The 287,054-nt window shown below is 46.4% G+C and overlaps 1 protein-coding gene across 1 annotated transcript; it reads right to left on the reverse strand.

Moving 5' to 3' along the window:
* Positions 1 to 5,892: 5,892 nt before the first annotated feature.
* On the reverse strand, positions 5,893 to 243,339 carry LOC136626755 (alpha-2-macroglobulin-like protein 1). Its single transcript, XM_066601761.1, has 39 exons — positions 243,252 to 243,339; positions 238,451 to 238,526; positions 237,590 to 237,773; positions 237,225 to 237,390; positions 212,821 to 212,874; positions 208,876 to 208,931; positions 205,962 to 205,982; positions 205,071 to 205,224; positions 193,688 to 193,772; positions 193,381 to 193,516; positions 192,101 to 192,215; positions 181,420 to 181,532; positions 180,988 to 181,155; positions 175,943 to 176,161; positions 167,465 to 167,476; positions 153,069 to 153,114; positions 152,838 to 152,980; positions 144,924 to 145,073; positions 143,314 to 143,493; positions 108,079 to 108,145; positions 96,427 to 96,510; positions 63,752 to 63,881; positions 61,774 to 61,999; positions 61,420 to 61,546; positions 60,087 to 60,208; positions 59,499 to 59,550; positions 58,616 to 58,699; positions 40,328 to 40,504; positions 40,132 to 40,213; positions 36,755 to 36,911; positions 35,095 to 35,169; positions 27,156 to 27,318; positions 26,759 to 26,970; positions 14,783 to 14,998; positions 14,567 to 14,676; positions 14,235 to 14,325; positions 7,243 to 7,311; positions 6,404 to 6,506; positions 5,893 to 5,930 (listed from the first exon to the last, which is right to left on the reverse strand). Exons 1-39 carry the CDS (start codon positions 243,277 to 243,279, stop codon positions 5,893 to 5,895), a joined length of 4,491 nt encoding a protein of 1,496 aa, XP_066457858.1. The 5' UTR covers positions 243,280 to 243,339.
* Between the last annotated feature and the right edge of the window lie 43,715 nt (positions 243,340 to 287,054).

Raw genomic sequence — 287,054 nt, forward strand, 5'->3', positions numbered from 1 at the left:
TCCATGGTAAGTTGTATGTGAGGGATTGTTACCATACAGCGCGGCGCGTCGCTCCGGCGGCCTGGAGCCCTGTGTCGAGGTTATCCCAGCAGCTGTGGGCAGCGGCATGGGCGTGTCCGCCCGTAGGGTGCCGCCCGCCCTCCTCCGTTCTTCTTATACAGCAGTGGGCGGAGTTGCCTCCTCCCACTCTCCGCCCCTGGGCGGAACCTTGTGGTTAAAAGACTGGCAGTGAAGTGAGCTCATTGCCAGTTATTGGTTCTGCATGCACCTAGCCAGTCTGTCTGCGGTTCGCCTCAGCCAGTCCCTAGTTGTCGGTCAGCTCCCTCTGGTCCCCTATTACTCTGTCTGTTTGTGTTGGTTCTGCTAGCCTCTAATCTAGTCTGGCCCAGTCAGTACTAGTTGCTATCCAGCACCCTGCCAGTTTGCCTGTGAGTCCCATCTCCAGCCTTGTATGTTTTGTTGGTCTGATTCATCTGCCTCCTCTGTCGGCACTCTGTTCCCCCCATTAGGTAGTTTCCTGCTTGTCAGTCGCCAGGTCCCTAGCCAGGGCAGGGACCGCCGTCCAGTTGTCCGCCTGGGGTTAGCCAGGGCCGAGGCAAGTAGGCAGGGACAGTGGGGGTGCGGGAGATCAGGGCACCCCAACTGGCGCTCGGGGGGCAGAGTGCCGTAACATAATAACTGGCCCTTAAAATACTGTTTTTCTTTTCATGGCGGCGATCAGCGCCCTTGCAAACCAGCTGCAAGACCTGGTGCCGGTGATCCGGGATTTGTCAGCTCGCATGGTGGCCCAGGAGCAGTGGGCGTTGTCGCAGGAGCAGAATGCCGTTACCAGTCCCGAACCCAAGTGCCCTCTTCCCGAGGTGTTCTCTGGGGAGAGGAACAAGTTTTTCGTTTTTCAACAGGCGTGTCGCCTGTTTTTTCGGATGCGTCCCCGCTCTTCCGGCTCGGAGGTCCAGAGGGTCGGGCTCATAATGTCCCTGCTGCGGGGCTCTGCCCAGACTTGGGCCTTTTCCATTCCCGAGGGTTCCCCCTCCCTGCATTCGGTGGACTCCTTTTTTCAGGAACTCGGGGGCATCTTCGATGAACCGGACAGAGTGGGGTTGGCGGTTTCACGGTTGCTGGCGCTGCATCAGGGGTCGCTTTGTGTGGAGGATTATTGCTCCAGTTTCAGACGCTATGCGGGTGATACTGCATGGAACGATAGCGCCCTGAAAGACGTTTTTATGCAAGGTCTCTCGGACGCGGTCAAAGAACTGTTGATCTCCCATCCCGTTCCCGGGTCCTTAAAGGAGGCTATGGAGTTAGCAGTGAAGGCAGATAGGAGGCTCAGGGCTGGGAAGCAAGATAGACCGACCCATAGAGTCAGGGAGGTCATTTGTCCTGTCCCCTCCCCGCCCATACCAGCCTCTGTTCCCGAACCTATGGAACTGGACCTGCTGGACCCCGAGGAGCGACGCCGGATTCGGTTATTACATCATCTCTGTCTCTACTGCGGGAAAGCTGGACATCGGGTGATAACCTGCCCCCGGAGGCCTCAGCGTCCACAGTCTGAATCGGCAGAAAGACTTCCAGTCCTAGGCGATTGCAGGGAGGGTCGCCTAGGACCTCAGGTACGTCCTAGACTTCTGATACCCTGTCAGGTTAGATTCCGGAACTTCTCCCGCCTAGGGCAGGCGTTTATTGATTCCGGAGCAGCTGCTAACCTGATAAGCATGCGTCTCGTTGAGCCCCTGAGGGCTGAATTTGTGGCGCTAAAGACGCCAATTCGTTTTGCTAGCATTGATGCTACTCCTCTTGCTTCGGGCTTGGTACGATGGAGGACCCCAGTGTTACAACTCACGGTGGGGGGTCGCCATTCGGAAGGTCTATCGTTCCTGGTAATGGAGAAAATGTCGGTAGACATGATACTAGGGATGCCGTGGCTGGCGTTGCACAACCCCCAATTCGATTGGGCCACTGGGGAGCTAACCCAGTGGGGGCCATCCTGCCATAGCCATCACGCTTCCCTTCCTCCCTGCTCAGTCGATACCGCACTCAGTCCCCGAGGTCTCACTTACCTTCAAACCCCGTCCGCCCGCCCTGCTGCTGATGTCGCCACCGATGCCCTGCATAGGGGACGGAAGAAAGGGGTGGGGTCTCGTAGGCAGTTGCGTTGTGAGGCGAGTCTGTCGGTATTTGAGCCGTACAGGGTGGGACAGAAGGGGTACCGGTCCTCTGGAAATCGCAAAAGGAGGGGTCGCAGGGGGTTCCATAAGTCGTTGTCGAAACCTGTTGTCTCTTCGGTGATGCCCACCTCCGGTCCCCCGCCGCCCACCCTGGTTTGTGATGAAGTTGAACACGAGGCTCAGGAGATCCCGGATTCTCGCCGGGGTACAGGAACCTTACAATATTTGGGGCCCCGGAAGAGTTTTTTGGAGTATGATAGCTCAGATGACAGTGATTTTAAAATTGGAGTTGCCTCATATTTTGAAGACAGCGTCATTGGGAGCGAGGATGGGACAAGAGATAGTGGTGAACGTTCGGGCATTGACTCGGAAGACGACCTGAAACACGACGATATGTCAACGGTTGGTCCTGAAGAAGATGTAGAAAGGAGAGCCCCTGAAGGAAATGGGGCAGCCACAGGCTACCGAAGTCATGGACCTGAGAATCAGTCCATGGTGACCGCTCGGGAGGGTCACATTCTCGGGTTGGTACAGCGTTTTCACAGCCATTTTTTGGATAAGCCTGGTCGAGCTTCCGGGGGCCCGGAGGTCCCCCGTCAGAGGGGGGGTAATGTTACCATACAGCGCGGCGCGTCGCTCCGGCGGCCTGGAGCCCTGTGTCGAGGTTATCCCAGCAGCTGTGGGCAGCGGCATGGGCGTGTCCGCCCGTAGGGTGCCGCCCGCCCTCCTCCGTTCTTCTTATACAGCAGTGGGCGGAGTTGCCTCCTCCCACTCTCCGCCCCTGGGCGGAACCTTGTGGTTAAAAGACTGGCAGTGAAGTGAGCTCATTGCCAGTTATTGGTTCTGCATGCACCTAGCCAGTCTGTCTGCGGTTCGCCTCAGCCAGTCCCTAGTTGTCGGTCAGCTCCCTCTGGTCCCCTATTACTCTGTCTGTTTGTGTTGGTTCTGCTAGCCTCTAATCTAGTCTGGCCCAGTCAGTACTAGTTGCTATCCAGCACCCTGCCAGTTTGCCTGTGAGTCCCATCTCCAGCCTTGTATGTTTTGTTGGTCTGATTCATCTGCCTCCTCTGTCGGCACTCTGTTCCCCCCATTAGGTAGTTTCCTGCTTGTCAGTCGCCAGGTCCCTAGCCAGGGCAGGGACCGCCGTCCAGTTGTCCGCCTGGGGTTAGCCAGGGCCGAGGCAAGTAGGCAGGGACAGTGGGGGTGCGGGAGATCAGGGCACCCCAACTGGCGCTCGGGGGGCAGAGTGCCGTAACAGGGATAACTTGAAGTACAGAAAGGTGGAGGAGAGGGACTGTCCCCGGGAGGAGTGTGGCTCTGTAGTGGAGACTATGGAGCATTTCTTACTTCAGTGTCCCTTTAATACAGAGGTCTACAGAAGGCTAGGGGCTTCCATGGGTTGGCCTAGGCTGGCTGTCCTCTCCTATCCTGAGTGGGCCTATGGGGCATTTAGAGATCTGGGTGGACGAGACAGGTGCACATTATATCTAGTTAGTCTAGTGGTTAGGTACTACACGTGGCACGCTCGGTGTTTAGTTTCGACGCGTCAAAAAATCCTCCCTGTGGATGTGGTGTGTAGGGACATCCTCGGTGACCTGGTGAAGGTGCGTTCTTTGGAGTTCAACAGGTTGGGTGCACTCAGGGCCTCTCGCCTATGGAGGGGTCTTTCTTTTGGAGTGCCCTAGCCCAGGGTTTTTATGTTGTCTCGGACATTTCTGTTGTTTCCTTGGCTTAGTCCAAAAGACTTGTTTTGTTATGTTTTTCATTTTTCTAATAAAATAGAGTTACAGAGATCTCTCCCATTATCTATTATACCCAGGACTGTAATAAGGGGGCGCTCTAATAACTAAGTATAGATATATCAGGGGGCAGTACAGAGATCTCTCCCATCATCTATTATACCCAGGACAGTAACAAGGGGCGCTCTAATAACTATGAATAGATATATCAGGGGACAGTACAGAGATTTCTCCCATCATCTATTATACCAGGACTGTGACTGTAACAAGGTGGCACCCTCTACATCTAGAGGAAAGAAGGTTTCTACACCAACATAGAATGGGGGTTCTTTATTGTAAGAGCAGTGAGACTATGGAACTCTCTGACTGAGGATGTGGTGATGGCAGAATCCATAGAAGAGTTCAAGAGTGGCCTGGATGCCTTTCTGTATTAGATTACATTATTAAATGTTATAGTCATTAATTACTCCAGAAGAGTCGGTGATCCGGGTATTATTCTGATTGCCAGATTAGATTACAGTCAGGAAGAACATTTTTCCCCTTAAATGGGGAGAAACTGGCTTCTACCTAATTGTTTTTTGTTTTTTTTTTTGCCTTCCTCTGGATCAACATTGGAGGGATGAATAAGCTGAACTAGATGGACATGTCTTTTTTTGGGCTAATATGCTATTTTACAATGGCTGATCCTGGACCCAGATACCTGAACCAGTACCCCCTCCTACTATGTCTAAGCTATAACACCGGGGCGTATTATGTGACAGAAGGGCTTTTAGGTCCTGATGGCATGATGTATTATCCTGCTGCACTATCCCAGCATTGTGGGGGACATGTAGGCCATGAAGGGCTGCAAATGGTCATCAAGCAGTGAAATGTAGCGGGCACCAATAACTGACGAGTTTAGGTGACACAGTATACCCAACCTTACGAGCCCAAGCGAGGTGCTGTGTCCGGTGTTGTGATAATAACAGAGGCGCTCTGGTGGTCTTCTGCTCCCATATCCCATCAAAGCTAAAGAACGCTGTGCTGACCTGCAGGATGAGTGTGTGGGCTCTCCTGCACTGACTGTGGATGGCATTTCTGGCGGTGTCGCTTGTCTGTGGCTGTTGGTGAACACTATAATGTCCACTGGGAGTAGTAATGCCTTCCATGATATATTCCTAGTAAACACATGACACTGGGTATCGAGAAATGTTAACCCTTTCCAATCCAATGTCGGGCCTGCCCCGACATCATCATTTCCCTCCACAGCTCCGATGTTGGGACAGGCCCGATACTGCAGTGCAGGAGTGCATCTGCACCCGATCATCAGACACATCGGGTGCAGATACACTCCTGCACTGATCCTCATCAAGGACCCCCAAAGAGAAGGCAGAAATTGTTTTTTAACCCTTTCTGCCTTCTCCTTTATACATTACATAGCGCTCAATTAGAGCTATGTAATGCACAGATTCCGGCCGGCGATCATTTGACCACCAATGTTAGCTCACTCCCAGCGGTCACATGAACGCCGAGCCGGGAGGCAGAAGGGAGAATGCGGAAGACGCCAGACTGGTAAACAAGTCCCCCCCACTCTGTCAGTTCAGGAGGGTGCAGGGAAAATGTATTTATTTTATCAATTTATTTGGAGCTGGGGAGAATGGATGAGAAAAAATAAATGGATTGGAAAGGGTTAAATACCTCATAACTTCAGAAGATGGAAAAGCTCATCCATCTGGCACCTACAATCATAAGGAATTCCAATAATTCATGCTGCCATGCCATGACTAATACTGGTGAGGGCGTTTAGAAGGCATCTAATGAGGTAACACCACTTCATCATCAATTTACATACTGGTACCCCAGGACTTTTTCCATGCCTGTGTTATAGGCAGATAGAAGGATATGTGCCAAGAATGGAGGACAGTGAAGATGAAGAGCAGAAAGAGCAGATCTGGAGAATAGAGGACAATGCATTGTCACTGCAGTGTTATGGATCCCGCTCTCACCTCTTAACAGGTCACCAAATAGCTGATTGTCTTCTCCTCCTCTGCAATTAAATAAAAGAAAATATGAGTCAGGACAGCTGGACAAGCAAAGCAGCAGAAGGACCAGCCAGACAATAACATGTCTGATGGAAGGGACTGACATGACTATGGACTCCTCGTGGGCAGTGCCCAACAGTGCATCTCATGGTAATGTCAGGCTTCCTTTATACCATCATCATCATCACATTATATAAACCAGAGCTCTGACCACTGCTATTAATCATGCAGGAAACAAATAGTCCCCATTGGTGGCTGATGGTTACAGATAGAGTGGGCACAGCAATCTTAGCAAATAAGGGCACCGTGACCATCCACTTGGTTCCTCCCTTAAATGGGATTGGAGTGGACAAGCACCAGGTCCTTCATGGCTAACATAGTTTGTATATTGTGGGGTCAGCCAGCTCCAGAGTGATGCCCCATAGATGCTAGCTAGGGGTCTCTCTAGGGTATAAATGCCTCTGTGGGTCTATGTTACCTTTCATGTAGTAATCAAAGATACTAATCATGGCCGGTTTCAGACCGCTCACTGGAACCTTCCGTTCGGCATGAATCTCCAGGGTCTGTGTCTGATTGGTGACCTGAGAAAACAGGAGAGAGATGCTGAGGATTTGCATGACTATACATTATTGTATCAGAAGACTCGGACATTTGTGCCTCATGCCGTTCTGTTTATTGTCCGGGTTGCTACTTATATTTTATATGCTTCAGTGCTGATTGCTGTTTTTTCCTCTTTTTATTGCTTTCATTATGATGTTTTTTACTATGGACCCCAGGTCATCATGTCAGCTCAGTTCCTGTATATCACGCACAGAGAAGTGGAGACCCTGCTCCCCTACCTCTATCTCGCCCATATACGGCACACACGGAGAAGAGGAGATCCTGCTCTCCTATCTCTATCTCTCCCATACACTGCACACACAGAGGAGATCCTCACTTGTCTCTCCTATACACTACACACACAGAGAAGTGGAGATCATGTAGCATGAGACAACAGTAATCAATGACCCCTCCGCCTGCTTCTGGTAATCTGTCTTTGTCTCTAGCAGTGGGCAGCAGACTACACAAGGCAGCAGGCAGTAGACATCAAGTTCTAAGGAAGGGAGCCCCCAGCCGTCAGCACTTTAGAGAGATTCTTCAGCACAAATTGTCATTTCAGGTAAGTAAAGTGATTTGCAGTTTTGCTTGTTGTCACATTAGTTGTCATATCAGTAAAAGCTCATTAAGAAGTTAGTGACCAGTTAACGTGATATGGTGGAGCTTCGCCTTAAGAGTAAGCCCCGGGTCTGTTGCTGCAGCGTCATGGGAACGTCTCACCTTTTCTATGTAGATGGACACACTATCTTCACCCTTCTCCACTCTGTTCACCATCGGAAGTTTCATCAGCTGCAACAAATAACCAAATATTACATCTTACATCGGAGACTGAAGACCGAGAACTGCAGGTACTGAAGGCCACACGGTTGTCTATTAACCCCTTAGTGACCTGCCTATTTTGCCTTAAAGACCAAGCGGTTTTCATTGTCGCATTGCTGGAGCCGTAACTCGTTGACATAGTTGTATGGGGCTTGTTTTCTGTGGGACGAGTTGTATATTTTAATGGCTGCACTCTGGGGTACATATAATATGCTGGAGAACTTTTGTTAAATTTTTTTTTTTTTTAGGGGGTGCGGGGAGGGGTGGGATGGAAATCCCTACAGAAATACTGCCTCTCTGTATTGCTTCATTCTAAGACCGATTCTTATTTTGGAGAAGTGTGAGGGTGGCGAGTTTGTATGTTACTTTATTTTATGGTTAGGGCACAACGGGGCCTCATTCATCACTCAGTGGGCAAGGCCTGTAAATGACTCAGAGGGCACAGTGGGGCCTATAAAGGACTGAGGAGCCACATGGAGCCTATAAAGTACTGAGGAGGCCCAGTAAATGACTTAGGGGGCTTAGTGGAGCTTATAAATGAATCAGGGGACACAGTGGGGCCTTACTAACTGCTCTAATGGCACAAAGAAGCTTGTAAATAACAAAGGGAGCACAGTAGGGTCTATAAATTACTAAGGGAGTACAGTAGGGTCTATAAATTACTTAGGGAGTAGAGATGAGCGAACGTACTCGTCCGAGCTTGATACTCGTTTGAGTATTAGCGTGTTCGAGATGCTCATTACTCGTAACGAGTACCACGCGATGTTCCGGTTACTTTCAGTTTCCTCTCTGAGACGTTAGCGCGCTTTTCTGGCCAATTGAAAGCCAGGGAAGGCATTACAACTTCCCCCTGCGACGTTCAAGCCCTATACCACCCCCCTGCAGTGAGTGGCTGGCGAGATCAGGTGTCACCCGAGTATAAAAATCGGCCCCTCCCGCGGCTCGCCTCAGATGCGTTGTGACATAGCTGAGGGACAGTGCTGCTGGTGCCGGAGCTGCTATAGGGAGAGTGTTAGGAGTTATTCTAGGCTTCAAGAACCCCAACGGTCCTTCTTAGGGCCACATCTAAGCGTGTGCAGTAGTGTGGGGGCTGCTTTTTGCAGTGTTGCACATTTTTTTTTTTTGGTATATCGGCCGTGCAGAGCATTGCGCCCTGCAGTAATACTCCAGGGACAGAATTGTGTAGGCAGGGCCAGAAGACATATATTATTGATTGAATATACGCAGTGGTCCTTTTCAAAAAAATATTGGGCAAAAAATCTATTTGGCCTGCCTGTCACTGTGCTCAGTGTTCTGGGTCCGTGTGTGCTGGGGGTAGTAGTTCTACAAATAAATACGCAGCCAGCTAAGTGTTACAGCAGGCGTGCGCCAAATTATTTCCTGGCGTTCCGTAAACGAAGTCAGCCTCCAACCACAGGCCAATAAGCGGCACATTTAATTACAGCGTTCTGTTTCTGCACTACTGCTAATCCACCATGCTGAGGGGTAGGGGTAGGCCTATAGGACGTGGACGCGGGCGAGGACGCGGAGGCCCAAGTCAGGGTGTGGGCACAGGCCGAGCCAGTGCGGTGGCCAGGGGTAGAGGCAGGGCCAGACCGAATAATCCACCAACTGGTTCCCAAAGCGCCCCCTCGCGCCATGCCACCCTGCAGAGGTCAAGGTGCTCTACGGTGTGGCAGTTTTTCACAGAGACGCCTGACGACCGACAAACAGTGGTGTGCAACCTTTGTCGCGCCAAGATCAGCTGGGGAGGCACCACCACCAGCATGCGCAGGTATATGATGGCCAAGCACCCCACAAGGTGGGACGATGGCCGTTCACCGCCTCCGGTTTGCACCACTGCTTCTCCCCCTGTGCCCCAACCTGCGACTGAGATCCAACCCCCCTCTGAGGACACAGGCAGTACCGTCTCCTGGCCTGCACCCACACCCTCACCTCCGCTGTCCTCGGCCCCATCCAGCAATGTCTCTCAGTGTAGCGTTCAGACGTCGCTAGCGCCTCTGTTTGAGCGCAAGCGCAAGTACGACGCCACGCACCCGCACGCTCAAGCGTTAAACGTGCACATTGCAAAATTGATCAGCCAAGAGATGCTGCCGTATAGGCTTGTGGAAACGGAGGCTTTCAAAAGCATGATGGCGGCGGCGGCCCCACGCTACTCGGTTCCCAGTCGCCACTACTTTTCCCGATGTGCCGTCCCAGCCCTGCACGACCACATCTCCCGCAACATTGTACGCGCCCTCACCAACGCGGTTACTGCCAAGGTCCACTTAACAACAGACACGTGGACAAGCACAGGCGGGCAGGGCCACTATATCTCCCTGACGGCACATTGGGTGAATTTAGTGGAGGCTGGGACAGAGTCAGAGCCTGGGACCGCTCACGTCCTACCCACCCCCAGAATTGCGTGCCCCAGCTCGGTGGTGGTATCTGCGGCGGTGTATGCTTCCTCCACTAAAGCACCCTCCTCCTCCTCCTACGCAACCTCTGTCTCGCAATCAAGATGTGTCAGCAGCAGCAGCACGTCGCCAGCAGTCGGTGTCACGCGGCGTGGCAGCACAGCGGTGGGCAAGCGTCAGCAGGCTGTGCTGAAACTACTCAGCTTAGGAGAGAAGAGCCACACGGCCCACGAACTGCTGCAGGGTCTGACAGAGCAGACCGACCGCTGGCTTGCGCCGCTGAGCCTCCAATGGGGCATGGTCGTGTGTGACAACGGCCGTAACCTGATGGCGGCTCTGCAGCTCGGCAGCCTCACGCACGTGCCATGCCTGGCCCACGTCTTTAATTTGGTGGTTCAGCGCTTTCTGAAAAGCTACCCCCACTTGTCATACCTGCTCGGAAAGGTGCGCCAGCTCTGCGCACATTTCCGCAAATCCCACACGCACGCTGCGACCCTGCGCACCCTGCAACATCGGTTTAATCTGCCAGTGCACCGACTGCTGTGCGACGTGCCCACACAGTGGAACTCTATGCTCCACATGTTGGCCAGACTCTATGAGCAGCGTAGAGCTATAGTGGAATACCAACTCCAACATGGGCGGCGCAGTGGGAGTCAGCCTCCTCAATTATTTACAGAAGAGTGGGCCTGGTTGGCAGCCATCTGCCAGGTCCTTGGAAACTTTGAGGAGTCTACCCAGATGGTGAGCAGGGATGCTGCAATCATTAGCGTCACCATTCCTCTGCTATGCCTCTTGAGAAGTTCCCTGCAAAGCATAAAGGCAGACGCTTTGGAATCAGAAACGGAGGCGGGGGAAGACAGTATGTCGCTGGATAGTCAAAGCAACCTCATGTCTATATCTCAGCGCGTTGAGGAGGAGGGGGAGGAGCATGAGGAGGATGAGGAGGAGGGGGAAGAGACAGCTTGGCCCACTGCTGAGGGTACAGATGCAGCTTGCCTGTCATCCTTTCAGCGTGTATGGCCAGAAGAGGAGGAGGAGCCTGAAAGTGATCTTCCTAGTGAGGACAGCCATGTGTTGCGTACAGGTACCCTGGCACACATGGCTGACTTCATGTTAGGATGCCTTTCTCGTGACCCTCGCGTTACACGCATTCTGGCCACTACGGATTACTGGGTGTACACACTGCTTGATCCACTCTCATTCCCGAAGAGGAAAGGGGTTCGAGAATGATGCTATACCACAGGGCGCTGGTGGACAAACTGATGGTAAACTTCCCATCCGACAGCGCTAGTGGCCGAAGGCGCATTTCCACGGCCCAGGTAGCAGGGGAGGCGCAGAGATCAGGCAGCATGTACAGCGCAGGCAGGGGAACACTCTCTAAGGCCTTTGACAGCTTTCTGGCTCCCCAGCAAGACTGTGTCACCGGTCCCCAGTCAAGGCTGAGTTGGCGGGAGCACTGTAAAAGGATGGTGAGGGAGTACGTAGCCAATCGCACGACCGACCTCCGTGACGCCTCTGCCCCCTACAACTACTGGGTGTCGAAGCTGGACACGTGGCCTGAACTCGCGCTGTATGCCCTGGAGGTGCTTGCTTGTCCTGCGGCTAGCGTCTTGTCAGAGAGTGTGTTTAGTGTGGCTGGGGGAATCATCACGGATAAGCGTACCCACCTGTCAACCGACAGTGCCGACAGGCTTACACTCATCAAGATGAACAAAGCCTGGATTTCCCCAGACTTCTCTTCTCCACCAGCGGACAGCAGCGATACATAAACAATACGTAGGCTGCACCCGCGGATGGAAGCATCGTTCTCTATCACCATCCAAAACGGGGACCTTTTTGCTTCATCAATCTGTGTATAATATTCATCCTCCTCCTCCTCCTGCTCCTCCTCCTGAAACCTGACGTAATCACGCCGAACGGGCAATTTTTCTTAGGCCCACAAGGCTCAGTCATATAATTTTTCTAAACAATTTTTTATACGTTTCAATGCTCATTAAAGCGTTGAAACTTTCACCTCAACCAATTTTTATTTTAACTGGGCTGCCTACAGGCCTAGTTACAAATTAAGCCACATTAACCAAAGCGATTAATGGGTTTCACCTGCCCTCTCGGTTGGGCATGGGCAATTTTTCTCAGGTACAATAGTACTGTTGGTAACCCAATTTTTGGGGCCCTCGCCTACAGTGTAATCCAATTAATTTTTTGCCCACCTGCATTACAGCTGACGTAACATCAGCTGTGATGGGCAATGCAATGGGATATTTTTATGTACCGCCGGTGGCTTCCAGGGAGCCACCCATGCTGTGGGTCCACAGGGAGTTGTAACTACATGTGTCCACTTCTAAAGAACCCCAGTCTGACTGGGGCATGCAGTGTGGGCCGAAGCCCACCTGCATTAAACATGACATTATTACCTCAGCTGTGATGGGCAATGCAATGGGATATATTTATGTACCGCCGGTGGCTTCCTGGCACCCACCCATGCTGTGGGTCCACACGGAGTTGTAAATGCATCTGTGTCCACTTCTAAAGAACCCCAGTCTGACTGGGGCATGCAGTGTGGGCCGAATCCCACCTGCATTTAATCTGACGTTAGCTCTGCTGTCCAGGGCACTGCAATGGGATACATTTATGTACAGCGGGTGGGTTCCAGGGAGCCACCCATGCTGTGGGTGCACACGGAATTCCCATTGCGGAGTTGTACCTGCCTGTGACTATTTATAAAAAAACGCGGTCTGACTGGGGCATGCAGACACCTTGACAGAATGAATAGTGTGTGGCACATAGGTTCCCCATTGCTATGCCCACGTGTGCAGCTCCTGATGGAGGTGGCACAGGATTATATTTCTCATTGCTTCTGTACAGCATTGTGGGCTATCGCCACGCCCCTTTTAAAGAGGGTCGCTGCCTAGCCGTGCCAACCCTCTGCAGTGTGTGCCTGCGGTTCCTCTGGCAGATGCACTTATAAATAGACATGAGTGTGGTGTGGCATGAGGGCAGCTGAAGGCTGTGCAGGGACAATTTGGTGTGCGCTGTGGACACTGGGTCGTGCAGCGGGGGGGGGGGGGGGGGTTGGCCAGCATGTAACCCAGGAGAAGTGGCAGCGGAGTGTCATGCAGGCAGTGATTGTGCTTTGTTGGAGGTAGTGTGGTGCTTAGCTAAGGTATGCATTGCTAATGAGGGCTTTTCAGAAGTAAAAGTTGTTGGGGGGGGGGGGGGGCCACTCTTGCCGCTATTGTGGCTTAATAGTTGGACCTGTGAACTTGAGATGCAGCCCAACATGTAGCCCCTCGCCTGCCCTATCCGTTGCTGTGTCGTTCCCATCACTTTCTTGAATTGCCCTGATTTTCACAAATGAAAACCTTAGCGAGCATCGGCGATATACAAAAATGCTCGGGTCGCCCATTGACTTCAATGGGGTTCGTTAGTGGAAACGAACCCTCGAGCATCGCGAAAAGTTCGTCTCGAGTAACGAGCACCCGAGCATTTTGGTGCTCGCTCATCTCTATTAGGGAGCACAGTAGGGTCTATAAATTACTAAGGGAGCACAGTAGGGTCTATAAATTACTAAGGGGGCACAGTAGGGTCTATAAATAACTTAGGGAGCACAGTAGGGTCTATAAATTACTAAGGGAGCACAGTAGGGTCTATAAATTACTAAGGCAGCACAGTAGGGTCTATAAATTGCTAAGGGAGCACAGTAGGGTCTATAAATTACTTAGGGAGCACAGTGGGGTCTATAAATTACTAAGGGAGCACAGTAGGGTCTATAAATTACTTAGGGAGCACAGTAGGGTCTATAAATTACTTAGGGAGCACAGTAGGGTCTATAAATTACTAAGGGAGCACAGTAGGGTCTATAAATTACTAAGGGAGCACAGTAGGGTCTATAAATTACTAAGGCAGCACAGTAGGGTCTATAAATTACTAAGGGGGCACAGTAGGGTCTATAAATTACTAAGGGAGCACAGTAGGGTCTATAAATTACTAAGGCGGCACAGTAGGGTCTATAAATTACTAAGGGGGCACAGTAGGGTCTATAAATTACTAAGGGAGCACAGTAGGGTCTATAAATTACTAAGGCGGCACAGTAGGGTCTATAAATTACTAAGGGAGCACAGTAGGGTCTATAAATTACTAAGGGAGCACAGTAGGGTCTATAAATTACTAAGGGGGCACAGTAGGGTCTATAAATTACTAAGTGGGCACAGTAGGGTCTATAAATTACTAAGGGAGCACAGTAGGGTCTATAAATTACTAAGGGAGCACAGTAGGGTCTATAAATTACTAAGGGGAGCACAGTAGGGTCTATAAATTACTAAGGGAGCCACTGTGACTGTTGCCCAGAAGCACATTTAAACCTGGAGCTGGCAATGTCTTCACACACCGACCACACGTGGATCCCCGAGCACAGGAAAATCTGCAGTTTTGGCCAGAGGAAGGATTTACATCAGGATTATCTTTTTAGTGGTTGTAAAATACATCCGGTGAACTTACATCACTTGCCGACTTCTCCGCGAGCTCATAGCCGGACAAGAATTTGACTTCCAGAAGCGCCATGTTAGTACACGGACGTCCTCCTTTATAACTGCGGAGTCAGATGAGAACAGGAACAGACTTATATACAACAGTATCTGAAGGCCGCACTGACTAAAGGCATGAATGTAAGGAATGGATTGTGTCTGCAGCTCTCGGTGTGATTGGAGTATACGATAGGAAGTAACTGCAAAATTCTGCTTGCAGCTCTGGATGTGACTGTAAGAGCTGATATAACTGGGTGGGCTGTGACGGTTTATAACATGGTCTTCCTTATAGATGACGTCTCTTACCTGAACTCCACCACTATCACCATTTTGTCACCTTTCATGCACTGAGGTTTCGCTGACATGTCAAAGGCATCTTCCTTGGCGGCAGGTAGAGTGTTATGTACCTGAGTGACCTGTGCAAACGTAAGAACAGGAGAGACCCAACAGGTAAGAAGAAGAGACAAAATCCGACTCCCCCTCCCCAACTATATGAAGGGGTGGTCACTGCACCGTCCGTACCTGCGCAATTACGATTCCTCTCCCAGTCACGGTTATCGTGTACTCTCCGGGGATTTCAGGTAGCTGAATCTTCTGCTGGAGCAGGCGGTTGTCGTCATCCACATGGAAGCGGTGCTGGAAGCCTTTCTCGTTCGTCACTTCTATGGTCGTTTTTCCACCTTTCACCATGGTATGACTTGCAAACATGGACATTGCTTGAAGAGCGACCACTGTGTCCTGAGGACGAGAGACGGGCGAAACACTCAAACGTGGGGAAAGAGTGTGAAATACACGTACTGTACGTCACTAATGATACTTACAGATGTAGCAAGCGTTAAAGGGGTTTCCATAGAAAATACTACTAATGACCTCAGGATAGGTTATCAATAGTTGATCGGCCGGGGTCCATCGCTCGGGATCCTGACCGATCAGCTGAGCGGGTGCATGCTGTCAGCGAGGCAAAAACAAAGGGGTCGGGGGTGAAGCAGCGGCAGTCTCGGCGCTGACCTCTGTGTAGCGCCCGTTACTTACAACTGCAGGCACGGCTCGTGTTCATTTCAGTTTGAGCCATACAAGCGCCGGCCACTACACAGAGGTCGGCACGGAGACTTCCACTGCTTCAGCTCCCACCTCTGTGTTTTTGCGGTGCTGACAGCATGCGCCCGCTTAGCTGATCGGGCGTGATCCACAGCAACGGATCCCGGCCGATCAACTATTGATGACCTATCCATAGGATAGGTCATCACTCGTATTCTCGCTGGAAAACCCCTTTAATAAAACACTAAACACATTTAAGGGGTATTTCGAGACCTAAGTCAGATTCCAAAATATTCATAAATCATCCCACAGGGCTCCAGTAAATCCACTCATTACCTTTTCTCTGCTTCTCTGCTCTCCTTATTCTGCAGCATCCACAGTGCTCTGTTCTTTACATCAGTACTTCCTGTTCACAGCCCTCCTGTGCTTCTCTACTATATCCCCCATAATTCTCTGGGCTGCACCTCTGCCTGTTCACTCTGCATCCTCCTCCCACACCCAAAGCTCATGAATACTAAATCCCACCCACTAACCCAAAGATAATCATTTTGCGCCTCCTCCCAAAAAAACTACTGTTTTTGGACCAAATAAATGTAAACGCACAGTACCCATAAGCCAAGATTTGAACCCCAGTCTGACATGTTGAAGACACCATTATTAACCCCTCTGTGACTGCAACACACCTTTTTACTGACCTCACTAATGGGCTTTAAAGCTGCACATACATTTTTTTAAGGGAGTGGCTTGGCTGATTACTGACAGCCAGGTTGCTGCTCTCATTGGCAGTAGTGGAGAAACCCCAGATCCAGGCAGTTTAACTCTTTACATGTCACAATCAATACCAACTGCAGCATGAAAGCAGAACACAGGGGCTCCTTTTGTCACCCATTGGCACCCTGCAATGCGATCGCAATGGGTTCCCATGGCAGCCAGAACCTTGACAAGGGCTTGCATGTCTGCCATGTAGCTTAGCTTATTAGGCCCTGCCTCCTGTAGAGTCTAATAGACTGTTATAGTCTTAGTAGAATGCACTACATAAGTAATGCGGTGTACTATTCTAGTGATCGAACTATCGCATCTTCAGGTCGCCTTCAGAGACTAAAAAATGGTTTAAAAAATGTAATAAAGTTTAATTTAAAGAAACATAATAGGTAATACCGTGTTTGTAAAATGTAATTGTTCTTAGTAAGAAAAATCAAGTAATCTTGTAGCTATAAGACATTTTAATGGCAGCAAAAAATACATGATGTTATAGCGAGCTTTCAGACCTCACAGGGTCCTTCCTTAGGCAAAATGGAACAAATTTAATGACGTATTTCAGAAATACACATGATCACATGGGAGGGCAGGAACATGGTGAACTTAATCTGCACTCAATAAATACCAGAAACAGAGGGTAAGAGGGCATAGACATGTTGGGATGAACAGCATTTAGATAAGTAGCAGGGTGGGAAGACCATAAAAGTAAATGATCAGTGCAGTGACAAGGAATGTGAAAGGAATGTGAAATCTCTCCTTCAGACCTGCAAACAAAGGAAATGGAACAATACCTCTGCAGCGCCACCTATTGGATGGCAGCATTTCTTCAAACCAAAGTATGAGTTTTTACCAAGTTTGTAAAATAATGATGGGGAATAGCACCCCACCTGGGTGCTCTCCTTGGGGAGAGATGATGCCATCCTCTGACCCACCCACCCCCCAGGCATTCCCACACATACCCTGGGCGCCCTCCCCAAAGTCTCCACTGATGCAAGAACCCCTTTCCGAGGTATCAAAAATGTCCATAAATTTATACTCCAAAATTCTTTCTGACACTGCAGCTTGAATTTGCTCTTCAGTAACTCTCATCTGTTCCATGTTGTGTCCGTGACCACAAAAATGTTTTTACACAGGTAGTTGAGTCGTTTCCCCTTTAATTGTGTGGCAATGAGATCTCATCCTGGCTCTCAGTTTTTGTCCAGGATGAGAGCTCATCGCCACACAATGAAAGACCATAATAGACAGAGCAATATAAAGTTTTGGGGTATCTCAGATAACGTTAGTCCAACAGAATTAAAGGGCTTTCTGACCCAGCTAATGAAAAAGCCTTTGCCAGCTAACCCTACTCAGGAACTCATTATAGATAGGGCACATTGCCTAGGGAAACCAAAATTCCTCCATGATAATGTTCCTCACGCAAAGATTACTTTCTACCATATTAAGGAGGCTCTCATGTTCGCTTCCAGAAAAGGCTGTGGTGTTACTTGGCCTGTTAGCAAATATCCAACTATTTGCTGTTTTATCCTCAATTGCAATACAAGCCAGAAAAGCTTTCCCACACATTACAGCCATGTTTAGGCAGGGAAAATGTTGTATAAGTGGGGCTTTCTTACAAACTTTATATTACACAAAGATGGTATCTCTTACACTTTCTACAAACCAGATGATGGTGAAAAAATGCTGGGAGCTAAGCATTCTAGAAAACCAACAGAACAACCTACCAAAAACCACTGCCAGGTGGCCTCAGGATAGGAAACTGTCTTCTGCAACTCACTGAATCATTAACAAAAGTATTCCAGAATGGAGGGTGTGATGTAGAGACTGCTAGGCCATAAGACATTATGTGTATGTCAGGCCCTAGACGTGTCTCAGCATGCATTTTATGTCAGCCCAGTCAGGCCAGGCTGTATGGCATCCATGTTGTGTGCAGTTAGCTAGCATTTGTCAGTACCCTGGGGAAGCTGAATATATTCTTTGTTTTAATCTCCCTTCCTTCCCTCATATTTGTCCAGGTCTTTTAATGTACAAGAGGCCAGGAAAGACTTTGTTGCAATAGCAATAAAACTAGCTAGTGACAGGGAGATGCTAATTGACCACCTGCCCATGCGGATTGACACCTTAGGTGTTTCTCATAGATATTCTGACTGCACAATTCACATCAGAAGGAAGTCTTTTAATAAAGGATATTTTGTTGTGTGTAGGTCATAGCCCAATATGGAATATATTTTCAGAATTGGGCAGGCCAGCTAAACAAAATCCACACATGTTGCGGTACGAGCTCAGTATCACCCCAAATGGCATATCTGTGTACCTGGGCATAATTTACGTGTCACGCTTGATAGAATAGATAAAATCATGACTAGAAATATGCCGGACCTATATTCCCGATCGGAGGGCCTCCCGCCGAGATATGACTGAAATGGGGAACTATGATTTTCCAGAGCTGGTATGACTCCCACCCACCTCTCTCCAAATGACCCTCAGAGGGGGCAGGAAGAAGGTGTGTTTGGGGGAACCCTTTATAATTTGGGACTCCACAGGTCTAAATTGTCAGACCACGGAGATATGCTGCTGCATATGAACTGTCCTGTTTTTGCTTTCTGGAACTCTGCCGAACAGACGCTTTGGACCGTGTCTCCCAAAATCGGATAACTTTCTTTTAATTTCTTCCTGTTTATTTTAAAATACTGTCTTGTTGTGTATTAATACAGTGTTCCCTTATACTCACATGTAACATATTTTTCTGTATACCTTTGTGTGTATATATATATATATATATATATATATATATATATATATATATAATCATCTGCATTGCTAGTCTTTTTCTAGAATAAATCTACAATTTATTAGTTAAGCCTTGTCTATTTTAAAACCAATCATAACTCCAAGGATTGTATTCATAATTCATGAGTCTGGGTTCCAGCTACCCATAACAGCTGGTGGTGGCAGTGTGCACGTACGTGGCATTGTAGACTGTGGGAGCCGTTGGAAGGGATCAGGTGGTGATTTGAGCTTTTGCTTTGCATGTGTGCAGAAGCCCAGGAAGCTGGATAAAAATCAGCCTGTATTCTAACGAATCCAAACTCGCAATCTCGCTAGAGTAATTGATCGAGGCTCTGCTGTGACAGTTGGTAGTGGCAAGTGCACTTGGAACAGTCGATCCGTGAGTAATCAAGAACAGAGGCAGGATCGACAGGTATCACCCCTCCCTCTCCATAACAGAGGGTGACCCTTCATCAGGCACACTCTCTGCTCCTCCTAGTTGAGCAGGCTTTGATTCCTGCTAGTACAGATGTGTTTTCTGTTGCCTTTATTTAAGCTCTTGCTGTTACAGAGCATTATGTTTAGAGAAGGTTTCTCAGTTGGCCTTCTTTTATGCCAATCTTAGACAATTTTGTTTGTAATAGTTCTCTTTGTTTCCCTTTCTCCCTATTCCCCTTTAAAATTTGGCAGTGCTCTGAGGGTCCACTTTACTTGTGATTCATTTCCATGATTAATATGTCACTTAAAAATTGTTCTCTTAATCCTAAAGGGCTGAATTCACCATTTAAGAGATCCTTGGTATGGAGAGGTGTATTGCATGACAAGGTTGACATTTTAGGCATTCAGAAGATGCACTTTGTGTCCACATCGTGTCCTATTTTCTCACACAGGATATTCCCCAATATCGTGCTTACCAACATGCGATTTTTACAGCGATGCGTTTTTGATCTTAAAAATTGCATTGTTTCTGTGAAATTGCGATCTTCACAAGCATATTTTGTATATAAATAAAATGTTTGGTAGGATAAGGATGAAAAAAAAATTTTCATTTGAAATAGTCAAGAAAGGCGGGCAGGTTGTATAATAGTGAAATCTTATTCTATATTAGTCCTGGATGTTCCCTTGGGGGTACAAGGGAGGTCTCATATTGTGGTGGGGCAAAAGGAAGCCCTCATACTGTAGTTCGGGCCCCATGAACTCCTCATACTGTGGTGAGAACACTAGTGAGGCCTCATACTGTGGTGAGGGTATAACAGAGGCCTCATACTGTGGTGAGGGTACAACAGAGGCCTCATACTCTGGTGGGGGGGGGCACTTGGGAGGCCTCATACTGCGGTGGAGGTGTGGTTACTGTGATTTGGATAAGAAAGAGTTAACACAAATAAAATGGTGTGTGTTGTAAAAAGGAGGTCAAAAAGTATGCCTATTTTAGGACAGGAGATGAAACAGCAGTTGTAGGGTTAAAGAGTTACTGCGCTTGTGCAATACTGTAGTGAAATGTAACCAATCAGTTTGTTATTAGATAATTAATGAATATCTTTGTGTGGATTGTATAAGAGTATGTTTCCTTTTGTTAGGGGTTCAGTCTTTTGGAAAAGATTCCAATTGAATATATACATGTGCCGGTACAATAAAATGTCTATGCGTCCTGAGCACTACAGAGGCCTCATACTGTTCTGGGAGCACTACAGAGGCCTCATACTGTTCTGGGAGCACTACAGAGGCCTCATACTGTTCTGGGAGCACTACAGAGGCCTCATACTGTTCTGGCAACACTGCAGAGGCCTCATACTGTACTGGGAGCACTAGAGAGGCCACATACTGCTCTGGGAGCACGACAGAGGCCACATACTGCTCTGGGAGCACTACAGAGGCCACATACTGTTCTGGGAGCACTACAGAGGCCTCATACTGTTCTGGGAGCACTACAGAGGCCACATACTGTTCTGGGAGCAATATGAAGGCCTCATACTGTTCTGGGAGCACTACAGAGGATACATACTGTTCTGGGAGCACTACAGAGACAACATACTGTTCTGGGAGCACTACGGAAGACTCATACTGTTCTGGGAGCACTACAGAGGCCACATACTGTTCTGGCAGAACTACAGAGGCCACATACTGTTCTGGCAGAACTACAGAGGCCACATACTGTTCTGGGAGCAATATGAAGGCCTCATACTGTTCTGGGAGCACTACAGAGGCCTCATACTGTTCTGGGAGTACTACAAAGGCCTCATACTGTTCTGGGAGCACTACAGAGGCCACATACTGTTCTGGGAGCAATATGAAGGCCTCATACTGTTCTGGGAGCACTACAGAGGATACATACTGTTCTGGGAGCACTACAGAGGCCACATACTGTTCTGGGAGCAATATGAAGGCCGCATACTGTTCTGGGAGCACTACAGAGGATACATACTGTTCTGGGAGCACTACAGAGACAACATACTGTTCTGGGAGCACTACGGAAGACTCATACTGTTCTGGGAGCACTACAGAGGCCACATACTGTTCTGGCAGAACTACAGAGGCCACATACTGTTCTGGCAGAACTACAGAGGCCACATACTGTTCTGGCAGAACTACAGAGGCCACATACTGTTCTGGGAGCAATATGAAGGCCTCATACTGTTCTGGGAGCACTACAGAGGCCTCATACTGTTCTGGGAGTACTACAAAGGCCGCATACTGTTCTGGGAGCACTACAGAGACCTTATACTGTTCTGTGAACACTACAGAGGCCACATACTGTTCTGGGAGCACTACGGAAGCCTCATACTGTTCGGGGAGCACTACAGAGGCCACATACTGTTCTGAGAGCACTACAGAGGCCTCATACTGTTCGGGGAGCACTACAGAGGACACATACTGTTCGGGGAGCACTACAGAGGCCACATACTGTTCTGGGAGCAATACAGAGGCCAAATACTGTTCTGGGAGCACGACAGAGGCTACATACTGTTCTGGGAGCACGACAGAGGCCACATACTGTTCTGGGAGCAGTACAGAGGCCATATACTGTTCTGGGAGCACTACAGAGGACACATACTGTTTAGGGAGCACTACAGAGACCTTATACTGTTCTGGAAGCACTACAGAGGTCTCATACTGTTCTGTGAGCACGACAGAGGCCACATACTGTTCTGGGAGCAGTACAGAGGCCATATACTGTTCTGGGAGCACTACAGAGGACACATACTGTTTAGGGAGCACTACAGAGACCTTATACTGTTCTGGAAGCACTACAGAGGCCTCATACTGTTCTGTGAGCACTACAGAGGCCACATACTGTTCTGGGAGCACTACAGAGGCCACATACTGTTCTGGGAGCAATATGGAGGCCTCATACTGTTCTGGGAGAACTACAGGAGCCGCATGCTGTTCTGAGAACACTACAGAGGACACATACTGTTCTGGGAGCATTACGGAAGCCTCATATTGTTCTGGCAGCACTGCAGAGGCCACATACTGTTCTGGGAGCACTACAGAGGCCACATACTGTTCTGCGACCACTACAGAGGCCACATACTGTTGTGGGAGCAGTACAGAGGCCTCATACTGTTCTGGGAGCACTACAGAGGCCTCATACTTTTCCGGAAGCACTGCAGAGGCCTCATACTGTTCTGGGAGCACTGCAGAGGCCTCATACTGTTCTGGCAGCACTTCAGAGGCCTCAAACTGCTCTGGGAGCACTACAGAGACCTCATGCTGTTCTGGCAGCACTATGAAGGCCTCATACTATTCTCGCAGCACTACGGAGGCCTCATACTGTTCTGGGAGCACTACAGAGACCTCATGCTGTTCTGGAAGCACTACAGAGGTCACATACTGTTTTGGGAGCACTACAGAGGCCACATACTGTTCTGGGAGCACTACGGAGGCCTCAAACTGTTCTGGGAGCACTACAGAGGCCAGATACTGTTCTGGGAGCACTACAGAGGCCACATACTGTTCTGGGAGCAATATGGAGGCCTCATACTGTTCTGGGAGCAATATGGAGGCCTCATACTGTTCTGGGAGAACTACGGAGGCCTCATACTGTTCTCGGAGCACTATAGAGGCCACATACTGTTCTGGGAGACCTACGGAAAACTCATACTGTTTAGGGAGCACTCCGGAGGCCTCATAATTAGAGATGAGCGAACGTGCTCGGCCACGCCCCTTTTTCGCCCGAATACCGCGATTTTCAAGTACTTCACTACTCGGGCGAAAAAATTCGGAAGTACTCGAAAATCGCGGTATTCGGGCGAAAAAGGGGCGTGGCCGAGCACGTTCGCTCATCTCTACTCATAATGTTCTGGGAGCACTACTGAGGACACATACTGTTCTGGCAGCACTACGGAGGCCTCATACTGTTCTGGGAAAACTATGGAGGCCTCATACTGTTCTGCGAGCACTGCAGAGGCCTCATACTGTTCTGGGAGAACTACAGAGGCCTTATACTGTTCTGCGAGCACTGCAGAGGCCTCATACTGTTCTGGGAGCACTACAGAGGCCACATACTGTTCAGGGAGCACGAAGGAGGCCACATACTGTTCTGGGAGCACTACAGAGGCCTCATACTGCTCTGGGAGCACTACAGAGGCCTCATACTGTTCTGCGAGCACTGCAGAGGCCTCATACTGTTCTGGGAGCACTACAGAGGCCTCGTACTGTTCTGGGAGCACTACAGAGGCCACATACTGTTCAGGGAGCACGAAGGAGGCCACATACTGTTCTGGGAGCACTCTGGAGACCTCGTACTGTTCTGGGAGCACTACAGAGGACACATACTGTTCTGGCAGCACTATGGAAGCTTCATACTGTTCTGGGGAAACTATGGAGGCCTCATACTATTCTGGGAGAGCTACAGAGGCCACATACTGTTCTGGGAGCACTGCAGAGGCCACATACTGTTCTCGGAGCACTACGGAGGCCTCATACTGTGCTGGGAGAACTACGGAGGCCTCATACTGTTCTGGGAGCACTACAGAGGCCACATACTGTTCTCGGAGCACTATAGAGGCCACATACTGTTCTGGGAGACCTACGGAAAACTCATACTGTTTAGGGAGCACTCCGGAGGCCTCATAATTAGAGATGAGCGAACGTGCTCGGCCACGCCCCTTTTTCGCCTGAATACCGCGATTTTCGAGTACTTCACTACTCGGGTGAAAAGTACTCGGGGTCGCCGGGGGGCGGGGAGAGGCGTGGCGGCGTGGGGGGTAGCAGCGGGGAACAGGGGGGAGCCCTCTCTCTCCCTCTCCCCCCCACTCCCCGCTGCAACCCCCCGCGCCGCCACGGCGACCCCCGAGGCGACCCCCGAATTTTTTCGCCCGAGTACGGAAGTACTCGAAAATCGCGGTATTCGGGCGAAGAAGGGGCGTGGCCGAGCACGTTCGCTCATCTCTACTCATAATGTTCTAGGAGCACTACTGAGGACACATACTGTTCTGGCAGCACTACGGAGGCCTCATACTGTTCTGGGAAAACTACGGAGGCCTCATACTGTTCTGGGAAAACTATGGAGGCCTCATACTGTTCTGCGAGCACTGCAGAGGCCTCATACTGTTCTGGGAGAACTACAGAGGCCTTATACTGTTCTGCGAGCATTGCAGAGGCCTCATACTGTTCTGGGAGCACTACAGAGGCCTCGTACTGTTCTGGGAGCACTACAGAGGCCACATACTGTTCAGGGAGCACGACGGAGGCCACATACTGTTCTGGGAGCACTATGGAGACCTCGTACTGTTCTGGGAGCACTACAGAGGACACATACTGTTCTGGCAGCACTATGGAAGCCTCATACTGTTCTGGGGAAACTATGGAGGCCTCATACTATTCTGGGAGAACTACAGAGGCCACATACTGTTCTGGGAGCACTGCAGAGGCCACGTACTGTTCTCGGAGCACTACGGAGGCCTCATACTGTGCTGGGAGAACTACGGAGGCCTCATACTGTTCTGGGAGCACTACAGAGGCCACATACTGTTCTCGGAGCACTATAGAGGCCACATACTGTTCTGGGAGACCTACGGAAAACTCATACTGTTTAGGGAGCACTCCGGAGGCCTCATAATTAGAGATGAGCGAACGTGCTCGGCCACGCCCCTTTTTCGCCCGAATACCGCGATTTTCGAGTACTTCACTACTTGGGTGAAAAGTACTCGGGGTCGCCGGGGGGCGGGGAGAGGCGTGGCGGCGTGGGGGGTAGCAGCGGGGATCAGGGGGGAGCCCTCTCTCTCTCCCTCTCCCCCCCACTCCCCGCTACAACCCCCCGCGCCGCCACAGCGACCCCCGAATTTTTCCGCCCGAGTACGGAAGTACTCAAAAATCGCGGTATTCGGGCGAAAAAGGGGCGTGGCCGAGCACGTTCGCTCATCTCTACTCATAATGTTCTGGGAGCACTACTGAGGACACATAGTGTTCTGGCAGCACTACGGAGGCCTCATACTGTTCTGGGAAAACTATGGAGGCCTCATACTGTTCTGCGAGCACTGCAGAGGCCTCATACTGTTCTGGGAGAACTACAGAGGCCTCATACTGTTCTGCGAGCACTGCAGAGGCCTCATATTGTTCTGGGAGCACTACAGAGGCCTCGTACTGCTCTGGGAGCACTACAGAGGCCACATACTGTTCAGGGAGCACGACGGAGGCCACATACTCTACTGGGAGCACTATGGAGACCTCGTTCTGTTCTGGGAGCACTACAGAGGACACATACTGTTCTGGCAGCACTATGGAAGCCTCATACTGTTCTGGGGAAACTATGGAGGCCTCATACTATTCTGGGAGAAATACAGAGGCCACATACTGTTCTGGGACCACTACAGAGGCCTCATACTGTTCTGGGAGCACTACGGAGGCCACATACTGTTCTAGGAGCACTACGGAGGCCACATACTCTTCTGGGAGCACTATGGAGACCTCGTTCTGTTCTGGGAGCACTACAGAGGCCTCATACTTTTCTGGGAGCACTGCAGAGGACACATACTGTTCTGGCAGCACTTCAGAGGCCTCATACTATTCTGGGAACACTACTTAGGCCACATACTGTTCTGGGCGCACTACAGAGACCTCATGCTGTTCTGGCAGCACTATGAAGGCCTCATACTATTCTGGCAGCACTACGGAGGCCTCATACTGGTCTGAGAGAACTACAGAGGCCTCACTGTTCTGGGAGCACTACAGAGGCCACATACTGTTCTGGGAGCACTACAGAGGCCTCATACTGTTCTGGGAGCACTACAGAGGCCTCATACTGTTCTGGGAGCACTACAGAGGCCTCATACTGTTCTCGGAGCACTACAGAGGCCACATACTGTTCTGGGAGCACTGCAGAGGCCTCATACTGTTCTGGGATTACTTCGGAGGCCTCATACTCTGGTGGAGGAATTAGAATGGCCTCATATTGTAGCGGCATAGAGAAGCTCTCTCCGCTCCCTCTGCTGAATGGACAGCTCAGCCCGTGCCACCGGAACAAAGCTGGCAGCAGCGCCAATCCCATTGAAAGCAATGGGATAGCTTCCTGGACTTCTGCCACAGCTGTCACAGCTGTGGTAGAAGTCTGTGGTATTCTCCCTATGTTTTCAATATGGCTAGTGCTGCTGCCGCTGGCCCCATTGAAAACACTGGCAATATTGCAGCGTTTTTCTTGCGCTGCGAGGCAAGTATTTTCACTCGCTCTCCTAGCGCAAGAAAAAAAAATGGCAATGGGTGGGAGCCCTTAATGTCAGAAGAACCACATTTTGAATTAAAAGGTTTCAGGTTGGAGTATAAAAAAAAAAAAAATGCTTTCATGAGGTCAGAGAGGTAGACAACCGGTGGAGAAGGGGCTGCAATAGCCCCAACAGGAAGCATCAGGGTGCGAGTTGAAGCTTCGGTCTCTGCTTTCTTGCTTATTGTTCAGGTTTACTGAAGTAGTTTAATGAGATTTGATTCTCTGCCTTGTACCTGAGTGGAGCTAAAACCGCCTCTTGAGTTCTGTTGTCTAGATAACCAGCGGATGATCGCCGCCATATCTCCGAGCTGCTGATTTGTTGGGTTTTTAATAGAGGCCAAGCTCAGGAGGACATAGGACGTCATCTCCACCTCCACAGAGTTTGCCTTTGACCAATAGGATTCTGAATCGGATTTGGTGTCCTGCGTCCAGTACAGTAAACCATCTGCAAAGAAAAATGGAAATACTCCTGAGGATACATGGAGCAATACAGGTTAGACCGCAGGAATCTCATGTGTCCCTGCGGAGACTGACCCAGCAGCGGATCTATGCCAGGAAGGTGGTGCTGTGTCATTGCAGATCTAGAAGAGATGAATAAATGGGATCAGATGCAGATCATTTGCACTTTACCTGCTTTGCTAGCTTTTTCGTACAACTTCTCCATGACGGCAGCTCTGTTCTCCACATCATCAGCTAGTGTGTACACATACGCCTTTAGTGCCAGCTTGTAGGTGGTGGCGTTCTGTAGAGGCTCATTCTGAATACACTTCAGTCCCTTCTCCACAACAGGATCCTACAGCAGAACACAAACAGCATTATCGTTTGAGATGTGTAGAATTTTGCAGTGGTGTTTGGCAGATTACCCTCCAGCCGCGGGGCACCTTGTTTCATACAATAAGGACCCTGATATGGGATATTATGGGGTGATATTGTATATACCAGGACAATCCACATGTGAACCAAGTTCAATAAAACTTTTCAGCACTCATCTTCCTATTAAAAAATAAGCAGTAATTTATAAAAAAATATGTGAAAAAGGGAAATGCACCCCAAAAATATGGACGTGTTTTGAACTAAAAATCGTCCTTAAAGGGGTTGTCCCGCGATAGCAAGTGGGGTTATGCACTTCTGTATGGCCATATTAATGCACTTTGTAATATACATCGTGCATTAAATATGAGCCATACAGAAGTTATTCACTTGCCTGCTCCGTTGCTGGAGCATCCCCGTCGCCATGGTGCCGTCTAATTTCAGTGTCTAATCACCCGATTAGACGCGCTTGCGCAGATGGGTCTTTTCCCTTCGGCTCGGTCCGGCAGCAGCGGCGTTCTGGCTCCACCCCCTTGTACACGTCATCGTGTAGCTCCGCCCCGTCACATGTGCCGATTCCAGCCAATCAGGAGGCTGGAATCGGCACATGTGATGGGGGCGGAGCTACGTGATGACGCGTACAAGGGGGTGGAGCCAGAATGCTGCTGCTGCTGGACCGAGCCGAAGGGAAAAGACCCATCTGCGCAAGCGCGTCTAATCGGGCGATTAGACACTGAAATTAGACGGCACCATGGCGACGGGGACGCCAGCAACGGAGCAGGTAAGTTAATAACTTCTGTATGGCTCATATTTAATGCACGATGTATATTACAAAGTGCATTAATATGGCCATACAGAAGTGTATAACCCCACTTGCTTTCGCGGGACAACCCCTTTAATAATAGCATGTCATATTACACGGAATACTGACTTGCATACTCCTATTCATGTCAGTGGTTCCATCTCAATTTAGTCACCCTTTCCAAGTTAATACATCCACATCACATAATTGATCATTTGTCATACGGTGAGTACATTAGGGCCAAAAGTAAGAGCGTAGCTAAAAGCTTATTTCCACCTCACAACTTCCCTTGATGGATGTCGAAAACACTCGCAAAGAACTTTATGCTGTGTCACTGAGTATATAAAGTCAACCATCAATGCAGCCAGGGATGATACTAGCTGTCTAATGCAGTCACCATATAATAGTCAGATACCAGTTCTACGCAGTAATAGTGATTACAGGGCAGTTACCTCCAGTAATCAAAAGTGATGTCTCTTCTGATTGGTGTTGTTAACTTTCTCTTCTTGCAAAAATGATTAATCTCTGCACACTCCCCTCATCCTGGCACTACCTCCAATGCATCTTTTAGTACCCTCTTATAGGAATTTGAAGAATGTGTCAAATGGGGTACCACAAGGCTCTGTCCTGGGCCCAGTGTTGTTCAACATTTTTATAAATGATCTGGAGGAAATTCTTTGAATTGCATAGAAATATTCAGAACCCCTCTGTCCCAAGACCTCTGTGTCTTGATGATATGTTGTCTGTCTTAGATGTTTTCTGTAAAATAATCAATGAAAACAGCCATATACTGATACGGAAGGGGTTGGCTATTTGTATCTACTCTGTGTAGGAGTTTACAGCAAAGTGCCAGACCATTCTGATACATGTGGTGCACCATGAAAACTAGCAACCTATTAATGATGCCATATCAGTTCGGTGGGTTGTCCTGCACCTCAAAAAGTGAACCACATTGCTTTGTTTTTTTTTTGTTTTTATATTTCTCTTTTTGTGATACATTTATATTAGTGTAGGGACTCATAAAAAGTGAGCAGCCTTGACGTTGGCTTGTGAGCTCAGGTTTTTGGCTAAAATCCATCTAATACCTCGTATTTATTATGTATTATTCACATGCAGTGCGGCTTTTAAATGCCGGGGGAGCCCGGGGTGACAGTACCAATGTGATTCACTTTTTGAGGTGCAGGGCAACCCGCCAAACTGATATGGCGTCATTAATAGGTTGCTAGTCTGCATGGTGCACCACATGTATCAGAATGTCTGGCAATTTTTATCTATTCCGTGTAGGAGTTTACACCAGGCAGTCATTCCCCTTGTATGAGAGGCTGTCTCATCGGTGTCCTCCACAGGTGTAATAGGCTCCCTCATTTGGCATTTGGCTGCTTGCATGCTCAGGTGGTGCACATATTTGTCCTTCTGTATCAGTAAGCATATGGCCGTTTTCAATTATTGTTTGTTTGTTTGTTTTTATATTTTCCTTTCCGCAAAATAAGGTCAGTATAGCGTTGTTGGCTGTTAGCCATAGTAGTTCTAGATTTTGGGTAGAAGACAAGTGTCAGGTAGTATCCACACTGAGGGGGCAGGTTACTATGGGTGACAGTAGCACTGATAAGGATTAGGGATAGCAGGCAGCAGTAGAGACACTTTCAGAGAAAGAAGGAATGATTACGTAATGCAGTTAGTCCTAGAATTAGACAGTGAAGGAATGTAGACTACTGTAGCATTGAATGAAGTTGACAGGAAAATGGCTTGATGAGTACTGGCTCTGTGTGGAATGGTTGTTTTTACAAAGGTTACAGAATGTTTTTTTTTTTAATTTCAATGCTTCCTCACTTTCCTTCCCTTCCCCCTTAGCCTAACAGTTAGATAGATATACAGAGATGGGAGGATGGTGAGTGTGACTGACCTTGTAATGTAGGAGTCTGGGAGCTGTACTCGGCTTGCCTGAATTGAACAGAGACTTGTAATGAAGACAAACATGAATTAAGTGAATTACAGTACCTTAGTATAATCCTGTGCAAGGAGGAAGTTGAATAGAAAAGACATAAGAATCTTAAGGTATATTCTTGCTGTTATTTGTGTAAATGTAAGTTCTGTGATTTGCTTGCATTGTGTATAATTGTTAAATTATATTACTGTTATGTTTTCAGTGTGATAATGTCATGTAAAAGAAATAAGCTGTTAATAACTTCTATGTGAGACCTGAGTGCTCCTATTATGGGAAAATATTAAAGTGATACTAATGTTAGTTAATGTGACTGTTTTACAGTTAGTACTATGAACAGTTAAAGTTTTTTTTCCCTTCTCTTTCCCCTTCTCTGCCTGATAACAGGAGTTCCGGAGGGAGGGGAGTAGTAGTAGTGATTGAGTGCATTTGTATGTGGATGAAGGGATTAGTAGTACTTGCATGAATTTTTATGCTATATGGTAAACATTGTGTGCAGAGGATTATATGGTTATTAATATCTATATGAGAGAGAAAGACTACTGCATAGATGAAAGTTGTGACAAGTTTTCAAGCTGTGATGAATGTAAAATGTGTGATGGAGATATTGACTCAGGTTAAACATTTCTCTCACCTACGCATAAGACTTTAATGACCACTCAGGGTGGGATGTGAATTTCATCCACATTTTTGTTTCCCTTTTTTTCTATGTCTTTGCATATGTACGTGTCAGTCTACACAGCAGCTCTGACATTCTACCTAAGAACTCAGAAGTTCAGGACAAGCAATGATAAACACAGGGCTGAAGTGCTCGTCTTTGTAGATGAATGCCTGACCAGTAAAACTTTCTGCTTGACTGACCAGGCATTGCATACAAAAAAAAAACACTACATTTTTCACACCTTGTAAATTGTGGTCTAATTTTTCTTCTTCTCAGCCCTGAGAATACCGAACTATACTAAGTCTTTCAGGCTTTACTGTACAAAAATAAATGGACACACGAGCTGTCCTCATGCAGGCTCGGGCTAGTCAGCAATGCCATGTTTCATTTTACTCAGCGCACCTTGACCCTGTTGCTTGTGTTGCACCCTCTTGTGTTAAAAACAGTAGCAGCAGGTCAGCACATTCTGGACAAAAGTTCTGAGATAAGTTTACATTTTCCTATGACAGTATTAGGCCACATGATGTCCCAGCCAATACTGCCACAGGTTCAGCTCAAAATTTGGTCCATAACATGTCACTTTCACTTCCAATACACCATGCTCATGCCACACAACATGTGCGTTTAGCGTTGCAACACCCTCAATTCTGCTACCTTGCTGCATCTGGAAAAGGAGGGGAAAGGGGTTAATCATCTAATAGCTTTATTTTCAGCCTGATACACATGACTATGCACAGCTAATGGCCCAGGAGACAAGGGATTCAGTTATGTTGTTGATCATTAATTAGACAACCCTAATTTTGCACTCTTTGTGGATGGATCGAGATATGATCAAGAAGGCAGGCTCTATACAGATTATGTTGTGCTCTCCTTACATGATGAGGTCAAGGCCGAATCCCTTCCATCTCACATGTCAGCCCGAGAAGCTGAATTGCAAGCGCTGGAAAAAAAAACATGCAAACATGCTTAAGAAAACACAGCTAACATCTACACAGACTCGCGCTATGCCTTTGGCATTGTTCATGAGTATGGACCCATCTGGAGAGCGAGGTCATACTTGACAGCAACTGAAAACCCAATTAAGGACAGTAAAGGTATACGGGCACTGATGAAAGCCGTTCTGCGGTCTGAGAGAATGGCCTGGAAGCATAACAAAAGGCCACTTCAAGAATGGCACAAAAGTGTTCACTGGTATCCACCAGGATTTAGCATCACAGCAGTTAAATACACACAGGGCTGCCTGATTTGTGCACAGAACAATGTGCGTAGGTCTGTACAGACTCCCAAACCATGCAGCCCTTGTCCTGACTACCCATTCCAGCATTTTCAAATAGACTACATCCAACTGCCATGGGTGGGCAGGTACTAGTACATTCTGGTCTGCTTAGACCTGTTTTCAGGGTGACCAGTCTGTCCTATCCGCTCACAATGCGACTGCCAAGAACTGGTCTCTGAGGTGGTATGCAGGTATGGGGTACCAGAGACAATTGAGAGTGACCGAGGCACTCCCTTCAAGGGAGAAGTGATGCAGAAGGTAATGAAAGCGTTAGGGGTAGAACAGGCCTATCATGCTCTATACCATCCACAAAGCAGTGGTAGAGCAGAGTGCTTAAATGGTAACTTAGAAACCACAATCCAGAAGGCCATAGCAGAGCTCAATAGACCATGGACCGGGGGCCTCCTCCTGGTACTCTGCTTCATAAGGTACAAACCTAACAGAACAGGCCTCTGCCCATATGAGCTCTAGAACCCAGACTTGACAGAATATAAAAAGTGTTCCTGACTACCACTACAGATGTTCAGCTAGAAGGAAAAATCTGAATAGATACATGCGTCTCATTGCAAGAGTCTCCCCACCATGATGATATTATGCTTTCTCCTAGGTTGTTCAATCTCTGTTCACAACTACAGTTCCATAACTAAGGTTCTGAAGGGACTAACTAGCCTTGCTAAAGAACTAGCAGCAAGTTCTGGCATCTCCGACTCCTTTGATGACTGGTGGACTGATACTTTTGGCAGATGGAGCCACTGGATTTCATCTTTTGCTAGAACTTTAGTGACTATTTTTGCAGCTATTATTTGCTGCTGCATTATTCCGCGCCTTTGAGAATTTATCTCTAAGACTATCGACAAAGCTGTCCCTGTTACGTATTATGATGTTTTGGCTACTGAATTTGATATTGAATCTGTTTTATATCAATTCTCTATTTGTTTGTTTGGTCTGGATGGTGCAGGATGCTCGTCCTGGTGCTGCGGCGGCCCGGGCTGGCAGCTCTGTCCGGGGTTCCCCCACTCTAGTGGTCGTCGGCGGCGGCCGGTGGCACGTCCCGCATTGTGCCCGGGCGCACCTTTCCGCTGGTCGGCCGCACGGCGCTTGGGCTGGTGTGTGCCGCCGGGGGGAGGCGGCTTTATGATTCCCTCCGGTCGTCATGTGACTTCGCCCTGTCCCTCTGGGCGGCGATTCCTGCATATATACCTTGCTGGCCCAGACTCTGATTGCCAGTGTTTGGTTTTGACTTGTCTGCCTACACCTTCATTTTTGACCTGACTTTGGTGTGTTCGACTTCGGCTTTTCTTTTGACTCTGCCTCTGTTTTGCCCTCCTGTACTCGCACCTGTCTTTCGGTTTGACCCTGCTTTCTACGACTACTCTCTGGTCTGCGCTTTTGTTACTTCCCGTCAGCTACGCGGTGCTCACCTGCCGGTCTCACTGTCCCTCCTTTCTTGGGGTCCTTGTCACTAGTGCAGAGCAGGGATCGTTGCCCAGTTGTCACCCTGGGGCCTTGCTCAGGGGGGCAAGTACGTAGGGACATGGGAGAGGGCTGGCGTAGGGATCCCTGTCCATCTGCCATTGCCAGTCCTAACACTATTCCTACAGCACTTTTCCAAGATACTTTTTCTGTTGAGCGCTAGGTGTTTGGTTTAGTCAGGGGATCTGGTAAAGTTGTGTAGGAAAACTGGCTCCTGTCATTAGGACTTGAGCATTTACTTTTGCACCTAGCTGCTGTAAGAGATAAAAAAGAGGGACTGTTATAGTAATAATATATGTATTCTATTGTGTGTGCGTATGTATATATATATATATATATATATATATATATATATATCTTTTCATATGTTCATATGTTTCTCACATCAGCCTATGCAATTATAGATAGATATAGATAGATAGATAAATAAATAGAGATAGATAGATAAATCTTTCTTCTTAGTGAATAGGTAGCATCTAAATGGTTAATTTGATCCCCAATAAGCTGGGCAAATTTAAATAACGATATTTTTTTTACTGTTTATATCTCGGCTATTTAAACTTTCCCGGCTTATAGGGGATCACAGGGGGTCCTTTCTGAGTGGAAGGGACTATACATTTGGTCCATAGAAACTCCACTGACTGTGATCACCTATCCAGTCCTCTATGGGAGACCATCACTATATATAGTTTTTAGAGGCTCCCTAACCATCTGGTCAAACAATTCTTTGATTCTTTTGGCCTACACTGGATTTTTCTATTAGCAGCATATTGTGAATTACATCTTGGATCAAGCATTTGTCCTGATGCTTGTCAGTGTAATTACTTTTCTGTTATCAGCAGTTTGGTATCTTCAGACCAAACCTTTCTGTCTGGAGGTTAGCGGGGGTAGACACAGTTCTCCCCCCTATTATTATACAGTGACCAACTGGTTCCTGAAGAGTTGTAGGTCCAGCTGAAATGCATTGAACCAATTTCTTAATTATCTTCATCTTTTCACTCTGATTGAGTATACACGCACTCGCTGACATCAGGATATCATTCTGTAGGTTAAAGCAACATTAGTTTTGAATATTCTCATTTCTCTAGTACATTGGCCCAGAACGCATCAAAGTGGGTCAAGCCTTTGGGCTTTAAGATACTCTCATTCGACCCTAATATTGTATTCCCTCTCCAGGAGGTGATTGTACTCAGACTGGATAGAGGGAATGAAATAAGGGACGGATGATTTCTGTACTAGTGATACTTGACTTTCATCCAGGGGATTTTCCATCCAAGAATTGAACATTGAGACGTTCTGACAGACTACAGTGCCACAGCGTGAGCAATGCAGAAACCTGTAATCTTCCTGATTGGAGCTTCGGGGGAATATTGGACTGAAGATGACTGCTAGAAAATTTTGTTGAACTTGGTTCACATGTGGATTGTCCTGGCCATTGCAGAAGGTTTCTCCCTTGCACCATCGCTTCCCATGAGATGATTCAAATATTCAGTAAGTCTACAGCTGACCTAAAATTGCCTTATCTGTTATCCGTGAGAACGTATGTACCTACAGTGACTGAGGAGGGGAAGCCGGCAATTGTAAAGTCAGAGATCGCACACTTACGCTAGTATCTGAGCCGGACTCCATACAGGCAGCTGTAACATAGCAAGCTAGAGAAACCTCATCATCCACACCGCCCTGAGGAAACCAAAGAAATCATATCAGTGAAGTATGCAACACTACAAAACACTGTACACAAGTAAGAATCACCATGGGAGAGCTTCTTTACAGTAAGAGCGAGATATGTAATTGAATGCTCTACTCATAAGGGCAGGACGCATACCTGATGACGAATGATGACTATGAGATTAATACGAAGAATATAGTTATAGAGTTATATATATTTTTAAAAGCCATCCCCTACCCTCTTCCTGCAGACTGGGATCAGCCAGATATGTTTGTAACCTGTAAATTTGGGGTATTTCTCCTTCTTTCTGCTGCTTTCTGTACATTTTATCTCCATGTGAAGACATCTTTTCTCTGCTGCTCTTCTTCTCCTCTCACAGCAGGAGTCATAGATAAAGAGGGGAAGAATCTGCACCCCCTCCTCCTTGTCTACTATTTATAGTATTAAGGTGGTCATACACACAAGATAATGGTTGCCCAAAAAGCCATTTCAGGCGACTATTGCTTGAAAGAGCAATGCCAATAATTTGCAATGGACGATGGTTGACAATCATTGTTTGTCATAGACCTGATCCATCCTGTTGGCTGACCACAGCCAAAACTGCAAGTGTATAGTATGGTATGATCTGCCGAAACCTTGGAGCTCACTTGTTATACTGGTCAAATTTCTCTCTAATAACATAAAAGTAGTAATACTCATGTGTCCCCACTCCCCCAGCACTCCTTCTCCTCCGCTAGTCTTCATTTCCAGGCAAGGGCATGCATACCACAGAGGTATACCATGCAGCTGCTATGGGGTCTATGGAGAGAGGGGCTCAACTTTGTTTAGTTCCATGCCCTTTTCTACTGGGTGGCTGTAGCCATTGCATTACACCCCTCTCCAGATAAACTAAATGCCTTAGGGGTCATGGAAAGGGAGTCGAGGGAAAAAACAAATACAAGTCCCGGTTGTCCTGGGGGCCAAAATCAAGCACCTTATTAGGGGGCACATTTTTATTTTCGCTGTGGGGCCCCTTGCTCCCATGCACACCACTGCTTCCGGATGCATGTCCAGAGTCATGATTGAGTCCTGTCATCACTGCAGCAGAGCCAGTGATTGAGTGCAACAGACACGATTGTCAGGATGTGCACTCAGAAGTGAAGACCAGCGGCGATCCGGCCAGCCAAAGGCAAAAAAAAGCACCAGGAAAGCAGGGACAGGTGAGCATTATTTCTTTATGTTAATCCACCACTCTAGAGCAGTTTATTTCAGCTCCAGATAACCTTCTTCACTGTTGGTGCTTGGATCATTGTCTCAAATGGATGGTCAGCTTTAATCTAGATGCATTGTTTGGAATTGAAGCGGTTTGCAAACATTTACAGAGATGCTGCAGGAAAAGGCGAACTACAGTCTGATGGGAGGGGAGGAAGATGTCACAATGGTAAAACTGGTCCACTTCCCAGGAAGGTCTCTATCCACAAGCCAAAACTAGCACCAGTACCAGTAGGCATTGTTTTATCTCCCCCTGGAATGAACGGCCAGAGGAAGGTAAATGAACATAGGGTCTATCCTGTAGCTACATTATACTCTCTGCTATATTGAGCTGTTGTTCCTCACCTTCAACTCATTGTGTAGCAGACGACCTCTGGTGTTGAAGCAGCCATTGGGCTTCTGCTGGTCTTTCAGCCAGTCCATGCTTTGTTTTATAACCTTGTCATCAATATAGATAGTAGAAGTAATCTGGCGGTAGCACTTCACAACAAAAGCTGTGAGCCTGCAGAAGGGACAGGTACAGTAATAGTCAAACACAAGAACATTGAATAGATCCTAGTACAGGATTCAAGATCATCTCCCCCTCCGGGGTCCATTTCATACCACCACAACCCTCATCTTTGAACAGGAGATTCATAGACCTTCCTTGTAGATCAGAGAAGAAGGAAAGTCATGTCCAGTGTCCCAAACTACATGTAACGAGGGATGGGCAACCTATATCTATAGTTCCATAGAAGTGGAAGCGGTAACTTTAGTGGTACAGAAGCCCATAGACTGACCAAGAGAAATGTGGGGCATTGATGGGCAGATAGGAACAGAGCATGATATTTCAGGTCCTCTATATGTTCTTGTGGTCCAATGCCATCAATTACCCACACACTGGGCTCATCACTGATCCAGAGAATAGGTTTGTGCTAGTTCAGCCCATCCCCAGAGTAGTGGCTACCCATGAATGCATATGAGAGCTATGGAAATGTCCATGTGCCTCTGCTTATAGATTTCCATGACTTGTATTTTCATACTTCTTAATTGATGGCTGGACTGGCAGCATCCGGCAGGGAAATAATTTTTTTGGTAGAAGCACAAACACTGGAATATTTAGTGGAATGATTTATAGAATTTGGACAACATCGGGGTAGGGTGAGGACTGCACCCTACAGGGAATAAAAGGTCAGGTTACGTATATATGCATTATGTTAACAAAAGTAAAGGGGATATGCAAATTGGATGTGTGAGCATTAGGTATAACGTAGAGTATCACACAGGCATATCCCAGGACAGAAACCATCAGAATGCCCCCAAGTGTAGAGCTGACCATGGGGTATGGTGGTGGGATGCTACCTGAACACTTAATCAGTCTGGGACATCACAGTGCGTATGCATCTTCCAGATTCCACAGTTGGCAATGTTATTCGAAAATGGAGAACATCTGGTGTGTGCGGTGCAGTAACATTTGGGGAGACCTTGTAAAAGTGACAGAATGTTGACAATCAATCCTTATAAGGGCTACGATGGCATCACACACATTATCTGCCCTCACTCAGGAGGTCTCACAGGCCATTGGAACATCTATTACCACCAGAACCATTTGCAGGGAACTGCATGTGAAGGGATACTATGTACGAGTGGCTGCACACATGCCCAATATCACAGCAATGAAAGCAATGGTGCTTGGAGAATCATTCTTGGACTGCATATGACTGCAAGCAAGTGTTGTGGACAGCTGAATCACAGTACACCATCTTCTGATCAGATGGACACACTTGGGTGTGGCGGTTCCCCGGAGAACGGTTTCTACATGACTGCATTGTCTCAGCAGTGAAGTTTGGAGGAGGTCCTGTTATGGTGTGGAGATGTCTCTGCTGGGATGGACTAGGGCCATTGGTTATAATGAAGTCCACTCTCAACGCCAATGGTTACAGAGACATTCCTGACAATATGGCATCACCTACTCTGTGTCTCTACCAACATGATGGAGCACCCTGTCATACAGCACTCAGTGTTGAGGCTTGGTTTGAGGATCAGAATGTCTGCAATCTGCATGGAACAGCCCAAAGTCCAGATGTGAATCCTACTGAGCATCTTTGGGATGAACTAGAACCTTGCACGCCCAACACGCCCATCATCCCCCACCTCACTATCTGAAGCCTTCCTTCAGAAATGGAGAAAAATCCCTCCATATTGTAGGTAATGCAAGCTAAGGAGCTGAGTTTGCATAATCCGCAGAGGGAGCCAACTGTAACTGATAGCCGGGGTCCTGCTGCACTAGCAGAGATAGAAGAGAACTCTGATCCCCGCCGTTAACCTCTTGCATGCCATGATCAATGTTGTGGCATGTAAGCAGTTAACAGAGATAGCGCGCTCTCACTGTGATTTCATTGGCCATCTGATTGTGGAGGGCTAATGGGTTGTTATCACAACAGGATGCCTGACAATGACCTCCATGTCTGCCCTGACTTGTGATGGCAAAGATAAGAGATTATATATTGCAGTACTTATTTACTGCAGTCTACTATCTGAAAGATCATAGGATCACAGGTTCAAGTCCCCTACAGAGACATAAAAAAGGCAAATAAAAAATAGTTAAAAAAATAGAATAGAGTAGAATCGATTGTTTTAAAACCCACCTTAATAAGTGTTATACAATACATTATATGTACCCCAAAAAGGTACCAATAAAAACTCATCACACAACAAACAAGTCCACATACGGCTAGGTGGGTGGAAAAATAAAAAAGGTATGGCTTTTTGAAGAATGGAGATGGGGGGAAAAAAATAAATATAAAAATTGCAAAAAATAATTACATCCTTAAAGAAGTTGTCCGGTTGTAAACTACTTATGGCCTATCCTTAGGATAAATCATCAATAGTAGATTGGGGGTTACCCGTGCCCCCCGCCAGTCAGCTGTTCTCTGAGCCGATGCACTACTTTGCAGAACTGATTTCTGCAGGAAGCAGAGAGCTCTGCTTTTACTCTAGTGATCATGCTTGGTATTGCAGGTCAAGTTCCCTTTGAAAGGAATGAAAGTTTTGCTTGCAATACCAAGCTGGCCACTACAATATGAACAGAGCTGTCTGCTTCCTGCAAAAATTAGCTCAGTGCACAAGTACGCTAGCCTGGCAAACAGCTGATTGGCAGGAGACCCCCGCCAATCTACTTCTGATGGCTTATCCTAAAGGATAGGTCATCAGTAGTTTACAAGCTGATAAACTCTGAGCCACATCCTTAAAGTGGTTTTCCATGACAATACTATTGATGACCTATTCTCCGGATAGGTCATCAATAGTTGATTGGCCCAGACCGGTAGCTCGGGATCCCAGCCAATCAGCTGATTAGGTTCCACTGAGGTCTGAGCAGAAGCCACTGCTCCGACTCCCTGTGTAGCGGTCAACATTTGTAACTACAGTTGCCCCACTCATTAAAATCAATGGGAGCTGCAGCGGCAAATAGAAGCTCCGGTCACTAGAGGGGTTGGAGCAGTGACTACCGCTCTGACCTCAGTGTATATCAGCGCTGTCAGCCTGCCGCTCGGTGATCAACTATTGATGACCTTTCCTGAGGATAGGTCCTTCAATAGTATTTTTGTGGAAACCCCCTCTAAAGGGTTAATACAGCATATTGGTAATACAATTCTGTTCTTTACTCTCAGAAGACATTTAGGAGATTCTATTGAAATCCAATTTATGGAAAATGTAGCACTGAACAGACTCTCCCCACTCACCATGTGCTGCCATCCGGATCCTTCTCTCCGAAGGCACTGTATGACCCGTCTGTGCGCTTGTATGTCATCTGTCGGGCGCTTCCTATAAGATAAGGGAGAGCAGCCAAAATGTTTTACGTATGACCAAATTATGTTTTGCTTGGTATACCATGGCTTAGAAAGTCACAGACTCCATAGAACAATGCCACGCACTCACCACTCTGCAGAACATGTTTGGCCTTCGCTAGCACAACAGGGTTTATTAGATTCGATTTCTGTAAATACTGGAGGATGTAGACATTCGGGGCGAATCCAGCCATGTTCTGCTCACCGCAGCCATACGACATGGCCAGGAGATCACCGATGTTACTCATTGCCGGTCCCATGAGGTCGCCTGGTCAACAGAAAAGACGCAGATAAAGCAGATGGATATTTCTATATTTCCCCTCAGTCCAGGTTTCTATAGAGATTTTGAACATTTAACCCCTTCCTGCTGCTTGCTTTTGGATTTTCATTTTATAACTCCCCACTTTCCAAAACCCATAACTTTTTATTTTTCTGGAGACGCGGCTACATGAGAGCTTGTATCTTGTGGAACCATTTAACCCCTTGAGTGGCGGGTTTCTTACCCCCCTGTCAGACCCACCAGGGCAGGTTTTTTAAATGGTCTAATCATTTAATTTCAACTCATTTTCCAGTCGCGTTCCAAGAGCCATAACTTTTTCATTTTTCCATTGACACGGCCATGTGAGGGCCTGTTTTTTGCGGGACAAGTTGTACTTTTTGATGGCATCATTTTTGGGTATATATAATGTATTGCATAACTTTTGTGAAAAAAATGTGTAGGGAGATTAGGGGAAAAAAAGAAATCCTGCCATTTGTTTTTTCGATTTCATTTTTACGGCGTTCAGCGTGCGGAATAAATAATGTGATAACATTATTCTCTGCGTCACACGATTCCGGCGATACCAAATTTATACAGGTTTTTTATGTTTTGCTATTTTTGTACATTTAAAACATTTTTTTTCTTAAAGCTTTGCTTTTGAGTCGCTACATTCCAAGAGCCGTATTCATTTTTTTTACCATTGCCAGAGCTCTAGAAGGGCTTGTTTTTTTGTGGGATGAACTCCAGTCTTCATTTATCTAATTTTTTGGAACAAGTAAAATTTTGGTCACTTTTTATTCCATTTTTTCTAGGGGCAAGATTAACAAAATCTGTAATTCTAGCATGTTTTTTATTTTTATTTTTCACTGCATTCTCTGAGCAGTATAAATAATGTATTAAGGTAATTCTACAGGCCGGTATGATTATGCCAATGGCCAAATTGTAATAGTTTTTTTTCTTTTTCATGACTTTTTCACACTAAAAAAAAAAAAAGAGCTCGTATCAAATAAGAAAAAATTCCCCCGCGCTCGTGGGTTCCAGTGAAGATAAAGGACACACTGTCCGTAAGTAACTTTTAGCTATTTTATTGATTTTTTTGCTACGCGTTTCTGCGGGCTTACCCGCTCTCATCAGGCATACATTTAAGCAGCACCATGCACAATTTATACATTTCTAAGACTCACATGAGCATTCAGACGCCGACATTCGGAACCGCCCTCTGCTCCATGTGGAATGACACCTCACATCATTAATCAGTAACCCTTTCTATACCACTATATTTTTCATTCATAAAAAGCAGCAAGATATGCTATTTAAAAGTCAATTAGACTTACTTAAACTTATCATAATCTACTATATTTCACAATGTTATTTAAAAACATAAATTATCCATAAATAACTATTACAATTACAATTATAATTTAAAAATAAGAATATTACTATAAACAAATTACCGTATATACCGGCGTATAAGACGACTTTTGAACCCCGAAAAATCTGCTCTGCAGTCGGGGGTCGTCTTATACGCCGGTAATTCAAAAAAAAAAAAAAGTGTAAAAAAAAAAAATTCATTACTCACCTGCCCCGGCGTTCTGTCGCGCTCCGGCAGGATGTCGCTCGCTCCGGCAGGCTGTCGCTCGCTCCTCGTCCCCGGCGCAGCATAGCTTTCTGAATGCGGGGCTTGAAATCCCCGCTTCCAGAAAGCTAATACACACGCCGGCAGCCATGACATCATTGAATGGCTGTGATTGGCTAAAGCGCACGTGGCTTCAGCCAATCACACTATTCAATGACATCATTGAATAGTGTGATTGCTAACACGTGCGCCTTCAGCCAATCACAGCCATTCAATGCTGTCATGGCTGCCGGCGTGTGTATTAGCTTTCTGGAAGCGGCGATTTCAAGCCCCGCATTCAGAAAGCTATGCTGCGCCGGGGACGAGGAGCGAGCGACAGCCTGCCGGAGCGAGCGACATCCTGCCGGAGCGCGACAGAACACCGGGGCAGGTGAGTAATGAATTTTTTTTTTTTCTCCACTGAATACCGGCGTATAAGGTGACAGTTGGGGGGTCGTCTTATACGCCCCGTCGCCTTATACGCCGGTATATACGGTAGCAATATATTACATCCACCCAATTTATCAACTATAAATAATCTGTATACCTATCATTCATTTTTTTCAAAATTTTTTTTTCAATTTTTTTAAAGGGATTTAATCTTATGAGAGGAGATGTGAGATATAAAAAGGTATTTAAAAAGGGTTAATGTTAGGATAAATTATAACTTGATATACATAAAAATAGAATAAAAATAGGATAAATATAAAAAATAACATAATAAAAATGGTTGTTTTAAAATGGATTTTTAATGAATAAAAATTTTTTTTTTTTTTTTATATATTTATGGATTATTTGGGTATTATATATATATATATATATATATATATATATATATATAATGGTGTCTTTCATAATAGAGGAGATTTATCTAGAGAAAAATGAATGATAGGTATACAGATTATTTATAGTTGATAAATTGGGTGGATGTAATATATTGCTAATTTGTTTATAGTAATATTCTTATTTTTAAATTATAATTGTAATTGTAATAGTTATTTATGGATAATTTATGTTTTTAAATAACATTGTGAAATATAGTAGATTATGATAAGTTTAAGTAAGTCTAATTGACTTTTAAATAGCATATCTTGCTGCTTTTTATGAATGAAAAATATAGTGGTATAGAAAGGGTTACTGATTAATGATGTGAGGTGTCATTCCACATGGAGCAGAGGGCGGTTCCGAATGTCGGCGTCTGAATGCTCATGTGAGTCTTAGAAATGTATAAATTGTGCATGGTGCTGCTTAAATGTATGCCTGATGAGAGCGGGTAAGCCCGCAGAAACGCGTAGCAAAAAAATCAATAAAATAGCTAAAAGTTACTTACGGACAGTGTGTCCTTTATCTTCACTGGAACCCACGAGCGCGGGGGAATTTTTTCTTATTTGATACGAGCTCTGTACAAACAGCCCGTTACGGCTGCTAACCCCAGAGACGCTCTCCGGTAATCTGGATTCGGGACTCCAGGGACGTTACGAGCCAGCTCGGATACAAGGTGCCGGTCAATCTCCTGGACAGGAGTTTTGACCGTGCACCAGGTGAGTACCTAAAAGTATCTCACTTGTTTTAAATCGTTCTGTGTGAGCAGGCGCTGATCCTTGTTATTAAAAAAAAAAAAAGTAATACAAGTTTAAATCACCTCCTTTTGCCATATCTATAATAAAAAAATCTAAATCATAAAAGAAAAATACATATTTGGTATCGCCGCATCCGTAAATGTCCGATCTATCAAAGTAGTGCATTATTAACCCTGCAGGTTGAACTTAGTCCAAAAAAAAAAATAAAGAACCCCACAAATGCACTTTTTCAGTCACCCAGTCTCCCAGAAAAAAAATGCAATAAAAAGTGAAAAAAAAGCCGTATGTATTCCAAAATGGTACCAACGTAAACTACAGGACGTCCTGCAAAAAATGAGCCCTTGCTCAAGTACGTCGATGGAAAAATAAAAAAGTTATTGCGCGCAGAAGATGCAGCAGAAAATAATTTTAAAAAATTAAATGTCTGAAAAAAAATACAAGTGCTGCAGTAAAAAAAAAATATACACATTTGGTATCGCAGTAATCATACCGACCCGTAGAATAAAGTTATCAGGTGATTTTTGTTGCAGTTTGTGTGCTGTAGAAACAAAACGCACTGAAGGATGGTGGAATGTCTTTTTTTTTAAATTTTACTCCAATTAGATTTTTGTAAAAGTTTTTCAGTACATTATATGGTACTTTAAATAGCACCATTGAAAAATACAACTCGTCCCGCAAAAAACAAGCCCTCATACAGCAACGTCGATGGATAAATAAAGGAGTTATGATTTTTTAAACGTGGGAGGAAAAAAAGAAATGGGGAAAAAAGAAAAAAAGGGACCGTGTCATTAAGGGGTTAAATAATGTACTAACTTCCTTCTCTGGGTCATTACGATGCACTGATACCACATGTGTAATGTTATTTTTAATTTTTCACAAAGTAAAGGGAGACAAGTGTTTTTAATTTTATTTATTTTACTTTTTTATATATTTTTTAACTTTTTCTTTTTTTACTTTTTTTAAATTTTTTTATTTTTGTCCCTTTAGGGGACTTTCACAGAGACCCATCAGGACGCCCTGATCACATTCTGGGGGGGTCCTATGGTGACAGACCTTTACATGCTGCAGTCACATATACTGCAGCATGTAAAGGGTTAACACAGCAGTAGAGATGAGCGAGCACCTAAATGCTCGGGTGCTCGTTACTCGAGTCGAACTTTCCGCGATGCTCGAGGGTTCGTTTCGAGTAACGAACCTCATTGAAGTCAATGGGCGACTCGAGCATTTTTGTATATCGCCGATGCTCGCTAAGGTCTTCATTTGTGAAAATCTGGGAAATTCAAGAAAGTGATGGGAACGACACAGCAACGGATCGGGCAGGCGAGGGGCAACATGTTGGGCTGCATCTCAAGTTCCCAGGTCCCACTATTAAGCCACAATAGTGGCAAGAGTGCCCCCTCCCAACAGCCTTCCGCTGCCCTCATGCCACACCACCCTCATGTCTATTCATAAGTGCGTCTGCCATGAGGAGGAACCGGAGGCACACACTGCAGAGGGTTGGCACGGCCAGGCAGCGATCCTCTTTAAAAGGGGCGGGGCGATAGCCCACAATGCTGTACAGAAGCAATGAGGAATCCAATCCTGTGCCACCTCCATCAGGAGCTGCACACGTGGGCATAGCAATGGGGAACCCATGTGCCACATACTATTCATTCTGTCAAGGTGTCGCATAGCTCAATCCACACTGCAAGGGGAAAGCCGTCTGCGCTCTGCCCCCTACCCAAGTCAGTCAGTGTCTTTGTGCCAGACAGGTCAAACACCGCGATGGGAGCTAAGTTTGCACCAACAGCATAAGTGGGTCCTAGGAAACCCAAGACATGAACCAAAAATTGATCTGACCGGCCAAACATGGCAGACTTCCACCGCGCCCACGACATAGGCCTCGGCCCACAGCTTCAGCAATCCTAGGCAGGAAGCGGACTTTCACTGCACCCAGGACATAGGCCTCTGCACAAACCCTCAGCAATCGCGGGCCTACAGCAGACTCCAATGCTAGCGTAGCTGTGCACGTCTCATTAGCGCTGTATTGCTCCTGTAGTTTGTCCCAATGCAGTGCCCCGGATAGTAGAGCTAACGTCAGATTAAATACAGGTGGGCTTCGGCCCACACTGCATTCCCCAGTCAGACCGGGGTTTTTAATACATAGACACAGGCAGGTACAACTCACTAATGTGAAGTCCGTGTGGACCGACAGCATGGGTGGCTCCCTGGAACCCACCGGCGGTACATAAATAAATCCCATTGCAGTGCCCAGCACAGCTGAGGTAACGTCAGGTTTAATGCTGGTGGGCTTCGGCCCACACTGCATGCCCCAGTCAGACTGGGGTTCTTTATAAGTAGACACATGCAGTTACAACTCCGTGTGGACCGACAGCATAGGTGGGTCCCAGGAAGCCACCGGCGGTACATAAATAAATCCCATTGCAGTGCCCAGCACAGCTGAGGTAACATCCGATTAAATGCAGGTGGGCTTCGGCCCACACTGCATGCCCCAGTCTGACCGGTGTTTTTAATACATAGACACTGGCAGGTACAAATCCCTAATGTGAAGTCCCTGTGGACCGACAGCATGGGTGGCTCCCTGGAACCCATCGGCGGTACATAAATGTATCCCATTGCAGTGCCCTGCTCAGCAGAACTAATGTCACATACAATACAGGTGGGCTTCGGCCCACAGTACATGCCCCAGTCAGACTGGTAATATGTAGCTTAACAGTAACCGCGTTGGTGGGAATGTGGTGGCGACTGCGGACCAAGTAGCGCGGTTTTATTTCGTTGGTTTTCGGAATGTGGCCAGGATTAAGTGGGCCGTGGCGGGGGGGGGGGGGGCTCTCTTGTTGTATCGTTAAAGGTGAAATTCTTGGACTGCCACCAGACAGACCAATGCAAGGAGGGGGATGTTTTTGAGGCACTACGTGTCCTGTCCACGTGTCCGTGGTTATATGCACCTTAACAGTAACCGCGTTGGTGGGAAATGGCCTCGCCGCCATCATGTCTTTGGGAAGCCTCCGTTTCCACAGCCCAGTGACATAGCATTAGCAGCGGTATAGGCAGAGCCCAGAATTAGTAACATTTCAGCAGTAGCATTAGGGACAGGCCCCAGTAACATATCACTAGCAGCATTATAGGGGGAGCACAGTCTTAGATCCATTTCAGTAATAGTAGCACTCAAGACAGGCCCCAGTAACAATTCCGAAGCAGCAGTATAGGGGGAGCACAGTCTTAGTTTCATTTCAGTAATAGTAGCAGTCTAGACAGGCCCCAGTAACAATTCCGAAGCAGCAGTATAGGGGGAGCACAGTCTTAGTTCCATTTCAGTAGTAGTAGCAGTCAAGACAGGCCACAGTAACATTCCCATTCAGTAGTTGCAGTATAGACAAGGCCCCAGTTACATTTATGTAGCAAAAGTGTAGGCCAACCCCACACACCTTGCTGTAGCATGAGTGCAGGCGAAGCCCATAAAAATTACTAGGATTACACTGTAGGCGAGGGCCCCAAAAAATTGGTGTACCAACAGTACTAATGTACCTCAGAAAAATTTCCCATGCCCAACCGAGAGGGCAGGTGAAACCCATTAATCGCTTTGGTTAATGTGGCTTAATTGGTAACTAGGCCTGGAGGCAGCCCAGTTAAAATAAAAATTGGTTCAGGTGCAAGTTTCAACGCTTTAATGAGAATTGAAACATATAAACATTGTTTACAAAAGTAATATGACAGAGCCTTGTGGGCCTAAGAAAAATTGCCCGTTCGGCGTGATTACGTGAGGTTTCAAGAGGAGGAGCAGGAGGAGGATGAATATAATACACAGATTGATGAAGCTAAAAGGTCCCCGTTTTTTATGGTGCTAGAGAACGATGCTTCCATCCACGGGTGCAGCCTACATATTGTTTAGGTATCGCTGCTGTCCGCTGGTGGAGAAGAGAAGTCTGGGGAAATCCAGGCTTTGTTCATCTTTATGAGTATAAGCCTGTCGGCACTGTCAGTTGACAGGCGGGTACGCTTATCCGTGATGATTCCCCCAGCCGCACTAAACACCCTCTCTGACAAGACGCTAGCCGCAGGACAAGCAAGCACCTCCAGGGCATACAGCGTGAGTTCAGGCCATGTGTCCAGCTTCGACACCCAGTAGTTGTAGGGAGCAGAGGCGTCACGGAGGACGGTCGTGCATCCTTTTACAGTGCTCCAGCCGACTCAGCCTTGACTGGGGAGCGATGACACAGTCTTGCTGGGGAGCCACAAAGCTGGCAAAGGCCTTGGAGAGTGTTCCCCTGCCTGTGCTGTACATGCTGCCTGATCTCCGTGCCTCCCCTGCTACCTGGCCCTCGGAACTGCGCCTTCTGCCACTAGCGCTGTCGGATGGGAATTTTACCATTAGTTTGTCCGCCAGGGTCCTGTGGTATAGCATCACTCTCGAACCCCTTTCCTCTTCGGGTATGAGAGTGGAAAGGTTCTCCTTATACCGTGGGTCGAGCAGTGTTTACACCCAGTAATCTGTAGTGGCCAGAATGCGTGTAACGCGAGGGTCACGAGAAAGGCATCCTAACATGAAGTCCGCCATGTGTGCCAGGGTACCAGTACGCAACACATGGCTGTCCTCACTAGGAAGATCACTTTCAGGATCCTCCTCCTCCTCCTCAGGCCATACACGCTGAAAGGATGACAGGCAAGCAGCATGGGTACCCTCAGCAGTGGGCCAAGCTGTCTCTTCCCCCTCCTCCTCATGCTCCTCCCCCTCCTCCTCCTCCTCAACGCGCTGAGATATAGACATGAGGGTGCTCTGACTATCCAGCGACATACTGTCTTCCCCCGCCTCCGTTTCCAAGCGCAAAGCGTCTGCCTTTATGCTTTGCAGGGAACTTCTCAAGAGGCATAGCAGAGGAATGGTGACGCTAATGATTGCAGCATCGCCGTTCACCATCTGGGTAGACTCCTCAAAGTTTCCAAGGACCTGGCAGATGTCTGCCAACCAGGCCCACTCTTCTGTAAAGAATTGAGGAGGCTGACTCCCACTACGCCGCCCATGTTGGAGTTGGTATTTCACTATAGCTCTACGCTGCTCATAGAGCCTGGCCAACATGTGGAGCGTACAGTTCCACCGTGTGGGCACGTCGCACAGCAGTCAGTGCACTGGCAGATTAAACCGATGTTGCAGAGTGAGCAGGTTGCACAGGGTGGCAGCGTCCATCTTGGACTTGCAGAAATGTGCGCTGAGCCGGGCACCTTTCCGAGCAGGTCTGACAAGCGTGGGTAGCTTTTCAGAAAGCGCTGAACCACCAAATTAAAGATGTGGGCCAGGCATGGCACGTGCGTGAGGCTGCCGAGCTGCAGAGCTGCCACCAGGTTAAGGCCGTTGTCACACACGACCATGCCCAGTTGGAGGCTCAGCGGCGAAAGCCAGCAGTCGGTCTGCTCTGTCAGACCCTGCAGCAGTTCGTGGGCCGTGCGCCTCTTCTCTCCTAAGCTGAGTAGTTTCAGCACAGCCTGCTGACGCTTGCCCACCGCTGTGCTGCCACGCCGCGCGACACCGACTGCTGGCGACGTGCTGCTGCTTACACATCTTGATTGCAAGACAGAGGTTGCGTTGGAGGAGGAGGAGGGTGGTTTAGTGGAGGAAGCATACACCGCCGCAGATGCCACCACCGAGCTGGGGCCCGCAATTCTGGGGGTGGGTAGGACGTGAGCGCTCCCAGGCTCTGACTCTGTCCCAGCCTCCACTAAATTCACCCAATGTGCCGTCAGGGAGATATAGTGGCCCTGCCCGCCTGTGCTTGTCCACGTGTCCGTTGTTAAGTGGACCTTGGCAGTAACCGCGTTGGTGAGGGCGCGTACAATGTTGCGGGAGACGTGGTCGTGCAGGGCTGGGACGGCACATCGGGAAAAGTAGTGGCGACTGGGAACCGAGTAGCGCGGGGCCGCCGCCGCCATCATGTTTCCGAAAGCGTCCATTTCCACAAGCCTATACGGCAGCATCTCCAGGCTGATCAATTTGGCTATGTGCATGTTTAACGCTTGAGCGTGCTGGTGCGTGGCGGCGTACTTGCGCTTGCGCTCAAACAGTTGCGCTAGCGATGGCTGGACGCTGCGGTGAGAGACATTGCTGGATGGGGCCGAGGACAGCGGAGGTGAGGGTGTGGGTGCAGGCCGGGAGACGGCCGTGCCTGTGTCCTGAGAGGGGGGTTGGATCTCAGTGGCAGGTTGGGGCACAGGGGGAGAGGCAGTGGTGCAAACCGGAGGCGGTGAACGGCCTTCGTCCCACCTTGTGGGGTGCTTGGCCATCATATGCCTACGCATGCTGGTAGTGGTGAGGCTGCTGGTGGAGGCTCCCCGGCTGATCTTGGCGCGACAAACCTTGCACACCACAGTTCGTCGGTCGTCTGCACTCTCAGTGAAAAACTGCCACACCTTTGAGCACCTCTGCCTCTGCAGGGTGGCATGGCGCGAGGGGGCGCTTTGGGAAACAGTTGGTGGATTATTTGGTCTGGCCCTGCCTCTACCCCTGGCCACCGCACTGCCTCTTCCAACCTGCCCTGCTGCTGCACTTGCCTCTCCCTCTGAAGACCTGTCCTCAGTAGGCCTAGCAAACCAGGTGGGGTCAGTCACCTCATCGTCCAGCTGCTCTTCCTCCGAATCCTCTGTGCGCTCCTCCCTCGGACTTACTGCCCTTACTACTACCTCACTGATAGACAACTGTGTCTCATCGTCATCGTCCTCCTCACCCACTGAAAGCTCTTGAGACAGTTGCCCGAAGTCCCCAGCCTTATCCCCCGGACCCCGGGAACTTTCCAAAGGTTGGGCATCGGTCACGACAAACTCCTCCGGTGGGAGAGGAACCATTGTTGCTCAATCTGGGCAGGGGCCCGAGAACAGTTCCTGGGAGTCTGCCTGCTCCTCAGAATGTGTCATTTTCATGGAGTGAGGAGGCTGGGAGGAAGGAGGAGCAGCAGCCAGAGGATTCAGAGTTGCAGCAGTGTACGGCGTAGAAGACTGGGTGGTCGATAGATTGCTGGATGCACTTTCTGCCATCCACGACAGGACCTGCTCACACTGCTCATTTTCTAATAAAGGTCTACCGCGTGGACCCATTAATTGTGAGATGAATCTGGGGACCCAAGAAACTTGCCTCTCTCCTAATCCCGCAGCAGTTGGTTGCGATACACCTGGATCAGGAGCTCGGCCTGTGCCCGCACCCTGACTTGGGCCTCCGCGTCCTCGCCCGCGTCCACGTCCTCTAGGCCTACCCCTACGCCTCAGCATGGTGTATTACGAGTAGAGCAGAAACAGAACGCTGAAATTAAATGTGCCGCTTATTAGCCTGTGGTTGGAGGCTGACTTCACTTACGGAACGCACAGCAGAGCCAGGAAACAATTATGTGCAAGCCTGTAGTGAGACGTAGGTGCGTATGACTCAGCTACTGGAATTCACAGCGCAGAAGCAGTCAAGTGGCCAAAGGCCAGTGGTAGGCCTTAAAGGGGTTGTCCCGCGCCGAAACGCGTTTTTTTTTTATTCAATAGGCCCCCCGTTCGGCGCGAGACAAACCCGATGCATGTGTTAAAAAAAACAAAAACGTTTAGTACTTACCCGAATCCCCGCACTGCGGCGACTTCTTACTTACCTTACTAAGATGGCCGCTGGGATCTTCACCCACGATGCACCGCGGGTCTTCTCCCATGGTGCACCGTGGGCTCTGTGCGGTCCATTGCCGATTCCAGCCTCCTGATTGGCTGGAATCGGCACACGTGACGGGGCGGAGCTACGAGGACCAGCTCTCCGGCACGAGCAGCCCCATTCACCAGGGAGAAGACCGGACTGCGCAAGCGCGTCTAATCGGGCGATTAGGTGCTGAAATTAGACGGCACCATGGAGACGAGGACGCTAGCAACGAAACAGGTAAGTGAATAACTTCTGTATGGCTCATAATTAATGCACGATGTACATTACAAAGTGCATTAATATGGCCATACAGAAGTGTATAACCTCACTTGCTTTCGCGGGACAACCCCCTTTAAGTATTTTGCTTCTATTTTTTTAACTGGTGACCTGAAACACCAGACACACACTGTATGCAGCGTATATTATGTATACTGTTTCCCTCTGGCGGGATGACGGCGGTGATGTAACGGGCACAGCAGAGCCAGGAAACAATTATGCGCAAGGCTGTAGTGAGACGTAGGTGCGTATGACCCAGCTACTGGAATTCACAGCGCAGAAGCAGTAAAGTGGCCAAAGGCCAGTGGTAGGCCTTAAAAGGGGTTGTCCCGCGGCGAAAGTGAAAAATTTTTTTTTTCACTTACCCCCGCATTCTGCCCTGTTAAAAAGAAAGCATGGGTTAGTTTTTAAAAAGCACATTGCGCTTACCTGCATCAGCGTTCTGCAGCTTCTTCTTTTCTTCTTGTGAAGATGGCGCCGCTGGTCTTCTCCCACGGTGGACCGCAGGTCTTCTCCCATGGTGCACCATGGATTTTCTTCTCCTTCCTTGCGTTCCATTGCCGATTCCAGCCTCCTGATTGGCTGGAATCAGCACACGTGACGGGGCGGAGCTACTATGACGACGCGGTGACCAGCTCTCCGGCACAAGCGGCCCCATTCACCAGCCAGAAGACCGGACTGCACAAGCGCGTCTAATCGGGCGATTAGACGCTGAAATTAGACGGCACCATGGCGACGGGGACGCTAGCAACGGAGCAGGTAAGTGAATAACTTTTGTATGGCTCATAATTAATGCACGATGTATATTACAAAGTGCATTAATATGGCCATACAGAAGTGTATACCCCCACTTGCTTTCGCGGGACAACCCCTTTAAGTATTTTGCTTCTATTTTTTTAACTGGTGAGCTGAAACACCAGACAGATACTGTATGCAGCGTATATTATGTATACTGTTTCCCTCTGGCGGGATAACAGCGGTCATGTAACAGACACAGCAGAGCCAGGAAACAATTATGCGCAAGCCTGTAGTGAGACGTAGGTGCGTATGACTCAGCTACTGGAATTCACAGCGCAGAAGCAGTAAAGTGGCCAAAGGCCAGTGGTAGGCCTTAAGTATTTTGCTTCTATTTTCTTAAATGGTGAGCTGAAACACCAGACAGATACTGTATGCAGCGTATATTATGTATACTGTTTCCCTCTGGCGGGATGACGGCGGTGATGTAACGGGCACAGCAGAGCCAGGAAACAATTATGCGCAAGCCTGCTGTAACGCTTATCTGGGTATTAATTAGCGACTACTACCCCCAGCAGACACGCAGTACACTGAAGATGGTCACAGGCAGCCCAAATATATTATTTTTCCCCAATTGTTTTGAAAAAGCCCACTGCCTATATAGACAGTTTATCTCTTTCACCTTTCCCACTGTCCCTGCCTTACCAGTACTGCCCCTATACTCTGTAAAATGACTGCAGACTGAGGACGCTATGGTCTGCACGCCCGATATACAAAAAAAAAATAAATTGTGCAATACTGCTCCCAGCAGCCCAACAGTACTGAACACCGTCAGATGTGGCCCTAAGAAGGACCGTTGGGGTTCTTGAAGACGAATATAACACCTAACACCCTCCCTATAGCATCTACAGCAAGACAGCACTTTCCCTGATCTCTGTTAGCATGCATCTGTGGCGAGCCGCGGGCGGGGCAGATTTTAATACTCTGGTGTCACCTGATCTCCCCAACCACTCACTGCAGAGGGGTGGGATAGGGCTGGAATGTCACAGGAGGAAGTTGTAATGCTTTCCCTGTCTTTCTATTGGCCAGAAAAGCGCGCAAATTTCTCAGGGAAGAAAATGAAAGTAACTCGAACATCGCGTGGTGCTCATCTCGAGTAACGAGCATCTCGAGTACCCTAATACTCGAACGAGTATCAAGCTCGGACGAGTACGCTCGCTCATCTCTACACAGCAGAGATCAGAGGTTTTCTCTGATCTCTGCTGTAAGAGCTGGTACCTAGCTGTCCTCTGACAGCCAAGCACCAGCTCTCCCTACAACAGAGACCATCGGCTTGCTTCTGACAAGCCGATGGTCTCTACAGCAACCTGTAAACAAAGCAGGACATTAGAAGCAGGAGATTGCCGGCATAGGCATATCGGCAATATCTTCCTGCTTCTCAATGTCCTACTTTGTTCTCTGTGGGACAGTGCAAGCAGAGCACAATGTCACAGGTGTAATTGAGCCTTTATCTCTCTTTATCTGTCTAATCAGGGCCGACTCTTGGACACTTTATGGATCAGCCCTCTTCTTTCAGTTCAATCATTTGAATTTTTGTGTCGGCTCTAATAGTCTCAAGCCATTGCATTCTTTGGCAACCAGGTCTTTTAGCTTCTGTTTCTGTGAGTTATAACTCAGATGTTGGATTCATCTAGATCTCCTCTGCATAGAGGTTGAACAATGCAGGTGATAAGATGCAGCCTTGGTGTATGCCTTTCCAGATTCTGAACCATTCCATGTTACTGTTGGAGGTTCTGATCGTGGCCTCTTGATTCGCATGTAACGACTGTATGAGTTGCCCCAGATGTCCTGAGACTCCCATTTGTCTTAGGCGTGGCCACAGCTTGTCGTGTTGAATGCAATTGAATGGTTTTCTGTCATCGATAAAGCGTATGTACATCTCCTTCTGGTATTCCCAGGCCTTTTCCACGATCCATTGGAGCTTTGCTATTTAATTTGTTGCTTCTCTTCCTTTGTGAAAACCAGCTCTACTGAACCTCTAGATCATGTATACTCGTAGGGTGTTGCAGTTAGTGTCCCAGATGGTCCCATACATGTTCCATTGACGATAAATCTGGTGACCGGGCAGCCACGGTGACAATGTTGTGGGGGCTTCCTGTGACCCCCTTTGTGTGTGCGGCCGATCATTATCCTGCTAGAAGCCGCCATGAGAGGAACACATGTGGCTGCAGGATGTCCTGAACATATCGCTGAACTGTCATTGTCCCTCGTTCCACTATTAGGGGTGACCGACTGTCGTATGTGATGGCCCCCCAGACCACCACACCAGCAGGGGGCAGTGTGCTGCTCCACAGCAAAGGCAGGACTAAGGCATTCACTAATTCTCCAGACATAAACTTTGCCATCGTTAGCGCCCAAACTAAACCTGGATTTGTTTCTGAAGACAATTTGGTTCCACTCTTTAGCTGTCCATTTTTGTTGTTTATGACACTCCTACAAATGGAGGTGGCAGTGGGTGGATTTTGAAGACAATACACGGAATGGATGCCATGAGACCAAATGGCCTTCAGCCAAGCACTTGGAAATGGCTCCAACAAACACAGGGGTGTAATTATGGCGCCCCCTGTCTCTGGATGGCAGACAACAAAACAGTTGGAGCTGCTGATGCTTGTTGGACGATCAGATAATCCTCTGTACTGGTGGTCTTTGGAGTGCGTCCTGATCCTAGTCATCTTGTGTACATGTCCTTATGCATCCACTGGTCCCAACACTTCCTAATAGTCTGGGCAAACGGCCCAGATGGCAGGTAATTCACTAATACGACCATCCAGCTTCCCACATCCCATTAATGCACCCCCCTCTGGTAACGGGGTGAAATCTCTTCTCTGCGTCGTAGAGGCGTCTAGTGGTCAACAAGCTCTACAAGTGGAAGAAGAGGTCACTACACACAAGGGGCCTCCGAGAGCCTCTTATAGGCCAAGGGGGGAACCACTTTTAGGGCCTCAGGAGACTCGACCGTTCATCTAATCATCACAACTCTCATCATTTACAGATCTGCCTGAGATGGAACTGCATGCCGGGGTCTGCACCAAATCGACAACGTCTTCTGGGGGCGGGATGGTTTTGACAATGAGTACATTATCTTTATTCTGTCGGTCAGTTCGATTACAATGCTAACAAGTTTATATAGTTCTTTGTGCAGCACTGCCTAAGAAAATGAATAATCTCAAAAAAAAAAATTCTTTTGTCACCTTCTGATCCTTATAAAGGCCCCTGCACACGGGTGGAAATTCAGCGTCAGGATTTCCCACAGAATTTCCGCCCATGGCTGCCTGCATAGGATTGCATTAGATAACGCTATCCTAGGTATACGGCATTGATTTGTCTGCGTAAAAACATGCGCGGTAAACAAATCGCTGCATGTCCTGTGTGGGTCTCGCAGAGGCCCGCACTGAAATGTCAGTAGTGACGGGCCGGCTCCTTTCTTCACATGTGTTGGCTGGGCGACAGCTGGCACATGGCGCAGAGAGGAGATGCCGGGAGCGGTTAAGCCTCGCAGTGGGATCCGACCCGGCCGTCTGCAGGCGGGCTAACTTATTATTTTTCCATTGTAGAGCGGCTGATTTTTGTCTGAGGTCAGCTGCAGTTTTTTTCTGTACAATTCTCAGGTACATATGACCATTTTAACTATTTTTTTGTAAAATTTTTTCTTGGAGATGGGGTGATGAAAAGAGTGCATTTCTGGCATTGTATATTTTCTTGCACCTCGCGGGGCTAATAATGTGCCTGTTTTGATAACTTGGACTTTTATTCATGCAGCGATATTTATTTGTACATTTCCTAATCTATTTATTTTATCTGGAAAATGTTTATTTTTTTATTATTAATATTTTTTTCTAATATTTTTTTCATTATTTATTTTACTTGTTTTTACCTTGACTTTTAGTCCTCACAGGGGACTTGAACTTCGGATCGCTTGATCGCTTATGCAATATAATGCAATACTATGGTATTGCATTACACTATATTTTAACCCCTTAGTGACATTGCCTAATTTGGATCTAAAGATGCAACAAATTGTGGGGGATTTTCATCTTCCCTTTAGAAACCATAACTTTCTTTTCCTGTTGACAAGGCCTATTGGACACACCATCAGGGGATTTGGCCTCCAATACCCCCCTGTATGCTGACGACACCCAGCTATACACCTCTTCCCGTGACATCTCTGCACCTTTCCTCCAAAACATCACCGACTGTCTGTCCGCTGTCTCTAACACCATGTCCTCTCTCTACCTAAAATTAAACCTCTCTAAAACTGACCTACTGGTATTTCCACCCTCCACTAACCGACCTCATCCTGACATCTCCATTTCAGTGTGTGGCACCATAACTCCTAGACAGCATGCCCGCTGCCTTGGGGTCATATTCGACTCTGATCTCTCTTTTACCCCCTACATCCAATCTCTCGCCCGAACATGTCAGCTGCACCTCAAGAACATCGCAAGAATCCGCTCTTTTCTCACGGTGGACACGCTAAAAACGCTTACTGTTGCTCTCATCCACTCCCGGCTCGATTATTGCAACTCGTTGCTGATCGGCCTCCCCTGCACCAGACTCTACCCTCTCCAATCCATCCTGAATGCGGCAGCCAGGCTCATCTTCCTGTCTAGCCGCTACTCGGATGCCTCTGCCCTGTGCCAGTCACTGCACTGGCTGCCCATTAAATACAGAATTCAATTTAAACTCGCTACCTTCATCCACAAAGCCCTCCACAGCACAGTGCCCCCTATATTGTATCCCTCATCTCAATCCATCACCCAGCCTGGGCTCTCCGCTCTGCTAACGAAACCAGACTGAGCGCACCTTTAATACAAACCTCTCATTCCCGCCTCCAAGACTTCTCCAGAGCAGCACCGGTCCTCTGGAACGCACTACCAAAGGATACCCGAGCATTCCAGGACTCGCAGAACTTCAGGCGTGCTCTAAAAATGCACCTCTTCAGGGAGGCATACCGCATTCCCTAAATAAACCCCTCTGTACTCTGCCTGATAACATGCTCCCTGACCTACTGACTGCAATCCCTGCTAGCCATCATAAACCGCTCTTGCAGTCATACTGTTTCTGCCGTCACACGGCTAAATGTCTGACCATTGTCTGTGTATAGCATCGCTCACTCTCCACCCCGCCATACTGTGCACATCTCCAGACCCTTTACCTTCTGTATCACCCCACTACTTGTAGTATGTAAGCTCGTTGGAGCAGGACCCTCACCCCTGTTGTTTCCATCAGCTGATTACTATGTAACCGTGGTTCTGTAATTGTTGTACTTTTGTCTTTCTGTATCCCCCCTGTCTATATAAGCGCTGCGGAATATGTTGGCGCTATACAAATAAAGATTACTATTATAAGGACTTGTTTTTTGTGTGTCGAGCTGTAGTTTTTATTGGTACCATTTTCTCGGTACATTTAATGTATTGTATAACTTTTATTACATTTTTTGGAGTGAAGGGAGAAAACTCTCCTCAGTTCTGCCATTGTTTTTATTTTCTTTACAGCATTAAACATGCAGCATAAATTACATGATTTTTTTTTTGCAGGTTGATGCGATTATAACAATAATTTTGGTTCAGCTTTTTTTTAACAACATTTGCTGTGTACAGTAAAACATGTGTTCAGTTTGTTGTACATGTTGTCACTCGTGTCCTGACACCAATTGTGTTTTTTTTTTTTTTTTTAAACAAAAGAGGGGAAGAGCGCAAAAAAATACTTTTCTTAATACATTTTTATGTCCCTGTAGTGGACTTGAACTTGCGATGCTATGATCGCTCTGATAATACACTGTACTTCTGTACTGCAATGCATTATCAGTTATTACAGTGATCACAGGCCATAGCAAACGCGGACATCACTGACTAGTATCTGGTTGCCATGGGAACCCATATATATATATATATATATATATATATATATATATATATATATATATATATATATGTATATATATATGTATGTGTGTGTGTGTGAGAAAGGGAGAGAGAGAGAGTTACTTAGAGCATTCCCCTGTGGAGGACCTAAAATACCTGTACATTACATACAGTATATTGATTTCAATGAGAACTGTGTAATGCTACATTTCTCCTGTAGGGGAGCTGCAGAGAAAAGGAACACTCACTGTCAGGCTCCTCCACGGATTACAACTGATCACTGGGTCGTCCCAGCAGCAGAAAACCCCTTTGTCACTTTTACCATTGCTCTGTACTCACCACAAACACTGAAGAAGTTTTTATGTGACCCCGGAACAGATGAGGGGGGGTACTCAAGCTTCACCTTCTCTGTTATAGAATTACCTAAAACAAAAAAGTTTTGTTATGTTGCTACAAATGTATCAGAGTGCTGATGATCAACAGTGCGGGTCTCAGATATTCTGTGCTAGAAACTGAAGGCAGAAGTCTGAAGCACAAGCAGATCAGGGTCCAGGAAGAAGAGACTGCAGAGGAAGAAGAGACTTCAGAGGAAGAAGAAATTCAACAGAGTAGCTGCACAGGAAGAAGACACTGCTCAGGAAGGAACAACTGTATGCATCAACTGCACAGGGGAAAGAGACTGAATATAGATGAGCGAGTATACTCGCTAAAGGCAATTGCTCGAGCGAGCATTGCCTTTAGCGAGTATCTCCCCCGCTCGAGACTGCAGGTTTGGGTGCCGACAGCAAGCACGGAGCTGCGGGGGAGAGCGGGGCGGAACGGAGGGGAGATCTCTCTCTCCCTCTCCCCCCCCCCCCCCCGCTCCCTCCTGCTGACAGCCGCTACTCACCGCTCTCCCCCGCCGGCACCCGAACCTGCAGTCTCGTGCGGGGGAGATACTCGCTAAAGGCAATGCTCGCTCGAGCAATTGCCTTTAGCGAGTATACTCGCTCATCTCTAAGACTGAACAAAGCAACTGCACAGGGGAAAGAGACTACACAAGAAGAAGAGACTACACACCCTGACTGCACAGATGGAATAGACTGCACATAACAACTGTACTGGAAGAAGAGACTGCAACCTGTGACTGCAGAGATGGAAGAGACTGCACAGGAGAAAAAGGCTGCACACAGTGACTGTACAGGAGGAAGAGGCATCTAAGTAGATATCTTCTGAGGATTACCATCCATGATCAGCAGAGAGTTGTGAGTCTTCTCCACTACAGTCCCCTCAGGCTGAAAGAAAAAAAATATCAGTAAATCATCTTTAATGCTGCAGTTCTGTGGTGACTAACTTGGAGAAAGTGACAACAGGAAGTGCGGCCATAATGGTTGCCACTTTTGAATGGTATTTTAGAGTCTTCTGAAGCGCTCTCCTTCTGTCAACCTGCTCAATGTCCACCAAAGTGATAACCTACCAAGAAGGTAATTGATTAGTGACAACCAATATGGCCGCACTTCCTTTTGAAACTTTAAAAAAATGGTCACCACTACTGAATAGAAAAAATGCCCATAATGCACAACAACCGGAGAGTGGCTGCAACTGTAACTTCTCATTTACTCATATATGGAAGATGACGGCTTCTCGTTGCGCTTTGTGAATATCTAGTGTCTATAGACACAAAGGCCAGCGGAGGGGTGACATGATGAAGAGGCGCCTCCAGGTGGCACCTTCCGCTCATCTCTATGCCTGCACAGCATCTATGTGACTGCACAACTCCTTACTAGTCCAGCATGAGACTCGTCACGGCCATCCCCTCCCGGCTACTCACCACCACCAGCACCGACTGGATTACTACATCCCTGCGGCCCTTCTTGGGGATCACCGTCTCCTTGCCCCCGCACAGCTCCTGACTCTTCACAGCTTTAGCTATCACGGTAATATTCATTTTTCCTGGAATATGAGCAAAAGTCAGTGATATCATCATCAGGGGTGGGGCTGTGATCAGTGATGTCATCCTCAGGGGCAGAGTTTTGACTACCTGTCAGTCATGATATACAGGCTATATTAAAGGATATTAATGTAGTGTAAGGTGTGCAAATCTCATGTCTGATAATCACATATAATCATATCTGTGATGAGAGGGGTTCCTAGCATAGAGCGGGTCGCTGACAGGTTTTTAACTGGGGAGTTCTACAGCTGTCATGTTAGGTGGACTCCACAGAGTTGATCCTGGGGACACTGTATAGAGCAGAGGGTGGTCCCTCTCTGAGGGTCTAGCTGAGACCTGGGAAAAAGGAAGGTTACGGACTCCAGGACATACAAAGAGTAGTGGGCCCGGTCACAGGGTTGGCACCAAGTAGACAGAGGTCTGCTACGAGGGATCCATTGGACATGAATATACTTTTTTATGCTTTAAATGAGTGCAGTGACCGGACACATGGAGGCAGAACACAACAGAACCTCATTTTAAGCTACAAATTTGAAGTTTGAAGAGACCCCCTGTTGATAGGCTGTCTAATCCATCTGTGGTCACAGCCAGGATACCGGGCCATGATACAGTGCTATGTCAGAGGGTCTGGTACAGCAATCAAACTAGCACAAATTACAAACTACTATGGGGTTTACAAGGTAAAACTATTAACCCTTTCCAATCCAATTTGTATCCTGGTTTTCCTAGGGGGCTTACTCTTTTTCTGCTGGTATACAATGGCGCCATATGCTGGCTAAAGCCAGTACTGCATGAGGTGACACGTTGGATAGGCTCCGACAGCAGGGAGGCTGGCAATATACAGTAAGAGAACCCCGATGGATGTCTTCCAACATCAGAGCTGTACAGCCTTAAATCATACGTCAGACAGTGGATTGGAAAGGGTTAAATCCTCACCAAGAGGTAGGACTATGACAGCATCTTGGACATGATACACAAGTTGATTATCAGCAGTAATAGATGAATCGCAGTTACGGTAGTATACGATGTGCGAATCTCATGTTTGATCGCATGTAATTATATCAGTGATGTCATCACCAGGGGGCGGGGCTGTGACTACCTCTCAGACATGATACAGGGGCTGGTGGTCAGCAGTTACAGAGGTTGTCACTGTAGTATAAGATGTGTTGATCTCATGGACATCGTTGCATGTAGGATATACCCATATTCTTACCTATTATACTTGGAGTCACAACCCAAGAAACTGTCTTTTTCATCCCTCCGGGAACACAGAAGACTTTCTCGCTGCTTTTGCTGTTCTCAGTCTTGAAATGCTCAGAAGATGGAAGAGAGGCTGCGATCTGAGGGGTAAACAGTCATATATGTACATTAATATAGAGTGATATAGGGTGATATTAGGAGTTACAGACTGCAGGGAACAGACAGTATTGTCAGCCATCATTAATAGTGTGGACACTCCTGGATAGAACCGTCTTAATGGAGTCACACTCCGCATTCTGTCTCCTTGACCCTGGTTTCCTTCACTTTCATGAAGTCTCCAAATGTCTTACAACAGAAGAATACTTACCATCATCGGATCAGTCTGGTAGTTGAACACAGAGACTTTAAGATTGAAGCTCTCTCCTCGCTTCACGGAGTAAGGAAGGGTCGAATCTACAAAGAACGGCTGGAAGGCTTTGAGAGAAACTGGCTGAGAGAGACCGAAACCTCCAGGTCCAACACAAAAGGTCTGGGCGCTCCACTCCGTGATGGTGTGAGGGACGCTCACCGACATCTCAGCAGAACCATTGTCCCTGCAGATAATGAAGGGAGAACATGAAGAACCATTAAATGTCCAGGTCTGATGCGACATAACTAGATTACGTGCTCAATGGGCGTCTGACAGTCATAGCTAACCCTGCATTATCTCTGGAGCCCCGTTTCTGGGATAAAATTGGAACAGAAGAATGGTCTGGGTGGAATAGAGACTGTTACAGCCATCGGTCATGAGTGATGACATCCCCTACCTTCTCCTGTTGTTGGTCATGGCCAGTTCTATGTCTCTTGTGTTGACTACAGCAGATGCCGCACCGCATGTCAGTTTCCTGGTCCTCATAGAGTGCACATGTGTGACCAGCTCACCTCTTGAAGATCAGTGCACACCCAGGTTTTCCATCCCTGGCCCACCCAGACAAGTCTCTGGCTATTCTAGACACCCTTCCATGCTAGCAGGTGTCCGAGGAATTACTCTGACAGTGTGCAAAGGTGTTACGGTGTTCTGTCTGCTCTTCTGGTTTTGGTCTGCCCTACTCAGCTTTCCTGACTTCTTCTCTCCTGACCATGTTTATTTTGTCTGCTCCCTGCCCTGGCCTCAGCCTCTCTCACCCCTATGCAAGTATTCTACCTTAGCTCTGTTCCATGACCACGTCTCCAGCTGCACCCTCCGGTATCACGTTATGGAAAATCGTGTGCAAGAATTTCACCTGTTCTGACTTAGGTTATGTTTCCCGACTACGTTTCTGTTTACAACCACCGACACTGCATTATGGCAGTTCTGACTGCGCTGTGTCAGCAGCGACATAACTGAGACTATTACTGAGCTCTCCACAGTAGAGACCAAATCCTGATTGGTGTGGGTAAGGGGCAAAAACCAGGGAACCGCAGGTAAAGCCTCTAGACCTAAGCTAAATCGGTTTTGTCGCACAGCGAGCCAGCATCCACTGACTTCAGAGTGGAGTAATAATTAGTTCCATCCCACTAGTAATATCACACACACAGGTCTTAGTAGAAAGTGTCAAACATGTTATGTTCTTATACCATAACAGGAGCAGTCAGACTCCGTGGGGATCAGAGCTGCCGCATGATGCCAGATGTGATGTCAGCATTTAACTTCAGCCTGCCGGGGGTGTAGGTGTAGCTGAGCCTTCTGCATGAACTGCATAGGTTGTCCCCATCATGATTGGCTGATTTCAGTCTGCCTCTTTTACCTGATTGGCCGGTCTATTTTCCCCACCTCTAAATAATGACTCAGTATTTTACTGCTGCTTTTCCATTGTACTTCAAGATTGGAAACCATATAGGAAGGTGAGTGAAACCAGAGCTGATGATACAGGTAGCTCATCGTAGGCTGAGGCAAACCTCGATCTCCAGGAGTGAACCCTACATTGATCGGGATTCCATCTTTTCTGGCAATGGTCTGCAGCCAATGGTTCTGTAGGTGCACCCATGGAAAATAATACTTCTCTGCACTAATGGACCAGAGCTATGGTCTAGTCCCCCTCATACTTCCCGATGACCTCTATGTTCCTGACATTACAGAAACAGGTCTTACACCTAATTTATTTATGGACTTTGATCAAAATAACAAACCCCTTCATTTCTGAGGTCCTATGGTCAAAAACTGCATCCCATTCCTGTGAACCCTTAACAAAAGACCAGACCAAGGATCTACCTGTCCACTTGGTACAAACAACAAGGACCTTACATGATATTTCCAGGTAGGTTTGATGATAAGTTAGATAATTACATGGGAATAAGAGGGAAATGTTTGGGTCTGTAATACTCACGGCATTTTATGCAGTCCCCACAGCCAGGTCTCGGGGAATATAGTGCGAGGCTCCGAACTGCTTCCACCATCATCAGCCTCCGCAGCATCAGCTAAAGTCTTCAAACGGTATTTAGCTGCTGAAGAAGCATCTAGACGAATGGAGAACAATTGTCACTCATCAAGAGGAGATTCACCAAGGTGTAGTATGTGGGGGAGATATCAGGAGGGTCAGTATATAAGATGTAGTGTGGATGATATATAAGAAGTGTCAGTATATAGAATGAAGTGTGTGGAGGTTATATCAGGAAGGTCAGTATATAGGATGTAGTGTAGAGAATATATCAAGAGGGTCAGTATATAGGATGTAGTGTGTGAAGGATATATCAGGAGGGTCAGTATATAGGATGTAGTGTAGAGAATATATCAAGAGGGTCAGTATATAGGATGTAGTGTGGGGGATATATCAGGAGGGTCAGTATATAGGATGAAGTGTGGGGGATATATCAAGAGGGTCAGTATGTAATATGTAGTCTATGGAGGATATATCAGGAGGGTCAGTATATAGGATGTATTGTGTGGAGGATATATTAGGAGGGTCAGTATGTAGGATGTAGTGCAGGGGATATATCAGGAGGGTCAGTATATAGGATGAAGTGTGGGGGATATATCAGGAGGGTCAGTATGTAGTATGTAGTGTATGGAGGATATATCAGGATGGTAAGTATATAGAATGTAAAGTGTGAAGGATATATCTAGGGATTCAGGATATAGTATGTAGTTTGTGGAGGAAACTTTGAATATTTCTTATGTTCTTGCTCTATAGGAACTTCTCTAGTCTCACTAACAGTTGAGGGTGACAGATTTACCATATTCTCTTTGCACGACTTGATCCTAAATTAGTTTTTCTTTTGAATGTGAACATTATCACTTTCAGTATACATTATGTCATCGGGAGTTTCAGTTTTCTGCATCCACCACCAGCCATCATATGTAGGCTTAAATTCATGCAGGGGACTACATAGAGAACTGGAGAAGAAATGATGTGTTGGAGTTTTTGCTAAGTTGCTAAGGATAGTGAAGGAGAGATCCTCATTAAGTAGGGGGAACAGTCAGCTAGGTTCAAGCGGCCAAGGTCTCGGATGCTGAGGATCACAATTGAAAAAAACAAAAACACACAAGCCAATGGTCAAGATGCAGGACCAGAAATAAAGTGGTCAGCCATAGTAACTGATTGACTCCTACTGTATATCTAATTGACATCCCTTCTAAATGGGAGGTCACCCATCACTGCGCTTAGCTTTGGATTTGCAGAGACCATTGGAAGTCAAGTCAATTCTACAGTCTAGATGTGATCTTCATGAAAGAATGACTCCCAAAAGTCTATTGTTTCAATGTGAAAAAGCTCCCTACCTTAACAAGAAGACCGGATGAATAGGCTGCTGATCAAGGACATCAAGGTCTTTGGAATGTCAGGAGAAACAGTTAATATCTTGTCTCCAAAATTGCAAGTAAGTGTTCCATGGAAGGCAGTCTGTAGCCAACTATAAGGTCTGGTTGTATCTGCACAATGAGCTGCTGACTGGAACTCAACTAATGGATTCATCAATGCTGAGAAGGTACAACTGTACGAGAAAGACTGTAATATGGTTTGTGAAAGCACAAGCAAGCTCCCGCTTGTGAGAGAAACCATAGTGTCTGCAGAACACCATCTTGTTCCCCACTGCATATTCTAGCTTACTTGACACTCGTACTTAGATGTTTTGTTCAGAAAACTAGGACAATCATAAGATTACAAGACCTGAAGAAGAAGGCTGCGATGGACGTTTGCTCACACAAATGTGCAGCGAGGCTGCTGATTAAGAAATGTACTCTGCTCAGGAAAGAGTAAAACAGATGATAAGGAGTTATTTATTTGATCTTCTGTACATATACAGTATGTCAGTCTTAACTAAGCTCAGGAATTCTTATAGAAGACAAATTAAGGATCTCAGACAGAAACAAACAACACGTGACTAGAGAAGAGTTTTTCTCAGAGACTGGCAAGTGCTGGGTTTTAGTAATCAATAATAAAGAGGCATAACAAGTTATGTATATATATAGTCAGGTAACCGTTAGCCTGGCTTCAATGTATTTGCCTGAAAGGACTATACATACTTTGGCTTGTTAACAAATAAACAGAATCATTTGCAATTTCCACAAATGCTGTGGGATCTGTGATTCTCCGAGCAGTTTGTACTAACTCTGATTTAGAACAGAAGAATATACCTGTAGTGCTCTGCGCTTGACATACACATTGCATATTATCATCCCTGAGGCCTGTCATGAATTCCAAACAATGATATGGCTTGACAGAGCTCTGAGATGAAGGAACTGAGAAGAGGGAAGTTAAAAAATCTGTAAGACACTAGAAGTGACTAAGAGGATATAATAATAGTAAGAGAATATAATAAAGTGCCCATAAGAGTATAAAAGTGTCCCTAAAGGTATATACAGTAATAGTGCACATAAGAGAATATAATATTGTCTCTAAGAGAGTATAATAATGTCTAAGAGTAAAACAGTGCCCCCACTGTAAGAATACACAAATGTGTCAAAAAGTATAACAATGACCCTAAATTAATATAATAGTGTACCTAAGAGACTGTAATAGCATATTTAATAGATTATAAAAGTGTGCCAAAGAGAGTCTAATAGCTCCTCTGCCGTAAGAGAGCATAATAGTGCACCTTAGAGGATACCATTGTGCCCCCAAGAAAATATAACAGTGTACCTAGGAGGGTATAATAGTACTCCTAAGACAGTACAGAATAACAGTGCAGCTAAGTGAATATAATAGTGTCCCTCAAAGAATATAATAGTGTGCCTAAAAGAGTATAATAGTGCATCTACTTTAACAGAGTGTAGCAGTGCATCTAAGAGTGTATAATAGTGTGCTGAAGAGAGTATTATAGTGCATCCAGGAAAAGTATAATACGGTAGTACGCCTAAGAGAGTAAAACAGTGAACCTACTATAAGAGAATATAATAGTACACGAAATAAAGTATAATAATGCCCCTAACAGATTATAATAATGAACCTAATAAAGTATAATAATGCCCCTAACAGATTATAATAATGAACCTAATCAAGTATAATAATGCCTCTAAGAGAATATAATAGTGAACCTTACAATGTAACTCACCATCATACTGTAATTGACTATAACACTGTACCCTTTAAACAAAGTTAGAATTTCGCGATTGAACTGTTTACAGCTTGTAGATAGATTCTTATAGTATCACAATGATATTCTGCAGAATTCGGCTACTGAAGGCATCCTTGTGACTCTCCAGCTGCTAATTGACTATAACTCCCAGCTTGACAGTATAAGGTCTCATGTCCACGGGGGAAAATCAGGCCCGCCGCGGATTCTCCATGCAGAATCCGCAGCGGGTCCCTCCTTTCCCGGGGACATGAGGCTGAAAATAAGATTAAACTCACGTGTCCGGACACTGCGCATCTTCCCTCCGTCGAGGCCGGATCTTCTTTCTTCGGCCCGGCGGATGTGCTCGGCACGCCGGCAGCGCTGGGCACATCCGCCGGGCCGAAGAAAGAAGATCCTGCCGCGACGGAGGAAAGATCCGCAGCGTCCGGACAGGTGAGTTTTAATTCAGGTACGAGTGTTCCAGATGGCTTCCATAGGCTTCAATAGAAGCCTGCGGGAGGTGTCCCCACTGGAGACCCGCAGGAAAATGGAGCATGTCGCGTTTTTTTCCAGCACGCGGATCTGCGGCTGAAGGGAAAAATGACATCCGCAGGTATTTAACTACCTGCGGGTGTCCAATGCATCCCTATGGGGCGCGGATCCGCGTGCGGGAAAAACGCTGCGGATTTTAAATATAAATTATTATAAGGCCGAAGAGAGAGTTGTACTTTCCCAACAGCTGGAGAGACACAACGTGGAGATCACTGATCTACTGGACAATGATAAAGTGTGTAGGAAGAAACTGTTCTTGTAATGGAAGTATTGCATGATAACTTATCTTCAGGTACTACAGATTCATTGTCCAGAGGAAGAATCGAAGATGTCTACAAAAACATCAGAGTACGTGATGTTTACATCTGCAGACTCGGTATAATTACTATATATTGGCATAGAAGAAGTGAGGTCGTATACACTGCTTTTCTTTATAAGACTTTGTAGCCTTTGTTTTGAAAAGTCTAAAAAATTATTTGAATAAAAGAAAAGTGAGAGGACACAGCGGGTCTGAGAGGACACAGCGGGTCTGAGAGGACACAGCCGGTCTGAGAGGACACAGCCGGTCTGAGAGGACACAGCGCGTCTGAGAGGACACAGCGCGTCTGAGAGGACACAGCGCGTCTGAGAGGACACAGCGCGTCTGAGAGGACACAGCCGGTCTGAGAGGACACAGCCGGTCTGAGAGGACACAGCCGGTCTGAGAGGACACAGCCGGTCCTAGAGGACACAATGGGTCTGAGAGGACACAGCGGGTCTGAGAGGACACAGCCGGTCTGAGAGGACACAGCCGGTCTGAGAGGACACAGCCGGTCTGAGAGGACACAGCCGGTCCTAGAGGACACAATGGGTCTGAGAGGACACAGCCGGTCTGAGAGGACACAATGCGTCTGAGAGACACTTCACCCATCAGCAGGAGATAAGTAACGTCATATTCTAGAGGTGCGAGGTATAAAACACAGGCAGGGGGGAGAAAGCATCGCACCATCAATAAGTAACACACCATGAGCCATGAAACCTCCGCCCTAACACTGTGTTGGTCCCTCTCTGACCTGTTGAGGCCCGGACCCCACCAGACCTCTGAAGTGTCCTGTGGTATCAGCAGCAGATTCTGTAAGTTGCTAGATGTGGCTTCCATAGATTGGACTTGTTTTTCTCAATGGGATGAGATCGGGGAGAAGTCATCACCTTCATCTCTTTGTCCTGTTCCTGAGCAGTTCTTGTAGTGTGGCTGGGTACATCCCGTCGAGGACACTCTCATTAGCGCAACCCACTGCCATGAAGAAGGTACTTAACTGGACAATGTTAGGTAGATGGTATGTATCACATCCACATGATGCCAGGACCCAAATACCCAGCATAACATTGTCCATCACACCTGCTGGTTTGTCTTCTTCCCATGCTGGTGCCATCTCTTCCCCAGGCGACACACTTGGCCATTCACATGATGTAAGACATGATTTATCAGACAAGGTCACCTTTTTCCATTGCTCTATGGTCTAGTTCCCATTGTAGGCACTCTTGGTGGTGGACAGAAGTCACACGGGCACTCTGACTGGTCTGTAGCTCCACCACCCCATACACAGCAAGCAACAATGTCGTGTGTGATCTGACACCTTTCTATCATCACTGGCAGGAGCTTTATCTGTAATTTGTCCTACAGTCATTCTTCTGTGGGATTGGACCAAATAGGTGCCTTCACCCCACACACAGAGGCGTAAGTATAATGGGGGCACAGGATGCAGTTACACCTGGACCCTGGTGACCTAGGGGGCCTTACACTTGGGAGCCCTGTTACAGCTCTTGCATTAGGGCCCAACAGCTTCAAATTACACCTTTGCCCACACACACACACACACGAAGCTGCTGCTGGTTAAAAGTTGTCCTTCCTTGGACCACTTCTTTAAGTAATAACCACTACATATCGGGAACACCCCAGAAGACCGTCTGTTTTGCAGATGCTTTGACCAAATTGTCTATACATCCCACTTTGATCCTTGTCACAGTCACTCCGATCCTTACATTTGACCTTTTTTCCTGCTTCCAACACAATAACCTCAGGAACTGACTGATCACTCACTGCCTCATATACATTGTGACATTAGGAGGTAAGTCACTACTCAGAATTGCAATCTTTTTCACCCAAGATGGTTGACACTACTCTCAGGAACATACTTTTACACCCAGAACGTCTTTAAAGTCTAGCACCTGTCAGTTGTATTAATCCCAGCAATGGTTCACACAAAAGCAAACCCTGACCATCTAGCCACTAACTATACATTATCTTGATCTCTCATTAAAATAGGCCTATTGCCATAGCATCACATTAGCTCAGCATAAACTGAATCCGTGATGCAGTCTTGGGCATCAGTACATAGGCATCACTCTTTTGTTTCTCAGATAGGGTAGCAGAAACCAACAGTCAGCAAGATTACAAGCACCTGGGGTCCCGGATGCGGAGGACCACATTTGAAGAAGCACAAACTAATGGTCAAGATAAAGGACCAGAAATAAAGTGGTCAGCCATGGTAACTGATTGACTCTTACTGTTGATCTAATTGACATCCCTTCTAAATGGGAGGTCACCTATCACCACAATCAGCTTTGGATCTGCAGAGACTACTGGAAGCCAAGTCATTTCTACAGTCCAGATGTGGTCTTCATGATAGAATGACTCCCAAAAGTCCATTGTAACAATGTCAGAAAGTTCTCTACCTTATCATGAAGACTGGAGGAATGGGCAGACCAAGAACAATAATGTATTTAGACTGTCAGGAAAAACAGTGAAGATCTTGCCTTAAAAATTGCAAGTAAGTGTTCCAAGGAAGACAGTCTATAGCCAACAATGAGGTCAGGGGGAGGCCAGCTCAGTATGTAGGATGTAGGGTGTGGAGGATATATCAGGAGGGTCAGTGTATAGGAAAATGGGGGAAAATAAATTATTTTTAACCCATAAACTGATTATTTAAAATAGAATGCATCCTATAATTCATGATATTTTGTACACATTCGTATATATCAAAACACCAACATTATTTCGAATATAAACAGGCAATTTGATAAAACATTTTGATTTAAAAAAATGAAAAAATTAAATTAATATAAAATTTCAATAGGCTTTTTCTAATGTCTCATTTAATCCAGTGGGGTGTAGAGTATTCAATTTAAGAATAAAAAACATCTCTTTAGTCTTTAATCTCGAGTGTTCACCAGACGGAATTTGTTCTAATGGAGTGATGGATAACCCTGAGGGATCAGAATTGTGACATTGTGGAAAATGTTTCGAAACACTATGTTTCGTATAGCCTCTTTTTATGTTATACCTGTGCTGATTTAATCTACAATGCAAAGGGTTTGTAGTGCGTCCTATATAATGCAAAGAGCAAGGGCACTCTATTAAATAGATGACGTTATCCGAACTACAATTTAAATATTGTTTTATTTGGTATGGTGGCATATCGGATCCCAAGTGTAGAGTCTTAAGCTTGTTGCAAATGTCTTTACAACACTTGCAGCCAACCCTTTCACATTTAAAAGAACCTGATACGTGAGGGACCAACAGTCTACTCAAATTTTTATTGGGATTAGAAGTCCGTGGGCGAGAGGGGGCTAAAATGTTGCCAAAGGTTCCATTCTTTCTGTATGTGAATATTGGTTTTTGAGGAAGGTTTGATGTTAAATACACATCTCCTTTAAATAAATTCCAATGTTTATTCATGATTTGTTTTAATTCCTTATGTTTATTGTTGAATTTGGTAATAAAACGTAATTCCCCTTTAACGTCCGTATTGGTTTTCAAGTGCTCTTTGTTTGAATTAATCTCACGTTTTTCTATTTTAGCTTTGTTATAAGAATTACGTATTAACGTGTCAGGATAGCATTTTTCTCTGAACCTATTGTACAACTTATTAGCTTGCATATCGAAAGTGTCTATGGAAGAACAGTTGCGCCTAATCCTATGAAATTGCCCGTATGGGACATTGGTTTTCCATATTTTAGCATGATTGCTACGAAAATCAAGTAGGCTATTGGCGTCCATCTGTTTAAAGTGCGTCTGAGTTTGTATTTCACCATTAACAATATTAATATCAAGATCTAAATAAGTGATATTAGTTGAGCTATAAGAGCCCGTGAATTTAAGATTCCACTGGTTTAGATTTAGTTCGTGAATAAATGTTTTGACCTCCTCCAGGGTCCCCCTCCCATATAAAGATAACGCCATCAATAAAGCGCTTATAGTAGCGAATATGGGTATCAGTAATGGACTCTTCAAATGCCCCCATCTCCAAGTATCCTCTATCCTATAAAAAAGCTAATATTCTATCTAGAGGTTTGTCATTCAGTCCCTCTATAGATCATGATTTATTTGATTTGTATGTCGATCTAAACCGTTTTATACGTAAATTGACACTTAAACGCCATTTTTGTATCATGGAACACAAAATGGGTGGCTCCAATGATAATGAACCCCCCAAGCCCCTAGTAGAGAATTGCTCTGACCCAAATAACCAACACAGGTATATACAACCTGTAGTAACTAACCTCAAACTCCCAAGTACCTTTTATCCTATTGATTCTAAAGGCTCCCTTATTTCCACATTTTATGATAAAGTGTTGGAAGATTTTAAGATCTTAACAGCTACTAAGACCGATATCAAGAAGGGAAACCTAAATCAATCACAACGTAATATTATTAAAAAGTTGAGTGAAAACACCAGTATAGTTATTAAACAATACTTTTTGCGTTATATAGGACGCACTACAAACCCTTTGCGTTGTAGATTAAATCAGCACAGGTATAACATAAAAAGAGGCTATACGAAACATAGTGTTTCGAAACATTTTCCACAATGTCACAATTCTGATCCCTCAGGGTTATCCATCACTCTATTAGAACAAATTCTGTCTGGTGAACACTCGAGATTAAAGACTAGAGATGAGCAAACGTACTCGTCCGAGCTTGATACTCGTTCGAGTATTAGCGTGTTCGAGATGCTCGTTACTCGAGGCGAGCACCACGCGATATTCAAGTTACTTTCACTTTCATCTCTGAGACGTTTCTGGCCAATAGAAAGACAGGGAAGGCATTACAACTTCCCCCTGCGACGTTCAAGCCCTATACCACCCCCCTGCAGTGAGTGGCTGGCGAGATCAGGTGTCACCCGAGTATATAAATCGGCCCCTCTCGCGGCTCGCCACAGATGCATTCTGACATAGTTCAGGGAAAGTGCTGTCTTGCTGGAGTTGCTATAGGGAGAGCGTTAGGAGTTATTTTAGGCTTCAAAAACCCCAACGGTCCTTCTTAGGGCCACATCTGATGGTGTGCAGTACTGTTGAGGCTGCTTTTTGCAGTGTTGCACATTTTTTTTTTGTATATCGGCCATGCAGAGCATTGCGTCCTCACTCTGCAGTAATTTTACATAGTATAGGGCCAGTAGTGCTGAGGCAGGGACAGTGAAAAAGGTGAAAGACATATACTGTCTATATAGGCAGTGGGCTTTAATACGCAGCCAGCTAAGTGTTACAGCAGGCTTGCGCAAAATTCTTTCCTGGCTCTGCGTTGCCCGTCACATCACCGCTGTCATCCTGTCCAGAGGGAAACAGTCTGCAGTAATTTTACATAGTCCAGGGCCAGTAGTGGTGAGGCAGGGACAGTGAAAGAGATATACTGTCTATATAGGCAGTGGGCTTTTCCAAAAAAATTTGGGAAAAAACTTTCTATTTGGGCTGCCTGTGACTGTCCTCAGTGTACTACATCTGTGCTGGGGGTAGTAGTCTTAATTAATACGCAGCCAGCTAAGTGTTACAGCAGGCTTGCGCAAAATTCTTTCCTGGCTCTGCATTGCCCGTCACATCACTGCTGTCATCATGTCCAGAGGGAAACAGTCTGCAGTAATTTTACATAGTCCGGAGCCAGTAGTGGTGAGGCAGGGACAGTGGGAAAGGTGAAAGAGAAATACTGTCTATATAGGCAGTGGGCTTTTCCAAAAGAATTTGGGAAAAAACTTTCTATTTGGGCTGCCTGTGACTGTCCTCAGTGTACTGCGTCTGTGCTGGGGGTAGTAGTCCTAATTAATATGAAGCCAGCTAAGTGTTACAGCAGGCTTGCGCAAAATTCTTTCCTGCCTCTGCGTTGCCCGTCACATCACCGCTGTCATCCTCTCCAGAGGGAAACAGTCTGCAGTAATTTTACATAGTCCAGGGCCAGTAGTGGTGAGGCAGGGACAGTGAAAGAGATATACTGTCTATATAGGCAGTGGGCTTTTCCAAAAAAATATGGGAAAAAAATATTCTATTTGGGCTGCCTGTGACCGTCCTGAGTGTACTGCGTCTCTGCTGGGGGTAGTAGTCCTATTTAATACGCAGCCAGCTAAGTGTTACAGCAGGCTTGCGCAAAATTCTTTCCTGGCTCTGCGTTGCCCGTCACATCACCGCTGTCATCCTGTCCAGAGGGAAACAGTCTGCAGTAATTTTACATAGTATAGGGCCAGTAGTGCTGAGCTGAGGCAGGGAGAGTGAAAAAGGTGAAAGACGTATACTGTCTATATAGGCAGTGGGCTTTTCCAAGAAAATTTGGGAAAAAGCATTCAATTTGGGCTGCCTGTGACCGTCCTGAGTGTACTGCGTCTCTGCTGGGGGTAGTAGTCCTAATTAATACGCAGCCAGCTAAGTGTTACAGCAGGCTTGCGCAAAATTCTTTCCTGGCTCTGCGTTGCCCGTCACATCACCGCTGTCATCCTGTCCAGAGGGAAACAGTCTGCAGTAATTTTACATAGTCCAGGGCCAGTAGTGGTGAGGCAGGGACAGTGAAAGAGATATACTGTCTATATAGGCAGTGGGCTTTTCCAAAGACATTTGGGAAAAAACTTTCTATTTGGGCTGCCTGTGACCATCCTCAGTGTACTGCGTCTCTGCTGGGGGTAGTAGTCCTAATTAATACGAAGCCAGCTAAGTGTTACAGCAGGCTTGCGCAAAATTCCTTCCTAGCTCTGCATTGCCCGTGACATCACCGCTGTCATCCTGTCCAGAGGGAAACAGTCTGCAGTAATTTTACATAGTATAGGGCCAGTAGTGCTGAGCTGAGGCAGGGACAGTGAAAAAGGTGAAAGACGTATACTGTCTATATAGGCAGTGGGCTTTTCCAAATAAATTTGGGAAAAAACATTCTATTTGGGCTGCCTGTGACCGTCCTGAGTGTACTGCGTCTCTGCTGGGGGTAGTAGTCCTAATTAATACGCAGGCAGCTAAGTGTTACAGCAGGCTTGCGCAAAATTCTTTCCTGGCTTTGCGTTGCCCGTCACATCACCGCTGTCATCCTGTCCAGAGGGAAACAGTCTGCAGTAATTTTACATAGTCCAGGGCCAGTAGTGGTGAGGCAGGGACAGTGAAAGAGATATACTGTCTATATAGGCAGTGGGCTTTTCCAAAAAAATTTGGGAAACAACTTTCTATTTGGGCTGCCTGTGACCGTTCCCAGTGTACTGCATCTCTGCTGGGGGTAGTAGTCCTAATTAACACGCAGTCAGCTAAGTGTTACAGCAGGCTTGCGCAAAATTCTTTCCTGGCTCTGCTGTGCGTTCCGTAAGCGAAGTCAGCCTCTCACCACAGGCCAATAAGCGGCACATTTAATTACAACGTTCTGTTTCTGCACTACTGGTAATACACCATGCTGAGGGGTAGGGGTAGGCCTAGAGGACGTGGACGTGGACGCGGGCGAGGATGCGGAGGCCCAAGTCAGATTGTGTGGGCACAGGCCGAGCTCCTGATCCAGGTGTATCGCAGCCAACTGCTGCGGGATTAGGAGAGAGGCATGTTTCTGACGTCCCCACATTCATCTCATAATTAATGGGTCCACGCGGGAGACCTTTATTAGAAAATGAGCAGTGTGAGCAGGTCCTGTCGTGGATGGCAGAAAGTGCATCCAGCAATCTATCGACCACCCAGAGTTCTGCGCCGTCCACTGCTGCAACTCTGAATCCTCTGGCTGCTGCTCCTCCTTCCTCCCAGCCTCCTCACTCCATTACAATGACACATTCTGAGGAGCAGGCAGACTCCCAGGAACTGTTCTCGGGCCCCTGCCCACAATGGGCAGCAATGGTTCCGAATCCTCTCCCACTGGAGGAGTTTGTCGTGACCGATGCCCAACCTTTGGAAAGTTCCCGGGGTCCGGGGGATGAGGCTGGGGACTTCCGGCAACTGTCTCAAGAGCTTTCAGTGCGTGAGGAGGACGATGACGATAAGACACAGTTCTCTATCAGTGAGGTAGTACTAATTGGAGTAAGTCCGAGGGAGGAGCGCACAGAGGATTCGGAGGAAGAGCGGCTGGACGATGAGGTGACTGACCCCACCTGGTTTGCTAAGCCTACTGAGGACAGGTCTTCAGAGGGGGAGGCAAGTGCAGCAGCAGGGCAGGTTGGAAGAGGCAGTGCGGTGGCCAGGGGTAGAGGCAGGGCCAGACCGAATAATCCACCAACTGTTTCCCAAAGCGCCCCCTAGCGCCATGCCACCCTGCAGAGGCCGAGGTGCTCCAAGGTCTGGCAGTTTTTCACTGAGAGTGCAGACGACCGACGAACAGTGGTGTGCAACCTTTGTCGCGCCAAGATCAGCCGGGGAGCCACCACCACCAGCCTCACTACCACCAGCATGCGCAGACATATGATGGCCAAGCACCCCACAAGGTGGGACGAAGGCCGTTCACCGCCTCCGGTTTGCACCACTGCCTCTCCCCCTGTGCCCCAACCTGCCACTGAGATCCAACACCCCTCTCAGGACACAGGCACTACCGTCTCCCGGCCTACACCCACACCCTCACCTCCGCTGACTTCGGCCCCATCCACCAATGTCTGTCAGCGCACCGTCCAGCCGTCGCTAGCGCAAGTGTTTCAGCGCAAGCGCAAGTACGCCGCCACGCACCCGCACGCTCAAGCGTTAAACGTGCACATAGCCAACTTTATCAGCCTGGAGATGCTGCCGTATAGGGTTGTGGAAACGGAGGCTTTCAAAGGTGTGATGGCGGCGGCCCCGCGCTACTCAGTTCCCAGTCGCCACTACTTTTCCCGATGTGCCGTCCCAGCCCTGCACGACCACGTCTCCCGCAACATTCTACGCGCCCTCACCAACGCGGTTACTGCCAACGTCCACTTAACAACGGACACGTGGACAAGCACAGGCGGGCAGGGCCACTATATCTCCCTGACGGCACACTGGGTGAATTTAGTGGAGGCTGGGACCGAGTCAGAGCCTGGGACCGCTCACGTCCTACCCACCCCCAGAATTGCGGGCCCCAGCTCGGTGGTGGTATCTGCGGCAGTGTATGCTTCCTCCACTAAACCACCCTCCTCCTCCTACGCAACCTCTGTCTCGCAATCAAGATGTGTCAGCAGCACGTAGCCAGCAGTCGGTGTCGCGCGGCACGGCAGCACAGCGGTGGGAAAGCGTCAGCAGGCCGTGCTGAAACTACTCAGCTTAGGAGAGAAGAGGCACACGGCCCACATACTGCTGCAGGGTCTGACAGAGCAGACCGACCGCTGGCTTGCGCCGCTGAGCCTCCAACCGGGCATGGTCGTGTGTGACAACGGCCGTAACCTGGTGGCGGCTCGGCAGCCTCACGCACGTGCCATGCCTGGCCCATGTCTTTAATTTGGTGGTTCAGCGCTTTCTGAAAAGCTACCCACGCTTGTCAGACCTGCTCGGAAAGGTGCGCCGGCTCTGCGCACATTTCCGCAAGTCCCACACGGACGCTGCCACCCTGCGCACCCTGCAACATCGGTTTAATCTGCCAGTGCACCGACTGCTGTGCAATGTTGGCCAGGCTCTATGAGCAGCGTAGAGCTATAGTGGAATACCAACTCCAACATGGGCGGCACAGTGGGATTCAGCCTCCTCAATTCTTTACAGAAGAGTGGGCCTTGTTGGCAGACATCTGCCAGGTCCTTGGAAACTTTGAGGAGTCTACCCAGATGGTGAGCGGGGATGCTGCAATCATTAGCATCACCATTCCTCTGCTATGCCTCTTGAGAAGCTCCCTGCAAAGCATAAAGGCAGACGCTTTGCGCTCGGAAACGGAGGCGGGGGAAGACAGTATGTCGCTGGATAGTCAGAGCACCCTCCTGTCTATATCTCAGCGCATTGAGCAGGAGGAGGAGGAGCATGAGGAGGATGAGGAGGAGGGGGAAGAGACAGCTTGGCCCACTGCTGAGGGTACCCATGCTGCTTGCCTGTCATCCTTTCAGCGTGTATGGCCTGAGGAGGAGGACGAGGAGGAGGAGGATCCTGAAAGTGATCTTCCTAGTGAGGACAGCCATGTGTTGCATACAGGTACCCTGGCACACCTGGCTGACTTCATGTTAGGATACCTTTCTCGTGACCCTCGCGTTACATGCATTCTGGCCACTACGGATTACTGGGTGTACACACTGCTCGACCCACGGTATAAGGAGAACCTTTCCACTCTCATACCCGAAGGGAAAAGGGGTTCGAGAGTGATGCTATACCACAGGACCCTGGCGGACAAACTGATGGTAAAATTCCCATCCGACAGCGCTAGTGGCCGAATGCGCAGTTCCGAGGGCCAGGTAGCAGGGGAGGCGCGGAGATCAGGCAGCATGTACAGCACAGGCAGGGGAACACTCTCTAAGGACTTTGACAGCTTTCTGGCTCCCCAGCAAGACTGTGTCACCGCTCCCCTGTCAAGGCTGAGTCGGCGGGAGCACTGTAAAAGGATGGTGAGGGAGTACGTAGCCGATCGCACGACCGTCCTCCGTGACGCCTCTGCCCCCTACAACTACTGGGTGTCGAAGATGGACACGTGGCCTGAACTCGCGCTGTATGCCCTGGTGGTGCTTGCTTGTCCTGCGGCTAGCATCTTGTCAGAGAGGGTGTTTAGTGCGGCTGGGGGAATCATCACGGATAAGCGTACCCGCCTGTCAACCGACAGTGCCGACAGGCTTACACTCATCAAGATGAGCAAAGCCTGGATTTCCCCAGACTTCTCTTCTCCACCAGCGGACAGCAGCGATACCTAAACAATACGTAGGCTGCACCCGCGGATGGAAGCATCGTTCTCTATCACCATCAAAAACGGAGACCTTTTAGCTTCATCAATCTGTGTATTCTATTCATCCTCCTCCTCCTGCTCTTCCTCCTGAAACCTCACGTAATCACGCCGAACGGGCAATTTTTCTTAGGCCCACAAGGCTCAGTCATATAATTTTTGTAAACAATTTTTATCTTCTATCTCTTTTATCGTTCCTATCTCTTAAATCCGTTTTTAAATTAACACTTTTTTCCTGAAAATATTTTTAATATCTAATGCCCATTAGATCTTATCAATATGTAAAGTGCAAAATAATTCTCTCCATACTCCCCTTATATACATTTTTCTTATCATCCTACAGCGATTTTTCACTGCCTAGTACGTTGCCATGGAGTTGAGGGATGGATACTAACACGTCAGCCACCGGACTCCCCCCTCTGGAAATCATGTGAGGCGTCTGCCGGCACACGTCATCACGTTAGTGACGTCCTCTTCTGAGCGTGCACGCATCACTATGGCCACCGCCGAATTATCATGCAACGGAACATATGTCATTACGTCATCACATCAACGCGTAAGCACGCGATTTGACGCTACTCCGGGCATTAGAGGTGGAGAATATGGCAGGTCATCATGCCGCGCCGAGCCAGCGAGCATGATTACGATAATACATATGGTTTGTATGGACCTCGAGGTTATCTATGGAGGTCCATTTCATTCATTAACATCACCTACAGCTGGAACCAATTCCCGGAGTGTAATTCTACACCAAGGTGGGAGGGATCTTTATTTGACTAGCAGTCCTGGTGTACATATAAAAGGAGGTATGTTTTTAATTGTGTATTATGCTTGAAAAAGGCTCAACATAGAGCCGAAACGCGTCGCAATAAACAAGTTACATTTGGGAACGCATTGCGCATATCTATATGCCTGCTTGGATGAGAGGGGTGCCTTGGGTCTGGCACCCCCAAACAAGTAAGACCTAAAGTGTTTATTCTACCTGTTACCGACGGAGCGCTGACATCTTTTTTCTTTCTGAATTGTGTTTCTTCTCTCTGTCATTATATGTTTTGAGCTATTCTCATGCTGCTTTCCACTACTGGATATCTTGTAAGGACCGTTGCACTTCCTCTCCCACTGGGGACATTAAATGCCTATCTGGACTATATGACCGACCGGTTCCTGGTTTAGGACCGGAGGTGTCGGAGTGAGTCATTTAGCAAATGGAATTTTACCTCTCTTTACCATTGTCCTAACACTGCTGGAGCGCCGCTTCTGATTTATATTTCATGTCCTCATAAGACTACTCCCATCATCCTGTGAAAGGCTCTGCCAAGTTTACATCTCTGCACAATATATGAGTATATGCTGAGAAGAATATACCTCCCGTATATGTGTACATCCTGAGCAGAACATACAACACATATTCAGGGGCGGATTTGGAATTAAAAGGGGCCCTGGAAAAAAATTGCATGGTGGCCCCATGATCACCACAAGATCCATGTATCGACTGACAGCCACACTCTAACTGTAATGGCCATGATCATAGAGAACTGTGATCCCTGTCATTTAACTCCCTAGATGCATAATCAGTAGTGACCATGGCATCTAGGTGGTTAACCAGTGGGAGGGAGGGAACTCCCTCCGTCCCCATCAACCCTCTTGCACCTCCAAATGCAATCACAGGATGTTGATGCATAATCATAGCAGCCGGAGGCCTAGGAAAGGCTTCCAGACATGCCACAGCTGTATGACTATTACGGTGATCCTTCCGCACGGTCGCATAGATTGTATTCCCATTTTAGACTCACAGAAATTAAGCTTTTGCTATACTGAGTATACCTAAGATCACACTGTGACGTCCCTAATAGATAACAAGCTTTTTAATAATTTTATTAAAAATTACTGTTAAAAAAATTGTTTTATTCTGTGCAAGTAACACACAATATTACTGTAATCATTATTACCTATGTAATTTCCTCCATATGTCACTGTACATGACCCACTATACTAAGACCAACACCACCAAAAATAGCACTGCAGAAGGGCCAAATAATCCCACCACACCATCATCACATATTACCACCACATAGTAATATGTAACACAATACTGTTATTGAATATAGACTACTGCAAAGATCAATAATAACACTGTATCAGGATCAAATGATACTCCCAGATTGTGAAGACATAATACCACAATAATGTTGCTAAAAAATACTATACAAAGACCATTATTACGACCTAAAAAGTGACAATATAGAGGTAAGTATCAGATCTACACAGGTGTTCTGCAGACTTTAAAAGCAGTATCATTATATCCAGTGATCACAGGTGACATCCTCTTATTGGAGTTGTTCACTTTTCTTCTCCATCTGGCCTAGAGCACCATGACAACTTCTTCCAGCCAAACCTTGCCTCTGTAGAATTTGACATAGACATCTTTGACTCTTCAATTATCAGCAACCTAGCTTTGTTTTCCAAATGTTTACATAATATCCCTATTCATAGTTCCCTAGGTGGTAACGATGTCACCCGTGGTAGCCCACATAGTAATAATATCCCCTTTTTGTGCTCCCTGTAAGCCGTGCATAGTGCGTGCCACTTTTTGTGCCCCACACACAGAAAACGTGCTGCCACTCAGTAATGATGCTCCTAATAGTCCTGCACTAAATAATAATGCACCATGCAGATACCTACTCAGTATTAATGCCCCTCACAGGGCCCTACCAGGTATCAGTGCTCTCATAGGTCCCCAATAAGTATTATTGACCCTCATTTATATATTGTTTTGTGGTATCCTCGTTGTTACTTGCTCACTGGGATTCCCATCTCCTCCTAAGAAGGTTGGCACCACACACATAAAGCCTCAGGACAACAAAATTACTTCAACTCTGGCGTCTGCTAGCTTTTATTTCACACACAGCAAATGGTTTTCACATCAACACGCAGGAAGATAATATTTTTCAGAGTTCACAACCCACAGGGTCCCTGTTACTATCCCCAACCGGGTGTCTAGGGAATGTCCTCCCCTGTGAGACACATGATGGGCCCAGTCTGGTCAACTCTCGACCTCAGGCTTACAGTTCCTACAGTTGCTGTCTCTGCAGCTTCTCTCTCTTTCAACCAACTTTCACCCTGAATATGGCAAGAGCTGATACTTTTATCTTACTTCCTGCTACACCCACTGAACTTATCTATCATTTCTAGTACCTGAATGTCTGTCTACAGCCCCCTGCAGGCCATTCTGTGTACTATAGCACCATATAGTCCTCCCATCTTTGATAAAGGTCATAGGCCTTATCACAGGTTTTAACTCTCCCAGGTCGAAGCACCATGTTCAGAGGTCTTTCTCTGAGTGCGTTTGTCCCTTGTTTGACACTTCTAATAGCTGCAACTTCTAAATTTTTAATCTTTTGCTCAACTCATCTCTTATACTCTTGCTCAATTGTTTGCTCATTCCCGAACTGTCGTTGGCTCTTCAGTTGCTCCTCTTCAGGTCCTTGTTTTGGAGTCTGACTCTACTGATTCTATTTTGCTATTCTCTGCAACTTCTATATTGTTCTCTTCACACACATCTTCTTTTCAGTCTCTGCTTCTTTAGTGGCTTTCTCAGCTTCAGCAGCCTCACCTTTTGCTTTCTCTTTGGTCTCTTGTACTTCAGAGGATTGCTCACCCTCCATCTGTTGCTCAGCCCTCGCCTTCTCATTGTCTCTACTGAACCATTCTACATATCTAGCAGACATTGTTTTCTTCTCAACAAGCAACTAATAAAACTTCTTCTGTTTCTTCTCCCAGTTGCACACAATCTGACATCAGTGGCCAAGCTCCACAGTCATAGCTTCTCTTTCCTGCTGAAGACTTGTTTTAATCAACTCTAACTTATCATAGGCAGCTGCTTTTTTTCATACCATTGATTTGTAGCTTCTAATTTTCTTTTCTTCTGCTCTTCAACAGAATCCAAGGATGCAGCATTCTCTATTTTCTTTTCCATATCTGACACCTGAGCCTGAGGTTTGGAAATCTGTTTTGACAGGTTTTTCTTCGCTTCTGCATCTCCCTCTAACTGCTTACAGAACACATCTTTTATTCTCCTCAGGTGTGCACTAAGGTTAAGCTTCTGTAGTCACCGGGGCAGTAATTCTTCAAATATTTTTCAAAGACCCTCACCGATGAAGAACCTGTTAAAATTTACTAACTTTATTAATTACATTTAAAATCTGGACAGAACAAAACATATATAATAAATCCTGAGGGCCCTTGGGAATGTATATTTTTGATGGAAGAAAGATAAATTATTCCTTGGCTCCCCAGTCACAAGAATTGTCTCTTTTGTGACCCTGCTATTAAATGGGCACCGGGCATCTAAACCACTTATAGAACGTTTGTGGCATATGAGGGATGAGAGCCTACAGCCATTAATTCAGCAGGGTCATAGAGACGAGTAAGGCAAAGCCTTTTATCAAATAATCTTTTCCTTTCTTTTAAATAACCGGTATAGTTTTCTATGGTTAGTTGTGAATTTTTCTCCTTTTTCTCAAACTCCAGTTCACCAGAGAACCTGAAAGCGCCAAAAGAAAGGAAACACTTCCAGTTCACCAGGGACCTAAAGGACTTTACGAATAACAAGGCTTATGAGGCTCGGTCTCGAGACGAGTCGGAGCCGAGCTCCTCTGAATGCGACTTATCGGAAAGTGAGACATCTAGAAGAATGCCGCAATATACCAGGGCCATCTATTTAAAAAAAGGGCCTATCATTCGTGCCAACAAATAAATTTAATTCATTTGATTGGGTGAAGGATGTGGCCCTATTTCTTCACAAATTAAGGTGGAAAAAATTCCATGCTATAAAAAAATCAAAAAAGATGCGAGGAACTGGGCATTGATCAGCAGGATCTGGAAGCACTTGACCTTCTGGAAGATCCATCTCAGGAGAACGAAAGGGCCCTAGGTCAGGGACCATTCACGCAATTAAGGCCCAAAAGCACTAGAATGCCCCCGTCGGGTGAATGTCCCTACATCGACATTTTTAAATCTTTGGTAACAGAGGAACTTGAAAAACTTGCTAGCAAAAGAAATTATCAGACTCAGAACCTCACAAGTGAGGAGAAAAAAGTGTTAATCTCACTTGAAAAGGATCCCAATATCATCCTGAAACCTTCTGACAAGGGAGGAAATTTAGTAATAACGGGACGTGAGGAATATGGAGAGATGTGTTTAAGACTACTAAGGGACACCACAAACTATGGAACCCTACCCTCTGATCCCACTGACAGGTTCCTTTCAGACTTAAAAAACCTGACATAAAGGGCATTGAATGAAAAAATTCTAGGAAAGAATGAATACGAGTATATATGCCCAACTGTACCCCAAATTTCTATGCACTTCCAAAGATTCACAAAGGCCTAACCCCCCTCAAGGGCAGACCAATCGTGTTGGGGATAGACTCCCTCACTCAAGGGGCGAGTGAGTATATCGACATAATACTTAGGACATTTGTAAAAAGTTTGCCATCCTACATAAGGGACACCACTGACCTCCTCAAACGATTGGAGGGTATCACCATCTCAGAGAACACCCTGTTGGCCAGCTTGGATGTGGAGGCTTTATACACCAACATTTCGCACAAGGATGGGATCAAAGCAAGTCGCTTCTTTCTAAACCAGAGGGAAACCTACATGAAACCCCATAATGACTTCATCCTGGACTTACTCAAGTTCATTTTGGAACACAACTTTTTCTATTTGAGGGGCGTTTTTTCCACCAGCGCAGGGGAACCGTGATGGGGAGCCCGTGTGCCCTGACCTATGCGTGTCTCTTCCTGGGCTGGTGGGAGGAGAAATTTGTGTTTCAGGAACACAATGAAAGATGAACTAACCTGATTGATATCTGGGTGAGATTCATAGATAATGTGTTCATACTGTGGTCAGGCACTATTGCTGAATTCAATGAATTTGTAGAATCCCTGAACAAAAACAGCCTAGGGGTGTACTTAACATCTGAAATCCAACACTGTAAAATCACTTTCTTGGATCTAAACATATCAAAGTCTCCAACAGGTACCTTGGAGACAACGATTTATTGAAAACCCACAGCAACCAACAGCCTCCTACATTGGGAGAGTTATCACCCAGGGCCCTTGAAAAAAGGAATCCCAAAAGGACAGTATGTTAGAGCAAGAAGAAACTGCTCTGAAAATTGTGAATTTGAAAGACAGGTGGAGGACATATCAAGGAGGTTTAGGGGGAGAGGATATCCTAATGACATCCTCAACGAAGCCCTAGAACAGACAAAAAACATGGACAGGGGTAATCTGTTGAATGTCAAATGCAAACCAGAGCCGAGGAATACTGTTAGACTAATAGGGACATATGATGATCAATCAGGCAACGTAAACAGAATCCTACAGAAATAGTGGTATATTCTGTTGAAGGATAAAGATCTAGGGGAATGCTTGGGAAACAGACCCTCTGTCACCTACCGAAGAGGCAGGAACTTGAGGGATTGTTTATTCCACAGCCACTTTACCACGGAAATACCAAGAGATACGTGGCTAACCTCAAGAAAAATAAGGGGTACCTACCCCTGCTCGGATGGTAAAGCCTGCGAATTTATAAAGAGAGGACCGACTTTCGCGTGCTTAAATACCAGAAGAACATATGAAATCCGAGATTTCATCAATTGTAAGACATCACATGTAGTCTATTTGGCAACTTGTCCGTGCCCCCTGGAATATGTGGGAAAAACTATTCAGCAATTCAGAAGTAGGATACTGGCTCATGTGGGAGATACGGAGGGGTGAGCACACTAGCCTTGCTACCCACATGAGAGATCACCACAGCAATGATCTTAGTGTCCTTAAATTTCAGGGCATCGAAGCAATCAGATACAATGGGAGGAGGGGAAACATCGGTAGAAAGCTATTACAAAAGGAATGTATGTGGATCCACAGACTTAGAATCTGTTCACCTACGGGTTTGAATGAGCAGATATCTTACATGTCATTCATTTGATTAGCCCCACTTCTACCCTCAATAGTGGTCATTGGAAAACATGTGGGCTATGACTTAATTAGCATACAACAGGCCTAAAACAACAACACGCGTGTAGGAAGGAATTGGAAATCTCCTTCTAAAGAAACCTCTCCCCCCAAAAAATTGCCTAGAAACGTTATGCTAATGCCCTCCCACAATAAAATTGGAATTTAATAGTAGAGATGCCATGTCCCCTCCCTTTGACCAAACATGGAGAAACACACATTTTTTCTGCTTCTAACATTACTAACCAGAAATTATCCCTCAATGGCACCAAAAAAAAACAAAAAACTCATAATATAACCACAGCCAAATCATGTTGGGACTATTTACTTATGTATATGTATAAAGTACAATATCCCCTGCCTCTAAGCCTCTGATTGTAGTACAGTATAGGGCTTCTGCTGTGTGCAGGGAGCTGTCCAGTGCTGAACTCAGCACTTAAACACCACAGCTTGGGATCACGATAGCAGGAGCTGTCCAGTGCTGAACCTCTCTGCCTGGGCAGAGGAGCAGTGCATATCGCGAGAAGGGAGGGAGTATGACAAAATTCCTACTTGGATTTGGGATTGACTGAGGGGAATGAGGGAAGGTGGAGCTTCACATGTATAAGTGCTGTCTATGTGAGACACGCGGCACTCACTATCGGGATGCCGCCAGCAATCACGGCTGCTCCTTTCTTCTCTTTGTACTCATCCTGATGAAGCAGTCTTACATTTATAGGGCTGCAGAAACGCGTCGATGGCGCAGAGTACTGAGTTCATTTTCCTTTTCAGACAGTCAGTATAGTGCAGTATTAATCGGCTGCCCGATACCATCTGTCGGGCAGCTGCACCGATGCCGATCTAGTCACGTCTGTATCACAGTGATTGTTGCTGTGAGAGGGAACAGGGACTTTTCATGCAATATTTAGCCATATCTCAAAGTGGAGGGGATATCTGAGCTTAAAAGAGATATTACCGGCACATAAAATACTCCAGAATAAACGGGAGTTAACCCTTTATGCGCTGCACTGCATAAAACCTGAGCTAAAATCAAGTCTAAATTATATCTCAGACTCTGGAAACCACTCTTTTCATCAATACTGCTGCTTTCCATGTTTGCCTGAATTTTATAAGGGAGTGTTTAACCCTTTGTACACTGAGTATTATAAAGGGTTATTTACACTTTTTCTCTGATATATAATTACATGTCCCCCTCTTTATACCACTCTATAGGGATACTTATCATCCTGTAACCTCTCCTTAGATACCCATAAAGGATCAGGGGAACTAGATATTTGGAAACTGTGCTTTTTTCCTGATGGGTCACTCTGTAATAAAGTAATCAAAAATACAATACACCTGGTCTCCTTCTACGGCTAAGGGACAGGGGACCTTGACTAGATCAATAAAGGCGCAGTTCTATGATAAACATAAGGCACTGCAAGACACTATCATCTGACTCTCTAGGAAAAGATTATTTGATAAAAGGCTTTGCCTTACTGGTCTCTATGACCCTGCTGAATTAATGGCTGCAGGCTCTCATCCCTCATATGCCACAAACGTTCTATAAGTGGTTTAGATGCCCGGTACCCATTTAATAGCAGGGTCACAAAAGAGACAATTCTTGTGACTGGGGAGCCAAGAAATAATTTATCTTTCTTCCGTCACAAAGATACATTCCCGAGGGCCCTCAGGATTTATTATATATGTTTTGTTCTCTCCAGATTTTAAATGCAATTAATAAAGTTAGTAAATTTTAACAGTTTCTTCATCGGTGAAGATCAAGCTTCTGGCTAACCTCTGCTTGCAACAATTTCTTAGAATCTTTAATCTGATCTTCCAATTCCACCTGCAGTTTGTTCGCACTCTGCTTTCACCAGTGTAGATTGGGGAATACTTCTACAAATTCTAGATCTTTCATAGACAGAACCAAAAATCCCGCAATCCTTCTCACATGAGACTTTTGTGCCAATTAAAAACTTTTTTGAGCAACACCCATCAGTTTTTATTAGTCATCAGTGCACACTGTGAAGCTTTCACTGCACCATCCTGCAAGGAAAATGTTGCAGCCGTGCTGAGGCCTGCACCTTGCCTGCAGGCCAGACCAGGTTTTGGGTGTGCCCTTGCTTCTCCAGGAGCTGAGGGGTGTGGTAGCTGCAGGAGGAAGGTCAGTCAGCACCTGGTGCTGAGTAGCCTGGCTCCTATTTAAACAGGGCCAGCACTATCTCCTGTGCTGGTCAATCACTTCAGTTGCACTTTGGACAGCGGTGGAGCGACACAGCTCGGCGGAAGCTCTCCATGCAAGCTAAGCTCTTTTCTGTTTTGTTTGGTTCTGTTTCGCTTCTATTTTGTGCTAGGGCTCCCTGATAGGGACTTGTTAGTGGCCCAGGCACGTGTGCGGGCTCGCACTTGTCATTGCGATAGGTCCATCGAGTAGGCAGGGCCCCCTCCCGGGTTAGGGGACTATAGGGAGAGTATTCCCCATAGTGTTATGTTTCCTTTGCACAGTTGTGCCTTTGATTTATGTTATTGAGGTTGCACATCCTGAGGACGCAACAGAAAACATATGCAACATTGCAATTCCATTTTTGTCAGTGCTCTCTCCCCCAACATGTCTCTCCTAGATGCCAGTGTACACTGTGCAGTTTCCACCACGTCAACCTGAAAAACATTTGCACTATCAGTCCTTTTAAGTCCACACTGCACCCTTTCTGGAGTTCCGGGAGAATATAATTTACATGTTAACTAAAATCTCTTCAGGACGCCATTGGCGAGACATCACATTTCTGCGCCTAATAACTCAGCCATTTTTCTTTATTCGCCGTGAACGCATTGTACCTATGCTGAATTTGAGCATTCTTAAAAATGAAGACTTTTTCAGACCAGTCATGCCTCCAAAGAGGAACGCTGCATTTGGACGAAAGACTCCTGTGGCAAAGTGCATGGCTGCTGCACGAGCTGCGGAAACCTGTCAGCAGACCCAAGCCTGTCTCTGGGCTGACCAGATGTGTTACAGCCAACAGCGAGCGGCTGAAACTCCCAGCAGACTGTGGCACGACTGCAATCTCAGCATGACAGACAAGCAGCACAGACTCCACAGCGAACCTCAGACCGTCTCCAGGCTGACCAGGTGCGATATGCTAATCAGCAAGCTACTACCTGGGCTGATATGCGTAAGGCTTCATTCGCACGGGTGTAAATGTATTTCGGTCTGTGAGTATACAGCGTAATCCTGGACTGAAAATTGCCTATTATCCACTAATTTTTGGCCACTATGTTTTTTTTATTATGTGGGTAAATGCTGGATATTTACACTTGCAGGCTGGAGTCATTGTTTTTAAATGTGCTACTCCATTCACTTCAATGGCTTATTCCAGTGCATAATACACACCAAAGTAGGACCTGCTGCGTATTTCTTCACGTGGCAGAAAACGGTGTAAAAAATACGCTATTGTGAATTCACCCATTGATATCAAAGGATTCTAAACATTGTATTACACGTGTAAAACTTATGCACATAATATGAAGCATATTCACGACATGTGAATGAGCTCCAACGCTGCTTTCCATTACATTTCAAGCTCAACTTTATTGGATACTCGGTGATATACCATGTGTTGTATATAATATATTAGGTGATATACCGTGCGTTGTGTATAATATATTAGGTGATATACCATGCATTATGTATAATATAGTAGGTGATATACCGTGCGTTGTGTATAATATACTAGGTGATATACCGTGCATTATGTATAATATAGTAGGTGATATACCATGTTTTATGTAAAATATACTAGGTGATATACCGTGCATTATGCATAATATACTAGGTGATATACCGTGCATTTTGCATAATATATTAGGTGACATACTGTGAGTTGTGTATAATATACTAGGTGATATACCGTGCGCTGTGTATAATATACTAGGTGATATACCATGCATTATGTATAATATACTAGGTGATATACCGTGCATTTTGTATAATATATTAGGTGACATACTGTGAGTTGTGTATAATATACTAGGTGATATACCGTGCGCTGTGTATAATATACTAGGTGATATACCGTGCGCTGTGTATAATATACTAGGTGATATACCATGCATTATGTATAATATACTAGGTGATATACCGTGCGTTATGTATAATATACTAGGTGATATACCCATGAGTTATGTATAATATACTAGGTGATATACAGTGCGTTGTGTATAATATACTAGGTGATATACCTTGCGTTGTGTATAATATACTAGGTGATATACCGTGCGTTATGTATAATATACTAGGTGATATACCGTGCGTTAAGTATAATATACTAGGTGATATACAGTGCGTTGTGTATAATATACTAGGTGATATACTGTGCGTTATGTATAATATACTAGGTGATTTACCGTGCGTTGTGTATAATATATTAGGTGATATACCGTGCGTTGTGTATAATATATTAGGTGATATACCGTGCGTTGTGTATAATATATTAGGTGATATACCGTGCGTTGTGTATAATATACTAGGTGATATACCGTGCGTTATGTATAATATACTAGGTGACATACCGTGCGTTATGTATAATATACTAGGTGATATACCGTGCATTGTGTATAATATATTAGGTGATATACCGTGCGTTGTGAATAATATACTAGCTGATATACTGTGCGTTGTGTATAATATATTAGGCGATATACTGTGCGTAGTGTATAATATATTAGGTGATATACCGTGCGTTGTGTATAATATACTAGGTGATATACCGTGCATTGTGAATAATATACTAGCTGATATACTGTGCGTTGTGTATAATATATTAGGCGATATACTGTGCGTAGTGTATAATATATTAGGTGATATACCGTGCGTTATGTATAATATACTAGGTGATATACCGTGCATTGTGAATAATATACTAGCTGATATACTGTGCGTTGTGTATAATATATTAGGCGATATACTGTGCGTTGTGTATAATATATTAGGTGATATACCGTGCGTTGTGTATAATATATTAGGTGATATAACGTGCATTATGTATAATATAGTAGGTGATATACCATGCATTATGTATAATATACTATGTGATATACCGTGCGTTGTGTATAATATACTAGGTGACATACCGTGCGTTATGAATAATATACTAGGTGATATACCGTGCATTGTGTATAATATATTAGGTGATATACCGTGCGTTGTGAATAATATACTAGCTGATATACTGTGCGTTGTGTATAATATATTAGGCGATATACTGTGCGTTGTGTATAATATATTAGGCGATATACCGTGCGTTGTGTATAATATATTAGGTGATATAACGTGCATTATGTATAATATAGTAGGTGATATACCATGCGTTATGTATAATATACTAGGTGATATACCGTGCGTTGTGTATAATATACTAGGTGATATACCGTGCGTTGTGTACAATATACTAGGTGATATACCGTGCATTGTGTATAATATATTAGGTGATATACCGTGCGTTGTGAATAATATACTAGCTGATATACTGTGCGTTGTGTATAATATATTAGGCGATATACTGTGCGTTGTGTATAATATATTAGGCGATATACCGTGCGTTGTGTATAATATATTAGGTGATATAACGTGCATTATGTATAATATAGTAGGTGATATACCATGCGTTATGTATAATATACTAGGTGATATACCGTGCGTTGTGTATAATATACTAGGTGACATACCGTGCGTTATGAATAATATACTAGGTGATATACCGTGCATTGTGTATAATATATTAGGTGATATACCGTGCGTTGTGAATAATATACTAGCTGATATACTGTGCGTTGTGTATAATATATTAGGCGATATACTGTGCGTTGTGTATAATATATTAGGCGATATACCGTGCGTTGTGTATAATATATTAGGTGATATAACGTGCATTATGTATAATATACTAGGTGATATACTGTACGTTATGTATAATATACTAGGTGATATACCGTGCGTTATGTATAATATACTAGGTGATATACCGAGTGTTATGTATAATATATTAGGTGATATACCGTGCGTTGTGTATAATATACTAGGTGATATACCGAGTGTTATGTATAATATATTAGGTGATATACCGTACATTATGTATAATATACTAGGTGATATACCGTGCGTTATGTATAATATACTAGGTGATATACCGAGTGTTATGTATAATATATTGGGTGATATACCGTGCGTTGTGTATTATATACTAGGTGATATACTGTGCGTTGTGTATAATATATTAGGTGATATACCGTGCGTTGTGTATAATATACTAGGTGATATACCGTGCGTTATGTATAATATACTAGGTGACATACCGTGCGTTATGTATAATATACTAGGTGATATACCGTGCGTTATGTATAATATACTAGGTGACATACCGTGCGTTATGTATAATATACTAGGTGATATACCGTGCATTGTGAATAATATACTAGCTGATATACTGTGCGTTGTGTATAATATATTAGGCGATATACTGTGCGTTGTGTATAATATATTAGGTGATATACCGTGCGTTGTGTATAATATATTAGGTGATATAACGTGCATTATGTATAATATAGTAGGTGATATACCATGCGTTATGTATAATATACTATGTGATATACCGTGCGTTGTGTATAATATACTAGGTGATATACCGTGCGTTGTGTACAATATACTAGGTGATATACCGTGCGTTGTTTATAATATACTAGGTGATATACCGTGCGTTATGTATAATATACTACGTGATATACCGTGAGTTGTGTATAATATACTAGGTGATATACCGTGCGTTGTGTATAATATACTAGGTAATATACCGTGCGTTGTGTATAATATATTAGGTGATATACCGTGTGTTGTGTATAATATATTAGGTGATATACCGTGCGTTGTGTATAATATACTAGGTAATATACCGTGCGTTGTGTATAATATATTAGGTGATATACCGTGTGTTGTGTATAATATATTAGGTGATATACCGTGCGTTGTGTATTATATACTAGGTGATATACCGTGCGTTGTGTATAATATACTAGTTGATAGGCCGTGTGTTATGTATAATATACTAGGTGATATACCGTGCGTTGTGTATAATATACTGGGTGATATACCGCGTGTTGTGTATAATATACTGGGTAATATACAGTGCATTCTGTATAATATACTAGGTGATATACCATGCATTGTGTATAATATACTAGCTGATATACTGTGTGTTGTGTATAATATACTAGGTGATATACTGTGCGTTGTGTATAATATATTAGGTGATATAACGTGCATTATGTATAATATAGTAGGTGATATACTATGCGTTATGTATAATATACTAGGTGATATACCGTGCGTTGTGTATAATATACTAGGTGATATACCGTGCGTTGTTTATAATAAACTAGGTGATATACCGTGCGTTGTTTATAATATACTAGGTGGTATACCGTGCGTTATGTGTGATATACCGGACGTTATGTATATTATACTAGGTGATATACCGTGCGTTATGTAGAATATATTAGGTGATATACCGTGTGTTGTGTATAATATACTAGGTGATATAACGTGCGTTGTGTATAATATACTAGGCGATATACAGTGCGTTATGTATAATATACTAGGTGATATACCGTACGTTATGTATAATATACTAGCTGATATACCGTGCGTTGTGTATAATATACTAGGTGATATACCGTGTGTTGTGTATAATATACTAGGTGATATACCGTGCGTTATGTATAATATACTAGGTGATATACTATGCGTTATGTATAATATACTAGGTGATATACCGTACGTTATGTATAATATACTAGCTGATATACCGTGCGTTGTGTATAATATACTAGGTGATATACCGTGCGTTGTGTATAATATACTAGGTGATATACCGTGCGTTGTGTATAATATACTAGGTGATATACCGTGTGTTGTGTATAATATACTAAGTGATATACCGTGCGTTGTGTATAATATACTAGGTGATATACCGAGTGTTATGTATAATATACTTGGTGATATACCGTGCGTTGTGTATAATATACTAGGTGATATACCGTGCGTTATGTATAATATATTAGGTGATATACCGTGTGTTGTGTATAATATACTAGGTGATATACCGTGCGTTGTGTATAATATACTAGGTGATATACCGTGTGTTGTGTATAATATACTAAGTGATATACCGTGCGTTGTGTATAATATACTAGGTGATATACCGTGCGTTGTGTATAATATACTAGGTGATATACCGAGTGTTATGTATAATATACTTGGTGATATACCGTGCGTTGTGTATAATATACTAGGTGATATACCGTGCGTTGTGTATAATATACTAGGTGATATACCGAGTTTTATGTATAATATACTTGGTGATATACCGTGCGTTGTGTATAATATACTAGGTGATATACCGTGCGTTATGTATAATATATTAGGTGATATACCGTGTGTTGTGTATAATATACTGGGTGATATACCGTGCGTTGTGTATAATATACTAGGTGATATACCGTGCGCTGTGTATAATATACTGGGTGATATACCGTGCGTTGTGTATTATATACTAGGTGATATACCGTGCGTTGTGTATTATATACTAGGTGATATGTCCATGTGTTGCCCGGCGCTATAAGCCGAGGGATTGCATATAGAAAATCGGGCTTTCTAAAGTCATTTCCTTCTTCTACATAATAACGGATGTTACTGCGCCATTCTGCAGGATTACAATCATTACTTTGTAGAAAATGTAATTATGAGGCGCCGCACAACTTGCACATCAACCTTACATGCCATCATCTTCAGTCATAGTTATTTTAGCTGAAATGTTCATTAATGTCATTAATTACTACATAAGTGCCACCAGCGGACAGTGTTGTATAAGAGTTTATGAATATCCGTCCTGGAATACACAAAGTGGGCGACAAAACTGAGCCCCGCACTACACTCTATGAAAGCTGTCCAAAGCAACCAATCACAGCGCAGCTTTCATTTTACCTCAGCAGATTAGGAAATGAAAGCTGAGCTGTGATTGGTTGATATTGGCAATACAAATTACCGGTGAGGCCGCTGAGTTTTTGATTTTTAATCACACCGGTATTTGTCGCCCGATGCTGAAGAACGCTCATGCAAAAATTCACGCCATTTTGGATTGTGTGAACGGGCTGAAGTGTCACGTAGCTTGAAGTCGCCCGCTCACACGATCTTTGCAGGACTATAGCAGCGCAGTTTTCTCACTGTTTAGTAGCATGAAACCAGCGCTCATCTGAACGAGGCCTAAGGGCTGACTCACACGGAGTACTTTGTCTGCATATTAAGTGTTTATTTTGTATGTGCAGTAATATACAGTAAATATACATGCATCATGTATCTACTGCGGACTTTTTGCGCCGCAGCCTATAGTGGGCAGAATACAAGCCAAAATAGGACATACTGCGCTTTCACGCACATAATATGCGCACGTAAAAACAGGTCTGGATGCCTCAATGTGAGTCAATGCGCCTTTTGTGCTGCGTATTATGTGTGTAAAAAATAAACGCATCAAATAAAATATGGCGGCGTGACGAGCCACAATAGTTATAATTCGCAATGCATTCTACATGTGAACGGTGCGACGATCTTGGTGTCTGTCCGTCTCCTCAGCCGTCACGCCGTCTCCTACATGTTCTGGATACGTGGAATTCGTATTTAGTCAGTCATTCTGAGTCAAGAATATGGGATCCTCACTCCCTGTGACCCCACATCTACCCATAACCCCAATGTGGGGCGAGCGAACGCAGGCGAGACACAACCGCACCAGCAGCTGCCTGCAGGAAGGGGAGGAGGAGGCTGGTCGGACACGGATGGAAGAGAAGAAAAAGATCTGAGAAAGGAGGCGCTCAGCGGATGAACCCCAAAATGTGGCAGGAGAGGATGGGGGGGGGGGGTCACTGAGAGAAAACCGGGAATACACAATATAGACCAGTGGAGGATAAAGATGGAAGAAGTGGCGAGCCGGACGGAGGGCAGGAACCAGTACTGACCGGCCCTCCCCTCCTGTCATACCGCATCTCTCATTACCCATCTAAAAGAGCCATTAGATGTGAACATACAACTGTAACCACTGGATTAGGAGGGATCACCAGCCATTCTACACATCTCCATCAGACAGCTGGTAACAGCAGAGCTTCACAGGAGATCCTGCACAATAGCTCGGCAGCGCCAACTACAGGAAGGCAGCAGTCCTGCAAGCCAAAATTAGGCCCTTTATACAAGCCTAATAACAATGATTGGGAATTGACAAAAAACAGAATCCATACACAGACAGCTGTTTCAGGTTTTTCTCCCCTCATCAGTATCCAGCAGGTCTCTGGTTTGGCTAGTGAGAGGCCTGGGATGGGGGTTGGGAAGATTATAATTTCTCCCTAAGGAGAGCATCTAGAAGGTGAGTCAGGAGATGTATAAGGAAGATATATCAGGAGGGTCAGTATATAGGATGTAGTGTGTGGAGGATATAACAGGAGGGTCAGTATATAGGATGTAGTGTGGAGGATATATCAGGGGGGGGCAGTATATAGGATGTAGTGTGGAGGATATATAAGGAGGGTCAGTATATAGGATGTAGTATGTGGAGGATATATCAGGAGGGTCGGTATATAGGATGTAGTGTGTTGAGGATATATCAGGAGGGTCAGTATATAGGATGCAGTGTGTGGAGGATATATCAGGAGGGTCAGTATATAGGATGTAGTGTTATCAGAGGGGTCAGTATATAGGATGTAGTGTGTGGTGCATATATCAAGAGGGTCAGTATATAGGATGTAGTGTGTGGTGCATATATCAGGAGGGTCAGTATGTCGGATCTAGTATGGAGGAGGTATATTCAAACCTCTGTTGGGTAACCTCCGCCTGGGGTTTCGGTCATGTATAAGAGGACCCAAGCCCATATCTTCCTCTTCCTCTGAACTGTAATCTAGACATAAAGAGACACTGCGGTTACAATGCGGATTATTCTCCGGGGATCGGACCCGTTTGCCTCCATATTTGTTGTCGTCTCCGGATCTCTGCTGTCGATGTTTGTCTTGTATTTCATTGTTGGCCTCACATTACTCTCTACGGCTTTTCTTCCTATAGCAGATTATCACACCTACCGGACGGTTAGCTCATAGAATCTATTGGTGATTTGAGGGTCTGTGAGGTTCTGCACCCCTGATGACGCTGCCACAGCTCCTCTACTTGTCCCTCTTTCTCGCTGCCGACGTCTTGTAATCCTTTTTTCAGAATTTTTTGAACATTTTGCCCATTGCACATTTTTCTTTCCTCCAGTGTTAGTAGTTATAATATTATGTCAGGATTATTATAACCATTGCCCACACTGCGCCGGTCATGATTACATTACACTTGCTGCTCTAGGCCTCATGCACACGGGCGGGTTGGACCCCGCATGCGGGACTCCCACAGCAGACTGAGACTCGGCGCCCGGCCGGTGACCGCAGTGTACCTGTCCGGCGGCTTCTGCGAGCGCTGCGGATGTCCCGGCCTGCAGTCCGCTACACATGCGCAGTAGCCTCCGACGCGTATCCCGTGATACTTCCTCAGTGCTGACTGCAGAAGTGCTGCGAGATGGAAAGCTTCCATTGACTTCAATGGAAGCTGCACAAAATCGCCGCATGCTGTGATTTCTTCTCCACGAGCGGAAAATCGCAATCAATTTCCGCTCTTGGAGATGAAATGCCGTTTTGCCATGAAATACTATGGGACTGTATTTGCTGCGGCCGCCGGCTGCGGAATCCGCAATACAAATTCTCCCGTGTGCAGGCGGCCTTACTGTATCAATTGTTTTTTCCTTTTTTTAATCCCTCCTCACTGAGTGCTGATGAACCCGTATTCAGCGCTCCCGGTCAGCGCGATATCAGGAGGTCGCTTTATAAATTATTTAACCCTTCAATAGTAATGCATCCTGACGGCGATTACATCACTCAGCATCGTAGGTCTTGGTAGGGTTATTACGAGGGCACTTTGTGATACTGATGTGTCGCCCTCTGGTGGGCAGACCCCGAAAAGGCTTGTTTTAGCAGGCTAAGGCACTTGGCGCCAAAAATGTGATCTAACGCCAGCTCTGTCAGTCACGATTGTCAACCAATGATTTTTTGGACATAACTGGCGTTCTGCTACACAGACCTTTATAAGAAGGAACGGGGAAGTAAGTCCATAAGAAAAACAGTGGATCTACGTTCTGTACCGTATTACAGCGGACTTCCAGATAGGGACCGTTTGCACCACAGCACACATCCCCTGTACATGACACCACTGTGTGCACAAACCCCAACTACAAACAACAAGTGAGAATGCCTTGATCCATAACACCCCCTTCTCCCCATATCACACTCCAGTAAATTGAGATATGGAGTGTGGAAGATATACCGTATCACGACGGTCAGTATATAGCATGTAGTGCATGAAGGATATATCAGGAGACATCATTTACTACATAGTGGAAGATATACCGTATCACGACGGTCAGTATATAGCATGTAGTGCATGAAGGATATATCAGGAGACATCATTTACTACATAGAGGAGGACATAATATACCTGCCGTAATGTCATCAAACTATTAACTAGAACAGAGGCAAACTGGTGGTGACCACAACAGCCCATCAGAGAGCTGGCTTCATTCTTTGGTCTATGCTGAAATATGAGATTTTCATTCTGGTTGGTTGTCCTGGTTTTCATACATTAATATACAGAAATTATATTAACCCCATAGTGACTGCCCAGTGCATATCATCATTAATTTCAGCGGGGACACGGTATTATACTTTTCAGGGACACCGATTATTTCTGAGGCACGGTAGTATTTTTCAGGGGACACAGTGTCTTATGGTTTACCTCCTAGGTAAGTCAATGATGAGTAGTGCTATTTTCAGGTGAAGCGGTGTCGGGACATAAACCTGCGACCGCCGGCACTCCAGGCAGCAGCCCTGCCTACTGAGCTATTCAGCATGCTGGACAGCTCCCTCTGATTCCTAGTCCCCTGTTCCTGGTTCCATATTTCCCTTGTCTAGTCCACCCATTCTTGTTCCTTCCCCAATTTTTCCTCTATATAAACCTGCCCCGTTCCCTCCTTCCTTGCGTGTTATATTGACCGGTAATCAAGTGATTCTCCCACATACCGGCTCCTCTACAACTGACCATCCATCTTGTGTACCTGACCTCGGCTATACCTGTTGACTACGTTATTGCTTCAACCCTTTGTACTGCACCGCCATCCCGTGCACCAAACCCCGGCTACTCCTGGACCACGCTACCTTCCTGTAAGTGGCTATAGCACAAGACTTCAATCCCATGCTAGACTCATGACAAACAGTGTGTGACAATAATATTATCAGAGGAGTCACAAATATCTGGATCTCAGATTCTGCAGTTATGAAGGTCTGGGCCAGATGGAGGCGAAAAGAAACATGTCCAGAGGATATCACCTGTGAGCTACTCAGTGTTATGGTGTATCCTGTCTATGAATGCATCACATTCATGTTGTATGTGGAGGATATAACAGGAGGGTCAGTATATAGGATGTAGTGCGTGGAGGAAATATCAGAGGGGGCAGTATATAGGATGTAGTGGGTGGAGGATATATCAGAGGGGTCAGTATATAGTGAGTAGTGTGGAGGATATATCAGTAGGGTCAGTATATAGTATGTAGTTTGGAGGATATATCAGGAGGGTCAGTATATAGGATGTACTGTATGGAGGATATATCAGTAGGGTTAGTATATAGGATGTAGTGTGTGGAGGATATATCAGGAGGGTCAGTATATAGGATGTAGTGTGTGGAGGATATAGAAGGAGGGTCAGAATATAGGATGTAGTGCGTTGAGGATATATCAGAGGGGGTAGTATATAGGATGTAGTGTGTGGAGGATATATCAGGAGGGTCAGTATATAGGATGTACTGTATGGAGGATATATCAGTAGGGTTAGAATATAGGATGTAGTGTGTGGAGGATATATCAGGAGGGTCAGTATATAGGATGTAGTGTGTAGAGGATATATCAGGAGGGTCAGTATATAGGATGTAGTGTGTGGAGGATATAACAGAAGGGGCAGTATATAGGATGTAGTGTGTGGAGGATATATCAGGAGGGTCAGTATATAGGATGTAGTGTGTGGAGGATATATCAGAGGGGGCAGTATATAGGATGTAGTGCATGGAGGATATATCTCAGAGGGGTCAGAATATAGGATGTAGTGTGTGGAGGATTCATCAAAGGGGCCAGTATACAGGATATAGTGTGTGGAGAATATATCAGGAGGGTCAGTATATAGGATGTAGTGCGTGGAGGATATATCAGAGGGGTCAGTATATAGTTAGTAGTGTGGAGGATATATTAGGAGGGTCAGTATAAAGTATGCAGTGTGGAGGATATATAAGGAGGGTCAGTATATAGGATGTACTGTATGGAGCATATATCACAAGGGTTAGTATATAGGATGTAGTGTGTGGAGGATATATCAGGAGGGTCAGTATATAGTGTGTAGTGTGTGGAGGATATATCAGTAGGGTTAGTATATATGATGTAGTGCGTGGAGGATATATCAGAGGGGTCAGTATATAGTAAGTATTGTGGAGGATATATCAGGAGGGTCAGTATATAGTATGTAGTGTGGAGGACATATCAGGAGGGTCAGTATAGAGGACGTAGTTTGTGGAGGATATATCAGGAGGGTTAGTATATAGGATGTAGTGTGTGGAGGATTTCAGGAGGGTCAGTATATAGGATGTAGTGTGTGGGAATATATCAGAGGGGTCAGTATATAGGATGTACTGTGTGGAGTGTATATCAGTAGGGTTAGTATATAGGATGAAGTGTGTGGAGGATATATCAGAGGGGGCAGTATGTAGGATGTAGTGCGTGGAGGATAAATTAGAGGGGTCAGTATATAGGATGTAGTGTGTGGAGGATATATCAGTAGGGTCAGTATATAGTATGTAGTTTGGAGGATATATCAGGAGGGTCAGTATATAGGATGTACTGTATGGAGGATATATCAGTAGGGTTAGTATATAGGATGTAGTCTGTGGAGGATATATCAGGGGGGTCAGTATATAGGATGTAGTGTGTGGAGTATATATCAGGAGGGTCAGTATATAGGATGTAGTGTGTGGAGGATATATCTGGAGGGTCAGTATATAGGATGTAGTGTGTGGAGGATATATCAGAGGGGGCAATATATAGGATGTAGTGTGTAAAGGATATCAGGAGGGTCAGTATATAGGATGTAGTGTGTGGAGGATATATCAGAGAGGGCAATATATAGGATGTAGTGTGTGAAGGATATCAGGAGGGTCAGTATATAGGATGAAGTGTGTGGAGGATATATCAGAGGGGTCAGTATATAGTAAGTAGTGTGGAGGATATATCAGTAGGGTCAGTATGTAGTTTGGAGGATATATCAGGAGGGTCAGTATATAGGATGTACTGTATTTAGGATATATCAGTAGGGTTAGTATATAGGATGTAGTGTGTGGAGGATATATAAGGAGGGTCAGTATATAGGATGTAGTGCATTGAGGATATATCAGAGGGGGCAGTATATAGGATGTAGTGTGTGGAGGATATATCAGGAGGGTCAGTATATAGGATGTACTGTATGGAGGATATATCAGTACAAGTTAGTACATAGGATGTAGTGTGTGGAGGATATATCAGGAGGGTCAGTATATAGGAGGTAGTGTGTGGAGGATATAACAGAAGGGGCAGTATATAGGATGTAGTGTGTAGAGGATTTATCAGGAGGGTCAGTATATAGGATGTAGTGTGTAGAGGATATATAAGGAGGGTCAGTATATAGGATGTAGTGTGTGGAGGATATATCAGGAGGGTCAGTATATAGGATGTACTGTATGGAGGATATATCAGTAGGGTTAGTATATAGGATGTAGTGTGTGGAGGATATATCAGGAGGGTCAGTATATAGGATGTAGTGTGTGGAGGATATATCAGAGGGGGCAGTATATAGGATGTAGTGTGTGGACTATATATCAGGAGGGTCAGTATATAGGATGTAGTGTGTGGAGGATATATCAGGAGGGTCAGTATATAGGATGTAGTGTGTGGAGGATATATCAGGAGGGTCAGTATATAGGATGTAGTGTGTTAAGGATATATCAGGAGGGTCAGTATATAGTGTGTAGTGTGTGGAGGATATATCAGTAGGGTTAGTATATAGGATGTAGTGCGTGGAGGATATATCAGAGGGGTCAGTATATAGTAAGTAGTGTGGAGGATATATCAGGAGGGTCAGTATATAGTATGTAGTGTGGAGGACATATCAGGAGGGTCAGTATATAGGACGTAGTGTGTGGAGGATATATCAGGAGGGTGAGTATATAGGATGTAGTGTGTGGAGGATTTCAGGAGGTCAGTATATAGGATGTAGTGTGTAGAGGATATATCAGGAGGGTCAGTATATAGGATGTAGTGTGTGGAGGATATATCAGGAGGGTCAGTATACATGATGTAGTGTGTGGGGGATATATCAGAGGCGACAGTATATAGGATGTAGTGTGTGGAGGATATATCAGGAGGGTCAGTGTATAGGATATAGTGTGTGGAGGATATATCAGGGGGGTCAGTATATAGGATGTAGTGTGTGGAGGATATATCAGGAGGGTCAGTGTATAGGATGTAGTGTGTGGAGGATATATCAGGTGGGTCAGTATATAGGATGTAGTGTGTGGAGGATATATCAGGAGGGTCAGTATACATGATGTAGTGTGTGCAGGATATATCAGGCAGTCAGTATATAGGATGTAGTGTGTGGAGGATACATAGCAGGAGGATCAGTATATAGGATGTAGTGTGGAGGATATATCAGGAGGATCAGTATATAGGATGTAGTGTCTAGAGGATATATCAGGAGGGTCAGTATATAGGATGTAGTGTGTGGAGGATATATATCAGGAGGGTCAGTACATAGGATGTAGTGTGTGGGAGATATATCAGGAGGGTTAGTATATAGGATGTAGTGTGTGGAGGATATATCAGGAGGGTCAGTATATAGGGTGTAGTGTGTGGAGGATATATCAGGAGGGTCAGTATATAGGATGTAGTGTGTGGAGGATATATCAGGAGGGTCAGTATATAGGATGTAGTGTGTGGGAGATATATCAGGAGGGTCAGTATATAGGATGTAGTGTGTGGAGGATATATCAGGAGGGTCAGTATATAGGATGTAGTGTGTGGGAGATATATCAGGAGGGTCAGTATATAGGATGTAGTGTGTGGAGGATATATCAGGAGGGTCAGTATATAGGATGTAGTGTGTGGAGGATATATCAGGAGTGTCAGAATATATGATGCAGTGTGGAGGATATATCAGGAGGGTCAGTATATAGGATGTAGTGTGGAGGATATATCAGGAGGGTCAGTATATATCAGGAGGGTCAGTATATACAATGTAGTGTGTGGAGGATATATCAGGGGGGTCAGTATATAGGATGTAGTGTGTGGAGGATATATTAGGGGGGTCAGTATAGGATGTAGTGTGTGGAGAATATGTATGGGAGCTTAGTATATAGGATGTAGTGTGTGGAGGATGCATCAGAAGGGTCAGTATACAGGTTGTAGTGCGAAGGATATATCAGGAAGGTCAGTATACAGGATGTAGTGTGTGGATGATATATCAGGGGTGTCAGTATATAGAATGTAGTGTGTGGAGGATATATCAGGGGTGTCAGTATATAGAATGTAGTGTGTGGAGGATATATCAGTGGGGTCAGTATGTAGGATGTAGTGTGTGGAGGATATATGAGGAGGGTCAGTATATAGGATGTAGTGTGTGGAGGATATATCATGAGGGTCAGTATATAATATGTAGTGTGTGGAGGATATATCAGGAGGGTCAGTATATAGGATGTAGTGCGGATGATATATCAGGAGGGTCAGTATATAGGATGTAATGTGTGGGGGATATATCAGGAGGATCAGTATATAGGATGTAGTGTGGAGGATATATCAGGAGGGTCAGTATATAGGATGTAGTGTGTGGAGGATATATCAGGGGGGTCAGTATAAAGGATGTAGTGTGTGGAGGATATATCAGGGGGGTCAGTATAGGATGTAGTGTGTGGAGAATATGTATGGGGGCTTAGTATATAGGATGTAGTGTGTGGAGGATGCATCAGAAGGGTCAGTATATAGGATGTAGTGTGTGGATGATATATCAGGGGGGTCAGTATATAGAATATAGTGTGTGGAGGATATATGAGGAGGGTCAGTATATAGCATGTAGGGTGTGGAGGATATATCAGGGGGTCAGTATATAGGATGTAGTGTGTGGAGGATTCATCAGAGGGGCCAGTATACAGGATGTAGTGTGTGGATGATATATCAGGGGGGTCAGTATATAGAATGTAGTGTGTGGAGGATATATCAGGGGGTCAGTATATAGGATGTAGTGTGTGGAGGATATATCAGGAGGGTCAGTATATAGGATGTAGTGTGAGAAGGATATATCAGGAGGGTCAGTATATTGGATGCAGTGTGGAGGATATATCAGGGGGTCAGTATATAGGATGTAGTGTGTGGAGGATATATCAGGAGGGTCAGTATATAGGATGTAGTGTGAGAAGGATATATCAGGAGGGTCAGTATATTGGATGCAGTGTGGAGGATATATCAGGGGGTCAGTATATAGGATGTAGTGTGTGGAGGATATATCATGAGGGTCAGTATATAATATGTAGTGTGTGGAGGATATATCAGGAGGGTCAGTATATAGAATGTAGTGTGTGGAGGATATATCAGGAGGTCAGTATATAGGATGTAATGTGTGGGGGATATATCAGGAGGGTAAGTATATAGGATGTAGTATGTGGGGGATATATCAGGAGGGTAAGTATATAGGATGTAGTATGTGGGGGATATATCAGGATGATCAGTATATAGGATGTAGTGTGGAGGATATATCAGGAGGGTCAGTATATAGGATGTAATGTGTGGGGGACATATCAGGAGGGTCAGTATATAGGATGTAGTGTGTGGTGGATATATCAGGAGGGTCAGCATGTAGGATGTAGTGTGTGGAGGATATATCAGGCGGGTCAGTATATAGGATGTAGGGTGTGGAGGATATATCAGGAGGGTCAGTATATTGGATGTAGTGTGGGGGATATATTAGGGGGTCAGTATATAGGATGTAGTGAGGAGGATATATCAGGAGGGTCGGTATATAGGATGAAGTGTGTGGAGGATATGTCAGGGTAGTTAGTATATAGGATGTAACGTAGAGGATATATCAGGAAGGTCAGTATATAGGATGTAGTGTAGAGGATATATCAGGAGGTCAGTATATAGGATGTAGTGTATGGAGGATATATCAGGAGGGTCAGTATATAGGATGTAGTGTGTGGAGGATATATCAGGAGGGTCAGTATATAGCATGTAGTGTGTGGAGGATATATCAGGAGGGTCAGTATATAGGATGTAGTGTGGAGGATATATCAGGAGGGTCAGTATATAGGATGTAGTGTGTGGAGGATATATCAGGATGGTCAGTTTATAGGATGTAGTGTGTGGAGGATATACCAGGAGGGTCAGTATATAGGATGTAGTGTGTGGAGGATATACCAGGGGGGTCAGTATACAGGATGTAGTGTGTGGAGAATATATATGGGGGGTTAGTATATAGGATGTAGTGTGGAGGATATATCAGGAGGGTCAGTATATAGGATGTAGTGTGGGGGATATATCAGGAGGGTCAGTATATAGGATGTAGTGTGTGGAGGATATATAAGGGGGGTCAGTATATAGGATGTAGTGTGTGGAGGGTATATCAGGAGGGTCAGTATATAGGATGTAGTGTGTGGAGAATATATATGGGGGTTAGTATATAGGATGTAGTGTGGAGGATATATCAGGAGGGTCAGTATATAGGATGTAGTGTGTGGAGAATATATATGGGGGGTTAGTATATAGGATGTAGTGTGGAGGATATATCAGGAGGGTCAGTATATAGGATGTAGTGTGGGGGATATATCAGGAGGGTCAGTATATAGGATGTAGTGTGTGGGGGATATATTAGGACGGTCAGTATATAGGAAGTAGTATGTAGGGAGGGTCAGTATATAGGATGTGTATTTATATATGTATATGAACCTCCTAATGCTCGGCTGGCCGCCATCGGCATTGTACCATCGGACATGTACCCTAGACATAAGGAAACACTGTTATGATACAGATTATTCTGCAGGTTTACCTCCATATTTGTCATCGTCTCTGGATATGTTTTTGCCTCTCGTGTCGCAGGTCTCGCCTGTTTGTCTACTGCTTTACTTCTTTTCTTCCTACAGCAGATAATCTCACATAATGGACGTTTTTCATATAGAATCTATGGGTGATTTGGGGGTCTGTGAGGTTCTGCACCCCTGATGGCGCTGCCACAATTCCTCTACTAGTTTTTGTTTCTTGCTGCCAAGATCTTGTGATTTTTTTTTCTAAGAACATTTTGGGCATTTTATAGCTTTTATAGAATTATTATATTACGTTGGGATTTTTTAAAGTGTTGCCTCCACTGTGGGGCGATGATATGACGTTACATTTGCTGCGTTCTGTTTATGGGATTGATTAGGAGGTCATTGTATGTTTTTTTTTTTACATCTTCTCTACAGTGATCTGGGCCTGAATATCGCCCGTTATCAGACATCGTCGTCACGTTTTATACATAGAGCTGTCATACACCCATCAGTTCTTATCACACTCCAGAGAGATGAGATATGAGGTGCTGTAAAGCTACCGTATGCCCTAAACACCCCATATCTCAGCATCCTGGGGTGTGATTAGGAGAGAAAGGTATTGCAGCTCTGCAACACACCCTATCACACTCAAGGAAGCTGAAATATGTGTTGGGGCATACAGTAGCTCTACAACATCTCTTATCTTAGCTTTCTGATGTGTGATAAAGGGAGATGTAGAGCTATCATACACTCATCCAATGAGATGAGATATTAGGTGTTGTAGAGCTACTGTATCCCCCAACACTCATATATCAGCTTCTGTGAGTGTGATATGGTCTGTTGCAGAGCTGCAATACCTTTCTCTCTTAATCACACTACAAGAAGCTGAGATATGGGGTGTTAGAGGGATACAGTAGCTCTACAACACCCCTTATCTCAGCTTCCTGGAGTGCGATAAGCGTTGATGGAAGGCTACGAACCCCCACCTCCCCTTATTGCACTCCAGGAAGCTGAGAAACGGGGTGTACCTGTGCCTGAAGCTTGGATGAACCATTGTAGTCACCATTAATTGCCTTTTTTGAATAATATGAAAACAAATCTGGATGACTCTAGTTCATGTTTCGGTGACATAGAGCGCCCTCATTTTTGCCCCTTTTATCTCCCTATTCACCATATTACAGCGGTCTATTCTCAATATACATGGACTGTATATGTGCCAATGCTTCCTTCCATGCAAATGAAAAGATGGAACAATGTCTCTACAGTGCCACCTATTGGAAAGCAGCATATCTGCAAGTTAATGCCAGATCTTTTAAGAAGACTTCTAACAATGATTGGGAATTATGAGGCTCTGACCAGCCAGGAGCCTACTGCAGACCAATGAGGGGCAAAAACCTCAAAACAGTCTGTACACGGTTGTCTCCTCCTTCTGGAGAAGACTCTGGCTTTGCTTTATATTCCCAGTCATAGTTATATAGGTTCTTAAAAGGACTGATATTAACTTGCAGGAATGCTGCCTTCCAATAGGTGGCGCTGTAGAGGCATTGTTCTATCTTTCCATTTACATAAATTTCCCAGAAGAGTCTGGATGGCCTTATCAGTCTCCTCAATAGCTGTTCTCCCTTGGGAGAGACAATATTCTTCCTGCCCCAATACTTCCTTCCACTATAGATGCAACTTTGGGTATTTCTGCAGATTAGATCCCCTTTTGCCCGTTTACCCTTCGCTCTATCACCCATCATTTGCAGCCAGTGGATAGCAGGCTCTATAGATTAGATACAATGTGATGGACAACACGGACACAACAGCTATCTTCCTTATCTTCCCTTATTTGTGTTATAACACCCCAATATCCTCTCCAAAGTGCTGAGATCAGATCAGCCTCCCAATAATGAATATATCTTCCGGATGGGATAAATCTTGGGTCATCTAAACCGCCAAAATAAGTGTTTTATTCCTGCAAACCATAGCCAATACCGCAGATACAAGTCTTCTGTCAGGTCAAACTCCTGACCCATAGTAACAAAACACTTTACAAGGATCTGTAATCCAGTTACTCAGCTCTCACCGCCCCTCTACTCTCCCAGGCCTCACACCCAGTAATCTTATTTCATCTCATGCAGCCCACCCAGGGACGCCCCTACCATGTGGCGATCTCAGAGATTCTGTAACATGACGATCAACTCACTTACCTAGTGAAGACAGGAGAAGAACCCCACCGCCTCTGTTCAGTGCATCGCCATCAGGATCAGTCAGCGGAGAGATCAATAATATAATCCGACACATACAAAGATTACTTACCGAGGTCAAATTTACAAGTGATCGGAGCGACAATGTCCCAGCTGGTCAAAATGTGAATACCATTCTCCTGGTGAGAGAAGAAGCAGATCACTGTCACTGATATATAAAGGCAAAAACCCAGAGAAAGTTCATATTATATATACAAACATAAACATATACAGGACAGGAGAAGTGCTACTGTGCAGCAATTATATACACTCTTGTCAAGAAAACCATCCCGCCCCTAGGAGGAGTTGTCGTGCTGTAAAACTCGTCCTGCAGTTATATGTCAGGAAGATATACAAATGATGAGAGTTGTGGTGATTAGATGAATGGTCTTGTCACCTAAGACGCTAAGGCCTATAAAAGGCTCTCGGAGGCTCCTTGTGTGTAGCGACCTCTTCTTCCGCTTGAAGACCTTGTTGACCACTAGACGCCTCTACGACACAGAGAAGAGATTTCACCCCGTTACCAGAGTCTGAGAGGGGCGCATAATTGGGATGTGAGAAGCTGGATGGTATCCATGAATTGTCCCTAACTGGCCGTTCTTACTAGACTGTTAGGAGGTGTTGGGACCACTAGATGTGTGAGGGCACACAAGGTGACCAGGCTCAGGATGCCCCCTGCAGACCACCAGTAGAGAGGAGCGTCTGACCAGACTGTTAGGAGGTGTTGGGACCAGTGGATGTGCGAGGTGACCGGGCTCAGGACACCCCCTACAGACCACCAGTAGAGAGGAGCATCTGACCAGACTGTTAGGAGGTGTTGAGAGCAGTGGATGTGTGAGGGCACACAAGGTGACCAGGCTCAGTGTGCCCCCGACAGACCACCAGTAGAGAGGAGCATCTGAACAGACTGTTAGGAGGTGTTAGGACCAGTGGATGTGTGAGGGCACACAAGGTGACCAGGCTCAGTGTGCCCCCGACAGACCACCAGTAGAGAGGAGCATCTGACCAGACTGTTGGGAGGTGTTGGGACCAGTGGATGTGTGAGGGTACACAAGGTGACTGGGCACAGGACGCCCCCTACAGACCACCAGTAGAGAGGAGCATTTAATCGTCCAACGAGCACCAACAACTCAAACTATTTTGTTTTCTGCAACCTCTCATGCTCCAGGTGGTGCTTCTGCTGTTTGAGCCATTCAGCATGCTTGATAGCTCCTCTACTTCCTAACGTGTGTAGGAGATCACTGTTATTAATATGTTATAGTGGGCTTGCCCAACACCCCCTGGTTATTGGAAGTTGGTTTCTTCTAAGCCCCTGCTTTTGGGTTAATGAGGAATCCCCATACATAAAAAAAGCCTGGTATATAAAACAGTGAGACCTGCCCACCCCAGGCAGATCCAGACTGCATGGGCTGGGGGCTACTCCCTACATATTCCCTCCAGAAAGCCAAAGAACTGCTCCAGACCAGCTGTAACCAAGTAGGTATCAGATCTCAGCCATATCTATTGTGGGGCTGAAACCCCATTTTTACCAAAACAGCTCTGCACTGCACTGAGTGTTACTTTCAGTTTCCCCAGCAGATGTGACACAATTAGCTCTGCTGCATCATTGCTGCATTCAGTTCGAGTTCTCCATACTTGTTGCAGTGTATTCCTAGTGCCGCCTGCTTGGTGATTGCTGGAGTCTGAAGCACTTTGGCTGATCCTCTGTGGCTAAGTAATAGCCCCAGTCTGATGGTTTCTAGTTAGTGTTATAGATGGGGATTGGTGCATAGTTCAGGCACTAGTGGAAGGTTAGGTGACCGACGGCCCACAGGAAGATTAGTGGTCCGGTCGCATGGATAGTATAGGCTATACTAGGGACTAGTATAGTGGTGTCAGGCTTGTTCCTGGATCCAACCCCTGTGTGGAATCGTTGGACTAGCAGAGCTGCTGCACTACTTATCATTCTGATGTGGACCTCCATCACAACGCTGTTCACACGCTGCAGATCCCCGTATCTACAATCAACCACAGAGGGGCCCCCCTGCAACGTGACTCTTCTTCGTCTCTGATGTCTGAGGTATGGTGCATGGGACGCCATGCACATTTATACATATATAACCCAGGGTATACAGTGACTGCGGTTAAATACTATTGGGACTGCTATAGAAACTAAAGAATTTGATGTAATATATATGTCAGCTCCGGCGGCTCTCGGGGTCTCCGTGCCCGCACTACCAGTCCTAGTACCTGAACTGCGGGGGGGCGGCGCAGGAGAGCCCCGGTTCTAGTGACCTCACCTGGCCATTGTGATCCTGTGTGCCAGCTTCGGGCGCGTGCTCCCGTGCACAGGGAGCGTGCGCCTAGTTAGCCGGGTTCTGGGGACGCGGTGGTAACCACCCTGCACTGTGTCCCTGACACCCTGGCACGCTTGCTCTGCACTCGCTGCTGGATGTCTGGGCCTCTGCCTGTCTTTAGCAGGCACTGGGGGCTGTTCTCCCAACGTTCTGGGATTGGCTGCTATTGCTGTCAGGCTCCCCACCCCAATCAGCAGCTGGGGCGGGAGTTCTGACAGCATTTAAACCTTTCAGTTCCTGTCTTGCACTACCAGTGTATGTTAGGTCTTCCACTACACCAGCGGGTTCCTCATCTGATGCTTTGTTGTGACCCGATTGCCTGGACCCTGACTTCGCCTTTGCCTGAGCCCTCATCTTGCGTTTTCTCCTGTTGCCGACCCGGATTGCCTGACCTGTCTCTGTGTGTTTGTTTGTTTCCGTGTTCATCTGTAATCTGACTCCTTGCCCCGCTTCCCTAGTGAGTCTAGGGACTGTCGCCCAGTTGTCACCCTGGGGCCTAGCAAGTAGGTAGGGATAGGGCTTGCGGGTAGTTTTCGGGGACTTCCAGGACCCCGACCCCAAGTTACTTGACTATTATATATAAATATATATATATATATTTATATATATATATAAAAAATAGTACTAGTGCTTCTAGTGGCACATCACACACACAGCAGCTTGATTACCACACAAGACAAACACAGATTGGCTCCTCCCACAGCAGTGACATCACCACAGGTCCTTCAGCCCACCGTATCTGTGTGGTGGTAGGTCAGTGTGTTCTGTCAGAACTGCAGAGTTGTGCCTGACATAATAGCGGCTTACTTATATTCTCATTTTGTTATTTTTGTCCTCCCCTTTTCAAGAGCCCTAACTGTTGTTCTTCTGTCGCTCAGACTATGTGTTTTATATATGTTATAGGACTTTTAATGATGTCACCAGGGGGTGGAGCGATGACATCACCAGGGGGTCAAGCATAAGAATCACATACATACTCACAGACAAGTGGTTGTTAGTAGTATTTTGATGCATACTTATTGTATTCTGACTTCTATACTATAAAAGTCTTATTTCTTTACCGTTATCTTGGTATAATTCCTTCTTTGCAGACAAGTAGTATTTCACATGTATGTTTATCCATATGTGTATGTATAGGTTATTCCCAGGAAGAGACCTTTTTATTTAATTAAAGGTTTTATCCTGGATGGAGGCACTGATTAAAGAAACTCAGTATTACATAGTCTTCCCTTAAGCGAAGGTGCCAGATCCCCCTGTCCCATACTGGTTAGCACCAGATACTGTTGGGAGGGGTCATTACTCATACCCTTCCCCAAATAGGGTTACATTTGGAGGCATTGCTGAGACAAAATGGGCACTGTAATGTGGAAGTACTGTACGGCTCAGAGCGAGAGCACAATGTGTACGTTAACCAAGTTGACTGAAATATTAGCTCAGGGTTTACAAGTCACACATTACAAGAAACTAAAAAATTTTCTGGTACTGTACCAGTACCACAAGGAGAAGATGGCTTTGAGATATGGAAAGAACACACACTTCAGTGCTTGAGAGAATGGTCCTGCACTGAAGAGGGTAAGAGACAGCATATTAGTGAGAGCCTGGGGTCTCTTTCTGCAGAATTAATTCGCTTGCACAGAGAAACTCACGAAGGACTAAGTGCAAAAGACTACAAGAAAGTATTGTCTGACCATTTTGAGCCATATTATGATCTTGAACAGATGGTTGCTGAGTTAGTGAGAGGAATAGCACCTAATCATCCTCTGGCTCCAGTTTTCAAAGTTTTGTTGTCTGACAAAGTTTTACCATTGCATGAGCTAATGAGGTTGGTGAAGAAACATGAGGCTGATATTCAGTTTTGTGCACCCCAACCAATGAAAAGTTCTCACAAGGAAGACTCTCCTTCTAGTTCAAATAAGAGTGAACAAAGTGGGCGTCAGAACCAAAACAGCCTACAGCTCCCCCTCCTGTCTCACAGTGGAAGAAAGATTCCCTAGAGTGTTATAGATGTGGAGAGATGGGCCACTTGGCCAAAAAGTGTCAGGAGGATGGGGAAGAGGCAATGCATAGTAGTGCATTTCCTGTATGGAATCGGAGATTTAAGAAGAAAACAGATTGGCCAAAGCCCAGGGACAATGTTGTTGGTTTTAGGTCTCATGTTAAAATCACTGCAAATGGACACCTTACCCCAGCACTGTTTGATACAGGGTCGCAAGTTACCATCATTTATTGTTCTTTTTACCAGAAGTATCTGGGGAGCATTCCTCTTCAGTCCCCTGGGCAAATGCAATTGTGGGGTTTGAACTCCAAGTCATACCCTGTGGATGGAAGCTTACCAGTGATCATAACTGTACCAGAACTGGAGGATCAGAGTGTATCTCCTATGAAAATTACAGATCTAGTCTGCCCTGACACAGGGGACGTTACTGCTACCCCGGTGATACTTGGTACTAATTGTTCTGTAGTCTAGGGTGCTTTCCAGAAGTTCCTTGGAAGAGTGTGGAGCACCCCTGCGGAGCAGAAGAATATACCTACTGACATTAGAGAGCGTTGTAACACTTTGTCTACTGGCTATGGGCACGGATTAGTATACCATGTAGGTAAAAGACCTGTGGAAGTTCCATCAGGAGGAGAGCGAGTTTTGAGAGTAGCCTCCCGTATCAAACTCAATCTATTACAAGATGGGATTTACGTTCTCATGGAAACACCAGGAGAGCTTTTCAACAAGAATGGATGGATGGTGATCCCTGAACAAAATGAATGGAGGATGCGAGTAGAGTTGCCTACGGTTGTAACTGTAAGAAACTGTTTTCCTCACCCAGTTACCATTGAACCATATCAAAATGTGGGCTATTGCTATCCCAGTACTGGGGGTGAATCCTTTTATGCTGAGGTATGTAGAGTGGAAGTTAGGGATACAACCCCCGACCTCAACCTTTATTTAAGTGATCCAAACCTCATCCTCATCCACAAAATATTACAGAGCTGTGCTTGTTCTTGGGATTTTGTGGATATTACCGGCATTTCGTGGAGGGGTACTCCAGAATAGCTCAAGCCCTACTTGATCTCCTGAAGAAAAATGAAAGTGAGCAGGGGAAGGAAAGAAGGTCATCCAGGAGCCTCTTAGATGAATAAGTGAACTTCTGACTGAGGATGATTTCAAGCTATTGAAGAGGAGATTAACAGAGGCCCCTGTACTAGCTTATGCCAATGTGCAGGATCTGTACGTGCTCCACGTGGATACTAGCCTTGAAGGATTAGGTGGTGTTGCATCAGGAATACCCTGCTGGGTTATGACCCATAGTTTTCATCACTTGAAGCCTTGCTCCCAGTGAGAGAAACTATCCCGTTCATAAGTTGGGGCTCTTGGCCCTTATAATGGGCCATCATTGACCAGTTGCATGACTACTTGTATGGAGCGATGTTTGAAGTGAGAACAGATAACAATTCCTTGACATACATTTTGATGTTGGGTAAACTCGACGCTACGGGACATCGTTGGTCGGCAGCCTTGTTCAATTATCAGCTCACATTGAAATATAAGCCAGGACCGAAGAATATTGGGGGAAGATGCTCTCTCCGAATAACCAGGACTACCTGATTCGGAGGAAGAAAACAAGTAGAAAGAAGAGCCCGGGCCTGAAGTAAGAGCTTTATGTGCTATGGCTGCTGTAATTGAGGATCAAGTAGCCTTTTCTGAAACACTGCTTATAGACTCCATTGGAAGTGGGGCTGAAGCTGTGCTCGACATGTTTGTGTACTCTGCTGCCCTGGGGGCATTTGAGAAATGCTCCATACCCCCTGAGCTGATGATTTGAAGTCAATAGGCTGATCCTCTTATTGGACCCCTTTACCAGGCAGTGAGAGCAGAGACTAAAGATATGCTGGAAATCCTTGCATCTGGACAGTGGGCAATTCCTACAAGATTGGGAAAAGTTTCAGATCAACAAAGGCTTGCTTTATCCTGTAGTGCTGTACCATGATCACCCTGGGAGACGTCAATTGGTTGTCCCTCGCTATTTCCAACAGATGGTTTTCCGAAGTCTACATAATTTGTCATGGCCATTTGGGACCTGAAAAGACTTATGGTCTACTACAAGACCGATTTTTCTATTGGCCTGCATTGAGAGACACTATGACCTGGTTATATAGATGCTGCATTCGGTGTGCACAACGGAAGACACTTCCACCTCAAGCAGCTTTTATGGGTCATTTGAAAAGTTCAGGTCCCATGGATCTTGTTTGTATGGACTTCCTGTGCATTGACAATGATTTGAAAGGATTTGGAAATGTTCTGGTGGGAACTGATCACTTTACCCGTTATGCCCAAGCCTTTCCAACAAAAGATCAGAAGGCAGTTACTGTTGCAAGGGTACTTCGGGAAAAGTACTTCATACATTACATTATGGATTACCACACCAGCTGCATTCCGATCAAGGCAGAGATTTCAAGAGCAAGCTAATTAGGGACTGCTTCAACTGCTGAATATCCACAAGAGTCGGACAACTCGGTATCTTCCTGAAGGAGATACTCTCCCTGAAGGTTTAACAGGACTTTACTAGATATGCTAGGTACTTTAGAGCTTGAGGACAAACTGACTTGGAGCCAGAAAGTCGAAGCCATGGTACATGCAAATAACAGCACTAGACATGAAAGTACGGGATACTCCCCATACTTCCTAATGTTTGGTAGGAAACACTGACTGCCTATTGATATTTTACTGGGAGTTTCTACAGGTGGGGTTAGTCATTGGGATCACTAGAAATATGTGGCTCATTTGAAGGAGACATTCGAGAGCATACAGATTGGTGGAAGAGTGTCACAAAATTGAATGAGGGAAATAAGTGAAGATTTGATCTTTGAGTTAAGTTACTTCGACGCCTCAGAGCTATTGCGAAGCACAAGTTAGCAGACCGCTGGAGGAATGAGATGTTCACAGTAGTGAAACAACTACTTGGGGTTCCAGTTTACAAAATGAAGGGGCCAGAGGGTAGGCTCAAGACTTGGCACCAGAATCATTCTGTTATGGCTGGTAAAGAACAGATGACCAGAGGGGGGTCCCTACAATCAGCCCACTCCATAACCCTACCTACTTGCCACCCTGGGCTATGCCCCAGGGCGACAACTGGACGGCGGTCCCTGCTTTGACCTAGTGACAGGGACCCCAAGGGAGAGGGGCAGGAGACGGATGGTCAAACAAGCCGGGTCAAAACCTACTGACAGCAAAACACAGAGGGTAACACAGAAAACTGAGTCAAACCAGGAAGGCACATACGCAGTACAAAAGAAGCAAGACAGGAGTGGAGTCAAAGGCAAAAACGGGTCATCAACACACAGCAGATGAGAACAGTAATTGCGGGTGCTAGCAGAGCAAAGTCTAACCAAACACTGGCAACCTCTGCTAGCACTCAGCAGCCTTATATGTGAAAGTCCCTGCCCAGACAGGGCGGGGAAAGGTGACACGCCTATAGAAGAAATGAGAAGACCGGCTCTGCCTGGGGCTGTGTACTACACAGAGAGTCACGCGGCTGGCCAGAGGGAGCGCGTCCCCGAGCACGACCGGGCAAGCGCTGCTGGCGGGAGCAGGCAACCATCCACATGGGGGAACCTTGACCGGAGCCGCCCGCACTGACTTGGCTCCAGGAAGAGCAGAGCGCGACTGCCAGCTGCCAGCATCCCCAGCGGTAACCCTATACCTTACACATTCACTACCTATCCCCCAGATTGAAGATCCAGATATCTCGGGTAACGATTCAAGTTGTGAACCTTCCCAAAGTCTGACCAACCACTCTTCGGAGTCTCACGAAACTGTTGAGGATGATTGGAGGGCAGTGACTGAAGCACCTAGTCCCATAGTTTCTCCTATACTGAGCAGTACATTGAACCCTCAGTACCCCAAATTTTTGCCTGAGGCTGAGGGCACATCTGAACAGAAACCCAGTCCCGTTCTACCCAGTGCTAGTATAGAGTCTAGGAGCGATAAGTTGCCTCAATGGGAAGTCAGAAGAGGGCAGAGATTAAGACACCTTCCTACGTTGACATATGATAGATACATTGGGAGACTCATTTCTCAGCCTCACCTCTACCAGGCATGGGTAGCGGCTGTATCAAATCTGATGAACATGTTGCCTGTTTTTGCTCCGGGGGCATGTAATTCTTATTGAGGTGCACTGTATATTGTATATGTCAATTTCTGTATATAGTATCAGACATTTATGTCTTTGACGTGACATAAAGATTTAACTAGGGGGAGAATGTAGGAGATCACTGTTATAATCGGCTTGCCCAATACCCCCCTGGTTATTGGAATTTGGTTTCTTCTTAGCCCCTGCTTTTGGGTTGACGAGAAAACCCCATATATGTAAATAGGGCTGGTATATAAGAGTGAGACCTGCCCACTCAAGGCAGATTCAGACCGCATGGGAAGTGGGAAGTGAGCTACTCCCAGCTCTCTAAAATTCCCTTCAGAAAGCCAAAGACCTGCTCCAGACTCGCTGTAACCAAGTAGGTATCAGATCTCAGCCTATCTATAGCGGGGCTGAAATCCCATTTTTACTAAAACAGCTCTGCACTGCACTGAATGTTACTTTTAGTTTCCCCCAGCAGAGCTGACACAATTAGCTCTGCTGCATTCAGTTCTAGTTCTCCATATTTGGGGCCCAGCATTCCTAGTGCGGCCTGCTTAGCGATTGCTGGAGTCTGAAGCAACTTTGGCTGATCCTCTTTGTAAAATAATAGCCCCAGTCTGATAATTTCTAGTTAGTGTTATAGATGGGGATTGGTGTGCAGTTCAGACACTAGTGGCAGGTTAGGGAACTGGCAACCCGCAGGAAGATTAGTGGTCCGGTCAATGGATAGGATAGACTAAACCAGGGACTAGTATAGTGGTGTCAGCCTAGTTCCTGGATCCAACCCCTGTGTGAAATCATTGGAACAGAAGAGCTGCTGCACTACTTATCGTTCCTATTCGGACATCTGTTAGAACGCTGTTCACACCCTGCAGCTCCCTGTATCTACAATCAACCACAGAGCCCCCCCCCCCCCCCCTCCTGCAACGTCACTCTTCGTCTGCAGTTAAATACTATAGGGACTGCTATAAGAACCAAAGTATTTGATATAATGCACACATATATAGAAATCTGAATTAATTTATATATATATATATATATATATATATATATATATATATATATATATATATATATATAATTATTTCTGTACCGTTATCTTGGTAAAATTCCTTCTTCACACACAAGTATTTCACATGTATGTTTATCCATATGTGTATGTATAGGTTATTCCCAGGAAGAGACCCTTGTTTCGTTAAAGGCTCTATCCTGGGTGGGGCCACTGATCAAAGAAACTCAGTATTACGCTCAGTCTTCCATTAAGCGAAAGTGCCAGGCCCCCCTGTCGCATACAGGTTTGCGCCAGATACTGGTGGGAAGGGTCATTACTCATATCCTCCCTCAAATTGGGTTACACGTGTTTCCCTGATAATAAACCCTACTCTGATTTATTTATTTTTCCTTTTTTGGGGGTGTGGGTGCTTGAAATATAAGCCCTCCCCTGAAAATAAGCCCTAGCTACACTACATAGGGGGGTGAGGGAAGCAATACTCACCTAGTGGGTGGCGCATGGCGCTCGCGTCCCTCGCGCTGGCCTCCAGTGCTGCTGCAGGCTTCTTTGTACTCCTGAAAACCAACAGAGCATTTCTTTCTGGTAGCCGGCTATGAATACCTCGCCTCCAGCAAGCGGTTGCTCCTAGTGGTTCATTGAGCGCTGCCTCAGCCAATCAGAGCCAGCGCTCGATTAACCAATCACAGCCATTCAATTATGTCATTCAATGAATGGCTGTGATTGGTTAATTGAGCGCCAGCTCTGAGTGGCTGACGCAGCGCTCGATTAACCAATCAAAGCAATAGATTGCTAGAGCGGGGTATTCAAGCTTTGTCACCAGGATGAAAGGCTGTGTTGGTGTTCAAGATTACATGGAAGCCTGCAGCAGTGGTGGAAACCAGCACGAGGGACCCGGATGCTGCCTACTAGGTGAGCATTATAAGACACCCCCTGTAAATAAGACACACTGTGCCTCTTTTGGGGAAAAATTAAAATAAGCCTGTCTTCTTTTGGAGAAACATGGTAGTATCTTGTTCCACGTTCCTGGCTCTGTGTTTCTTGGTCCACCCTGCATCTTGCACCTTCCCCAATTACCCCCTATATAAACCTGTCCTGTCCCTTCATTCCTTGCATGTTTATTGTGCCTACCAGCCTTTAACCAAACTCTTCCTATTTGTTGCCTGCAATAGAAGATTGACATCCATATATTGACCCCTGGCTAGTCTCCTGACACAACTCTTCTTAACCCTTTGTGCTGCATAGACCTCTCCGTATATTGACCCCTGGCTTGTCTCCTGACTACAACTTTACTTAAACCTTTGTGTCGCATCGACATCTCCGTGTACCCACCCTGGCTTGCCTGACCTTGTCTGTCCATGCTGAGTACCATGCAAGACTCCAACCTAGTGCCTTAAACGCTACAGATAGTTTTGGCACTTACTCCAGGTCCAGAAAGGTTAAAGCAGTGCCCTTGATGAGTAAGGAAGTCCGCCTAGCAACAGGGTATGATAGACCCTTGCGATTGGTTGCAAGGGTTGATTTTTCTCATTGGCTAGTCTGCAAAATGGGAGGAATAACAAGATTGGGCAGAAGATTGTAGTGTGCGAACAATATGGAGCCTGCGATTGGAGGATCGATTGCCTAAGCGACGGAAGGTCCTGTTGAGGGAAACCCAGAGGGATAGGACATGTGTGAGAAGTGTGCCTAATCTGGTGATGATCCAGCACACAGAGCAATCAGGCATGGAGACTTAAGGCCTAGAGATGAGCGAGCACCAAAATGCTCGGGTGCTCGTTACTCGGGACGAACTTTTCGCGATGCTCGAGGGTTCGTTTCGAATAACGAACCCCATTGAAGTCAATGGGCGACCCGAACATTTTTGTTTATCGCCGATGCTCGCTAAGGTTTTCATTTGTGAAAATCTGGGCAATTCAAGAAAGTGATGGGAACGACACAGCAACGGATAGGGCAGGCGAGGGGCTACATGTTGGGCTGCATCTCAAGTTCCCAGGTCCCACTATTAAGCCACAATAGCGGCAAGAGTGCCCCCCCCCCCCAACAACTTTGACTTCTGAAAAGCCCTCATTAGCAATGCATACCTTAGCTAAGCACCACACTACCTCCAACAAAGCACAATCACACACCAAAGTGTCCCTGCGCAGCCTTCAGCTACACTCATGCCACACCACCCTCATGTCTATTTATAAGTGCGTCTGCCAGAGGAAAAGCAGGCACACACTGCAGAGGGTTAGCACGGCTAGGCAGCGGCCCTCTTTAAAAGGGGCGGGGCGATAGTCCACAATGCTGTACAGAAGCAATGAGAAATCCAATCCTGTCCCACCTCCATCTGGAGCTGCACACGTGGGCATAGCAATGGGGAACCTATGTGCCACACACTATTCATTCTGTCAAGGTGTCTGCATGCTCCAGTCAGACCGCGGGTTTTTATAAATAGTCACAGGCAGGTACAACTCCGCAATGGGAATTCCGTGTGCACCCACAGCATGGGTGGCTCCCTGGAACCCACCCGCTGTACATAAACGTATCCCATTGCAGTGCCCATCACAGCTGAGGTAACGTCTGATTAAATGCAGGTGGACTTCGGCCCACACTGCATGCCCCAACCTGACCGGGGTTTTTAATTCATAGACACAGGCAGGTACAACTCCCTATTGTGAAGTCCCTGTGGACCGACAGCATGGGTGGCTCCCTGGAACCCACCGGCGGTACATAAATATATCCCATTGCAGTGCTCATCACAGCTGAGGTAATTTCATGTTTAATGCAGGTGGGCTTGGGCCCACACTGCATGCCCCAGTCTGACTGGGGTTCTTTAGAAGTGGACAGATGTAGTTACAACTCCGTGTGGACCGACAGCATGGGTGGGTGCCAGGAAGCCACCGGCGGTACATAAATATATCCCATTGCATTGCCCATCACAGCTGAGGTAATGTCATGTTTAATGCAGGTGGGCTTCTGCCCACACTGCATGCCCCAGTCTGACTGGGGTTCTTTAGAAGTGGACAGATGTAGTTACAACTCCGTGTGGACCGACAGCATGGGCGGGTGCCAGGAAGCCACCGGCGGTACATAAATATATCCCATTGCAGTGCCCAACACAGCTGAGGTAATGTCGTGCTTAATGCAGGTGGGCTTCGGCCCACACTGCATGCCCCAGTCAGACTGGGGTTCTTTAGAAGTGGACACATGCAGTTACAACTCCCTGTGGACCGACGGCATGGGTGGCTCCCCGGAACCCACCGGCGGTACATAAATATATCCCATTGCAGTGCCCAACACAGCTGATGTAACGTCAGCTGTAATGCAGGTGGGCTAAAAATTCATTTGATTACACTGTAGGCGAGGGCCCCCAAAAATTGGTGTACCAACAGTACTAATGTACCTGAGAAAAATTGCCCATGCCCAACCAAGAGGGCAGGTGAAATCCATTAATCGCTTTGGTTAATGTGGCTTAATTGTTAACTAGGCCTGGAGGCAGCCCACTTAAAATAAAAATTGGTTGAGGTGAAAGTTTCAACGCTTTAATGAGCATTGAAACGTATAAAAATTGTTTACAAAAATTATATGACTTGGCCTTGTAGGCCTAAGAAAAATTGCCCGTTCGACGTGATTATGTGAGGTTTCAGGAGGAGGAGCAGGAGGAGAAGGAGGAATATTATGCACAGATTGATGAAGCAAAAAGGTCCCCGTTTTTGATGGTGATAGAGAACGATGCTTCCATCCGCGGGTGCAGCCTACGTATTGCTTAGGTATCGCTGCTGTCCGCTGGTGGAGAAGAGAAGTCTGGGGAAATCCAGCCTTTGTTCATCTTTATGAGTGTAAGCCTGTCGGCACTGTCGGTTGACAGGCGGGTACGCTTATCTGTGATGATTCCCCCAGCCGTACTAAACACCCTCTCTGACAAGACGCTAGCCGCAGGACAAGCAAGCACCTCCAGGGCATACAGCGCGAGTTCAGGCCACGTGTCCAGCTTCGACACCCAGTAGTTCTAGGGGGCAGAGGCGTCACGGAGGACGGTTATGCGATCGGCTACGTACTCCCTCACCATCCTTTTACAGTGCTCCCGCCGACTCAGCCTTGACTGGGGAGCGGTGACACAGTATTGTTGGGGAGCCATAAAGCTGTCCAGGGCCTTAGAGAGTGTTCCCCTGCCTGTGCTGTACATGCTGCCTGATCTCCGCGCCTCCCCTGCTACCTGGCCCTCGGAACTGCGCCTTCTGCCACTAGCGCTGTCGGATGGGAATTTTACCATCAGTTTGTCCGCCAGGGTCCTGTGGTATAGCATCATTCTCGAACCCCTTTCCTCTTCGGGTATGAGAGTGGAAAGGTTCTCCTTATACCGTGGGTCGAGCAGTGTGTACACCCAGTAATCCGTAGTGGCCAGAATGCGTGCAACGCGAGGGTCACGAGAAAGGCATCCTAACATGAAGTCAGCCATGTGTGCCAGGGTACCTGTACGCAACACATGGCTGTCCTCACTAGGAAGATCACTTTCAGGATCCTCCTCCTCCTCCTCCTCAGGCCATACACGCTGAAAGATGACAGGCAAGCAGCATGTGTACCCTCAGCAGTGGGCCAAGCTGTCTCTTCCCCATCCTCCTCATGCTCCTCCTCCTCCTCCTCAACGCGCTGAGATAGACAGAAGGGTGCTCTGACTATCCAGCGACATACTGTCTTCCCCCGGCTCTGTTTCCGAGCGCAAAGCGTCTGCCTTTATGCTTTGCAGGGAACTTCTCAAGAGGCATAGCAGAGGAATGGTGATGCTAATGATTGCAGCATCGCCGCTCACCACCTGGGTAGACTCCTCAAACTTTCCAAGGACCTGGCAGATGTCTGCCAACCAGGCCCACTTTTCTGAAAAGAATTGAGGAGGCTGACTCCCACTGCGCCGCCCATGTTGGAGTTGGTATTCCACTATAGCTCTACGCTGCTCATAGAGCCTGGCCAACATGTGGAGCGTAGAGTTCCACCATGTGGGCACGTCGCACAGCAGTCGGTGCACTGGCAGATTAAACCGATGTTGCAGGGTGCGCAGGGTGGCAGCGTCCGTGTGGGACTTGCGGAAATGTGCGCAGAGCCGGCGCACCTTTCCGAGCAGGTCTGACAAGCGTGGGTAGCTTTTCAGAAAGCGCTGAACCACCAAATTAAAGACGTGGGCCAGGCATGGCACGTGCGTGAGGCTGCCGAGCTGCAGAGCCGCCACCAGGTTACGGCCGTTGTCACACACGACCATGCCTGGTTGGAGGCTCAGCGGCGCAAGCCAGCGCTCGGTCTGCTCTGTCAGACCCTGCAGCAGTTCGTGGGCCATGTGCCTCTTATCTCCTAAGCTGAGTAGTTTCAGCACGGCCTGCTGACGCTTGCCCACCGCTGTGCTGCCACGCCACGCGACACCGACTGCTGGCGACATGCTGCTGCTGACACATCTTGATTGCGAGACAGAGATTGCATAGGAGGAGGAGGGTGGTTTAGTGGAGGAAGCATACACCGCCGCAGATACCACCACCTAGCTGGGGCCCGCAATTCTGGGGGTGGGTAGGACGTGAGCGGTCCCAGGCTCTGACTCTGTCCCAGCCTCCACTAAATTCACCCAATGTGCCGTCAGGGAGATATAGTGGCCCTGCCCGCCTGTGCTTGTCCACATGTCCGTTGTTAAGTGGACCTTGGCAGTAACTGCGTTGGTGAGGGCGCGTACAATGTTGCGGGAGACGTGGTCGTGCAGGGCTGGGACGGCACATCGGGAAAAGTAGTGGTGACTGGGAACCGAGTAGCGCGGGGCTACCGCCGCCATCATATTTTTGAAAGACTCCGTTTCCACAACCCTATACGGCAGCATCTCCAGGCTGATAAATTTGGCAATGTGCACGTTTAACGCTTGAGCGTGCGGGTGCGTGGCGACGTACTTGCGCTTGCGCTCAAACACTTGCGCTAGCGATGGCTGGACGGTGCGCTGAGAGACATTGGTGGATGGGGCCGAGGACAGCGGAGGTGAGGGTGTGGGTGCAGGCCAGGAGACGGTGGTGCCTGTGTCCTGAGAGGGGGGTTGGATCTCAGTGGCAGGTTGGGGCACAGGGGGAGAGGCAGCGGTGCAAACCGGAGGCGGTGAACGGCCTTCGTCCCACCTTGTGGGGTGCTTGGCCATCATATGTCTGCGCATGCTGGTGGTGGTGAGGCTGTTTGTGGTGGCTCCCCGGCTGATCTTGGCGCGACAAACGTTGCACACCACAGTTCGTCGGTCGTCTGCACTCTCAGTGAAAAACTGCCAGACCTTTGAGCACCTCGGCCTCTGCAGGGTGGCATGGCGCGAGGGGGCGCTTTGGGAAACAGCTGGTGGATTATTCGGTCTGGCCCTGCCTCTACCCCTGGACACGGCACTGCCTCTTGCAACCTGCCCTGCTGCTGTCCTTGCCTCCCCCTCTGAAGACCTGTCCTCAGTAGGCGTAGCAAACCAGGTGGGGTCAGTCACCTCATCGTCCTGCTGCTCTTCCTCCGAATCCTCTGTGCGCTCCTCCCTTGGACTTACTGCCCTTACTACTACCTCACTGATAGACAACTGTGTCTCATCGTCATCGTCCTCCTCACCAACTGAAAGGTCTTGAGACAGTTGCCGGAAGTCCCCAGCCTCATCCCCCGGACCCCGGGAACTTTCCAATGGTTGGGCATCAGTCACGATAAACTCCTCTGGTGGGAGAGGAACCACTGCTGCCCAATCTGAGCAGGGGGCCGAGAACAGTTCCTGGGAGTCTGCCCGCTCCTCAGAATGTGTCATTGTAATGGAGTGAGGAGGCTGGGAGGAAGGAGGAGCAGCAGCCAGAGGATTCTGAGTTGCAGCAGAGTTGGCGCAGAAGTCTGGGTGGTCGATAGATTGCTGGATGCACTTTCTGCCATCCACGACAGGACCTGCTCACACTGCTCATTTTCTAATAAAGGTCTCCCGCGTGGACCCACTAATTGTGCGATGAATGTGGGGACGCCAGAAACGTGCCTCTCTCCTAATCCCGCAGCAGTCGGCTGCGATACACCTGGATCAGGAGCTCGGCCTGTGCCCACACCCTGACTTGGGCCTCCGCGTCCTCGGCCGCGTCCACGTCCTCTATGCCTACCCCTACCCCTCAGCATGCTGTATTACCAGTAATGTAGAAACAGAACGCTGTAATTAAATGTGCCGCTTATTGGCCTGTGGTTGGAGGCTGACTTCGCTTACGGAACGCCAGGAAATAATTTTGCGCAAGCCTGCTGTAACACTTAGCTGGCTGCGTATGAATTTGGAGGACTACTACACCCAGCACAGACCCAGAACACTAAGGACAGTCACAGGCAGCCCAAATAGATTTTTTCCCCAAATGTTTTAGCAAAGGCCCACTGCCTATATTCAATCAATATATCTCTTCTCTCTCTGCGCACTGTGGACTGCAATACAGCGGTGATTTAACAGCCCAGACAGAGCCAGGAAATAATTTTGCGCAAGCCTGCTGTAACACTTAGCTGGCTGCGTATGAATTTGGAGGACTACTACACCCAGCACAGACCCAGAACACTGAGGACAGTCACAGGCAGCCCAAATAGATTTTTTTCCCCAAATGTTTTTGCAAAGGCCCACTGCGTATATTCAATCAATATGTCTTCTGTCCCTGCCTAACCAGCACTTCTGGCCCTGGAGTATGTATAATTACTGCAGGGCGCAATGCTCTGCACGGCCGATATACAAAAAAAAAATGTGCAACACTGCAAAAAGCAGCCTCCACACTACTGCACACGGTTAGATGTGGCCCTAAGAAGGACCGTTGGGGTTCTTGAAGCCTAAAATACTCCTAACACTCTCCCTATAGCAGCAGCAGCATCAGCAGCACTTTCCCTGAGCTATGTCTGAATGCATCTGTGGCGAGCCGCGGGAGGGGCCGATTTTTATACTCGGGTGACACCTGATCTCGCCAGCCACTCACTGCAGGGGGGTGGTATAGGGCTTGAACGTCGCAGGGGGAAGTTGTAATGCCTTCCCTGTCTTTCTATTGGCCATAAAAGCGCGCTAACGTCTCAGAGATGAAAGTGAAAGTAACCCGAACATCGCGTGGTGCTCGTTACGAATAACGAGCATCCCGAACACGCTAATACTCGATCGAGCATCAAGCTCAGACGAGTACGTTCGCTCATCCCTATTAAGGCCCATTTAGACCCGACGATTCAAAAATTGCTCAAAGCCGCCCATTGAGCGAGAATTGACATTGTGCAGTTCTCGTTAACGAGTCATTGATCGTTCTCTTTCAGCATGCTAAAAGAGAACGATCAGCCTTATCAGGAGTTCACAGTGGGATACAGCTGATACTGTTGTTTTAGCTGTATCCCGCTCTGTGAATACTGCCAGGGTATGAAGAACACAGCAGTTCAGCTGTGTTCTGCATCCCCTGCTTGGAGCATTCAGCTCTATACTAGTTGAGCTCTCTGAGCAGAGAACAGCTGGATGCAGAAGACAAGCGGCCTCGCTCGTCTTCTGCATACCCTGCTCTTAGCGTAAAGTGATTGCTCAAAACTATCAATCAAACTGTCGTTTGAGTAATCACCTTGCCCTCTAAATGCACACAACGATTATCACTCAAAAGTCGCTCAAAAGACATCTTTTGAGTGATAATCGTTGCGTCTAAACCAGGCATTAGAGTGAATCCTGCAGTGTGTAAACCAAACTGTAGTAGAATTGAAGCAGCATCCAAGGAGGTAGTTACAAAAAATGGAAAAACTTTAATCCACCCAAGTAAAAGTACAACGTTTCAACCACCAAGTGTCTGTGGTCTTTGTCAAGACACTTGGTGGTTGAAACGTTGTACTTTTACTTGGGTGGATTAAAGTTTTTCCATTTTTTGTAACTACCTCCTTGGATGCTGCTTCAATTCTACTACAGTTTGGTTTATGTGTTCCGGGGTCTTGGATCCAGACCCGATCACAGAAGCGTGCATATTTTGCTCTACTGGTTCCTTCCTCTAACCATTTGAGGTATCGTGTGTGCTGTTGTCAGCTTTTCAATTGTCTGCAAGCAGTGTAAGTTACAAGCAAGTGCTTGCAGAGATGCCGCTACTGCCGGAGTGTGAGTGGCAGCAGTAGAGCACGTAAGCCATCTTATCTACAAGCCAGCGGTATTGGAGAGTTGCAGAAGGAACGGAATAATACCAGAACAGAGTGGGAAAAGTAGAGGAGAAATGTATAAAGTAGATGGGGAGGTATCCGGAGTCCTCAGCCAAGCCTCAGGAGCTGTAGCAACCAAATCCGAATCCTGAACCATGAGTTAAAGTACTATTGAGCACCTGAGGCCGAATCTGGTAAAGTGGGGTTAGTCACAGATCTGGAGAGGCACTCACAGGTCACCCCCATGCTAGGGCCATTCCTGTATTTATACAACATTCTCCCCTATTACGCCACATTCAGTTCAGCCAGTGGATTCACACTACATCTCCCACAGTCTGCCGTCTCCCTCCATTTCTGCTTATATACAAATATACCGCTGTTTACTAGCGTCCATGCAAATGTGACTTTGTGAAAGTTGTAAATCAGTGGATATCTACAAGTGTTAGTAAAAATGATCCCTACTGATTCAACCTTAGGCCAGTCTCACATAAACTGATTTGAAGTGCAGATTCCATGATCTGCGCATGTAATACGCGGGCATTGAAATGTATTGACTTTCAATGGTTCACTCTCACTTGCAGATGGGGATTGTGGATTCCGCAAGCGGAAGAAAAATGTTAGCATGCTTTATTTACCGCAGATTCTACGTGTCTGAGCTCCTATGATCTCTATGGATGTGTTCGATCTGTAGTGCATACTGTGGACAGGCATTAGCAAGAGTGGCCTGCGGAGGGCCTAGACAGGCAGTCTGACACCTACTAGAAATAAGAGAAAGGCTTAACACCTGCTGGCAGGAAGCAACATAAAAGTCTGTTCCTGTCACACTCAGGAGAGCTACAGTCCAGTGGGGCTGGGGATGCTGGCTGCTAGCCAGAAAGGCTGTAGGAGCAGCTATCAGGACCGTGAGCCTGAGGTCCAGCGCGGACCAATTTTGGAGAACCGTCACACTAGTCTGATAGAGGAAGACACCCTCTAAACACCACTGTCGGGGATAATGGCAGTGACCCTGCGGGTTGTGAACCCGTAATTATGGACGTTTGTGTCCATAATGCTGTGCTGACAACTAAATGCTGGCAGGCTCCAGATTTATAAGAAATCGCAGTCTCCTGGAGTATTTGTACATGGTTGGTACCCATTTCCAGACCGAAAGGTCATCGATCCAGAGGCGAGTTAACCCTAGCTTGCCACATATTGTGGAGAATGCACAGGCACAAACAGGAGTGGTGCACAAAGCAATGTGTAAAGAGGAGGTACTGCAGTGTACAGTGCTGCTGGAGGCATTAAAAGAGCCAGGAAGCTAAATTTCCAATTGCTGTGGGAGTGACGAAAGCTGGCTAGGAGGCCGAAGTTTGCAGTTGCCATGGGCAACAAATGTTGACAGCGGGAGGCTGTCGTTAGGAAACACATGAACGGTTGTGCGTTGGAGAGTCCAGTGGCCAGTAGGCCAATGCCAGGAGAGTTGGAGGTGAGAATCTGTCAGCTAATGGAGGGTGACATCCCACTGTCAGTGGACTTTGATCCACAGCAGGACAGGTCAGCAGTTAAGCCAGACATTTTGCCGTTTCTTCATTGCAGACCAGAGACAGATAGGATGGAGAGTCTTGTCTTTGAGACTCCATATGATAAGACTAGCTGATATACGCGGCTTCGCCTGAGTTAATTTGGTACAGGTGTTTACATGTTGTTCACATGGAAAATTTTCATGAAGTCATCGTTACTTCAGAGGAACCAAGGAATAAAATATATATACACATAGAGGAATATTAGATTCTCCTCAGGCTGCATGTACCAATATCCCTATGCAGAATGTGCCACCCCTCCCACTCTCATCACTTTGAACCCTTAAAGGTAATGCCCCTTTTTATTCAAATTTACCCCCAGACTGGAGGTTGCAGCCTCTTCTTAGCCTTAAAGGCATGATCCATCCCTGCAGTCAATGGACGCTTCCTTTTGTACTTTACAGCCTTTCAGTATTTACACGTAGAGGTCAGTTATATTCTCCTCAGTATATGCACACAGAGGTCAGTTGGATTGTTGTGGCGAATTTCACGCTTGTACGACACCGAGAAGCTACATTAAATAGGGGTGCACTTATTTTTGCACTTCGCATTGAATAATCGAGTAGTGACCCCTTTACTTATCCTATTTGTAACACTAGATTAGCGCTTTGCCAATGTGGTTCCAATATACAAAAAGGGGTCTAAAAGGGAGCCTGGTAACTACAGGCCAGTAAGTCTCAATAATTGGAAAAATATTTGAGGGGTTTCTGAGAGATGCCATCCTAGAATACCTCAAGGAGAACAACGAAATATCTCCTCACCAGCATGGGTTCATGAAGGGTCGATCATGTCAGACCAATCTGATCAGCTTCTACAATGAAGTAAGTTCTAGGCTGGACCAGGGAGAGTCTATTGATCTTGTATATCTGGGTTTCTAAAGCATTTGACACCGTGCCACATAATAGGTTGATATATAAAATGAGACAACTTGGACTGGGTGAAAACGTGTGTATCTGGGTAAAGAACTGGCTCGCAGAGAGAAAGCAGAGGGTGGTAATAAGTGGTTCATACTCTGATTGGGCCATCGTTACTAGTGGGGTGCCACAGGGTTCAGTATTAGGCCCCATTCTGTTCAATATATTTATCAATGGCCTGATAGAGGTACTGCACAGTAAAATATCAATATTTGCAGATGATACAAAATTATACAAGAGAATTAATACAACAGAGGACAATCTATGGCTAGAAAAGGACCTAGATAAGCTGGGGGCTTGGGCAGAAAAATGGCAAATGAAGTTTAATATTGATAAATGTAAGGTTATGCACATGGGCAGGAGCAACGGATGTCACCAATATACACTAAATGGGGTACTGCTAGGGAAAAGTGAGATGGAAAAAGACCTGGGGGTACTAGTGGACTGTAGACCTAACTGCAGCAATCAATGCCAATAAGCTGCTACAAAAGCAAATAGTCTTGGGGTGCGTTAAAAGAGGTATAGGGGCGAAGGATGAGAACATTATTCTCCCACTATATAAGGCACTTGTCAGGCCCCACATGGAGTACTGTGTACAGTTCTGGATACCACTGCTCAGGAAATATGTTGCAGTGCTCGAGGGGGGGGGGGGGGGGTCAAGGAAGGGCAACCAAACTAATAAATGGAATAAGATGACTGGAATACCCAGAGTGGCTATCAAAATTAAGATTATTTACCCTGGAAAAAAGACTTAAGGGGCGACCAAATAACTATGTATAAATACATTAGAGGACAATACAAGGATCTCTCCCATGATCTGTTTATATCCAGGACTGTGACGGTAACAAGAGGGCATCCGCTACATCTAAAGGAAAGCAGGTTTCATCACCAACATAGAAGGGGGTTCTTTACTGTTAGAGCAGTGAAACTGTGGATCTCTCTGCCTGAGGATGTAGTGATGGCAAAATTGATAGAGGAGTTAAGAGTGGACTAGACCACTTTTTAGAATGCTACAATATTACAGGGTATAGACATCAGGTGACCAGTAGGGTTGTTCTGGGTGTTGGAACTGAAACGTTGATCCAGGGATTATTCTGACTGCCATATGGAGTCATGAAGCCATCATTCACTTTTTGTGTAAACAATGATTTTAAGGTGAGCTTAAAATTCATCATTCAGCCAGATAGAGATAACGGGGACCACATGCTGTGTTCTCAGTGGGTGACGGAGATGACATTGTAGAAAGTTGAGGCACAGGACAGCAGGACCATGGCGCCAGCAGACCAGAATATCCCAAGTATGTGTCTCCATTCCCTCAGTCGTAAAGACAGGTGACGTCTCGACCACCTGTCCGCAGTCTTTGTCAAGGAGATTACATTGTATTCTGCTGACAGCCCATGTGAAAAAAATGCAGCTGTGTACCAAGCCCAGCCCACATGCTGTGCGCTGCAAACAGCTCCCAGACGCCCTTTTACAAGCAACTGAAGGTGCCAAAGTGTTGATGGACATTAGTCTCCATTAACACTTTATGATAAATGATCGCTAAATTGTTAATCTTTCAATCATTTGAAAGATCGTCTTTGCATGTAAACTGGCCTTTAGAGATGATGTGTTGCCAGTCGCCAGTCAGAAAGATTCTACAGATGCACATAATAAAAATACAGATTTGCATAATCAAGTTGTGCAGCTGAACATACAGTTAGCCCAGAATAACGGTGAATGGGATTTGCAGATAACTGAGCTCAGGAAAAGCCTGGAAATAGAGAAACCTGCTTGCAGTCAGGCAGAGAAGCAAGCAGAGCTCTTGAAAGACATACTGGGTTATAAGGAAAAACAGGAAGCCCTTCATGTGTCCCAGGCACAGATGAGCTTAGATGAAGAAGCTGAAGAATATACATCGATTGGTACACTGTGGGTAGTATCAAATGAAAAAACTAATTCACAAAATGAAAGAAGCTGACGTGATAACTGAAAGTCACAGTCCCTGGGCTGCACCTTTGGTATTAGTTTAAAAGAAAGATGGAAATATTATATTTTGCGTTGATGTACCGCAAAATAAATATTACCCACAGAGATGCTTATTCTCTCCTAAGGATTGAGGAATCCCTAACAGCAGTAGGATCTGCTGCTTACTTTTCCCCTTTAGACCTCACCAGTAGATTTTGGCAAGTGCCAAGAGCAAGAGAAAATTATTAAAAGACTGCATGCACAAACCCAATGGGTTTGAGTCTAAATCCTTGCCATTTTGACTTTGCAATGCCCTAGGCACATTTTAAAGACTTATGGAATGTTGTTTGGGACATTAAAATTTTGAAACTATACTGTTCTATATCTTGGCGACATTGTCTTTTCCAAACATCTGAAGAACATCTGCAACATGTAGCAGAGGTATTGTAGATTCTAATAAAGCATAAACAGAAGGTCAAACCACCAATTGCCATCTATTACAGACCCAAGTCCGATATCGTGATCATGTAGTAAGTTTAGAAGGCATCTGGACTGATCCAGAGAAAACTAAAGTAGCGAAGAATTGGCCAACCCCATAAACCTAAAAAAGTCTGCAGTTTCCTAGGTTTTGCAGGTTACTACTATTTATCTCCAACTTTGCCAGATAGCAGAACTTCTTCAAGAATATATTAATGGAACATCCAAAAGAACATCAGACAATACCTAAAACCATTCAGTGGCTGTAAGAACAAGAATGAGCTTTTCAACAACTAAAACAAAAATGAATTACTTCCCCTGTCCTGGGGTATCCCAACTATAATCAACCATTTCACCTATACACTGACGCTAGTAAACAAGGACTTGGTGCTGTCTTAAGTCAACTTCAAAATGGACAAGAGGGAGTCTTCTCCTTCGCCAGTCAGAATTAGTTCCTTCAATTTGGAATTTCTTGCCATAGTGTGGGCGATAACAGAAAAATGTAAAGATTGCTTAGCCGCCTCAACATTTACTGCATATACAGACAACAATCCCTTAGTCAATTTGAATACCGTGAAACTGGGAGCTCTGGAAAAAAGATGGCCATCAAGATATTTCGTTTTCACCATAAGTATTGTGTTGGCAAAGTCAAATACAATGCAGATACATTATCCCATCTCCGACACAAACCGATTCTCTTTTTTGAAGAAGACCAGTGTGAGGAAATCGAAATGACAGATTTCTATTCCTTTCACGGAACCCAAAATGCTATTCAAGTTTCCATACCTACCAACTCGGTTGAAGAAAAACAATGGATCTCTATTCAAAATAAGGGCAGAACATTAGGGGAAATACAAGAATTTCTTGTTCATGTTACTATCCCTAAAAGAGTTAATCGAGGCAATGCTGGCCCCAAATTCCACCACTTGTGGAGACAAAGAAAAAAGGTTTTTCTAAAGAGAGGTTTAATATCTTTTCTCAGGATACTCATGTTAATCTCCCAGCCTCAAAAATGAATCCATTGAGATACAAAAGAAAATATCTCCTTGGACATAGTCGTCTTAGGCATAGCATAATTTAGGTATTCAATATGATGTAACAACGCAGATGAGTTATTATCCAGGTGGACACCAGTGTTCAAGTAACCCATTGTTAGATTCTGTATTATTTTTTGTTCCTTTGTCCTTTCTTTTTCTCTCCTCTCTTCAATAGTATTGTCACGTTAAGCTTTGCCCATGTTAGCCTCCGATCCGCACAAAGATAATTGATGGGACCAACACAACTCAATATACGCATACCAAGCAAAGATATACTCGCCGACCCACTTGGACATTTGCAGGTTCGGATTCAAACAAGTTAGCCAGTCAACATCATACTCAAGCCCCATTATATATTGGAATGTGAACCACATGTTGACTTACTTGATTGTCTATAGTAAAGTTATGGGCTATAAATTGTGTATTGTACACCCTATGCACTGGGTGAAATTTGTAATATGTAAATTACATGCTTTTTTTTCATGTTAAAAAATCCAATAAAATATTTGTTGAAGAAAGGTTTAATATACAGAGGAACTATTGACCCAATCACTTATAATAGACTCCATCAGATTCTGATTCCTGGAGGAGAGCTAATCTAGTGCTATCAAGGTATCATGATCAATCTGGACATTTTGGGATACAAAAGACCGAAGCTACAGTGAGGTGACAATTTTATTGGATCAGCATGAAACAGGACATTGAGAGTTGGTGGCAAGATATGCCAAACGTTGACATCACCAACCACATGATGTGGTATCTAAGCTCTTTGACAAGTTTGATGAAGAATACGCCTCAATGTCAACTGCCGAACGACCCATGCTGATAACACTAAAAACCTAGCTTGATTCGTCAAATGATGAAAGTGAATTTACAATAAGATGTTTACAAAGAAGTACCCAAGGATGACTTCCTGTATGCTTCCAGAACTAAATACATTCCTTTCTGAATGAAGAATGGAATAAAAGTTATCTGTTATGTAACAAGACAGCACCCCGAGAGACTACTCAGTGACCAGTTTTCAAGTTTGCAACTAAAGATCCACACCCCGAGTGACTACTTGGAGCTCTGTTCTTGTTGGGATTAGTTGTAGATATTGTTATTCCATCGTCTGGATGGTGATGATAAAATAGCTGGTGCATAATTATGGTATTAATGGCCTGTGCACCCCACATTGTACCTTGGGACAAAATTTAATGAGGTATTTTAGGCTGTCTACCTGAACCTACAGTATTTCATATAGGGATCAGGAACTCCTTGCAGATCAAACCTATCACATGGCTTGGTGTAAACTTTAACTGCAAGGCCTGCTTGCTTCCATTGCCATGCCACTGCCATATGTGAGTTTTTTTGTGCACTAACCTCTATTTTCTCCCTACCACAGGAAGGATATACACCTTACCAGATATTTATATGGTAATTCCTAATATGAATTATTTCAGACTGTGGAGAGATAATTTGTGAAAATGGCCCCATAGCTAGTTGAGATATAAAGTGCCGCCCTAGCTCAACTTGTACTTTAGACTGAGAAGACTACAACTGAAGTGCAAAGTGTCAGCATCCAGGTCATACCTCTGCTCCAGAAGTGTCACGTTGAGGGTGGCTATTGTTAAAGCAGGGGGAATGTAGTGACTCAGAAGGGTACTACAAATCTCTAATGAGAAAATAGACCTCCAGGTTCAGGAATAGGTTAAAACTAGAGATGAGCGAGCACCAAAATGCTCGAGTGCTCGGAACTCGAGTCGAACTTTTCGTAATGCTCGAGAGCTCATTTCGAGTAACAAACCCCATTGAAGTCTATGGGCGACTCGAGCATTTTTGTATTGGACCCATGCTCCGCATGGGGGATGATTTGTGAAACACCTGAACACATCAGAAAGTCATGGAAACACCACAAACAGATAGGGAATGGCAGGGGTAGCATGCATGGCTGCATCTGAGGCTCTCAGGTCCCACTATTAAGCCAAAATGGGGGCAAGAGCATGGCAGTCACCCCTCTAACTATTTACTTGGGACAGACCATAAGCAGCAAGGCACAGGCGCTGGCACAACTTAGCTAAGCACCACACTAGCTGCAACCAAGGACAATCACCGCCTGCGGGTCACACCGCTGCCTCTTCTCCCAGTTTACATGCTGGCATTGCTATCCAACCCCCTGCATGACCCTGCGTCCACAGCGCACACAAAATTTTCCATGCGCAGCGTCCAGCTGGCCTCATGCCACATGCTTGCTTCATAGCCACACCACCCTCATGTCGATTTATAAGTGCGCCTGCAATGAGGAGGAGCCGGAGACACACACTGCAGAGGGTTGACAAGGCTAGGCAGTGACCCTCTTTGAAAGTGTGGGTGATAGCCCACAATGCTGATGAGAATTGATGATAAATTAACGTATGATCATCATTCCAATCCCATGCCACCTCCGTCACAAAATTGTCAGGAGCAGCAAACGTGGGTATAAAGGGGACTCAGGTGCCAGCACTTCTACACATCTCCACAATGCAACAGCACATACTAACACCAAAGATTGGTTTAAAACAGGAGGTGTCGCAAAAGTAGCCACGACAGGTATACAGTGTGTTACGGCACTCCGACCCCCGAGCGCCAGATGGGGTGCCCTGAACTTACCGCACCCCACTGTCCCTGCCTACTTGCCTCGACTTGGCTAACCCCAGGCGGACAACTGGACGGCAGTCCCTACCCTGGCTAGGGACCTGGCGACTGCACGAGATGGACCTAACTAACGGGGACAGAGTACCGACAAGAAAGGCAGATGGAATGACCAAACCGAAAATACTAAGCACAAGGTGAAGCTGGAGAATGAGGCTGACGAGCAAACTAGGAACTGACTGGGAAGAACTGCAGACAGGACTGACTAGCCGCTGACAGAACCAATAACTGGCAGTGAGCTCAGGTCACTGCCAGCCTTATAACTACAAGATTCCGCCCAGGGGCGGAGAGTGGGAGGAGCCCACTCCCCCTTTCACTGCACAAGAGAGGTGGAGGAGCGCGGGCGGCACCCTACGGGCGGACACGCCCACGCCGCTGCACACCGGCCACCCTACGTCGCCGGGGAAGCCCTGCCGTCAGAGCTCCAGGACGCCGAAGCCGGAGCGGCGCGCGCTGACCGCGGGACGCCGCCCTGCACGGTAACACAGTGACCCTGTGAAAGTCTTATGAAGTCACTAAGGCTTCCTGTGAATGCTCCAATCCAATATCTCAGATAACTGTGACTACGCTGATCCCCAGACCCCAAGCAGGAGGAGGAGGTGGCATTATAAGCCCGAAAAACCCTGACCAAGATAGGACCCGCAATACTCTGTGTGGGAAGAATGTGAGCGGGCCCAGGGTCAGGCTCGGTCCCAGCCTCTACCTTGTGTGACCCAAGGTGCCGCAAATTACATAGCAATGGGAAATCCATGTGTCCTCACACAATTAATTCTGTGTAGGTGTCAGATAGCTAAACACCACAATGGGAAAGCCTTCTGCGCCCTACCCAAGTCAGTCAGTGTATTTGTGCCAGATAGGTAAAACACCGCAATGGGAAATCTTTGTGCACCCACAGCATAGGCGAGCCCATGAAACTCAAAGACAGTATTACACATGAAAAAAATCAGAGTGCCCACACATGGCAGAGTTTCACCCCGCCAAGGACCTCGGCCCACACTTCTGCCATAGTCATGCTGTGTATTTCTGTCAGATAGGTAAAACACCACAATGGGAAAGCCGTCTGCACCCTAGCACTTTGGTCTCAGCAATCACACTGTGGTACCCAAGGTGCCGCGAGTTACATACCAATGGGCAATCTGGGTCCCCTCACACTATTCATTCTGTGTTGGTGTCGGATAGCTCAATCGACACCGCAAGGGGAAAGCCATCTGCACTCTGCCCCCTACCCAAGTCAGTCAGTGTATTTGTGCCAGACAGGTAAACCAACGCAATGGGAAGTCTTTGTGCACCCACAGCATAGGCGAGCCCATGAAACTCAAAGACGGTATTACACATAAAGAAATCAGAGCGCCCAAACATGGCAGAGTTTCACCCCTCCCAGGACCTCGGCCTCGGCTCACACCCTCAGTAATCGTGGACATAAAGCGGACTCGGATGCTAGTACAGCTGTGAATGTCTCATTAAATCAGTTACGGTTGCTTTCATCGCTCCAAAGACTGGATGAACCACAAAGAAGTTCCACAGGCCAAACCTGGCGCAGTTTCATCACCCCCCCCCCCCCGACTTCAGCCTCTGCCCACACCCTCAGTAATCGTGGGCCTAAAGCGGACTCCGATGCTAGTACAGCTGTGAATGTCTCATTAATGCAGTAACGCTCCTTTTGTTTGGCCCAAACCACGGTCTCAGATAACTGTGGTAACACGAGAGCAAATACATGTTGCCCAGCGCTGATCCCCAGACCCCAAGCAGGAAGAGGAGGTAGCATAATAAGGCTGAGGACCCAAAATACTCTGTGTGGGAAGCACATGAGCGGGCCCTGGGTCAGGCTCGGTCCCAGCCTCCACCTTGTGTGACCCAAGGTGCCATGAGTTACATAGCAATGGGAAATCCATGTGTAACCACACACTTTATTCTGTGTATGAGTCAGGCAGCTGAACACCGCTATGGGAAACCTTTGTGCACCCACAGTATAGGTGGACCACTGAAACTTTTCTGTTGCAAGAGTATAGGCGAACCCCTCAAACCTTTCAGTAGCAAGTGTATTGGCTTAGCCCAGTAACATTTCTGTAGCAAGAGTATATGTGGACCCCTGTAACATTTCTGTAGAAAGAGTATAGGTCGGACCCCAGTAACATTTCTGTAGCAAGAGTATAGGCAGACCCCAGTAACATTTCTGTAGCAAGAATGTTTTTTAAAGCCTCCATTTTCACAAGGCTGTACGGCAGCATCTCCAGGCTGATTAATTTGGCAATGTGCACATTTAAAGCTTGTGGAGGACAGTGGAGCTGAGGGTGTGTTTGCAGGCCGAAAGGTGTTCGTGCCTGCATCCTGGGAGGGGGATTGGATCTGTGTGGAAGGTTGTGGCACAGGGGAAGAGGCAGTGGTGTGACCCAGAGGTGGTAAATGTCCTTCGTCCCACCTTGTGGGGTGCTTGGCTATCATATGCCTGCGCATGCTGGTAGTGGTCAGGCTGGTAGTGGTGGCTCCCCGGCTGATCTTGGTGTGACACAAGTTGCACACCACAGTTCATTCGTCGTCCGCGCTCTCACTAAAAAACATCCACATCTTTGAACACCTAGCCCTCTGCATGGAGGCTTGCCGCGAGGGGGTGCTTTGAGAAACAGTTGGGGAATTCTTTGCTCTGGCCCTGCCTCTACTCCTGGCCACACCACTGCCTCTTCCAACCTGTCCTGCTGCTGCACTTGCCTCCTCCTCTGAAGCCCTGTCCTCAGTGGGCTTAGCAAACCAGGTGGGGTCATTCACCTCATCATCCAGCAGCTCTTCCTCCGAATCCTCTGTGCGCTCCTCCCTCGGACTTATTGCTCTTACTATTACCTCATTAACAGACAACTGTGTCTCATCATCCTCATCCACAAAAAGCTCTTGAGACAGTTGCCGTAAGTCCCCAGCCTCATCACCCGGACTCCGAGAACTTTCCAAAGGTCACGACAAACGACGGTCATGGGCATCGGTCACGACAAACTCCTCAGGTAAGAGAGGGACCGATTTTTTTCCCACTCAGGGCAGGGACCCGAGAACAGTTCCTGGGAGTCTGCCTGCTCAGAATATGTCATTTTCATGGAGTGAGGAGGCTGGAAGGAAGGAGGAGCAGCCAGAGGATTCAGAGTTGCATTCCCTAATCCGGGAGTAGTGGACTGCGTAGAAGACTGGTTGGTCGATACATTGCTGGACGCATTTTCTGCCATCCACGACAGGACCTGCTCACACTGTTCTGTTTGTAATGAAGGTCTACCACGCGGACCCATAAATTGGGATATGAAGCTGGGGTGACAAGAAACTTGCCTCTCTCCTAATCCCGCAGCAGCCGGCTGTGATTCAACATGACCAGGAACTCAGCCTGTGCCCACACCCTCACTTGGACGCCCGAGTCCACGTCCTCGACCCTTACCCCTACTGCTCATCATGGCGGATTACAAATAGAGCAGGGGCCAAAATAAATGACCCCACTGTACAGCGCTGACAACTGTGGCTTAAGTCACCGCACACAGAGACTTGTAGATAGCAGAGGCTCTATGCTGTGACTTGAAAAAATTAACCCGCTGTCTTGCGCTGATACCTAGGGGTCAGGGGCGTACCTAAAGGCTCAGGGGCCTGGGTGCAAAAGTTCAGCTCGGCCCCCCCCAGGTCCTATTTCCCCCTCGCTCCGTATCTATGCCTGAGGGCCAATGTCCACATGCAGATTTTATTTATAAAATCCGCACGTGGCCCCCGCGCGGGAGATCCGTGCATCTTACTGCCCATAGGGATGCATTGGCATCGATAGGGCAGCTAAAAGCATGCAGATTGGATTCCTTCCCGGTTCGCGGGTCACACGCACAGGAAGAAATCGCAGCATGCTCCATTTTCCTGTGGATCTGCCACACGGATGGCTCCCGCGGCTTCCATTGAAGCCTATGGAAGCCGTTTGTATTCGCGGCACAGCCGCAGCTGTTTTTGTACTGTGCCGTGGATACGCGGGAGAACAGGAGATTTTTTAAAATATTGGTGCGCGGCCGGTGTGTCGAGCACATCCGCCGACCGGAAGAAAGAAAATCCGGCCATCACAGAGGGGAGCCCCGCAGCGTCCGGAGAGGTGAGTATAATGTATTTTCTCTCTCCATGTCCGCGGGCCTGCATGGATACCACTGTGGGATTCAGGAGTGAAATCCGTCTGTGCAAGTGGGGATGCGGCCTAGGAGTGAGAGATAGGAGAGAGATGGATAGATAGATAGATAGATAGATAGATAGATAGGAGATGGATAGATAGTAGAGATGAGCGAGCCTACTCGGCCACGCCCCTTTTTCGCCCGAGCACCGCGATTTTCGAGTACTTCCGTACTCGGGCGAAAAGATTCGGGGCGCGCCGTGGGTGAGTGGGGGGTTGCAGCGGGGAGTGGGGGGAGAGAGAGAGGGCTCCCCCCTGTTCCCCGCTGCTACCCCCCGCATCGCCACGCCTCCCCCCACCCCCCAGCGCCCCCCGAATCTTTTCACCTGAGTACTGAAGTACTCGAAAATCGCGGTGCTCGATCGAGTAATTACTCGAAACGAGTAGGTTCGCTCATCTCTAATAGATAGATTGATAGATAGATAGATATGAGATAGATATGAGATAGAGAGAGATGAGATAGATAGAGAGAGATGAGATAGATAGAGAGATATGAGAGAGAAAGAGAGAGATATGAGATAGATAGATAGGAGATAGATAGATATGAGACTAGGCAAGATAGATAGACATTTACATAGAAAGACATACAGACAGATACATACTCTGGTGCCCGGACTACTTCTCTGCTCAGGAGAGCAGGTGTACGCAGTGTCAGCAGGAAGGAAGCAGCGGGGAGATTACTTCATCCCTGCTCCACTCGATGCCTTGCCGTGCAGTGCCCGTTTGCCAGTAAGTCCTCTCTGCTCCTTCCTCCACCCCCCTCCTCTTCCCCTGTCCTCTCTCCAAGTCCCACCCCTCCCTTCTCCTACTCTCCCCCTGGCTTGTGCTGTCGGCCAGACTGCACTAACTTAGCAAGCGGCCGCCGACAGTGCAAAGTGAAAGTGACTTGTATATGCTGCAGGGCGGCCTCTGGGCCCCTTAAGCGCAGGGGCCGGGTTGCTGTTGCGACCCCGGCACCCCCTACCAGTACGCCTATGCTAGGGGTAATTTACTGCTTGCAGAGACTTGTAAAGCCAGTGGATAGTGCTGGTAACTGCGGCTATCTCAACCCCCCCAAGGAAAGGGTATTGTGAGACGCTCTGCACAGTGACAGAGCTGAAATACTTTGCAGTGGCCTAGGAAATATTAGAGTACTGCTTCGTGGTGAGACCTCTGTCTAATGCACTGCAGACTGAGAACACTATAACAAAAAAAGGCTGTGCACAGGCCTAGATGCGTAAAAAAATGTATGCACTACTGCTCCCAGCCAGACACAACTATAATGCACACGGTCAGATGTAGCCCTAAGAAGGACCGTTGGGGTTCTTGAAGACTAGATCCTACTCTAACACTGTCCCTATATCAGCAGCAGCACTTTCCCTAACCTCTGCCAGCATGCGTCTGAGGCGAGCCGCGTGCGGGACCAGTTTAAGTACTCGGCGGTCACCTGATTGGCCCAGCCACTCACTGCTGTTGGCGGGCAGAGGGCTGGCACATCACAGCAGGAAGTCGTAATGCCTTCCCCGCATGTCTATTGGCTAGAAAATGGTGCTAAACATGCGTGGAAGGGAAATGAAATTGACTCGAGTACCGCGTAGTGTTCGACTCGACTAACGAGCATCTCGAATTCCCTAATACTCGAACAAGTAGCAAGCTCGGAAGAGCATGCTCACTCATCTCTAGTTAAAACATTCTCCCTGATGAAGCAAGAAGTCTGCCAAGCAACAGGGTATGATAGATCCTTGCTATTGGTTGCAGTCAGTGATTTTTTTTTTTTTTTTTTTGGCTAGTCTGCCAAATCAGAGAAGTAACAGGATAGGTCAGAAGACAGTGGTGTGTGAACAATACACAGCCTGGGATTGGAGGATTGATTGCCTAAGCGATGGATGGTCCTACTGAGAGAGACCCTTATGGGTAGGACGTGTGAGAAGTCTGCCTTAGCTGCTGACAAGACAGCATACAGAGCAACCAAGAAGAGAGACTTAAAGTGAATCCTGTGAGCAGCCTAAGTTACAAGCGAGTGGTGGCGGAGACGCCAGCTACTACCACAGTGTGAGTGTCGACAGAAGAGCCCGTAAGCGATCCTCTTATTGGATAGTTCCGGAGGGAAATGCCATAATACCAGAACAGAGTAGGAAAAGTGGAAGAGAAGCATGTAAACTAGATTGGAAGGTTTCCGGAGTCCTCAGCCAAGCCTCAGGACCTGTAGCAACCAAATCTGACTCCGGAACCATGACTGAAAGTGTTACTTAGCACCTGAGGCTGAATAAAGTGGGGTTAGTCACTGTACTCCAATAACAGGGCTGGGGAGCCCCTCACAGGTTGCCCCGCATGCTAAGGCCATTTCTGCATTTAAACATTGTTCCCACCTATTTGAAAAATCCAATTGGGCTCACATTTAGTTCAGCCAGTGGATTCACTCTACATCTCCCACAGTCTGCCGTCTCCCCCTATTTCTGCTTATATACAAATATACTTCTGTTTACTAGTCTCCATGCAAATGTGACTTTATGAAAGTTGTAAATCAGTGGATATCTGCAAGTGTTAGTAAAAGTGATCCCTACTGATTCAACCTTAATCTCTGTTTCTGCATTATTGCTATTGATTACATCATTGTGCTGCACAGCACTGGCGTCACGATTATCATTTATAGTAAAAAGCATAAACACCCATTTCACCCGCTGCAGGTGTTATTGGTGGAGGAAAGTGTTGGTGAAAGTTTAATTTCATTTTGACAACTTCTAGGGGAGGGATTTGTTTTTGAAATTATATATTCACATACATACAGGAGAATCTGTGTCATTCTGTTGGTTTCAAGTCCGGGGCTCTGGCTGGGCCATTCAAGGATATTCACAGAGTTGTCCCCAAGCCCCTCCTGTGTTGTCCTGGCTGTGGTCTTAGGGTCATTGTCTTGTTGGAAGGGGACCCTTCTGCCCGTCTGAGGTCTCTTATTCTCTGGATCAAGTTTTCATTATCTCTGTACTTTCCTACATTCAGCTTTCCATCCACCCTGACCGGTCTCCCCTCCCCCAGCATGATGCTGCCACAACAGGCTTCACTGTAGGGATGGCATTGGCCAGGTGATGAGCAGCGCCTGGTTTCCATCCACCCTGACTGGTCTCCCCTCCCCCAGCATGATGCTTCACCACCAGGCCTCACTGTAGGGATGGTATTGGGCAAGTGATGAGCGGCGCCTGGTTTCCATCCACCCTGACTGGTCTCCCCTCCCCCAGCATGATGCTCCACCACCAGGCTTCACTGTAGGGATGGTATTGGGCAGGTGATGAGCGGCACCTGGTTCCCACCCACCCTGACTGGTCTCCCCTCCCCCATCATGATGCTCCACCACCAGGCTTCACTGTAGGGATGGCATTGGCCAGGTGATGAGCGGCGCCTGGTTTCCATCCACCCTGACTGGTCTACCCTCCCCAAGTATGATGCTGCCACCACCATACTACACTGCAGGGATGGTATTGGGCTGGTGATGAGCGACGCCTGGTTTCCATCCACCCTGACTGGTCTCCCCTCCCCCAGCATGATGCTCCACCACCAGGCTTCACTGTAGGGATGGTATTGGGCAGGTGATGAGCGGCGCCTGGTTACCACCCACGCTGACTGGTCTCCCCTCCCCCAGAATTATGCTCCACCACCAGGCTTCACTGTAGGGATGGTATTGGGCAGGTGATGAGTGGCGCCTGGTTTCTTCCAGACAGAACGCCATATTGGGGTCATCTGACCAGAGGATCTTGTTTCTCACAGTCTGCGGGTCCATTAGGGGCTTGTTGCTAAACTCCAGCTGCATGTACAAATATTTCTAGCATTCTCTTGCCTTTTTGTCATTATGAAGTTTGAGTGCAGAATGATGGGGAAAAACTAGATTTTGGTCAGTGTAGGTGAGCCTTTCATAGGGGTGTATTTAGACTGAGTTCCCCGGTCAGTGCCCACACATCCACAATGACCGTTAGCTGACACTGACCTCTAAGACGTTCTTGATGTCCTTCTTTTTCTCTGCATATGAATACCATCTTGCCCAACCGTCTGGAGCATCAGGATGATCTCTCAAAATGTCCGGCCCCGGTTTCTGATCGCGGCAATAACGGTAGTCGGCTCTTTTTGAGTATATATGGGAGCGCTGTATCGGCACCAAATTCTGGATCTGTAAACACGAGAGCCGCAAAAGACGTCATTATAATTATTTTTAAGCTTATCAGTAATTGTTAACCCTTTATTGCCACTGATGGTTTTGGCCTTGGGTGCGTTGATTTTCTTCATTTATTGACACATTGTTATTTGCAAATTTCGCTTAGCAGCAACAGATCAAACATTAAGGGGTATCCCCAAAATCTGTTTTAGGAAAATCAAGCCTGAATGATGGGTGTCTCTTGGTTGAAGCCCCCACTGTTCCCAAGAAGAGAGTACCATCTTCCCCTCACTGCACTTACTCCCCGACACACACAGTGTGGAGAAGACTGAATGGAGCGGCGGTCGCACATGTGTCACTTCATTCAACTTCAATGGGGCTGCCGGAGATAGGTGAGCGATTGTACCCAGCTATTTCCCTCAGCCCATTGAAACCAGCACCAAGCATGTGCGACCACCACTCCATTCAATTACCACTTCACTGTGGGTGCAGCGAGCCTACAGTGAGGAGGATAAGGGAGCATGAGACCCATATTCCCAGGGTCAGTGGGGGTCTCTGCAGTGAGACTCCCCCGACTAGACTATCCTATGAATAGGTGGTAAAGTCAATTTTGGCATAATCCCTTTAAAGGTGTATCCCGGCGATGAGACACTTTTACTACATTTTCCATTTTTGTAAGGTTGTATTTTGCGAACACAATATCAGTCCGAGAAATTGGGACCAATACTGCGCTTATAAAATGGAATTTCCCTTTGCCGGTGTAATGCGATTTGAAAGAAAATTGCATCAAACGTGTGTTTTTTTGTGTGTGTCAATGAAAAAAATCCTATCGCACTTGCATGAAACGTGCATATTTATATGCGAATAATAGACAAGCTATCTGTGATCTCACAGAGGAGAAGCACATGGCACATGTACATAGAGCCACTGAAAACAATGGGTTCTATTTCTGTGTGTCTATGGGAAAATGCCCGTGTAAATAAGCCCTAAAGATCCGTTCACACGGGTGATTTTCCAAGTATGAGTTTTGTGCATTTCCAAACACAGAAGAGCCGCACAGAAGTTGAACTCCTTATTTTCGATGGGTTTATTTACACGTGCGATTTTCCTCCTTTTCAATGGACCTGCAAAAATCGCATCGCAGTAGTATGTAATGTGAGGGGGTACGGGGCGAGGTTGTTTTTTTAACCATTGAAAATCACAGGTTGCAGCAATGTTTCGCATTTTTCTTGTAAAACGCACTGCAATCGCTGGGGAATCGCCGGTTCCTGAGTGCGATATCACTCAGAGTTTCTCGCTGATCTCGCACTCACTAATGTAAATGGACCCTTCAGAAAAGAAACCTCTGACAGAGCAGATTAGACTGACGGTGAGCGGCAGCCAGTGACTGCGCAGACGATCCGGGCCCTGTAAGACTTCTGGCACAATGTGACATTCGGCGGTACCTTGCTCTCGGTCAGTTCAGCCTCAGGTTTCATCATCACGACGCTCTTGTCCACCGCACGCAGCGCACACGTGGAGCCACCATTAGCTTGAAGATGCAGCTTATTCTCTGAGCCAGGAAGAGATTCTGACTCCGTGAACTTAAGACTGACCTGGAAGAGACGAGACAATGGACACATTACAGTACAGACCCTCTTCATAATCCCAAGAGCCACATCCGCGTTCATCCAGAAAAAGACAAGGCCAAACGTGCAGTGGAAAACTCCAATTTTGCAGTCATGAAAGAGTTAAAAAAGCTTGCCCAGGTTCATGGAAAGATTAACCCTTTCCAATCCACTGTCTGACGTATGAAGAAATTCTGATTGAAGGCTGTACAGCTCCAAAGTTGAAAGATGTCCGGCAGGGTATTCTTACTGTATATTACTGGCTGCTCTTTTGTCGAGGGCCTCTCCAGCATGTTCCATACTGCAGTACTGGGTATAATGGCAGAAAGAGAAAGCCCTCTAGAAAACCCTGAATCCAAAATTGGATTGCAACGGGTTAAAGGTGTTTTCCAGGCAGTGCCGGTTGTGTCGGGATACACCTGGGGTCGGAGCAGAAACTACTCCGACCCATGTAGTGGACGTCACTCGTAATTGCAGTTGCAGCTCTGAGTGAAATTAATGGGACTCTAGCCTGCAGTTACAAGTGCCAGCCACTACATAGGGGTTGGAGCAGTGGCTTCCAGTGGACCCCGACACTGGCAGCGGGCCTGCCTAGAAACCCCTTTAAGGTTACTTTACAACTGAAAAGGATACAGTAGGTAATCCCAGCGGCTTCAGGTCCAGATGCTGGGACAATCAGCAATCCCAAGGTCAGCACACATTAAATGCCCCATGTGAATGGTGCGTTGGTGACATGCGTGACTGCAGCTCCATTCACTTCTAAAGGACACTGGAAGATCACTGCGCTCTCTCCATGGATAATGAATGGATCGCCAGTCTCAGGATTGCTGGGGGACCCAGAGATTGGACGGCCAGCAATCAGATGACTATCGTCTGTCCTCTAAAGGGGGAAACCTCTCTGCTTGTGAAACCCCTTTACTCATAATATATCATAATTATTGAGTTTTATAACTTTCTAACAGACTTTAGGGCACATTTATTACTGATGTTGCACCACAATTCTGGTGTAAGTTGCACCTTTTCGGCACAAATCAATTTAGACAGATTTACCATTGATTGGTGCCAAAAAGAACAGCTGTTGCACCTCTCACTCCACTTCTCAAAAGTAGCATTAAAGGGATTTTCTGGGACTTAAAAAATAAAAGGTTAAATGGCCTCAAAATAAAGAAAAAGATAATTCTTGGGTATACCAGTGGCTCCTCACCCAGCGCTACTGCCCGATGCCTGCCGCACAGAACCTGTACAAAGGGGCAGGCAGTTACGTGCCATTCATAGTGCGTGGGACCGTTCACAAGCTTCAGCAGTGATTCTTCTATGGGTATGAAGACTGTGAATGACGGAAGGGTCACATGCAGAGTGTACGTCACGTGACCGTGCACTGGTTCTTCCAGGTTCCAGGTGGCAGCACCGAGGCTGCAGCGCTAGGCAGGGAAATGCCGAGATGGGGGGGGGGGGGGGGGGGATTCAATTTTTTTTATTTTAAGGCCATTTAACCTATTTTTTTAAGTCCCAGGAAACCCCTTTAATCCCTCATTGCTCTAAGCCAAAACGAAATTTACCTTTAATGGGGCTGTACCAAAGACAAATTTTATCACCTATCCCTAACATAGGTGATACAAGTCTGATTGTTGAGGTTTCATCACTGAGGCCCCAACCGACCCTGAAAATGGGGGTTCTGTGTCCCCCCTCCTGGGCACTGCAGACTCACTGAACCCTTCGCAGTGAGAGGGAGATTGAATGGAGTGGCAGTCACACATGTGTAGTGCCGTTGGATTCAATTTCCTCCTCACTGCAGGTTTGCATCGAGCTTGCAACAATGAGGAGGGGGAGACATGGGACCCCCTGTTCTCAGGATTGGCATAGGTCTCAGTGGTGAGTCCCCCAATCCGACTTCTATCACCTGTCCAATGGTTAGGTGATAAAAGTTGATTTGGGGAATAACCCATTAATTTATCATAACTCTAGACTAACAGAGACTTTACTTTTAATAATGCACTGCTCTAGACCACCAGGGGCCTTATCGTTAAAGGGGTTTTCTCACTATATATAATATATTTTTAAAAAGTTTTTTATTGTGTAAAACTAGAAGAAAAAAAAAATATATATAATTTGGGTATTAACCCCTTAGTGACGAAGCCTGTTTGCGCCTTAGTGATGGAGCCAAATTTTGGAAATCTGACAGGCGTCGTTCAACGTAGCATAACTCCGTAAAGGCTTTACATATCCAAGTGATACAACATGTGGCGAAAAAATTGTTTTTTCGCCACATGTTGTACTTCATTTTGGTTGTAAAAAGAGACCGATATAATTTGTGTATATTTATTAAAAGCGCCAAAATTGGGAAAATTTTGAAAAAATTGTCATTTTTTCACATTTTCAACTGTAATATCTCAAATATGTCCAAGCATACTGTACAAATTTTTTATAAGATATATATTTCCATCTGTTTACTTTATTCTGAATGCACATATGAAAAACTTTTGTGTTCTTTTAACCATTTAGAGGACATACAAATTTAACATTACTTTTCAGCATTTTGAGGAACACTTTGTTTTCCTGCACCAAGCCAAGTTTGCAAAGGCTCATTAGTGTCAGAATAATAGATACCCCCCCAAATGACCCCATTTTAAAAACTACACCCCTTAACGTATTCACTGAGGGGTGTCATGAGTATTTTGACCCCACAGTTTTTTTTTCAGGAATTAATTAAATTTAGAGAGAAAAAATAACATTTCATATTTTTGCAAATATGTCATTTTAAAGACATATTTTTTTCCTATAGTGCCCATGAAAATGAGGATTTACACCCCAAAATGGATACCCCCGTTTCTCCCGTGTTCAGAAATATACCCATTGTGGCCCTAATCTTATGTCTGGATGCACAACGGGACCCAAAATGAAAGGAGTAGTCGGTGTCTTTCAGAACATAAATTTTGCTTGAAGGCGTTTTAGGCCCCATAGCACCTTTGTAGAGCTCTTGAGCGGCCAAAACCAAAAAGAACCCCCACAAACGACCCCATATTGAAAACTAGACCCCTTAACGAATTTATCTAGGGGTGTACTGCCCATTTTGACCCCACAGTTTTTGAATGAATTCAAGCAAAGCAAAAGGAAAAAATTGTGATTTTCTTTTTTTGTCAATTCTGTCATTTTAAAAACAGCTTTTTTTGTACAGCACACACATGAATGAAGCCTTGCACCCCGAAATGGATACCCCTGTTTCTCCCGAGTTCAGAGACATACCCATTGTGGCCCTAATCTTATGTTTGGATGCACAACGGGGCCCAAAACGAAAGGAGTAGTCGGTGTCTTTCAGAACATAAATTTTGCTTGAAGGGGTTTTAGGCCACATGGCACATTTGTAAAGCTCTTGAGCGGCCAAAACCAAAGAGAACCCCCACAAGTGACCCCATTTTGAAAACTAGACCCCTTACCAAATTTATCTAGGGGTGTACTGCCTATTTTGACCCCAAGATTTTTGAATGAATTAAAGCAAAGCAAAAGGAAAAAAACGTGATTTTCGTTTTTTTGGCAAATTCTGTAATTTTAAAAACTGCTTTTTTTGTACAGCACACACATGAATGAAGACTTGCACCCCAAAATAGATACCCCTGTTTGTCTCGTGTTCAGATACATACCCATTGTGGCCCTAATCTTTTGTCTGGATGCACAACAGGGCCCAAAATAAAAGGAGTAGTCGGTGGCTTTCAGAACATAAATTTAGCATGAAGGTGATTTAGGCCCCATTGCCCACTTGTAGAGCCCTTTAGAGGCCAAAACGACAGAGAACCCCAACAAATAACCCCATTTTGAAAACTAGACCCCCTAACGAATTTATCTAGGGGTGAACTGTGTATTTTTACACTACAATTTTTGAATAAATCTAAGCAAAGCAGTAGGAAAAAAATTACAATTTTCCTTTTTTTGGCAGTTGTATCAATTTAAAAACTGTTTTTTTTGTACAGCACACATAGAGATGAAGACTTTCACCCCAAAATGGATACCCCTGTTTGTCCCGTGTTCAGAACCATACCCTTTGTGGCCCTGATCTACTCAAAGGACACATGGCTAGGCCTATAATAGAAGGAGCACCCATTGGATTTCAGGGTACACCGGAATAAATTCCAGGCCCCATCACCCACTTATAGAGCCATTGAGCGGCCAAAACGATAAAGAACCCCCACAAATGACCCCATTTTAAAAACTAGACCCCTTAACGAATTCATCTAGGGGTGTACTGCGTATTTTGACCCCACAGTATTTGAATAAATCTAAGCAAAGCAGAAGGAAAAAATTACAATTTTCATTTTTTTGGCAATTTTGTCAATTTAAAAACTGTTTTTTTTGTACAGTGTACATAGGAATGAAGACATTCACCCCAAAATGGATACCCCCGTTTGTCCCGTGTTCAAAACCATACCCATTGTGGCCCTAATCTACTTACAGGACACATGGCTAGGCCTATAATGGAGGGAACACCTGTTGGATTGCAGGGCACAACTGAATAAATTACAGGCCCCATAGCCCACTTGTACGGAATAAAAATTGACACCTTAAGAAAATATCCCTTCCCCCACACACTCCGCACCCTTTTCGGCATTCCCTAAATCTTAGATAAAAGTAATAATGTGAACTGTGTAGTATTTCCAAAGACAGGGGTAATTACCGAGGCTGGTTGGGATGGGTACATGGGGCAATAAAACCGGTATCCCCCCTCCTCTCATGCTTTTTGGGGGTATTTCATGACCTCAGTAGCGGGTATTGGGTGTAAAAAGTGGCGCTCTTTGAGTCTCCGTAAGCTTGACGATGTGCAGCGGTCTCACACAGAAGGCGCTCAACAAGGTGCTCCTGGAACTGCATGAAGGCAAGCGTTCCCGGGGCTTCTTGTAAATTGCGTATTACAGGTAGCGGTCTGAATAACGCCGGGCTCTCGCAGCCGTAGCAGAATCCGCTTGCAGAGGCCCGCAGCGGATCCCATCTGTGAGCCCGGCTGTGACCCTGCGTACGGCCGCGTAATGTAATGCGCATAACTGCCTACTCACACAGGCGGTCATTCGCAGTACTTTTTTTTTTTTTTGCATTTCCCGCACCGTCGCTTAGCGATGACGCGGGTACCTGCAGCCCGTATACAATGTAGTTGCGTATGGGCAGCGGGTATATTCGCGACTATGGAGCACAATGGGCTCTATGTTGCGGATATCCGCGGTAAAATAGAACATGCTGCGTTCTCTTTTCTGCAAGTGGATTACGCAATTCCAACCCACTAATGTGAGCAGAATTGTGTAACCCAATGTGATTGATCTGCGTATTACCGCGGATCAGACGCATGCGGAATCCGTAATTCCTATCCGGTCATGTGAGACCGGCCTAAGGTAGATGGCTACCTTTTTATCACGTGATCGGGGATCGCTCAACGAGGCCACCCATCACTGCTCCATGCTCTTGGCGACCGTTGGTCACCTGGGAGCAAGGAGATTTTAATTTTCCTGGGCTCCCCGACTACTGCGCATGTGTCCGGTGTTTTGCTGGCGGTTGCATGTGCAGAATCTGGGAAAGTTCACGGAGGAAGATCGCGTCAAGGTGCAAATACGGAGGCCTCCGGTAAAACGTTTCATCTCCTCTCACTGATCGCATCGGTGAGTGGAGATAAACCTTCACCTTTTTTTAACTTTTACGTGATTGCCATTATCCATTGGATAACGGCGAACACGTGATCAGGAACCGCTCACCGCGGCCCACCGTGAAATCTCCAGGCTCTCAGCTAAGTTTTGTAGCCAGGAGCAGGGAAATTTTAAATTACCACAGCTTTTGCGCATGCGCCTGATATTGTGGCGACGGCGGCGTGCGCAGAAGCTGGGGTAAGGTCCGCGGATAAATCCGCAGGCCTTAGGTACGTCATTTCATCCTCCCTCACGGATATGATCTGTGGGGGGAGATGAAATGCAAGCTTTTTTAACTTTTTCAAACTTTTTACACTTTTTTTTTTTTACCCTTTTACACTTTTTTTTACTTTTTACACTTTCTTTTTACCCTTTTACACTTTTTTTTTACTTTTTACACTTTCTTTTTACTTTTTACACTTTTTTTTTACTTTACATGATCACTGTCATCCATTGGATGACAGTGATCATGTCACTGCTGACATCTCTCTGCTCCTGGCTACATATGGCAGCCTGGAGCAGAGGGATTTTAAATTTCCCGGGGCTCGAGTCCCTCTGTGCACGCGCCCGATGTCAATCATCGGGCGCGCATGCGCAGGCTTGCACTTCGGGTCCCGGGACATCGCAGAGGACCCGAGGTGAGTATTTTCACCTCCCCTCATGGATCCGATCCATGAGGGGAGGTGAAACGTTACTTTTTTAAAACTTTTTAAAACTTTTTTGCGATCGCCGCTATCCAATGGATAGCGGCGATCGTGTGCCCAGGGACCGCTCACAGCGGTCCCCGGTAACACCTCCTGGTTCCCGGCTACCTTCAGGAGCCGGGAGCCAGGAGTTTTAAAATTTGCCGGGGGCTCCCGGGCTTGTGCGCGTGACATCATCGTCTGGCGCGCATGCGCAGAAGGCCGGCGGCTGGTCTGGGAGGACCAGATCTTCAGTGGGCAGCGAGGAGAAGGCAGGTGAGTATTTTCAGCTGCCCTGATGGATCCAATCATATCAGGGCATATTAGGGCAGCTGAATATCTAACTTTTTTCACTGTTTTATTTACTTTTTTGCGATCGGCGCTATCCACTGGATAGCGCTGATCGCAATGCCGGGGGGGACTGCCCGAATCCTGGGATGACAGCTCCATGCTGTCGGCTACCTGCGGGCACCGACAGCATGGAGCTGTCACTTCCTCAGGCAAGTGGGCATCAATCCAAAGAGGATGCATAAAACTGCATCCTCTAGGATTAAAGCCCACTTTCTGAGGATGTAGTTTCCTGATGGGGCAGTCGTTAAGGGGTAAAAACTTTAAAATGTACTTTATGCTGCATGATCAACGTGTTTAAAGAAAAAAAATAAGGTGTTTATTTTCCCTGCCCTACAAAAACATTCAATAAAAGTTATACTATACCTTATATGAACCCAAAAGATGGTATCAATGAAAACTACGGCTCGCCACATAATAAATAATCCCTCATACGGCCAACGGAAAATTCAAAAAGTTTTGTCATTTGATAAGATGAAAATCCCCCCAAAACCGTCCTTAGATCCAAAATAGGCTACGGCACTAAGGGGCTCATAAAAGAGTGATATCTAAAAGTGTTCTCCAGTCATTAACTGTAGAATATCTGCCATAAAATTGTTATTTATGGAGGTCTGATTGCTGGGACCCCCAAAGATCCTAAAAATGGTCATTTGCAATACCTGCTCCACCATCTTTATACCTCCCCCATAGTGACCTGTTCAGTAGCCACCCCTATGGGCCTGCACCCTTCCAGTATCCGCCCCTATGGGCCTGCACCCTTCCAGTATCCGCCCCTATGGGCCTGCACCCCTCCAGTAGCCGCCCCTATGGGCCTGCACCCCTCCAGTAGCCGCCCCTGTGGGCCTGCACCCCTCCAGTAGCCGCCCCTGTGGGCCTGCACAACTCCAGTAGCCGCCCCTATGGGCCTGCACCCCTCCAGTAGCCGCCCCTATGGGCCTGCACCCTTCTAGTATCCGCCCCTATGGGCCTGCACCCCTCCAGTAGCTTCCCCTATGGGCCTGCACCCCTCCAGTATCCGCCCCTATGGGCCTGCACCCCTCCAGCCCTGGACTGACACTCACTTTATGTTTCAGAGCAGCTGGCACTCGGATTTCTCTTATATCAGCAGCAATTCCACCAGATTTCGACTTTGTGAAAACCAATAACTTCGCTGATTCAGAATTATCCTTAATAGGAAGGCTGAACTGGAAGGAGCCGGAGAGAGCTGAAGAACGGGAGAAGATGCACAAGTTAGATGTAGGAGGGAACGAGGATCAGGAGATACATCAACCACATGCAGATGTGAGACGTACAGTCCGGCTTCTTCACTGTCTGCTGGCCTCCAAGGGTCAATCTGTTCTGGTCAACGACCTGAAAGAAAAGAAGGCATTGAGATACCAAGGAAGACGAGGATAGAGACTGATTATAAAGACACGCTGACGTCAATCACATCCTCACTGTTCAGTCTTGTGCATCGCCAAATAATGAAAAGTTCTATGGGGCGTATCTATTAACTTTTGTAGACCAGTGTTCTAATGAACAAAAATTGTAGATCAATGTATCAGTTAATTGTTTTTGCTATTAGATTGTAGACTAGGAAGATATAGCATGCTGCTAGTATAAATAGTGAAGGGGTTAAACGAAACCTTTTCTATATACCAGTGGATGGTATGGGATAAAGACAAACAGAAGATAAGACAGTCTTTCAGACCACCTCCCTTGCATCCCTTTTCATGGAATTCATAAGGGTTTCATTGTATCTTATAGTTACACCTTAAAGGGGTTATCTCGCGAAAGCAAGTGGGGTTAAGTACTTCTGTATGGCCATATTAATGCACTTTGTAATATACATCGTGCATTAAATATGAGCCATACAGAAGTTATTCACTTACATTTCCTGCGCTGGCGTCCCCGTCTCCATGGCTCCGTCTAATTTCAGCGTCTAATCTCCCGATTAGACGCTCTTGCGCAGAAGGGTCTTCCCCCATCTCTGCGGTCCTGCACGAGCGGCATTCTGGCTCCGCCCCTTCTACGCGTCATCACGTAGCTCCGCCCATGTCACACGTGACGATTCCAGCCAATCAGGAGGCTGGAATCGGCACATGTGACGGGGGCGGAGCTACGCAATGACGCGTAGAAGGGGGCGGAGCCAGAATGCTGCTCGTGCCGGACCGCAGAGATGGGAGAAGACCCTTCTGCGCAAGCGCGTCTAATCGGGAGATGGTTTTATAAAATCGCCGGACGCATGCGCAAGCGCAAATCGCGCGAAAAAGCGCCCGTCTGACTGAGCCCTCAAGATGCAACTTATGTTAATCATTTTAGCTGTAGCCTATCATGTATTCTTAGTAATCTTGGAGGTATGTACTTTCCCTGTGATGTCATTTATGATATATAAACTACATCCAACTTTGAATACGTTAGAAATCATTTGATACCACAAGAAGGCTGGTGGGATTTCTATTTCTCCTAAGGGCCCAGACTTTTACTCGAGATCTGGGATTGTCTTCTCCTTGGTACACACATAAATTCTCCTTAGAGAAAGTCGCAATTTTGGTTCGCATAATTTTTAAAAAGTAGTGGGACATTTAGGGGCCGTGGTCACCCGTGCTCCGTCCCATTTACTATAATGCGCGGGACAGTCTAGCATACAATATAACAGCAACCTATGCCAGCTTGGAGCTGTGGTAAGTTTCATTCTGGTCCATGGATGTGCCACCAGATGCACAAACGTAATAAAAGGCACAAGTTGTAGTTCCCCCAGAGTTGGATACTCCATTACTGACTGATATGATCTTAGTGGTAAAGGAAGTTTATGTGATAAATGTGAAGTGCATTGATGTTATGCTGTTCATATTCCTCACAGTGAAATGTGCATTGGTAAGGTTTCTCATCCCCATAGAGAGAACAGGTCACCTAGCAACAGTCTGGGGAGAGTTTAGCCAGGTGTTGGACACAGAGACAGCCTGGGATTAGGTAATAGGCTGCCTTCAGATTGGTTTAGGATGGTACTATATGAGAATGAGTAGGCAGAGTTAAGTCAGTCTAGGCCTGGAGTTAGTATAGTCAAGAAATCACAGAGATAGAGACCAGGTAGGAACAAGGAGAGCACCAGTAATAACCAGGGAAGTGGGAAGGAGAAGAACAACTTCAAGTGTGAGTACATAAGAGCATGGACTGCTTTACACAAGAGAGAGAGAAAAGGAAAGTGAAGGGGATCTTAAGTCAGCCATTCATTGGCATAGAAAGAACAGAAATCAAGTCGTCCAGACATAGGCACAGCCGGGGAGTACAAGCTAGGAAGGAAAGCAAAAAGGGCAGGGTCAGCTTCTGATAGCAATCCCCTGAGCACTAATACAGAAGAAATCAATTCCTGCAACTGTAAATCTGTGAAATAACATTATCTAATGTGAACTGTAACAAACAAGAAACTGGAACTCTTCTCTGCACGTGTAGAATAAATTCCATGTGGTTTACTTCTTAACCAGATTCCTTGAGTCCGTTTCCCCCCTCTCACCAACAGCACTGAGGTACCACAGTATGCGCTCCAGGGGGGAAAAAAGGCCTAACTAAATTATATTTAGTTCTCCAACTTTTTGCATTTATTGTTTTGCCTGTAACGGGTCCCCACATGTACACAAGCTGATGTCACAACAAACCAACAACTTCTCTTACCCAACTCCACGGATAAGCAGGCCATAGCATCTGAAAATTTATCACTGTATGTCGCGTGCCACGCCAGATCACGATTGACCTGCTGCTGTGCCCCCCCCCCCCTGCACCGCCACACACATACACGTAGGACTGTGGCCGGTCTCACTCACTACACAAGCCTCTTAACAGATTTATGTCAGGAATGCTAAAGCATATGTTACTTAGACTGGCGTGTGAGCTGCAGGTCTACGCAAATATACCCCTATAACGTTATGCTGTACTTTATCAGATCTCTGCTTGTTATTTGGAAGTGGAAATATTTACTTAGAGTGGCAGGTGGGCAGTGTTCCTTCCACAAATGAGGCTCACACCTCCTAAAACCTTTGAGACCAGCCTATTTTGTTCCTTAAAGGCTGAGAAATGTTTATCATTGCATTGCAGGAGTCATAGCTGTATGAAGGCTGGAATGAAGCCATAGCTGTATGAAGGTTTTTATTGGCCCCACACCAGGGTACATATCATGTGTTAGGGTGACTTCACACTAGCGAGGGAATTGCACAATTTAAAAATCGCAAAATTATGGAGCCAAGGGCTTCCAATGGCTCCATGCACATTTGCAATGTTTTAACGCTTGCAATGCAGCATTAAAACAAAATTGCAGCATGTCCATTCTTGTTGTGATCTCGCCCTCTGTTACCAATGGGGCCAGCGGTAGCAGCGCCAGCCCCATGGAAATTAATGGGTGAGGATCGCAATCCCCTGTGGCAGGAGACTCTCCACAACAAGGATTTTCGGGGGGTTCGGTGACTTGAAATATACCCCCCCCAAAAAAAAAAAAAAAATCAATAACTGTAGAAAAATAAAAATAAAAAAGTAATTGATTGACAGCTGAATGCTGCCTGATTCGTCACAGCGCTCAGCCAATCAGAGGCAGCGTTTTAGGAGGTGGGGATTTTAAAAAACTAACTAAAACAATGGTATTTTATCAATTTTATAGGGAAAAATGTGTATTTTTACCAGAATTTTTTTCCAATTAAACTTGATTGCAATTTATTTGCCGCTATTTTTTAGTTTCTCAAGGAGTCTTAAATGTGAGTGTTTGATCACTGGGATAGTACACTGCATTACTTATGTAGTGCACTCTACTATGCCTTTGACATCAGCCTTCTAGACTCTACTGGAGGCAAGGTCTAATAAGCTGAATTACATGGTAGGTGTGAAAGCCTTTGTTAGACTTCTGGCTGTGGTGGGAACTTATTGGTACCTTGAAATAACACTGTGAGGTGCTGATGGGTGACAGAGCCCCTCCCCCTGTTATCTGCTTACGTGCTGCAGTGGCTATTGATTGTGGCATGTAAGGGGTTAAACCTCTGTTCACCAGGCTGAAACCTACAGCAGCTCCGAGTTGGCACAGCTTTTTGCTATAATACATGCCAGCTTCTGGTGTACATTACGGTAAATATACGGCCAAGTTCCCTAACACTAGGCCCAGTTTTTGAAAAAGTGTTGGGGCCCAATGCAAAGCCCCAAAAGTTGCAATTTTAGTATCTGCACCAAAATTTGTGGATTTTTAATGCAGAAAACTAGTGTATAAAAGTTAAAGGGCTTGCCCAGGTGATCAATAGCAAAGTCCTGGAGAGCCCCTTTAGTAGGTAAGCCCTGTTATTGTTTACATTCAAAGGCTGAAAATCTGACTTAAAGTTCCTCTATAAGGGGAGATTATCACCCGACTTCTGCCTGCAAATCGTGAATTTGGGTGATAATCGTCCTGTCTACATGCAGCCGCCGACAGGGCACTAAACGCGAGAGATTGCGCATTTTCCGCAGGTCCCTTGCTTTTCAGCAGAACTAAGAAGTGAACAACTTTTTGAGCGATTCCGTTTTACGTTTTGAGCGACGCCTTGAGATAGGACTGTATCGTGTCTTATTTTTCATTCGCATTCTTCCCCAATCCATCGCACTCGGATGTAAATGCAAGTTTTATGCGAGCGCATCACAAATGTTTCTTTTACTATTGGAGCACGCAATATTCGTGCACGTGAAAATCGTGTCTGAAAGTCACAAGTGCAGCAATGCTTTTTTTTTTTTGCGCAAAACGCATCAGACTCGGATGATTCTATCAGATGTGGGTTTTTTGCACCCACAGATGCTCGCAAAAAAAAGCTTGTCTGACTTCGCCCTTAGGGCGCCCACCCACTGGCGTTTTTTTTTCCTTTGCGTTTTGCGTTTTTTCTCAAGAGCAATTAGTTTTGAATGTGTTCCTGTCCACTGGCGTTTTTTTTTCCTTTGCGTTGCATTTTTTAACATAGGAACTGTCAGTTGCATATGTGTCCTTATTTTTCTCGTAATGCACCCATGAATGTCAATGGAAATGGCGCGAAAAAGCCGCGAAAATGCCGCGAAAACGCCGCAAAAAACGCAGCGAATAAGGCGCGGAAAACACGCCAAAAACGCACCGAAAACGCTGCGTTTTTCACGCACGGAAATCGCAAACGCCAGTGGGTGGGCGCCCTTAGGGCGCATTTACATTGGCAATTTTATTGTGCAAGTTTCGTATATTGCGAGACGCACAAAACTAGCGCAGCAATATAATCCATTGTTGGAATAGGTGTATACATGCAGCGTTAAGATGGAAATACATGTTCTGCGAGTTTGCCAAAACCTCACCTATTATTTCCAATCGGTCTGGGACAAGTTTGCATTGCACTCATGTAGATGCGAGTGTGATGTGATGCAATGTTCATACGTGGGAATATCTTCATATGTTTGAGTCTGTATCATCGTTTTTTTCTGCTGCTCCAGCATTTCTGTTGTTTTATATTTTTTTGAGGTGAAACTTTATATATGATTAATAAAAGTTTACTTTTAGGGCAGAGCTACACCCGGGAATTTAGCTCCGCCCTGTCCCGGCCCCTCCTATTGCAAATAGTGGAGAGGGGGTGGAGAGGGGGTGGAGAGGAGGCGGGAGCTCAGTTCCTGCTCCTGGCTCTTCCAGCCTCCTGCCCCTGCAGAGAGGGACGCCTTATATCGACTGGGCATAAATACCCGGCCAATATACGGTCGTCTGAATGCGCCCTTAAGGGGATCCACTCAGGGTTGGTGGTTTTGTCAAATATATTGGTGATTAAGCCCTTAACGCTACAGGATGTACAGTTACATCCTGCAGTTTTGGGGTATGTATGGAGGGAGATCGCAAGTCAATCCCATTCCATACAATGTGGGTGTCAGATGTTTCTTACAGCCAACACCCACCCACAATACAGACAGTAGCATTTAAACGCCCCTTGCACTACCGCGATGAGATCTGAAAGGCCCCAGGGCTGCCATTACAGAGTGCCTATCAAGCAATGCATGTCGCATGGTTTGAGTGCCTGCCAGATCGCGATATGATGTAATGCTATGGCATTACATCATACTGCAGGAGTGATAAAAGCATTGTAAGTTCTTGTCCCATCAGAGGCCTAAGTAAAGAAAAGTTTTAAAAAGTTTTTCAAATTTATAAAAAAAATAATAAAAGTTGATAAAATTTACAAAAAACCCTTTTTGTCATATTTATAATAAAATAATATAAATAATAAAACAAAAATACATATTTGGTATCGCTGTGTCCGTATAAGCCCGATCTATTAAAGTAATTATTATTCACCCTGCACAGTGAATGTCATCAGGAAAAAAAAAGTGTTCTTGGCTACCCCATCTCCAAGAAAAAATGGCTGTCAGAAGATGGCGGCAGAAAATAATTAAAAAAAGTAAATATCTTTAAAAATAAATAAAAGTAGTACAGCAGAAAAAAAAAACTAAATAAATTTGTTATCGTAGTAATTGTACTGACCCATAGAATAAATTTATCATGTCATTTATGTTGCAGTGCGAACATTGTAGGAACAGGACGCACCCAAAGATGGCAGAATTTCGTTTTTTTTTTGTTTTTTTTTCATTTGACTCCACTTAGAATTTTTAAAAAGTTTTTAGTACATTATATGGTAAATTAAGTATTACCATTGAAAAATACAACTTGTCCCGCAAAAAAACAGCTACATTGGTGAATAGATAAAATAGTTATGATTTCTTAAAAAGGGGAGGAAAAACCGAAAACCGATGGAAAAAAAGGGCTGTGTCCTTAAGGAGTTAAAGGTGGACTTTGCTTTATTAATCTACGCTGCCTAGGAAATAGTTTAACAACTCATAGCTGTTTACTTTTCATGCAATTTTCAGCTGCGCAAGAAAAAAAATACATCTTCTATGTTACGCACCAAAATAGTCCATAGAAATGAATGGGCATGGGCAATATGCAGGCAACTGGGGTATTTGCTGTATGCTCATCTAAGGCCTATTCCGACGACTCCATATCGGCCAGGTTTTCACACCTGGCCGATATACTGTGTCCCTGTCTGCAGGGGGAGCCTGGAAGAGGCGGGAGCAGTGCACTGCACTCCCGCCCCCCCATTCCACACCCTCTCCATCCCTCAGTACTATTTGCAGTGGGAGGGGCGGGACGGGAGCAGAGCTAAGTCCCAGAACTTAGCTCCACCCCCACCCCCTTCCATTGCATATAGTGCCAAGGGGTGGAGAGGGGCGGGAGCTCAGTGCACTGCTCCCGGCTCTTCCAGCCTCCTCCCCTGCAGAGAGGGACACCATATATCAGTCGGGCGTGAAAACCCAGCCGATATACGGTTGTCTGAAGCCGCCATAAGAAGTCAATGGCATTTTTTTAAGCACGTGAATACGCTGTGTCTCGTAAAAAATCACCAATAGGCAGAAAACCACACAGAATCCGTATAACTTACTTGACACACATATTCAGATATTTTGGCATAGGAACAGGACAATCAGAAGTTTACAAGTCCTAAAGAAGGAAAGCTGTGATTGACCTTGGCTCACACAAGTGTGTAATCAGGGAAAGACGGCTGATTAAAGATGGACTTTGTTTTAGAAATGTACTCATATATCTGCTTAGCAAATAGTAAAACAAATGAGATGGAGTTCTTCATTTGATCTTCTATACATATACTTAAATATGTAAGCCTTAACTAAGAAATGCTTATAGATTAGAATTAGTTAGCAAACAGTGCGTGACTAGAGAAGAGTTTAGCCCAGAGACCAACCTCCCTGCATGCGCTTAGTTTAAAGGGGTTGTCCCGCGCCGAAACGGGTTTTTTTTTTTTTCAATAGCCCCCCCGTTCGGCGCGAGACAAACCCGATGCAGGGTTAAAAAAGAAAACCGGATAGTGCTTACCTGAATCCCCGCGCTCCGGTGACTTCTTACTTACCTTGTGAAGATGGCCGCCGGGATCTTCACCCTCGGTGGACCGCAGGTCTTCTGTGCGGTCCATTGCCGATTCCAGCCTCCTGATTGGCTGGAATCGGCACGTGACGGGGCGGAGCTACGAGGAGCCACTCTCCGGCACGAGCGGCCCCATTCAGAAAAGAAGAAGACCGGACTGCGCAAGCGCGTCTAATCCGGCGATTAGACGCTGAAAATTAGACGGCACCATGGAGACGAGGACGCCAGCAACGGAACAGGTAAGTGAATAACTTCTGTATGGCTCATAATTAATGCACAATGTACATTACAAAGTGCATTAATATGGCCATACAGAAGTGTATAGACCCACTTGGTTTCGCGGGACAACCCCTTTAAGTAAATAAAGAATCCTAACAAGTTACACATATGTAGAGGTCAGGTGTCTTCTGGCCTCGTTTTCAATGTTTTTTTTGTCTAGGACGACTAGAAGTACTTGTGCTTGTTAGCAAATAAACAGATTCAGTTGTAATTCCACAAATGCTGTGCGACATGTCAGTGATTCTCCGAGCAGCTCGTATTGAACCTCTGATTTGAAACAGAAGACGATACCTTCAGCGATCCATTGGGTTGACAGAAATACAGTCGTATGATTGAGTCCTATGGCCGTATTTCCAGGGGTGATAACAGTCTCAGTAACTCAGACAAACATCACACTTAAATTTCAATGTGAGTACAACGTGTTCTAGTAAGAATACCCCACTGTGCTGCGTGCAGCTTTCATGCGCGATTTAAAAAAATTACAAATTGGGGCGTGGCCTGACCGAGCACCAAAATGGCCGCATAGCCAAGGAGCTCCGAGAACAGAGGCTAATAAAGCAACTTTTGAGCAGCTTAAACGGCCGATACTCACCCGGTCCAGCGAAATCCAGCACTGCCGACATCAGCTGAGAGCGGAGGAGCCGCCGCAAGTCCTCTCATCCCCTGCACAGAAACCAGGAAGGCCTCTTCTCCCCGCACGGCAGCCCATTCATAACAGACTTCGAGCCTCAGACACAGCCAGCATACCCAGCAGAGGAAGACTGTCAAAAAAACTTCTGGAGACAGCGGGAGCCTGCAGAAGAGGAACACCGCAAACCGGAGGAGAGACACAGCGGTGAGTGACATTTTTGCCCCGATACCAGCTGAGTGCAGATGAGCCGCCGCAGGTCCTCTCATCCCCTACACAGATGTCTAGAAGACTTTTTCTTCCCACGCAGCAGCCCATGTACAGCGGATCCCGAGCCTCCGACACAGCCAGCATCCCCAGCAGAGGAGAATAGAGCACAAACCCCTAGAGCCAGCGGGAGCCTGCAGACAAGGACCATCGCAAACCGGAGGGGAGATACAGCGGTGAGTGACACTTCAGCCCCGCTTAGCAAACCCCTGCCCCGCACCATTAACACCATGGCGGCCATTAGAAGAAAAGCTCCTCAAAAGAATAAGCCACAGACCAACAAAATGGCTGCGAGCACAGCCCAAAATAAAAAATCTCAATCTTCTCCAACCGCTAGCCCCTTAAAACAACGGGCTAAAATAGTGGAAGAGCAGGTAGAAGACCCACAAAGCCCTCAGATGGGAGACTTTATTACTTCTATGCCCTCTTCGGATAAACCAGCCACAGAGGCATTTATGAAAGAAATGTTATTGGCCCTAAAGGATTCCCTACAAGTAAATTTTGACTCATTAAGTTCAACATTAAAATCTTCAATGGAGGAGATGGAGGAAAGAATATCCCATACTGAAAATAAAATGAGTGAATTTATTCAATCTCACAATAATCTCATTGATGAACACTACTCTCTGACAGAAGAAGTTGATGCTCTCAAAATTAAGCTCGCAGATATGGAAGATAGAAACCGACGTAATAACGTCAAATTCAGAGGTATTCCAGAGGCGATCCAGGCATCAGAAATTACCAACTACATCCAGCAAATGATCAAAACAATTCTCCCAGATGCATCAACTATGAATCTAACTATAGACAGGGCACATGGACTGCCAAAACCCAAATTTGTTTCCCGACTCTATGCCCAGAGACGTGATTGCTAGATTCCATTTCTTCCACATTAAAGAGGCTATGATGCAAGCCTCATGCAAACTAAACCAGAGGCCGGCCCCCTATAACGCAATTCGTCTCTACACAGACCTCTCGCAGATGACACTGCAAGCAAGAAGAAAATTCTCCCAAATTACCAACGCTCTTCTCCAGGCACAGATGCCCTACAAATGGGGCTTCCCTCCGAAACTCCTAATCCACAAAGATGGAGCAATGCATATATTCTCAAAGCCAGAAGATGCCACAGAAAAAATGAAATCATGGGGCATATCCATTCCACCCCCAGACGAAAACCCCAGGGGTCCAACTAGAAGACCAAGACCAGAAAAAACCCTTATGTCCTTTGAACCTGGCCATTGAAGGTATGCTTAAATCTTTACCCACGAGAACTACCTTGACACAGCTTGCCTCTAGTTCTCACCCACTCAGGTGAACTTTACCCCCCCACTGTACAAGTCCACACCTTACTCGGACTTGAAGTTACATTTCACCCATCAACTGTTTTGATGACATACAATTTCTTGCTAAAACGTTATATAATGTTTCCCCTTGTTATGCTTAGACATCGTAACTTTCCATGCTGCTTCATGACATATTCTACTCGTAAAAATGGCGGTTAAACTTCTCTCTGTAAACGCTAATGGGTTAAACTCACCATTTAAACGCTCATCATTGTGGAGAGAAGCGTTGACCCAAAAGGCTGATATACTGTGTGTGCAGGAAACACATTTCGATGCCTCCGCGTGGCCAAAAATTTACCATACTAAATTCCCCAAGATTATACTAGCCTGTGCTCCAAATAAAAAGGCAGGAGTAATGATCGCGTTTAGAGACACGATCAATGTACAAACCACCTCAATTCTTCAAGACCCCAGAGAAAGATTTATTCAGGTAACGGGGACTTTAAATTCTGTTCCGTTCTCCCTACTGAACATTTACGCCCCAAATGAAGCCCAGATAAGCTTTTTAAACAAAACAATTAAAAAACTGCGGAGGCATGGAAGTGGCAGAGTGCTGATATGTGGGGACTTCTATCTTGTTCCGGACGAGACTATGGACACAACAAGCCAGACTCGTAGAAAATTTCCAAACCTAAACCCCTGGTTACAAAAAGAAGCTCTCTATACCAGCTTTCGATGTTTGAACGCATCAGCAAGGAAGTATACTGTCTACTCCCCTCCACATAGATCATTCTCAAGAATCGACCTGATACTGGTGGATAGGTGGTCCCTCCCTATACTCTCAAATGCCTCAATTGAAAAGACCACATGGTCAGACCATGCTTCCATTACAGCCACCTTTCGATGGGGGGAGGGAGGGGGGGGAGACACGCACATGGAGGAATAATACCTTTTTGATGGGGATCCCCCAGCACACAAAAACAATAAAGGATGCTCTCACGGAGTACTTTGAAATCAACGATACTCCAGAGGTATCTCCTACAACGGTGTGGAATGCGCACAAAGCGTATATTAGGGGAGTCCTAATCAAAATTAGCACAAAACACAAAAGAGACAAAGAAAGACAACTCAATGAAATTCTCAACCAAATTACATAAACTGAAACCCGCCTGCAAAATCTACAGTCAGATGAGTTACACAAACAACTCTTTGACTGAAGACATAAGCTACGCTCCCTTCTCATTGATAATTTCGACAAAGCCATTAGAAACTCAAAAATAGCCTACTACTCCTCAATGAACAAACCATCCAAACTAATGGCAAACTTCGTAAAAAAACTAGAATCAAAACAAAAATCCCGCACATAATAGACCCAGAATACAAAGAGACAAAAATTTCACACCCTAAACAGATTGCAGAGTGCTTTCGTAAATTTTACGAAAAACTATATAACCTTAAAGAAGACCCCTCCACCCCCAGCCAAACCAAAAAGAAATATCATCCTTTCTTAAAACATTAAACCTGCCGAATATCTCAGAATCGCAAAACAAAAACTTAAATAAACCCATAAAAACCTAAGAAATTATTAATACTATAAAAACACTAAAACTTCAAAAATCCCCGGGCCCAGGCGGCTTTTCCAGTGAGTACTATAAATCCTTTAAAGAAATCCTAGCCCCACACATGTCCCAAATGTTCAATTTGGCAATACAACAAAGCAAATTCCCAAGAGAAATGCTCAAAGCTACAATCGTTACAATAGCCAAACCCGGTAAAGACTCTTCCTCCATAACTAATTTCCGCCCTATCTCTTTGCTTAATTGCGATACTAAACTCTATTCAAAAATCATTGCCCAGAGACTACAGACGGTTTTACTGTTCATAGTTCACTCAGACCAATAAAAGGACGGTAAGCGTCCGACGCTACAAGGAGAGTGATTGACCTCCTCTCCATGCTAGAATCCTCTCATACCCCGGCCTTACTTCTAGCCTTAGACGCAGAAAAGGCTTTCGACCGCCTCCACTGGGACTATACCTTCGCTGTCTTGGAAAAATTTGGCCTCACAGGCAATATTATCAATTACATAAAAGCACTGTACTCCTCTCCTTCAGCTAGAGTCCTAGCGGACGGTACATTATCCGAAACATTCTCCACCACCAATGGGACCTGTCAGGGATGCCCATTGTCACCCCAAATATTTATTTTAGCAATGGAACCGCTGGCCGAATCCATAAGATTAAATTCTAATATAAAAGGAATACCCACAAAAACTAGACAACACAAAATCAGCTTATTTGCAGATGATATGTTAATCATGATAACTAACCCTATAACCCCCTTGAGATATATATACCCCACTCTATCTTTTTTCTCAAAAATTTCATATTACAAATTGAATGTTTCCAAGTCACAAATACTGGGCGTTCATATACCAAACGACCTAAAAAATGATATAAAACAAAAATTCCCCTTCCAGTGGCAATCTCAAAATATTCCCTACCTTGGAATTCAAATCTGCTCCCCCCTGTCCATCACCATCTCAGCCAATTACTCTCCACTACTTAAAGCACTACAGGAAGAACTAAATGATTTTAAAAAACATCAATCTACATGGCTCGGAAGGATCACCTTATATAAAATGATGATCCTTCCAAAAATCCTATATTACTTTAGAACACTCCCTATACCGACCCCAAGCTATACTACAAAAACTCCAAAGTCAGATGTCAGAATACGTGTGGAATGGTAAACCACCTAGAGTGGCGCGATCTATCTTGACTAGAGATGAGCAAACACCAAAATGCTCGGGTGTTCGTTATTCGAAACGAACTTCCCGCGATGTTCGAGGGTTCGTTTCGAATAACGAACCCCATTGAAGTCAATGGGCGACCAGAACATTTTTGTATTTCGCCGATGCTAGCTAAGGTTTTCATGTGTGAAAATCTGGGCAATTCAAGAAAGTGATGGGAACGACACAGCAACGGATAGGGCAGGCGAGGGGCTACATGTTGGGCTGCATCTCAAGTTCACAGGTCCCACTATTAAGCCACAATAGCGGCAAGAGTGCCCCCCCCCCTCCCAACAACTTTTACTTCTGAAAAGCCCTCATTAGCATGGCATACCTTAGCTAAGCACCACCCTACATCCAACAAAGCACAATCACTGCCTGCATGACACTCCACTGCCACTTCTCCTGGGTTACATGCTGCCCAACCGCCCCCCCTCCCCCCACAGCGCACACCAAAGTGTCCCTGCGCAGCCTTCAGCTGCCCTCATGCCACACCACCCTCATGTCTATTTAGAAGTGCGTCTGCCATGAGAAGGGACCGCAGGCACACACTGCACAGGGTTGGCACGGCTAGGCAGCGACCCTCTTTAAAAGGGGCGGGGCGATAGCCCACAATGCTGTACAGAAGCAATGAGAAATAGAATCCTGTGCCACCGCCATCAGGAGCTGCACACGTGGGCATAGCAATGGGGAACCTATGTGCCACACACTATTCATTCTGTCCAGGTGTCTGCATGCCCCAGTTAGACCGCGCTTTTTAATTCATAGACACAGGCAGGTACAACTCCCTATTGTGAAGTCCCTGTCGACCGACAGCATGGGTGGCTCCCTGGAACCCACCGGCGGTACATAGAAATATCCCATTGCATTGCCCAACACAGCTGAGGTAGTAATGTCGTGCGTAATACAGGTGGGCTTCGGCCCACACTGCATGCCCCAGTCAGACTGGGGTTCTTTACAAGTGGACACAGATGCATTTCTAATTCCCTGTGGACCCACTGCCTGGGTGGGTGCCAGGAAGCCACCGGCGGTACATAGAAATATCCCATTGCATTGCCCAACACAGCTGAGGTAGTAATGTCGTGCGTAATACAGGTGGGCTTCGGCCCACACTTCATGCCCCAGTCAGACTGGGGTTCTTTACAAGTGGAAACAGATGCCTTTCTAATTCCCTGTGGACCCACTGCCTGGGTGGGTGCCAGGAAGCCACCGGCGGTACATAGAAATATCCCATTGCATTGCCCAACACAGCTGAGGTAGTAATGTCGTGCGTAATACAGGTGGGCTTCGGCCCACACTGCATGCCCCAGTCAGACTGGGGTTCTTTACAAGTGGACACATGTAGGTTACACTCCGTGTGCACCTACAGCATGGGTGGCTCCCTGGAACCCACCGGCGATACATAAATATATCCCATTGCATTGCCCAACACAGCTGAGGTAGTAATGTCGTGCGTAATACAGGTGGGCTTCGGCCCACACTTCATGCCCCAGTCAGACTGGGGTTCTTTACAAGTGGAAACAGATGCATTTATAATTCCCTGTGGACCCACTGCCTGGGTGGGTGCCAGGAAGCCACCGGCGGTACATAGAAATATCCCATTGCATTGCCCAACACAGCTGAGGTAACGTCAGCTGTAATGCAGGTGGGCTAAAAATTAATTTGATTACACTGTAGGCGAGGGCCCACAAAAATTGCTGTATCAACAGTACTAATGTACATCCAAAAAATTGGCCATGGCCAGCCAAGAGGGCAGGTGAAACCCATTAATCGCTTTGGTTAATGTGGTTTAAGTGGTAACTAGGCCTGGAGGCAGCCCAGTGTAACGAAAAATTGGTTCAAGTTAAAGTTCCAACGCTTTTAAGAGCATTGAAACTTTTAAAAATTGTTTAGAAAAATTATTTGAGTGAGCCTTGTGGCCCTAAGAAAAATTGCCCATTCAGCTTGATTACGTGAGGTTTCAGGAGGAGTAGCAGGAGGAGGAGGAGGAATATTAGACACAGATTGATGAAGCAGAAATGTCCCCGTTTTGGATGGTGAGAGAGAACGTAGCTTCCATCCGCGGGTGCAGCCTACGTATTGCTTACGTATCGCTGCTGTCCGCTGGTGGAGAAGAGAAGTCTGGGGAAATCCAGGCTTTGTTCATCTTGATGAGTGTTAGCCTGTCGGCACTGTCGGTTGACAGGCGGGTACGCTTATCCGTGATGATTCCCCCAGCCGCACTAAACACCCTCTCTGACAAGACGCTAGCCGCAGGACAAGCAAGCACCTCCAGGGCATACAGCGCGAGTTCAGGCCACGTGTCCAGCTTCGACACCCAGTAGTTGTAGGTGGCAGAGGCGTCACGGAGGACGGTCGTGCGATCGGCTACGTACTCCCTCACCATCCTTTTACAGTGCTCCCGCCGACTCAGCCTTGACTGGGGAGTGGTGACACAGTCTTGGTGGGGAGCCATAAAGCTGTCCAGGCCCTTAAAGACTGTTGCACTGCCTGGGATGTACATGCTGCTCGATCTCCGCACCTCCCCTGCTACCTTGCCCTCGGTACTGCGCCTTCTGCCACTAGCGCTGTCGGCTGGGAATTTTACCATCAGCTTGTCCGCAAGGGTCCTGTGGTATAGCAACACTCTCGAACCCCTTTCCTCTTTGGGAATGAGAGTGGGCAGGTTCTCCTTATAGCGTGGGTCGAGCAGTGTGTACACCCAGTAATCCGTTGTGGCCAGAATGCGTGCAACGCGAGGGTCACGAGAAAGGCATCCTAACATGAAGTCAGCCATGTGTGCCAGGGTACCTGTATGCAACACATGGCTGTCTTCACTAGGAAGATCACTTGCAGGATCCTCCTCCTCCTCCTCCTCCTCAGGCCATACACGCTGAAAGAATGACAGGCAATCAGCCGGTGTACCGTCAGCAGCGGGCCAAGCTGTCTCTTCCCCCTCCTCCTCATCCTCCTCATGCTCCTCCTCCTCCTCCTGTACGCGCTGAGAAATAGACAGGAGGGTGACCTGACTATCCAGCGGCATACTGTCTTCCACCGCCCCCGTTTCCGAGCGCAAAGCAGCTGCCTTTATGGTTTGCAGGGAATTTCTCAAGATGCATAGCAGAGGAATGGTGACGCTAATGATTGTAGCATCGCCGCTCACCACCTGGGTAGACTGCTCAAAATTACCAAGGACATGGCAGATGTCTGCCAACCAGGCCCACTCTTCTGAAAGGAATTGAGGAGGCTGACTCCCACTGCGCCGCCCATGTTGGAGTTGGTATTCGACTATAGCTCTACGCTGTTCATAGAGCCTGGCCAACATGTGGAGCGTAGAGTTCCACCGTGTGGGCACGTCGCACAGCAGTCGGTGCACTGGCAGCTTAAAGTGATGTTGCAGGGTGCGCAGGGTGGCAGCGTCCGTATGGGACTTGCGGAAATGTGCGCAGAGCCGGCGCGCCTTTACGAGCAGGTCTGACAAGCGTGGGTAGCTTTTCAGAAAGCGCTGAACCACCAAATTAAAGACGTGGGCCAGGCATGGCACGTGCGTGAGGCTGCCGAGCTGCAGAGCCGCCACCAGGTTACGGCCGTTGTCACACACGACCATGCCCGGTTGGAGGCTCAGCGGCGCAAGCCAGCGGTCGGTCTGCTGTGTCAGACCCTGCAGCAGTTCGTGGGCCGTGTGCCTCTTATCTCCTAAGCTGAGTAGTTTCAGCACGGCCTGCTGACGCTTGCCCACCGCTGTGCTGCCACACCGCGCGACAGCGACTGCTGGCGACATGCTGCTGCTAACACATCTTGATTGCGAGACAGAGGTTGCGGAGGAGGAGGAGGGTGCTTTAGTGGAGGAAGCATACACCTCCGCAGATACCAACACCGAGCTGGGGCCCGCAATTCTGGGGGTGGGTAGGACATGAGCGGTCCCAGGCTCTGACTGTCCCAGCCTCCACTAAATTCACCCAATGTGCCGTCAGGGAGATGTAGTGGCCCTGCCCGCCTGTGCTTGTCCACGTGTCCGTTGTTAAGTGGACCGTGGCAGTAACCGCGTTGGTGAGGGCGCGTACAATGTTACGGGAGACGTGGTCATGCAGGGCTGGGACGGCACATCGGGAAAAGTAGTGGCGACTGGGAACTGAGTAGCGCGGGGCCGCCGCCTCCATGATACTTTTGAAGGACTCCGTTTCCACAACCCTATATGGCAGCATCTCAAGGCTGATGAATTTTGCTAAGCGGACGGTTAACGTTTGAGCGTGCGGGTGCGTGGCGGCGTACTTGCGCTTGCGCTCAAACACTTGCGCAAGCGACGGCTGGACGGTGCGCTGAACTACACTGGTGGATGGGGCCGAGGACAGCGGAGGTGAGGGTGTGGGTGCAGGCCATGAGGCGGTAGTGCCTGTGTCCTGAGAGGGGGGTTGGATCTCAGTGGCAGGTTGGGGCACAGGGGGAGAGGCAGCGGTGCAAACCGGAGGTGGTGAACGGCCTTCGTCCCACCTTGTGGGGTGCTTGGCCATCATATGTCTGCGCATGCTGGTGGTGGTGAGGCTGTTGGTGTTGGCTCCCCGGCTGAGCTTTGCGCGACAAAGGTTGCACACCACTGTTCGTCGGTCGTCAGGCGTCTCTGTGAAAAACTCCCAGGCCTTAGAGCACCTCGGCCTCTGCAGGGTGGCATGGCGCGAGGGTGCGCTTTGGGAAACAGTTGGTGGATTATTCGATCTGGCCCTGCCTCTACCCCTGGACACCGCACTGCCTCTTGCAACCTGCCCTGCTGCTGCCCCTGCCTCCCCCTCTGAAGACCTGTCCTGAGTACGCGTAGCAAACCAGGTGGGGTCAGTCACCTCATCGTCCTGCTGCTCTTCCTCAGAATCCTCTGTGCGCTCCTCCCTCGCACTTACTGCCCTCACTACTACCTGACTGCAAGACAACTGTGTCTTATCGTCATCGTCCTCCTCACCCACAGAAAGTTCTTGAGACAGTTTGCGGAAGTCCCCAGCCTCATACCCCGGACCCCGGGAACTTTTCAATGGTTGGGCATCAGTGACGATAAAATCCTCTGGTGGGAGAGGAACCACTGCTGCCCAATCTGAGCAGAGGCCAGAGAACAGTTCCTGGGAGTCTTCACGCAGCTGAGCAGGTGTCATTGGAGTGGAGTAAGGAGGCTGGGAGGAAGGAGGAGCAGCAGACAGAGGATTCTGATTTGCAGCAGTGGACGGCGCAGAACTGCGGGTGGACGATAGGTTGCTCGAAGCACTTTCTGCCATCCAGGACAGGACCTGCTCACACTGCTCATTTTCTAATAACCGTCTCCCGCGTGGACCCATGAATTGTGCGATGACTGTCGGGACGCCAGAAACGTGCCTGTCTACTAATCGCGCAGCAGACGGCTGCGATACACCTAGAACAGGAGTTCGGCCTGTGCCCACACCCTGACTTGGCCCTCCGCGTCCTCGGCCGCGTCCACGTCCTCTAGGCCTACCCCTACCCCTCAGCATGCTGTATTACCAGTGATTTGATTTCACAGGCAGGAAATAAATTGGCGCAAGACTGCAGGCCAAATATAATTTTTTCCCTTTTTTGAAAACTAGATTTCTTTTTCCCTTTTTTTACACCAAAAGGACCCACTGCGTATATTCAATGAACATGAGAAGTTGAATAACTGTGCTGTGGCCCTGCTAATGTGTCACAGAACTTGAGGGTAGCAGAGTTATTAACTCTGGCAGAGCAGGTATTTTTTTTCCCAATTAAGGAAAGCAAATGGCGAAGCCAGCAGTAAAACGTAGCTGGGTGCGTCTGATTTTTTAACGTTGTACACGCAGCTCACACGTGTCCACAGCCCTTCGGACGGAGAGAGGCAGGACAAATAGATTTCTTTTTCCCTTTTTTTACACCAAAAGGAACCACTGCGTATATTCAATGAACATGAGAAGTTGAATAACTGTGCTGTGGCCCTGCTAATGTGTCACAGAACTTGAGGGTAGCAGAGTTATTAACTCTGGCAGAGCAGGTATTTTTTTTCCCAATTAAGGATAGCAAATGACGAAGCCAGCAGTAAAACGTAGCTGGGTGCGTCTGATTTTTTAACGTTGTACACGCAGCTCACACGTGTCCACAGCCCTTCGGACGGAGAGAGGCAGGACAAATAGATTTCTTTTTCCCTTTTTTTACACCAAAAGGACCCACTGCGTATATTCAATGAACATGAGAAGTTGAATAACTGTGCTGTGGCCCTGCTAATGTGTCACAGAACTTGAGGGTAGCAGAGTTATTAACTCTGGCAGAGCAGGTATTTTTTTTCCCAATTAAGGAAAGCAAATGGCGAAGCCAGCAGTAAAACGTAGCTGGGTGCGTCTGATTTTTTAACGTTGTACACGCAGCTCACACGTGTCCACAGCCCTTCGGACGGAGAGAGGCAGGACAAATAGATTTCTTTTTCCCTTTTTTTACACCAAAAGGACCCACTGCGTATATTCAATGAACATGAGAAGTTGAATAACTGTGCTGTGGCCCTGCTAATGTGTCACAGAACTTGAGGGTAGCAGAGTTATTAACTCTGGCAGAGCAGGTATTTTTTTTCCCAATTAAGGAAAGCAAATGGCGAAGCCAGCAGTAAAACGTAGCTGGGTGCGTCTGATTTTTTAACGTTGTACACGCAGCTCACACGTGTCCACAGCCCTTCGGACGGAGAGAGGCAGGACAAATAGATTTCTTTTTCCCTTTTTTTACACCAAAAGGACCCACTGCGTATATTCAATGAACATGAGAAGTTGAATAACTGTGCTGTGGCCCTGCTAATGTGTCACAGAACTTGAGGGTAGCAGAGTTATTAACTCTGGCAGAGCAGGTATTTTTTTTCCCAATTAAGGAAAGCAAATGGCGAAGCCAGCAGTAAAACGTAGCTGGGTGCGTCTGATTTTTTAACGTTGTACACGCAGCTCACACGTGTCCACAGCCCTTCGGACGGAGAGAGGCAGGACAAATAGATTTCTTTTTCCCTTTTTTTACACCAAAAGGACCCACTGCGTATATTCGATGAACATGAGAAGTTGAATAACTGTGCTGTGGCCCTGCTAATGTGTCACAGAACTTGAGGGTAGCAGAGTTATTAACTCTGGCAGAGCAGGTATTTTTTTTCCCAATTAAGGATAGCAAATGACGAAGCCAGCAGTAAAACGTAGCTGGGTGCGTCTGATTTTTTAACGTTGTACACGCAGCTCACACGTGTCCACAGCCCTTCGGACGGAGAGAGGCAGGACAAATAGATTTCTTTTTCCCTTTTTTTACACCAAAAGGACCCACTGCGTATATTCAATGAACATGAGAAGTTGAATAACTGTGCTGTGGCCCTGCTAATGTGTCACAGAACTTGAGGGTAGCAGAGTTATTAACTCTGGCAGAGCAGGTATTTTTTTTCCCAATTAAGGAAAGCAAATGGCGAAGCCAGCAGTAAAACGTAGCTGGGTGCGTATGATTTTTTAACGTTGTACACGCAGCTCACACGTGTCCACAGCCCTTCGGACGGAGAGAGGCAGGACAAATAGATTTCTTTTTCCCTTTTTTTACACCAAAAGGACCCACTGCGTATATTCAATGAATAATAACTGTGTTGTGGCCCTGCCTACACAATTCTTTCCCTGTAGTATCAATGGAAGGTGCAATGCTCTGCAGAGGCGATTTTGAGAAGAAAAAAAAAATGCAGCACAGCTAACAGCAGCCTGGACAGTACTGCACACGGTTAAATATGGCCCTGGAAAGGACCGTTGAGGTTCTTGAAGGCTACACTCACTCCTAACACTCTCCCTGCCTATGCAACACTTCTGTCCCTAATGCCGGGTGCAACGCTCTGCAGAGCCGATTTTGAGAAAAAAAAAAATTGCCACTGCTAACAGCAGCCAACACACAGCTATCAGTGGCCCTAATAAGGACCTTTGGGGGTCTTGAAGCCTACACTAACTACAATTTCTTTCCCTACAGCAGCTCCGGTACCGGCAGCACTGTCCCTAATCTAACTCCCAAGGCATCTGAGGCGAGCCGCGGGAGGGGCCGACTTTTATATTCGGGTGACACCTGATCTCGCCAGCCACTCACAGCAGGGGGGTGGTATAGGGCTGGAACAACACAGGAGGAAGTTGTAATGCCTTCCCTGTCTTTCAATTGGCCAGAAAAGCGCGCTAACGTCTCAGGGAAGGAAGTGAAAGTAACCCGAACACCGCATGGTGTTCGTTACGAATAACGAACATCCCGAACACCCTAATGTTCGCACGAATATCAAGCTCGGACGAACACGTTCGCTCATCTCTAATCTTGACCTTACATAAAACTCAAGGAGGAGTAGATCTTCCCAATTTAGAATCCTATTATCTGGCGATTATACTTAACCAGTCAAGGGAGTGGTTAACCCACTCGACATCGACAGGATGGGTCAACATGGAACGAGAACAAAATAACTCCAAATCTCTAAATTCTCTAATATACGCAACCATTCTGGCAACATTATATCCTCAGCTAAGGTTGAAACTACATCTCCCATACCACTCACCAAAATTAACCGCGACTGTGGAGGCGTGGACCAAACTCACAAAGAGCACAAGAAACACTAAGACTCAAAACCAAAGCACAATCCCGTTGGATACTCTAGAGCACTTCATACCGGGCCTGCGACTAACCACATGGTCGGAGGTGGGGATAGAACAAATAATGGATCTTTTTAAGCAAAATACCTTGAAGTCCTTCCCACAACTAGTCGAACAATTCAGACTACCAAAGACAGAGATGTATAGATATTTCCAAATAAGATCCATATTACAAACTATCCAACTCCAAAATATACCGCTCCCACATACAACAATTACAAATATAACAAAACTACAAAAAGGGAACAAAAGCACAACTAGATACTTCTATGACCAGATGACCGGAAACCTTCAATCGGGGAAGAGATGCCACCTTTTAAATTGGGAAAGAGATCTAAAAACAAAGATCCCACTAGACAACTGGTTAGATTCTTTTAAAAAAGCTAAACAAGCGACAAAATGTGCCAATTTAATAGAAACCCACCTAAAAACCCTCACAAGGTGGTATCTCACACCAGACCAACTAAAGAAGAGACGGATGGCCCCTGAGGCCAGCTGTTGGAGGGGATGTGGGCAAGAGGGATCCCTACTCCACATACTTTGGTCATGCCCTCTAATTGCCTCTTATTGGGCTAATGTTTATTCATTAATTAACAAAATTTTGATTACCAAAGTCCCTGAACTCCCTGCCACAGCACTACTACTTCTAGATCTCGGGGAAAACAGACCCGAAAAAAGACAGTTAATTTGCCATATACTGATGGGGGCAAAACTCCTTCTAACTAGAAAATGGCAAACCATGGAAATTCCCCACATAAATGATCTAATACAACTTATAACGGAACATGGAATATTAGAAAAAACTCTTGCACTCAGAAATAACTCATATGCAAAATACATGACAGTATGGAACCAATAGTATGACAACTTTACATCTTGATGTCTAAAATTGTTGTTTTTTTCTCTGTTTTCCTACCCAAACCTTCCTATAAACCCCTATGTTTTCACGCCTCCCCCCCTCCCCTATCTATCCTCCCCCCCATATCCTGCCCTACCCAAAACTCTTCATAACATGTCTTTCATATGACTTAATACGGTTTCACGCAGAAAATTCGATGGTATTCTACTTTCACTTCTGTAATAATTCTTGTATAAGTGTAATCATACTAATGCATACATGTAAATTCTGACTGTGAAATTCAATAAAAATCTAATGAGAAAAAAAAAAATTACAAATTGTCTTTTTAAATTGCTTTGCTCTCGCATGAAGCTTGCGTGTACATTCACCCCCAGCAAATAACTGGCATGTTTTCTGTGATATCACCAAAAAATAGGGCATTAGCCCATTGGAAGCAGTGGGTTATTACATCGCACGAGTTCTGTGTGTCGCGCAAACGCACAGAACTCATGGGATGTTCTCTCTTGTATATATCTCATTCTATTGTGTCAGCTCTCCTCACCAGATAGTAAACCTCAAATTCGCCTGTCTCTCGATCCTCAATGACGAAATCCACAGACACGGAGGCGGGCCCAAAAATTGTCGCCGAGCTGGTAATTGGGCGGATAGACATGGAGCTATTAGTTGCCACATATAGCTCTTTAGGGTAGAGATTGTCCCTGCCGTAGCTGACGGACACCTTGTTAGAGTTGTAGGGTTCATCTTCCTCATCAGTCGTGGCCTGAAATAAAAAAAGAACATAATCCATATGGCAATCAAAAATAGAAGCCAATGAGGCATCTAATACGATTACGCATCACACGGTATGTCAGCGCACGGTCTGGTGATGTCATACACCATCATGTACTATCAATACTGTATCTTCACCACTATAATAAAGTCTCCACACCATGCCACCCATTTCATCAATCAGCTGGCCATTGTCATGAAGTGTGACATCAGGAGATTCACCCATCTTTGTTTGTCAGCTAGTGTTCTCTGGTATCAGTTAGTCTGCATGTCTCTGGAAGCTGGGTGAATGGGTGTTCAGGAATACATGCTGCCAAGGCTAAAGCTCAATCAATATCCATCGGTATGTTAATTCACACCTGAAGCCAGAGCTTCTGATCCCATCTGCCCATTAGTGACAGACCAGGATGTCCTTTGTCCTACAGGAGGTAGCATTTTTACTCCTGTCCTCACAGGACATATTCCCTAGACTGAGCGTCTTGGACATTTAGCTACTGGAATTAGACAAACTGGGATCAAGAGTCATCTGGAAGTTTTAGTGCAACACAAGTTATATTTTCAGAACTGGGAGTCAGCCGTAACCCAATGCATCCTGTCCCATCATGGTGCGATCCCCGGGACACATGGAATCTAACACACGCTAGACAAAAACCCTTTAAATGCCGTGGTTGGTGTCTATTTGTTGATAAACTCATGCTATGAAATACGGCGGTCCTAGTTTCTCTCCTGGGGAAATATAGCCACAATACTGGATTGTATTTTCATCAAGAAAATCTATGCATCTACTTATCTTCTCCCTGATGTCCCTCATACCTCCCATTTAATTTCCATTTAGCAAAACTGTCTGACAGTAAGACATCCTTGTTGCCCATAGCAACCAATCAGCACAATGTTCATTTCTCAAACTGCTGAGGTACCATGAAAGCTGTGCTGTGATTGGTGGCTATAGGCAGCAATGACAGTCTTAGTGTTGAACAGTTTTGCTAAATGAGCCCCAAAAAGTATTTTTCTGCCATCGTCACCACTAGGGAAAAATAGCTGCCAATGGAGTCCTTGATTTTCATGTCTACCAGTCTGTTATTACTATACAATGTCATTTTCGTGCAAAGTCTACTGAAGCTCTGCCCAGCGGGCACACAATTTATAAGAGGAACAGAGGCCGCTGTCTGCAGACCTGACACCTCACGAGAGAGGTGCTGTCTTCCAGGTGCACAAATCAGGACTTTCCAACTATCTGCAGAGACTTTGAAGACCTCAGAAAGAAGGTGAAGGAACTAGGAGTACAGGTAGTTTTTTTCATCCATCCTCCCAGTGGATGGCCATGGAATAAGAAGATGGCACAGGATTCTAGAGGTGAACAACTGGCTATGTCAATGGGGCCGGCAGCAAAGATTTGGATTTCTAGACCATGGAGTTAATTACCTGTACGATGGACTGCTTGCTAGAGACAGGTTGCACCTTACAAAGACAAGTAAGCATATATGTGGCAGGTGGTTTGCTTCACTCATTAGGAGGGCTTTAAACTAAAATAATATGGGAAGGGAAGTGAAAGGTAAAAATATACAGCTAATTAATACATTTCAGAGCCTCTCTAGAACTGGAAAGAAAGAACAAAGACAAAAAATTCAGGAAAGTAGAGGAGCAAAAGACCCCTATCATAAACTTAAATGTTTTTACACAAATGCACAGAGCATGGGAAACAAACAAGGAGAATTGGAGCTTCAAACACAGGAAGAGAAATATGATGTCATCGGCATCACGGAAACTTGGTGGGATGAGACACAGGATTGGATACAAGGCTTGAAGGATACAACTTATTTATAAGAAACAGACCTAAAACCCACAGAACAATCTGAGCACCAACATAATCCAACAACAACACACTCAGAACAGGACTATCCACACCTGATGTCTGGTCACCTGCACAGACACTGGACCTGTCACTGTTCACATACTACATCCTCAGAACAGGACTATCCACACCTGATGTCTGGTCACCTGCACAGACAGTGGACCTGTCACTGTTCACACACAACATCCGCAGAACAGGACTATCCACACCTGATGTCTGGCCACCTGCACAGACACTGGACATGTCACTGTTCACATACTACATCCGCAGAACAGGACTATCCACACCTGATGTCTGGCCACCTGCACAGACACTGGACCCATCACTGTTAACATACTACATTCGCAGAGCAGGACTATCCACACCTGATGTCTGGCCACCTGCACAGACACTGGACATGTCACTGTTCACACACATCCTCTGAACAGGACTATCCACACCTGATGTCTGGCCACCTGCACAGACACTGGACCTGTCACTGTTCACACACATCCTCAAAACAGGACTATCCACACCTGATGTCTGGCCACCTGCACAGACACTGGACCTGTCACTGTTCACACACATCCTCAAAACAGGACTATCCACACCTGATGTCTGGCCACCTGCACAGACACTGGACCTGCCACTGTTCACATACAACATTCTCAGAACAGGACTATCCACACCTGATGTCTGGCCACCTGCACAGACACTGGACCTGTCACTGTTCACATACAACATCCTCAGAACAGGACTATCCACACCTGATGTCTGGCCACCTGCACAGACACTGGGCCTGTCACTGTTCACACACATCCTGAGAACAGGACTATCCACCCCTGATGTCTGGCCACCTGCACAGACACTGGACCTGTCACTGTTCACATACAACATTCTCAGAACAGGACTATCCATACCTGATGTCTGTCCACCTGCACAGACACTGGACCTGTCACTGTTCACATACAACATCCTCAGAACAGGACTATCCACACCTGATGTCTGGCCACCTGCACAGACACTGGACCTTTCACTGTTCACACACACAGCATACTCAGAACAGGACTATCCACACCTGATGTCTGGCCACCTGCAGACACTGGACCTGTCACTGTTCACACACAACATCCTCAGAACAGGACTATCCACACCTGATGTCTGGCCACCTGCACAGACACTAGATCTGTCACTGTTCACACACACAATATCCTCTGAACAGGACTATCCACAGCTGATGTCTGGACACCTGCACAGACACTGGACCTGTCACTGTTCACATACAACATCCTCAGAACAGGACTATCCACACCTGATATCTGTCCACCTGCACAGACACTGGACCTGTCACTGTTCACACACAATAACATACCAATACAATCCACAGCAACCTACTCCATAACTTACCATACTACATAATACACATAATCCTCCCTGCTGACATACCAAACATACTGCTTGCCAACATACTAACACAGTCAACATACAGCATTTGCATGTGGGCAAACAAGCACTGGGCCTACACGAACGTGACCCAAAGACATGGGTTTGGGGAAACTGACCCTATGCTGCAGGGAAGATGGTCAGGCCCTACCTAACAAGCGGAGAGATCACCTCTATAAAGCCGGCCCCACACTAGAACCTCAGCCCTGCTCTCCCTGAAAGGGTGATACTCGCAACCAGGCAGAACTGACCCATTAAATGCACAAACACACTTACCACACAACCTCGCACGCTAAAGCAGATGGTAAAACTGAATATAAAAGTGAGGGATTAGTTTGTACATTGGCCAATGAACTTAAGCTTCAAGGCCACGACAAGGCTCCTCGTGTTTTGCATTTCCTACTCTAGCAAGATGCTAAACTGGCAGCATAGAACACCATTCACATAGCAACACACTAGGGTTAGCATGCCAGACACACACCCACATAGAACAGGACAGTTCACTCCTCATGTCTAGCCACCAGCACAGACATACAGAACATGATGCTGTTCACACCATATACCCAGAACAGGGCTATCCACGCCTAATGTCTAGCCACCTGCACAAACACTGGACCAGCCCCTGTTCAAACACATAACACAAGTACAGACACGCAAAACCCACAAACCCTAGAGTGAAGGGATACCAGTATCCTCTTGCAGAGGGAGAATATTTATCTGGAACCAGACCGGTGGTGATTGGCTAGCAGGAGAACACCACACCCAGCCAGCTCAATCATTCCACACCTGTGAGGCTAAACTGTTAGAAACCTATGTAGCACAACAGATCCTAGGCAGTTTCAGCAAGCTTTTGAGTTCTTCTATCGACCCGTCATCAGGCTGAAATGAAACTGGTTTGGCTGGGGCACAAATATAACATACAAATGCAGAGAGGACAAAAAAGGTATCATATCTACAAGATTACTTGGTTTCTCTCACTGAAAACAATCACACTTTGCTCTAGTGGCTAACACGGTACCAAACTTTTTTTTAAGTTTGTCCTTTCTTATCACACCCCTTTGCCTCAGGAATTTGTCCATCCTCTAATTCAAGTAATTGGCTTACACCCTAGGCATGCTGTAAAGCCTATTAGAAGGTCGGACATTGACTTATAAGGTAATTACCTTCCAAAAGGTTGCACTGTGATGCATTATTTTATCACTCATTTGCACAGACTTTTCCCAAAAGCATTGCTCCATGTCTAAGACTCCATACAACCTTGTGGTGCTCTCCACAAGGAGAAACATTACGTCCCCTTGACTATCTGCCACCCCAAAAGCCAAACACCCTGCCAGTGATAGCAACAATGTCTGCAGGTCCAAACAAAGCAAGCTGCCAAAATTCCCACCTGTCATAAACTTATCTTTATCACTTGCAGTTGCTTTTTACAAAACTATAGGGAAATAAGGTGTAGAGTCGCAGAAAGGTGACCCCTAGTGCAGAGCCTTCTGTGAGGTGTGAGCCACTGTCAGATTGATAGATTAGGGTGGGTGCTCTAGACTTACCCGTAATGATATGTGGGCTTTGTTCCATTCAGACGTAGGGAGCTGGAATGAGACTTCCCCCATAGAATCAGTTATGTATGTTTCTTTCCCAGTGCCTTCTTTCTTGGGGATGCTGAGATGAACCTTTTTACCACTAAGACGCTTTCCATCATACGACTCCAGCACCAACTGTGGTCAAGAAAGTACAAACACGATATTAAGACAATCCCTACATCTTAGAAAGGACTCTTGACAATATGCCCTCTGCTGGGCTCCCCACCAATCAGCTATAACTGTGGGACAGTAAATGCTTAAGTTCCCTGCGGCTTCCCCAGAAGAAAAATGAAGCATTACATAGTGTTCATTCACATCAGTGGGTTATTTGTGAAATGCAGGACAAGATACGCATTGGATATGCATGGGATATGCTCTTTGTAGCCGCTGTGCACTCACCTTACATGAATACAGGGCTCCGGGCTGGTAGTACTTCTTGCAGTCTTTGAATGACAGCTTGGTGAGCTGGGATTGGATGCGGATTGTCTTTTTAGGAGCGCTGAATTTTATTTCTGAGGAAAAGAAGAAGAAACTTGATGAAACAACCCAAACTTTACATATGGCGTCAACTAAGATAATATGGATAGATGGCCTGGCACCTGAGACCTCCTCAGAACCCTCCACCCCCCACTACGCTGCCGGCTCAGTAATGTGATGGTCCTATGATTAGACGGAAGGTCCTATCAAAGGTTCAGACACCGCCAGTGTTCAGTTTCCTGTAAACAAAGCTTCATCATTGTAAAATGAAACATTCTGTAACTTTCTGTCTCAGTTTCAAACCATTTTCAAGATCTTTGCTTGCTGCAAGCGAACAATGAGAGTATTTTCATGCAGATCACTGTCCTGCTAACATAGATGGGCAGCTCATGATTTGTATCACAGCTCTCCCATCTAATGAGACTTGCACATTTGTAGGCAGGACTAGGTCGGAGTGGCGTCTGGATGTATTTAATAATTATTTTCCACTGCCAGAAAGAGATCTTAACCCTTTCCAATCCACTGACTGACGTCTAAAGACATTATGATTAAGGGCTGTACAGCTCTGATCCAACGTGTCACCGCATGCAGTACTGGCTTTAGCCAGCATGTAGCGCTGTTGTGTAATGGCAGAAAGAGAGTAAGCCCCCTAGAAAAATCTGGATACAAATTGGATTGGAAAGGGTTAAAAATGACAAAGAATAGATATTATAAAGTCTATGAGAAAGCAGCAGACATTTTTATTAAGTAAGGGGGTACCACAAGGCTCTGTCCTAGGCCCAGTGTTGTTTAACAAAGCTCGGAGGGATAACTAATACCATAGAGGAGAGGGAGGATTCAGAAAGATCTAGACAAGCTTGAACAGTGGGCAGCAACTAACAGAATGGTATTTAACAAGGAGACATGCAAAGTCCTACATCTGGGGAAGAAAAAATGAAAAAAGCACATACAGAATGGGAGGAATTGGGCTAAGCAGCAGCACATGTGAAAAAGACTAGGGTATACTAATAGATCATAGACTGAACATGAGTCAACAATGTGATGCAGCAGCTAAAAAGGCAAACAATTCTGGGATGTATTAAGAGAAGCATAGAGTCTAGATCACGTGAGGTCATTATCCCCCTCTACTCTTCCTTAGTTAGACCTCATCTGCAATACTGTATCCAGTTCTGGGTACTCCGATTTAAAAAAGACATCTACAAACTGGAGCAAGTTCAGAGAAGAGTTAGCAAGATGGTGAGCGGTCTGCAAATCATGTCCTATGGGGAACGGTTAAAGGATCTGGGAATGTTTAGCTTGCAAAAAAAGAAGGCTGAGAAGAGACTTAATAGCGGTCTACAAATATCTGAAGGTCTGTCACAGTGTAGAGGAATCATTCTCATTTATACAAAGAAAAGCTAGAAGCAATGGGATGAAACTGAAAGGGAGGAGACACGAATTAGAAAAAGCTATCTCACAGTGGGGTGATCAATGAGTGGAACAGGCTGCCATGGGAGATTCTGAGTTCTCCTTCAATTGACGTTTTCAAAAAGAGGCTGGACAGACATCTGGAATTATTTAGTGATTCTGAACTGAGCAGGGAGTTGGAATCAATGACCCTGGATGTCTCTTCCAACTCCTTTATGCTGTGAGTCTATAATTCTATGATAAGGGGTGAACAGAGCACTGTACCTTCCTTATGTAGGACATTGTCATATGGCTGCTGTAAACGGTGGCTGACAGACACAAAGTGAAGCTTCACCCCTTTCGATCTGGACCATGGACATCAGGAAGACGTGGGAACACTGAGGTGGGAGCTTGCAGGCACTACTAGAAAACCAGTTAGTGCTAGGTTTCTCAGTACTGTTGCACTGTGTTAGGGGCTGCCATCCACCAGCCCAGGAAGATACGTCTGGAAAGGGGAGGAAGAGAAAGTGTGCAAGACACAATTTTATTGAAGCCTCATGGACTCCCCTAAATAGTGATGGTGAATGGAGGCAGTTCTGGGCATCAAGTTCTACTTTTTACTGGTACTATTTTGAAGTATATATACCTTTTTAATTTTTATTTTTATTTTGGGGAAGCAGCAGGAACACAAAATAGTTATTTTTGCATTTACTTTTTTTTTCCACGGAATTCACCCTGCTGGACAAATTATGTAATAATTTTACAGTATATGTTGTTATGGATGTGGCAATACTCAATATGTGCAGAGTTTTTATTTTTTAAATATTTAAAACCTTGTGTGAGGGGAAAAAGGCTTTATTTAATGTTTTTCAGTAAACCATTTACCTTCTATGGTCAGTTGTGTGAGAAGCTATAATTTTTTTCTATCCTCCATTTTGTCTTGTCACCTGCTCTTCTTTCTGCCTTACACTGTCTTTTTTTTAGCGCATATTATTGTTTCTATCACAAGAATGCAAGCTCATTTTCCAAGGCCATTTTACTGAGGTCTCATGAGAAACAGCTTTAATTGGCCTAAGAGAAGTCCTGCCTCTGAAGAGAGACGTCACTGCACTTCTTGAATTTTTAATAACCAATGATAATAAACTAATTCTATTAAGTTATATTTACTACAAGTGAGGCGTGTTTTAGCCTCATTTCAAATGTCTTTGTATAAAATATCTCTGTGGATTGACTAACCGATCAATTGATTTCCTATCACATTCAAAGTGCATGTGATTTGTAAGCTTCCCCACGCTCAAGCATATTAACTCATAATTTGGCCATCTGAAGACATACCAACTACTGAATATTCTGCTAACAAATTTGGCACTCAGCATTTAGCATGATCAAAATATCTCAATCCAGATCCGAGTGTAGAATTCAGTGGTTTTCTCTTCTCTGGGAAAGACTGTCCTTCCCTGAGGCTATGATAATTGAAAAATGGCAAATTAAGTTCAATGTTCAAAAATGTAAGGTTATGCACATAAGCAGGAGAAGCGGATACCACTAATATACACTAAATGGGGTACTGCTAGGGAAAAGTGATATGAAAAAAGACCTAGGGATTAAACTGGAGTAACCAATGCCAGTCAGCTGCTGTAAAAGCAAATAAAGTCTCAGGGTGCTTTAAAAGAGGTATAGAGGCGAGGGGTTAGAACATTATCCTCCTACTATACAAGGGACTTGTCAGGCCTCACATGGAATATTGTGTACAGTTCTGGACACCGGTGCTCAGGAAAGATATTGTAGTGCTTGAGGGGGTGCAAAAAAAGGCAACTAAATTAATAAATAGAATGGTAAGACTGGAATACCCAGAAAGGTTATCAAAATAAGAAATATTCACCCTGAAAAAAAGATGGTTAAGGGGCGACCAAATAACTATGTATAAATACATTAGGGGACAATACAAGGATCTCTCCCATGATCTGTTTATACCCAGGACTGTGACAGTAACAAGATGGCTTCCTCTAAGTCTAGAGGACAGGAGGTTTTATCTGCCTGAGGACCTGGTGATGGCAAAATCAATAGAGGAGTTTAAGAGGGACTAGATGTCTTTTTAGAGCGATATGATATTACAGGATATGGATATTAAATAACCAGGGGGGTTATTGACATGGATCTTGGAGTTAGGTAGCAACTTTCATATGTTGGTTCAGGAATTATTCTGACTGCCATTATGGAGTCAGGAAGGATTTTTCCAGTTTAAACAGCATATTAAATTAAATACAGTAGGTGGAAATTGAAACATTGGAGAGCAGATCACAATGGGAAAAAATGAAGTGAATTAAAGTGTCTCAGCGAGTGTGTACAGAAAGTTACAAGGAACTGGAATGGAAAGGATGTTTATGTACAGTGATGTAAAAATGGTCTGTGCAATGTAAATGGAAAAGATGTCATTTTTGCTGCACAAGAGAATTAAAATGTAATGCTTGTCGATTCTGCCTATAAATACTGTGGACCTATTATTTTTGTGATTTTTTTTTTGTATGTGTGTGAGTGTGAAGGGCGCCTGTATGCGCTATATATGACTTTTAGACTTAACTGTGAAAATGATGCTCAATTACCCAAACCACAAGGGAGCTAGATGATGGAGCTAGATGATATAAGAAAAGTATGTAATGTCGCGCGAAAAACCAAATAGACGCAATAAAGACCCACAAGGGTACAAAGGCCACCTCCTCCACTGATATTGCGGTAGAGTTCCAGCATTTTTACTCCCAATTATATAACTTGCGACCCCAGATGAAGCAAGAGGAGATCACAAAAGCCAACGATCAGATAACAAATTTTCTGCAAAAACTCAATCTTCCCTGTTTAGAGTCAGAATTAGTGAACTCACTTCTTGCCCCAGTGACGGAAGAAGAGGTAAATAGAACCCGTGACTCCTCTCCCCCCGGGAAGAGCCCCGGCCCGGACGGCCTTCCACTTATATATTATAAATCCCTGCGCCCAGTCCTTGTCCCGCACTTAACGGAAATGTTCAATAATCTCATGAAAGGCGGATCTCTTCCAAAACAGGCTCAAGAAGCCCACATCACGCTGATTCATAAAGAGGGCAAAGATCCAGAGTTATGTGGCAGTTATAGGCCCATCTCTCTGATAAATTTAGACGTGAAAATGTGGGCAAAACTACTCGCCAAGAGAATGGAGAACTACGTCCCGCTCCTGGTTAATAGAGAACAGGCGGGCTTCCTGAGGGGCCGAGAGGGAAGGGACAACTGCATGCGTATCCTCCATGCAATCCATTATGCCAATGTAAAAAAAACCCCACTCGCTCTGATAAGCACCGACGCCGAAAAGGCTTTTGACAGAGTCGACTGGAGGTATATGAGAGCGGTTCTGCTGCACTTTAACTTCCCTCCCCGCTTTGTCGAAGCCATTTTTACCCTGTATGCAGAGCCTCATGCCAGGCTAAAAATTAATAACACCCTTTCTCCCCCTTTTGAAATAAGCAATGGCACGCGACAGGGGTGCCCGCTATCTCCCACCCTGTTCATACTGGCCCTAGAGCCCCTCCTTCAGTACGTGAGATTGGACCAGGAGATTTGCGGACTAAAAGTAGGAGACTGTACACTATCTACGACAGCATTTGCGGATGATGTCATCTTTCTAGTCACAAATCCTGAGAGAGGGCTACCGAAGCTGATCACCTGTTTAGAAAGGTTTGGAGAACTCTCAAACTTTAAAATTAACTTCAATAAATCTACCGTCCTGAACGTCTCAATTTCGAAGGCTAGAAGCGAAAGCTTGATGGTGGGCTCCCCGTTCTCCTGGTCCAACTCATCAATAACTTTTCTAGGCGTAAAATTGACTAGAAGGATAGAAGACCTTTATGCTGCAAATTTCCCCCCACTGCTAGCTAAAATAAAAACCCTCCTTCAGAATTATGATGTCCCTTATATCTCCTGGTTCGGGAGGAAAAACCTCATTAAGACATACATACTCCCTATTATCTTATATCAGATTAGATCTCTTCCAATCCAACTTCCCTCGAGCTTCTTTAATACTCTACGTTCGTGGTTCATCAAATTTATTTGGAGACAAAAGAGCCCCAGGTTGGCCTATAGTCTCCTGATAAGAAAAAGAGAGGAGGGAGGAATTGGAATGCCTAATATTTATGACTATTACATTGCCGCTCACATTAGTAACTGGCAGAGACTTACCCTACCCGGAGAGGACCCTCTCCTACATCGGATAATAAGGGGCCTATATGGAACCTCGGTAATGGAAGACTTGTGGTTCACGGGGAGGAACACATACAGAAGCAAAAGGTTTAACCCCCTGCTGAGGGGACCTTGCGAAGCGTGGGACTTGCGGAGGGAGACGCTGGCGCCTACGCCTTCCCCAATCACCCCCATAAGCTCTCTCCCGGCTCTTTTGGGATTACCATCGGACCCTTGTTCAAGGAGACTGTGGTTGACACTCAGAAATATACCTCTCTGTGAGCTTCAGGCTATGAGACACCGGAGTCCGAGAGAGATAATAGAGTCCCTGTTGCCCGGCCAGCCACTGACATTTCTCCAACAGGCTCAGATAGAGGGGGTGTTTGGGAAATTCTATAGGACATATGTATCTACCAGACCCCTCACCAGGTTTGAGAAGGCCATTAAAGAAAACAGAACATATAGCAGGAAAATCGCGTTCATTCGCAAATCCTGTTTCCGTCCCATATCAAACGCAAAACCAGCCTTTCTGCACTCGTGGGAAAAAGAGTTACATATCACACTGACATCCCTAGAAACACATTCAATCTTAAAATTAGCTTATGGACTCTCTCCATGCATTACTTCACAGGAGGCCCACTATAAGCTCCTTGCCAGATGGTATAGGACCCCCCAGTGGCTCGCCGACCACAAACTTTTGCCTTGCAGTAAATGTTGGAGATGTGAGGGGGATACGGGTACCTTCCTACACATTTGGTGGAGCTGCCCGGCTTTGAGCACCTTTTGGCAAGGAATTATAGAGTCACTCCAAAAAATAACTCCAAACTTCACACTCTCTCCCGAGATTCTGTTTCTGTGGAGGCCCTCGAGCAACTTTAACCCAACCAAGCAGAAATTGCTGGCCCAAGCGATTGATGTTGCTAAAGCACTTATCCCCCTTCTATGGCTGCAAAAGAACCCTCCCCTCTTAAGCCAATGGAGGGACAGAATGGACCTTGCCTATAACCTGGAGGAACTCTCCGGATGGGCCACAGGCACTCACGAAAAATTTGTTGAGGTCTGGGGACCTTGGAGACAAATACGAAGCTCGATCGACTCCTGAGTTCCCTCGGGTACTGAGAATGCGTGACCGCACTGTGTTTGAGATAACAAAGAGACGTAGAGGGCTTTCGTCGTGGAGAATAAGTATATTTCGGGCCTTAGTCCATTTGAGCTTAGTCCCTGGGGGCCCTTCCTACAACCCCCCCCCCTCACCCCCACTTTTCCCTACCCTCCCCCTCCCCTGTCAATTGTTGTGTGTTTCCCCCTGTCTACTTGTGTTATTTTGTTCATAAGATGACGTCACACAAAGATAGACTGACTGTTATTACAGTGGCTACCACCTAATGGGTGACGTTGCCCTTGCCAGGATTATCTGTGATATGACTTAAGCGTTTGGCAATCTGTTATTGTATGTACACTTACCCGTCTGAAAATATAATAAAAATTTGGATTTTGAAAAAAAAAAAAAAAAAAAAAGAAAAGTATGTAATGGTTTTGTCCCTCCTCAATACAAACTAGTCTAGAAAAAAAAGGGTATGATATCCATAACACAAGTACATGATGTAGTGAAAATATTGGGTTCTACTATAAATAATATTGAAGTATGATGCTAAAGTGAGATAATTGTGCACTTGACAAATCTGATGAGTACATTGCAAACAGAATCAAGTTAAGAACAAAAATTTGTTTAAAGGGTATCACATTTCCAATGAACCAATAGTTAACCACAATTTGTGCAGGCAAAGTAAGCTGATGACGTCACTATTAGTTTTTTCCCCTTCTGGTGACATAGTAGCGCACCTTATTCATTTTAATCGGCGATGTAGGGCATCAAAAACACTGCAATGCTGAAGATAGAACAGCGCCCATTTCAGCGCGCGTTATGAAAAAAGCTGTGCTAACATGCTCATCTGAGAAACCCCATTGAAATGAGTGGAGGCTTAGTGCAATATTTTTAATGGGGGTTCAAAGCACCTGCTAAATGCTGTAGAAAATGCCTGTGGGGGAGAGGCCTTACCAAGGATTCGAGTATTAACAAATGTGCAGAGGTTGCAGCTAGTAGAGGAGAGCCGAGGTGCGCAGACCTGGGCAGGGTGTGCTATGATGCCTGCATAGAAGAATATGCTTGACAAAGATCACAGCAGTAGTGATCGAAACGTCGCGTCTTTTCAGTGTGGATAATGAATAAAAGTCCTTATATGAACTCCGTCTGGTAAGAAGCTATATTCCACTGTGCTGCCTTTTCTCCATAACTTGAATACATTGATTTGTGGACATTTGGGGTCCGATGTCCGAGTGGGCGTGCACATATTGGCTATTTGTCTCCCACAGCTATTTAGCTGTTGCTTAAGTGCTGCGGTTCCTATCTTGAATTTTTTGCATAGAAGAATAATCAGTATGCATGCCAATCCAGAATAGGAGCGTGCCCGGGGCACCACGGAGGCAAAGATCTGACTCTTCAGCTCATTACAGTACAGTGCAGGAAAACTTCAATAGCAGATTGCAAAATCAAAGAGTCATAAGGAAATCTCATCAGCAGCTCTGTTAAAAGGTTTGGGCCTCCCTCACTTCAATGGGGCTTCCCAGACAAGCGTTAAAACGCAGCATTTTTAAAGCGATATCTGTTCTATTTTGGGGCGTTTCAGCATTTTTAAACGCTGTGTATCGCCAATTGGAATGAATAGGCAGCCTTGTCAGCACTGCCTGATAATGCGGTACAACCTGGTACTGGGTTTTTGAAAGTATTAAACGCAGGTTGCTGAGCCCTAACTACACTTTGTGAAAAAAAGCAATACTCACTTAGCAATGAATGGTTTTGATTGGTGCATCGAGTGTTGGCTCTGATTGGCTGAGCTGCGACGCTCGAGAACCAATCAGAGCAATCTCTTGCTGGAGGCGGGGTTTTCAAACCCCGTTACCAGCAAGAGATGCTCTATCAGTGCTCACAAGTGCACAGAAACCTGCAGGAATCCCAGAGAACAGCGGGAGGGACTCAGACGGCGCCTGCTTGGTGAGTATAAGACATTCCCTGAAAATAAGAGCCCGTGTCTCTTTTTGGGCAAGAATTCATATGATAGGGTCATATTTTTGGGGAAACATGGTATGACAGTTGTCTCAGTTCTGACATTCAGCCTCCTTGGCTTCATTTTTAGCTGTGCTGAAAACGCAGCCAAAACATTGTCAAAAATGCATGAGAACGCTGCTGAAACCGCAGTAAATGTAGCATCGGTAAATGCAGCATTCAAAAATACAGCGTTTTTGCAAACTCCAGTGTGAGGGAGGCCTTAGGGTCCCTTTAGATGAGCTGATTCTCTTTTGAGTTATCGGGTGATGTCAGCGCTCTCATTCACTCTTGTGCAGCCTGTTTAGACAGGGAAATGCATTGTTGGCTCATTTAAACAACCAGCGATGATTTTTATGCCTGCAGAAACCATGCAGCCAACGGAAAGGGAACGATTCTCGTCATTCAGTTGTTGTCTGGCATTTAGACTGAATGATCCGTTTACTTTCACTCATTTAAATGATTTTTTGTACAATAATCACTCCATCTAAACGTCCCATTTTGGTGGATTGCATTGTAAAATGTGATGACCAGTTCCCTTCAAAGCATTTTGTAAAGGAAAAAACTTTTAAGCTTTTATTTTTTCCTTTCCTACACAAACACTTAGATGCAGCAGTCAGCAGCGAATGCAGCATCTGCAGAGTTAAAAGGAGTGATTGGATTAGCAAGTACTTAGCTTCTTACTCCTTTCCTGGGAATGAAATAGACCCGATATGTAACCATCAGAGAGTAAATATGCTCTCTGATTGATAATGGAAATGATAAAATAATAATAATTCCATGACAGACGGGAAAGAATCACCGGTCGTTTTCTGCTGCCCCTCCCTCACTCTGCTCTGCACCCAGGCTGAAGTCATAGCCATAAATTCAGTATTCCTGCTCTCTTCTCACACAGCCAGCTGTAGCTTCAGGGCTAAAAACAAGCTTTTGCTCTTAGTTCAAAGCCAAGAATCTTGACTTAGCCTTTTGATGAAACAACCTTTTTTGTTATTTCATTATTGTTTATACTCCCCACTTTCAAAAAATTTATAACTTTTTTGGTTTTCCATTGATGTATTTGACTAAGGGCTTATTCCCATGAGCGTATATTGGCTGGCATTTTCACTGCTGGCCGATATACGCTACCATCTAAGCTGTCTTCGCTCCCACTTGCTGCCTCTCTGCCTCTCTCCTCTCCTCCGGCTGTTTGCAATGGGAGTGGGAGGGAGGGTCCAGCTGCGGACAAGGGGTGGACAAGGGGTGGGGAGGGGACAATATACGCTCATAGGAATAAGCCCTAAGGACTTGGTTTTTGCAGGACAACTTGTATTTCTTAATGGTACCATTTAACGTGCCGTATAATCTAATGAACAATTTAAGAAAAATTCTAAGTGGAGTCAAATGGGGAAAAAATGCAATTTCACCATCTCTTGTGGGGGATCCTGTTTTAATGGCGTATACACTGAAGTTCAAGTGACACAATAACTATATTCTATGGGTTAGCACAGTTATGGTGATGCCAAACTTATATTTTTTTTGTTGTACTACTTAAAAAATTTAAATATCTTTAAAAAACATCATTGCTACAATCTCTTGACCGCGAAACTTTTTTTTAGCTTTCAGTTGGTGCGGATTTGCGAAGGCTTGTATTTCTTGGCCAGATGAGCAGTAATTTCTACTGGTCCTATTTTGGGGTTCATATGACTATTTGATCGCTTATTACATATTTTCATGTAGATGGGGTGACCAAAAAAAGGACAATTCAAGTGCTATTTTGTTTTTTTTCTGATGGCGTTGACCGTGTAGGATAATTAATGTGGTTTAATAAATCAGAATTTTACAGACCTTGTGTCATAAGAGAGTACATAAAATACAAAAAGTTGTAGGATTACTTGGGGCATGCACCCTGTGATCATCAATAGTAACTTATTACCTGTCCCTTCCTCCTCCACGGATGCCTCCACCTCAAGTTCTCTTTTGTAGTATATACTTCGCAGGTCAAAATGTGATAATTCCACCACTAACTGTAGCTTCCCGGAGCTGTCGATCTGTGGAGAGAAGGAATGATGTCAGGACCTCAGAGTCCATCCTCTGCACTGACTGATCTGGATCGATCAACAGCAATGATTTCTGAGATTCGGTATTTATGGAAGCACTGCAATATTAGTCATGTGATCCTGACAACTAGAACTCACAATTTTTCCCTTTGATTGCAGCTCTTTGCTCATGCTCTTACAGTTACAGGAAAAATGGGCATTTTCTTGGTGCCCCCCAGGATTACCAGCTGACAGGCTAGACCCTCCTAAGGAAGGACCCTTCTCTACCTAATGTTCAGGTGACCCAAGAGGTTACCAATAGCAGTCAAGCTCCTATGTATTCTACCTGGCCTTTATATTTGGCTCTCATCATTGTAGTGTAACTGGGAAGCTCTGCATGCTTTCCCCCCTAGTAGACTATCAGAGAGCCCTGGAATAGTGGTGCCAAATATAGGACCAGCCAAACCACTGGGACTCTCTCTACCTGCAGTGCCCCCAGTAGCGGCCCCAACAGTAATAGTAACCCCTGTGGCCCCAATAGGAATAGTGCCCCCAGTAGTAACAGTGCCCCTAATAATAACAATGCCCCCAATATTAATAGTGCTCTCAATAGCGGTGAGGAGAGTCAGGGGTCATAACCATTGATTACTGCAGCAGCGGCTGAATTGGAGAGAAAGAAAGTAAGTGATATACTAGATGCTGTGGGGTTCCTGCATGGCTGGAGATGATCTAAGCAACCAATTATATTTTACTGCCCATTAATTTAAAATAGAAACCCGCACCGGCCTTTCGACTTATTACCAGCTGGGTTGATACATTTCAGCCAGTAACCCCAGATGTTGCAGTCAAGAGATGCCGGATAGTCATGGGAAACGTCATTTGCCTTGAGGCTGCCAAGAGGAAGTGAAGGTGATGTATGTGTCGGTGTGAAACGGTTATTTTCAGTTGCAGTAGATAGAGTACTGTCACTTTAAGAGAGTTTATGCTGAGTTATTATGCAATTTTTAAGTACATGTACTCTTCTATGAAGCGACACATTGTAAAATACGGGTTAAGTTTAGTAAAATTAATTGGTAAAAAGGGCTGCCCCCATCTATCATCACTATCACCTAACCCGCCACTGGGCAGGTACCAACCAACCGTTACAGTAGAGCGGCTCACTCTTTGGCCCCCTTACCTTGGCAGCATGGGTATGACAGAGGTCTCCTTTCTTGCTGTCTTCTTTCTCCTCTGAACTCCACCCCCACCACCTTGGTCTCTTTTGACAGATTTTAATGGTCGCGTTTCCTGGCACTCTTTCTCCGTATGTGTATCTATAACATAGATGAGGGGAAGTGGGAAAAGGACAACCATTAATATAACAGCTGAAGACAACAATGGGAGTCCTGAAGACACAACACAGAGAACAGTCTGGGGGAACATAAGGAAATACGGATCTAGAGAAACGACATTTTCTGGACTGCAATTCAAAATGTATAACTTACAGGCCCGACACCGACATGGGGACTTTTTCATCCATGATGGAGAGGGAAGATGGACAATCAATATGTGTATCGAACTTAGGAAGGACTGAGGGAAGAAAAGAAGGAAGTTAAAGGGGTTGTCTCGCGCCAAAACGTTTTTTTTTTTCCATAGGCCCCCAGTTCGGCGCAGGACAACCCCAAAGGATGTGTTAAAAAAAAAAAAAATTCATTACTTACCCGAATCCCCGCTCTGCGACGTCTTCCTTCTTCTTCCTTCACCAAGATGGCCGCCGGGATCTTCACCCACGATGCACCGCGGGTCTTCTCCCACGGTGCACCGTGGGCTCTGTGTGGTCCATTGCCGATTCCAGCCTCCTGATTGGCTGGAATCGGCACACGTGATGGGGCGGAGCTACGCGATGACGCGTAGAAGATGGCGGAGCCAGAACGCCGCTCGTGCCGGGACGACCAGAAGGAAGAAGACCGGACTGCGCAAGCGCGTCTAAAAACGCCAGAAGACAGCGAATTTAGACGGATCCATGGCAATGGGAACGCTAGCAACGGAGCAGGTAAGTGAATAACTTCTGTATGGCTCATAATTAATGCACGATGTATATTACAAAGTGCATTAATATGGCCATACAGAAGTGTATAACCCCACATGCTGACGCGAGACAACCCCTTTAAATAGAAAACACAGCAAAAGACTGTAGTAACCATCCACTACATTATTTGTACTCAGAAAGGTATCACTGTGTGTTATCTGTGGTGTTACATAGGACTGCAGGACACATCCACTACATTATCTGTACTCAGAGACTTATCACTGTGTGTTATCTGTGGTGTTACATAGGACTGCAGGACGCATACACTACATTATCTGTACTCAGAGACTTATTACTGTAGGTTATCTGTGGTGGCACATAGGACTGCTGAGCTGCTGTATCCACCCTCTGACTTCCTTTGGGCATGTGTTGTTCAGTATTGGTCGATTGCAACTTCAAGCCTCTCTCTGTTACTTCCAAGGCCTGGGACAATTGTTTTCTCTTACTCAGGGGAAAGTAAGTTCCTGGACTATGGTTAGAGGGAGGCCTTCTACCCCCACTCTTCAGGGCAAGCCAGAAGAGGGTGGGGATGTATTGTAACTGGCTACCCTGTAGAGACTCAGGAGATCAAGCCATAGACACAGTGATGTGTCTTCTGCAGCCCTCTTGGAGACCACCCAAGGTGGCCTTCAGGCTAATCAGAGTGAGGGACAGCGGCCCTCCGGTGCCTTGGCTGCAAGCAGTTCCAGTAATGGCTCTCCTGAAGCCAGGCCAAGTGCTTATGGGGGAGACCGGGGGATAGTGCAGTCCCTTGAGTATGTAAGCAGCTTTGCTTCCAGTATCACTGCAAGAATCCAGGAGTACTGTGAGGCCAGTGGCACCATCAAGAGGCTCCAGGAGGAGTTACAGGCAGCCAGGTCCCTGGTCAACAGTTCAGGTGGGGCAAGGAGGGCCCAATACAACCAGGACATCTAAGATAAAGATCCTCACTCTGGTTAACAGAAGCATAACCCTTTTTAAGGGTGCAGATCCCTTTGCAGAAAATCTGGGGAATGATGACCAGTTTGAAGGGTTGCAGGAGGGTCTGGCTCAGGCATGTGATGATATGAAGGACTCAATGTTCAATGTAGAGCAGGCCTTTGCCAGAGAACTGCAGACAGTGGAAAGCGGGCAGTCACTATGCAGCGAGTTTTAGCCAGGCAAGTTACTGTCATTTCAAGCTCAGATTTCCCTGGAGGCCTGGAAGGTATCTGTTTTGGGAATGCCCTCCCTGAACAGGAGTCCAGGGCTAAAATCAAGAAAAAAGGTTTCGAAAAGATCACCCAAGTGTAGTACAGATGCGTCAACCTCCCAGAAGGGCCCGTGCTGGACCCAAAGAAAGTGGGTTGCCTAGTGCTAGATAGCCACACTGCAAAGATGGCAGATGTGGGGGGTTGTTTGGCATTGGGGGTAGTGAGTCTTTAAATATGGTGACAGGGAGTGAGGCTGAAGGCTGTTCTGTTGGTCTGTTTTCCATCAGGGTATTTGAAATTTCCCACTGGAATTCGTTCGACAGGGTTACACTGGGTACTGGGTATGCCTCTTACTCCCCCTCCCAAAAGGAGAGCTGTTATTGGTTTGGTCACAGAGAAAAAAGAGAATGATAAGAGTGAGAATATAAAGAACATGGAGTTTTGTGTCAATGGGATAAAGGGGGGAGCGTGATATGGAATGGCATGTATGAAGGAAATGTGGTGTATAAGTATGGGGGGGGGTAAATCAAAATAATGCAGTATTAAATGTTGGCATGTCTGCTGGTGGAGGAGAATCTGGGGAAAGTAAGGGGAAAAGTAGTGAGAGTACAAGAGTATTGAGTGCGAAAGGTGGGGCAAAAGTGCTTGGTGGTGTGTCAGGGTGATTTGGGGAAGAGTGTGGGCCCTTGTCAACCTTTTTTCCACTCGGTGGTGGCGGCTACTAGGAGCTATGCAAGTGTTGTCACCAGAGTAAAGGGGTGACCTTCGCCTCCTGGCTTCCAGAACCCCAGGTCACATCATCTTTTCCTGTCAGCCTTAAAGAAAGGAGAGAGGTTGGTCACCGTTTGGATAGCTAGGTTTAGTACAGGGGCCTTCCAAGAGCAGAAGCGTGGAGGAGAGGAATAGTCTCTTCCTACAGCTGGGCAGGGTGTCCAGGAGGAATGTGGTCCATCTCCAATGGGGAGGCAGTAGTGACTGCCCTAACTTTGAATGGGGATGCAGCCGGACCGGTTTTCTTTCTTCTCTTGTTCTGTGATATTTTCTAAATATATACTCGTATTTCTGTTTATGGCTGTTGTATTTTGGCAATATACCTGTTATTTTGTTATACATTGTAATTATACATTTGTTTTTTTTTACTTTTATAATGAAAAAGATCCACTGTGTTATCTGTGGTGTCACATAGGACTGCAGGTATCCTCCCTCTCACTTTCTGTTGGAGGGTGTGGCTCACCTGTGAACAGGTGTTTGAAGCTCCAAGCTTCTCTCCTTCTCCTCCAGGGCCTGGGGCTTTTGCTCTCTTCTACCCAGGAAAGGGTGAGGTCCTGGGTTATGGCTAGAGGGAGGATTACTATCCCCACTCTCTGGAGCCAGCCGGCAGAGGGTGGGAATGTATTGCAACCGGCTACCCAGGAGGGGCTGAGGAGATCTAGCAGGAGACACGGCGATGTGTCTCCTCACCCCTCTTGGAGACCACCTGAGGTGGCTGTTGGGATAACCAGGGTGAAGGACGGTGGCCCTCCAGGACCTCGGCTGCTGGGACTTTCAGCAAAGGCCCTCCTAGAGCCAGGCCAGGTGCATCTGGGGGAGACCCCAGTCCTACCATCGAGGACTGGGTGACACTGCAGCCTCGGGAGGATGTTACCATCTTTGCTGTCAGGCTCGCTTCAAGAACCCAGGAGTAGAGTGAAGCTTGTGACATCATCAGAAGTCTCCAGGAGAAGTTAAAGGCAGCCAGATCTCTGGCCAACATCTCAGGTGGGGGTCAAGGAAGACCCAATACAACTAGGCCATCCAGGAATTGAAAGGAGAGATCCTCACCCTGGTTGAGTGGAGGGCAGCTATCTTCAACGGTGCAGGTCTCATTGCTGAAAAGTTGGGGAATTATGACCAGTTTAGAGAGTCTCAGCCGGCTCTAGCTGGGGTCTGTGATGATATGAAGGACCCAGTGTCCAACATGGAGCAGGCCCCTGCCAGAGAACTGCAGACAGCAGATAGTCAGCAGTCCCTGTGCAGTGATCTTCCAGCCGGGAAAGCTACTGTTATTTTAAGCTTGGACGACTCTGGGAAAGAGGGCGAGGACAGCGGCCTGGGGGGGTGGGGGGGGGGGGGGTGGCAACTGATGCTGTGCATAAGACACCTGGAATCCCCTGGAAGCCTGGAGGGTCTCTGTTTTGGCAATGACCTTCTTGAACGAGACTCCCAGGCTAAAAAGAAGTGGCAAAAATATCACCCAGGTGGAATACAGTTTCGTCAGCCTCCCAGGGCAAGCCTCCAAACCAGGGGAGGAAGGTAACTGCATGGGTAGCCACCATGTCCGACTCAGCCTAGACCCTGCTAATGTGGGTTCAGTGCACAGGAAGGGGGAGAGTACCAGGCATCCTGATCCAAACACCCCCCCGGTTCATAATGACAGGAGGGGTGATGGGCAGAAGCTGGTGGTGTCTGACAGGGAGATTCTTAATTGTGGGGGTCATCCAGCGTCGGATGATCCAGGTAAAATGTCAAAAAAGGCTGTGGAGGTGGGGGGGGCATCTGGTGTCGGGTGACCCCCAGAAAGGCCTTGCAGTGGGACTAAATGAGAGGGGTCACCCGGCGTAGGGTGATCCCAAAACTTCAGAGAAGGTGGAGGAAAAGGTGTGGGGTCATCCAGCGTCAGGTGGCCGCCAGAAAGGCCCTGCAGTGGACCAGGATAAAAGGGATTGCCTGGTGTCACGTAATCCCAAGAATCCCAGGAGGTTGGGGGGCCATCCAGCGTCAGGTGGCCCCAAGAAGGGCCCTGCGGTGGACCCAAAAAAAGGTGGTTACCCAAGTCTGGAGAAGTGGAGAAGTCTGGGGTGTGGGGAATCTAAACAATACAGGATTAAATGTTGGGGTGTCTGCTGGTGGAAGAGTATCTGAGGGAGATAAAGGTCATAATAAATGTACAAAAGTCACAAGTGAGGGTAGAGAGTCTGGGGATTTGGGGAGGAGTGGGGGCCCTGGTTCAGCTGCCGACCCCCTGGTGGTGGCTCCTAGGAGCTACGCGAATGTTGCTGCTGGGGTTATCGGGGGACCTTCACCTCCCGGCTTCAGGGATCCCAGGCCACATGAGCTGTTTCTATCTGCTTTAAAGAGAGGAGAGACGTCGGTCACTATAGAGGGTGAAAAGCGCGACCTGTCATTTTGGATAGATAGGTTTGGCACAGGGGCCTTCCGAGACCAATCAAGGGAGAAGAGGCATGGTTGCTTCCTACAGCCGGGCAGGGGGGCTCCAGAAGGAATGTGGTCCATCTCCGATGGGGAGGCAGTGATGGCAGGCATCATACTAGGGTGGTGGAGCTTCTCCTCGGGATGGAATTCAGGGTGAGAGATATCTTTGCCCTGATCCACCCCTTTTGGACCTCCCTGTTTGATGTCAGCTTTGTGAGACCGGAGAGGCGCGAGCTCTTCTGGTCGAAATACGAGCTGGCTCAGACGGAGCCCAAGTGGCGGAATTTTGTGGTTCAAGCAATTTCTGTCCAGAATGACACTAAGAGAGTGACCGTTCTGACTAGTAACGAGTCTCTCTCTTATGTTGATATCATGAACTGGATGGGCAGGTATGGGGAGATTCTTCATCCTTCCCCGATGAAACAGGCATGCACACGGTATCTGATCAGGGGCCTGGACTTTCATGGTAAAGTTGAAACGTTCAAGTAATTCCATTACCCATAGCCCTTCTTCTGCATTCCTGGGAAGGGACAGGATTCTGGTTTTCTACTAGGGGCAGCCGAAGGTCTACCACAGGTGTGGGGACCCCACACACTTCAAAGCACAGTGTAAGGTGTTGGTGTGAATGCTGTGTGGGGGCCCCCATCCTCATCCTGTGGCAGCATTCGGTGTAACCTGTGTGGTGCTTCAGGGCACCAATTCAGTCATTGTCCCTTTATCGTTTGACAACATCAGCCGAGCTCAGTCAGAGGGTCTTCTGTCCCGTCACTCCGGGAGTGAAGCTGGCGGCAACAGGGAGGAGGAAGCTACGGTGTCTCTGTGGGGTGCCTGGACAGCCCGGGCCGGAGGGGCATTGAGCTCCTGAGACCCCAAGGGATAGCAATGTGGATGAGGAAACAAGAACAATGGAGAGAGAGTTGGTGGCTGCCAGTTCTGACGGATCCTCCTGAGAAGACAGTGTGGACACGGAAAACGACAAATGGCAAAAGCAGAAAAAAAGGGTAAGGGAAGAACAAGAAAGAAAAATAGGGGTTCTTCATTTCTAGAGTGGGATGACTTGGTCTCACTCTCTCTGGTGCAGATACCAAAGAAAGGCCCAATCGGTTCCCCTATGGGCAACCTCTCTAACTGGTACCAAGCCCTCGATAACACCTCCTCTTCCCTGCCAGGGGGAGAGGCTGGGGGTGAGTTGCCGGAGGTGGTGGCAGAGATCTCTGAAGAAGGAACCCTGGGGGATGCTGGGTCTCTTTCTTTGGGGGATCTGGTTTCCTCTGAGAAGGGGGCTACCCTGAAGCTGGAAGGTGAAGGTTATGTTTTGAGTGGTGATATGGATATCTCGGTTTCACTGAAGAGAAACAAAAGGCAGACCTCTTCTTCCGATAGGGAGGAGAGGGAGAGTAAGAGGAAAGCCATCCAGCTTGATCACCAATGATGGCAGCACTCACCCTGTTGACGCTAGCATCCATTAATGTTGCCAGCATTAAGTCAGATGCGGCTAAATTTGCAGCTTTTGATTTTCTCAGCCAAGTTGAAGCTGACATTTTATTTTTGCAAGAGACCAGGCTGACAGATTTGTTGGTCATGTATAAAGCTAAATGTGAGTGGAGGTGCGAAGCCTCCTATCGGTCTCTTACGGCCGAGCCGTATAGTGGGGTGGCAGTGCTTTTTAAGACCGCACAGGTAGAATGCAGACAGGTTATCGGGCTGGAAATGGGGAGGTGCCTGACCTTGAATATTCTCATGGGAGGTTAAGAGTTGTGTCTTATTAACATCTATGGACCCTAGTCAAAGTGGGGACTCAAAGACCTCTTTATGAGAATTAAGCCCTACCTTTTTATAAGCCAGCAAGCGGTCTTTGGTGGAGACTTTAATAATGTCACGAGGCTCTGTAATAGAAGAGGTTCCATTGACCGGCTAGGCTATGATAGCGTTGCGTTAAATAGCGTAGTTAGTGAGGCACGCCTTGTGAATGTCCACGTTCGGCACTCCTCAAGGCACACAGGGTTCACTTGGTTTAAAGGTAGTTATTGTAGGTGAAGGATAAATAGGTTTTATTTAAAGGGGGAAGCCAACTCCTCACCATTTTCGGTGGTGGAGGTGAAGTTCTCCAATCACTGTATGATTCTTTTTTCTCTGAAAGTCACAGAGAACCCTCGGATGGGCAAAGGTTTATGGAAGTTGAATTTGTCACTCTTGGATGAAGCGGAAATAAGACAGTCCTTTGAGGATTTTCTTCAGAGCCTGGAACCGCTACTGGGCCAATGCAACAGTAAGTCAGAGTGGTGAGAGATGTTAAAACATTGGGTAAGAAGGTTCTTCCGACAGATCTCCAACCACAGAAGCCTGAACAGAAAGCATATGTATTAGAGCCTGAGGAGGAAACTCGAGCATTTGGTCTCAAATGAAGGTAGCCATGAGGAGATCTCCAGAGTGAAATCCTTGCTCAAGAGATGTCAGTATGATAGACACGCATCTTTGGTTCTTGACAGGGATTTTGGGAAGTACCACTCGCCCGACCCCTACAAGAACTGTAAGATGTCAGTGAGTTGTAAATTGTTCATGGGTCTGCTAGACAGTATGGGCTCCCTGAAAAAGTCCAGATCAGGGATCCTAGAGGTTGTCAGATCCTTCTACTCGCATTTCTTGGGTGGGAAGGAACTTAATCGGGACAGAATCTCGGCTTTCCTGGCGGAAACCTTCTTGAACCAGAAATAGACCCCTCTCTTGGCGTTTTGACAGAAGCAATATGGATGAGAAAGTTGGACTGGTGATTGATGGGCTGCAGTCCAAGAAGTCACCAGGTCAAGACGGCTTAACATCTGAGTTTTATAAAGCCTTTAAGGAAATTTTGGTTCCCCTCTTGACCAGGGTTTATAATGAATGCCTATCCTCGGGCATTCTGCCGGAGTCAATGAGGATAATTCTGTCAAAGGGTAAAGATCTGCTCTGTATTGAGAATTGGCATCCCATAGCGCACCTTAACACAGACAGAAAGATTCTGACAAAAGTGCTGTTCAGTAGGTTGGTGAAATTTTCACCCCAGCTCCTTTCTGGGGCTCAGTACTGCTCCGTTCCCAGTCAAAGCACGTTTAGAGCCGTGCTGAGTGTCTGGGAGGCTGTGGAGCGAGGCAGGGCGGGTCTCTGGAAGGGGTTTTTACTTTCCCTGGATCAGGCTTAAGCTTTTGATCGAGTAAACCGCGAGTACCTTTGATCTGTCCTTTTGAGATACAGTCTGCCGGTGGGGTTCGCAAACTGGTTAAAAACTTTGTATTCACGGGCCAAGAGTTTCTTACATGTGAACGGTTGGCTTAGCCGTCCTTTTGTAGTCGGGTCTGGTGTCTGTCACGGATGCCCTCTGAGCCCCTTGCTTTACGCATTTGCTGTTGATCCCTTCCTCAGAAGGGGAGACAGAGGACAGTTGGCAGGGGTGAGGATGGACCCGGGGGTGCCGGGCTCGGCCTTGAGGACAGTGGCGTATGCTGATGGTGTTACTATCTTTGTCTCCTCTCATGAGAAGCCAGGGTGGGTGATGTTGGAAGTTGTTCGCTACTTGGAGGTCTCCGGGTCAAAGATCAATCAAGAAAAGTGCCTTGGGTGGGGGAGATCCTGCTTTTGATCTCCCAGAACCCCAAGATTCCACTAAAATTTTAGCCATCGATTTCAACCAAGGAAATTATCCTGAGAAAAATTGGGAAGGCAGGTTGAGGAATGCCGCTCAAAAGGTGGATCAATGGAAAGGGTGGTCTTTGACCCTGAGAGAAAGGGTTTTCTTGATCAAGACTTACCTGCTCCCTTTGTTGATGTATCTGGGAAGTGTATGCATTTTTCCAGAACCTCTTTGGTCAGGGTCTACAGCCTATTCTTCCAGCTGTTATGGGGGAATAGGTTGAACCCAGTGAAGAGGGAGTTTACTTACCGTACAAGAAGACTAGGCGGGTTGGGTATGGTCAACCCAGTTATATTCCTCGTGATTACTTTTTTGAAAGTTAATATCGCAAACCTCTGGAAAGAGAGGGCTCCTCCGTGGAGATCCTCCTGTAAGGGATGGCTTTAGTTGTTCTTCCAGGAGTGGGAGACAGGAGGGTGTGTGAAGGACTTTTGTACATCGCATAGAAATCTTCCAGCTTACGTTGCACCAGTTCTGAAGGTTTTATGCCAATAGGGGCTGACCGTGGGGGATGCTTGACAGGCATGTGCTGGGCCAGAGGGTTTTGGCAGCCCACTTTTAGAGTCCATTGACCCTCAGAGACTGCCCAGGTGGGGATTTGAGGGTGGGTTTGTTTCTTTTAAATTCAGTAAGAATCCCCTCAAAGTATTTGGACTTGACCTGGTGCTGCTTCAATGGTAAGCTGTATGTAGGGGACAACTTGAAGCACAGGAACACTGAGGAAAGGGATTGTCCCCGGGAGGCTTGTGGCAACACTCTGGAGAGCATGGACCACTTCCTGCTTCATTGTCCCTTTAATATAGATGTATACAAGAGGGTAGGGGCTTCCATTGGTTGGTCTTGGCTGGCTGACGTTACCTATTCAGAGATCTGGGTGGTAGGGACCGCTGCACCTTATTTTTAGTAAGTATAGTAGTGATGTATTACATGTGTAATCCACGGTGTTTAGTATCGATGCATTATAAAATCCTCCTCAAGGGCGAAGTAAGTAGGAACATTCTCAGTGACCTGGTGAAGATGCGTTCTCTGGAGTTTGAAAGGTTGGGTAGGCCTTCAGCAGCCTTACTTTGGAGGGGTTTTTTGCATTGGGGTTCCCTAGTCTAGGGAACTGTTTCCTGGTGGGAGCTGGATGCTTTCATCCTACCTTTTTGTTTTGTTTTAAGTTAAAAGATGAATAAAAGGCTTACTGAACCCAAACCAGGGCTGGAGGTAATGGTTATGTTTTGTCAGTTTTTTTCTATATATTTAGGCTGTGGATTATTATGCCTTATATGGTTTTGAGGGTGGTATCATATATCATGAGTGGTATTATGTGTTTTCGTGTGAGGTATTAAGTTTAAGTTTTTTCGTGGGGGGTTAGTATTATGTTATATGGGTATATTTGAAAATGAAAAATTATATGTTTACAAATATGATTGGCAGTGGAGCAGGGGATGGGTAGAGGGTGATGTGTGTGTAGTTTAGGGAGGAGGAGGGGGAAGAAAAAAGAAAGAAAGAAAAATCTTGTTTTACAAATGTGTGTTTTTTCTCTTTTTAGTGGGTTGGATTATGGGGTCGGTTCTCTTGTTTTTGTTGTTATGTTTAGTTATGTAGATTTGGTTGTATAAATGGGATAATGTGTGATTGGGGAGGCGCCCGGACCGGTTTTCACTCTTCTACTGTTTCTGTAAAATTTTGTAAATATGTATATATGTTTGGCTATTCATTCTTGCAAATATTTCTGTTTTTATAAATATGTATGTATGCTTTTTGTGACTGGATTTGGCAAATGTTTCTGTTATTTTGCTATTTTTGTTATTACACCCTGTAATGTTTTTTTACTTTTATAATAAAAAGATTCACTGTGTTATCTGTGGGGTTACATAGGACTGCAAGTCACATCTACTACATTATCTAGCATTAACCTCTTAACGCCTTTTGATGGGCTGTGGTGTTGGCGTATGTATGAAGAGAGATCTCACAGCGATCTCCCTCCATACATCACAGGTGCCGGCTGTTTCTTGCAGCCGACACCCGGTGGCAACAGCTCTGATGAGCCACCAGATTGCCATATTTCTAATAAAGAAATCTAAATAATAAAATAAAAATACATATTTGGTAGCGCTATGTTCGTAAAAGTCCGATCTATTAAAGTAACATCGTCAGAAAAAAAAAGAAAGAACGCTACAAATGTGCTTTTTTGGTCACCATGTCTGCAAGAAAAAATGCAATAAAAAGCAATCAGAAAGTCGTATTCCAAAATAGTACCAGCGCAAACTGCAGGACGTTCTGCAAAAAAATGAGCGCTTCAAAATCTACTGTGTGCAGAAGATGGCGGCAGAAAAGAATTACAAAAAATTAAATATCTTCGAAAAAAATACAAATACTATCGCAAAAAACCTATATAAATTCGGTATCGTAGTAATCGCACTGGCCCATAGAATAAAGTTATCATGTCATCTTTGTTGCAGTTTGTGCACCATAGAAAACGGCGGAATTTAATTTTTTTCCATTTCTCTCAACAGAATTTTTTCGGTTTTTCATTATATGGTACATTAAATAGTAGCATTTAAAAATACAACTCGACCCGCAAAAAACAAGCTTTCATACAGCGACGTTGGTGGATAAATAAAGGAGTTACGACTTTAAAAGTGGGGAGGAAAGAAAATGGGAAAACAAAGAAAAGCTTGGTCACTAAGGGGTCAAGGGATTATGACGATACGCAAACAGTTCAGCCCCACCGTCAGACACAATCAGCTCTGCTTCATTTGTGATCCACGTGTACTTACCATATTTGTCCACAATGAACTGCATGTTTGTACCATCAGCCTTTATTGCGTAAGTTCCCAGCGCTGCATCGGGAGACAGATGGTAGGAGAGGTCTGTAATCCCTGAATCATCGCTGACATTTTTCCATTGGGCCAAACGGTTGTTTTGGGGATCCTGCAGATCAGTAATAAAAATAGAACGAATGGAATATTGAGGGGTTTAGATGGAATAACTGCCCCCTACCCAGATAATAAAACTACCCCCCCTGCAGTTCACTGAGACAACGCTCAGCCCAAGAGCAGCGCTGTCTGCCTCTCTCAGAGCAGTATATCCTAGCACAGCCTGAACCACCTGTCAGACACAAACACCAACACCCCCCCCCCCCCCACACACAATCACACCCAATCAGCTGCCTGTAAACCCAAGACTCTATAGGGCAAATTTATCAAGGGTTTTGCACCAATTTTCTTGACTCGTCGCAAGTTTGACGTTTGTGGGTTTTTGCTTAATAATGTGCAACTTTTAGCTGTTCTTCACTTCGGCAGCGAGAACAAGGGACATGGTTTGCGTGGTGTAAGTTTTTTTTAGACATATTTAAGAATGGTGAATCTTTAAAAAGTCATAAGATTAGACATAAATACAATCCAGTAAGTGGGAAGCATAAAATATACTCAAAATGTCTAGAAATAAAGATGCAGCACTGTGATAAACTTGGTGCAAATAATGCAACACGGTGTCCAACAAAGAAAAATCATACACAATAAATCTCCCCCCATGTGAACAGTGGGGGCGGAGCCTAGAACTATCAAGGAAAGAATCTATGAAGCCTATGTCTCTCAGTGTGGCTCCCTCTATGTCGCCTGTGTGTTATGTGTGATGACATAGCCAAGACTCCACTGATAATAACTTACCTGGAGCTCAACCAGCTGATACTGAGGAGACAAAATATAAAAATCACATTAAACATGAGACAATGAGTAATTGCATGCAGCAGAGTCATATATAATGTGTTCAAACAGACAACGAGGTCATTATGTACAGAGGGGTTTTATACAGAGCCGAGTCGCATTATTATGACCACCAGCTAGTATCCAGAGTAACCACCGTGTGCCTCACAGACAGCAGCTAGAGAGGCTGGGAGAGACTCAGTAAGGTGTAGGTAGGTAGTCTCAGGTATCTGGAGCCATACTGACTGCATTCCACAATTGCTGGAGGGTCTATAGAGCGAACACGATGATCAAGGTCTCATAGAGGCTCAATTGGGTTCAAGTCTGGGGAATTAGGGGGCCAGGTAAGTACTTGGAAGTCTTGGTCATGCTCTTCCAACTACTGTCGGACATTTCTAGCCGCTGACATGTTGAATTGTCTTGCTGGAAGATCTCATCTGCTCCAGGGAAGACAATCAGCATGTATGGGTATAGGTAATCTGCAAGGATGGATGCATAACCAAATTGGTTCAGTGCCTTCCACATAGGTGAGTGTAGTGGCCCAGAGTAGGGATGTCTATAGACTAGATGCATGCCCGTTTTGTGTAAACTGTCTTGTGTATATTTGTGTGCTCTTGTTTTGGTTCCTGTTCTGTGCAAATGCTAACAAGCTTTGTTGGGGCAAACTGTCTCCCCCTAACTAGTTTTTGAGTGTGGTATTGTGGGAGTTTAGGAGAAGTTTGGGGGCAGAGTAGAGAGTAGTGAAGAGAGAGAACAGAGATGTAGTCAATGTAAGAGGACGTGTCAGTGAGAGGCTGCAGCTCCCTCTTGCTTCTGCCTGTTTGTAGTCGTGGGCCTATCTCATTTGCCGTGGGATAATTTCCCCTCCGGGGACTGAAGCACTGAGTAATGGCTCCAGCATTGACAAGTCAAAAGGAGTAACTAACAAGCCAGAAAAGGCAATAATTGTGTGTTGATCCACGGTGTCAGGAGTGTTTATTCCCGAAGATCATCAATCAGATAACTTAGGACACCTAGATTACGGGAAGAAAAGTGCCTCCTAGAAGAACGTGTAACAGAGTTGAGTCAAAAAGGAAGCCTGCCAGAAGTGTTGTGTCTGGGACTATTGTTTACATCTGCCTGTTCGTTTTTTTGCACCGCGCATAGCTGGGCTGGGCCACGTTCTGCCATTGCTGAGAAAGGGATCACAGAGCCACCCATGACAATCCATCTTGAGAATCCCATGGTCTCACCCGTAATGGCCGGCCTCCGCTCGGACGCTGAATGAGCGACCGATAAAATACTAGGATAAACTCCCATAACGCTGCCGCCACCGGCTTGTGGTCTTCCAGCAATGGTTGCAGGTTGTTTGTTCTCTGATATTTCTCGCCAGACACGCCAACGTCCATCCATTTGAGGAAACAGAAAACGTGACTCATTGGAGAAGGCAACCCTTCACCAATCAGTGGTGGTTCGATTTCAATACTGACGAGCAAATTGGACTCTTTTCTTCCGATTGGCACAATGACCATCAGAGGTAGTGTTCTCTGATCTGTTGTGTTAGACACGTCTGGTAGCCCCCCCCCCGGGTTCATGGTGAGTGGCTCCGCTGTAATGTATCAGTCAGCCTTCCGGGATTACTTTGCGGGGGTCCAATGACGTCCCTCTGTGAGCCCTTCACATGCCACGATCTACATAGATGTGGTGTCCCGATGTATCCCCGCTGTTGCAGTGGGAGGTTGGCTATTGGTGACAGCTGGCTCCCGCTGTCGGATAGCACAGGATCTCTGCTGATCTCACGCTATCCACAGGATGTAAGTGTATGTCCTGTTGCGATAAGTACCCCACAGCCAGGCATATATATATATAAATGTTCTGCTGCCATAACTTTATCTTCATTAATATAGCTGTGAGGAGCTCATTTTTCGTCAATATGACCTGTAATTTATATTGGTACAGTTTTGGAGTACATACGGGTTTTTCATTACATTTTGTTCTTGGAGACACGGTGACTAAAAAATTCAATTCCGCAGTGTATTTTTTTTTTTCTTTGCTGATGATTTTCACCATGTGGGATAAGTACTCTTACTGTGATAGATCAGACATTCATGGATGCAGCGATACTAAATATGCTTTTTATTTAGAATATTTTTCATGTATAAATATATAGGAAAGGACGAGCCGTAAAAAAATCTTTTTACCACCTTTTATTTTTTTCTAATTGATACTTTTTTTTTTTTACTTTTAAATTTTTTTTGAGTCCCCACAGGGGATTTATGCTTGCGATTTATTTTATCACTCATACAGTATAATACAATACCATAGTGTTACATTATACCACATCTTGTCAGGCAATCTATTTGGCTGCTATGGCCTCTATTTGGCTTCTGAAGGCCTCCATGGCTAATTGTCTATGAATCCATACCTCTGACATGGCTTGATAGACTGCCTGTCAGGATGCAGTATAGTGCAGTACTATAGCATTGCATTATATTCTATGAGCGTTCCAGCGATCACAAGTTCAAATCCCCAATAAGGACTAAAAATACGTTTTAAAAAGCTTCATCAAATTTTTACAGAAAATGCTCTTTTTATAATTAAATTTTTTTTAAAAAATCTAACATCTTGGTTACTGAAAAAATGTTGTCAAAGTCATGAGTGAACCAATTGGTTTCCTCAGAAGTGAAGGAATTAATATAATTCCTTACTTAGATTATTTGTTAATAACCTCAAACAATTCCCACAGGCGGAGCTACACCTGGGGGAGATGCTCAAACTTATCACCGAGCTAGGGTTGCTTATACATTTTGAAAAATCTAGCCTAAAACCAGATACTAAGATAAGTTTTTCACAGAGTTCTTTTGGACTCTTATAAATGTTACTCTTTTTTACCTCCTACTAAAAGAAAGGATTTGATCCTCTCCGTTAGTAAATTTAAGAGAAAGGACTTGGTCTCTGTAAGAGAGAGCATGAAGGTCTTCAGGCAAATGGCGGCTTGTTTGCCAATGGTCCCTTGGTCTCAATTCCATTCCAGACCCTTACAGCAAGAAATTATGTCGGCCTGGGATAGGAGGCAACTCTCACCAGATAAAAAGTTTAAATTCTCAGCTATGGGGAAAAAGTCTTTAGATTGGTGGTTAGCAACTCACAACCTGAAAAAAGGGGTGCGGTGGTCCCTATCCCTGTCCATTGTGGTAAATACCGACGCTAGAAGGTCAGGTTGGGGGGCAAAAATAGCGAATGAGAACCTGCAAGGTTCCTGGTCGGTCTATGTCAGCTCTCTATCAAAAGGGGTTAAAAACTGCTTCTCCTTCAGATTCTCAGCTGTAACTATTATCTAAGGACCTGACCTGCTAATGCTTGTTTGCGGAAGCAGAGGCTTTAATCTTGCACCTTTGTTTTTTTGCCATCTGCAGGACTAAAGCCCAGGAGCAAGCGCTTTATATTTACCACAGTTGGTCCTTAACCCCTTAGTGACCGAGCCTGTTTGCACCTTAATGCCCAGGCCAAATTTTGGAAATCTGACATGTGCCACTGTGACATAGAATAACTCCGTAAAGGTTTTGCTTATCCAAGTGATTCTGACAATGTTTTTTTGTCACATGTTGTACTTCGTTTAGGCGGTAAAAATAGGCCGATACAATTTGTTTATATTTATTAAAAGCGCCAAAATTGGGAAAATTTTAAAAAATTGTCATTTTTTCACATTTCAACTGCAATATCTCAAATATGTGCAAACATACTGTACACATTTTTGCTAAGATATATATTCCCATTTGTTTACTTTATTCTGGATACACATTGGAAAAACTTCACGTTTTTTTTTACCATTTAGAAGACATACAAATTTAACAATGATTTTTAACATTTTGAGGAACACTTTATTTTCCGGCACCAAGCCAAGATTGCAAAGGCTCACAGGTGTCAGAATGATAGACACCCCCACAAATGACCCCATTTTAAAAACTACACCCCTTAATGTATTCACTGAGGTGGGGGGGGCAGGAGTATTTTTACCGCACAGTTTTTTTTCAGGAATTAATGCAATTTAGAGAAGAAAAAAATAAGATTTCATATTTTTGCAAATATGCCTCTTAGAAGACAGGATTTTTTTCTATGATGCACATGAAAATGAGGATTTGCACCCAAAATGGATACCCATGTTTGTCCTGTGTTCAGAGGCATACCCATTGTGGCCCTAATCTTGTTCTTATTCACCGCACACAGAGACTGGGAGCTTTTATAGACTCTGCAGAGGGGCACAAAAAATTAACCCACTGTATAGCGATGAGAACTACGGCTAATTCACCGCACATAGAGAATGGTAGCTTGTATAGACTCTGAGCAAGAACAGAAAACATGTAAATTAAAAATGGTAAATTCCTATGTACTGTGTGTACACCCCTGGCAGTACACTGCATAAAACCTCTACCAGTGGGCAGAATACAACCAGGATGCTTGGGAAAAAAATTGGTGCACTACAGGTCCCAGTCAGCCAAAATGCTAATGCACACAATGAGGGGTAGCCCTAAGAAGAAACACTTGAATATGGTGTGCTGTGCTGTCAGCTTGCTCACTTCATATATGTTTCACGATCCACTGCTTGCTCCGGCTGGTTCACCTGCCCCCCGGTCCTGGGCTTTAAACAACAGAGAATTCCATGCAGGAAAGAGTGTAATCCCGGCTGCTTGTAGAGTAAAATTTATAATCTTCCTTTATTTAGTCATAATTAATATTGCCAGGTATACACATCTCTAACCCGACGCGTATCGCGGCACAGAGCCTTCGTCATGTGGGATGATCTGAATAGAGTGTGGGACCAGCTTAAATTGGTGGAACAGAACAGATAATTACAATGACTGTCAGCTGTACGAGCTATAGGGCAAAGGGAAAGTACACAGAAACATCAGACTATTACTAGGGAGATAATGCAAGTATCAACATGACACGGAATGGATACCATCGGGCGCTCTGCCAAAACTTCATATATTCCATTTGTTGCAAGATTAACCCCCAGTAATAGTTTGCTGTTTCTGTGTACTTTCCCTTTGCCCTATAGGCCGTACAGCTGACAGTCATTGTAATTATCTGTTCTGTCCACCTATTTAAGTTGGTCCCACACTCTATTCAGATCATCCCACGTGACGAAGGCTCTGTGCCGCCGATACGCGTCGGGTTAGAGATGTGTATACCTGGCAATATTAATTATGACTAAATAAAGCAAGATTATAAATTTTACTCTGCAAGCAGCCTGGATTACACTCTTTGCTGCATGGAATTTTTTGTTAGCCCTAAGAAGGACTGTTGGTTCTTGAAGTCTGGATCCCTGCCTAACCGCACCCTATACTAACACTTTCCGTATCTCAGCAGCATTTTCCCTAACCTCTGCCAGCATGCATCTGAGGCGAGCCGCGGGCGGCACCAGTTTAAGTATTCGGCAGTCACCTGATCCCGCCAGCCACTCACTGCTGTATACGTGCAGAGGGCTGGCACGTCTCAGCAGGAAGTGGTAATGCCTTCCCTGTATGTTTATTGGCTAAAAAATGGCGCTAAACATACGGGGAAGGAAATGAAATTCCCTTGAGCATCTCGAATAGCCTAATACTCGATCGGGCATCAAGCTCGGACTGAGGTTCCAGCATGGGGCCACCTTTATAGAGGCGATCGCCCTGCATAGTAGGAAGGGCCTTATCATCTTCCCTGTATTGCAGGGCCAGTTGTCAGAAACCCCACGTGTATGCCTCTTGGTCACGATCGTGTGGGCCCCGTGCTTAGTTACCCACACGATCGTAACAATACTTCTAGGATATGCCAGAACTACTTAAGAAGATACAAAGAATCCAGTAGTCTACAAAGAGTGGAATGGTCTGCAGGGTCTCAAGACTTAAAGGGGTTGTCTCGCGGCAGCAAGTGGGGTTATACACTTCTGTATGGCCATATTAATGCACTTTGTAATATACATCGTGCATTAAATATGAGCCATACAGAAGTTATTCACTTACCTGCTCCGTTGCTAGCGTCCCCGTCGCCATGGTTCCGTCTAATTTCGGTGTCTTCTTGCCTTTTTAGACGCGCTTGCGCAGATCCGTCTTCTCCCTTCTTCTCCCTTCGGCTCCGCTCGGCAGCATCGGCATTTTGGCTCCGCCCCCTTGTACGCATCATCGCGTAGCTCCGCCCCATGATGTGTGCCGGTTCCAGCCTCCTGATTGGCTGGAATCGGCACGTGACGGGGGCGGAGCTACGCGATGAGGCGTACAAGGGGGCGGAGCCAAAATGCCGATGCTGCCGAGCGGAGCCGAAGGGAGAAGAAGGGAGAAGACGGATCTGCGCAAGCGCGTCTAAAAAGGCAAGAAGACACCGAAATTAGACGGAACCATGGCGACGGGGACGCTAGCAACGGAGCAGGTAAGTGAATAACTTCTGTATGGCTCATATTTAATGCACGATGTATATTACAAAGTGCATTAATATGGCCATACAGAAGTGTATAGACCCACTTGATTTCGCGAGACCACCCCTTTAAACCACATTGAGCTTGTTTGGGGTGAACTGGACAGAAGGGTGAAAGCAAAGAAATTGGCAAGTGCAGCACATTTGTGGGAACTTCTGCAACAACGTTGGGAAGAAATGTAAGTATCTGATTGTAATTTTATAAAGAATGCCTCAATGGTGGAAAACAACATCTTATGGGTGAGCGCATTATTTTATGATTTCCAATACATTGAAATAAGATTCTTGAAAAGGAATACCTCTTTAATGTAATTGGATTTGATGTAATACAATAGATATAATAAGGTCACAATGTAATACAGATGAACAGTTTTACATAATATATTAAACTTACCGTTTTTTTTTTTTAATTCCAAATCTTGATCCAGTGTTACCATACGGATATTAACTGAGGGAGAAGATGAGAAATGTGTCAGATAAGTATGACATGTTACAGTGCATTATCGAAAACCGAACGTTTAATATCGTGTTAGCCAGCAGAACAAAATGTGATTGTTCTCAGTAAGGCCTCATGTCCGCGGCACACGCAGATTTCCAGAAGACCTACGAGTCAGTGTGGAAATTATTTTTAAATGTTTAATGGTGATCGTGGATACCATTTTTTTTATTGTAAAAATGTACGCTGATCGTTTGAGTGTGAAAAAATTGCAAGCCCAAAGTGATTGCCTTCCCCCTCCTCCCCACATCTCTGCTTGGGCTACAAACAGAGAGGTATCTGCTTACAAATCTGCAATTGAATTGCGGATAAATTGCCAATCGCTCGCTTCCATAGGGATTAATGGAGCCAATTGGTGCAGAATCCGCAGTAAAATGGAGCATGGTGTGATTTCTTTTCCATATGTGGCATCCGCATGTCAATCTACCTCACCTCTATGTGTATATACTGAGGAGAATCTACCTCACCTCTGTGTGTATATACTAAGGAGAATCTACCTCAGCTCTATGTGTGTATACTGAGGAGAATCTACCTCAACTCTATGTGTATATACTGAGGAGAATCTACCTCCCCTCTAGGTGTATATCCGGAGAAGAATCTACCTTACCTTTATGTGTATATACTGGGGAGGATCTACCTCACGTCTATGTGTATATACTGAGGAGAATCTACCTCCCCTCTATGTGCATATCCGGAGAAGAATCTACCTTACCTTTATGTGTATATACTGAGGAGAATCTACCTCACCTCTGTGTATATACTGAGGAGAATCTACCTTCCCTCTATGTGTATATCCGGAGGAGAATCTACCTTACCTTTATGTGTATATACTGGGGAGAATCTACCTCACCTCTATGTGTATATACTGAGGAGAATCTAACTGACCTCTATGTGTATATACTGAGGAGAATCTACCTCACCTCTATGTGTATATACTGAGGAGAATCTACCTCCCCTCTATTTGTATATCCGGAGGAGAATCTACCTTACCTGTATGTGTATATATTGGGGAGCATCTACCTTACCTCTATGTGTATATACTGAGGAGAATCTACCTCAGCTCTATGTGTATATACAGAGGAGAATCTACCTCACTTCTATGTGTATATACTGAGGAGAATCTACCTCAGTTCCATGTGTATATGCGTAGGAGAATCTACCTTACCTCTATGTGTACAGTATATACTGAGGAGAATCTACCTCACCTCTATCTGTATATACTGAGAAGAATCTACCTCACCTCTATGTGTATATACTGAGGAGAATCTACCTCACCTCAATGTGTATATACTGAGAAGAATCTACCTCAGCTCTATGTGTATATACTGAGGAGAATCAACCTCACCTCTATGTGTATATACTGAGGAGAATCTACCTCACCTCTGTGTATATATACTGAGGAGAATCTACATCAGCTCTATGTGTATATACTGAGGAGAATCTACCTCACCTCTATGTGTATATACTGAGGAGAATCTACCTCACCTCTGTGTGTATATACTGAGGAGAATCTACCTCAGCTCTATGTGTGTATACTGAGGAGAATCTACCTCAACTCTATGTGTATATACTGAGGAGAATCTACCTCCCCTCTAGGTGTATATCCGGAGAAGAATCTACCTTACCTTTATGTGTATATACTGGGGAGAATCTACCTCACCTCTATGTGTATATACTGAGGAGAATCTACCTCCCCTCTATGTGCATATCCGGAGAAGAATCTACCTTACCTTTATGTGTATATACTGAGGAGAATCTACCTCACCTCTATGTGTATATACTGAGGAGAATCTACCTTCCCTCTATGTGTATATCCGGAGGAGAATCTACCTTACCTTTATGTGTATATACTGGGGAGAATCTACCTCACCTCTATGTGTATATACTGAGGAGAATCTAACTGACCTCTATGTGTATATACTGAGGAGAATCTACCTCACCTCTATGTGTATATACTGAGGAGAATCTACCTCCCCTCTATTTGTATATCCGGAGGAGAATCTACCTTACCTGTATGTGTATATATTGGGGAGCATCTACCTTACCTCTATGTGTATATACTGAGGAGAATCTACCTCAGCTCTATGTGTATATACAGAGGAGAATCTACCTCACTTCTATGTGTATATACTGAGGAGAATCTACCTCAGTTCCATGTGTATATGCGTAGGAGAATCTACCTTACCTCTATGTGTACAGTATATACTGAGGAGAATCTACCTCACCTCTATCTGTATATACTGAGAAGAATCTACCTCACCTCTATGTGTATATACTGAGGAGAATCTACCTCACCTCAATGTGTATATACTGAGAAGAATCTACCTCAGCTCTATGTGTATATACTGAGGAGAATCAACCTCACCTCTATGTGTATATACTGAGGAGAATCTACCTCACCTCTGTGTATATATACTGAGGAGAATCTACATCAGCTCTATGTGTATATACTGAGGAGAATCTACCTCACCTCTATGTGTATATACTGAGGAGAATCTACCTCACCTCTGTGTGTATATACTGAGGAGAATCTACCTCACCTCTATGTGTATATACTAAGGATAATCTACCTCACCTCTGTGTGTGTATACTTAAGTGAATCTGCCTCACCCGTGTGTGTATATACTGAGGAGAATCTACCTCACCTCATTGTTTATATACTGAGGAGATTCTACCTCAGCTCTATGTGTATATACTGAAGAGAATCTACCTCACCTCTATGTTTATATACTGAGGAGAATCTACCTTAGCTTTGACGCCAGTAGCAGCGCGCTCGAGGCAGAAGCAGAGGCACGAGCGGAGGGCAGAAGGGGACACCGTAGCAGCGCAGGAGCCGATACCGGCGCCCGGAGGCCACCAGGAGTCCGAGGGGGGCGTCGGCAGGAGGATTGTCCGGGGGAGCAGAAGCGGAGCGGAGCAGCAGGTCCCAGAACGGCAGGAGGGCAGAGTGAGCGGCCGCCGGGAGAGCAGGTGACGTCACTAGAACTGCGGAGGAGCTGCAACAGGAACCGATAAGTATCTTCTCTGTGTGTGTGAGTCTAAGTGTGTGTCTTTATGTATCTAGTGTGTCCTAGTTGTGTCTTCTGTGTGCCTAGTGTAAGTGTGTGTGTCTGTAGGTCTAAGTGTTTGTGAGGGGGAAAAAAAATTGTGTCAGCGGTTGCGAGCGTCAGTGTGTGAGCAGTTGCGCAGAGGGGGCAGCTAGTGAGCGGTTGCGTGCGAGCGTCAGTGCGCGAGCGGTTGCGCAGAGGTGGCAGCGAGTGAGCGGTTGCACGTCAGTGTGTGAGCGGCTGCGCAGAGGCGGCAGCGAGTGAGCGGGTGAGCGCCAGTGTGTGAGCGATTGCGTGCGAGCGTCAGTGTGTGAGCGGTTGCGCAGAGGCGGCAGCTGGTGAGTGTGTGAGCGTCAGTGTGTGAGCGGTTGCATGCGAGCGTTAGTGTGTGAGCGGTTGCGCAGAGGCGGCAGCGAGTGAGCGGTTGCTCGTGAGCGTCAGTGTGTGAGCGGTTGCATGTGAACGTCAGTGTGTGAGTGGTTGCGCAGAGGCGGCAGCTAGTGAGCGGGTGAGCGTCAGTGTGTGAGCGGTTGCGCAGAGGCGGCAGCGAGTGAGCGGTTGCGTGTGAACGTCAGTGTGTGATCGGTTGCGCAGAGGCGGCAGCGCGTGAGTGGTTGCGCGTGAGCGGTTGCGCAGAGGCGGCAGCGCATGAGTGGTTGCACGTGAGCGGTTGCGCAGAGGCGCCAGCGTGTGAGCGGTTGCGCAGAGGCCGCAGCGTGTGAGCGGTTGCGCAGAGGCGGCAGCGTGTGAGCGGAGTGTGAACAAGTTTTTCTTCACTACTTCCACAAGTAAATTGTAGACCCCCATTAGGATGAGCTCCATGCCTGGCAATGTCATCCAGTGTGCTACTTGTGCAATGTATGCGGTCCTTGATCAGCCGATCAAGGGTGTATACTGTTGTGCAAGATGCGCGCATGTCGCACATTTAGAAGCCCAAATCCTGGATCTAAATGAGCAACTGGCAACACTGAGAGCCATTGACATCATGGAAAGGAGTTTGGTGCTCACTGAGCAGACACTCGCTGGGGTAGAGGCGGGGGCGGATGGTAGTACGGAAGAGCAGGGGGAGCAGGCAGCTAGCTGGGTGACAGAAAGAAGGAGGGGTGGAGGGAAGAGAACAAGGGAGGCTAGTCCTCAACTGGCACAACCCAACAAGTTTGCAAAGTTGGCAGATGAGGGGGATGTCATTACAGAGCCAGCACCGCTGCAGCACGACATACCCTCTGAACGCCAGGGAGTGACTGCTCCAGTGAGACGGGGACAGGGAGCGTAGGGCAGGCTACACAGGTCCTAGTGGGGGGGACTCAATTATAAGGGGGACAGATAGGGCAATCGGCCATAAAGACCGGGATCGTCGAACAGTGTGTTGTCTTCCTGGCGCTCGAGTTCGACACATCGCGGATCGGATTGACAGATTACTGGAGGGGCTGGTAAGGATCCAGCGGTCATGGTGCACGTTGGCACTAATGAACAAATTAGAGGTCGATGGAGGGCCCTCAAAAATAATTTCAGGGACTTAGGATCCAAGCTTAGGCCGAGAACCACCAGGGTAGTTTTCTCGGAAATACTACCTGTACCTAAGACCACACTAGAAAGGCAGCAGGATCTTAGGGAGGTAAACAAGTGGCTTTGAAGTTTGTGTGAGGAGAGATTTGGGTTCCTGGAGAACTGGGCTGACTTTGCTGTCGGCTACAGGCTCTACCACAAGAACGGGCTGCATCATAATGGGGAGGGTGCAGCTGTGCTGGGGAGAAGATGGCTAGAAGGCTGGAGGAATGTTTAAAGTAGGGACTAGGGGGAAGGGCAAAATGAGAAATAGTGGGGTAGTCAGTGTAGTTAACGACCCGGGTCTAAGCAAGGGGAGTGGGGGTCGAGCAGGGGGTGGGGTTAGTACAGTTAGAACTGTCAGATCAGACATTAGTACAAATAGCAACAAAACGAATTTAAAGAACAAAAAAAATGATATAAATTGTATGACCACGAATGCAAGAAGTCTGATTGGTAAAGTGGGTGAGCTTGAAGCTAGAATGGCTGATGAAAACTATGATATAGTCGGAATAACGGAAACATGGCTTGATGATAAGTGCGACTGGGCGGCAAATTTACAGGGGTACAATCTCTTCAGAAGAGACCAAAGAAACCAGAAAGGGGGAGGGGTATGTCTGTACGTTAAATCAAACTTAAAGCCGAGGCTACGGGAGGATATAAGGGGAGGAGAGGAACAGGTGGAATCTCTGTGGGTAGAAATACAGGGAGGAAAAAATAGCAAAATCTTGATAGGGGTCTTCTATAGACCACCAAAAGCAACAGAAGAAACTGAAAACATACTATAAAGGCAGATAGAAGAGGTGTCAAACCGCAATGAAGTAATTATCATGGGGGACTTTAATTATCCAGACATAACAATTACCTGAACCAACTTGTGCAGGAACCAACGAGAGGGAGGGCCATTCTGGACCTAGTACTAACTAACAAAGTGGTCCGAATAAAGGGGGTACAGGTTGAGGGGCACTTGGGGAACAGTGACCGCAATATAATCAACTTCCAGCTGTCATTCAATAAGAAGCCTTATCAGGGAGCGACAAACAAACTAAACTTTAGTAAAGTAAAATTTGATCAGCTTAGAACTACTATCGGTAACATTAAATGGGACAACATCCTCAAAAATAACAGTACAGAGCACAAATGGTAAAAGTTCAAAAGGATCCTAATCACCTCATGTGAGCAGTTCATCCCCTTTAAAAATAAAAGAATCTCAACTAAAAGGAAACCAATGTGGCTCGACAAGACGGTAAGAAGGGCAATAAACAAAAAAAAAAAAGCGTTCAGACTACTAAAGCAAGAAGGCAGCAAAGAAGCGCTAAAATCGTACAGGGAAAAAAACTAAATATGCAAAGATAGGATCAAAATTGCCAAGGAGGGGGGGCGTGGCCTAACCTTCGGAGTTGATGGATGCACGGAACTAGGGCTCCCCAACTAAAAGGGAAAATTTACATCTTTAAGTCCCTACCTGACACTTCAAGACCCTCTGGGACCCGTGCGAACCACAACCGCTGCCCCTGCATGTGGGGTTAACTCTGGACGAGACCCGTTCCTGGCTAAAACAGAGCCTGAGCGGCGGTGCGTGCCCCGGTGACAAGCCGCAGCCATCTTTATAGCCTGAAGGGGAGCGCACCGTCGGGAGAAGGGAAGTGTCTAGCGGAGGAAGGAACGGAGCAGGCGGCAGTTTCACTCCCCGAGGTGAGCGGAAGAAAGAGAAAGGGAGACGAGCGGCACTCACCGGAGCAGCTGCTCCACCGGAGCTATTAAAGCTGAGAGCCGGACGGGTGAGCGTGACAACAGAGGAGGGAGACGGTATAGAGCGGGGCTGCCCAGCGGAGAAACCTCTGACAGTTGCGGAGAGCAGGGAGAAGAGCCGCCCGGACCTGTGAACAGAGAGGGAGTAGCGGAGGCGCCCGACACGAAGGAGAACAGCAATCTCATTTAAAGCAGTGAGTACCGGCGCCCCGTTAAAGCCATCTAATATAACGGCCAGCATAACCAGCGTCCGGGTGCAGGAACATATTACCTCCTGAGCAGCTCCCCTCGGTTCAGCTTTCCCGCCAAAAAAGTGCCGCCATTCCTCTCTCCCACCTCCCCGCCCCCCCACTGCACCACTACTGCAAGAGAAGGAAGAGGAGCCTTATTTAAAATAAAGACTCTATCTGTCGCAGGGGGAGACAGAGTAAATCCAGAGAGCTTAGCTCTAATTTTTTAGGATCTGGCTCGCCCAGATCCGCATCATACATAATTTTCTGGAAGATTAACTTCGGGGACAGAGCCTGACGGCGGAGCGGGATGGAAGTGTGAGAGCAGCGCTCCATCTCAGCAGCACCTCATAAGTCCCTTATCAGCGGCAATATTAAACAAAAGATGGGGAAAATCAGCAAGGAGAAAGGAGGAGACGGCCAGAGCACCCCACGGCAGAGCAGGGGCCAGACCGACCTTCAGAAATACCTGAAAGACAGGAGCTCCCGATCCCCGCTCGCTAGCCTTAAGATGGCGCCGGCACAGGAGAGACCCGCTGCACACAGTAAGGAGGAGGAAGAGGGAGCCTCTTCGGAGGGAGAGGAGGAGGAACAGCAGCTATCAAGAGGATTTATGAGGGAGCTGCTTTCCCAAGCTTTACTGCCTTTAAGATCAGACCTAACTGAAATTAAAGAAGAAATTAAGCAGATGGGGCACCGGCTGGAAGACCTAGAATCCACCTCCTCAAAGATCACCTCCCACGCAGGGGAACTGGAACAGACACTTATAGAACACCACTCTAAACTGAATAAGTCCCTTATAATGCAAGAAGATATAGAAAACAGGAATAGACGCAGCAACGTACGCATTAAGGGGCTGCCAGAATCCTGGGCAAGCGACTGCTTAGAGAAAGTGACAAAAGAGATATTCGGGATCCTACTAGGAGAAGATCGGACATCACACATCTCGATTGAAAGAGTGCACAGGGCCCTTAGACCCCCACCGACAACGTCAGAACCGCCAAGAGACGTTATTTGCAAGCTTCTCAATTTTCAGGACGCATTGGCAGTCCTTAAGGCGGCTAGAAACTACAACAATTTGTGCTACTCAGAATCTCCCATACAAATTTTCCAGGATCTGGCCCCCACTACGCTGGCCAAACGTCGCTTGCTGCGCCCCCTGCTGACTGCACTAAGGGAAAAAGGTATTAAATACGCATGGTTGTTCCCGTTCGGTATTGGAATTACCCACAGAGGCCGGAAATTGAATATTAGATCGCCAGAAGACCTCCAAAGCTGTTGGCAGCTTCTTGAAATCGACCCAATTGAGCTCCCTAACTGGATGCCTCTACCAGATCTCCCAAGATTCACCAAGCTACCTCAAACCGAGAAATGGCTACTGGCCAGCAGCACTAAGTCTCCCAAAAATAAAAATAAAAAGTCCAGAGAAGAAACTGGAGGAGAGGACACTTGATGAACCTGCTTCCGGCCACTACTCGAAGTGGGTTCGTATAGTCCAATTTGTTGTGGCGGATGGAGAGAAGCCTGTTACAGGGAATTAATTCCTGACCAGCAGGCAAGAAGGAGGAGGACTGTTATGTTCTTCTGGAAAGAGAACACTACTGTTTTGCTTACCTCCCTCTCTCTTTCTTTTTTCCTTATTGCTTTTTTTATTCTCACAGCCAACCGCCTCACATTGTTTGTTTCTAGAGAAGCGGCATTATTTGGAGCTGGACTTGATATTGATATACACATTTTTCCACCCATCAAAAGAAGGGACTTGGAGAGTGCAACCCCAATTGGGCAACACTCAAAATCTAGTTATTATTGTTATCGCAATTAATCATTCTGTCCCCAACAACTAGAGGGTATTGGTGACAACTGGAACCCTCATAGTTGTACCGGAGTCCGATAAGGGGCCCCGGTAACATTATTTGATATCTGTTTTATTTTTTCTTAAGTGTATCTATCTACTCTTTTTCTTACCTGAAACTCTATTACCCACTCCCCCTATCTACCCGACAACTCTCCATACCTCCCCCCAACCATCCCTCTAAGAAGATCATTAGACGGGAACCGCGTGTGGGTGCTTGGAACATATTGCCTTTACTCACAACTTTTGCCTTTCAGGTGCTCGAGCGAGGAAGAGATGGAGGACTTAGAGATTACCTCGTTCAATGTCAAGGGACTCAACTCGCCCCGAAAACGCCACAACATCCTACATTTACTGCAAAGGTACAATTCTAAGGTTGTTCTCCTACAAGAGACACACTTTAAAGGGGATAAATTGTTCAACTTATCGAATAGACACTTCCCGCAGGCCTTCCATAACCCACACCCTTCCTCCGCATCAAAAGGGGTCTCCATACTGTTTCATGCAACCACTAACTTTATCTGTGAAGCACAATACTCGGACGAAGAGGGCAGAGCGTTGTTCCTCAGGGGAGAAATAAAAAACACCAAAATTACATTTGCTAACCTGTACGCCCCCAACTCCGACCAAATTACCTGGTTGCTGAAGCAGTTGGAGGTACTTAAACATTTCGCGGCAGGTCAGATAATTTTAGGAGGTGATCTAAATGTTACGGTAAATCCGTTATTAGACTCTTCCACTGGAAGATCGCATATCTCCCAAGCGAAATTAAAGAAACTAAACCGTAGCCTACACGAACTTGGAGTAGTAGACGCTTGGAGGTCAGTACACCCAACAACTAAAGATTTCTCATTTTTATCACAAGTACATTTATCCCAACAGAGGCTAGATTATATTTTTCTTTCCTCCAGTCTCCTCGTCAATCTTAAGAGAGCGGAAATGAGCCCAATAACAGTTTCGGACCATGCGCCAGTAAACATCACTCTAAGAACCTCAAAACCGAGAGCCAAAGAATGGAGGTGGAGATTAAATGACTCGCTGTTAGACAGAGAGGAGGAAAGGGCCGCTTTATCCAAACAATTAAATGAATTTTTTCTGATAAATGAAAAAGGGGACACTACAACCCCAATGATGTGGGAGGCCCATAAAGCCTATATTAGGGGTTTATTGATCGCCTTGGGCTCCAGAGCTAAAAAACGTCAACAAAAGGAGATTGACGAGAAATTAAGATTAATAGCGAGACTTGAACAATTAGCCAAGAACTCGCTGTTGAAGGCAAATCTGGAGAGATTGACAAACGCAAGAAGGGACCTCCGTCACTATCTCGACTCGAAATTTAATAAAAAGCACCTCTATCTAAAACACATCTCATATCAACAGGGGAACAAGGGAAGCAAGCTAATGTCTGCTCAGATTAAGAAAGCTAGAACGAGAAATTGGATCAAAGCCATTAAAACCCAGTCGGGAGTCTCTGTGACTTCATCTGAAGAGATAGCTAAAGAATTCCAGCAATTCTATGCCACACTATACAATATTAAGGAAGGCGCATCTCCCACAGAGGTTATGAATGCATCTAAGCAAATAGATTCTTTTCTCCAAGAGACACATCTTCCGAAATTAAGCAAGGCTGAGGCTTGCTCCCTACTGTCCCCTGTCACATTGGCAGAAATAGAGAAGTTATTGATCTCCTCCCCTCCTAATAAAAGCCCGGGACCAGATGGTCTGACATTAGCCTATTACAAGGCATTCCAGGAAACTCTGGTACCGAGACTCGTCGACCTATTTAATGCTTTACTACAGGGCGCAGTCCTACCCAGGCAGGCTCAAGAAGCCTATATTACCTTAATTCATAAGGACAAAAAAGATCCAGAACAATGCGGTAATTATAGGCCCATATCTTTAATAAACTTTGACGTTAAACTGTGGGCCAAGTTACTAGCTAAAAGACTGGAAGAGTACTTACCAGGGTTGATCAACGGGGAGCAGGCTGGGTTCGTGAGGGGGAGAGAGGGCAAAGACAACTGCCATAGATTGCTTCACGCAATACAATATGCACAACAACGCGGAATTCAACTTGCGTTGGTGGGGACAGACGCCGAGAAGGCATTTGATAGAGTAGAATGGAGATATTTGGAAAAAGTACTACTTCACCTCAATTTACCGTCTGAGTTTGTGTCAGCCATCTTTTCTCTATATGCCGCTCCCCATGTGAGACTAAAAATTAATGATATCATGTCTCCGCCATTTGACATCAGAAATGGTACGCGGCAGGGTTGCCCTCTCTCCCCCACACTCTTCATCCTCGCCTTGGAACCACTGCTACAAAGAGTTAGACAGGAGAGTTCTATACACGGGTTAAAATGTGGGAAAAACCTTCTATCCACAGCAGCCTTCGCCGATGATATAGTGTTCTTGATTACTAACCCTGAAAAAGGTATACCAAAGCTAATTGAGCTCCTGGAGGCCTTTGGGTCATTTTCTAATTTCAAAATAAACCTATCAAAATCCACAGTCCTAAACATTTCTGTCCCCAAACATAAAAGTAACACGCTTAGCAATTCCTCCCCGCTCGAGTGGTCTGAGTCCTCGATCGAGTATCTAGGGGTAAAACTAACAAAAAATCTTGAAGACCTCTACCTCGCTAACTTTGCCCCACTACTAGCCCAGGTGAAGACCTTACTCAGAACATATGACATCCCATGTATCTCATGGTTTGGGAGAAGAAATATACTGAAAACTTATATACTTCCCATTATTCTATATAAAATTAGGATGCTGCCAATTCATTTACCCAGGTGCTTTTTTAAATCTCTCAGATCTGCCTTTACCAGTTACGTTTGGCGACATAAAAAAACGAGGCTTGCCTACAGTCTCATGACTAAGGGACGGGCAGAGGGGGGCATGGGCCTACCCGACATATATGAATATTATTGCGCCTCTCAGCTGGGGTACTGGCTTGACCTGGCACACCCGATCAGGGATAGACTCTTAGCCTCACTAGCAGAGGACAAAAATGATACTCCAGTACGGGACACTCTGTGGCTCCAAAACAAGAAAACCCGAAGTTCCAAAAATTCCAATATACTAACTAAAGGCCCCGGCGAGGTCTGGGATAGGCTGAGCAACATCCTCGCCCCCATGGCATCACCAATCGCGCCATTGAGCGCGCTTATTGAGGCTAACAATACAACTTCGGATCTCCACACCACTTCCATGTGGAGAAAATTCAAGGACCTAGAGCTTAGGGACCTACAACTAGTAGCGCACCTGCCCTCAGAAAGCATAATACAAGCTCTGATCCCAGCAACTAAACTAAACTTCCTAGATCGGATATTAATAAATAAGGGACTAGGAGATATCATAAGATCCCATAAAACTACCAGACCTCTAACCCCCTTTGAAAGAATTGCAAAAGACACAAACTATAAGGCAAGGAAAGTATCGTCCCTACGCAAATTAATTCTATCCTCGTCCCCCGGGACAAAACCGATGTTTTTATGCTCGTGGGAGAGGGAATTGGGTATTTCCCTCTCGAAAAGCGATACTAATTTAATTCTAAGCATCTCCTTCGGTCTATCTCCGTGTACACTCTCACAAGAATCGCATTATAAACATCTAGTCAGGTGGTATAAAACCCCCCATTGGCTGCACGCTTATAAATTATCACCACATGGGAGATGCTGGAGATGCGACCACTTACCAGGGACTTACCTCCACATATGGTGGGAGTGCGCAGGAATCAGACCCTTCTGGAAGGGGGTGGAGAGGGTTCTGCGGAAGTTGTCTCCTAAAATCTCGCTATCCCCAGAGATGATTTTTCTGTGGAGACCATCCTCAGTATTTCATCCCATAAAGAATAAGCTGATCGCCCTTCTAATTGACTCAGCCAAAGCATTGATACCTCTCTTGTGGAGACAAACAACCCCACCTACGCTCAATCAGTGGAGAGAGAAAGTGGATCTGCTTTTCAATTTGGAAGAGCTGACGAGCTGGAACAACCATACACATGAACAATTTTTGCAGTTGTGGGGGCCTTGGGCGGAGATGAGAGCCCTTGATGTGTTCGAGAGTTGAGCTACACCCCCGAGCTGTGAACCCAAGTGGAATCAAAACCTTATCGGTGTTCCTTGGCTGGGGAGCGTGCTACTACTATTCCCTACCCCCTGATCCCTATCCCTCCTTCCTTACCCCCTCCCCCCACATCTTATCTCTTTCTTCTTCATTATATCTCTCTCTCTTCATTTGTTTTCTCCATTATTTCTTTCTTTATTTTTTTTCAAGGTTAATTTGGTTCTCCGTTGCGCATTTGCAGTATCCTGGGTCCGGAGACTCAAGCTCTGGAAAGTAGATCAGAGGAGTAGAGATCTAGATCTCTTAGGATAATAAGGCAAAATGTTTGTAGCTCACTTACAAGCGATTATATGTGTACATTTGCTATTACTTCTGTACCTGGGATAAAACTGATCTTCGCACACTTTTGTTTGTAAATGCAAAAATTTAATAAAAATTTAAGAGACAAGAAAAAGAAAAAAAAAAAAAAAAATTGCCAAGGAGGAGGCAGAAAGACTGATCGCCAAAGAGAGCAAAAACAACCCGAAACTATTTTTCAACTATATTAACAGCAAAAGGATTTGCAGGGAAAGCACTGGCCCTTTAACAAATAATGCAGGAGAAATCATTGAAGATGATGGAGGGATGGCAAATCTATTAAACAGTTTCTTTTCAAGCGTATTCAGAAAAGAAAAGGAAATGCCACACGAGATGCAGGGGAATAAAATGAACCCCTCACAAAATATGTCATACCTAACGCAAGAGGAAGTGCGGAACCGATTAAAGAAGATTAAAATCGATAAATCACCAGGCCCAGATGGAATACACCCAAGGATACTAAGTGAACTAAGTGATGAGATAGCTAGGCCACTATATCAAATATTTCTAGACACTATCAAGACCGATGTTGTACCATTGAATTGGCGCATTGCCAACGTGGTTCCAATTTACAAAAAGGGGACCAAAAGTGAGCCTGGTAACTACAGGCCAGTAAGTCTCACTTCAGTAACGGGAAAAATTTTCGAGGGGATTCTGAGAGATGCCATCAATGAGTACCTCAAGGAGAACAAGGGAATAACTCCTCACCAGCATGCATTCATGAAGGGTCGCTCATGTCAGACCAATCTGATCAGTTTCTACAATGAAGTAAGCTCTAGGCTGGACCTGGGAGAGTCTACTGATCTCGTATATCTGGACTTCTCTAAAGCATTTGACACTGTGCCACATAATAGGCTAATATACAAAAGGAGACAGTTCGGATTGGGTGAAAACATGTGTAATTGGGTAAAAAATTGGCTCAATGATAGAAAGCAGAGGGTGGTAATAAATGGTTCATATTCTGATTGGGCCACAGTCGCTAGTGGGGGCCACAGGGCTCGCTTATAGGCCCCATTATGTTCAATATATTTATCAATGACCTGATAGAGGGGCTGCACAGCAAAATATCAATATTTGCAGATGACACAAAATTATACAAGATAATTAATGCAACAGAGGACAATGTATGGCTACAAACGGACCAAGATAAGATGGGGGTTTGGGCAGAAAAATGGCAAATGAAGTTCAATGTTGAAAAATGTAAGGTTATGCACATGGGCAGCAAAAACGGATGTCACCAATATACACTTAATGGGGTACCGCTAGGAAAAGGTGATATGGAAAAAGACCTGGGGGTACTAGTGGATAGTAGACTAAACTGGAGTAACCAATGCCAGTCAGCTGCTGCAAAGGCAAATAAAGTATTGGGGTGCACTAAAAGAGGTATAGGGGCGAAGGACGAGAACATTATCCTCCCACTATATAAAGCATTAGTCAGGCCCCACATGGAATACTGCGCACAGTTCTGGTCACCGGTGTTCAGGAAAGATGTTACAGTACTGGAGGAGGTTCAAAGAAGAGCGACTAAACTAATACATGGAGTGACGAGACTGGAATACCCAGAGAGGCACCAAAACTGGGATTATTTACTCTAGAAAAAAGAAGGCTAAAGGGTGATCAAATAACTATGTATAAATACATGGGGGGACAATACAAGGATCTCTTCCATGATCTGTTTATACCCGGGACTGTGACGGTAACGAGAGGGCATCTGCTACGTCTAGAAGAAAGCAGGTTTCATCACCAACATAGAAAGGGGTTCTTTTTGTAAGAGCAGTTAGACTGTGGAACTCCCTGCCTGAGGACGTGGTGATGGCAAAATCCATAGAAGAGTTTAAAAGGGGACTTGATGTCTTTCTGGAGAGGAAGGATATTATAGGTTATAAATAGAGATGAGCGAACGTACTCGTCCAAGCTCGATGCTCGGGCGAATATTAGGGTGTTCGGGATGCTCGTTACTTGTAACGAGTACCACGCGACGTTCGGGTTACTTTCACTTTCATCTCTGAGACGTTAGCGCGCTTTTCTGGCCAATTGAAAGACAGGGAAGGCATTACAACTTCCTCCTGTGATGTTCCAGCCCTATACCACCTCCCTGCTGTGAGTGGCTGGGGAGATCAGATGTCACCCGAGTATAAAAATCGGCCCCTCCCGCGGCTCGCCTCAGATGCCTTGTGAGTTAGCTGAGGGAAAGTCCAGTTGTATTGGAGTTGCTGTAGGGAGAGTGTTTGTAGTGAGTGTAGGCTTCAAGAACCCCAACGGTCCTTCTTAGGGCCACATCTACCTGTGTGCAGGCTGCTGTTAGCAGTGGATATTTTTTTTTTTCTTCTCAAAATCGGCTGTGCAGATCATTGCACCCTGCATTAGGGACAGAAGTGGTGGTTAGGCAGGGAGAGTGTTAGGAGTGAGTGTAGGCTTCAAGAACCCCAACGGTCCTTTCTAGGGCCACATTTAACCGTGTGCAGTACTGTGCAGGCTGCTGTTGCTGTGTTGCATATTTTTTTTTTGTTCTCAAAATCGGCTGTGCAGAGCATTGCACCCTGCATTGATACTACAGGGACAGAATTGTGTAGGCAGGGCCACAACACAGTTATTATTCATTGAATATACGCAGTGGTCCTTTCCTTTGAAAAAAAAGGGGAAAAAGTATATTTGGCCTGCCTCTGACACTCCTAAGGGCTCTGGGTACGTGTGTGCTGCGTGGAGAACGTAAAAATAATCAGACGCAGCCAGCTACGGTTGACAGCAGGCTTGTGCCAATTTCTTTCATGCCTGGGAAATACCTGCTCTGCCATAGTTAATAACTCTGCAACACTAAAGTTCTGTGACACATTTGCAGGGGCACAACACAGTTATTATTCATTGAATAGACGCAGTGGTCCTTTCCTTTGAAAAAAAAGGGGAAAAAGTATATTTGGCCTGCCTCTGACACTCCTAAGGGCTCTGGGTACGTGTGTGCTGCGTGGAGAACGTAAAAATAATCAGACGCAGCCAGCTACGGTTGACTGCAGGCTTGCGCCAATTTCTTTCCTGCCTGGGAAATACCTGCTCTGCCATAGTTAATAACTCTGCAACACTAAAGTTCTGTGACACATTTGCAGGGGCACAACACAGTTATTATTCATTGAATAGACGCAGTGGTCCTTTCCTTTGAAAAAAAAGGGAAAAAAGTATATTTGGCCTGCCTCTGACACTCCTAAGGGCTCTGGGTACGTGTGTGCTGCGTGGAGAACGTAAAAATAATCAGACGCAGCCAGCTACGGTTGACTGCAGGCTTGCGCCACTTTCTTTCCTGCCTGTGAAATTCCTTGCTCTGCTGCAGTTAATAACTCTGCAACACTAAAGTTCAGTGACACATTTGCAGGGCCACAACACAGTTATTAAACTTGTTATTCATTGAATAGACGCAGTGGGCCTTTCCTTTGAAAAAAAAGGGAAAAAAGTATATTTGGCCTGCCTCTGACACTCCTCAGGGCTCTGGGTACGTGTGTGCTGCACGGAGAACGTGAAAAAATCAGACGCAGCCAGCTACGTTTTACAGCAGGCTTGCGCCACTTTCTTTCCTGCCTGTGAAATTCCTTGCTCTGCTGCAGTTAATAACTCTGCAACACTAAAGTTCAGTGACACATTTGCAGGGGCACAACACAGTTATTAAACTTATTATTCATTGAATAGACGCAGTGGGCCTTTCCTTTTAAAAAAAAAGGGAAAAAAGTATATTTGGCCTGCAGGCTTGCGCCTTTTTATTTCCTGCCTGTGAAATCAAATCACTGGTAATACAGCATGCTGAGGGGTAGGGGTAGGCCTAGAGGACGTGGACGCGGCCGAGGACGCGGAGGCCCAAGTCAGGGTGTGGGCACAGGCCGAGCTCCTGATCCAGGTGTATCGCAGCCGACTGCTGCGCGATTAGGAGAGAGGCACGTTTCTGGCGTCCCGACATTCATCGCACAATTCATGGGTCCACGCGGGAGACCTTTATTAGAAAATGAGCAGTGTGAGCAGGTCCTGTCGTGGATGGCAGAAAGTGCTTCGAGCAACCTATCGTCCACCCACAGTTCTGCGCCGTCCACTGCTGCAAATCCGAATCCTCTGTCTGCTGCTCCTCCTTCCTCCCAGCCTCCTCACTCCACTCCAATGACACATGCTCAGCAGCGGGAAGACTCCCAGGAACTGTTCTCGGGCCCCTGCTCAGATTGGGCAGCAGTGGTTCCTCTCCCACCAGAGGAGTTTATCGTCACTGATGCACAACCATTGCAAAGTTCCCGGGGTCTGGGGGATGAGGCTGGGGACTTCCGCCAACTGTCTCAAGAACTTTCTGTGGGTGAGGAGGACGATGACGATGAGACACAGTTGTCTTGCAGTCAGGTAGTAGTGAGGGCAGTAAGTCCGAGGGAGGAGCGCACAGAGGATTCTGAGGAAGAGCAGCAGGACGATGAGGTGACTGACCCCACCTGGTTTGCAACGCCTACTCAGGACAGGTCTTCAGAGGGGGAGGCAAGGGCAGCATCAGGGCAGGTTGCAAGAGGCAGTGCGGTGGCCAGGGGTAGAGGCAGGGCCAGACCGAATAATCCACCAACTGTTTCCCAAAGCGCACCCTCGCGCCATGCCACCCTGCAGAGGCCGAGGTGCTCTAAGGTCTGGCAGTTTTTCACAGAGACGCCTGACGACCGACGAACAGTGGTGTGCAACCTTTGTCGCGCCAAGATCAGCCGGGGAGCCAACACCAACAGCCTCACCACCACCAGCATGCGCAGACATATGATGGCCAAGCACCCCACAAGGTGGGACGAAGGCCGTTCACCGCCTCCGGTTTGCACCGCTGCCTCTCCCCCTGTGCCCCAACCTGCCACTGAGATACAACCCCCCTCTCAGGACACAGGCACTACCGTCTCATGGCCTGCACCCACACCCTCACCTCCGCTGTCCTCGGCCCCATCCACCAGTGTCTGTCAGCGCACCGTCCAGCCGTCGCTAGCGCAACTATTGGAGCGCAAGTACGCTGCCACGCACCCGCACGCTCAAGCGTTAACCGTCCACATAGCCAAATTTATCAGCCTTGAGATGCTGCCGTATAGGGTTGTGGAAACGGAGTCCTTCAAAAGTATGATGGAGGCGGCGGGCCCGCGCTACTCAGTTCCCAGTCGCCACTACTTTTCCCGATGTGCCGTCCCAGCCCTGCACGACCACATCTCCCGCAACATTGTACGCGCCCTCACCAACGCAGTTACTGCCAAGGTCCACTTAACAACGGACACGTGGACAAGCACAGGCGGGCAGGGCCACTACATCTCCCTGACGGCACATTGGGTGAATTTAGTGGAGGCTGGGACAGAGTCAGAGCCTGGGACCGCTCACGTCCTACCCACCCCCAGAATTGCGGGCCCCAGCTCGGTGCTGGTATCTGCGGCGGTGTATGCTTCCTCCACTAAAGCACCCTCCTCCTCCTCCTCCGCGACCTCTGTCTCGCAATCAAGATGTGTCACCAGCAGCAGCACGTCGCCAGCAGTCGGTGTCGCGCGGCGTTGCAGCACAGCGGTGGGCAAGCGTCAGCAGGCCGTGCTGAAACTACTCAGCTTAGGAGATAAGAGGCACACGGCCCACGAACTGCTGCAGGGTCTGACAGAGCAGACCGACTGCTGGCTTGCGCCGCTGAGCCTCCAACCGGGCATGGTCGTGTGTGACAACGGCCGTAACCTGGTGGCGGCTCTGCAGCTCGGCAGCCTCACGCACGTGCCATGCCTGGCCCACGTCTTTAATTTGGTGGTTCAGCGCTTTCTGAAAAGCTACCCACTCTTTTCAGACCTGCTCGTAAAGGTGCGCCGACTCTGCGCACATTTCCGCAAGTCCCACACGGACGCTGCCACCCTGCAACATCGCTTTAATCTGCCAGTGCACCGACTGCTGTGCGACGTGCCCACATGGTGGAACTCTACGCTCCACATGTTTGCCAGGCTCTATGAGCAGCGTAGAGCTATCGTGGAATACCAACTCCAACATGGGCGGCGCAGTGGGAGTCAGCCTCCTCAATTATTTTCTGAAGAGTGGGCCTGGTTGGCAGACATCTGCCAGGTCCTTGGAAACTTTGAGCAGTCTACCCAGGTGGTGAGCGGCGATGCTGCAATCATTAGCGTCACCATTCCTCTGCTATGCATCTTGAGAAGTTCCCTGCAAAGCTTAAAGGCAGATGCTTTGGGCTCGGAAACGGAGGCGGGGGGAGACAGTATGTCGCTGGATAGTCAGAGCACCCTCCTGTCTATATCTCAGCGCATTCAGGAGGAGGAGGATGAGGAGCATGAGGAGGATGAGGAGGAGGGGGAAGAGCCAGCTTGGCCCACTGCTGACGGTGCCCCTGCTGCTTGCCTGTCATCCTTTCAGCGTGTATGGCCTGAGGAAGAGGAGGAGGATCCTGAAAGTGATCTTTCTAGTGAAGACAGCCATGTGTTGCGTACAGGTACCCTGGCACACATGGCTGACTTCATGTTAGGATGCCTTTCTCGTGACCTTCGCGTTACACGCATTCTGGCCACTACGGATTACTGGGTGTACACACTGCTCGACCCACGCTATAAGGAGAACCTGCCCACTCTCATTCCCGAAGAGGAAAGGGGTTCGAGAGTGTTGCTATACCACAGGACCCTGGCGGACAAGCTGATGGTAAAATTCCCATCCGACAGCGCTAGTGGCAGAAGGCGCAGTTCCGAGGGCCAGGTAGCAGGGGAGGTGCGGAGATCGAGCAGCATGTACAGCCCAGGCAGTGCAACAGTCTTTAAGGGCCTGGACAGCTTTATGGCTCCCCAGCAAGACTGTGTCACCGCTCCCCAGTCAAGGCTGAGTCGGCGGGAGCACTGTAAAAGGATGGTGAGGGAGTACGTAGCCGATCGCACGACCGTCCTCCGTGACGCCTCTGCCACCTACAACTACTGGGTGTCGAAGCTGGACACGTGGCCTGAACTAGCGCTGTATGCCCTGGAGGTGCTTGCTTGTCCTGCGGCTAGTGTCTTGTCGGAGAGGGTGTTTAGTGCGGCTGGGGGAATCATCACAGATAAGCGTACCCGCCTGTCAACCGACAGTGCCGACAGGCTAACACTCATCAAGATGAACAAAGACTGGATTTCCCCAGATTTCTCTTCTCCACCAGCGGACAGCAGCGATACCTAAGCAATACGTAGGCTGCACCCGCGGATGGAAGCATCGTTCTCTCTCACCATCCAAAACGGGGACATTTCTGCTTCATCAATCTGTGTATAATATTCCTCCTCCTCCTCCTGCTCCTCCTCCTGAAACCTCACGTAATCACGCCGAACGGGCAATTTTTCTTAGGGCCACAAGGCTCACTCATATTATTTTTTAAAAATTTTTTTATACGTTTCAATGCTCTTAAAAGCGTTGGAACTTTAACTTGAAACAATTTTTCGTTAAACAGGGCTGCCTTCAGGCCTAGTTACCACTTAAGCCACATTAACCAAAGCGATTAATGGGTTTCACCTGCCATCTTGGTTGGGCATGGCCAATTTTTACTGAGGTACATTAGTACTGTTGGTACACCAATTTTTTGGGGCCCTCACCTACAGTGTAATCATAGCAATTTCTATGTTCTTCACCTGCACTCATGGTACAGAAAGGTGTGTGGGGTTGGCCTACACTTTAGCTACATAAATGTAACTTGGGCCTTGGCTATACTGCAGCTACTGAAATGGAACTAAGACTGCGCTCCCACTATACTGCTGCTTCGGAATTGTTCCTGGGGCCTGTGTAGGCTGCTACTATTACTTAAATGGAACTAAGACTATGCTCCTCCTATACTGCTGCTTTGGAATTGTTACTGGGGCCTGTCTTGAGTGCTACTATTACTGAAATGGAGCGAAGACTGCGCTCCCACTATACTGCTGCTTCAGAATTGTTCCAGGGGCCAGTGTAGGCTGCTACTATTACTTAAATGGAACTAAGACTATGCTCCTCCTATACTGCTGCTTCGGAATTGTTACTCGGGCCTGTCTTGAGTGCTACAATTACTGAAATGGAACGAAGACTGCGCTCCCACTATACTGCTGCTTCGGAATTGTTACTGGGGCCTGTCTTGAGTGCTACTATTACTGAAATGGAACGAAGACTGCGCTCCCACTATACTGCTGCTTCGGAATTGTTACTGGGGCCTGTCTTGAGTGCTACTATTACTGAAATGGAACGAAGACTGCGCTCACACTATACTGCTGCTTCGGAATTGTTCCTGGGGCCTGTGTAGGCTGCTACTATTACTTAAATGGAACTAAGACTATGCTCCTCCTATAATGCTGCTAGTGATATGTTAGTGGGGCCTGTCCTAATGCTACGGCTGAAATGTTACGAATTATGGGCTCTGCCTATACCGCTGCTAATGGTATGTCTCTGGGGTGTGGAAACAGAGGCTTCCCAAAGACATGATGTCGGCGAGGCCATTTCCCACCAACGCGGTTACTGTTAAGGTGCATATAACCACGGACACGTGGAGAGGATACGTAGTGCTTCAATAACATCCCCCGCCACGGCCCACTTAATCCTGGCCACATTCCGAAAACCAACAAAATAAAACCGTGCTACTAGGTCCGCAGTCACCACCACATTACCACCAACGCGGTTACTGTTAAGGTGCATATAACCACGGTGACGTGGAGAGGACACATAGTGCCTCAAAAACATCCCCCTCCTCCTCCAACAATGAAAATATTCTTGGCAAATGCCTTTGCATTGGTTCGTCTGGTGGCAGTCCAAGAATTTCACCTTTACCGACACAACAAGAGAGCCCCCCCACCATCCCCCCGCCACGGCCCACTTAATCCTGGCCACATTCCGAAAACCAACAAAATAAAACCGCGCTACTAGGTCTGCAGTCACCACCACATTACCACCAACGCGGTTACTGTTAAGGTACATATTACCAGTCTGGCTGGGGCATGCAGACACCTTGACAGAATGAATAGTGTGTGGCACATACTGTAGGTTCCCCATTGCTATGCCCACGTGTGCAGCTCCTGATGGCGGTGGCACAGGATTCTATTTCTCATTGCTTCTGTACAGCATTGTGGGCTATCGCCCCACCACTTTTAAAGAGGGTGCCTAGCCGTGCCAACCCTCTGCAGTGTGTGCCTGCAGTTCCTCCCCATGGCAGACGCACTTATAAATAGACATGAGGGTGGTGTGGCATGAGGGCAGCTGAAGGCTGCGCAGGGACAGTTTGGTGTGCGCTGTGGACACAGCGTCGTGCGGGGGGGGGGGGGGGGGGGTTGGGCAGCATGTAACCCAGGAGAAGTGGCAGCGGAGTGTCATGCAGGCAGTGATTGTGCTTTGTTGGAGGTAGTGTGGTGCTTAGCTAAGGTATGCCATGCTAATGAGGGCTTTTCAGAAGTAAAAGTTGTTGGGAGGGGGGGGCCCACTCTTGCCGGTATTGTGGCTTAATAGTGGGACCTGGGAACTTGAGATGCAGCCCAACATGTAGCCCCTCGCCTGCCCTATCCGTTGCTGTGTCGTTCCCATCACTTTCTTGAATTGCCCAGATTTTCACACATGGAAACCTTAGCGAGCATCGGCGAAATACAAAAATGCTCGGGTCGCCCATTGACTTCAATGGGGTTCGTTATTCGAAAAGAACCCTCGAGCATCGCGATAATTTCGTCCCGAGTAACGAGCACCCGAGCATTTTGGTGCTCGCTCATCTATAGTTATAAATCTTAGGTTAATTATTAATCTGGGTATACAGGTAGGTAGGAACTATTAGGGGTTGATCCAGGGATTAGTCTGATTGCCATTAGGAAGTCGGGAAGAAATTTTTTCCCTAAAAGGGCTAATTGGCTTCTGCTCTTGTTTTTTTTTGCCTTCCTCTGGATCAACACAGGAGGATAAACAGGCTGGACTAGATAGACATTGTCTTCATTCGGCCTTACGAACTATGTTACTATGTGTATATACTGAGGAGAATCTACCTCAACTCTAAGTGTATATACTGAGGAAAATCTGCCTCACCTCTATGTGTATATACTAAGGAGAATCTACCTCCCCTCTATGTGTATATACTGAGGAGAAACTACCTCACCTCTATGTGTATATACTGAGGAGAATCTACCTCAGCTCTATGTGTATATACGGAGAAGAATCTACCTCATCTCTGTGTGTATATACTGAGGAGAATCTACCTCACCTCTATGTGTATATACTGAGGAGAATCTACCTCACCTCTGTGTGTATATACTGAGGAGAATCTACCTCCCCTCTATGTGTATATATTGAGGAGAATCTACCTCCCCTCTATGTGTATATATTGAGGAGAATCTACCTCAGCTCTATGTGTATATACTGAGGAGAATCTACCTCACCTCTATGTATATATACTGAGGAGAATCTACCTCAGCTGTATGTGTATATACTGAGGAGAATCTACCTCAGCTCTGTGTGTATATACTAAGGAGAATCTACCTCACCTCTATGTGTATATACTGAGGAGAATCTACCTCAGCTCTATGTGTATATACTGAGGAGAATCTACCTCACCTCTGTGTGTATACTGAGGAGAATCTACCTCACCTCTATGTGTATATACTGAGGAGAATCTACCCCACCTCTATGTGTATATACTGAGGAGAATATACCTCAGCTCTATGTGTATATACTGAGAAGAATCTACCTCACCTCTGTATGTATATACTGAGGAGAATCTACCTCACCTCTATGTGTATATACTGAGGAGAATCTACCTCAGCTCTGTGTGTATATATTGAGGAGATTCTACCTCACCTCTATGTGTATATACTGAGGTGAATCTACCTCACCTCTATGTGTATATACTGAGAAGAATCTTCCTCACCCCTATGTGTGTATACTGAGGAGAATCTACCTCACCTCTATGTGTATATACTGAGGAGAATCTGGACTGCAGGGGTGGAGCCTTTTAGAGCTAAAAAGGGGCTGCAACCTCCAGTCTTGGGGTAAATTTGAATTAAAAGAGGGCGTTGCCTATAAGGGTAAAAAGTGAGTAGAGTGGGAGGGGTGGCACATTCTGCAGAGGGACATCAGTACATGCAGCCTGAGGAGAATTTAACGCTCCTCTATGTGTATACATATTTTATTCCTCGGTTTCTCTACAGTAACCATGACTTAATGAATTTGGCGTGCGAACAACACGTAAATACCAGTACCAAATTAGCTCGGGCAAAGACGGGTATACAGTATAAAAAAATTTATAGTTCCTCATCCCCTGTATACAGTGTAATGTATCCATAGCTTCTCCCCCCCTTTATACAGTGTAATGTATCTATAGTCCCTCCTCCCCTGTATACAGTGTAATGTATTTATAGTCCCTCCGCTCCTGTATACAGTATAATGTATCTATAATCCCTCCTCCCTGTATACAGTATAATGTATGAATAGTCTCTCCTCCACTGAATATATTATAATGTATCTATAATCCTTTCTCCTCACCTTTTTGTCCGGGTTTATACATAGCTTTGTCGGTTTGGATGAGGGTCCCGGTATTTTTCTTCCGTGCAGTCAGCTCCTTTGAGCTCAGCTCCACCTTCTCGCCATCACTCCTGTGTCCGTGGACGGCGATGGTGACTTTCTCTGTGGAGCCTGAAGGTGCAGGAGGCTGTGGGACATTATGGTGTTACTTCAGTAGTGTTAGAGACGTGAGACCACCAGTTATATACATGTCTATATGTGTCTAACTATTGTGTCTGCAGAACAGATACACTGTACAGATCCATATAAAGCCGCCATATACTGCTGGGATGTGTTACAGTGTATTTCCTAGGATGTTAGTATGAGGGGCAGATGGGGCTCCGTACCTGGAATGACGTGCAGTGCCATGTGGGGCTGTCCGGCTGCACTGTATACAGGGTCTCACTTCCAGATGAGGTCTTCAGATCCACTGTCATCTTTGTGAACCCCTGCAGGTCCTGGGAGCAGTGCAGGCAGAAGAGGTTATCTAATCCGTGATACACGTCAGGAGGGATGAACAGTGCAAAGCTTCTGTAATGACAAGAACACAAGCGATTCCCTGACCGTCAACCAGAGCAGAGATCAGGACACAGAGGCCGTGACCACAGCCATCCCTGACATGTGCTCTGCACTGCACATAACAGGGTTATCTCTGCACCAGACCCCCTTAACCCTATGCACATCAGTGTCATCTCTGCACCAGACCCCCTCAGCCCTCTTCCTCTAACAGTGTCATCTCTGCACCAGACCCCCTCAATCCTCTGCACATTACAGGGTCACCTCTGCACCAGACCCCCTCAGCCCTCTGCACATCACAGGGTCATCTTTGCACCAGACCCCTCAGCCTGCTGCCCTGTACACTGTAATCTTATCTCTGCATTCTGCTCCCCATTTTATCTGTGATATTACTTGATCATCCTTATATTGCTGGGATCTATAGTGGGAGGAGCCTAAACAAGTCTGTGCAGCGTGGGGATGCAGTCTCCTGTATGTCAGAACTATCTGGCAACCTCACTGCATGTACAGGAATGGCGGTCACAGAATATACTAAGGGAACCGCAGGAGCTCACACTCTTCACTGTGCTGCGAGAGGCGCTTTATTGGGTGTGATCTAGCTAATAAATGGCTGAGGCAACGATCACACAGTGGTTCATTTTGTTTATTTAGTAGAGCCGCTCACACATATTGAAGCCACTGATTGCACTTACGGGATTCTGCTGGACTGTACCAGAATTCCGTCCATGCTGAGGAGCAGACACAGCAGCCACATCCTGGAGCCCATTCCTGGGGAGAGACACAAATATACATTACTGACGGGAACCTCTCATAGATGACGCAGTCTGGATGCAAAACGCGTTACCTCATCCGTAAAGTCATTAGAGCGTAATTCCCAGAATACCGATTGGCGCTGGCTGTGGGGTCTCATCTGGGTTCTCACTAAGAGAGGCGTCTACACAAGAGCGTGCGGCACATTGTGATGTTTAATGGGGTTCGGTACGTAAAGGGGGTAAATACACGTTTTCTCAAAAATACATCCTTCATATACACAAGGCTTATTAGCAACGACTCACTTCAAAAGGACGTACCCTCCACAAAAGACTGGCCCTCTCCCCTGAAAAGGATATGCCCTTGGAAAACACACCCACCCCCACCGCATCTCAAGTAGTATGTACTGCAAAAAAAAAAGTGTCCTCAAAAAATATATCCATTCTGCCCAAAGGTGTATCTCCCTCTTTAAAAGTGTGCGCCCCTGGAAAGATGTGTGCTCTCAGCGCTTGACAAAGTATAAAGAAGCATGTTATTCATCCAAAAGTTTGTCTCTTCCACTCAAAAGTTTGTGCCCCATCCCAAAAAGTATGTGTTCCTGGAAAAAGTATCCACCCCAGATAAGCATGTGCCTCACAAAAAAGGAAGCATCTAGTCTGCCTCCCTCCTAAAAGTATATGCCCCCCATACAAGTAAATTCCCCCACAAAGTATGTGCTCACTGTCCAAAAGCATGTCACTCCTAAAATATACGCCCCCAAAAAGTACCCACACCTCATGAAAAGTCTGTGCCCCCCCACCCCTTTATGAAGCATGTATTTGCCTAAGAAAGTATCCTGTAATGGTGTAAATCTTCAAACTGCCCACAGAGCAGAGCCACAGGGAACACACAGAAAGGGGTCCTCGTCTCCCGCCCCAGGAGGATCATCCCCCTGCAGATGCATCCTTGTCTCCTGCCCCAGCAGGATCATCCCCCTGCAGACAGTTCCACATCTCCTCCACCAGAATGTTCATCCCCCTGCAGATCCCTCTACGTCTCCTGCCCAGGAGGTTCATTCCCCTGCAGACCCCTCTACGTTTCCTGCCCGGGAGGTTCATCTCCTGCAGACCCCTCTACGTCTCCTGCCCCAGGAGGTTCCTCCCCCTGCAGACCCCTCTAAATCTCCTGCCCGGGAGGTTCATCTCCTGCAGACCCTTCCACGTCTCCTGCCCCAGGAGGTTCATCCCCCTGCAGACCCCTCTACGTCTCCTGCCCGGGAGGTTCATGTCCTGCAGACCCCTCTACGTCTCCTGCCCGGGAGTTTCATCTCCTGCAGGCCCCTCTACGTCTCCTGCCCCAGGAGGTTCATCCCCCTGCAGACCCCTCTACGTCTCCTGCCCGGGAGGTTCATCTCCTGCAGACCCCTCTACGTCTCCTGCCCGGGAGTTTCATCTCCTGCAGACCCCTCTACGTCTCCTGCCCGGGAGGTTCATCTCCTGCAGACCCCTCTACGTCTCCTGCCCCAGGAGGTTCATCCCCTGCAAACCCTTCCATGTCTCCTGCCCCAGGAGGATCATCCCCCAGCAGACCCTTCCACGTCTCCTGCCCCAGGTGGATCATCCCCCAGCAGACCCTTCCACGTCTCCTGCCCCAGTAGGATCATCCCCCTGCAGACCCTTCCACGTCTCCTGCCCCAGTAGGATCATCCCCCTGCAGACCCTTCCACGTTTTCTTCTCCGGAAGGCTTATCATTCTGCAGACGCTTTTGCATTTTGTATTTTAAACGTTTCATGAAAAGTGTAAGAAATGCTGCCAGTTTTCTGGGGCGCCGGGCATTTTATCACACTGAGTGTTACTGCTAGCTTCTATATATTCCAATAGCTAGTAGCCGGTATCAGAGGCGTAACTTGAAGCTCCCGGGCCCCAATGCAAAACCTGTAACAGGGCCCCCATCTATAATGCTTTATTCATAGTACTGGGCTCCCTATATGAGGCGAGAGGTCTTATGGGCCCCCTAAGGCTCCTGGGCCTGGGTGCAACCACATCCCCTGCATCCTCTATAGTTACGCCCTTGGCCAGTAAATACCATTCCTGCCCCCTGCAGTCTATAAATTACACTCCTCTCCTACCTCTATGCCAACCCTTCCCTGCCCGTATCACAGCCTGCACACTCGTCTCCCATCATGATGCTTATTCTCTCCTCCCAGGACGGATCCGTCCCTCTGACATGTCATCACCAGCAGTCATCTATAACGTCCATGTTTAATCGCCCACCGGGTGTGGAGCGGGGTCTAAGGCACAAATCCTATATTCACGGGGATAGCCACCAACAAATCCCAATGATCAATCCCCGTATCTCAAATTCTCACCTGCTTCAAAAACTCTGCTTGCTATCAGTGAATAGAAACATTTGTAGCTATAGGCTTTAAACCTGTACAGACCTAACACTGCTCACAGCTGAGGGTTTGTTACAATTGTATCCAGTTTAGGCCATATTTGCACTGTTGAGCACGTTATCCGACCAAGAAACGTGGTTCAACACCGCTCTCTTAGGCCTCATGTCCATGGGGTTAAAATCCGCAGCGTTTTTCCCGCACGCGGATCCGCGCCCCATAGGGATTTATTGGACACCCGAAGGTAGTTAAATACCTGCGGATGTCATTTTTCCCTTCAGGTGCGGATCCGCGTGCGGGAAAAATATGGACATGCTCCATTTTCGTGCGGGTGAAGCCTATGGAAGCCGTCCGGATCCGTGGAACACCCGTACCAGAATTAAACTCACCTGTCCTGGACGCTGCAGGTCTTCCTTCCTTTGCGGCTGGATCTTCTTTCTTCGGCCCGGCGGATGTGCCGGGCGCATGCTCGCGGCATGCTGCCGGCATGCCGAGCACATCCGCCGGGCCAAAGAAAGAAGATCCGGCCGCAAAGAAGGGAAAAAACGCAGCGTCTGGAGAGGTGAATTTATTCTGATTGTTGAGCCTCATGTCCACGGGGCAGGAGGGACCCGCTACGGATTCTGCATGAAGAATCCGCGGCGGGCCTGATTTTCCTCGTTGACATGAGGCCTGAAACCTGCGATTTTTATGCGACTGATGCATTTCTGTGAGAAAACGGCTCGGCGGTACAAGCGTAAGAAAATTGTATATTGTTTCAATAGTAGCAAAATAATAATCAGATCACAGTCCCATATACAGAGCAAATAATGGCCGAGTTTTCGGTGATATCGCAAAAAAATAGAACCTGCTTCATCTTTTCCAATTACCAGCATCACCGCGAGAGGAAGAACGCCGGTGTACATTAACCCTTTGGAAACAGTGGGTTAATACATCACATGAGTTCTGTGCGTTAAGCAGACTGTGTAAATAAGCCCTTATACCGGTTTCTATGAAGTAAACACATCAACACATCTCCTGCGCTGATAGTTTGTTACAGTGTATCAGTGCAGGTAACATGTATCAGCCTGGAGTTCAGGATGTTTATATCACACAGCATTGTGGAGACTAGATACAATGTAACAAACCCTCAGCTGTGAGAACTATTCAGGACGCATGCACAAGTCTCACAGCTAAATCTGACCCAGTGCCGGCCAGTGACCCCCACGTACCTGTCTCAGATGCACTGCGGATGTTCCGGACAGCGTGACGCTGCACATGCGCAGTGCAGAGAATGACGCGCTGGCGATGACACAGATCTGTGGTGATCTCCGCTGGACGGACGGCTTCCATTGACTACAATGAAAGCCGTCCGTGCGAGTCTCGCACAGAAATAGAGCAAGCTGCGATTCTTCCTCATCCAAAGGGATTTCCGCTCGTGTGCGCGGCAGAATCATTTTACATTGCGTGCTATGGATGGACATTGCTGCCGGATTCGCAGCAGGGGGCGTCTGGCCAGAAACTCTGCAGCAAAAATCCATATGCATTGGGTCTTAGAACACGAAGGGCTTTCAGACTCTAGATCTGAATAGAAGTGTTACCATTCACTGATGGCAAGCAGAGATTTTATGAATATTGGGAAAGGAATCACAAAGTCCCTTATTAGTGAATGAGATTCGTGTATAAAGCTGCGCCAGAATTAAGGCGCAGGGAGTCAGACAAATTTACAGATAGTTTATGCCAAAAAGAAAATGATCCGACGGGCTCGCCATTATTTTCCCCTGATTGTGGGCGTGGCCAGCTTCTGTCTGCCTTTGCGACACATTTATGAAGCGTTACTACAAGAAAGTGTCAGCAAAAAGTGGCGCTAATAAAACCTAATTGGTGTAAATGACAAGGTAGAATAGTGGCGCATGCAGCGGTGTTACATGCGAATTGGTGCATTTTGTGGCGGAAAATTAACTACATGGACGGGGTGCTTTTTACGTTTTTGTCCCCATTTGTGATAAAATCAGTAATTGGACTGCGGATTATTTTCTTTTTATCAGCAAATGATGCAGAATTTAGTTTTTGGTCCAAAATATATTTCAGAAAACAAATTGTCGCATTTTTGGCGCACACAGAACTGCGATGCAAAAATTGGCCTATCTTTCCTATTTCTAGTGCAGCGTAAATCGTACCAAATTTACAAGTCTGTGCGCCACTTATGTAAATTTAGCACAATTTGTCTGTTGAGTTCTCATAAGAATGGCGCCATATTAGACAATGTTCATAAATACGGCGATGTCTGTTTGGGAAGAAATCACAATAAATAAGTGAAAAGCGAACATAAAGCGACGCTACGTGAATCCTCTACTGCAAACACATCATCATGGTGTCTACCGTTCCTCACCTCGTCCCATGTCGCCGCTCCTGCTCATCTGTCTCCGTCTTCCTCCTGCCTCGGCCTTTATAATTTCTCATCAGGTGATGACAAGCGATTTCTTTCTTTACTCTTCACTAGACATAAAACCTTGGCTGAGTTCCTGCCACTAAATCCGCAGATCAACTGTTACTATATGTCACCTGTGATGGCGTCACACAACAATTATAAGGAGCTGGAGTGTAATACAGAGGTAATGTATGTATACAGTGACTCCACCAGCAGAATAGTGAGTGCAGCTCTGGAGAAGACTGCATGTATGAGCGCTCCTAAACCACCTTGGCTGCATCCCGGACAAATTCACTCCACACTAGAGCATCGCTCTTCTCGAGTAACTGCATTCTCGTCCGAGCAGGTTCGGGGGGGGGGGGAGGGCGTGACAGACATCTCTCTTTCTCTTCCCCCCGCTCACCCGCGCCGCCCTCCCGAGCCTGCTCGGACAAGAATGCAGTTACTCGAGAAGAGCGATGCTCGCTCATCTCTACTCCACACCTTCAACTTGGGATGAAGTGGGATAAGCCACAGCTTTATTGACATATTACCCTTTAGGCAACTCGCACACATGCGCTCGGCAGAACGACACGATTTTACTTTTGTTTTCAGAGGCAGGTTCCTGCGTCCGATAGGGGGTTTTAGCGTATCCCATTATTGAGATGGGTGATGAGGTGTGCTAAATGTGGAAAAATAGAGCAGACAGTGCTTGAAAATTGCGATGCTAGAAAGCGCCGTGATCGAGTGAAATCAATGGGAGTGTTATATAGGAATTATCGTGGTGTTCAAAACTCCATGGTAATCACGGTAAAAAGCGTATGTGTGAAAGAGCCCTTAAACCGGCAAAAAACATTGTTCCAAACATCAGCCTTCTCCAAGATGCTTACATTAACTGTGACTGTCCCTAGAACCTTCTGTTCTGCCCGGCTTTAATAGCGGGCATGTAGACCTCCAGTTCTTAATGCAAGCATGGAAACACCACCAAGAAGGGCATAAGTGTAACTCCACACTGTGCTCCGACCTACCCGGCCAGCCAGCACCAATGCCTTTTGGATGCCATCCTGCAACCTGGACAGAAATATATCCATTCCAATACGATTTAAATGAACCCCACCCTGTAGTAACAAATAACTCCTTATGCTATATCGCCACCCAACTCAGTGACCGGACAAAATTTGAAATCCTCATGTTCAGCAGCCTTGTTACCTTCTCTGTTGCGGAATGCCTTCTAACTCCCCTCCACATCTGTCATGACACCACATCCGACCATACCAAAATCATTTTTGTCAAAAATTCCGCAAAACATGCCATGTCTTGTTTTATCAGGGCAATAGGCAAGTCATTGACTTTGCCTGACGAAAACCTACTAATTTGGACCACTTCAGGAAGCACTTTTGGCCAGCATCGTGTTAGGAAACCCAATGACACAGCACATGGATGGACCTTCGCTCATGGCCCAATATATATATATGAGTGACCAAGCAGTCAATGGCTGGCGGTGCCACAACTGAGAGAGAGGAAAACTGAACATTACATGTAATATTACAATCTACCTATCAAACTGAACTACTCCTAACCAGTCATCAAATGTAGCCTGACACGTGACCTGTAACAGTCTGACATCCATCTGCCTAATCGCTTGACCAATATATATCCACCATAGTGGCAGCGCCAATTTGAAAAGAATGCGTACCAAACTTTTCTGGGTTCAGCCCAAGATGGCGTAATCAAGAATTTAAAATGCGTTGTAAATTGTCGGTCCCCTTGCCACATCTTGACATACTCCCTTACCAGATGGTCCAGATACCATCTAAAACCTACCAACTTGATGAACAACCATGCACCTCTGCCAAAAAATCTGTTTTTGATCTCCTAGCAAAAAGCTTTAACATATCATGAGCAACTAAAACCTTCCCCAAACATAAACCCCCTGGCTTAACTCGCCGACACTAACTCGCTAATATGTAAAGCTTCTAAAAAAAGTTATAGCAAAACAGCCCTAAATAAAGCGCACTCCCACCTGTCCGCGCATATCACCTCCAAAATGGCAAACAACTTGCATAGCAACGCAAATGACACAGGGCGACGACCATCCCCCGTGACCTTTTCTTTCGTCCTTCCCTTGGCAATTTGCCTCACCACAAAACGTTTTATAACATCACCCAATTCATGTAAGCGAAGTAAAAAAGCCACCCTTTTTTACTTTACCAAAAAAGAGATGTTTTTGAACCTCTCCTGAGGAAGCACCCCTGCTGCGCAAAAGAGATAGAAAATCTAGTATAGCCTGTAGTAAATGATCTTGAGAAAACTTTCTTGCACAAACCATAAGTCCCACGTTGCGCCGTAAGTCTTCCATGTTGACTGTCATACTGAAGCATGAACCAAGTTCAGCTCTTCCAACACCCACAAGAAAGCTGGGAAACAGACCTCTTCCGTCTCTGCTGATGGATGCCGGTCCCGGAAGGCTGCAAACTGAGAATGAGACAACGCATCAGCAACAACATTTAGGTAACCCGGGACAGGTAAATGGAAATAAATATTGGACTATAAACACTTTTGTACTAAATGCCTGACCAACGCTAAAATGGGCAGTGACATCGAGGACTGTGTTACTCACCTGTACCCTGGCTGCATTGTCTGCCCAGAAACAAATTCCTTTATTTGTCATCTCCTGCCCCATAACTTCACTGCTACTATGATAGGGAACAGTTCTAAGAAAGTAATGTTATTCATCAACACCTTAGTGATCCAAACCACAGGCCAAGGTGACCTGCACCAGTGATTGTCAAAAATCATCCCAAAACCAACTGATGATGCGGCAGCCAAAAACAAATGAAGCTCACTGTTTGTCACTTTCAACTCCTGACAGATGATCCTCCTGTTAAAAGCGGCAAGGGAGATCTGCCAAGTCTGACGCAGTTTATTGTCCGGCAACAGAAAAACCATCTGGACCATGTCAGTTTCAATTCCCAGAAAAACTGTAACTGGGCTTTGGACTGAGAGGCTCATTGGATACTGTTGGACACCTATGGTCTGCCTTTAGAAGCACCAAATTTCTACATGTGCACCTCCACAGATGGAGCACTCATGGCAAAATTTATAGGTTGCCGATCGACAATCGCCTTCATTGAGAAACCAACAGGAGCCATTTGGCTTTCGAACTGTGATAGTCGATTGCTGCCCGACTGCTACAGCTCCTCCAGAAAAGGCCGCTGTGGACGTTGTGCCAGTATCAACTGAATCCAGATGTCCATGCCTTGGATGTCCAGCTGATACCGGGGGGCTGGAAACGTGACTTCTAAATTCTTCATCATAGCACCACCAAGCCGTACCGCCATACAGCCTACGAGTGCTGAAGATTGTGTCTACATATAACCAATAATTCAGGGCCTCTCTCCAAACAACATTGTTATAAAACATGCATCAAAGAAAAAAGGCCCAAAGCCAATCACCGAATATTTTTGCGACATGTGGCTTTTTAATTCGAACCCTTTATCGAAATTCTGCTCTTTGTCTACTGCAATGTGATCCACCGACAAAAGCTTCCATATGTCAACGTACTCTCCTAGTCTGATTTTTTTCTGTTATTTCTTCCGACAAACCACTGAACAAAGGGACTACACCACAAAACATTTGTGGCCCCATCGCCTAGTCAGGTAGGCGTGGAGCACCCCCAGGGGTAGTTGAAGGGAAACTACCCTTATTATTTTCTTCAAATTTGGTCAAAATATACTTTAGTTGTAGCTGAATCACCTTCCTTTGAAACCTGCAAAGAGACAGGTGACCAAGCATTCTGGCAGCCCAACCCACAGTCCCCTCCATCCTCTGTTGCTCTTGATGGTGGAAGCAGGCCTGCGGTCAAATGAGTAAAAGGTCCCATGGGCTGTTCAACCATATTATTGACTGTGCTAGCCATAGCCCGTGGTCGCTGCTAATGCGGTCACTCCTGCCGCTCCAAAACCAATTGGACTTGCATGCTTGTCTCGTTCTCCAACGCTGAGAATCTCTGCTGGACGATCGAAAATCAGAGGATGATGAGGACTGTATGGATCTTTGTCTAAAGTGGTAAGATAGGCGATGGTATCCGCCATGCTTGTTCTACCTACATGAATGGTGACATCTCTTCTCCCGCCTTCTGTCCCTGGCTGACCGTTGTGAACGGCAACCTGAAGAAAAAGACAAAGAGACAGCATTTTCCGCCATTGACCTGTACTGCTGAGCTGCTTGTGGCCGAACCCTTTTCTAGTCTAACCACTTTGCTATGCACTGAAGGCACTGCAGCACCATAGAAAGCCTGTGATGAACCAGACTTTTTGGGATCTGTGTGTTGGCCAGCTATGCCTGCAGCTGCCAGCTTCACCACCCAGTGTCTCAGCGCTGTTGCAGGCAGAAGTGGGTGCACCCGGATGTGAGGAGAGGAGGATCCTGGGTGCAAACACTGTTGTCAGTGTGTGCATCCTGCAGCAGCGCCACTGAGTGATTACCACTCAGGGACCCACGGCACCCTGGCTGGTAACCACCATGGTTGCCCTGGCATCCCCAAAGCAGGTCAGATTTCCCAAAAGTGAGTCCCTGTGGACAGCGGGACACAGGGTCCTAAAGTGGCACTGTCCTGCCTAAGTCAGGACTTCTGGTTCCCTTATGAAAAACTAAACAACGATAGGTTTGTCAATATGGCTGCAGTGAGGTTTACAGTTCAAATAAAGAGTCCTATGTGGGTGTGCAGGACAGTCTGCGGGAGCAGCCTGCATGTTAAGCTGAACAAGCCCACAGAGCAGCTCTGCAAAAACCAACAATCTCCTGTAGGAGCAGATTGGGCTGCCAACATCTTCCAGGCTTTGGTGCTGCAAAAATTGCAGCTGCTGGATTTCTCCCTGATATGAGGGTCTTCATTTCGGTGTGGAAGTTACAGAAATGGAAATCAAAATAAGGAACAAAAAAGGAAAACAAAGGAAGCCTTAGGAGCAGGTGAAATATGTGCATGAGTCAGATAGGGGCATCCCCACCCTGAGACCATTTGATTTACAAGCTGAGGCAAAAGTGTAGTCTCCTAGGTCTACTAAGGCCCAATTGAAACCTGGTGCTGACCCAAAATCTGGTCTGGACTCTGAGGGTGTGCATACAGGAATTACTGGTGTGAATGAGAATAGGGAAGGCTTCAGAAGCAGATTGGCTTTTGACAGCTTTGCATTTAACAGCATAGCTTGCCTGGTGGATGTCCACATCTGGCACACCCCAGGAGATGAGGGATTCACCTTTAATATATAGAGGCAGCAACAGGTCTAGAATAGACAGGTATTATTTGAAGGAGGAAGCCATCTCTTCACCATTGTCCGTTGTTGAGTTCTTTGACCACTGTCTAATATTGTTTTCTCTGAATGGCGCAGAGACCTCCCGGATGGGCAGAGGTTTTGGAGACCGAATTAGTCACTCCTGGACTGAATAAGAGATAAGACGGTCCTTTGAGGACTTTCTGCAGAGCCAGGTACCAATACTAGATCTCTGAGGTAGTAAGTCAGTGTCGTGAAAGATTTTCAAGAGGAGGGCGGCAAGGTTCTTCTGAGAGCTTAGGTGCCTGGACAGATACTGCCTGTATCAGGGCCTTAGAAGGACACTCAAACATCTCGTTTTGACTGGAGGTTTCTGTGAGGAGTGAAATCTTTACTCACATATCTTTAGTTTTTAATAAGGGTTTCAGGAAGTACTGCCCGACTCTAACAGAAACTGTAGGATGTCAGTGAATAGTAAAGTGGTCACTAGACTGATTGACAGTACGGGGTCCCTGAATCGATTCAGATCATGGATTCTAGAGGTTGTCCAATCCTGTTACTCGCAACTCTTGGGAAAGAGGGATCTATTTCAGACCGGATGTTGGCTCTCCTGGCTGAAACTGTCCCTGAGCTGGGGGTAGACACCTCTCTTGATGTTTTGACAGAAAAAATCACCAAGTCCAGATTGCTTAACATCTGAGTATTATAAGACCTTCAAGGACCTTTTGAGTCCTCTCTTGATGGAGGTATTAAATGAGTGTCTTTCCTCTTTCACTCTGCCTAAGTCAATGAGGATGAGAGCCTTGATCATTCTATCAAAGGGTAAATATTCAGGGCTTGTTGAGAAATGGCGTCCGATAGCACTTCTTAATAAAGGATAGGAAAGTTCTGGCAAAAGTGCTGTTTAATCGACTGGTGAAGCTTCCACCCTGGCTCCTCTTGGGGTGCCCAGCATTGCTCCCTTCCAGGTTATAGCACTTTTAGTGCTGTTTTCAGGGTCTGGGAGGCAGTGGAGCAGGGTAGGGCTGTCCCTGTATCAGGCTTAAGCTTTTGATTGGGTTAATAATGAGTACCTCTGGTCAATCCTTCTGAGATATGGCCTGCCAGGGGGGTTTTTCAATTGGCTTTGACAGTTGTACGCAGGGTCTGAGACTTTACCGCTGATTAACAGTTGGTTTGGCTGCCCTTTTGAGGTGGGTTCCAGTGTTTGGCAGGGCTGTCCTCTAAGTCTCTTCTTGTATTTGTTTGCAATAGATCCCTTCCTTGGGTGTGTGTGTGGGAGGGGGAGTTGAGCGTGAAGCTATAGCAGGGTTCAGGATAGACCAGGCCACTCTGAGGGGAATGGTCTTAGCTGAAAATGTCATGCTCTTCATGTCCTCGAGAGGAGAAGCGGAGTTTGTGGTGTTGGAGGTGGACCGCTACTTGGAGGCATCTGAGTCCAGGATCAACAAGTATAAGCGTGAGAGTCTCTGGTTAGGAAGGGAAGATCCTATGTTTGATATCCTGGGTGCCCTAGGCTTCAGTAAAAGTTCTCAGCATTAAATTTGACCAGGGGAATTACTCCATGTAAAATTAGGTAGGCAGCCTAGATGGTACCACTCAGAAGGTAAATCAATGGAAGGGTTGGTCTTTGATCCTTTAGGATAAAGTTAGCCTGTTCAAAAAATACCTGCTTATTTTTTTAATCTACCTAGGCAATGTTAAGAATTTTGCCAGAGCCTCTCTGGACCTGGGTCTACAATCTGATCTTCCTAATGTTGTGGGGAAATAGTTTTTTGTTTTTTTTTTATAATTAACTTTTTTACTAAAAGTTTTTCAAGTACAGAGTAGTAGCATTGTATAGGTGCACATTATTTGACTAAAATATAACATTGCGTTGTTCAGTCAAGTTTTCAACAAACGTATATAACTTTGCAATATTAGCTAAATAACTCTAATCACTAATCTCTGGTCCCGATACCCACTCCGGCCCATTCACACAGGCTTGAAAGCTTTATTTTCTGGGCCGGGGTTGGCGGCGGTGGCCACTCCCTGAACTCGATCATGCACCTGAGACTTATATTAACTTAGTAGGTTATTAAATGATTAATAAAGTGATAACTAGACAGAGGGGAAAAGGAAGTGGGGGAATAAGGGTATGTAAGGAATGGAAGGATAATGGATAGGTGGGGGTGGGGGAGGGGTCACTGTTATCCGCATTTATACTTTAACTTTTTATTCTGTATCTTACTCCACTGTGTTATCTGCAATATATTGCTCCGGTGCTCCCAGAAGTGCCCCCTTTTTTCTTTTCCAATTTTAAATTTTGCAGCAGCTCGCTTGAGCCTGATCGCCCGGGGGTATATGGCCGTAACTCCGCCGGGGGATTGCAGAGGCAGCCATCCGGGCGACACTTCATTTTATGCTCCTCGGGGTGGCGCCATCTCGTGTGCACCGGAGAAATGCGGTTCGGCAAGAAAAAACTTTAGTCATGTCTAGTATCAGGGGATATGGTATGGTGTAAGGCAATAGAAACTGGTTGGTTCTTATTGTATTTTGTTCTTCAAATTGTGTACACTGTATGAGGTAGTTCGTGGACTACTGTTAGCTTTCCAGCTTGCTATTTGGAGATATTGCTAAGCCCATGTCAGAGCGGTCTCCTCGCTAGTCTGTGGGGAAATAGTTTGAACCTAATCAGGAGAGATGTTATGTACCGCATAAAGAGACTAGGGGGGTTATCTATGGTCAACCCCGTGGTGTTTCTTGTAAACACCTTTTTTTTAAGATCAACACAGGTAACCTCTTGCAAGAGAGGACTCCTCAGTGGGTAGACTCCTGCAGGGGATGGTTTTGGCACTTCTTACAGGAATGGGAGACAGGAGGGCAAATGAAGGACCTTAAAATGCAGATATCACAGATATCTCCCAGCTCACACTACCTTGGCTCTAATGGTGATATACCAGTGGGGTCTGAGGATGTGGGAGATTAGGATTCTGATAAGGAGGCTCCTCAATGATAGAGCCCTGTTGAACCATTTTCAGAAGCCCCTGGCACTCAAGGACTGCCCAAGTTGGGACCTGGAGGGAGGGTTATGACTACAGAATTCAACCCGGGTCCACTTGAAGTTTTGGTACTTGGGTTAGCACTGCTTCCACGACAGACTGTATGTAAAAGGTAATCTGAAATGTAGACCTCTCATTGATAGGGGTTGCCCCTGTTAGGAGTGCAGCAACATGCTGGAAAGGATGGAGAATTTCCTGCTTCAGTGCCCCTTTAATACAGAGGTATACCAACGGGTAGGGGTCTCCATAGGCTGGCCTCAGTTGGCACACCTCTCCTATGCGGAGTGGGCTTATGCAGCATTCAGAGGCCTTGGTGGCAGGGACCGCTGCACTTTATTTCTAGTTAACTTAGTGGTTAGATTCCACATCTGGAGTCCACGGTCCTTAATCTTGACACCCTCCCCCCCTATCCACCATGGATAAGTTATGTACGAACATCTTTGGTAACCTGGTGCAGGCACGTTCTGTGGAGTACGAGAGGCTGGGCACATCTAATGCTTCTCTCCTATGGAGAGGGCTTGTATTTCGTTATGGACAGTCTTTTTTCAAAATTTCTAGAGTATGGAGAGAGTAGGAACAGATAAGGAGAGAAGGGATAGGATAGGAACAGTTTCTATGAAGGGTCAGACTGAGGGGCAGATTAAGTACAGTCAAGGGTAAATTAGGGAAAGAATAGGAAGACCTTTTTAAAAAGAAAGGAACGTACACTGCCATGTCCATGCCTAACTTATCATCTCCAATTCCGGTGGCAGTCTGTGAGTGAACCGTGAAGCTTTTTGTTTTGGATTGGGTGAAATGGAAAGAACTAGGGCTGTGGCTGAGCTGACCTTAGGCTTTTTGGTTTTGTAAATAGTGTATGATATGTATATTGGAGTTTATGTATTTGTATATATTTATATATTCACGTTTTGACTGGTAGATAGGTTGGGTGGGGAGTTGGGGATAGTGGGTGTTAGGCACCTGTATCCCCAGAGGCCCCTCTTTAGGGAGAGGTACTGTTAGGGTTGTGTTGGCTGTTGTACCTCTGTGTTTCTAGCAGCACAGCTTCACAGGTGTGGTTGATTGTGCTGGCTGGGTGTGGTTTGCTCCAGTCAGCCAATCTCACAGGTCTGTTGCTTATATATACCAGCTGCTTTGTCAGTGTCTGCTGGTACAGTATAGGGTTAGTTGTCTCATTAGAGTAGGGACCGCTAGACAATGAGTACTCTGGAAGTGGGCTCATGGCTTACGTGACTTGGCCAATCCACAAACTAATGCCTTTTACTTGTAGCAATTCCATCTGTTTATTCGTGCGGATGTGCTGGTGAGTATTTTGAGCATGTGTCAGTCAGTGTTTTATGTCTGCTGCTCAGTTATATCGACTTTCTGAGTCCAGTTCACAGTTCCACAGCTCACATGTCAGCAAGACTCTGCTTAGTACTCATGTCTCAGAATGACATTACAGTGCGATTCATGTCTTCAGTCGTAGCCTGGCACATCCTGAACATTGAACTCTGGGCATGGACTGGTGGAGCGGGCACAGTGTGGTTCATATTTAAGAAAAAAAAAACTGGTGTCGCTTGACACATCCTGAACTTAGATCTTTGGTCACACAGTGGTGTGACCCCCAAGCTGCACTAAGGATCCCAAAAAAAGGAGAACTTTCAGGTAGTTTGGTTATATACCGGTGGACTTAGTCTTTGTGTTACTACTTTTTGGGTATGTATGTTGGTATTTATGCTATTGCTTAATTTTATTTATGTTTGGTCTCAGTATAGTTCAGCTGAACATATAGCTTTATGTTCTTTTAGATATATTGTGTAATATATGTTTATATGTTGATTATGTGTGGATGTGTGAGTGTTCAGTGGTGGGAAGAACTCCGGACATGAGTATAAACTGATTTCTGCTTTTAGTTTATGGATCATGGGTGAAGGGCCTTATCTTGCTGTATACAGTTATGTTATTGTTAGTTTGGTATTTTTGTTATGTTTTCTACTTTTCTGATAAAAGATAGATTCATGGATAAATAATGTATATACACAATGACTGTTGGTATAGGGTATATCTGGAGGTTATTGTTGGTGATGGTTGGACATTAGTGTAGATTAATATCTATTTCATAGTATTCAGTTCATTGCTGCTGTAACAGAAGACAATGGGAAGAGTTCCTGCACATTGCGGAGTGAATGTCATCTAGTATTTACAGAGTGTTGATAATTCCTGAAGTTCAAACCCATTAAGTAAATGCCCCCGGCGGCAGTTGTCCAATATTCCTTGAATCATTAGATAACAGTTTGTTTAGGGATTACATATGAAGAGAACGGAACCTTGTTGCTCATGATATTTTGAGGGTCACATGTCTTACATGTACACATTGGTAGACTCGGCTGTACTTTTGTCAGTTAACTCTTCACTTTCTTTCCTGAACAATAGGGAAGCCCTTATGTCAGGTCACAAGTTCTAGGTCGCTTCTTTCAGTATTGTGCTGAGGATCATAATAACATTCAATACTCCTTTTTACAGTAGTTACTAATGGGCTTAAAACCTGCACATACATCTTTGTAAGGTGGTGTCTTGGCTGACGACCTACAGCCAGGCTCCTGCTTTAACCGACAGCAACAGAGAAATATAAGATCCTGGCAGTATAACTGCTTACATGCCACAATCAATAGCCATTGCAGCATGTAAACAGATGGTAGGGGAGGGGGCTCATTCTGTCATTTATTGGCACTCGCCAGTATGAATGCAAAGTACCAATGGGTTCCCATGGCAACCAGAAGCCTAACAAGGGCCTCCATGTCTTCCATGTAGCTCAGTTTACTAAGCCCCACCTTCCACAGTCTCATAGAGTGCTGTCATAGGCTTATTAGAATGCACTAAATAAGTAATGCAGTGTACTATCCTAGCGATTGAACAATCATATCTTCAAGTCTACTTCAGGGATTAAATATATGTATGTCCCCGGCCTGGATGCATGTCCAGGTGTGGTGAAGGTATATAGATGACGTATTTTTTATTTGGAAAGGAACGGAGAACAAACTGCTGGCTTTTCATTCGGAACTTAATATTTTGACTGACATTAAGTTTACCGTCACATTCTCAGAGAACCAGATACAGTTTTTAGACGTATTGGTATCGGTGTCTGATGGTCAGCTAAAAACCGATTTATACCAAAAGCCAATGGATCGTAATAATGTGCTTGGTTTTAAGAGCTACCATCCACCTAGTATCTTAAAATCATTGCCCTGGAACCAAATGCTCAAAATTAAAAGGATAGTTGATGATGATCATCTCAATTATCGCCTAGACCAGATATGCAAGAAGTTTTTGGTATGGCGTTATCCTGCGCAACTCATTAGTGATCTTTGCTCTAAAGCACATGCAGTACCACATGATGATCTTTTTGTCTCAAAAGTAACATAGTATGTTAGGATGACTGAAGACAATGTCCATCCAGTTAAGCCTGTTTAAACCCCCTTGTTGATCCAGAGGAAGGCAAAAAACCCAAAGAGGCAGAAGCCAATTAGACCATTCAGGGGAAAAAATTCCTTCCCGACTCCATAATGGCAGTTAGAATAATCCCTGGGTCAACATTCGATAGTTCCTACCTAAACGTAAGACTCGGAACAACAACCCGCCGGTCACCTAATGTCTATATCCTGTAATATCAATGCACTCTAGAAAGACATCTAGTCCCTCTTAAACTCCTCTATGGATTTTGCCATCACCATGTCTTCAGGCAGAGAGTTCTACAGTTTCACTGCTCTTACAGTAAAGAACCCCCTTCTATGTTGGTGATGGAATCTTCTTTCTTCTAGACGTAGAGGATGCCCTCTGGTTACCGTCGCAGTCCTGGGTATAAACAGATCATGGGAGAGATCCTTGTTTTGTCCCCTCATGGATTTATACACAGTTATTTGGTCGCCCCTTAGCTGTCTTTTTTCCAGGACAAATAATCCCAATTTTGATGCCTCTCTGGGTATTCCAGTCCCTTCATTACATTTATTAATTTAGTTGCCCTTCTTTGACCCCCCCCTTAAGCACTACAACATCTTTCCTGAGCACCGGTGACCTGAACTGTGCGCAGTATTCCATGTGAGGCCTGACAAGTGCCTTATATAGTGGGAGGATAATGTTCTCGTCCCTCGCCCCTATACCTCTTTTAATGCACCCCAAGACTTTATTAACTTCTGCAGCAGCTGTCTGGCATTACTTGTTCCAGTTAAATATACAACCCACTAGTACCCGCAGGTCTTTTTCCATCTCACTTTTCCCTAGCAGTACCCCATTTAGTGCATATTGGTGACATCCATTTCTCCTGCCCATGTGCAGAACCTTACATTTATCAACATTGAACTACATTTCCAATTTTTCAGCCCAAGTCCCCAACTTATCTCTGTCCTTTTGTAGTAGTCCATTGTCCTCCGTTGCATTAATTATCATGCATAATTTTGTATCATCTGCAAAATATTGATATTTTACTTTGCAGTCCCTCTATCAGGTCTTTGATAAATATCTTGAACAGAATGGGGCCTAATACTGAGCCCTGTGACACCCCACTAGCATCAGTGGCCCAATCAGAGTACGATCCATTTATTACCACCCTCTGCTTCCTATCTCTGAGCCTGTTCTTTACCCAGATATTCTCTCAGAAACCCATTAAATATTTTTCCGGTTATTGAAGTGAGACTTACCGGCCTATAGTTACCAGGCTCACTTTTAGACCCCTTTTTGTATATTGAAACCACATTACAAATGTGCCAATCCAATGGTACAACCCCAAAATTGATAGTGTTTATAAATATTAGAAATAGCGGTCTAGCAAATCACATCGCTTAGTTGCTTTAGAACCCTTGGGTGTATTCCATCTAGGCCACGCGATTTATCAGTTTTAATCCTGTTTAACCAGCTCTGCACTTGCTCCTGTGTTAGGTATGCAATATTTAGCAGGGGGTTCATTTTCTTCCCCTGCATCTTGTATGAAATTTCTTTTTCGTTCGTGAATACACTTGAAAAGAAACTATTTACGAGATTTGTCTTTCTCCCATCATCTTCTATGATTTCTCCTGCATTACTTCTTAAAGGGCCAGTGCTCTCAGTGTAAATCCTTTTGCTGTTAATATAATTGAAGAATAGTTTAGGGTTTTTTTTGCCCCCCTTGATGATCAGTCTTTCTGCCTCCTAAGCAATTTTGATATTTCCTTTACTTATTTAGTTTTTTCCCTGTACGATTTTAGCGCTTCTTCGCCACCTGCTTGTTGGCTCCTGCACAGGTTAGGTAAGGTAGTTATCTTTAATTGTTCCCAAGAACTTCTCTCCCTTATGAGATTTGCAGGTTTCGTTTTCCCATATTATAAATGGATAACTAAAGTCCCCCATAATAATTACTTTATTGCGGTTTGACACCTCTTCTATCTGCTTTAGTAGTAAGTTTTCAGTTTCTTCTGTTGCTTTTGGTGGTCTATAGAAAACCCTAATCAGGATTTTGTTATTTTTTCTCCCTGTATTTCTACCCACAGAGATTCTACGTGTTCATCTCCTGCCCCTATGTCCTCCCGTATCCTTGGCATTAAGTAGGATTTAACATACAGAGATACCCTTCCCTCCTTTCTGTTCCCCGTGGTCTCTTCTGAAGAGATTGTAACCCTGTAAATTCACTGCCCAATCGCACTTATCATCAAGCCATGTTTTTGTTATTCCAACTATATCGTAATTTTCATCAGTCATTCTCGCTTCAAGCTCACCCACTTGGGCGATCAGACTTCTTGCATTTGTTGCCATACAATTTATATGTTTGTTTTTGTTCTTTATATTCATTTTGTTACTGATGGTACTATTGGCTGATCTGTCAGTCCTAACTGTACTAACCCCACCTCCTGCTTGACCCATTCCCATTACTTGGCCCCAGGTTGCTATCTACACGGTCTACCCCACTGTGTGTCGTTTTGCCCTCCCCCCAATCCCTAGTTAAAACACTATTCCAGCCTTCTAACCATCTTATTCCCCAGCACAGCTGCACCCTCCCCATTATGATGCAGTCCGTCCCTACAGTAGAGCCTGTAGCCAACAGCAAAGTCAGCCCAGTTCTCCAGGAACCCGAACCCCTCCTTCCAACACAAACTCAAGAGCCACTTCTTTATCTATCTAAGATCCTGCTGCCTTTCTAGTGTGGCTTTTGGTGCAGGTAGTATCTCCGAGAAAACTAACCTGGAGGTCCTCGCCCTAAGCTTGGATCTTAGGTCCCTGAAATCATTTTTGAGGGCCCTCCATTGACCTCTAATTTTTTTATTGGTACCAATGTGCATCATGACTGCTGGATCCTCACCTTCCCCTCCCAGTAATCTGTCAATCCGATCCGCGATGTGTTCAAATTGAATGCCATGAAGACAACACATTCGATGATCCCGGTCTTTATGGCAGCTCTATCTGTCCCCCTTTATAATTGAGTCCCCCACCACTATGATCATCCCCTTGGCATTCAGAGGACATGTGCTGCAGCGGTGCTGGCTCTGTAATGGCATTCCCCTCATCTGACAAATTTGCCAACTTGTTGGGTTGTGCCAGATTAGGACTAGCCTCCCTGGTTCTCTTCCCCCTACCCCTCCTTCTATCTGTCACCCAGCTAGCTGCCTGCTCCCCCTGCTCTTCCATACTACAATCCCCCCCACCTCTACCCCAGCGAGTGACTGCTCAGTGAGCAGCAAACTCCTTTCCATGTTGTCAATGGATCTCAGTGTTGCCAGTCACTCATTTAGATCCAGGATTTGGGTTTCCAAATGTGTGCATGCATCTTGCGCAACAATATGGACCCTCGATCGGCTGATCAAGGATTGCATACATTGAACCAGTAGCACACTGGATAGCATTGTCAGGCATGGAGCTTATCCTAATGGAGATCTACAATTTACTTGTGGAAGTAGAGAAGATTGACTAGATCACACTCCAAGTATGCCTCCGCCCGTTTGCAACCGCTCACTCTCCTTTGCCCGTGCGCAACTGCTCACTCTCCTCCGCCCGTGTGCAACTGCTCACTCTCCTCTGCCCATGCGTAACTGCTCACACATCTCCACCTGTGCGCAATCGCTCACTCTCCACCGCCAATGTGCAACCGCTCACATTCCTCCATCCGTGCGCAACAGCTCTCTCACCTCCGCCCTTTCGCAACTGCTCACTCTCCTCCATCCATTCTGAGTTCAAAATGCCCCCACTAATGGCCTACCAAAGGGGTCCCAACTTCAGAGACAAGTTGGTTAAAACAGGGAGACGCCCGACGGGTAGGCAGAATACGTTCATTTCAACTAAAAGAGGGTGCTTCCTCTGTAGGAGTTGTGCTTGTTGCAGCAATCTAATCAGGGAAGATAAATTTACACATCCTAGTATGGGGCGGATATATCACATTAACAACAGGTTCTCTTTCCTTTCCTTGTTTGTAATTTATATGATTCTGTGTCCGTGTGGACTCACTAAAATCAGGGAAACTACAACTGAGGATAAATTACGCATTGCCAAACATAAAAGCACCATCAGGATGGGAAATATTGATGTCCCCATGGCTAAGCATTTCATTGAGGCAGGACACACTGTAAGTCAACTCACATATAGAATTATTGATGGAGTTCCAAAACTATATCGGGTGGTGACAGAGAAAATAAACTCAAGCGGCTAGAATTACAATGTATATTTAATTTGGACTCCATGTATCCTCGAGGCTTAAATCTAGAGTACAGTCCGGGCCCTTTGTTTGGGTCTGTCATTTCTTTAGGGTATTAGCTGTGTTTATACATTATCATGTGTATGCAGTCTGTAATTGTAAGAATAGATGTATATCCTGGTCTTACTAGTAACAATATATTGTGTATGGAAGCTTGTCGGTCGGTCTGTATATTTGTACAAAATTGTTTTATGCTTTTCTGATTTATTTTTGTTTGTATTATTTATTGATTGATTAATTTTGCTCTCCTCCCTTTTCTTTTTCTCTTGGCAGGATGGCGTGTCCCGTGGGGGGTGCACTCATGGCAGCATTTGTTTTATGTACATTTATCACTATATTGGACCATCATGTACAGGCCCATTGAGCTGGTAGATGGTCTTATTGCGTGGCTCTATGTTATATTATGGACGGCATGTGGTCATTTTAGTCACTCTTTGGAGTATATAATATTGCTTATGTATTTAAATACTTGATGAAATAAAGATTGGACATTATGATTTGGACTGCTAATGGCTTTATTGTGTCATAGCTCGGTATTGAGATCTATGTGATACACAAGTTGGTTCAAAGGTCGATCTAGATACACATATAAAGTGCACAATGGTTTTGGGGCTTAGTGTTTAGATATATGATCTAGTGTACCTATATGGTATTGCCCTATATCACCTGGGCAAAAAAACACTGATGTATAAGCAATGCCAGTTATGTCCGTATGTTATTCATAGGATCGGTCACAGGGGTCACACAAAAAATATATATATAAGTGATTGTGCATGGTGGTGTTTTCCATTCATATTGTTTACAGACATCATTTTACAGGTAAATTATCACTCTCTTTTGTGGTGCTCTTGATATTTGCACTTAAAATACATGGACATTTAATTTTGTGCATGGTATGCGGATGTGTGTTATCACAAACAGGGAGTACATGGAGAGAGCCGCTGTAGTAGTAGCTAGCACCTATTGGCCCATTAATTATTGGTAGAAACTTTAGTAATAGTTCATTAAGTCCAATTTGTGTGTTGGGTAGCATGTCTCTGTTACCACTATGTGTGGATGAGATTTGTCTGGCTTTCATTATGTAGGCACTTGGTGCTGTTTATTATGTCCGCGACCAGGATGGTGGTATATTGCCATGGCAGCGGCGCATGCACAGTTAAGAGACTATTTGTCATGAGATCTCGTGGTATTGCCAGAGGTTGGGGCATGCGCGGTAGTCTCTAACGTTGTACATAGGTGACTCATGGTTCTATGAGCTACTATTTCAGCGCATGCGCTCATGATCTAACAGGATGCTAGCGAGTTGCCTATTGTGTCCTTGTGCCTTGCACATTTGTGATGCTGCTGAAGTTGATGCATCTGCCGTGACACCCGCTGTGCCAATGGGAAAGATGATGGAGGAATAGGCGGAGGGGGGTGTTATTGTAATTGGTTAGTGGGTATTCAGTCTGTGTTTTTATATTCGATGCAGTGTACATGCACTCATGCTTGACAAAGTTTTGGTCGAAACGTCGCACTTTTTAATGATGGAGTAAATAACGTTTATAACTTTTATTTACATGGACTTCTGATTGAGTTCCTGAGTGCTGCACCTACTTATTTGAAGGGATTGTCCGGACCTTTTGGGGTAGAGCGTTCCATAGGGTCAGTGCTGCTCTAGTGAAGTCTTGGAGGTAAGCATGTGAGGTTCATACTAGGGGGATGTCTAGTCTGACTGTGTTGGGGCAGATTAGAGGTGGTTGAGGAGAGAATTGTCAGAGAAAAAGCGAGTAAGACAGGAATCGACCAGGCATTCAAGTATTTTGGAGATGAAGGGGAGATTAGAGATAGGTCGGTAGTTGGTAGCATCAGTCAGGTCAAGGATCAGTTTCTTTAGAAGAGGGGATATAATAAAATGTTTGAAAGAGGAGGGGAAATTACCAGAGGTTAGGGAGAGGTTGAAAATGGTGGTGAGGTGGGTAATGACAGCCGGGCAAAGGGACCGGAAGAGGTGTGAGGGAAGAGAGTTGCTAGCGCAGGTGGTGGGGCGAGCAGCGGAAAGCAGTATAGAGACTTCTTCCTCTGTTGTTGGTTTGAGTACAGATAGTGGGTGAGTGATGGATGCAGTGCTGAAAAGTCCGGGAACAGGGTTAGCTGTGCAATCTTTGGGGAATTCTTTACAGATGATTTCAACGCTTTTCTTTGAAATGTGTGGCTAGCTCTCCAGCGCTGATGTCCATCATGGGGTCCTGTTTTATGGGGCTAAGGGGGGAATGGAAAATGTTGAAGAGACTTTTGGTGTTGTCGGATAGTGAGGAGACGAGGGAGGTGAATTAGACTTGTTTGGCATGATGGATGGCGAGATTGTAGGTTTTAAGCATAAATTTAAAGTGGATGAAGTCCATAGGCTGTTTGGATTTACGCCACTGCTGATCAGCATGTCTGGAGCACCGCCAGATGAAGCGCATTTGGGGCATGAGCCAGGGTTGTTGTGGTCTGCAGTTAATGGCTCTGGTCACAAGGGGTGCAGCTTCATTCAGGGTGTGTCTGAGGGTGGTGGAGTAATGTTTGGCAGCCGGGTTGGGGCATGAGAGGAGAGAGATGGGGGACAGGGAGGACTGTAGGGTCTTGGCAAACTGCTGGGTGCGGACGATCTGAAGGTGAGATAGATGGGAGGAGGGTTTGAGGAGATGTTAAGGTGCCAAATGGAAAGGGAGATTACCGAAAGTGGGAGGTGGAGTTAGTAAAGTGGGAGGCAGAGCAAAAGTGGAGGAAGATTAGGTTGAGAATGTTACCGTCTCTGTGAGTGGGAGAGTCAGAGTTGTGCTAGGTCAAAGGAGGAGGTGAGTGTTAACAGCTGAGAGGCAGATGGGGAGATAGGGTCATTAGTAGGGATGTTGAAGTCACCGAGGATGAGGGTTGGAAGTTTGCAGGATAGGAAATGGGGGAGCCGGGCAGTGAAATGGTCTAGGAACAGGTGGGTGGAGCCCAAGGGCTTGTAGATAAGTGTAGCACATAGAGGGAGTTAACAGAAGAGTCACAGGGTATGTATTGCCCCCCCCCCCCCCAACAATTTTTACTTCAGACAAACCGTCATTAGCAAGGCACACCTCAGCTAAGCACAACACTACCTCCAACTAAGCACAATCACTGCCTGCGGGACACACGGCTGCCTCTTCTCATGGGTTACATGCTGCCCAACCCCCCCCCCCCCACACGACCCTGCGTCCAATGGGGACTCCATGTGTCCACACACTACTCATTCTGTTTGGGTGTTGGATACCTCATCGACAACGCAAGGGGTAAACCATCTGCACTCTGCACCCTACCCAAGTCTGTCAGTGTTTTGGGGACAGACAGGTAAAACACCTCAATGGGAAGTCTGTGTGCACCCACAGCATGGGTGACCCCCAGGAACCCACAGATGGTACATAAAGAAATCCCATTGCAGTGCCCCGGATAGCTGCGGTTACGTGAGAGGAAATACATGTTGGCTGCGGCCCACACGCCATGTCCTAGACATTCTGTTTTGTTTTTTTTAAGTGCCAGGCAGGTACAACTCCGCTATGGCAAGTCTGTGTGCACCCGCAGCATGGGTGGCTAGCAGGAACACACAGACGGTACAGAAATAAATCCCCTTGCAGTGCCCTGGATAGCTGCGGTTACGTGAGAGGAAATACATGTTGGCTGCGGCCCACAGTCCATGCCCTAGTCAGTCTGAGTTGTTTTTTGGGCCAGATAGGAAGAACACCGCGATGGGAAGACTCAGTGCACCCATAGTATACACAGACTCCTGTAATTAATATTCCTGTAGCAAAGGTATAAGCTGACACCAGTAACATTTATGCTGCAGAAGTCTAGGGAGACCCCATTAACATTTTTGTAGTAACGGTATAGACAGACCCCAGTAACATTTCATTAGCAGAAGTATTGGCAGACCCCTGTAACATTTACGTAGCTGCAGTATTGCCAGACCCCTGTAACATTTGTGTAGCAGCAGTATATGCATACCCCCTGTAACATTTACGTGGCAGAAGTATAGGCAGACCCCAGTAACATTCTTGTAGCAGAAGTATAGGCAGACTTCTGTAACATTTAAGTGGCAGCAGTATAGGCAGACCCCTGTAACATGTAAGTGGCAGCAGTAAGGCAGACCCCTGTAACTTTCTTGTAGCAGAAGTATAGGCAGGCATGCAGACCCCAGTAAAATTTCTGTAGTAATAGTATAGGCCAACCTCTGAAACATTGGGATACCATGAGCGTAGGCGAAGGACAGAAAAATTAGTTGGATAAGAGTGTAGGCGTGGGCCCCAAAAATTAGTGTACCAAGAGTACAAGTATACCTCTAAAAAATTTATCCACCGAGAGGGCAGGTGAAACCCATAAACATTTTTTTAAAGATTCAGTTCACTGTTGCTTAATTTGTAACAGAGCCTGGAGGCAGCCATGTTGAAAAAATTGGTTCATGTTACAGTCTCAATACTTTTGAAACTTTGAAAAATTGTTAAAAAAATTGGTAGATGTAGATGAGCCTTTTGGGCCACAGAAAAATTGGCAGTTCAGCGTGATGACATGTTGTTTCTGGAGGAGGAGTAGCAGGAGGAGGACTAATGTCAAAGACAGATTGACAAAGATAAATGCCCCGTTTTCCCGGTGATAGAGAAGAGTGCTTTTATCTGCGGTTGCAGCGAAAAGAATCTTTAGGTTCTGCTGCTCTCCGCCGGAGGAGAAGAGAAGTCTGGGGAAATCCAGGCTTTGTTCATCTTTATGAGTGTAAGCATGTCGGCACTGACAGTTGACAGGCTGGTATGCTTGTCCGTGATGATTCCCCCAGCTGCACTAAACACCCTCTCTGACAAGACGCTAGCGGCAGGGCAAGCAAGCACCTCCAGGGCATACAGCGCAAGTTCATGCCATGTGTCCAGCTTTGACACCCAATAGTTGTATGGAGCTGAGGCATCAAGGAGGACAGTGGTACGATCGGCTACGTACTCCCTCACCATCTTTTGACAGTGCTCCCTTCGACTCAGCCTTGACTTGGGAGTGGTGACGCAGTCTTGCTAGGAAGCCATAAAGCTGGCAAAGGCCTTGGAGAGTGTTCCCCTGCCTGCACTGAACATGCTGCCTGATCTCCACGCCTCCCCTGCTACTTGGCCCTCGGAACTGCGCCTTCTACCGCTAGCACTGTCAGATGGGAAGTTTACCATCAATTTGTCCCCCAGGGCCCTGTGGTATTGCATCACTCTCGAACCCCTTTCCTCTTTGGGAATGAGAGTGCTAAGGTTCTCCTTATACCATGGGTCGAGAAGGGTGTACACCCAGTAATTCGCAGTGGCCAGAATGCGTGTAACGCGAGGGTCACGAGAAAGGCAGCCTAACATGAAGTCAGCCGTGTGTGCCAGGGTACCAGTACGCAACACATCGCAGTCCTCACTAGGAAGATCACTTTCCGGATCCTCTTCCTCCTCCTCCTCCTCCTCCTCGTCCACAGGCCATACATGCTAAACAGATGGGAGGCAAGCAGCATGGGTACCCTCTGCAGTGGGCCCAGCTGTCTTTTCCCCCTCCTGCTCCTCCCCCTCCTCCTCCTCCTCCAAAACGTGCTGAGATATAGACATGAGGGTACTCTGACTATGAAGCGACATACTCTCTTCCCCCATCTCCTGTTCCGACCACAAAGCCTCAGCCTTTATGCTTTGCAGCGAACTTCTCAGCAGGCATAGCAGAGGAATGGTGACGCTAATGATTGCAGCATCGCCACTCACCATCTGGGTAGACTCCTCAAAGTTTCTGAGGACCTGGCAGATGTCTGCCATCCAGGCCCACTCCTCGGTAAAGAATTGGGGAGGCTGACTCCCACTACGCCGCCCATGTTGGAGTTGATGTTCCACTATTGCTCTAGGCTGCTCATACAGCCTGGCCAACATGTGTAGTGTAGAATTCCACCGTGTGGGCACGTCGCACAGCAGCCGGTGCTCTGGCAGATTAAACAGATGTTGCAGGGTCCTTAGGGTGGCAGTGTCCGTGGTGGACTTGCGGAAATGTGCGCAGACGCGGCGCACCTTGCTGAGCAGGTCTGACAATTGCGGGTAGTTTTTCAGAAACCGCTGAACCACCAGATTGAAGATGTGGGCCAGGCATGGCACGTGTGTGAGGCTGCCGAGCTGCAGAGCCGCCACCAGGTTACGGCCGTTGTCACACACCACCATGCCCGGTTGCAGGCTCAGCGGCGAAAGCCAGAGGTCGGGCTGCTCAGTCAGACCCTGCAACAGCTCGGGGGCCATGTGTCTCTTGTCACCTAGGCTGAGTAGTTTCAGCACGGCCTGCTGACGCTTGCCCACCGCTGTGCTGCCGCGCCACACCGACTGCTGGCGACACGCTTCTCACATTTCTTAATTGAGAGGTAGAGGTTGCGTAGAAGGAGGAGGAGGGGGAGGGTTTAGAGGAGGAAGCATACACCGCCGCAGATACCAGAACCGAGGAAGGACCCGCTATTCTGGGTGTGGGTAGGACGTGTGCGGTCCCAGGCTCTGACTCAGTCCCAGCCTCCACCAAATTCACCCAATGTGCCATCAGGGAGATATAGTGGCCATGCCCGCCAGTATTTGTCCACGTGTCCGTGGTTAAGTGGACCTTCCCAGTAACCGCGTTGCTGAGGGCACGATTGATGTTGCGGGAGACATGCTGGTGTAGGGCTGGGACGGCACACCGGGAAAAATAGTGGCGACTGGGGACCGAGTAGCATGGGACTGCTGCCACCATTATGTTTTTGAAAGCCTCCGTTTCCACAAGCCTGTACGGCAGCATCTCCAGGCTGATCAATTTAGCAATGTGCACGTTCAACGCTTGAGCATGTGGGTGCGAGGCAGCGTATTTGCGCTTGCGCTTCAACGCTTGCGCTAGCGACAACTGGATGCTGTGCTGAGAGACATTGCTGGATGGGGCCGAGGACAGCGGAGGTGAGGGTGTGGGTGCAGGCCGCGAGGCGCTCGTGCGTGTGTCCTGAGAGGGGGCTTGGATCTGAGTGGCAGGTTGGGGCACAGGGGGAGAGGCAATGGTGCGAACCGGAGGCGGTGAACGACCTTCGTCCCACCTTGTGGGGTGCTTGGCCATCATATGCCTGCGAATGCTGGTGGTGGTGAGTCTGGTACTGGTGGCTCCCCTGCTGATCTTGGTGCAACACAGGTTGCACACCACTGTTCGTCGGTCGTCCTCGCTCTCACTGAAAAACATCCACACCTTTAAAGACCTAGGCCTCTGCAAGGTGGCTTGACGCGAGGGGGTGCTTTGGGAAACAGTTGGGGGAGTCTTTGCTCAGGCCCTGCCTCTACCCCTGGCCACCCCACTGCCTCTTCCAACCTGTCCTGCTGCTGCACTTGCCTCCCCCTCTGAAGACCGGTCCTCAGTTGGCTTAGCGATCCAGGTGGGGTCAGTCACCTCATTGTCCAGCGGCTCTTCCTCCGAATCCTCTGTGCGCTCCTTCCTTGGACTTACTGCCCTTACTACTACTTCACAGATAGACAACTGTGTCTCATCGTCATCGACCTCCTCACCCACTGAAAGGTCTTGAGACAGTTGCCGGAAGTCCCCAGCCTCATCACCCGGACCCCGGGAGCTTTCCAAAGGTTGGGCATCGGTCACGACAAACTCCTCAGGTGGGAGAGGAACCATTTTTTCCCAATCAAGGCAGGGGCCCGAGAACAGTTCCTGGGAGTCTGCCTACTCCTCAGAATGTGTCATTGTCATGGAGTGAGGAGGCTGGGAGGAAGGAGGAGCAGCAGCGAGAGGATTCAGAGTTTCAGCAGTGGACGGCGTAGAAGACTGGGTGGTCGATACATTGCTGGATGCACTTTCTGCCATCCACGACCGAACCTGCTCACACTGCTCTGTTTGTAATAAAGGTCTACCACATGGACCCATAAATTGTGATATGAAGCTGGGGACCCCAGAAACTTGCCTCTCTCCTAATCCCGCAGCAGCTACTGCGATTCACCTGGACCAGGATCTCAACCTGTGCCCACACCCTCACTTGGACCTTCGCGTTCTCGCCCGCGTCCACGTCCATGTCCTCGACCCCTACCCCTCAGCATGGTGTATTTCGAATACAGCAGACACAAAGCGTTGTAAAAAATTAGGCAATTATTTGCCTGCATTTGGAGGATCATAGCGGTTATGTTACGCACACTGTAGGCCCAAAAAATTATACGCTAGGCTGCAGAAAGGCCTAGCTGGCTAATAGTGAGCCACTACAACACCCAGCAGGTAGCCCTAAGCAGGAGCTTTTTGGGGGTACTTGTTGACAGGATTCTACAGTAGCACTGTCCCTGCCTCAGCAGTACTGCCCCTATACTCTACAATTGGCTGCAGACTGAGAACGCAATAGTCTGCAGAGCCCAAGATGAAAAAAAAAAATGTTGCAAAACTGCTCCTAGCAGCCACAACAGTAATGCACACGGTAAGATGTGGCCCTAAGAAGGACCGTTGGGGTTCTTGAAGATGCTGACAGTAGCCTAACACTCTCCCTATAGCAGGAACAGCAGGAACAGCACTCTCCCTAATCTCTGCCAGCGTGTGTCTGAGGCGAGCCGCGGGCGGGACTGCTTTAAATACTCGGGGGTCACTTGATCTCACCAGCTACTCACTGCTGTGGGGTGGGATAGGGCTGGAACGTCACAGGAGAAAGTGGTAATGCCTTCGCTACATGTCTATTGGCCAGAAAATGGCGCTAAACATGCAGGGAAGGAAATGGAATTGACTCGAGTACCGCGTGGTGTTCGTCTCGAGTAATGAGCATCTCAAATACCCTAATACTCGAGCGAGCATCAAGCTTGGACGAGTACGTTCGCTCATCTCTACTCCTGCCCTGTTGAACTGCCTTGTATAACTTCATAACACATTTGATTCGGGTCAGACTTGTGTGCCAGAAAAGTTTCCTTCATATGAGTAACATGCAGTGCACTTTGAACACCCACAGTGCCAGTGCAGTTTAGCTATGAGGTGCAGGGCAGCCCGCTGGACTGTAATATGATGTTACTAATACCATAGGTTGTGGGCCTGCATGGTGCACTACATGTACTTTGTGGCCTGGCACCCTGTATATGCCCTCTTTTTGTGCAAGAATAGTACTAAGCAGCCACCCCCTCCATATTAGGAGGGTGTGTGAGTGGTTGTTCATCAGTACCATTGCTCCTCCAGTTTGGCTGTCTCTATGTTGAGGGTTGGGGTGCATTTCTCTTGTATTAGTAAATTGGTAAGTATATGGCTATTTGTTGTAATTTTTGTCCCCTTTTTTGTGTTTTTGAGGAGTTAATATCCTGTCTCTGGGGTGCGGTTCACCCTTCAGCACCTGTCAGGCTGCCATTTCTGCAGAAATTCGACTTTTTACTAATTGCATTGGATTTCCTGCAGCCACCGCCAAGGTAAACGAGAAGGTTTACACAGACATTAGAGTAATCCGTTTCTGGCAAGAACCCATCATCTTTCCTGGAAAACCGCAAATATCATCCTAACATTAACAGCACGTGGTGGCTGATAGTCAGACAAGACTCATCAACAAGAATTTGACTCTCATCTGAGAATTAACACCTTCTGTCCTGGGGAACATTCAGTTCAGAGCCTCTAATAGGAAGATTAACCACTTCATGACTGCTGAAAGACTACACGTCCTGCATTTGGGAAGTGTGGAGCAGGCTGGGGAGCCAAGTCCACTCCATACCTGCAAAGCCCTTCACAGATATAGATTTAAAATTCAATTTTTATTAGAGTTACTTTAAAAACCAAGGGCAAACATAAAAACACTTACAAACATATATTAACAGGACAAAGGGAAAAGGGAAAGGGGCAATGCATACTGGACTTAGCAACCCTAGTGTGTGAGCAATGCACTGTTTCCCGTCTTCCTCCTATAACCCTGGATACGGGTAAGGGTTGGAATATGACGGGGTGTTGGTATTCACTGTACAGTGTGTTGATTAGACCGCTTTAAATTGATTTATTACGGCTATCTGCTGTTTCTGATAGCTGACAGCTGCCAATTATTGCTTTGATTGGTATTAGCCCTCATTGTGGCAGCTAACTGTTTAAGGGCCATCTTCAACGCTGACCGTGCATCTAAATAGTCAGTCTGGACATCGCCTTCCCACATGCCATTGGCGCCACTTGTAGCACAATCAGAGAGTGCCGAAAGGTCGACATGGCAGTCCGGAGTCTACTAAATGCTCCCTGGGCTGCCACACATAGATAACTATCAAGCCATGCCTCTAGCAACATCTAAAGTCACTATATACTGCAAAACTGAAGTATTACAGTATACAGTACAAGCGATCAAATGAGCACAAGTTCAAGTCCTCTGTGGGGGCTATTAAATGTTCTTTTACTGAAAGTGTTTCATTTAAAGTTTTTAAAACCTTAAGGATATGACCATTTTTTTTTACATTTCTGTTTTTCTTCCACCATTTAATAAATCATAATTCTTCTATTTAACCATTGCCGAAGATGTCTAAGGGCTTTTATTAAACTCTGTTACTTTATTTTAATAATTAAAAAAACTTTTAAACTCATTTTTACAGGTTTTTTTAGTCACTAAAGGGGACAAGAACTTACAATGCTTTGATCACTTCTGCAGTACGATGTAATGACAGGCATTACATCATACTGCGATCTGACAAGTGATCCATCTAGCCATGCCACAAGCATAGCTTGATAGGCAGCTGCATTGGCAGCCCTGGGGTCTTTCAGAAGGCCCTCGGCTGCCATGGCAACTGTATGGCAACTCACATTTTTATCGTGGGGGACAGTACAGTGGCCCTGAACATTGATGTGACATTTAAAGGGTTACCACTAGAGATGAGCGAGCGTACTCACTAAGGCAAACTACTCGAGCGAGTAGTGCCTTATGCAAGTATCTCCCCGCTCGTCTCAAAGATTCTGGTGCCAGCGGGGGAGAGTGGTAAGTTGCGGGAGTGAGCATGGGGAGCGGGGGGAGAGAGTGAAAGAGAGATCTCCCCCCCCCCTCCGCTGCGCGCCGGTACCCGAATCTTTTGAGACGAGCGGGCCGGTACTCACATAAGGCAGTACTCACTCGAGTGGTTTGCCTTAGCGAGTATCTCTAGTTACCACTTCTGATCAGCTGCACTGCTTATTGGAGGTGTTGCAGGCAGGCGTCAGCTGTGAACTTCATTACATTGTTGCACCATCATCAGGGGCACTGGTGTCACTTTGAACTTGTACCATTTGCAATCATCAATTATCTTTATGAAATCTTTCTACTGGATGAATCATTGCAGAGTAGCCCTCACAGTGACTAGGCCTGAGGTAGAATGTCCACTCGAGTTAGTTCTGTGAACTTCAGCTCGTTGCACTCCTTTCTCACAATGCCTGTCAAAGAACACAGCACTTACCACAGAATACAGTGGTCCTCCATGGAGCCACACTGCATAGAATGCCCAGCATGTGAGAATGAGTGAAGCCGAAGAGGGGTCCCAGTCCTGCACTACCAGCTAGAATGGCACCCAAGTACAAGTCTCCCAGCAATACACAGCCTTCTCCCTCAGCTAGTCCGGAGAAGCAGAGGCCGAGGCTCTCCACATCCATCCCCTTGCAAAACTGCAGCACCTTAGCAGAGGACCCCATTGCTAAAGTCCCTTCCTCAAACCAAACAGCATCTGAGGACTTCATTAAAAATATGGTGCTGGCACTGAGGGGCTCTATTCAGAGTGACAAAATATCTTTAGCCCTTGACTCATCCCTACAAAAGTTAGGAGACCGAACAAACCATATTGAGAACAAAATGGCGGAACTTACTGCCTCCCACAATAGTTTAATTTATGCCCATTATGCGGTTAAAAAACAAGGTGGCCGACTTAAAATATATAAGCAGGTGCAATAATATGAAATTCCGGGGGATACTTGAGGATTAGAGATGAGCGAACGTGTTCGGCCCCGCCCCTTTTCGCCCGAACACCGAACTTTGCGAGGACTTCCGTGCTCGGGCGAAAAAAGTTCGGGGCTCGCCGTGGCAGCGCGGGGGGGTGCGGCGGGGAGTGGGGGGGAGAGGGAGAGAGAGAGGGCTCCCCCCTGTTCCCCGCTGCTGCCGCCCGCGCCGCCGCGCCTCTCCCCGCCCCCCCCCCGAATCTTTACGCGCGAACACTGAAGTCCTCGGAAAAGCCGGTGTTTGGGTGCGTAAGTACTCGTTAAGAACACGTTCGCTCATCTCTATTGAGGATGTAAAGTGGAGTAAAAAGTTTACATTACAAAGCTTGTGTCCTTATTAATTCCTAAGAGCCCCGACCACATCCTTATCATAGACAGGGCTCACAGGTTAGCCAAGCCGAAGTTGCTTCAGAGACATCCCAGTGAGATATCATAGTGAGGATCCACTTCTTTCATGTGAAGAAAGCTCTGATGTTTTCCGCACGTAAACATAATAACCTGCCTAGCCCATATTCCAATTTGCAGCTATATGCAGCTGGAGGAATAATCTAACATAGTAACATAGTTGTTACCATGCAGGGCGGCGCGGGGTCCCACGGTCAGTGCGCGCCTCTCCGGCTTCGGCTCCGGCATCCTGGAGCTGTGACGTCAGGGCTCTCCCGGCGATGTTGGGCGACCAGTGTGCGGCGGCGTGGGCGGGTCCGCCCGTAGGGCGCCGGCCGCACCCCTTCCTCTCTCTTGTACTGGTAGTGGGGGAGTTGGCTCCTCCCACTCTCCGCCCCTGGGCGGAGTCTTGTAGTTATAAGGCTGGCAGTGACCTGAGCTCACTGCCAGTTATTGGTTCTGTCAGCTCCTAGTTAGTTCTGTCTGCAGTTCTCTCCAGTCAGTCTGCTAGTCTGCTCGTCAGCTTCCTTTCCCTAGCTTTGTCTAGTGCTCAGCATTTCCGGTTTGGTAACTCCATCTGCCTTTTTGCTGTCGGCACTCTGTCCCACGCTAGTTAGGTTCATCTTAGGCAGTCGCCAGGTCCCTAGCCAGGGTAGGGAACACCGCCCAGTTGTCCGCCTGGGGTTAGCCAGGTCGAGGCAAGTAGGCAGGGACAGTGGGGTGCGGTAAGTCCAGGGCACCCCATCTGGTGCTCGGGGGTCAGAGTGCCGTAACATAATAACTGGCCCTTAAACTGTTTTCCATGGAGGCGATCAGCTCCCTCGCGAACCAGCTGCAAGCCCTGGTGCTGGTGGTCCAGGATTTATCTGCTCGTATGGCAGCCCAGGAGCAGCGGGGGTTATTGCAGGGTCCGGACGCCTCGACCAGTCCAGAACCCAAGTGCCCTCTTCCCGAGGGGTTTTCTGGGGAGAGGAACAAGTGTTTTATTTTCCAACAAGCTTGTCGTTTGTTTTTTCGGATGCGCCCCCATTCTTCTGGGTCGGAGGCCCAGAGGATCGGGCTTATAGTGTCCCTGCTGTGGGGCTTTTTCCATTCCCGAGGGTTCCCCCTGCCTACAGTCCATGGACTCCTTTTTTCAGGAACTCGGGGGTATCTTCGATGAACCGGACCGAGCGGGGTTGGCGGTTTCTCGGCTGTTGGCGTTGCATCAGGGGTCGCTTTGTGTGGAGGATTATTGCTCCAACTTCAGACGCTATGCGGGAGATACGGCATGGAACGATAGCGCTCTGAAAGACGTTTTTCTGCAGGGCCTCTCGGACGCGGTAAAAGACCTGTTGATTTCCCATCCCGTTCCCGGGTCCTTAAAGGAGGCTATGGAGCTAGCGGTGAAGGCAGATAGGAGGCTCAGGTCTAGGAAGCAAGATAAACAGGCCCATAGAGTCAGGGAGGTCGTTAGTCCTGTTCCTTCTTCTTCCTTACCAGTCTCTGTTCCCGAGCCGATGGAGGTGGATCCGCTGGACCCCAAAGAGCGACGCCGGATTCGATTGTTGCATCACCTCTGCCTCTACTGCGGGAAAGCTGGACATCGGGTGATAACCTGCCCCCTGAGGCTTCAGCGCTCGCTGTCTGAACCGGCGGAAAACTCCGAGTCCTAGGCGATTGTAGAGAGGATCGTCTAGGACTTCAGGTACTTCCTGAACTTCTGGTACCGTGTCTGGTTAGATTCCGGAATTCTTCCCGCCCAAGACAGACGTTTATTGATTCTGGAGCAGCTGCTAACCTGATAAGCCTGTGTTTTGTCAGACCCCTGATGGCTGAATTGGTTGCGCTGAAGACGCCAATTCATTTTACCAGTATTGATGCTACCCCTCTCTCTACTGGCCTGGTACGATGGAGGACCCCAGTGTTACAGTTTACGGTGGGGATTCTCCACTCGGAAGAACTATCATTCCTGGTGATGAAGAAAATGTCGGTAGACATGGTACTAGGGATGCCGTGGTTGGCGTTGCACAACCCCCAATTCAATTGGACCACCCGGGAACTGACTCATTGGGGACCATCTTGCCATAGCTATCTTGCTCCCCTTCCTCTCTGCTCAGTAGATACCGCGCTCATTCCGGAATACTTGTCTGACTTTCAGGATGTGTTTTCTAAAAGCCTGTCAGAGACCCTGCCTCCTCACAGGGAGTGGGATTGTGGGATAGACCTCATTCCAAATAAGCCCATCCCTAACGGAGCTATTTTTAACTTATCCAGGCGGGAGCACGAAGCTCTCAAGGTCTATATTACGGAGTCCCTGGCCAAACATCACATTAGACCATCCTGTTGCCCTGCTGGGCCGGGTCTCTTCTTTGTCGAGAAGAAGGATGGGACATTGAGGCCTTGTGTTGATTATCGGGCCTTGAATCAGACCATAGTCAAGAACCAGTGCTCTCTGCCTCTGATTCCTGACCTTCTGAAACAAGTGGTGGGAGCCCACTGGTTTTCTAAACTAGATTTAAGAGGGGCTTATAATTTGATCCGTATCCGCGAGGGGGATGAGTGGAAGACGGCGTTCAATACCCCGTTGGGCCACTTTGAATGTCTTGTGATGCCATTTGGCCTTTGTAATGCCCCTGCTGTCTTCCAGGGGTTTATGAATGCGGTCTTCCACGACGTCCTGGGGGTGTTTTTAGTCATCTACCTCGACGAAATCCTGGTATATTCTCCTGACTGGGACTCTCATGTGCAGCACCTTAGGTTGGTACTAACCCGGTTACGTGAGTACCAGTTGTTTGTCAAATTGGAAAAATGTCTGTTTGGCACTCAACAAGTGTCCTTTGTAGGGAACGTAATTTCTCCAACTTCCGTGAAAATGGAGTCAGATAAGGTGGCAGCTATCTACCAGTGGGTCCGACCAGGTAATCTGAAAGCACTCCAACGGTTCTTAGGTTTTGCGAATTTCTATCACAAGTTCATTAGAAACTACTCGGCCATTGCTCAACCGTTGACCGATCTTACCAGGAAGGGGGCCGACTTGGTAAGATGGTCACCTGGGGCCCTGGAGGCGTTTGATCGTCTCAAAAGGGCGTTCTCGGCCGCCCCGGTGCTCGTCCAACTTGACCCGCAACTCCCTTTTTTCATGGAGGTTGAGGCATCTGAGGTGGGGGCGGGCTCTGTGTTGTCCCAGCTTGTTAGCGGGAGGGCTGGCTACAGTCCATGTGCATTTTTTTCACGAAAGTTAAGTTCGGCAGAGCGTAATTACGATGTGGGCAATCGAGAGTTATTGGCAATCAAGTGGCCCTTAGAAGAGTGGCGTCACCACCTTGAGGGCGCTCGACATCCCGTCACAGTGTACACCGATCATAAGAATTAAGTATACCTCGCCAACGCTAAGCTACTCACTGCACGTCAGGCCAGGTGGGCACTGTTTTTCTCTAGATTTAACCTCGTAGTGACGTATCTCCCGGGGGCTAAGAATGCAAAGGCTGATGCTCTCTCGCAGAGTTTTTGGTTGCCTGACTGTGAGTCGCTTCCCCCCGAAAATATCCTGGAACCTGGGGTTGTGGTTGCGGCTGTGGACTCTGGCCTCATTCCCTGCCTTCAGAGGGCTCAGCAGGATGCTCCCCCAGGGGTTCCAGAGGGCAGATGGTTTGTGCCAGAATCGTTACGTCTCACAGTTATTGAAGAGTCCCACTCGTCGGCTTTCGCGGGTCATCCAGGAGTGCAAGGGACTCTGGATCTCTGCTCCAGGCTCTACTGGTGGCCTGGCATGTCTCGTCAGATACGTGACTTCGTAATGTGAGGGTATATGTATATATTGCCATATGTTCTTTATGCTTTTATACCTATATGCAAGTTCTATTCAATTCCAAATGAGAAAAAAACTTATATGTCGCCTTACATCCTATATGCCAAGAGGCCTTGAAAGGCGAAGACAAAATGTATCTTGAACACAAGAAGAATCGGACAAGGCCGCGTGTACTTGGCTGTTTTCCCAGAAGCCCATATCAAGATGTTCAACTATGTACATAACTTTCACTGTCTCAGGCCAGAAATCCGGACTTCCCATATATGGTTATGAGCCCATCACCCATTCCTGGTGATGAGACAAAGGGTATAAGATCTCATGTAATCTGTAATAAAGCGCGAAGCGCAGTCATGTCCCCGTGTGAGGAATTATACCAGACCTCCGTGTGTGTGGTGTCTCTTCTTTACAGCCGGCAGCGGGGCAAGTGGGGTGGGCCTGATTGGTGCTGTACTTAGAATTACCCTGACAGTAAGGGGGTGCTCTGTTTGCGCTCGCGGCAAGAGTCGCCGGCGGCATCCGGTGGGTCCCCTGAGACCGTTGCCTGTGCCGTCGCACCCCTGGTTGTACCTTTCGGTAGATTTTGTTACTGACTTGCCAGAGTCACAAGGGTTCACCACCTTTCTGGTGGTGGTGGACCGTTTCTCTAAGATGGCCCATTTTGTGGCGTTAGAGAAACTTCCTTCGGCGATTGAATTTGCCCAGGTCTTCGTTAAAGAAATTGTCCGCCTCCATGGAGTTCCTGAGAACATTGTTTCCGATCGCAGGGTTCAGTTCGTGGCGCAGTTTTGGTGGGCCTTCTGCAGAAACCTTGGGACTTCACTTTCATTCTCTTCAGCATTCCACCCGCAGACTAATGGTCAAACTGAGAGGAAAAACCAGGATTTGGTGCAATATTTAAGGCTGTTTGCTAGCGAGAAGGCTCATCGGTGGGTTGAGTTTCTGCCATTGGCTGAGTTTGCGCTGAACAACCGTACTAGTTCTTCCACTGGGGTTTCTCCATTTTTTTGCGTTTATGGCCAGCATCCTCGTTTCCTTACTTCTCTTCCTACCCCATCTGCCTGTCCTGCAGCTGATGTCACCACTGATGTGCTGCAGGGGGTATGGAAGGAAGTACAGAAGAATCTGGAGGTAGTGGGGTCTCGCATGCAGTTGCGCAGTGGGAGAAGTCTCTCAGTTTCTGAACCTTACAGTGTGGGTCAGAAGGTGTATCTATCTTCCAGGAACCAAAGATTGAAGGTCCCGTCCTTAAAGCTTGCGGCGCGCTTTGTAGGCCCTTTTACCATCACGCGTGTAATTAACCCGCTCGCTTTCGAACTTAAGTTGCCAGCCACGTGGAAAGTGCATAGGGTTTTCCACAAGTCCTTGTTGAAGCCCTTTGTCCCTTCGGTGACAAATGCTCAGCATTTCCAGTTTGGTAACTCCATCTGCCTTTCTTGTCAGCACTCTGTCCCCCGTTAGTTAGGTTAATTTTAGGCAGTCGCCAGGTCCCTAGCCAGGGTAGGGACCGCCGCCCAGTTGTCTGCCTGGGGTTAGCCGGGTCGAGGCAAGTAGGCAGGGACAGTGGGGTGCGGTAAGTTCAGGGCACCCCATCTGGCGCTCGGGGGTCAAAGTGCCGTAACAATAGTAACATAGTTCATAAGGCTGAATGAAGACAATGTCCATCTAGTCCAGCCTGTCTAGCCTTCTGTTTTGTTGATCCAGAAGAAGGCAAGAAACCCCAAGAGCAGAAGTCAATTAGCCCTTTTGGGGAAAAAATTCCTTCCCGACTCCCTAATGGCAATCAGACTGTTCCCTGGATCAACCCCTAATAGTTCCTACCTGCCTGTATACCCGGATTAACAATTAACCTTAGATTTATAGCCTATAATATTCTTCCACTCTAGAAAGACATCTAGTCCCTTTTAAACTCCTCTAAGGATTTTGCCATCACTACGTCCTCAGGCAGAGAGTTCCACAGTCTAACTGCTCTAACAGTAAAGAACCCCTTTCTATGTTGGTGATGAAACCTGCCTTCCTCTAAACATAGCGAATGCCCTCTTGTTACCGTTGCAGTCCTGGGTATAAACAGATCATGGGAGAGATCCTTGTATTGTCCCCTCATGTACTTATACATGGTTATTTGGTCGCCTCTTAACCTTCTTTTTTTTTGAGTAAATAATCCCAATTTGGATAGCCTCCCTGGGTATTCCAGTCCCTTCTTTGCATATATTAGTTTAGTTGCCCTTCTTTGAACCCCCTCCACTACTGTAACATCTTTCCTGAGCACTGGTGACCAGAACTGTGCGCAGTATTCCATGTGGTGCCTGACAACTGCCTTATATAATGGAAGGATAATGTCCTCGTCCTTCGCCCTTATACCTCTTTTAATGCATCCCAAAACTTTATTTGCCTTTGCAGCAGCTGATTGGCATTAGTTACTCCAGTTTAGTCTACAATCCACTAGTACCCCCAGGTCTTTTTCCATATCACTTTTCCCTAGCAGTGCCCCATTAAGTGTATATTGGTAACATCCATTTTTGCTGCCCATGTGCAGAACCTTACATTTATCAACATTGAACTTCATTTGCCATTTTTCTGCCCAAGCCCCCAGCTTATCTAGGTCAGTTTGTAGCCGCACATTGTCCTCCATTACATTAATTATATTGTATAATTTTGTGTCATCTGCAAATATTGATATTTTGCTGTGCAGCCCCTCTATCAGGTCGTTGATAAATATATTGAACAGAATGGGGCCCAATACTGAACCCTGTGGCACCCCACTAGTGACTGTGGCCCAATCAGAATATGAACCATTTCTATCTGCTTTCTATCATTGAGCCAATTTTTTACCCAATTACACACGTTTTCACCCAATCCGAGCTGCCTCATTTTGTATATTAGCCTATTATGTGACACAGTGTCAAACGCTTTAGAGAAGTCCAGATATACGAGACCAATAGACTCTCCCAGGTCCAGCTTAGAGCTTACTTCATCGTAGAAGCTGATCAGATTTGTCTGACATGATCGGCCCTTCATGAATCCATGCTGGTGAGGAGTTATTCCCTTGTTCTCCTTGAGGTACTCATCGATGGCGTCTCTCAGAATCCCCTCGAAAATTTTTCCCGTTACTGAAGTGAGACTTACCGGCCTGTAGTTGCCAGGCTCACTTTTGGTCCCCTTTTTGTAAATTGGAACCACGTTGGCAATACGCCAATCCAATGGTACAACACCGGTCTTGATAGTATCCACAAAAATTAGATATAGTGGCCTAGCTAACTCATCACTTAGTTCCTTTAGTACCCTTGGGTGTATTCCATCTGGGCCTGGCGATTTATCGATTTTAATCTGCTTTAACCTGTTCCGCACTTCCTCCTGCGTTAGGTATGAGATATTTTGCGAAGGGTTTACTTTATTCCCCTGTATCTCTGGAAGGTGCAGTTCGGTGAGAGGAGGATGCCTACTCTTCTGCTGTGTCTGTCATCCGATCTGGGAGTGTGAGAGAACTGCAGACCATCATAGGACAATGCAGCGCTGGAGGCAGAATAACACTCCTGAACCCAAGTTTCAGTGAGGGCGAGTAAATTTAGGCACTTGGTGTTGAAGAGGCCATGGATGATTGGGAATTTGTTGCACATGGATTGGGAGTTCGAGAGGGCACATTTAGAAGGGGCAGAGGGATGCATATAGACTTGAGGGGTGTGTGGGTTTAGTTTGAGGGAGGTATTGGCTGGGAGCAGTACAGGGCAGGCCGGGGTTTGGGCAGATGTCCCCCTCAGCTAAAAGTAACAGGGTAGCAAGGGTGAGCAGATAGTTGGGGGATTTGTGAGGGTAGCTATGGTGTTTCTTGGCGGTGAAGGAGGATGGAGGCATTTGGGGAAGGTGAGAAGCATGTGAGAGCTGTGCAAGGGTGAGGAGAGCAGAGAGGGTCTGATGTAGATAGTGTGCTGGGGCTCGGCATGGGAAGAAAGTCTGGAGGCAGGCAGTGAGGATGGCGGTAAAGGTTAAAGCAAAGATGTGGGTATTAATGTGCAGGCCTGCTGCTCCGTCAAGCGGTCATGTCGAGGTACGTGGCACGCTCAAATGAGCAGTGGGGTAGGTGAGGTGGGTTGTGTGGAGCAGTTCCTGGCAGATGGTATGGCGGAGGCTAAAGAGGAGGGGAGCAGTCAGTGCAGAGAGAGGAACATAGCTTAGGCATAGGCAGAGACAGAACAAAGCATGACATGAGTGCAAGCAACGAAAAACATGAGCATTAATGGAGCATGACATGGGCAACACAAAGCATAGGGGGGTAGGGACTTATTATTTGTATAACACCAACTTATTCCGCAGTGGATTCAGTTGATTTGTTTATTACCCCACCACCAAGCTGGGTACTCATTTTACCGACCTTGAAAGGATGGAAGGCTGAGTCAAACTTGAGCTGGCTACTGGAACTATGCAGGGATTGAACCTTCAGCTCACGAGTGAGAGCGTTGAACTGCATTCTGCTGCCCTAACACTCTGCACAAGCCCTATAGGCAAGCATAGACGTCAGCATGGACAAAGCCAAGCATGGACGTGAGCTAGACAGTCTTTGCGAATGGTTATGAGGCACTGCAGAAGTGTAGACAATGGAGCATGGGTGTGGATGGTGAGGCAGTGGACACATGAAGCAGTCTATGCAGGTTGTAGACAATAAAGAGATTTTGCAAGCAGCACACTGGAATTTGTGTGAAAAAAGGCCTGTGGTGGGCCGAAACATCGCTATTTTAAAATGGACACAATAAAGATGCATCCAAGCATGTAATTTTTAGTAGGAAGGATTCCTGTCTGCTGCTTGCAAAATCTCTTTATTGTCTGCAATCATTTGGAATCCTTTTGGAGTCAGGATTCGGACGGCGAGCGGGAACATTAGAAGCTTCCCCACATTGTATGGCATACTGGTAGTGCTGCTGGAGACCTTTAGTCTATGGAGGTTGAATGGTGAGGCAGGCTATTACCCTGGCATCCGGCCTCAGTAGGAGTTCATCGTGGTGGAGTTCGTGGGGAGGCTGCGGTGCCGTTCAAGGGTTGGGAGATCAGCAGAGTTGGTGTTGTTCTTCCATTGGTGTTCAGGGGACCCTTGTGGTGAGCAGGTTAAGGTTGAGGTGAATGCAGGGCTTAGGCCAGTTGGATGGGTCTCTGAGCCGGGGTACAGGGATCAGGGGAGGTGTTTAACCCTTTAATGACCAGCCCATTGCCTTTTTACGTCCCGCCCAAGTGGGCTTTATTCTCCGAGGACGTAAAAACATGCGTCCTACAGAGAATAAAGCCCCGTGGGCTATAAACGTGACAGCTCCATGCTGTCAGTGCCCGCAGGTAGCCGACAGCATGGAGCTATCATCCCGGGCAGCGGGCAGTCCCCCCTGGCATTGCAATAAAGTTTAAAAAAAAGTTAAAGATTCAACTGCCCTGATGGATCCGATCCATCAGGGCAGCTAAAAGTACCCACCCGGCTTCCCCGATGTCTGCCGCGCTGAATGGGTCCTCCGGGACCCGGCGCGGCTCTTCTGCGCATGCGCAGAAGACTGGGATGCCCCGGTGAGTTTAAAATCTCCTGGCTCCTGAAGGTAGATGGGAACCAGAAGATGTCCCCGGGGACCGCGGCGAGCGGTCCCCAGGCCCGTGATCGCCGCTATCCAGTTTAAGAAATGTAAAAATAATGTTAATTTCACCTCACCTCATGGATTGGATCCATGAGGGGAGGTGAAAATACTCACTACCGGTCCTCAGCGGTGTCCCAGTCTTCTGGGACCTGAGTCCCCTTCTGCGCATGCGCGCCCGATGATTGACATCTGGCGCGTGCACAGAGGGACCCATGACCCGGGAAATTTAAAATCCCTCTGCTCCTGGCTGCCATGTGTAGCCAGGAGTAGAGGGATGCCACTGCAGAGATGATCACTGTTATCCAATAGATAACAGTGATCATTTATAGTAAAAAATAGTGTAAAAAAGTAATTTAAAAAAAGTTTAAAAAAAAGTTTGAAAAAGTAAAAGAAAAAATTAAAACACTTACATTTTATCTCCCCTCACAGATCATATCCGTGAGGGAGGATGAAATGACGTACCTAAGGCCCCCGGATTTATCCGCGGACCTTACCACAGCTTCTGCGCACGCGGCCGTCGCCAAAGCGGCAGACGCATGCGCAAAAGCCGTGGATTGCCAGGATAACTTAAAATCTCCCTGCTCTTGGCTACAAAACTTAGCCAAGAGCCTGGAAGTTTCACGGGGGGCCGAGGTAGGCGGTTCCTGATTATGTGTTCGCTGTTATCCAATGGATAATGGCGATCACGTGAAAGTAAAAAAAAGGTGAAGGTTCATCTCCCCTCACCGATTCGATCAGTGAGAGGAGATGAAACTTTTTACAGGAGGCCTCCGTATTTGCCCCTCGACGCGATCCTCCTCCGTGAACTTACCCGGATTCTGCACATGCGACCGCCGGCAAAATGCCGAACACATGCGCAGGAGTCGGCGAGCCCAGGAAACTTAAAATCTCCTTGCTCTCAGCGACCAACGGTCACCGAGAGCCTGGAGCAGTGATGGGTGGCCTCGTTGAGCGGGCCCCGGTCACGTAATAAAAAAAGTAGCGATCTACCTCACATGACCGGATAGGAATTACGGATTCCTCATGCGCCTGATCCGCGGTATTACGCAGATCAATCACATTGGGTTACACAATTCCGCTCACATTAGCGGGTTGGAATTGTGTAATCCACTCGCAAAAAAGAGAACACAGCAGGTTCTATTTTACTGCGGCTATCCACAGCATAGAGCCTATTGTGCTCCATGGTCGTGGAAATACCCGCTGCCCATACGCAACTACATTGTATACGGGCTGCGGGTACCCGTGTCATCGCTAAGCGACGGTGCGGGAAATACAAACAAACAAAAAAAATTGTGCTGCGAATGACCGCCTGTGTGAGTAGGAAGTTTTGCGCAGTACATTACGTGGCCATACGCAGGGTCACAGCCGGGCTCACAGATGGGATCCGCTGCGGGCCTCTGCAAGCGGATTCCGCCTATGGCTGCGTGAGCCTGGCGTTATTCAGACCGCTACCTGTAATACGTATTTTACAAGAAGCCCCGGGAATGCTTGCCTTCCTGCAGTTCCAGGAGCAGCTTGTTGAGCGTCTTCTGTGCGAGACCGCCGCTCCTCCGCAAGCTTACGAAGACTCACGAAACACTACTTTTTACACCCCATCCCTGCCACTGAGGTCAAGAAATGACCCCCAAAAAGCATGAGAGGAGGGGGGATACCGGTTTTATTGCCCCATGTGCCCATTCCAACCAGCCTCCGTAATTACTCCTGTCTTCGGAAATACCACACAGTTCACATTATTACTTTTATCTAAGATTTGGGGAAAGCCGAAAATGGTGCGGAGGGGGGGGGGGGATATTTTTAGGGAGTCAATTTTTATTCCATACAAATGAGCAATGGGGCATTGAATTTATTCAGTTGTGCCCTGCAATCCAACGGGTGTTCCCTCCATTATAGGCCTTGCCATGGGTCCTGTAAGTAGATTCTAGGGCCACAATGAGTATGTTTCTGAACTCGGGACAAACGGGGGGATCCATTTTGGGGTAAACATCTTCATTCCTATGTATGCTGTACAAAAAAACCTGTTTTTGAATTGAAAAAATTACCAAAAAAAATGAAAATCGTAATTTTTTCCTTCTGCTTTGCTTAGATTCATTGAAATACTGTGGTGTCAAAATACGCAATACACCCCTAAATGAATTCGTTAATGGGTCTAGGTTTCAAAATGGGGTCACTTGAGGGGGTTCCTTATCGTTTTGGCCGCCCAATGGCCCTATAAGTGGGCGATGGGGCATGGAATTTATTCAGTTGTACACTGAAATCCAACGGGTGTTCCTTTCATTATAGGCCTAGCCATGTGTCCTGTAAGTAGATTAGGGCCACAATGGGTATGTTTCTGAACACGGGACAAATAGGGGGATCCATTTTGGGGTAAACGTCTTCATTCCTATGTACGCTGTACAAAAAAACTGTATTTAAATTGAAAAAATACTCAAAAAAATTGAAAATCGTAATTTTTTCCTTCTGCTTTGATAAGTTTCAGTCAAATACTGTGGGGTCAAAATACTCAGTATAACCCTAGATGAATTTGTTAAAGGGGTTTAGTTTTCAAAATGAGGTCATTTGAGGGGGTTCATTATCGTTTTAGCCGGTCAATGGCTCTTTAATGAGCAATGGGACCTGGAATTTATTCAGTTGTACCCTGAAATCCAACGAGTGTTCCTTTCATTATAGGCCTAGCCATGTGTCCTGTAAGTAGATTAGGGCCACAATGGGTATGTTTATGAACATGGGACAAACAGGGGGATCCATTTTGGGGTGAAGATCTTCATTCCTATGTACACTGTACAAAAAAAACCTGTTTTTAAATTGACGCAATTGCCCAAAAAAGGAAAATCGTAATTTTTTCCTACTGCTTTGCTTAGATCTATTCAAAAATTGTATGGTTAAAATACACAGTACACCCCTAGATAAATTCGTTAAGGGGTCTAATTTCAAAATGAGGTCATTTGTGGGGGTTCTCTATTGTTTTGGGTGCTCAAGAACTCTACAAGTGTGCTATGGGGCATAAAACGCCTTCAGGCAAAATTTATGTTCTAAAAGCCACCGACTGCTCCTTTTATTTTGGGCCCTGTTGCACATCCAGACATAAGATTAGGACCACAATGGGTATATTTATGAAAACAGCACAAACAGGGGTATTCATTTTAGGGTGCAAGTCTTCATTCACATGTGTGCTGTACAAAAAAAGATGTTTTTAAAGTGACAATTGCCAAAAAAATGAAAATCACAATTTTTTCCTTTTGCTTTGCTTGAATTCATTCAAAAACTGTGGGGTCAAAATGGGCAGTACACCCCCAGATAAATTTGTTAAGGGGTCTAGTTTTCAAAATGGGGTCATTTGTGGTAGTTTTCTATGGTTTTGGGCGCTCAAGAACTCTACATGTGTGCTATGGGGCCTAAAACGCCTTCAAGCTAAATTTCTGTTCTGAAAGACAGTGACTACTCCTTTCATTTTGGGCCCCGTTGTGCACTCAGATATAATATTAGGGCCACATTGGGTATATTTTTGAACACAGGACAAACAGAGGGATCCATTTTGGGGTGTAAATCCTCATTTTCATGTAAACTATAGATAAAAAATAGTCAAAGAGTCAAAATACTCCTGACCCCCCCTCAGTGGATACATTAAGGGGTGTAGTTTTTAAAATAGGGTCATTTGTGGGAGTAGCTATTATTCTGACACCTATGAGCCTTTGCTATCTTGGCTTGGTGCAGGAAAATAAAGTGTTCTTCAAAATGCTGAAAAGTAATGTTAAATTTGTACGTCTCCTAAATGGTTAAAAAAACAAAAGTTTTTCAAATGTGCTTCCAGAATAAAGTAAATAGATGGAAATATATATCTTAGCAAAAGTTTGTACAGTATGTTTGCACATATTTGATATATTACAATGGAAAATGTGAAAAAAACGATATTTTTTTCAAAGTTTTCCCAATATTGGCACTTTTAATAAACATGCACAAATTATATTGGACTATTTTCACCACCTAAATGAAGTACAACATGTGGCGAAAAAACAATGTCAGAATCACTTGGATATGCAAAACCTTTACGGAGCTATTCTATGTTAAAGTACACATGTCAGATTTCCAAAATTTGGCCTGGTCATTAAGGCGCAAACAGGCTTGGTCACTAAGGGGTTAAGCAATAAATGTGGGCTATATATCTCCTGCCCTGTCAAACTACCTTGTATAACTGCATAACACATTTGATTCGGGTCACACATCATGCAGGTCAGGCTTGTGTGCCAGAGAAGTCTGGTTCATATGAGTAGCATGCAGTGCACTTTGAACACTGGGGAGCCCAGGGTGCCAGAGCAGTTCACCTATGAGGTGCAGGGCAGCCCGCTGGACTGAAATATGGCGTTACTAATACTGTAGGTTGTGAGCCTGCATGGTGCACTGCATGCACTATGTGGCCTGGCACCCTGTATATGCCCTCTCTTGTGCAATACTGTGTTTCCCCGAAAATATGACAGTGCCTTATATTAATTTTTGTTCAAAAAGGCTTAACTTTTTTACATGTATAGCTGTCGGACACTATTTTAATGGACTTTTTTAATTAACTGTTAGTAGGGCTTAATTTTGGAGTAGGGCTTATATTTCAAGCATCCTCAAAAAGCCTGAAAAATCATTTTGCATCCTCAAAAATTCTGGAAAATCATGCTATGTCTTATTTTCAGGGAAACAGGGTAATAGTACTAAGCAGTTATCCCTCAATATTACAAGTGTGTGAGAGTCGTTGTTCATCAGCATCATTGCTCCTCCATATAGCAGTTTGGCTGCTCTCTTGTATTAGTACATTGGTAAGTATATGGTAATTTGTTGTGACTTTTGTCCCCCTTATTTTTGAGGATTTAATATCCTGTCTCCGGGGTGTGGTTCACCCTTCAGCACCCCTCAGGCTGCATTTGTGCGGAAATTTGGCTTTTTATTAATTACATTTGATTTCCTGCTGCCGTAGCCAAGGTAAACTAGAATGCTTACACAGATATAGGAGTAATCCGCTTCTGGCAGGAGCCCATCACCCTACCTGTAAAATTACAAATATCATCCTAACATTCATGACACACCTGATCGTTACAGACAAGACTCATTAACAAGGATCCAACTTCCCTCTGGGGATTAACACCTTCTGTCCTAGGAAACATTCAGTTCTGAGCCTCTAATAGGAAGATTAACCACTTCATGACTACAAGACTACACGTCCTGCATTTGTGAAGTGTGGAGCGGGCTGGGGAGCTAAGTCCACTCCATACCTGGTGGCTATCTGCTGTTTCTGATAGCTGACAGCTGCCGGTTACTGCTGTGGTCAGAATTAGCTATCATTGTGGCAGCTAACTGTTTAAGGGCCATACTCAAAGCTGACCGTGCATCTAAATAGTCAGTCTGGGCATCCACTTCCCACACCCCATCGGCACCCACAAGCATTGCTTGATAGGCAGCTGCATTGGCAGCCCTGGGGCCTTTCAGAAGGCCCCCGGCTGCCATGGCAACTGTATGGCAACCTGCAATCTTATCGCGGGGGGCAATGCGGGACCTCTAAAACATTGATTGGGGCATTTGAATTCTGCTATGAGAATTGACAGTGGCATTTTAAGGGTCAGCACTTCTGATCAGCAGCGCTGCTTATTAAAACTGTTGCAGGTGGGTGTCAGCTGTTAACTTTATTTAATTTCTGCACCATACTCAGAGGCACTAGCATCACTTTGAACTTGTACCATTTGCTGTTATCAATCACCTTTGTGAAATCTGACTACTGCATGAATCATTGCAGAGTAGCCCCCACAGTGACTAGACCTGAGGTAGAATATCCACTCGAGTTAGTTCAGCTAACTTCAGCTTGTTGCACTCCTCTCTCACAATGCCTGTCAAAGAACACAGCACTTACCACAGAATACAGTGGTCCTCCATGGAGCCACACTGCAGAGAATGCCCAGCATGTGAGAATGAGTGAAGCAGAAGAAGGGTCCCAGTCCTTCTCCCTCAGCCAGTCCGGAGAAGCAGAGGCTCGGGCTCTCCACACCCATCCCCTTGCAATACTGCAGCACAGTAGAAGAGGACACCATTGCTCCCTTCCTCAAACCAACCAGCATCT

Source organism: Eleutherodactylus coqui, chromosome 4 (assembly GCF_035609145.1).
Source record: "Eleutherodactylus coqui strain aEleCoq1 chromosome 4, aEleCoq1.hap1, whole genome shotgun sequence".
Classification (NCBI taxonomy): Eukaryota; Metazoa; Chordata; class Amphibia; order Anura; family Eleutherodactylidae; genus Eleutherodactylus; species Eleutherodactylus coqui.

What these genes read in the sequence shown, in the direction of transcription:
- LOC136626755 (XM_066601761.1), bottom strand. Translation starts at nt 243,279, where the DNA reads ATGAGCAGGAGCGGCGACATGGGACGAG. An exon ending in TGGGGACTGCATAAAATGCC is followed by an intron (nt 62,000 to 63,751) that starts GTGAGTATTACA and finishes CATTATCTGCAG; the next exon opens with GGACAATGGTTCTGCTGAGA. An exon ending in CTTTGATTACTACATGAAAG is followed by an intron (nt 5,931 to 6,403) that starts GTAACATAGACC and finishes ATTTAATTGCAG; the next exon opens with AGGAGGAGAAGACAATCAGC.